Source organism: Giraffa tippelskirchi, chromosome 5 (genome assembly GCF_054371585.1).
Source record: "Giraffa tippelskirchi isolate mGirTip1 chromosome 5, T2T-mGirTip1v1.2.pri, whole genome shotgun sequence".
NCBI classification, from domain to species: domain Eukaryota; kingdom Metazoa; phylum Chordata; class Mammalia; order Artiodactyla; family Giraffidae; genus Giraffa; species Giraffa tippelskirchi.
The window spans coordinates 134,333,521-134,621,878 of record NC_137279.1 but is presented as its reverse complement, the minus strand read 5'-3'; the positions used below and the strand labels follow the sequence as shown (position 1 = coordinate 134,621,878).

At 37.9% G+C, this 288,358-nt stretch overlaps 4 protein-coding genes across 35 annotated transcripts; 3 read left to right on the top strand and 1 right to left on the bottom strand.

The window, feature by feature from the left end:
• Positions 1-66,921: 66,921 nt before the first annotated feature.
• ODF2L (outer dense fiber of sperm tails 2 like) lies at positions 66,922-106,228 on the bottom strand. 30 transcript variants are annotated; one of them, XM_081489989.1, is made up of 18 exons: positions 105,810-105,938; positions 104,460-104,517; positions 99,593-99,735; positions 98,129-98,297; positions 96,123-96,255; positions 92,030-92,089; positions 91,831-91,902; positions 91,172-91,288; positions 87,427-87,612; positions 84,921-85,030; positions 84,032-84,167; positions 77,262-77,372; positions 75,881-75,985; positions 73,539-73,697; positions 72,167-72,252; positions 71,922-72,084; positions 69,472-69,601; positions 66,922-67,499 (listed from the first exon to the last, which is right to left on the bottom strand). In XM_081489989.1, the coding sequence occupies exons 4-18, from the start codon at positions 98,239-98,241 to the stop codon at positions 67,450-67,452; spliced, it is 1,731 nt and encodes a 576-aa protein (XP_081346115.1). In that variant the 5' UTR covers positions 98,242-98,297; positions 99,593-99,735; positions 104,460-104,517; positions 105,810-105,938; the 3' UTR covers positions 66,922-67,449. The 30 variants fall into 30 exon arrangements, 26 of the variants coding, with proteins under 26 accessions (XP_081346115.1, XP_081346105.1, XP_081346108.1 ...); XM_081489979.1 differs by having other exon boundaries at positions 69,476-69,601; XM_081489982.1 differs by lacking the exons at positions 99,593-99,735; positions 104,460-104,517 and adding an exon at positions 104,916-104,962 and having other exon boundaries at positions 69,476-69,601.
• An 18,010-nt stretch (positions 106,229-124,238) lies between these two features.
• CLCA2 (chloride channel accessory 2) lies at positions 124,239-178,085 on the top strand. 3 transcript variants are annotated; one of them, XM_081489967.1, is made up of 16 exons: positions 124,319-124,539; positions 130,287-130,412; positions 135,745-135,919; positions 136,817-136,954; positions 140,452-140,602; positions 143,512-143,620; positions 144,899-145,058; positions 147,867-148,094; positions 151,282-151,512; positions 152,589-152,766; positions 153,598-153,704; positions 158,737-158,961; positions 161,661-161,931; positions 164,964-165,134; positions 168,510-168,743; positions 177,541-178,085. In XM_081489967.1, exons 2-16 carry the CDS (start codon positions 130,300-130,302, stop codon positions 177,981-177,983), a joined length of 2,934 nt encoding a protein of 977 aa, XP_081346093.1. In that variant the 5' UTR covers positions 124,319-124,539; positions 130,287-130,299; the 3' UTR covers positions 177,984-178,085. The 3 variants fall into 3 exon arrangements, with proteins under 3 accessions (XP_081346094.1, XP_081346093.1, XP_081346092.1); XM_081489966.1 differs by having other exon boundaries at positions 124,418-124,539; positions 135,059-135,919; XM_081489968.1 differs by lacking the exon at positions 130,287-130,412 and having other exon boundaries at positions 124,239-124,539.
• A 13,151-nt stretch (positions 178,086-191,236) lies between these two features.
• CLCA1 (chloride channel accessory 1) lies at positions 191,237-234,370 on the top strand. The gene is made up of 14 exons (XM_081489969.1): positions 191,237-193,430; positions 199,019-199,159; positions 199,328-199,475; positions 202,234-202,339; positions 206,771-206,948; positions 212,386-212,604; positions 213,153-213,380; positions 216,839-217,013; positions 219,009-219,115; positions 221,772-221,987; positions 223,063-223,324; positions 224,212-224,382; positions 232,827-233,060; positions 233,870-234,370. The coding sequence occupies exons 1-14, from the start codon at positions 193,269-193,271 to the stop codon at positions 234,250-234,252; spliced, it is 2,730 nt and encodes a 909-aa protein (XP_081346095.1). The 5' UTR covers positions 191,237-193,268; the 3' UTR covers positions 234,253-234,370.
• A 22,772-nt stretch (positions 234,371-257,142) lies between these two features.
• CLCA4 (chloride channel accessory 4) lies at positions 257,143-287,123 on the top strand. The gene is made up of 14 exons (XM_081489970.1): positions 257,143-257,301; positions 262,408-262,548; positions 262,681-262,828; positions 266,745-266,853; positions 268,908-269,088; positions 269,426-269,644; positions 272,160-272,387; positions 276,906-277,083; positions 278,346-278,452; positions 279,148-279,363; positions 280,290-280,557; positions 284,705-284,875; positions 285,784-286,020; positions 286,351-287,123. The coding sequence occupies exons 1-14, from the start codon at positions 257,143-257,145 to the stop codon at positions 286,791-286,793; spliced, it is 2,805 nt and encodes a 934-aa protein (XP_081346096.1). The 3' UTR covers positions 286,794-287,123.
• Positions 287,124-288,358: the final 1,235 nt, after the last annotated feature.

Genomic DNA, 288,358 nt, shown 5'->3' with positions numbered 1-288,358 from the left:
GAGCCACACAGCTAACAAGACTTCAGGAAAGAAGAAGCCTCATAGGTCATGACCACCAGCAACATGATTTTGGTTGGATGCTATACCCTTCTGAAAGACATAGTCTGCTGTATTTTCTTCCTTTTCAAGCCACTAGATACTTCCTACAAACATGAGGGTGGCAGTATTCTAACAAACCTACACTATGGTTCTGTAATCTGCTCCCTGGCCTAGAAGAATTTGAAGCCCCTCTGTTCCCAGAGTTCCTACCATTGTTCACATCTTCCTGAGAAGTGAAAAAGGAAACAGGGAATGCCTGTTATACTCTGGGCACCATTAGATATATCTTCTCATCTAATCCACATGGCAACCTTGTAAAGTGTTATCTGCATTTTACAAATAAGGAAGCTCCATCTCACAGACATTAACCACAGTTTCACAGCTAGTGAAATTAGTGGCAGAGTCTCAATATGAGTATAGTTTGGCTCCTTTCAAAAGGTTTCCTGGTGACTCAAAATGGGTCTGAGAACTCACATTTCCCAAATATCTTCAGGGACTGATCAGGTTCAGTTCATTCTCGGTGGACTCAGGTGGAAACAAAAGGACCAGCCACCGGAAAGACCTGCCGTTTGTGAAACCCAAGACAGAGACTAGAGCTTGGTGCCAACACGAGGCATGGTCACCAGCAGCTTCCCCGGAAGAAGCACAGCTGCTTCCTCACTGCTCAGCATTACTAATAAGAAACCTCCCTGAAAGAAAAGAAAGAGGAACAGGCAAATACAAGTGACTGCTAAAAATAAAACTGGCAAACTATGCACAAATAAAAAACATAGCCGCAATATTAATATTAGATTAAAGAATTCAAGGAGAAAATGAAAAAAGGTAACATTCACAACCAGAATACAATATTTTTCCCCAAATATTGAAAATAAGGGCTACTTGAGAAACATGGTAATATAGATATATATCTGACAGATAAACACATAGAAATAGCTACATTACAAAGAATACACATTCTTCCAATTGTGATATTTAATTGTGTGCTTGGCTACAATAACCTGAATACATCACTGAAAAATTTTTTTCTAGGCCTCATTTCCTGATTATAGTCCAATAAAGTAGAAACAATAAAAAAAGGATAAAAACTTAACTACTAGAAACACTTAAGTAATCTTGCTGCTGCTAAGTAGCTTCAGTCGTGTCCAACTCTGTGCGACCCCGTAGATGACAGCCCACCAGGTTCCTCTATCCCTGGGATTCTCAAGGCAAGAATACTGGAGTGGGTTGCTATTTCCTTCTCCAATGCATGTAGGCATGCTAAGTCACTTCAGTCGTGTCTGACTCTGTATGACCTTATGGACAGTAGCCCGCCAGGCTCCTCTATCCCTGGGATTCTCAAGGAAAGAATACTGGAGTGGGTTGCCCTTAATCTTAAGCCAAAGGAAAAACAAGTCATTTAGACGGTAACAAAGAATCACTTCATATTAAAATTTATGAGATATGTCTAAAGCTAAATTCAGATGGAAACTTGAAAATTTCATTTGAAACTTATTCCTTCAATAATTTTATTATCAAAATAAAGACTCCAATGGCTTAACTTTAAATATTAGAAAAATACCAAAATAAACCAATGGAAAGCAGGAAACATAAATTAATAAGGATAAAAGATTAAAATAATGAAACAGAAAATAACAAAAAGAAAATATTAAAAAATGAAAAGGCCCAGTCTCATTAAAAAGACAAAACAAAATGAGATTAGCAGTGAGAGACACACCATAGATACTGAATAGATTTTAAAAACTATAAAAGAATATTATGTGTGACTATATAACAACTAGTTTGAAAGTCTGGAAGAATCATATGATTTTCCATAAAAAAATATAAAGTGCCAAAGTTGTTCTAAGAAAAGGTGGGAAAAAAAAACAACCAAAACCCTGATAGACCCATAACCACATACCATTAGATTAGAAAGACAAAAACTTCACAAAAGACAAAAAAGATATGCCACAGAAGCATGTACTAAGACCAGATGGTTTTGTAATTGAATTCTATTTAATCTGTCAAAACAGGTAATACTTATATTATTCATGTCATTCCAAGTCACAGAAAAAGCTTGTAAACTCCCTGATTCATTTTAGGGAGTTAGCATACTATAATCTTAAAACCTGATAAAAACAGTACAAATCATAGGATTAGTTATTGAAAAATGAACTCAAGCCTATAAAAAGGATCAATAGGAACTATATTTGCAACAAATATATAAGAATAATGTCAAGATCCCACTATCTAACTGCTAACCATGGTGCTGAGACAAGTTAGGTGGAAGCACTCCACAGAGTCTGAGTAGGAAATCCTGGAATCAAACTAGGAGACCTGATTAGGGTAAATACTGGAGTGTTGCTAAGATGAAATGGAGAAACCAAACTTTATTCAGAAGATTCAGGTATCACTAGGGACACACTAAGTCTAAAGGGAACTTCTGGACAACCATAGACAATCTATATATCCATTCTTTTTTAAATTATATTCACATATAGGTCATTACAGACTATTGAGCAGAGTTTCCTGTGCTACGGTAGGTTCTTATTTAATCTTATTTTATATATAGCAGTGTGTATATGTCAATCCCTTGGGGTTCCCCTATGGCTCAAGCAAAGAATCCACCTGCAATGTAGGAGACACAGGAGACTCGGGTTTGATCCTTGGATCAGAAAGACCCCCTGGAAGAGGAAATGGAAACCCACTCTACTATTCTTGCCTAGAAAATTCTATGGACAGAGGAGCCTGAAGGGCTACCGTCTATAGAGTCGTAAAGAGTTGGATACATCTGTGAGACTGAGCACACACACACACACATATGTTAATCCCAATCTCCCAATTTATCCTTCCCCCAACTCCTTCCAAGTTGGTAACTATAAATTTGTTTTCTACATCTGGACCCTATTTCTGTTTTTTTGCTGTTAGTCACTAAGTTGTATCCAGCTCTTTGTGACCCTGTGGACTGTAGCCCGCCAGGCTCCTCTGTCCATGGGATTTCTCCAGGCAAGAATACTGGAGTGGGCTGCCATTTCCTCCTCCAATAAGTGATATCACATGATATTTGTGTTTGACTTATTCAGTATGACAATCTCTAGGTCCATCCATGTCACTTCAATATCTAAGATTACATTTTTATATATAGTTTAATATCGTTAAAAGATCATTAATCAAATAAAAAGAAGCTGTTGAAAAGTCTTGGTGGAGCAGCATTAGAAATATTTTACATGTAGCCATGGAGATATATGAATCAACTCACATAAACTTATCATAAAAGAAAACTCTACTTAGAAAAAGAGAGACATCCATCTTATTTGACCTCATCAGCAATATTCTCACATAATTTCAGGATCTTCAGGTAAAGTTAGAGGCTACTAACACAGCAGAAGACAACTACTACATATTAACTGTTCAATACTCCACAGACATAATTTCCTATCTTCCATGGGCCTGATAAATCAGCCCAAGAGAAGAAATCCCTAAATAAATACTACTTGATGCAAAACAAAGTTGTACTTATATCTTAACTGCAGTATTTTCTTCTTTTGCTAAATTTGGGGGAAAAAAACACAAAGATGTTAACTCCACTCCGCAAATGGAAGAAATACTTAAGACTTGTCAACCTGTGTGATTTACTATTATTTAACTAATTTGAATGATAAAATCTATCCTCACAACTAAACAGGAGTCTCTTTAAAAATCTGCCAAGATAATAATATAGCACAGCTCAGGGAAATACAGCCATTATTTTGAAATAACTTTAAATGAATATAAACTATAAAAATATGGAATCACTATGCTGTACACATGGAACTAACATTATATTATAAATAAACTATACTTCAATTTCAAAATAAATAATGCAAATAATGGAAAATGTTAAAATCTATAAATATGGAGAGCTACAAAAGACTTTGAATTTAGTAGGGAAAATTCAAATATGCTTTATATATTAAATTTTTTGTTCATTGATAATGCTATTATAGTTATTTTTAGAAGAACGTCTGCTCTGAGATGACACATACTGAAGCATTTTGGGGTGGAATGCCATGATGGCTTCTTCTTGCAAGTTGTTCAACAGCAACAACAGATGGGAGGATGTAGCAAAATATTTAAAAATGGTGACTATATGTGAAAGGTATATGGGTCCTATTGTACCAATTTTTCAACTTTTCTGAAGAGTTGTATTTTTTCAAAATGAAATACAAAAGAAGAAATGTGATTACAGAAAATTATCTGTCTTTGTCTCTTCTGATACAAGTCATTGACATGCTTTCATTTTCCTCCATCCCCATTCCAATATTTATCTTTTGTGAATATAATTCTTAACATTAATTAAGACATATCACTGTGCCAGGAGGAGATTGTTACAAATAGACATAATGATCCAGTATGGAAAATGCAGACAGACTCAATTCTTTTAAGCTGTTCAAAAATACTTAGGAAAACACCACAGAATCTTGGTTTATTTTGTCACTTGGAGGGATACTTGGAACATTTCTTGAGTGGCTGCATGATTCTGATGACACATGTATTCTTGTCTTTTCTCTTTGCTTTTCATCATCTTTCAGGCAACACATGAAATCCCCAAGCCTGGAGAGGAGTGGTCTTATTCCAAGCATGTGGGTCTCTCCTGACACCTACTGATTGAAGCCAGGAAGGCTGAGGGTGACATAAAAGCTCCCAAATTCTTGTGTGGGATGGGAATTTCCCACCTGAAAAGGAGGTCAGAGGCATCAAGATTTTTTTGAAGTTCCCCAGGCAATTTGTATGAAGCCAATTTGACTAGTGCTCTAGAGACTTGTTCCTCAGTGTGGTCTGAGATTTTAGGCCAGCAGAAATGAGTGCTCTGAAATTAGGTACCATACTTATCAAAGAACTATTGATTTTATGGTATAATATATTATGGAAGACCTCCCTTGAAAATTCAGGAAATATTAGTAAAGAGATTAATGTTATTGGTTTCCTTATAAATTCTTGGCAATCTGTGGACTTTAAGCAAGCAGAAATACATTTCACATTGCCTCATTATTACCACAGCTGCCACTGCCCAATTGTTTCTTTTACCCAAATACACTGAGTAGGGGCTGTGGATTTTTACTATTTCATTTGTCTCTCTATTTACAGTTTTAGAGTATAAACTGAAACTGAACTGTAAATAAAAGACAATTTGCTGAAGCTATTCTCTAGAGAAAACTCAATGAAAGGTAAGATAAATCATGAGATACATTTATGGATAGCAAATAGATGATTTTTTTCCAGCACAGATGACTTATTAATTCAACTAATACTGGAGATAGGCCATATGAGCAAAAGATTTCCAAGGGTAGTATGAACATGATAATGAAAATTTTGTGCATTTTGCTTCTTTGGGTTTGTTGTGGTTGTTTCTAGGGCCTTCCCTGGTAGCTCAGTTAGTAAAGAATTTGCCTGCAATGCAGGAGACCCTGGTTCGATTTCTGGGTCAGGAAGATCTGCTGGAGAAGAGACAGGCTACCCACTCCAGTATTCTTGGGCTTCCCTTGTGGCTTAGCTGGTAAAGAATCCACCCTCAATACAGGAGACCTGGGTTTGATCCTGGGTTGAAAAGATCCCCTGGAGAGGGGAAAGGCTACCCACTCCAATATTCTGGCCTGGGGTTTGCTGATGCACTGGTAGAGGGTTCTGAAACTTTTTTCCTACAGCAAATTTAACACTCAATGAAATAAATTATTACTCCAGTCTGACTGCTTCTGGCAAGAACAATAATTTCACAAATCAACCAATGGCTGATTCAAAGTACATTCTTATGTAAAATATAAGGAATTGTTGTCATTTGGTGAAGGCTTAATATATGTTAGGCATTGTGTTAAGTATCTTCATGCTTTTTTCATTCAACTCTCAAACAGTCCTGTGATACCTATGTATCATCTACATCATTTTTTGGAAGAGGAAACAGAGGCTTAGAGCTTAATTTGCTCTAAATCAGACAATGAGACCAAGCTCTTTTGCTCTAATACTTCTTACAGAGGGCTTTCCTGGTGGATCAGTGGTAAAGAACCTGCCTGCCATTGCAGGAGATGCCAGGTTTGATCCCTGAGTCAGGAAGATCCCCTGGAGAAAGAAATTGCAACCCACTCCCAGTATTCTTGCCTGGAGAATCCCCAGGAGAGAGGACCCTAGAGGGTTACCATCCATGGGGTCACGAAAGAGTTGGACATGACTTAGTGACTAAACAACAACTTCTTACAATTATTGAGGATTAGAAATGTTCTTCCCAGTAGGATCTACTAATCTGAGCTGGAATTCTCTGAAACATTCTAGGGGCAGAAGCCTGGTCTATGGGGCTTCTATAGTTTTAACTCATCCTTGTCTTGCTCAGAAGGAACACTAGTTGACAGGATCATCTCAACAAAAGGTGGCAGTACTTGGCACCAAGACTCCTTACAATGCCCCTGAGTTCTAGGAAGTAGCCAGCTTCCTACTTAACAGGCCCCACTTCCTAATTCCCTAAACCTCTGAAAAGGGGATGAGGTGTAGTGAAAGTTACAGATATTAATAATTTATTGGGATAAGTCTTCTAACAGTAACAAAAATCCTGATTTCATGAACCTCAAAGATATGTGGATTTGCTTCTATACCACCCAATAAAACATACTGAGATAAAACAAATCACATGAAATTTTTGGTTTCCGAGTGCATATAAAATTTTTGTTTATGCTATACTGTAGCATATTCACAGAGAAGGCAATGGCACCCCCCTCCGGTACTCTTGCCTGGAGAATCCCATGGACAAAGGAGCCTGGTAGGCTACAGTCCATGGGGTCGCTGCAAGTTGGACATGACTGAGTGACTTCACTTTCACTTTTCACTTTCATGCATTGGAGAAGGAAATGGCAACCCACTCCAGTGTTCTTGCCTGGAGAATCCCAGAGATGGGGGAGCCTGGTGGGCTGCTGTCTATGGGGTTGCACAGAGTTGGACACGACTGAAGCGACTTAGCAGCAGCAGCAGCATATTCAGTGTGCAACAGCATTATATCTTAAAAAATAATATACATAACTTAAAAATATCTTATTGCTAAAAAACACTATCATCAGAGACTTCATAATCTTTTTGCCAGTGGAGGGCTCTGCCTCCATGTTACTGGCTGCTTACTGATCAGGGTGGTGGTTCCTGAAGGTTGGGGTCTCGGCAGCAATTTCTTAAAATAAGACAACAGTGAAGTTTGCCACATCAATTGACTTTTCCTTTCATGAACAGTTTGTCTGTAGTATGCAAAGCTGATAGCATTTTACCCAAGGTAGAACTTCTTTCACTATTGGAGTAAATTCCCTCCTGCTGCTTAGTCAACTCAGTTTATATAATATTCTAAATTCTTTGTTGTCATTTCATCTTCACAGCATCTTCACTAGGAGTAGATTTCATCTAAAGAAACCAATTTCTTTGCTCATCCATAAAAAGCACCTCCTCATCTCTTAGTTCTAGCATAAGATTGCAGTAATTCAGTCACCTCTTCAGGCTCCACTTCCGATTCTAGTTCTCCTCTTTCTACCACATCAGCAGTTACTTCCTCTCCTGAAGTCTTGAATCCCTCAAAGTCATCCATGAGGATTGGAATTAACTTCTTCCAAACTCCTATTCACAATGATATTTTGACCTCTTCCCATGAGTCACAAATATTTTTGATGGCATCTAGAATGGTGAATCCCTTCCTGGAGGTTCTCAATTTACTTTGCTTAGATCCATCACAGGAGTTATCATCTACGGTAGCCAAGGCCTTATGAAATGTATTTCTTCACCATAAAACTTCACAGTTGAAATCCCTTAATCCATGGGCTGCAGAATGGATGCTATAACATAGCAGGCATGAAAACAACATTAATTTCATTTACATCTCCATCAGAACTCTTGGGTGATGAGGTGCATGTTGAACATTCAAAATATTCAACAATATTTTGAAAGGAATCTTTATTTTTTTCTAAGCAGTAGGTCTCAACAGTGAGTTGGCTTTTGGGGGGCTTGTCTTTTGTTAATTTTTGTTTTGCCACACCACTTGGCTTTCAGGATCTTAGTTCCCTTAGCAGGGATTGAACCACTTGGGCCATGGCAGTGAAAGCATCAAATCCTAACCACTGGACTGACAGGGAATTCCCACAACAGGGAGCTTAAAATATTCAGTAAATCATGTTGTAATGTCCTATCATCCAGGACAGCACTTGCTGTTCCATTTATAGATTATGGGCAGAGCAGATTTAGCCTACTTCTTAAGGATCCTAAGACTTTTGGAATGGCAAATAAGCATTGGCTTCAACTGAAAGTCACCAGCTGCTTTAGCCCCTAAAAAGAGAGTCAACTTGTAGTTTGAAACTTTGAAGCCTGGTATTGACTTTATCCTACCCAGCTATGAGTCTCAGATGGCATCTACTAATACAAGGCTGCTTCATATATACTGAAATTCTGTTGTTTAATGAAGCCAAAATCATTAGTTATCTGAGCTAGAAGTTAGGATAACTTACTGTAGCTTCTATATCAGAACTTGCTGCTTCACCTTGCATGCTGTGTAATGGAGGTGGCTGTTTTCCTTAAATCTCATGAACCAACCTCTGCTAGCTTCAACCTTTCTTCTGCAGCTTCCACACTTGTCTCAGCCATCACAGGACTGAAGAGAGTTCGGGTCTGGTTTTGGATGAGACGTTAGACTAAGGGAATATCCTAGCTGGTTTGGTCTTCTTTGCAGACCACCGAAACTTTTTCCATAGCAGTAGTAAGGCTCTTTTCTTCTCTCATATCATTTGCAAGTTTACTCCAGTAGCACTTTTCATTTTGCTCAAAAATGTTTCCTTTGCATTCAAAACTTGGTTACCTGTTTGGTGCAAGAGGCCTAGCTTTTGGCCTGTTTCAGCTTTTGACATGCCTTCCTCACTAAGCTTAATCATTTTTGGCTTTGACTTAGAGTGAGAGGTGTGTGACTCTTCCTTTCACTTGAACACTCAGAGGCCATTGTAAGGCTATTAATTGGTCTAATTTTCAATATTATCATATCTCAGGGAATAGGGAGGCCCGAGAAGAGGGAGAGGGATAAGGAAATAGCCCATTGGTGGAGCAGATGGAACACATGATTAAGTTCACCACCTTATATGAGTGCAGTGGCTCATGGCATCCCAAAACAATTATAGCAGTAATATAGAAGATCACTGATCACAGAAAATTCTAACAAATACAAAAATGATTTTACATTAAAAAAATTTTTAAAATACTGTGTCACCAAAATGTGACACAGACACAAATTAAGAAAACGCTGCTGGAAAAATGACACCGATAAGCTTGCTTGACACAGGATTGCTACAAACCTTTAATTTGTAAAAAATGTAGTATCTGAAAAGTGAAATAAAGTGAAGCATGATAAAACAAGGTATTCCTATATTGCCTTTGGAATATAGGATTGCATATTGTGAGAAACAGTGTATGTTTTGCCCAAGACTTAAAAATACTGTAACTTTTTAAACACATAGGAGTTCAGTTGGTCCCCCTATATTTTTAAGTGACTGCATCCCTTACATTTCCCAAGTCAGTTATGGGGGCAAATGGATAATTCCTATCAAATGGGTAATCAAAAATATTATTTATGACAAAGAGAATAGAAAATATCCATTGAAATGCAATCAAATTTTAATCGTTAGGAAGACCTTTTGATCTCCATGTCATACGCGCCTTACATTTAACATGTAAGTGGTAATAGAACACAGAAATGCCCTCACAAATGCACTTCAGGAAAGAAATCACCAGTGGCATGCACCACAGTTTATTAAGCCACTGCCTGACTTTCATATACACTCAGCTCTAGGCAAGAATATGTCTGCATATACCCATGTGACTAGTGACTTTCAACAGATGTCCACATTGAACTGAAAATAAACAGTATATCAAATAAAATTAAATATTGGGTTAATAAAATGTTATGGAAAAACCCTAATGAACTCTTTGGCGAACCCAATACTTACGGGAAATCTTATTTCAAGTCAGTTGGATTACATGCAGGAACATATCAACTCTTTAAGATTAAAAAATTAATAAAACATTTATAACCAGCTCATGTCCCTTTCAAATATAAAATCAGTAAAGCTGACTAGTTTTCAAACCCAAGTTACCCTCAGTATACCAAGATGGAAGTGGCTGAGCTCATTCAGAGACGGAACCACCACTGCATGAATTGTGAGCAAATTGAGATTTCTATCCTTGAGAGGCTGCTGGTGTGCAAATACAGGATTCTGAAATTCTTTTCACCTAAAGAACTGATTGCATTTCCAGGAGCAAAGAGTTTCATTAGATGAGAAGAAAATAAACAATGGCCTTTGGTAAGCACAAACCTAGGGTGGCTCTTTAACACATTTTTTTTTTTTTGTCTTAGATATTATCCTGAGTTCAGCATGTTTGTATGTCAAATGGATGTTTGTGAAATGTTGTCATCCACTGGGAGTTCAGAGATATCAACATTGGCCTAACATCACATATATATATATATATATATATATATATATATATCTCAGAAGAGAACATTAGAATGTATATTTATATATATGTATCTCAGATGAATTCTTCAAGTTAAATACCAACAGTCTAAAAGTCAACATTTGTTCTCCAAATGTCCACATCGTTCATATGTATTTACTTAAAATTTTATACTTCTTAAATTTTTGAAAGAAAAGTAATGAATCCCTGCCGTGCCACAATATTACAAAGCCTAAATGAATATAATAGGTGGTATGCTTAGATGAAAGAACGAGGGAACATCATGATTAAGAAAATCAGTTCTGTGGATAGACCTTAACAGTCGCCTAAGCTTTCTGTGTCTGCTTACCTCATCTGTGAAGTGGGATAATTATACTTACTTCACAGGGTTGTTATATAACATAACATATGCCAAGTACTTAGTATACCGCCTGACTCATCGTAGTAAACGCAGTGTTATCAAAATATCCTTATCAATAATTTTAATTCTAGAAAATGAATGACTGAATACTCAGTTTGAGTTGTTTTTGTCACCTTTGTGTGTGGTTCGAGGGGATTTCTGGTAGTTTAAAGCCTTGCATGTCTTGAAAATGAGAAGACGTATTGGTCCCCTCTCATCTCACCCCATCATCTCAGGAGAAACTTACAAGTTTAGGATTCTGTAGGTCTCCCAGTTTCTAATTGCAAGCCCAATTCAACACTTGTATCTTAGTTTGAGAAACAACATGTTGCAGAGTACCCTTAATGGCTTCCCCAATAGCTCGGTGGTAGAGAATCCGCCTGCAATGCAGGAGACACAGGAGTCAGGGGTTTGATTCCTGGGTTGGGAAGATCCTCTGGAGAAGGAAATGGCTGCCCACTCCAGTATGCTTGCCTGGAAAATTCTATGGACTTGGGAACCTGGTGGCTACAGTCCACAGGGTAGCAAAGAGTTGGACATGACTGAGCGTGCACATACACACACACCCTTAACAGGGAATAGAAGGCTGTCTATTAGAAGCGTCTTCTCAGAAACTTAGGGGAGGTTCAAAGCCAAATCAGTGTAGCCCATGTCTGGTGCCAAAGGAACATTTTACCCACGTGTTAGGCTTATTTGAATTATAACACAGTTGGTTCTGAAAATCAGAATCAAGATTCCAAGGACACACTGATCAAATTATTAAAATTCACAAGATAAAAAAACTTCTACCATACATTCTATTTAAAACTTCGTTCAGAAGTTTGTCTTGTTATCACATGTCCCATTTGGCAAGTTTTTATTAGGTCCAATAAAAACTCTATTCACTAGAGTTTAAAGCATTTACATATGGCTGCTTTACATGGTTTTGCAGCCACAGCTGGTGCCAATGTGTTGACAAAAAGTCATTCAGGAAAGCAGGTCTAAGAATATAGTTGGGATTGATATTCTCTTCAGGCCAGGTGTGCATATCAAATGTCAAGCAACGCTGCCAGTTCTGATGCATAATTAGGAGAGACTAGGACATTTAGCACTTGGAAGCACATAATTGAGTAAAAACACATTAAGCACAATTTTTAGAAGCTTATCATGTGCTCCCTTCCACTGGTTTCCATCACTGACATCACAGGACACATGGTTTTGTGCTACCTTCCCCCTCCTGTGTACACGTGCGTGCTCAGTTGCTTCAGCTGTATCTGACTCTTTGCTACTCCATGGACTGTAGCCCACCAGGATCCTCTGTCCATGGAATTTTCCAGGCAAGAATACTGAAGTGGGTTGCTATTTCCTCCTCTAGGGGCTCTTCCCCTGGACCCAGGAATGGAACCCATGTCTCTTGCATCTCCTGCATTGGCAGGCGAATTCTTTACCACTACGTCACCTGGGAAGCCCCACCTCCCCTCTTCTACTTGCTGCCAAACAAAATTAGATAATGCTATTCCTGCTTGTCTAGTATTGTACAGTTTACAAAGTACTTTCACATGTATTGCTCATTTAACCCTCACAACCACATAAAATGGAATTTGTGAAAATAGCAAGGAAAGAATTACTCTTCATATTTTAAGAGGTGAGAAAGGTAAAGTGACCTATACAAAAATGTAGTGATTAACAGATAGAAATACACCCAGAACTTCCTCTTGAAGTGCCCCAATGTCAGAACAGCTACAAAATTAGGGCCACTCTGGGACTCAGCAAACATCTGGAGACCTTTGGCTCACACCACTGATTGCCAGACCAGCTGCAGAGATACCAAGGAACAAGATTTGAATTGGAATGAGCTTCAGAAGCCCACTCCTCAAGACCAGTGGACTGTGGGCTAATTCTTGGGATCTGAAAGGAAAATTGAATGTCAATTCTTGGGCATTGGATTAAAGTACAAGCGTATGTTCTAGTGGGTGGAACTAGGAGTACTTCTAGTATCATCCAACAAAGTTAATAATGCTCATATCGTCAACTAAGGAAAAAAAATGTTCAGCATCTGCCTTTGCTTATACGTCTCAAATACTTCCAAACCATATGTGGATTTAACATGGATTTGATGATACTGTATAGCTGTTTTTTGATTTCTTGGTTGCTTTTTTTTTTTTTTGCATTCTGGAAAGAGAACACGAAAGACCAAATGAAAAGAGCTATTGCCAAAAAAATGCTTTAATTCATCTTTCTTTTGAAAACACTGGATTCATGAACTCAATCTTCTTTCATTGACTTTATAATTTCCTGATGTTTTTACTTAATTTTGCTTAAAGCACATATAACTGAATGCCTACAAATTATTCTCATAACCTCATCCATAAATGACTCAATACATGGCAGGAAAGTAGGTTTATATATAAAATCTCCAATTTATGTCAAAATCACTAGATTTCAGAGCAATTTAAAAAGGAATTCTGAGATCCTATAGGAATAGAGTTGCATATACTCAGAGGTCCCTTTTTATTCCTGTAACATGTGCAAAGGCAGCAGGAAGAACAGGAAACAAAATTCAAATCTATGTTTGATAGAACCAGGAAGTCAGACTCCAAAATATTTGTAAATTCTGCCAAAAGCAACTGAGTTTGCAGAGAAACCCCAAGTGGGGAAGCAGAATGAAGCCCAGGAGACAGAGAGCACAGCAGTGGTAAATATCAGAAATTTACAACAAACAAACAAAAACAGTTCCTGAAGTTCAGAGATACATTCTAAGGAGCAGGAACTATATCCCTTGTCTGAACCCACAAGATGCAAGAACAGAGATGAATTGAATATCAAAAGAAGCCCCCTTGAACCTGATTGATTCAGAGAAATGGAAGAATCGAGAATAGCTAAAAATCATACAGATAAGCTATATTTGCACGAAACTTAGTTCAGCTAACAAGTGGAGACTCTGTTTTGTTAAAATCATTCAGTGTTGAAGATCACCCTGGTTTCTTTCCACCTTAGGAAAGTTCTACAAAGAGCTGATATAGGAAAATTCAATACATTCATGAAGAATATATCATTCTACAATACAAAACTTTGTATGTGTATGAATCAAAATTCAATACATTCAATAAGGAAAATTTAATGAACAGCACAGCATCAATACCAAGATGCTATACAAACAAGGGATTAAGTGGCAAATTTATTAACAGAGAAAGCCACTCACCAGAGCAACACTGCCACAGAACAGGTAAAGTGAATGTAAAGGTTTCAGTTCAGTTCAGTCGCTCAGTCATGTCCAACTCTTTGTGACCCCATGGACTGCAGCACGCCAGGCCTCACTGTCCATCACCAACCCCAAGAATTTACTCAAACTCATGTCCATCAAGTTGGTGATGCCATCCAACCACCTCATCCTCTGTTGTCCCCTTCTCCTCCCAGTTTCAATCTTTCCCAGCATCAGGGTCTTTTCAAATGAGTCAGTCCTTCGCATTAGGTGGCCAAAGTATTGTAGTTTCAGCTTCAGCATCAGTGCTTCCAATGAATTCTCAGGACTGATTTCTTTTACGATTGACTAGTTTGATCTCCTTTGCAGTCCAAGGGACTCTCAAGAGTCTTCAACACCACAGTTCAAAAGCATCAATTCTTCGGCACTCAGCTTTCTTTATAGTCCAACTCTCACATCCATACATGGCTACCGGAAAAACCACAGCTTTGATTAGACAGATCTTTGTTGGCAAAGTAATGTCTCTGCTTTTTAATATGCTGGCTAGGTTGGTCATAGCTTTTCTTCCAAGTAGCAAGTGTCTTTTAATTTCATGGCTGCAGTCACCATCTGCAGTGATTTTGGAGCCCAAATAAACAAAGTCTGTCATCATTTCCCCATCTATTTGCCATGAAGTGATGGGACCAGATGCCATGATGTTAGTTTTCTGAATGTTGAGTTTTAAGCAAACTTTTTCACTCTCCTCTTTCACCTTCATCAAGAGGCTCTTTAGTTCTTCTTTGCCTTCTGTCATAAGTGTGGTGTCATCTGCATATCTGAGGTTATTGATATTTCTCCCAGCAATCTTGATTCCAGTTTGTGCTTCATCCAGTCCAGCATTTCTCATGATGTACTCTGCATATAAGCTAAATAAGCAGGGTGACAATAAACAGCCTTGACGTACTCCTTTCCCAATCTGGAACCAGTCCATTGTTTCATGTCCAATTTCAACTGTTGCTTCTTGACCTGCATACAGATTTCTCAGGAGGCAGGTCAGGTGGTCTGGTATTCTCATCTCTTTAAGAATTTTCCAGTTTATTGTGATCCACATAGTAAAGGGTTGCTATGAGTTAATACAAACAATCCCCTCTATAAGAAATAGCCACAAAACAAAACTGAAACATCTTAAGAAAGAAATGTTGAAAAAGATGATGCATGAACGGTAAGAAGGGAGAAGTAGAGAAATAAAATAAAACCACCACAGAAATTAGAATAAGGCTTAAAAAAAGGTGAAGGGCCTAAAGCAACTAGAGAAGGAAGAAATGAAAAACCCCAGGGTCAGTAGAAGGAAAGAAATCTTAAAAATTAGGGCAGAAATAAATGCAAAAGAAACAAAAGAGACCATAGCAAAAATCAACAAAACTAAAAGCTGGTTTTTCGAGAAGATAAACAAAATTGATAAGCCATTAGCCAGACTCATCAAGAAACAAAGGGAGAAGAATCAGATTAACAAAATTAGAAATGAAAATGGAGAGATCACAACAGACTCCACAGAAATACAAAGGATCATAAGAGACTACTACCAACAGCTATATGCCAATAAAATGGACAACTTGGAAGAAATGGACAAATTCTTAGAAAAGTATAACTTTCCAAAACTGAACCAGGAAGAAATAGAAGATCTTAACAGACCCATCACAAGCACGGAAATCGAAAGTGTAATCAGAAATCTTCCAGCAAACAAAAGCCCAGGACCAGACGGCTTCACAGCGGAATTCTACCAAAAATTTAGAGAAGAACTAACACCTATCCTACTCAAACTCTTCCAGAAAATTGCAGAAGATGGTAAACTTCCAAACTCATTCTATGAGGCCACCATCACCCTAATTCCAAAACCAGACAAAGATGTCACAAAAAAGGAAAACTACAGGCCAATATCACTGATGAACATAGATGCAAAAATCCTTAATAAAATTCTAGCAAACAGAATCCAACAACATATTAAAAAGATCATACATCATGACCAAGTGGGCTTTATCCCAGGAATGCAAGGTTTTTTTAACATCCGCAAATCAATCAATGTAATACACCACATTAACAAATTGAAAGAAAAAAACCATATGGTTATCTCAATAGATGCAGAAAAAGCCTTTGACAAAATTCAGCATCCATTTATGATTAAAACCCTCCAGAAAGCAGGAATAGAAGGAACATATCTCAACATAATAAAAGCTATATATGACAAACCCACAGCAAACATTATCCTCAATGGTGAAAAATTGAAAGCATTTCCCCTAAAGTCAGGAACAAGGCAAGGATGCCCACTTTCACCACTACTATTCAACATAGTTTTGGAAGTTTTGGCCACAGCAATCAGAGCTGAAAAAGAAATAAAAGGAATACAGATAGGAAAAGAAGAAGTAAAACTCTCACTGTTTGCAGATGACATGATCCTCTACATAGAAAACCCTAAAGACTCTACTAGAAAATTACTAGAGTTGATCAATGAATATAGTAAAGTTGCAGGATATAAAATTAACACACAGAAATCCCTTGCATTCCTATACTCCAATATTGAGAAAACAGAAAGAGAAATTAAGGAAACAATACCATTCACCACTGCATCAAAAAGAATAAAATACTTAGGAATATATCTACCTAAAGAAACAAAAGACTTATATATAGAAAACTATAAAACACTGATGAAAGAAATCAAAGAGGACACAAACAGATGGAGAAATATACCGTGTTCATGGATTGGAAGAATTAATATAGTGAAAATGAGTATTCTACCCAAAGCAATCTACAGATTCAATGCAATCCCTATCAAGCTACCAATGGTATTTTTCACAGAACTAGAACAAATCATCTCACAATTTGTATGGAAATATAAGAAACCTCGAATAGCCAAAGCAATCTTGAGGAAGAAGAATGGAACTGGAGGAATCAACCTGCCTGACTTCAGGCTCTACTACAAAGCCACAGTCATCAAGACAGTATGGTATTGGCACAAAGATAGAAATATAGATCAATGGAACAAAATAGAAAGCCCAGAGATAAACCCACGCACATATGGACACCTTATCTTCGACAAAGGAGGCAAGAATATACAATGGAGAAAAGACAATCTCTTTAACAAGTGGTGCTGGGAAAACTGGTCAACCACTTGTAAAAGAATGAAACTAGAACACTTCCTAACACCGTACACAAAAATAAACTCAAAATGGATTAAAGATCTAAACGTAAGACCAGAAACAATAAAACTCCTAGAGGAAAACATAGGCAAAACACTCTCCGACATAAATCACAGCAGGATCCTCCATGACCCACCTCCCAGAATATTGGAAATAAAAGCAAAAATAAACAAATGGGACCTAATTAAAATTAAAAGCTTTTGCACAACAAAGGAAACTATAAACAAGGTGAAAAGACAGCCTTCAGAATGGGAGAAAATAATAGCAAATGAAGCAACAGACAAACAATTAATCTCAAAAATATACAAGCAACTTCTGCAGCTGTATTCCCGAAAAATAAACGACCCGATCAAAAAATGGGCCAAAGAACTAAACAGACATTTCTCCAAAGAAGACATACAGATGGCTAACAAACACATGAAAAGATGCTCAACATCACTCATTATTAGAGAAATGCAAATCAAAACCACAATGAGGTATCATTTCACACCAGTCAGAATGGCTGCTATCCAAAAGTCTACAAGCAATAAATGCTGGAGAGGGTGTGGAGAAAAGGGAACCCTCTTGCACTGTTGGTGGGAATGCAAACTAGTACAGCCACTATGGAGAACAGTGTGGAGATGCCTTAAAAAACTGGGAATAGAACTGCCATATGACCCAGCAATCCCACTGCTGGGCATATACACCGAGGAAACCAGAATTGAAAGAGACGCGTGTACCCCAATGTTCATCGCAGCACTGTTTACAATAGCCAGGACATGGAAGCAACCTAGATGTCCATCAGCAGACGAATGGATAAGGAAGCTGTGGTACATATACACAATGGAATATTACTCAGCCATTAAAAAAAATACATTTGAATCGGTTCTACTGAGATGGATGAAACTGGAGCCCATTATACAGAGTGAAGTAAGCCAGAAAGAAAAACAACAATACAGTATACTAATGCATATATATGGAATTTGAAAGATGGTAACGATAACCCTATATGCGAGACAGAATAAGAGACACAGATGCATGGAACAATTTTATGGACTCTGAGGGAGAAGGTGAGGGTGGGACGTTCTGGGAGAATGGCATTGAGACATGTGTATTGTCATATGTGAAACAGAGCACCATTCCATGTTCGATGCATGTGACAAGGGCTCAGGGCCAGGGCAACGGGATGATCCAGAAGGATGGGATGGGGAGGGAGGTGGGTGGGGGGTCCGGGAAGGGGAACACATGTAAACCCATGGCTGATTCATGTCAATGTATGGCAAAAACTATTACAATATTGTAAAGTAATTAGCCCCCAACTAAAATAAATAAATTTATTAAAAAAAAAATAAATAAAAAAAAAAAAAAAAAAAAAAAGGTGAAGGGCAGCATATTACAGGAAATATAAAAGGGATATATAAGATAAAACGAGAACAGCAAATACGGTAAAATAAAAATAAAGGAAGACCCAAGAAGGGCTGAGAGAAAATGAGAGCTATAGATGCCAGGTATAAGAGAGCCAACATATACATAACTGCAATCCCTAAGGAAAATCTAAATGATGGAACAGAACAAACAGTTAAAGACATAATTCAAGTAAATGCTATATAATGAAAGGCCGCAGACTGTGCCCTCACCATTTCGTGTTAATTTATCCAAAATAGTAAACATAGAGACATAATCTAGTATATTTACCTGTCTTCAAAGATGAAGAAAGAACCCTTTTGGCAAAAAGATCAAATAGATTATATAGAATTAAAACATCAGGGTGATCTTAAATTTCTTCAGAGCAATATTTATCACCAGAAAACATAACAAAGTCTAGAAAATACTGAAGGAAAGAAAGCAAGAACTGAGAATTTAACATCAAATCCGATTGGGCTTTAACTTTCCAGCCTACAGACAACAGATTACAACATGAAAGAATTTAGATAATACTGTTCCCATCCTTTCTTGAATAAACTTCTAAAGACAAAGGACTGGCCATGAGTTTTAGTACACAGAACTGTAGAACTAAAACAACTGTGGAGAGATTAGAGTGACATAAGAGAACCTGGATACTCTACATCTTAACAGAGAAGACTGGCAGGCTACAGTCCATGGGGTCAGGCATGATTTAGCAACTGAACAACAACAAAAATTGGAAGAAAATGGAGGAAAATGTGGGAGGAAAGGGCTTCCCAGATGGTGCTAGTGGTAAATAACCTGCCTGCCAATGCAGAAGATATAAGAGACACAGGTTCGATACCTGGGTCAGGAAGATCCCCTGGAGAAGGGCATGGAAACCCACTCCAGCATTCTTGCCTTGAGAATCCCATGGACAGAGGAGCCTGCAAGGTACTGTCCATAGGGTCACAAAGAGTGAAGCAACTTGACTCACTTAAGTGAAAGACTTGACAAGTGACTTAGCACAGCACACAATGGGAGGAAAAGTGCATATATTCTGTCATGTAGTATCTATTGTGAATGGATATCATTTAAAGATGACATGCTATGCAATATCTGTATTAATATTTAATAATACAAAGGTAAATTCTAAAGCTAGGTACAGAGACAGGCTAGGGAAAGAAGGAAAGATAGGAAAGATTTTAATTTTATCATTGCTCATAAAACAGGACTAATAAACAATGTCTAAGTTTATGAGGAACTAGAAATATTATATGAAGCTATCATGACCAAAGTATTATCATAAAACATAACAGCAAACCTTTCTTAATCCGAGCTAAATCACATAGAAAAAACAAAATGAAGGAAACAGAAAACAAGCCTCCTGCTCCGCTGCCTTCTCTCTCCCCTAGTCTGTACCTCTGCTTCCCTACAATCAGTGGACAGAGGATGAAAAAACTCAGGCCCAGCAGAAAGATGGTTCTGAATATGACACAAGCACCACCTAAAAGTGGACAGTTGCAGCAATACAGCCCTTTTCTGGGACATCCCTGAAGGACAGCAGTAAATAGAAATCCTCCCAGTGAGCAGAACTTTGAGCTGTGCATCTGGTTGTTCACATTCGTTGGAAGGGGAAATGGTCAGACATGCAATTGTACACAAATTCATGGGCTGGCTGGTTGGTCAGAAACTTGATAAGAACATAACTGGAAAACAGGTAACAAGGAAAACTGGTGGAAAAGGTATACGGATAGATCTCTCTGAAAGAACAAAAATCTCCATGATAATAGTTGTGTCCCATGTGAACATTTACCAAAGGGAGACCTCAGCAGAGAAAAATTATAATAATCAAGTGGATAAGATGACCCATTTTACAGGTACCAATATCTTTCCCCAGCCACTAGTGCCACTGTCCAGTGGACTCAGGAACAAGGTGGCAGTGGTGGCAGGGATGGAGGTTATGCATCAGCTCAACATCACAGACTTCTACTCACCAAGGCCAACCTGGCTATGGCCACTGCTGATTACCCAATCAACTGGCGGCAGAGACTAACACTGAGTTCCCCAAAATGGCACCATTTCCTGGGGTGATGAGCCCGCTATTTGGTGGCAGGTTGATTACACTGTATGACATCCCTTCTGAAGGGACAGTGTTTTGTTCTCATTGGAATAGATATTTATTCTCGATATGCATTTGCCTTTCCTGCATGCAATACTTCTGCGAAAACTACAATCCATGGTATTGCACACAGCACTGCTTCTGATCAAGAAACTCATTTCACAGCAAAAGAAGTGAAGCAATGGAAACATGCTCATGAAATTCACTATTCTTAACTATGTTTCCCACCATCCTAAAGCAGCTGGCCTGATAAAAGGGTGGAATGAGCTTTTGAAGACTCAGTTATAGCACAAGCTGGGTGAAGACACATTGCTGGGGTTGGAGAAAATACAACAGAAGACTGATACGCTCTGAGAAATGAAGGGGAGGGGAGGGAAGAGGGAGGAAGGGAAGAAAAGAAAAGATTCAATCTAAAATCAGAGAAGGTAGAACACTTAGGTTAAAAAGCACTAAATAAGGCAAAGAAGGAAACTTTACAACTTTATAATACCAAGGGTAATTCACAGTAAAGACATAACATTTATGACTACTTATGTACCAAGTAATTAGAGGATACACAAGGAGAAAAAAACCTTATTAACAATAGGAAACTTTAATTCACCTCTCTCAGGCCATGATAGATCAAAAGGGGAAAAAATTAGGAATATGATATAGAAAACCTCAGCTCAGTCGCTCAGTTGTGTCCGACTCTTTGCGACTCCATGGACTGAAGCACTCCAGGCCACCCTGTCCATCACCAACTCCAGGAGTTTACTCAAACTCATGTCAATTGAGTCAGTGATGCCATCCAACCATCTCATCATCTGTCATCTCCTTCTCCTTCTGCCTTCAATCTTTCCCAGCATCAGGGTCTTTTCCAATGAGTCAGTTCTTCGCATTAGGTGGCCAAAGTATTGCAGTTTCAGCTTCAGCATCAGTCCTTCCAATAAATATTCAGGACTGATTTCCTTTAGGATGGACTGGTTGGACCTCCTTGTGGTCCAAGGTACTCTCAAGAGTCTTCTCCAACACCACAGTTCTAAAGCATCAATTCTTCAGCACTCAGCTTTCTTTATAGTCCAACTCTCACATCCATAACTGACTACTGAAAAACCATAGCTTTGACTGGACAGACCTTTGTCAGCAAAGTAATGTCTCTGCTTTTTAATATGCTGTCTAGGTTGGTCATAACTTTTCTTCCAAGGAGCAAGCATCTTTTAATTTCATGACTGCAGTCACCATCTGCAGTGATTTTGGAGCCCAAGAAAATAAAATCTGTCACTGTTTCCATTGCTTCCCCATCTATTTGCCATGAAGTGATGGGACCAGATGCCATGATCTTAGTTTTCACAATTATTTAGACAGATCTGATTATACATATCACACTGTACCCTAAAAATAAAGAGTATTCCTCTGTTTAAGTGCCCATGAGACATTCACAGAAACTGAGGACATACTAATCAAAAAAAATTTCAGTACATTTCAAAAAGTAGAAACAGTACGAATAACATTCTCTGATCAATATGCAAATCTACAAATTAACAATAAAATCAGAAGATAGAAGGCCTGTATCTACTGGAATTTTTAAAAATTCCCTTAAAAAATTCTTGAATCCAAGAGGAAAATTTGAAGCTAAAATTGCAGAACATCTAAAAACATAAAATCATACATTACTAATGCAATTTTGAGAGGAAAACCACAGCCTTAAAATAGTTCTACTATAAATATGAGACTGAAAATGCATAAATTTGGCATTCATTTTAAGAAGTTAGAAAAGAATCAACACAAAATAAATGAAAGCCAAAGGAAGGAATCAATAAAGATAAAAGCAGAACTTAAGAAGTTGGAGAATGAGAACTAAAAACCTGGTGCTTTGAAAAGAGTCAATTAAATGGATACACTGTTAAATAAGTCAGGAAAAGAACTTTTAATGTGCTAATAAACTAAGTGATAAGGGAGAAATAACCACAAAAATGAAAAAAAGGCAAAATTTTAATAAACTGGACTGTTTTCTCAAAAATAAAAATACCAAAACTGACCTCAGAAAAGAGATCAATCTAAACAGGATATTTTCCATAAAAGAAACAGAGAAATTCAAAGACCTACTACTGCCTATTGCCCATTTTCCCCAGCTGAAACACCAGGTAGACATGATTTCTCATGGGAATTCTATAAAACCTTCAAAATACAGATATTTCCAATGCTATTTAAAACTATTTTAGAGTACAGAAAAAGAATTTCAGATTCTGTTTTGAAACAGGTAGGACACTAGTGGTAAAATCTGACAAAGCACATGTGAGAGAAACCTATCTCCAATCTCATGTGTGAATACTGAACAAGACTCCTAAATAAAGTTCAGCATTAAAAATAATAATGCATCATTTCCCAGTAGGATTTATTATGTCTGCAAAGGAAGTTCAATATCAGAAAATCTATTAGTCTATTGTTACAATCTATCAATTAGTAGGCATAAGGAGAATCATATAATCTTTTTATATACTATAAAGGCATTTGACCAAATTCAAGATGCATTCTTGACAAAATTCTTAAGAAAGTATTTACCAATAAAGAGTTCTTTAAATATTAAGATTTTTTATTTCAGCCAAGTCAGTACCATATTTAAGGGAGAAACTCAAGAGCACCCCACATAGGAACAAACAAGAATGGTCCTGTCACCACTGTTATTTGACACATTACCAGAAGTACTAACCAATGCAGTTACATAAGAGAAAAAAATTAGATATGTGAAAACTAAAAAGATAAGACTATCACTACATGTAGATCATACATCTACAAAACCCAAGGAAGTCAACTGAAACACTGCTATACACAAAACAACAAAAAAAATTCAATAAATTAGAAGGTGCAAAATTAACATACAAAATGTTCATATACCCAATATTAATTAAAAATACAATGAAAGACCCTATTCCCAGGTAAAAGAGCTAAAAGAAATGTTCAAGGCCTAATACTGTAAAGAAAAATGTATTAAAACATTCTTTGAAAGACAAAAGAAATTCTTAAATTAATGGAAGGACATTTTGAATAGGAAGACTCAACATCATAAGGATGTCAACCCTCCCTAAATTAATTTGTAAATTTAATGTGAAAATAAAGATAAAATCTAGGTTTTACTTTTTCAGAACTAAATCAAGTGATTTTTAAAATTTATATGGAAATACAAAAGAAAAGTCAAGAATCTCTACAAAAGAAGAGTACTAATGTGAGATTTTCTTTGTCAGATAAAGCCTCAGTAATTAATAAATTATATTACTGCCACATGAATAGTTAAACAGACAAATGTTAAGAGAATATAGTCAGAAAGAGAACTAAATACATATACAGCTTTAGTATATAATCAATATGATACCTCAGAGCAGTGAAGAAAAGAGGTACCATCAATGAATCATCTGGAAACAACCAGGAAGCCATGTGGAGAAAAAATATGGCCTGATCTATACCTTAAATCATAACCTAAGATAAATCCCAAATGGGCTAGGAATTTATCCTATAGATACAAACACATAGTAATAAAATGACACTTTAATATTATCTATTTAAGCACTGAAGCAACATACTGACAACAACCTAAACACTTACCTATTGGGGACTGATCAAATACACTAATAATATATCTATAAAATGGAATCTTATAGTTCTGTGTGAAAAATATATTTTATATCAATATATTATATCAAAAGACCTCCAAGCTACATTAAGTGAAAGAAGAGCAGTAAAATATGTCTAGTATGCTATCATCTGTACTTTAAAAGAAGGAAAATAATAATATATAATCTTATTGGCTTGCATATAAATAAAATCCTTGTCAAGCATAAGAAACTAATAAAAATGGGCACCCTCTGAGGGACTACAGGAACAGGTTGACTGAGGTCAAGAATGTAAGGGAAAATCTTAGCTATATACTTTTTGTATACCTGTTGATATTGAAGCCAGATAAATGAGTACTTATTCCAAAAGTTAAATTAATATATATTTTAAATGCTAATATATATTTTGAATTTTAATACATATTTTAAAATCTAATTATAACCCATGGGTGAAACAGAATCGGCTGCAAACAATTTTCCATCTAGAAGAGAAAAATTTATTTTACTAACAAATCTATCCATAATTTTTTGTAGATAAATATCACTTTAAGAACAAAACGCATTTCTGACCTCAGGAATCTCAAAATGACTCCTGCAGCTTAGGACAGCTTCCTGCATTTATATTCATGTTTATACCTCCCCTTTATTTTTCTGAAGCATTTATTATAATTATACAATCAATTCATAATGTATGTCTTTTAGTGTATGTCTTCCATCCTAGAAAGCATCACAAGGGCAGCAGCCCTGGTTGTCTTGTTTACTTCTGTATCTATAGTGTTGACACATAACAGGTACATTCAGTGAAGAGTTGGCATGTTTTTAAAACCCAGATGTTTTATTTCTGTTTTATTCAGAGTCAAACTAACCATGGACATATTTCATATTGCTACTCAGATAGTGGGGCTGAGAAAAATGTTTTCTGATGTTTCCACTGCTGTAATGCTTCTTGCAGGCACACTTGCTTTGAAAGAAAGTGTTACGGCAAAAGTCTATTTGCAGGGACCTCTGAGGTTTCAAAGGCTTGATAATGTGCTCTTGAATAAAGTTTTGGAATTTTTCCCATATCCAGTCACTCCTCCTTTTACTAAGAGGTCTCCCCACACCCAGGGAGTTTGGGCCAGGCTAATAGCTGCTTCAGTTAGACATGATGATTTCCATCTTTCCCCGAATCTTCAAGAGGCTTTGAGTCTTGGTTTTAGCTGCAACTTTCCTGCTTTGTGTCCTTCAAAATGAAACTCTTGTCCCTCTATGGTATCTTTTTTTTCATTCCCATGGCCTGGAATGTGGATACAGAGCTCTGTAGCTGAAGACAACTGGAGCAAACATCTTAGAGCCAGAGAGAAAAGCCAAATGGAGCTGACAGCAGTCGCCCCACCAGCCTGGGTCCTCCAATGTCCATGTAGAGTACAACCCAATGACCCACCTTGAGGTTTCATGAGAAAGGAAGCTTCTAAACAACTTAAGCCACTGTACTTGGAGTCATTTTCTTACAGTTGATAAGCTTATTCCTTAAAATGGCAACAATTACTGGTGGGGTTGTTAGTTTCAGGATGTTTTACAGATAACAAAATCTACTAATTTAAGAAGAAAGGGGTTTATGGCAGTCTATTAGTAAGTTTTTGGAATGCCAAGGAAACTATCTTGGATCATACACCATCCAGAGCAATGTAGCCAGAAGAAACATCCAGCTCACTACAGACCTATTCCAGAGGAAATCCCACCACTGTCAGCACACTATATGCTGCTGCTGCTGCTAAGTCGCTTCAGTTGTGTCCGACTCTGTGCGACCCCAAAGAAGGCAGCCCACCAGGCTCCTCGGTCCACAGGATTCTCTAGGCAAGAACACTGGAGTGGGTTGCCATTTCCTTCTCCAGCACACTATATGGAGCACCCTAATGATATCATCCACTTTTGGGGGTTCTAAGCTGACTTGTTGAACTGTGAGAGATGAGCATGGGAGCTGCCATAGAGCTCGACTGAGTTCTGTCTCTCTGGGCCGTGCCATGGTGGGCTCTGACTGTAATGTACTGATCTTCTTAGCTCTATTTTCTTTCTAGAGCTAACATCTCTGGTAAAGAACTTCTGTTTCAGTCTGTTGAAGTGTGCTTTAGGTTGCTCTCGTGATATCACTGATGGCCCACGTCTTCTTGGTGTGCGTTTTGCTGAGTCTCTCAGTTGTGGCCGACTCTTTGTGACCCCCTGGACTGTAACTCGCCAGGTTCCTCTGTCCACGGGATTTTCCAGGCAAGAATACTGGAGTGGGTTGCCATTTTCTCCTCCAGGGGATCGTTCCAACCCAGTGATTAAACCCATGTCTCTTGCATCTCCTGCACTGGCAGGTGGATTCTTTACCACTGTGCCACCTTTGGGGACCCATTTCTTTTTTAGGGGTTCCTAGAAACATGATCTTTCAATCTTTTTCATTGAAGGTTTAGCATAATAAAATGCTTTAAACAGTAGAATATAATTTTTCAGTAAAGAAGACCCATCCTATCACAACTCAGCCTAATTACACAAATGTCCCTGAGAGGACAACATTAATGGTCAAAGAAGACATTTATGTTATAAAGTTGGCAAGGAGTCAAAGAAGATCAACATTCAATTAACATTCTGAGACATATGTGAATTGACTAGAAACCAGATCTTGAAGCCATAAACAGTAAGACTTGTTCTTGCCTCCTTGTCAATTTAAACACCCAGAGCACTTTAGGAAACCAAATAAACATGAACATTTACAAAGGAAAAAGGCTGGAGTGAACCTGTGTATTTTTAAGTCAGGATAAAAATACTTCTAACAGTAGGATATTCTTTTGCATTTTTTCTCATGTTTGACTTATTTTAAATCCAATGTTTTCTGTAATTTTTATGACTTTCCTCAAAGGCCCTGTGTTTTGAGTCAGCAAGGTATTTACTTTCAGAGATTTTCACTGTAGGCAGATTCTTTACTGTCTGAGCCATCAGGGAAGCCCTATTTGAAAATTACCTCTTCCATATTTAAAACAATTTTCATCTCATTTTTATAAGATTTTTTTCTACAGTCTACTATATTCTAATCTGCCTTATTAAACAAAAGATACTGTCTTCAGCTGTTTCAATGAATATTCATCACCAGTCAGTGTTGGCAGAGTGAAATTCTAAATACTTTTTAAGGTTATTTTCTCTTCCTATTGTACTGGCAATGATTTGTCACTGATACTCCATCATATGTGTAGAAGTCATCTAATCTTTTCAAACATTTTTAGAACTTATCAAGCTTAGTTGAAGTAGTGTCTTAAGTGAAAACAAGCAGTCTATGAATGAGGGTTTCTAAGTTTACCTAGGTAGGAAGGAATATAATTACTCTAGTAAGTTTGAATGCTATGGCTTTTTCAAAGCCATTCCAACATGTTTTTCAAAAACTTTTTGGGTACATATCTATGCACCAGAGACTTGAGAAGTGCAGAAATCTGACCACCAAGAGAGTGGTTTTACTATGCTTTTAGTTACGATCTTTTTTAAAAAAGTTTTCTTGATGTATAATTGACATACAATAAACCACATAGGGGCTTCCCTGTTGGTTCGGTCGGTGGTAAAGAATTTGTCTGCTAATGCAGAAGACTTGGGTTTGACCCCTGGGTCAGGAAGATCCCATGGAGAATGAAATGGCAACCCACTCCAGTATTCTTGCTGGGGAATTCCATGGATAGAGGAGCCTGGTGGGCTACAGTCCATGGGGTCTCAAAGTCGGACACAACTTAGTGACTACACAACAACAACAAAAAACCACATATGTTTAAAGTGTACACACACAGTTTTGATATATGTATACATCCATGAGTCTAGCATCGCAATCAAGACAATCAACATGTCTATAATCCCCAAAAGTCTCCTCTATTTCTTGTGTAAGCCTAAAACCCAGATTTTCAGGAAACCACTGATCTCCTAATGCCACTATAGATTGATCTGCATTTTCTAGAATTTTAAATAAATGTAATTATATAATATGTATTATTTTTTGGTTATTTTGTCTACTCAGCATAATTACTCTGAGACTCAACCATGCTGTATCATGCATCAACAATTCATTCCTTTTCATTGCTGAAGAGTAGTGTATCATAGAACCATACCACAGTATATCTATTCATCTCTTTATAGACATTTGGGATGTTTTCAGTTTTAAGCTACTACTAATAAAGCTGCTACACTAGTGTCTGCACAGTGTTATGGATTGAATTATATTTCTGTTAAGATTCACATGTTGACGTCCTATGCCCCGTTACCTCAGAATATGACATGATATTCAGAAACAGAGACTTTCAAGAGGTGATTAAATTAAAATGAGGCCAACAGGGCAGGTCCTAATCCAATCTGGCTGCTGTCCATAGAGAGACACCAGGGAAGGGCATGCACAGATAAAAGACTGTATGAGGGCACAGTGAGAAGGAATCCAATATATCTAATATATGCATTTTTCTTTTATAGGTCTTGCTTTCAGTGATATATCTAAGAGATCTTTGCTTAATCCAAGGCAGCAAAAATTTTCTCCCCACACTTTCTTTTAGAAGTTCTATAGTTTTAGGTTTTTCATCAAGGTCTATGATGCATTCCTAGTGAATTTTTACAACTGGTATAAAATGTGGGTAGAGGTTTCTTTCTTCCCCCTCACCATTTGTTTAAAAAACTGCAAGTCAGTTGTCAGAAAAAATGTGGGTCTGCTTCTGGACTCTGTTTTGTGCTATTGGTCTAACTCTCTATCATTACACAAGTGCCATACTGTTGACTGCTACATTGTGCTCATCTTGAAATCAAACAGTGTTGGTCCCCAACTTTGTTCCTTTTCAAAGTTGTTTTGTCTATTCTATTAATAGGTCTTTTACAATCAATATGAATTTTAGAATTAGTTTATCAATTTCTACAAAAGATTATGACATATTACATTAAATTTTTAGAATCAGTTTCAATTCACTGATTTGTTTTCCCACTGTGGTTCATATTTTCCTGTTTCTTTGCACAGTAAGTTTTTAACTAGCAGATATTCTAAACGTTATCTTGTTGGGTGGTATATATTTTTGTGTTCCTTTAAATATTCTAGAGCTTTTTTCTGGGATGTCAGTTAAAGTGCTTGGAAACAGCTTTACTGTTTTCACATCTTGCTAGGCTAGCTTAGAGCAATGATTAGTCTAGAGCAGCTTATTCCTTACCACTGAGGCAAGACTTTTCTGTCCTGTACCCAGCGTCCTGTGAATTCCAAGGTTCTCCCGCCTGGCTAACAGGAGTGATAACTTTTTTCTGCCCTGTGTAAGCACCAGGCACTGCTACCTCTAATACATTTAGATGTTTCTTTCTCCAGCCCCAGCTACTCTCCTCACAGGCAAAGGCTAGTCATTACTCAGCTGAAAACCTGAAGGGAACTCTCTGCAGATCTCTTCAGTTCTGTCTGTGTGCAGCTCTTTCCTGTCCAGAACCCTGTCCTGTGAACTCTAGACATCTTAGTCCCGACTTTCCGCTTTATCTCCCGAATTCAGAGTCCACTGTACTCTCCTGAGCTCCCCTTCCCAGGATTGTGGCCTGAAAACTCTTTTAAGTGGTGAGCAGGGTAATTATAGGGCTCATTTTATTCTTGTTTCCTGTCTCTCAGGGATCACAGTGCTTTGCTGCCTGATGCCCAGTGTCTTGAAAACCCCTGTATCCTATATTTGGTCCTTTTGCTTTGGTTGGTTGTTTCTAAGTAGAACAGTATAGTCCATGTTACTTCATCTAATTCAGAAGTAGATGTTCCCACTAGCCATTTTGACCATTGTATCCAGTCAGGAAAAACAAGACCTGGAGCAGACTGTGGCTCATATCATGAGCTCTTTATTGCAAAATTCAGACTTAAATTGAGGAAAGTAGGGAAAACCACTAGACCATTCAGATATGGCCTAAATCAAATCCCTTACGATTATACAGTGGAAGTGACAAACAGATTCCAGGATTAGATCTGATAGAGCACCTGGAGAACTATGGACAGAGGTTCATGACATTGTACAGGAGGAAGTGGTCAAGACCATCCCCAAGAAAAAGAAATGCAAACAGGCAAAATGGTTGTCTCAGGGGGACTTACAAATAGCTGAGGAAAGAAGCTAAAGGCAAAGGAGAAAAGGAAAGATATACCCATTTGAAAGCAGACTTCCAAAGAATAGCAAGGAGAGATAAGAAAGCCTTCCTCAGTGACCAATGCAAAGAAATAGAGGAAAAGAATAGAGATCTTTTCAAGAATTAGAGATACCAAGAGAACATTTCATGCAAAAATGGACACAATAAAGGACAGAAATGGTATGGACCTAATAGAAAAAGAAGATATTAACAAGAGGTGGCAAGAATACACAGAAGAACTATACAAAAAAGATCTTCATGACCCAGATGACCATGATGATGTGATCACTTACCTTGAGCCAGACATCCTGGAATGTGAAGTCAAGTGGGCCTTAGGAGGCATCACTACGAACAAAGCTAGTGGAGGTGATAGAATTCCAGTTGAGCTATTTCAAATCCTAAAACATGATGCTGTGAAAGTGCTGCACTCAATATGCCAGCAAATTTGGAAAACTCAGCAGTGGCCACAGGACTGGAAAAGGTCAGTTTTCATTCCAATCCCAAAGAAAGGTAATGCCAAAGAATGCTCACACTACCGCACAATTACACTCATCTCACACACTATTAAAATAATGCTCATAATTCTCCAAGTTAGGCTTCAACAGTACGTGAATAGTGAACTTCCAGATGTTCAAGCTGGATTTAGAAAAGGCAGAGGAACCAGAGATCAAATTGTGAACATCCGTTGGATCATTGAAAAAGCAAGAGTTCCAGAAAAGCATCTACTTCTGCTTTATTGAATACGCCAAAGCCTTTGACTGTGTGGATCACAACAAACTATAGAAAATTCTTAAAGAGATGGGAGTATCAGACCATCTGACCCGCCTCTTGAGAAATCTGTATGCAGGTCAGGAAGCAACAGTTAGAACAGGACGTGGAACAGCAGACTGCTTCCAAATTGGGAAAGGAGTATGTCAAGGCTGTATAATGTCACCCTGCTTATTTAACTTATATGCAGAATACATCATGTGAAATACCAAGCTGGATGGAGCACATGCTGGGATCAAGATTGCTGGGAGAAATATCAATAACCTTAGCTATGCAGACGATACCACCCTTATGGCAGGAAGTGCAGAAGAACTAAAGAGTCTCTTGATGAAAGTGAAAGAGAAGAGTGAAAAAGTTGGCTTAAAACTCAACATTCAGAAGACTAAGATCATGGCATCTGGTCCCATCACTTCATGGCAAATAGATGGGGAAACAATGGAAACAGTGAGAGACTTTATTTTGGGGGGCTCCAAAATCACTCACTGTAGCTGGTGACTGCAGCCATGAAATTAAAAGACATTTGCTTCTTGGAAGAAGAGCTATGACAAACCTAGACAGCATATTAAAAAACAGAGACATTACTTTGCCAACAAAGGTCTGTCTAGTCAAAGCTATGGTTTTTCCAGTAGTCATGTATGGATGTGAGAGTTGGACTATAAAGAAAGCTGAGTGCTGAAGAATTGATGCTTTTGAACTGTGGTGTTGCAGAAGAGTCTTGAGAGTCCCTTGGACTGCAAAGAGATCCAACCAGTCCATCCTTAAGGAAATCAGTCCCGAATAGTCACTGGAAGGACTGATGCTGAAGCTGAAACTCCAATACTTTGGCCACCTGATGCGAAGAACTGACTCATTTGAAAACACCCTGATTCTGGGAAAGATTGAAGGCAGGAGGAGAAGGGGACAACAGAGGATGAGATGGTTGCTTTGTATCACCGACTCGATGGGCTTGAATCTGAGCAAGCTCTGGGAGTTGGTGATAGATAGGGAGGCCTGGCATGCTGCAGTCGATGGGGTCGCAAAAAGTCAGATACAACTGAGTAACTGAACTGAACTGAATTTACAGCTTTAAGGCTATACAGGTAATGTATGCTTTTTATTTTTTTAAAGTTTGTTTATTTTTAATTGAAGGATAATTACTTTACAGTATTGCATTGGTTCCTGCCTAACATCAACCTGAATCAATAAATACGATTCAGGTAATACATTAAAAAAAATTATATCATTAATCAAAACTTTTTAGTCAAAAGTTAGCTATTCTAATTCACTATTTTTCTTACATCATTTGGAACTGTGTCTTTTGATTCTAATCAACACAGAATTCCTTTTTCATCTGTAGCAAACAATGTTAATAATAAGGGAAATGACTGAATTAGCACTGGACAATACATTCTTCCTCTCCCCAGGTGCCTATTCTGATAGATGGGTTATGGCCACTAGATTGTGTTGACTCACAAGTAGAAACTTATTTGTTACCACTTTACCAACAACTGAAAATGAGTAAAGAGAAAAAAGTTTTAAACTAAGAAGACACTTTAAAGTTGGGTTAGAGTGCTAAAACATTGGTTTGTTTAAACAATCCATTCTGTCTAGATTTATTTTTAATGGCAAAGTTGTACATGGTCAATTTCACTACATTTTTAATCTCTATCTAGGGGCTTCCCCGGTGGTACTAGTGTTAAAGTCCTGTCTGCCAACGCAGGAGACACGAGAGGTTCGATCCCTAGGTCAGGAAGATCCCTGGAGTAGAAAATGGCATCACACTCCAGTATTCTTACCTGGGAAATCCTATGGGCAGCAGAGCCTAGCAGGCTACAGTCCATGAGACCATAAAGAGTCAGTCACGACTGATGTTTATATATCCTTCATCACCCATAATATTTGCATTTGTATTTTTTGTTTTTATTGCTGCCCCCCAATTTTTTAAATAAAAAATCTAAAAGTTAAAAAAAATTTCAGTCCATCTCAGTCACCTAACTCCAATCCACATGAATTTACTAATGTGATGCAGGAGAGAAAGTATAGGAAACTGAGTCTGGAGGGCAAGAGGAGCAGAAGCCTTAGCTAGGCTTGCCTGAGCCTTTCTCCTTTCCCAGGGCCTGCATTTCCTCAAGCCTTGCTGATGCTCCTCTCCCTATATTACCCACTAAGCTGAGCAATGGGCTCTCCCAGGACCATGACCTTGAGCTTTCCTACAAGCTTATACACATACAACACTGGCTGGGCCACCTTCAGTATCAACATAGTCTCCCTTCCTCACAACAAGCCTGCCATGGAGGCATGATTATCCTCACTTTCCTAACAAGAAAACTCAAGCCCAGGTAGGTGGAGTAATGAGTCCAAGGTCATGTGTCTAGTGAGCGGCAGGGCCCAGATTCAAACTCCAGTCCTTGGCAACAAGGCCTTTTCCCCACTCCCGGGCATCACTGTTTTCCTGCCATCCACCTCTCCATTAGCTACCCTGTACCCAACCCAGAACATTCAGATTTCAGAAGCCAGCACCTGAACCACACACTAACGTTTACCAGGAGTCAACCCACATATTCCCTAGATACCTCGCATCCTATCTGATCATTTTCCCTCAGAGCCAGTCTTAGCATGCTACAAGTAGGAAATGATCCAGGATGAGTGGCTTCTGGGGTCCCAGCAAGGCCCCCTTTTTCAGAAGTGCTTTCTTAACACTCTGCTTTCTGGTGATTGAAATTTATTTATTTATTTATTTTTTGAGATTCCTAAGTCAAATCCTAATGATGAAGCTTGGGTAATCATAAGCTTTTTATTTTTTATACGATGAAAAAGCTCATTGGTCTCTCCCCCCATTTATTTAAGTAAAAATGTTTATTGTAAAATGTTAAACAATATATAAAGATACAGGAAAATAAAACTCACCTGAAATTCTACCCTGAGATACCCATCAATGACACATCAATGATCTTATAAATATATAAGTTGCATGAGATCTTATCACACATGCAATTTTTATTGCTACCTCTTTAAAGAGAGGAGGTTGCCTTCTTACTCCAACTCTGTCCACTGTTACCCAGTCTTCAGCCCAGGTCATCAGTGTTAACAACCTTTCTCTATGCTCATTGATCACATGCACATATACAGACAGGCATAGACTGATGATGGGGATGATGATGATGATGATGGCAGGTTTAAAAGGGAGATTTAGCCTTTAAATTTATCCTTTAAAAAAAAAGAAATCATATACATTTCTCTGACTTGATTTTCTTGTTTAATAATACTTCATGGGAATACCTTAGTCATCTTTTTAAAAATTTTTAATCATAGTAAAATTGCTTTAAAATATTGTTTAAAGCCATTTAAATAGTTTATAATATTTATAAACTATTTTATATATTAAATAATTTATCATAGTTTCTGCCATTCAACATTGTGAATCCGTCATAATTATATATCTACTTCCTCCTTCTTGAGCCTCCCTCTGCATTTGTGTTTTTTCTCTTTCCTTTTCTTGGTCAGAACTTGCCGAACACTTACCTATTTTAGTGGACTTTTATAAAAACTGCCTCTTAACATTACTTATTATTTTTTGTTTGCTTCATTGCTTTCATATTCCATTTCTGCTTTTTATCCTTCTATTGCAATTTTGTTCAATTTCTGAGATCTTTTCTAGCTTCTTCAGACAAAAGTGTAGTTTGTTTCACTTCAAGTACAATCATTCTACCTTCTATCTCCACTGTTTTCCTGCTGCAATTAATATCCAATATCTAAAAAGTTTCTCTCTGGAGAGAGAGAGTTAAAATCAATAATTTGGCACAGACATTTATATGAAAGAGACAACATAAGCTTCATGAGGGTACAACCGTTCACAAGGGCAGGTTTTGTGCTCTAAAATATTTGGTGAATAAACAAACATATCTGTCCCTGCCAAACATTTCTTCTGCTCTTGTCTCTGTACCTAGAATGCCATTTCCCATTTTTGCTAGGTAAATGTGTGTTAATTCTTCAACACTGGTTCTAGGTCAATTTGCCAAAAGTCAGCAGCAGACAGCCGAGACTTTCCACAAGGCTAGTTTAGCAAATTTTCTTGTTCCTTTGAACTATTTATAAAGTTTACAATTCATATTGGATGGGATAGCTTTAAGAGCTTTTTAAAAATTATGTAAACTTTTAGTTCACCGGGTTCACTTTGTTTTCACAACAGCATTTTAAAGAATGTTTAATTTGTCTCTAACCAGATTCCTGCTGCTGCAGTTGGAAAAAGCAGGGACCGAGAAAGGGGACTTTTACTAGGAGCAAGATGAAGATGAGGGTCAGTACATACTCCTTTCCAGAGAGAGACAAAGTGAAAGGGTTAGTTGTTCAGTCATGTCCAACTCTTTGCGACCCTGTGGCCTGTAGCCCTCCAGGCTCCAGAATCCATGGGATTCTCCCAGCAAGAATAGTGAAGTGGGTTGCCATTTCCTTCTCTAAGGGATCTTCCCAACCCAGGGACTGAACCAGTCTCCCACATTGCGGGCAGATTCTTTGCAGTCTGAGCCACCACAAGATGTGGTGAAAAGAAAAAGGATATATTCATGGACCATACATTCACAAAGAATACATTCTCAAATACAGTGACATTTTATAAACACATTCTTAACTAAAAAGTTGCTTCCAGGTTCCTCCTTTGTTTCTTCATACATTTGGCCCCGTCTCTTCTCATCTCTGTGGTCTCCTTCCTCCCTGGGAGGGCCATGCTGCATCTGGCTCTGCTTCCTGTAACTTCCCAAAAAGTCACTCCATTTCTGCTCCTTCCAGTGGAGCTGGGACAGAGACAAACCCAACATTCCTCCAAACACTATTATGGAGACAAAATGAAGACTACCTCATCAACACTAAGCAGTGAAAAGAAACAAGTAAATTAACAGAAGTGGTTATTCTGCAAACTTATTTTCTCCCAGACTTCACTCACATGACTGCTTTTCTACAAAGCCTTCTCTGCCTCTTGTTGATGAAGTGGTGGGTCTCTTTACACCTTGTTCACACCTCCATCACACCCCTTAGAAGTGATCTGAAGATAGAAGCATTCTATCTCAGGTATCTCAGTTATAAGTAGCTCATTCAACAACTACTTCTTAGGAAATTTTTTTCATTAAACAGATATTTACAGAGGAGTGGCAAAATGGGTGAAGGGAATCAAAAGGTATAAACTCCTACTTATAAAATAAGCAAGTCATGGGAATGTAACATACAGTGTGGTGACTATTTTTAATAATACTATATTGCATATTTGAAAGTTGCTAAAGGAATAGATCTTAAAAGATCTCATCACAAGAAAAAAATCTTTTGTAACTATGTATGGTGACTGATGCTAACTAGACTTATTAAGGTGACTGAAGGAAAGTTACACGGCTCAAAATAGCCTGGAGTTAAAACTCCCCTTCAGGTCCTCCCCACCATTCTATGCAAAACAAAGAACTCTCTCACCCGAAGGAAAAAAAAATGGACATTAAGGTTGATTATGGCCAGCTCCCAGCCAGTCCAGCCTCTGGCCGATCTCCAGAATTCCTTGCCCCAGCCGTTTAAGAGATAACTACTCCGAACAACATTGGAGAACAGGTCCGCTTAAGACAGCAGCTTTCCACATATATGCCTATATATACTTATTCTTTTCTTGGGTTAGTGCGGCAGCTCACTTATCTGACTGCTGCCCCTTCTCGGCTTATTAAAGGTGATCTGTTCCTGTAAAGTGCCAGTCTCATTCTTTTTCTGAACCTCACCTTCTCTAACTCCATTACCCTAGAGTGATCATTTAGCAATATGTACATATCCAATCATTATGTTTACAGGCATACAAGCTAATATAATGTCAATTAAGTCGCAATAATTTTTTTAAACAAAACAGAACACAGACGTTAATTCTGAACTCTGTGCTAGGGAGTTGAACAAATGCTGGAGATTAAGATAAAATAAATCCAGGTCTCAGTACAGAGGAAAGGCAGAACAAGTCTTAGAGTTCTTTATATTCACTTGTCCCTTGGCATTGTGTTTGGTATTGAGTCTGTGCTCAATAGAAATGCTAAGCATATCACAGGCACTTCAGAACTAAAAGAAGTAGACCTCTGAGTCCCAAGTACAGCCATGAGCATTATAACTAACACTGAAAACAACAGTAGAAAACAGTTCCAGTTGAGAGGTTATTAAAGGCTGCATTTTCTAATTCACCAAAATATTTAACAAAAAAAGACAAACAAAATTGTTTAGTGAAATACACAGCAAAGATGGGATAGCCCTGTATTTAAAGTTAGAGTGCTGAAATAGGGTACTTGTCATTTCAGTCAAACTTAAGCAACAAAAATTCAATAACTATGCTCAAAGTCATGATATGCTAAATGATATGCCAAGTGTAAATTCATTTTAAAAATGTATTAATTCACCCAAAATCTAGTTCAAAGTGTAACCTATCAGCCCTAGGGTGATAAAAAATGAATAATGTTGAATCATTCCAGATCCAAGGTCTTACAGCTTGCACATGGCTGATCAAAAACATGCAGAAGGGGCTTCTTTGGTGGTCCAGTGGTTAAGAATTCACCTTGCAATGCAGAGGACAAGTGTTTAATCCCTGATCTGGGAACTAGGATCCTACTTGTCATGTCGCAACTAAGCCTGTGCACCACAACTACTGGGCCCAAGCACACAACTACTGAAGCCTGTGCACCCTAGAGCCTGTGCTCCACAACAAGAGAAGCCACAGCAATGAGAAGCCCAAGCATTGAAGCTAGAGAGTAGCCCCCACTCACTGCAACTAGAGAAAGCTGGCTTATAGCAATGAAGACCTAGTGCAACCAAAAATAAATTAATTCAAAAGAATGCAGAAGCACATGATAATTTAGAAATTCAATAACGTACAAAATGAACATGATAAAATTTAATTCAAATCTGAACCTCAGGACTTTTGAAGACTATATCTATTAGTCTAAAAACAGAAATTATGTTGTCAGATGTTCCCCCAAATAGCTCTCTTTTAAAATAAACTTCTTTAGAAACCTAGGTTTATAATTGCTAGTCATAACGAAAGTAGGTCTTTGGACTCTCCATCCTTTGATGGTCTGTTTAGAGATGGTAGTAAATAGATTCCAGTTTTAGCAAATTTTCAGACAAGGGGCATGTTAGACTGAATAAGATCCCTTCCCCCAAAAGTCAGCATGCCCTTATCCCCGGAACCTATGAATATTGCCTTACATGGCCAAGACAGACTTCAGACTTCGCAAATATAATTAAGGATTTTGAGATGGGACGATTACTCTGTATTATCTGGGTGCATAACCCTTATTGTTGCTATAACTTATAGTTGTACCATAGTACCACTTTGTCAGGGTAACTGTTTAATTTAGAGGCACAATGGATTAGGATAAATCCTGCCTTCAAATTGATGTGAAAGACAAGATTACCTGGATAATAAAAGTCAACACTCTCTGGTCCACCTCTCCTAAATGAACCCGATTTCCATTTATTCCCTGATTAGACTCAAAGGCCAGACTGTGCTTCAGGCAATCACAACCAGTTACTCACACAATTACCTCACTGACTCTCTCCTTAAGTAACTCATTTGCTCTGAGTTATATCTTAATCTATTAATAATTCATGACCTGTCAGACTGTCAGGCCAGATTTTCATGATGCAGCTCCTGAAAAGAACATTTAAGGATGCAGATCCCAAAGAACTGTTTTAACCTATGATATTTAACTAAATTTTGGAATAAGCTCTCTGCCCCACACTTCCTGGATAGACAGATAAATTCTGGGAAGTGTAGCTTGCTTCCCTAATTGCTTTGGATGGTCTGATTATCCTGCATATTTCCAACTGTCCTCACTGTCATCGATCCATACACCTTTAGACTGAAAGTTAAATCTCAGGTGTAGGCTTTAACTTTAATCTTTGTAATTAAGAGACGTTTTTATACACACACATGCCAAAAGCCTTTTGGTAGTAATACTTTCCATTTTGGAGATGGTGAGAAGTAGATGAAAAGTTTTGATTCTGTGCAGGGTATTCCTGTTTTAAATCAAACTAATTTTTCCATAGAATATTCTGTGATTTGCCCACTTTTTTAATACTCTTCGGCCAGACACTTTCTTTTTGAAATTAATTCCAGTTTGTGAATTTCAAAAAGTGAAGACCAGAGGGAATGTAACTTCATATTGGTGGTTTCTGTAGCTGGGTAAACATTATTAATGTTTTCATAGTGGCATGGTAAGTAATTTAATTCACTAAGCAGAGCAGACATACAGTATTATGTTTGTAATTATCTATGCTCAGTACATGAAAATAAATCACTAAGTATAATCCATATGTCTATTTTTATTTTTACTAACGTACTGCATTTGAATATGAATTTGTCACCAGTAATGAAGATCTCAAGTTAATATGAACTACAGCAAGAAAGAATATACCATTAGATGTATAGGTTAATAACTAGAACATACAAAAATCGATGATTAGAAACTCAATTCTATAAATCCTGGGATCATACTATGTGACAGGCCCTATATTTTGAACTGGGGTTAAAGGAGTGAATGAACCAGATTCCGTCTCTGTGCCATGGAGTCTAGTATACCAAAAAGGTAGCACTCCTGCCAGACTGTTGACGCAGTGACAGTGGCAGATAGCACAGGCTGTCTTTCTTACTCAACAGGAATTCCAACATCCTTCCTGTACTGCAGAGCTTTCACTTACTACTCAGGTTAGAAAGCTAAAAACTGAGCTTCCCAAACTTCCTTATAAACAGAGTTTAGGAGTAATTAGGATTCCACTAATCAGGTGCCCTTATCAAACACCTGGATTAAGGCTAAATTAATTGGAGACTGGGCTAGCTGCCGAATTTGTGGGGCCCAATATAAAATGAAAACACGAGGTCCCTGGAGAAAAAAAGGTGGGGGGGGGGAGGACTTTTATCTTCCTTTTGTGGTCTTTTCCACAACTTATCAAGGTGGTTTCATTCTTTTTTTTTTTTTTTAAACCCCTCTGTTTGCTATTTAATGTGCAATCCCAGAAATCGAGGACCCTAAGATACTCACCGTCCCAGGGTCCCTGTCCATGACTACGCGCCCACTGGCTGCTCGGTTTCTTCTCCCCCAGGCTGCTGGGCCAACAGAAGCTTCCAGAAGTCAATTCAGATATCCCTCTTTTCTACGGGCTGGCACCCCAACCCACGGAGGATGAGTGACTCTTTAAAGTACTGCCACCTCCACGCCCAGAGGCCCCAGGCGCCTAGATAAAGGCAGTTTAGAGGCTCACCCCTGCCACTAACCGTGGGCGCAGCTACCTGCCAGGGAGGCGGACGGTGCTGAGCCGCCCAGCACCTGGTGAAGCGACGCATGCGCCTGACGGGAGTCAATCCCAATCCTCCTGGCACCCGGGGCCAGGTCTCCATCTGGGGCTGGAAGGCGGTGGTCGCTGGGCAGTAGCAGGGAAGAGGAGGCCTGGGGCGCCAGAGTGTAGGGGATGGGCTGGCGGAGAACTTGTCACAGGCAGGCGGCAGGAGGAAAATCCAAGCTCCCGGCGCATAATCCACTGTCCTAAAGGACTTCTCCTCAGAATATAAATTTTAAATCAAGAATTTCAAGATGGCAACCTCAGAGCATTAAACTTCTAAAGTGGCGCCCTTCTAAGTGTTGAACCTTAACTGTCTGCACCGGTTGCTTGCTCATGAAACCGGTCCTGAGTGGAGAGAAAGGGTGGGGGGCTTTCCTTCTGTGGCTGTGGATGGGCAAAGACATTAAGGTTCTCCTGTCGGTAGTCTTCTGTAAACGTCAAGAAGAGATTGTGAAGTTTCTGGCCATGCAGAAGCTGTGTGATTTTGGATATTGGGAGTTGTTTCTAGAAACCCAGATCCTCTTCTTTTAGCCCTTCCAATAATTTTATAAACTATCTAATAGCTGGCAATCATTCCATTGCGTTAGCCCAACTAGGAGTGTTCAGTTGTGAAAAACAGAAACCACGATAGATACAGTAGTAAATTTTCTCTGGAGAAGCATGAAATAGGAAGACTCCAGGAATAAATTGACTGTGGTGAGTGGACAGTGTTCAGGTGCAAAGAAAGCACTTCATATTTGCATAAGTTCATTCTATGCTAGAAGAAAAACCAGTTACACTGAGGCAGGAGCATTATTAAAACAGAACAGCTGTGCAATTCTTCAGTGTCCTTTGTATCACAAGAGCTGGAGAGGATTGTCAAAGCAGAGCCATGATTAGATTTGAAAGTGGGACTTGAAGTAAACTGAGTCTGCTAAGAGAGAAGTAGTTGTCCCCCTTATATGGTGGGAAAGCATGAAAAGAATCTACTTGCTGTAGATCTTGACAACGTAGATTTACTTACTGTATTATCTCGAGTAAGTAAATTAACATCTCCAAATCTCAGGTTTCTCATATTTTCTCATACTTCCAGGGTAAGTTCAGTTCAGTCACTCAGTCGTGTCCCACTCTTTGCAACCCCATGGACTGCAGCACGCCAGGCTTCTCTGCCCATCACCAGCTCCTGGAGCTTGCTCAAACTCATGTCCATCGAGTTGGTGATGCCATCCAACCATCTCATCCTCTTGTCCCCTTCTCTTCCCACCTTCAATCTTTCCCAGCATCAGGGTCTTTTCAATGAGTCAGTTCTTCACATCAGGTGGCCAAAGTATTAGAGCTTCAGCATCAGTCCTTCCAATGAATATTCAGGACTGATTTCCTTTAGGATTGACTTGAGAGTCCAAGGTACTCTCAAGAGTCTTCTCCAACACCACAGTTCAAAAGTATCAATTCCAGGGTAAAGATAATATATAAAAAGAAAAGAACAGGAAATAATATCTAATTCATAGTACATTTTCAGTAATTACTGTTATTATTATAATAAAATCAAAATTTCATATAGAGACATGAGGATGGCTTTCCCAGGTCACCCCAGCGGCTGGATACATCATCCAACCAAAACTTTGAATAAAGAAACACCACCCCAGTTCTCTACTGGATTCCTTGGCATCTACCTCCTATCTCCCACCTGTCCATTTTCCAGTCCAGTCAACTTACCCATCCACCTCTAATCTTTCTCTCTTCCAAAACTGGAACTGCTATATGAGTTGAAATTGAATATTCAGAAGTGTTAAGTTATCCTAGTAGCCATCTATCACAGCAAGCCATAAATTATTTACTCCAAAATGAAGTTAGTTCAAAATCCATATAAAATTTTCTTCTCAAAAGTTTGCACCAACTTCATAACAGTCAGTATGCTAAGTATTTCTGTTTTTCAGGGAGTGGAATGGTAGAGGTGGGTCTTCACATCACCTCTATCCACCACATTGAATATTCATGAGAAATCTCCCTGTACTTTTGCATGTGCTATTTCCTCAACTTGGAATTGCTTTCCCTGTTTTATGTGATAAGTCTTAGGCCTATTTCATATTTTTACTCTTCTTTGAATCTCCCAGCACCCCCAGACAACAGATTGTCCCCCACTGCCAACTGTACATTGTGTATACCTCTGCTTAGTAAATTACTATGTTTGTTTATACATACATATATTTGATACATACATTGTTTATATTTTTAACCTAACACCTACTCATTTGGGCACTTTGGGTGTCTGATAAATGATGAATTGATCTAGAGTTTAAGAGCAAATCTAAGCCCTTTACTCCCCACTTGTAGGCGCAGTCCAAGCTCTCCCTCTTCAGTTGATGAGGGAGTATATGTGAGCAGTATGATGAGCACCTCCACCCATTATTCCCTCCTCTTAGCAGAGCTCCTGTGAACCCAGCTCATTGAGTGATGATACCAAGGTCACACACCATGTGTAGTTCAGGAAGGGCCTCTTTGAGAATGAATATCTGAGCCAAAACCCAAGAGATGAGAATGAATCAGCTGTGTAAGAGCATGGTAAGAGAATCTGGGGCTGTGGGAAGAACAAGTACCCAAGCCTGGAAATGGACAAGGATTTGTGCAGGTTGAATTATAAAAAGGAGGTTGGTGGGGCTGGATGAGCAGGAGTAAGGGGGCAGAGTACAAGAGATGAGGCTGAGGGGCAACAGGGGCTGAATCACATCAGCTGGCAAGTGCATGACAAGACGGCTGGTGAAGCCAGAGTGGCTGGAACAGTTGCAGTGGAGCCATGGTGGCAGAAGGCAGGCTTAGCAAGGAAAGAGTGGGAGGTACAGAAGTGGAGACAGACATTCAAAACTGCATAAAGAACACTAGCTTTAGAAAGGGGAGAGAGGATGGTGATGAGAGGCAAGGTGTAGGATTGACAAACCTTAGATACATATAAATGCTATAGGGAATGAAGTGAGGACAGAGGAAAGAGGAGGGATGATATACTGAGCAAGGTCAGAGCACGCACCAAAGGGCTAGGGTTCAGGGCATGGTGGGGGGACTAGGTTCAGACAGGAGAATGCAGAGTGATTCCAGTATGATGGGAGTGATGCAAGGAAGGAGGAGCAGGACACAGGTGAGCTCATGAGTGGAGTGGAAGAAAGCGAGGGAGTTCTTATCTCTTTCTTCTGTTCTGTGAAGCAAGTTCCTCAAACACTGTGTCCCACTCACCTAGTGAATGCTCATATCCAATTAGGGCTGAGACCCTTAACTCCTCCTGGCCCTCATCCTAGGTTTGCTTGCCACTCCCAAGTCAGATTCTTTATGCGGGTCACTGCTCCTAGTTCCTTCTCTGCTGACCAAGAGGTGTTCAGTACAATATAATGCTTTGAGCTTGTTTTCCTGAGACCTAGTAATACCTAAGGGGCTTCCCAGGTAGTTCAGTGGTAAAGAATCCGCCTGCCAAGCAGCGGACATGGGTTCGATCCCTAGGTCGGGAATATCTCCTGGAGAAAGAAATGGCAACCCACCCTAGTATTCTTGCCTGGAAAACCCTGTGGACAGAGGAGCCTGGTGGGCTACAGATGACAGGGTCACAAAAAGTCAGACACAACTGAGCAACTAAACAACAACAACAAGTGTAACTAAACTCTTAAAATGGCAGTAATATATACTCAAAAATTAAAAATAATACATGATAGTTGATCTCTTTATCAAGGAACTTTATAACAAATGGCTCACTACATAGGCAAACTTCATACCATGAGACGATGCCAAAGGAATGTCATAACTCTGGTATGTATCAAGGAAAACATTTCTGTAGAGGGTGAAATGCAGTCCTCTGAAGACTCTCCTCTGACAGCACTGATACTGTCAACCTATATTTCATGTAGACTGAATGGGATCATGGATTCTGACAGATATAAAATTCCACTGGTGCAAGACCTTAATGAGCATATTCAATAAAGCTTGTATGATGAAATGACATGTTCATTCAAAACCAGCTGCCCACAACTTACCCATCTCCTTTTGAGAAAATTACAATGGTTGTGTTTCTCTCCATTAATAATGAAGATGATAAGGACAATCCATATAGAAAAGGATGAGTTACTTGTATCAATCAAAATGAGTTTTATATACAATTTACTCACTTTTGAGAAGTAAATTCTCTCCTCCTATGAAAAGGCTAAAATTGTAGACTTAAAACAACTATATAAGAAAATTTTCAGCTAGATGATGATAAGGGCTGAGGACCTAATGTGTAGCACGGTGATTATAGTTGTTAACACTGTATGGTATAATTGAAATTTGCTAAGAGAGTAGAATTGAAATGTTCTTACCAGAAAAAAGGAGATATATATGTGAGGTGATGGACGGGAAGAATTAACTAGGGAGGAATCCTTTCACAGTGTATAAACCTATTAAATCATTGTGATGAACATTTTAAATATCTTATAGTTTTGTCAAGTATACCTCAATAAAACTGAGAAAAAAGTCAAATGATTTGTATATATATTTCCTCCCATTGCTAATTTTTTTTCCTCTTTCTGCTGCAAGCAATAATAATAACAACAGCAATGAAAACCAAATGAAGGTGATTGAATAGTTAAGGGGTTAATTTTTTATGTAGTAAGATCTCTCATGTAAGGCTGTAGAGGCCTGGTACATGAGCTCCCTGATTCTATCAAGAACCCAGGGTCAGACCTCCTATCTTTCTGCTCCACCTTTCTTGGCAGGTAGCTTTTCTCCACATGCTTAAGAGATGGTTGCTATCCCATCTCATAGTTCATCTCCCTTTTGAACCAGGGAAGCTTAGTTTATTCCTTTTAAAATGCAGTTTCCAAGTTTAATCCAATGACTTATATATTATTGGCTAGAATTGGGTCATTGCTAGTAGAAAGACTGTTAGAAAGATATTTTAGCTTTCAAGCCACTGTGTAGAAGAAGGCAAGACTGAAAGATTGTGAATGGGTTTTAAGCCACCTTGTCTGCCTCTGCGGGCAAAGGAATGAGGAAGTTTACTAAAAAAAATATTACTAGATCATCCAAATATTCTAAATCATAGAAAGAGAACATTTCCTTAGCAAATACTGACTTTTATAAGCATTACTGTTTGGCAGTACCAGGCAGATCTTACTGATTTAGTGATACCATGCAAAAGTCATTTACTTATTGCTGGGATGGTTTCTCAATATGCTAAGCTCCTATTATGATTTGACCTTCAGCTGAGCTCTATTTTTCAAATACCTCTATTTAAACCCTGGACAGTTTTAGACACTCAAACGATGCTGAGTACTACTGCATTAAGAAAAAGAAGAGATAAAAACAGAAATATCACGGAAAATCTTGAGCAAATTATTGAACCTCTATAGGTTCAGTTTTCCCATCTTGATTAAATTAGTTCATCTACATAAACATGTAATTCAATGCATGGCACATGGCAAACACTTAGATAGTGTTTTATTGATGTTAATATATTTTTTAAAAAAAAATCATTTGTCATCAAATGGAGTTTTTCCAAGGCAGGCAATAATATATAAGAGCATAGATCTTGAAGACAGCAAATGTGGTACTTAAATTCCAGTTTGGCCACTTACTAGTTAAATTGACACTAAGCGGTTAAGCCATTTGAGTCTCAGTTTTCTCATCTATTAAATGTGAATAATACCTTTCTCTCAGGTTGTGCCTATTAGAAGATACATATGCTAAAGCATAATTTTCAAAACAATAAAATCATGACTCTTATATAAATGTAAAATGGACATATATCAAAGATTTTATTCAACTCTTCAATTTTTCAGGGAACCAATAAGATGGTAAGACCTGTTTTCAAATGAGCATATGACTTAAGCTTTATAATTTACCAGTCAAAATACATTTACCTTGTTATGAACACACATTGCATTGCTATTTGTTTTCACCATTTAACAGCTATGTCTTTGGAGTTGTAAAATAATCTAGTCAAAAGAAAGTCAATTGAAAGTGCACATTCCTGGAATAAGATAACGTCCTGAGGGTCACCTGGCCAATGGCCAGCCCTCCACTAAAAGACACCAGTAATCCTCTTTGCCCACTTCAAAGTCCTGACATGTAGATAAAGTGCATGGCAGAGTGCACCTGCCATGTAGTAAGTACTGATTAAATGTTGACTCCAGTTCTTGTTATTCTTGTGTAATATGATTACCTAGAAAATCAAAACAAATCAGCAAAATGTACTAAAACAGATTTACCATTGCTGTGACACTATGCATTTGTGCTGTACATTCCTCCCTCTACTGGAAACAGAGCACTGATAGTTTTTAATACAAAGAAAAGCCATAAACATATTCAAAAGCAGGACGAGAGAATCTGTGGCAATATGCAGGAGCCAAAGCCTCAGGCAGCCCAGAGTTGGACTTGTGTGGGGTGACAGAGCAAGACATCCTTTCTAAAGCTGGAGGCAAGCACAGTGTTACCTTTGCCAGCTCAACAACTAAGTCTCTGATATGTCCAGTCACCAAGGGACAAGAGCTCAAGCCACAACTGAGACCAAGCCCGGGGCTAGAGGTGTGGGGGAAAGGAGGGTGCAGGTGACCGAGATAAAATGGAAGCTTGGAGGGGAGGAGGGTGAACCACTCACATAAGATACACTCTCAAACTAAAATTTCAAAGAAAATAAGGAAAATTAACACTAAAAAAGATAGCAATAAACTTAACTAGAGCATTAGTAATTAACAAAGAACATGATGCAGCCATTAACTGTTGGAAGAATATTTAACAATACAGAAAACGTGTTAAGGGAAGAAAAATGTTTTAAAGGCTGGTCTGCTTCTTGGCCATTTCCCATGGTTGCATTTCCACATTTCTATCCTTCTTGGCATTGTAGGGAGGCAGAAGTCTGCATACTCGTCTTTCCATCCTCCCTGGCAGAGTGGAAAGAAGGATTTCCCTTCTCCTGGAGGTAGCACCCACAAACAGCAGCCGCAACAGGTAAGCTTTAGTCCTTGACAAGCAACATGGTTTGAAAATGAGGGTTCCCAGGCTCCTGTAACATCTTCAGGATGTTTTATTTTTCATTTTTGATTTTAACTACATTTTATTTTCATCCAGGTCAAGGGACAATTTAGAAAAGTTCCTATCCTAAAGACATAGCCAAGGAAGACTAAAAAGGTTCTTGATGCCATTGTTTTCAAGTTAGCCTATCAGTCATTGTGATTGAAACATAACACTGATGGCTTGCACAAGCATAATAAAATGCTTCCCACTGTAGGATGTAACAGAGTCTCAGTTCAGTTCAGTTCAGTCACTCAGATGTGTACGACTCTTTGCGACCCCATGGACTGCAGCACGCCAGGCCTCCCTGTCCATCACCAACTCCCAGAGTTTACTCAAACTCATGTCCGTTGAGCCAGTGATGCCATCCAACCATTTCATCCTCTGTTGTCCCCTTCTCTTTGGTCTTCAATCTTTCCCAGCATCAGGGTCTTTTCCAATGAGTCAGTTCTTCGCATCAGGTGGCCAAAGTATTGCAGTTTCAGCTTCAACATCAGTCCTTCCAATGAATATTCAGGACTTATCTCCTTTAGGGTGGACTGGTTGGATTTCCTTGCAGTCCAAGGGACTCTCAAGAGTCTTCTCCAACACCACAGTTCAAAAGCATCAATTCTTTGGTGCTCAGCTTTCGTTATAGTCCAACTCTCACATCCATACGTGACTACTGGAAAAACCATAGCTTTCACTAGACGGACCTTTGACTAGATGGCAAGATAATCTCTGCTTTTTAATATGCTATCTAGGTTGGTCATAACTTTTCTCCCAAGGAGTAAGCGTCATTTAATTTTATGGCTGCAGTCACCATCTGCAGTGATTTTGGAGCCCAAATAAATAAAGTCTGTCACTGTTTCCACTGTTTTCCCATCCCCTTGCCATTAAGTGATGGGACCAGATGCCATGAGCTTAGTTTCCTGAATGTTGAGTTTTAAGCCAACTTTTTCACTCTCCTCTTTCACCTTCATCAAGAGGCTCTTTAGTTCTTCAGCGCTTTCTGCCATAAGAGTGATGTCATGTGCATATCTGAGGTTATTGATATTTCTTCCAGCAATCTTGATTTCACCATGAGCTGCATCCAGCCCAGCATTTCTCATGATGTACTCTGCATATAAGTTAAATAAGCAGGGTGACATTATACAGCCTTGACATATTCCTTTCCCAATTTGGGAGCAGTCTGCTGTTCCATGTCCAGTTGTAACTGTTGCTTCCTGACCTGCATACAGGTTTCTCAAGAGGCAAGTCAGGTGGTCTGGTATTCCCATCTCTTTAAGAATTTTCCATAGTTTGTTGTGATCCACACAGTGAAAGGCTTTGGCATAGTCAATGAAGCAGATGCTTTTTCTGGAATTCTCTTGCTTTTTTGATGATCCAACAGATATTGGCCTCTGCCTCTGCCTTTTCTAAAACCAGCTTGAACATCTGGAAGTTCACAGTTCACATAATGTTGAAGCCTGGCTTGGAGAATTTTGAGCATTACTTTGCTAGCGTGTGAGATGAGTGCAATTGTGCAGTTTGAGCATTCTTTGGCATTGCCTTTCTTTGGGATTGGAGTGAAAACTGACCTTTTCCAGTCCTGTGGCCATGCTGAGTTTTCCAAATTTGCTGGCATATTGTAATAAAGTCTGCTTAGTTTCATTTCTCATGCTGCACAACTCCCTGCTCCCTGCAGCCTCAAGGGCACATGATTGTGGCTGGGGTCTGGGTAGCAGCATCTTCCATCCTGCTTCTCCTGTCTCAGCATGTTAGTGGCTGCCAAAGTTACTCTTCTTTAGGTAAACTTAACACCTCTCTTTTTTGCTCCTCCAATCTGTCTAACCATTTTTCTGCACTGTGTCCCCTCTATTGACCCTCATTGCCTGAGTGAACAGTGACTGACAGAGTCAGCATCACCAGCAGAATACGGATGACATTCAGCATTGACATAAATGTGAAAAACTGGAGGAGCAATGATGCTTAAGGAGCTGAGAATGCCAGCAGGAACTGACCTGTTACACTAAAGAAGTAAACAACTTAACACATTGCACCTGTTTAAGCAGATCTATAGAAATGAGGCCATTTTCGTCTGGTTAGCAGGATTGTAGGTGACTTTTACATGGTGAGAGGATCACAAAAGCTAGAACCAGCCTATCTGTAGGTTCAAATCTCAGCCCTACCACTTCTGGGGTGTGTAGCCTCGGGCAGGATTTTTACCCTCTCTACCTCAGTTTCTCCAAATGCAAATTGGTTGTATAATACCTCAAAAAATTATTTGAAGAAAAAAGGTGAATTAATGAAGTTGAAGAATATAGCAGAGAACCTGGCATATAGTATTATGTAAGTAGTTTTTAGAACTTATTTTTTTATTTTCCAATTTTAATAAAGGATATGTATTGTAATTGACCAGAACACATGTCATATGTAAGAAGAAAAATGTGACATTCTATAAAAAGTAAATATAAATGATCTTAAAGTTATTGCTAAATTTATAATTTTTACTGTAGCAGTGACCCTGGCAGAGTGTGGCAGGGCACTGAACAAGGGTGTGAAGGGAGGCTGGGATCACTGTGGGCCATCTTGGAGACTGGCCACCGCAATTAGGAATATGGACACCACTGTCATGCATACATCCTAAGTCACTTCAGTCATGTCTGACTGTTTGCTATTCTATGCACTGTAGTCCGCCAGACTTCTCTTTCCATGGGATTCTCCAGGCAAGAATACTGGAGGGCCATGCCCCCCTCCAGGAAATCTTCCTGACTCAGGGATCAAAGGCACATCTCATCTCTCCTGCATTGGCAGGCGGATTCTTTACCACTAGCACCACCGGGGAAGCCCATTGTCATGCTTACTGCCAAATTAAATTATTCTTGAGTCATTTAGTAATGCAGACAGCTAACAGTATGTATACAGCTGAGAGTAACAGGAACCCCAACCAATGATGATTTAAACAAGGATGGGCTTCCTTCATGTCACATCACAAGAAGTCCCAGAGCAGGCAGTCCACAGCTAGTATGGTGGCCCAGGATATGTTTAAGGACCCAGCCTCCTGGCTTTCAGTTCTGTCGCCCTTAGTGACGACGGTAGCATTTCCAGAGCCCTTTGGCAGAAAGAAACCATGTGGCACCTATAGCCTTCCCTTTACACCTTAGTGGCCAGAATCCCATTATGCAGCTTCTAGCTGAAAGGCAGGCTGGGTAATTGAGTTTTTAGATATTCCCGCCTTTATGGTGGATGAAGGCAAGAAAAAACAAGGAAGACTGTGTTTATGGAGCCCACAAGTTTCTGGCATGTTTCTCAAGTTCACATTTTGAACACTGCATTTTCTTTAGATCATGAAGCAGTAAATTATTGAAGCTACATTATGACAAAAGCAGCACAGGGTCTTACATGGAATAGGTCCTCATTAACTATTTTTTGAATGATTATGTTATATAAATATTATACAAGCTTGTCCTGAAATGACTTTGTGTTCTATTTACATTCACTGGGAAAAATAGATCTTCCATTACTAAGAAGTGAAAAAAAACACAATCATTCTATGTAGTTTACTTATCTCTTAATTTCGGACTTATTTCAGGCTTTGATCTGTGCATGAAATGCTAAGCCCAGCTACACGTCAGCTCTGGGCTTCCCCTGCAGCCTCCTGGGCCTCCAGATCTTTCCTGCTAACCTACAGCCCTGTCCTCACACAGAAGTCCCTTTTCTATAATTGCTCTTTTCTGTTCAGAATCTTTTTAAATAATACAAAAATAAAAGTGATGGGACAAGATGACTATATCTATTCCCTGTAGAAAAAAAAAATGTTGGAAGAAACTAACTTTGTAAAGAGACAACCTGAAAAACAAACTGCATTCTGAAAATACCATGAAATGCCAACCTAGCATTTTTGTACTTCAAAAAAATATCTTCTACTGTCATGCCAAAATTGACTTTAAAATTGAGGCTGTTAAAAATACATACTTAATTTAGTAGCTTTTAATTCACAGAGCTTTTTCATGGGTGGGGTTGCAAAGTGGTGAGTTGAATCTTGCCACAGAGGAATATACTGCCTGTGTACAAGTCAAGCTTTTGACTAAGAATAGACTGTGGGCTGCAGGATAATTAAAAAGTGCTTGGCATAATTGAAGTTCTGGTGAGGAAATGATTAAAGTCATGGCCTTGCCTCTTGGGTGTATACAAACTACTTTAAAACTTGGATACTGGAATGTATGGCCTTAAAAGGACAGCATTAAGTGAAAAACATATAAAAGGCCACTGCTAAATTATACTTTCATTTTTTTAAAATAGAACTTAAGTTATTACAATTTTACTGTGATTTTATGTGGATAGTAATAGCAAGTAAAACTTTCTATACATATTAGAAATATAGAAAAACATCTTTTTTTAAAAGGGTAGCTTATGCTCTTACTCAGAAGAGACAAAGGAAAATAAATTTCAGAAAAATTTTTACTTAGCCACTTCAGCATTAACAAACATGTTAAATATTATTCAGTAATCTCTAGCTTTGTGGGTTACTAAAATTTCAAAATATTGAAAATTAATTCTTGCTATTTGTAAAAGAACCAGATTCTGTTTCTTTCTTAGACTAAACTACTTGAGAATTAGGCTATCTTTTGAAGGTTAAATGGTATGATTAGGCCCACTCTAGTACTCTTGCCTGGAAAATCCCACGGATGGAGGAGCCTGGTAGGCTGCAGTCCAAGGGGTTGCGAAGAGTTGGACACAACTGAGCGACTTCACTTTCACTTTTCACTTTCATGCATTGGAGAAGGAAACGGCAACCCACTCCAGTGTTCTTGCCTGGAGAATCTCACGGACGGTGGAGCCTGGTGGGCTGCCATCTATGGGGTCGCACAGAGTCGGACACGACTGAAGCGACTTAGCAGCAGCAGTAGCAGGCAACTATTATCAGTGGCTACTTTGGGGAGTGGAATTTGGGATGAGAATCAGCTGAAGTAATACTTTCACATCATATTCTTCAGTATCTTCTATTTTTAAATAAACATTTGTTATCTTCATAATTAAATTATTAATGATAAAATTAAGTTTAAAAATGTGTGAGATCAACAATCATTGAAGAAACTGAAAAAGAATTACCCTGACTGAAACTTGAAAAGTAGCCTCATATATGATAAGAACAAGTTTCAAAAAAGTAAGGCCCAATGTAGATCTAGAATTAATGTCAAAAACAAACAAAAACTGAAATGATTGCATGTTATTCTGAGTTATTTTTTTTTTAAATCTATCTTAAAAATTAAGAAGCCTCAAATTCCTTATTGAATGTCAGTTTACTTGTTAACAAAAGGAAAGAGCATTTTCCTCACCTTTTCACAGAAATTTAGAAGTCTCTTTAACAAGTCTCTTTTTTATTGCCGGCCTCAGGGTTTCCAGACTAGGGGTGGATTCCTATGAAATCAGTTAAAGATAAAAATATAAATTCAAATGATTATTTTATAACATTAATTTTTATCTTTAAAGTAATTTTATATTGCTCTATTAAACACCAGTAAATGATGGAATTTACAACCGCAGACTAAATTATCAAAGACTGAGAAAGGGAGAAGATGGGAAAAGAAGCAAATTCCTTGTTTCCATGAAGAGTCATTGAAACAAAATAAAATCAATGAAATAGGCACAATTTGATACCTATGAAGGAAAAAAGGATAATATTAAATAATAACATTATATTATGTAGAAAAAAGTATTTCATGTAGAATGAAAAATGGACAGCGACACACATGGAGTGGGAGACTTTAATATACATCAGAATTACTCCATGTCAGATAAAATGGACAAAACAAGGACGATTTGGAAAAATTAATAATGAAGTAAAAAAAGATAATAAATTCTCAATATCAGAAATCACAAAGACCATATTTTACTATATATAAAAATGAAAGCAAGAAAATCTTTTAAGAACACATATATGAAATAAGAAACATACAAACTAGAAAATGCAAACCAGGCACACACATACCTACCCAGACCTCACTCACTATCATAGGAAAAAGAGGTTTATTTTAAAACAAAATAAAAATAAGTTACTGTGATGGGTTAAAATAGACATTGTTGTTTAGTTGCTAAATTGTATCTGACCCTTTTGTGACCCCATGGACTATAGCACACTAGGCTCCTCTGTTCATGGGATTTCCGAGGCAACAATACTGGAGTGGGTTGCCATTTGCTTCTCCAGAGGATCTTCCTGATCCAAGGATCGAACCCACATCTCCTGCGTGAGCAGGTGGATTCATTACCACTGAGCCACCAGGGAAACCCCTGGTGGCTCAGTGTTTGTATGTGTATATATATATATATTGTATATATATATATATAGAGAGAGAGAGAGAGAGAGAAAGAGAGAGAGAGAGAGAGAGAGACATACATAGACATATTATATATATACATGCTGCTGCTGCTAAGTCGCTTCAGTCGTGTCCGACTGTGCAACCCCATAGACGGCAGCCCACCAGGCTCCCCCGTCCCTGGGATTCTCCAGGCAAGAACACTGGAGTGGGTTGTCATTTCCTTCTCCATATATATACATATATATATAGATAGTCAGACATATAAACATACATACATATGAACATATATATGTATATATATATATATATTATAGACACACACACTCATATATATATATATATATATATCTTGATGGGCTTCCCAAGTTGCACTAGTGGTAAAAATTCTGCCTGCCAATGAAGGATACATAAAAGATATGGGTTCAATCCCTGAGTCAGAAAGATCCCCTGGAGGAGGGCACGGCATCCCCTCCAGTATTCCTGCCCGGAGAATCTCCTGGACAGAGGAGCCTGGTGGGCTATGGTCCATAGAGTCGCAAAGAGTCAGACGTAACTGAAACAACTTAGCATGTATGCATATACATATATTATATGTATAATGTATATATGTATTTATACATAAAATCTGTAAGAATATACTAAAAAACCCAAAATCTTATTTGTCACTTTTTGAGGCTACTAGGCACTCACTCATTACTCTAAAAATTGAATCAAGCATTTCAGCTTTCCTTCAGGATAATTAAACAGTTTGAGGAGGTGAAGATTTTTTTAATAGAAACTGAATAATGAATAGATGCAGAAGAATAACAGAATTTGAAACTCACCATAGTAAAATTTCTTAGTAAAATAAAAGACTTGGCAATGATCATCAATGGCTGCTTAAAAGCATTTGGTAACAAGTTGATGGTAATTCGTTTTTAGTGAATGAATTAGTCTGACATCATCTGAATCCAAATCTGGTCCATTTTAATGTTAATAATAGTAGGACACCCAGACATTGCATTGCTCCTAATGTGATGCAGTTGAAAGCAGACAGCACCACCAACAAAGTATTTTTGCCAGAAAGATTTAAAACTGAATGCAACAAAGATTTTGGACCTAATTACTGGTTTACGGGAAAGACAGAAGATGAAGAAACATATTAAATAATGTCATGAGAATATAATCAGCCAAGTACAGACTGTAAGAAATTCTCTAGGGTAAATGATCCATGTATTCCATAAATAAATGTAAATGTTCCATAAATAAATGAAAAGTTAAGGAACGGAAACTGTTAAAAACTCAGGAGACATGTCCACCAAATGCAATGTGTGGATTTTGTTTGGATCCTGCTATAAATAAATCATTTGTAACAGACATTTTAAACACAAGTGATACTTAACTAAAGTACAGTGTTAATACTAATACGGCTAATTATAATCTTTTACTGCCTATTTAGAAAAGGCCAGAGTATCCATTGGAAAACAGAATTAATTAGTAATATAACTGAAAACACGATAAAAATGATAGTATTCATATATATTATTAGTCAGTAGTTAGAAGCTAACAATTCTGATTCTACACAAAAACTTCAAAATACTTAGAAATAATTTTACAAAGAAATATGTGTAAGCAGTCTGAAGAAAAAAAAACTTATACTGACAGATACACATACTTAAATTAAATGGGAACTAGGGTTAAGAATGAGAGTTGGACCATAAAGAAAGCTGAGCGCTAAAGAATTGATGCTTTTGAACTGTGGTGTTGGAGAAGAGTTGAGAGTCCCTTGGACTGCAAGGAGATCAAATCAGTCAATCTTAAAGGAAATCAGTCCTGAATATTCATTGGAAGGATTGATGCTGAAGCTGCAGCTCCAATACTTTGGCCACCTGATGCGAAGAACTGACTCATTTGAAAAGACCCTGATGCTAGGAAAGATTGAAGGCAGGAGGAGAAAGGGATGACAGAGGATGCGATGGTTGGATGGCATCACTGAGTCGATGAACACGAGTTTGATCAAGCTCTGGGAATTGGTGATGGACAGGGGAGCCTGGCACTCTGCAGTTCACGGGGTCGCAAAAAGTTGGACACGACTGAGTGATTGAACTGAACCGAACTGAGAGTTAAGAAACTCTATTTTATACTGTCTCCCATTGCCTTTATAATAATTAAACAGTAAGTGCACTCCATCTTACATTACACCTCACTCTTGTCAATCCAACAACATATGATAGGTAACTTCATTTTTTTTCTTTTAGTAAAAATGTCTCCCTTTACTTGGGAATACAAAATCATTAACTGAAGTATACGGTTACAGAATTGCCTCATTATTGGCAGTTGAACAGATTTTGTTAATTCACTTCTGAAACATTTAGGATTAGAAAGTTATTGCAGCCTCATAAAGCTTTATCATGGCGGCACAGCCTTTACCATTTCCTATAGTAAACACAGTCCTTCTTGGCTGATGCTCACTAACACACACACAGCAGCCCATCATTTATTAACACTCCCACCATCAGTACCAACCTGATGACTATAAATTAGCTTAGAGAATCTTATTTTCCCAGCCATTCCAGTTACCCTCAACTGAGTATTAATAGTGATTATACTATCTAATTTTAATCTACTTCTTGTGGGAATTAATGCCATAATCATAGGCTACTGCTTTCTTTACATATTTATCATCCCATAAAAGGACATCACATTGAATCAATTAAACTCTAATGTGTAAATATATTCTAATAGTCTTCCACATCACCAACTGTCACAGTAAACTCTCAGCTTATTATTGGATTAATTATTTATAAGCTAAATAAAACATTTGTGAACTAGATAAAAGCTTACATTTTTAATAAAGAGGTTTTCTGAGAACTGTTTAAAGAATCTGCATTTATCATCTGTAAAATACTAAAAAAATGTTATCCATAGACTTAGAATTATAAAAGTTAATAAAATTATAAATAAGTATACTCACAAAGAGGTCACAAAGAGTCGGACACAACTGAGCAACTAACACACACACACAAATGTTGACATTATTAGAAAGGAACTTAAAAGTAACTATGGTTACTGTGTTAAAGGAACTAATGAAAATCGTAGACAATATGTATAAACAAATGGGAAATTTCAGCAGAAAAATAAAAACTATAAAAGTTAAATAGATATGTTGTAAATAAAAAGCATGATATCAGAGATAAAGAACTTCTTCAAAAGGTTTATTAACAGACTAGACCTAACCAAGGAAAACAACCAGCGAACTGAAAGGTAGATCAACAGAAATTATCCAGACTGAAACAAACAAAAAGGGAAAGAGAGAGAGAAAGAAAGAAAAGGGGAAAGGAAGGGAGAGAAAGAGAGGACAGAGCATCCAAGAGCTGTGAGACAATATCCAAAGTCTAACATATAAGAAATTAGAGTCTTAGAATGAGGAGAAAGAGAGAACAAAGCAGGAGAAACATGTGACAATGTAATGGCTAAAACTAATGAAAGACAAAACTCTCCAAGATCTAAGATGCTCAGATAACTCTAAGGATGATAAGAAAAATAAAATAAAAGGAAAAACCTAGACACATCAAAGTTAAACTATAGAAAATCAAAGACAAAATGTTGAAAGTAGTAGAGTGGGGGAAAAAAACAAGGAAAGAATCAAAACAGAGATAAAGATAAGGTTGACAATGTACTTCTTGTCAGAAGTTATGGAAGTCAGAAGACAATGAATTTTGTTAGAGAAATGAACTTTTTAAACTTTTGTTTAAAAGTCAATATAAAATTCTATGGAAAGTAAAAATATCTTTCAAAAGGAAGACTAGTTTTTTCCAGAAAAAGATAAAGTGGGAGAATTTATTTCCAACAGACTTCCACTGCAAAACACATTAAAGGGTTTTGCAGACATAAGCAGGATGATACTAACTGGAAAAAATGGATCAAAAAGAAGCAAAAAATGCCATAAATGGTAAGAATGAGGGTAAACATAAAACACAGTTTTTCTTATTTTTAATCACTTTGAAAGGTAACTGTCAAAGAAAATATAGTAACAATATATCGTGAGGTTTATAGCAAATACAGGAGTAAAATGGGATAATGATAATAATAATAGTAACACAGATGGGAGAGAGCCAGTGAAATTATACAGTGTTAAAGTTCTTACATTATATGTGAAGTGTTGTGTTATTACATGAAGGTAGACTGTGAGGACTTAAAGATGTATGTCTTAAACAAGCTAAAAATAAAAAGAAAAATATAATTAATAACCCAATCATAGAGATACAATGAAATAATGATATTTAATTAATCCAAATGAGGGAAAAGGAAACTAAAATAACAAATAGTACAATTAGAAAACAATTAGCAAGATGGTAGATTTAAATTCAGCCATATCATTAATTATAGTAAATGAAAATTGTCTAAACATCTCAATTAAAAAGCAGAGATTGTCAGATTTCTGTTTGTAAGGAAATTTCTTTAAATACAAAAGCATAGATGGCCTAAAATAAAAGTATTAAAAGTAAATATAGCATTCAATCACAAATTAAAAGAAAACTTAAGTGGCTCTATTAATATGAAACAAGGTAGACTTTAGAATAAGGAATATTATCCAAGATAAAGATAGACATTATATAATACTAAGGGTCAATTCACCAAGACATAACAGTCCTAACCGTATATTCACTTAACAATAGAGCTTCAAAATGTATAAAGCAAAAACTGATAAACTGAAAGGAAAAATAGGCAAATTCCAAACTATAGTTGGGAACTTTAATACAACTCTTTCAGTAATTGAAACAAATAGACAAAAAACAGTAAGAATATAAGAAGACCTGAAAAATGCTATCAACTAAGTTGACCTCAAACAAATCTAAATGAACATCAAAAGACTGAAACTGTTCATGGTATATTCTCTCATCATAAAAGAATTTAACTGGAATCCAGTTACAGAAAGATATCTGAAACATTTCCATGTGTTAGGAAATTAGATAATTAGAAGATAACCAACTGCCTAAAAACTAGAACTATATTCATAAGTCATCCATGGATTAAATATTAAGTCAAAATAGAAATCTATAGTCATTTTAAACTGAATGATAATGAAGATAAAATATACCAAACCTTGTTGGATACATATAACCAGTGCTTAGAGGGAAATTTCACATACAAAATGTGTATAAAGCAGATTCCCAATGTAGGCGGGTTTCATCCAATCCACTGAGGGCTGGAATAGAAGGTAGAGGGAGGATTCACTGGCTCTTCGCCTGACTACAATGAGTGGGGACATCAACCTTCTTTGCCCTCGGCACTCCTGGATTTCAGGCCTTTATGCTCAAGACTATAAACTATACGTTGGCTCTCAGGCCTTTGAGGAATGCCACCAGCATTCCCAGGACTCCAATTTACAGGCATCAGATCATGGAACGTCTCAGACTCCATAATCACATGAGCTGATGCCATATATATTCTGTTTCTCTGGAGAATCCTAACACAATATTCAAATTAAAAACTCTGATTAAGAGGGATAAACTTCCAGTTACAAAATAAATGAGTCACAGGGATGAAATATACAACATGGGGAATATAGTTAATAATATGGTAATAATTCTGTATGGTGACAGATGGTAACTGGACTTATTCTGATAATCATGTATAGAAATAGCAAACACTATGTTGTATGCTTGGAACTGACACAGTATTGTAGGTCAATTACATTTCAATTTTAAAAAAATTTGTTACTTAGGCAGTTTCAAAATAAGTGGGGGAGGGGGAAGGCCTTGAAATATGACTGAACCCCTCACAATCACAAATATTATTGATATTTATTTTAAAACATTTATTAATTCACATCTTAATAAACTTCATGAAGAATTCAAAAACCAAAAATCCTGATCAGCAAGTCATAATTTTAAAAAGTGGCAGGCAAAAACAATTCACAAAGTAGGAAATGTTTTATATAACTATCTTCAGTGAAAATTCATATCTGGAATTCATTTCATACTATCTACACCTGACTTTTAACAACATAAGAAAATTTTAATACAAATGGATGGTAAAATAAATAGAGGTATGGGAGAATAAACACCAGCTTCAGGTATTACTAAACTGCTAACAACTAAATATTAATGAGAAATAAAAAATACAGCACTTCTAAAATTAGGAACAAATACTGATATTTACAGTTTCAGAACTCTATAATTTTCAAAGCATGTTCACATTTCTACTTGACAGATATAACTAAACTGAGCGATGACCAAATTCGTACTCATTTGAATGCTGAATGACAGAACTGTTTTCACTAGGTACCAGGCAATGGCTAAGCAATGAAGTGGCATTTAACAAGTTCTGCCAGCACTTAACTATACTTTACGATAAATGGCTAAATTGCAAATTATTGTAGCAAATGGCATGAACAATTCTGTGTTTCAAGAATCTTGAAATTTTTCATGGCATTTGATACAATTCATATATAGGCATTTATCTTAAAGTAATAACTTGATGCAGACAACAAATTGTACGTAACGATATTCACTACAGAAACATGGCAACAACATTACTATCCAACAATGGAGCAATAAATATTATGATATATCCAGAGAAAGGGGAACAGTAAGCTATTGGTAGTGTATGATCATTCTCATTTTACCCAATCTAGTCAATGCTAAGATTATACCTTTTAAATTACTGTAGGGGAAAAAAAAAGATTAATTTTCATTTATATTTCTTTACTAATAAAATCTGAACATCCTATAAACATGTTTATTGGTCATTAGTGATTCTTCTGAGTTGTTTGTTTTTTCCCTGTGCTATTTTATCTGACAGGCATTTATATTTTATTAATTTGTAACAGCTCTTTAAACATTGGGCAGATAAAAGAAAGTATAAAAATCTTCCTGTCAATTTTACCCTCAAGTGTTATGCTTAGAGTTTTAGCATGAATCAGCTCATTTGAAATTAAAATTATTTCTTGAAATGCTTCAACTTCTGATAGTGTTCAAGTTTATGGGTACTACTGATAAGGCTAAAAAATAATTTTTTTCAAATAAGTTTAAAATAGTAAAAACAAAGTTAAACTTCTAGAACAGAAATGAAAATTTATGAAATTTTAAGGTAATTAAATGTTTTATCTGTAGAGGTGAAAACAAACCTTTTAAAAATAAGAATATGTTTAGGCAATATTACAGCCAGGTGAGAGTCAAGAGGTTTTATTATTTTATTATTCAAGAAATTTAATTATTAAAATGAAATCATTATTTTCTTTTAGGACCATGTCTTACTGCCCTGGCTTTAGATGCCCTCTCGTTAATTCTTTTTTTTAATTGAGTTCGTTTTTTTGAATGATAGGGAAAGATATCTATTTTACCAAAAAGCTGCAAAAAATAAACTTTAAGCTTGCCAAAAGCATTCATAGTATATAATTAAAATGTTTCTAGTCAGTAATGTATGACAGTTAATAACAGGTTTAATATTTTTATTTTTGGCCATAAACAACTGTCAATGTTAACTTCATCTAATAACAAACTAGATATAAAGGAAGTTGTTCTTATCTCCAGTGCCCACTCCAAATTAAACTTATATAAGAAGCAAGATACTAAAGTTATTTTTAAAAATAAGACTAAACTTTGTGATTTTAAAGAAATCTTAAATTTTAAGGAAAATGTTACTTATTTTTAAATATTTGTGCAAGTATGTGCATGTGTGTGCATGTGTTATCTGAAAGTACTGCAACTGGTTATAATGTTAAATAAATCAAAACGACTAAGGTACACTTGGGATTTAACCAACTTCCCAGTTCAGTAGCATCAAAAGAAGAGAAGACAATGTATGGGATTTTTATTAATTCTTAGAGAAGAAAAGAAATTCCTGTTAAACTATCTGAAGCAAACAGCTGTTAAGTAGAACCCATTCTATCTGCCTGACTTCCAGTACCTGCTCCCTCCCATTTTCCACTGCGGCCTCTGGGACACATGCGTATCAGATTATAAATAAGGTCTCTACATCCTAAGTCTTTTGTCTCTACCTCTGCCTGAAAGATAACTTGACCCCTCACCCAGGAAACTGCTTCCCTGGCAGCTCTCAAAAGTGAAAGCTACTCATTCTCCCAGACTCTATACAACTTCCCTTTAGTAGCCAAATCCTCTGTCCCTACTTTGAAGATCAGAGCTAGGAGCAATATCACTAGCCCATCATCCATCTATCCATCCAACAAATATGTACTTAGCATCTGCCGTGTGCCAGGCACCTTGTTAGCTGTAGGCTATAAAACAGTAAATCCTCATGAAGGTTAAAATCTAGTAAGACAAATATGAAACATATAATTATGCAAATAATTGTCAATTATGAAAGAAAAGAATTAGAAGGTATATGAGAGAATCAGTAGGATTTGGTCAGGCCAAGAGTGACAGAGAGCATTTAAGGATAAGAAGAAAAGAACTCAGTTTTCAAGGAAACAAAGCACAATTGGGCAAATGGGTGAGGAGAGTGGTCTGAGGGGTTGAGGAGAGGGGCACGGTCTCAAAGGTCACGTTGAGGACTTTGGATTTTATTCTAAATGCAACCAGAGACTTCACTCCTTACCAGAGTCATTACTCATCTGCTCACATTTAACCAGGTTAGTTGCTTATCCTTCAGCTCTATCCCAAAGCTTTCCACACACAGATAGCGTCACACTCAAGACTTCTCAGCTCAATACCCTGGACTCCAGTGACCCCTCAAGCTCCTCCTCAGTCAGGCTTCTCTCCACTTTCTCCTTGTCCCAAATTAGTCCACCTCTGAAAATCAAATTCCAGGATTCAATGTCAGACCATAACCTCTTATCAAGTCTACTTTTCTTCCACTCTATACCTATCATGCCTGTCCTCTAATGTTTGAATTTTTTAAAATCTGATTAGAAAAAAATAGAAATATAATCTCATCAGAATAAGTGAAAAGTTATTACTATTTTCTCCAACCCTACTAAGGCACATAGGCTTTTCTACACCTTCCTCTGTGCTCATACCAACATATGTGAACTTATATACACAAATGTAGAGACATTTAGGTATATAAATGCTTGTTTTGATTATGAAAAGTTAATCATACCCAATATAAAACTCCAAGAGTTATTTTACCCTAAAAATAAAAATCATGAACAAATCTCAAATACAGGCTGAATTCCTTCTTTAAAGTGCTGCACATTGTTCCTGGTAGACACGCTGCCCGTGGTTCCCCTCCAAAGGAACTTCACTCATTGTTTCTGCAAAAAACTTGCTGACCCCAGAAAACCTTGAAGCAGACTCTTCAGTGGAGTGATGTGCTTCCAATATTGGTAGCTGGGAAAGCACTGATGCTTGTGACTGGAAAAGTCTGGGAGCAGAATGGTTTCTCACAGCACCACATTGCAGGGTAAGAGGTTTTAGGCCATGAGAACTGAAGCCATGGTGCCTTTCACCACTCCGTTTCCTACTGCCCCAGAAATATGCAAGGCAGGCTGCTGGCAAGTACTGAGGGAACCACAACCATGAGTAGGCAAGGAAAATTAAAACTCACTCACAGTGCTCTGAAAGAAAGATGGCCAACAGAACAGAAACAGGAGATGCCTACTGAAGTAGAACCAATGGAAGAAACAAGAGAATTTTAATGAAAATAGAATGGAATTACAGTGCAAAATACAAAAAAACTCCAACATTTTTAGGAACTAAAATTCAAGACTTATTTAGAAATTCAGTATCCAACAGAAAAAGAGAATGACTGCCCCTGAGAACCATATATGCGGTTAGAAACATCAGATGGAAGAAATGCCTCACAAGAAGTCCTGTAACAGATACCCTGAGGGAAAAGGCAAGTGATGTGGAGGTCAGATCCAGCAGACAAAATAAGGAAGAGGGGACGAATATGTAGAGAGGTAATAATCACATAAATAATGGAAGGAAACATTTAGAACTTAAAGAGTAATGAGACCCTGAATATCAAGGATAAAGAGAAAATCCTGCCAGCCTATTAGTACTGTGGGAACAAGGGTTTTCTTTCCCCATCTGGGATGATGGGAAGCTGGAAGCAGACACTACTTGGGGACTCCAGGGGACTGACCGTGAGCCTCCTTGACACTGAGTTTGGTTCACATGCCAGAAAAACCCAATGTCTGTGCTTAATGCTTCACATGGAAATGTTAAGCACGGAGATTGCTGAAGTTCTAGTTCTGGTAAATTTCCTTTGCTATTCTGTGTCACTACATCCAAGTACCAACCTTAGGGTCTTTTCCTTCCATAGTCTAGCCAAAATATGGTGAGGACCAACTTTTAAATACCATATGCAGATAGCTAACAAACACATGAAAAGATGCTCAACATCACTCATTATTAGAGAAATGCAAATCAAAACCACAATGAGGTATCATTTCACACCAGTTAGAATGGCTGCTATCCAAAAGTCTACAAGCAATAAATGCTGGAGAGGGTGTGGAGAAAAGGGAACCCTCTTGCACTGTTGGTGGGAATGCAAACTAGTACAGCCACTATGGAGAACAGTGTGGAGATTCCTTAAAAAACTGGGAATAGAACTGCCATATGACCCAGCAATCCCACTGCTGGGCATATACACCGAGGAAACCAAAATTGAAAGAGATGCATGTACCCCAATGTTCATCGCAGCACTGTTTACAATAGCCAGGACATGGAAGCAACCTAGATGTCCATCAGCAGACGAATGGATAAGGAAGCTGTGGTACATATACACAATGGAATATTACTCAGCCATTAAAAAAAATACATTTGAATCGGTTCTACTGAGATGGATGAAACTGGAGCCCATTATACAGAATGAAGTAAGCCAGAAAGAAAAACAACAATACAGTATACTAATGCATATACATGGAATTTGAAAGATGGTAACGATAACCCTATATGCGAGACAGAATAAGAGACACAGATGCATAGAACAATTTTATGGACTCTGAGGGAGAAGGTGAGGGTGGGACGTTCTGGGAGAATAGCATTGAAACATGTATATTATCATATGTGAAACAGAACACCATTCCATGTTCGATGCAAGAGACAAGGGCTCAGGGCCGGGGCAATGGGATGACCCAGAAGGATGGGATGGGGAGGGAGGTGGGTGGGGGGTCCAGGAAAGGGAACACATGTAAACCCATGGCTGATTCATGTCAATGTATGGCAAAAACTATTACAATATTGTAAAGTGATTAGCCCCCAACTAAAATAAATAAATTTATTTAAAAAAAAAAAGTAAATATCATATGCACAAATTTCTTTGATAAAATTAAAAATGTTTAAAAGAGAAATTATTCATAGATGAAGTAATACATGATTGTTAAAAGAAATCATTACCTTTATTTATGAAATACACATGAATATAGTATGGTCGTAGCTAAGAAAGAGATTCTGAATACCTGCTACTTACTAGCTGTGTGACCTTGAGTGAGTTACTTTTCTGTGTTTTGGTTTCCTGAAAAGTAAATGCACCTATCTCATTAGACAAAGGGTAAATGAATTAATACATGTACCAGAGTCAGAACTTTGGCACAGACTAGTGCTCAATAAATAATAGCAATGCTGTCACTGGGATAATGCTGCTGTCACTGCTTACAACAGGAAAAAAGTATACAGAGATTTTGGAATCAGAAGCTGCTGCTGCTGCTAAGTCGCTTCAGTCGTGTCCGACTCTGTGCAACCCCATAGACGGCAGCCCACCAGGCTCCGCCGTTCCTGGGATTCTCCAGGCAAGAACACTGGAGTGAGTTGCCATTTCCTTCTGTAATACATGAGAGTGAAAAGTGAAAGTGAAGTCGCTCAGTCGTGTCCGACTCAGTGACCCCATGGACTGCAGCCTACCAGGCTCCTCTATCCAGAGGATTTTCCAGGCAAGAGTACTGGAGTGGGGTGCCATTGCCTTCTCCAGAGTCAGAAGACTCACGTTCAAATACCAACTTTAAAACTCAAAGAGTTTTATACCACAGCCACAGGAGTAATCCCTCTTATACTCTTCATATTTAAAACAGGAATATGAATACCTCCCTCTTTTAACACCCATCTATCTACCTATCCACAAACATCAACTAAGTGTCTATATACCAGGTCTTGTGTTGTAGCTGAAATAGAAACGTCAATAAGATACAGTTCTGTTCTTAAAGAGTTCACAGTCTAGTGGAAAATACTCAAGAACCTTAGTTTTCTTTCTTGAGAGTATTTTTTTTTTCTTTCATGAGAATATTTCTTAAGGCTGTCTTTGCTTAAGGAGATGAAGAACGACAAGGGTCAAGCATGTAACAAAAGTACTGTGATTTAAAATTAAAAGGCAACACTAATATTGTTAGCAATTGTTAGGCAAAAAATGTGGCCAGTTTCTGAAATTACTGTATTTTTGAAAAATACTATGAAGCAGTTGGGTAATGGAAATAAGCCCCTGCAGATGACACGGCAGTCTTAGGAATGAGGGGACCAGAGAAAAGCAGGCCCTCATTTCTGGTCAGAGAAGTAGATAAAACATCTTGGAGGGACTGAGCTCAGTTCACAGGCTGGACTGTGTAGTACACAACTTGCTGCTTTGAATGATCTTTTGAGACCTGAGTGTCCTTTGAATAAACAGCTCTCAAGCCATTCTCTGAGAGGAGTCACTATTACTTGATTCTTGGTCAATTAAATCTGTCCCCTTGTAGAGTATCCTGACTTGACACATAGGAGATTACAGAGAACATGTTCTTGGTGTCTCTTCTACTCCATCCCAATAACAAAGATCTCACTCTAAAGCTTCCTGGTATTAAGAGTGTTTATTTTGGTCATCCCATGTGAGTTGGCCATGGGAAGGGGAAGGAAAAATCACTCCTCTTTAATCTCTCAGTTAACTCAGGGGTTTCAGAATGTCTACACTAATAATATCAATCACTAACATAAGATGAACAAAAAGAGACTATAAATTCACAGGAGAGACTAAAGAGCTATTCTTTATAAGGACACAATGCATGCCAACATGTTTCCATCTGTCACTGTCAGTTGGCATGTAACAAAGCCATGACTTAAAATTCTATATTTAAAACCTCACAGAAATTATAATGGCATTTTAGCATATATTTGAAACAATATTAAGTACACTCAGACATTTGGCATCTTTAGAAAGTACGCAATTATATCATTATTAAAAATAATATTCAGAGTATTTTCTTTTATTATGTTAATATATACACATATAGCACTATAATGTAAAACAATTACATACATTATTTAAAATCATGTATTTGGCTCATAATTGGCCCAGGTTTATTACAAATTCATTTGAATGGTGGTTATAGTCACAAAGAATGATTCTAGCTTCTTTTCTGTGTATAAAATATTCTAGAAACCAAAATAAGTTAAATAGATATTAATCCAAGTTAAGTGAAGACTATCCAGCAAAAAAGGAATACTAACACATATCTTCTTTTAAAGTTTCAATTGGATAATAAATTATGTTTCAAAAATCTTTACATAAAAGTCTAATAGCACCACGCATAAATCAGAAAGTATAGCAACAGATAACATATTTATTTAATTTTTACCTAATCACTTTTTACTCATAGTAAAAATCTATTGTTTATAGAAAGTAAACACAAAAATTTATCCAAACATTGTTACATAAGAGGTTTTAAGAAACTGTAAATAATTCTTAATACTCTCATTTTGATTCTCTGATTTTTCAAGACTGTGTTGTATTTCTTTCAAACATACTTCCTGATGTTGTGCTTTCTAAATAAAAAAAGAAATAAAAATAGTTAATAATGACATTAATATCAAAGGATAGTCATAAAAATTTATATATACAATAATTGAATACATGGTTTTTAATTTTTTAAAAGAAAAAATCTTAGAGCTCACTTTTCTCTAAAATCTAGAATAAATAAAGCACATACATGGTTGATCTCTCTGTGACAGTTTGTTGTAATACTCACTCACTTAGCCCCAAATTATTATATATTTAATATGATTAACTTAAATAGATTTTACTTAAAACTGTCACAATTTCTATTACATTTAACATGGCATATTTTAATACTAGTTTTTGTCATTTTCTTTGCCTAAAAGGCTGACTACTTTTTCTATCTTAAAAATTGACAGAATTCTAGTTTTGATTATATGAACATTTTATTTTTAGAATCTTTTAAAAACAAAATGAATTCAATATCATACGTGGTCTTTGAGAAAAACATTTAAAATGTAATGTATTTTTAAAATATTCAGTTGTATGTAAGTTCCCAAATAGATCTGTTCACTGAAAATACTTTAGATAGACAGGCTGCAAATATCACCTAGCTTCCAACTAAAATGTAGGAACCATGAGAAGAAAAATCTTTTATATCCTTCCTACCAGGTGTTCAATGACACCAGATACCTTCTGAAACTGAGCAATGCGCCCAAGGAAAGTGTAGTGGGTGGTATAAAACAACTTGCTAGGCTGAAGTCTACAAAGTCATAGAATGACTATAATGGATCTTTGAGAAACATTGATTTTACTCAACAACTTGGAGGGAAAAATATCAATACAAACACACATATTATAAGGTAGAATGCAAAATGCACATAGATTTTAGTATCATATGTAAGTATATAATATATTCCAAAGACGTTTCAGGCTTCTTGATCTAGAGTAGGCCGCTGAGGGTCACCCTTGGGTCTGTGTATCTATTCCGCCCTCCCCTCTGAAGCACTGGGCAGAAAATGTATAGAGGCCTGCTACAATGGGGCAGACACTATGGAAGACAGCAGCATACAATTAACTATGAGACAGACTCTCAGGGTGCTTACAATTCAGATGGAGCTAAGGTATGTATACAAAACAAATATCTGAAACCCCCCGCTGAACTGCTCCTGGGAGGGGATAGAAATAAACCCATTTTTCAGCAATGTCTAAATCCAGGGTCAGAATTCTAAATTTTTACTACTGTAAAAATCATCAAGCTTAACAAAATAAAAATTAAACTAATAATGATGGCTAAAATATTTAACTTTTGAACCTTTCAGATTTTCAATGGTTTACACATTTGGGAATGAAAAAATAGTTATCATGGAGTCTGGCTCCTGGAAAAAATAAGTATTATTATTTCCTATGTCACTGTTAAGTAGATAGTTTTCAACTAAGTCAATCACAACTCATGCTAGCTTTCATAGTATATTATACCAACTATTTCATGAATAGTTAGGAGAAAACATTAGAAGACTAACTAAACACAGCCAATTTGTTATTTTCATTTTATGACTGAGTAGACCCAAGCATCCACCTCACATGCAGATATAACTAAACATCTAAATCATCAACTTATAACTTCCTAAAATGTAATATTCATTAATACTATCAAAATCTAATCATAGTGTTTATCTTAAAAATGAAAAATTCATAATAGAAAGAAAACAAGTAAATGATATCTGTAACTTTCATTAAGCATCTGTCATGTAAAAATAATATGCAGAGAAAGGGCCTGATGAGACTTTGGGGGAAATGTAATAGAAGCTACCAAAGATGCAGGATAATAATTCCTTGGCCAAATGCTAACATTTTTATTTTTATGATTTATATTATTTGTTACTTTTAGTACTATCAGTAAAGTAATAGCCTTGATTCCCTTCACTTTGTATTTTAACTGTTTAACTAAAACTCCATGGTAAGAATGTTAAATGCTAACTTATTTTTAATGAAAATACATTAAGCCATACTAATACTTACTTACACTGTTCATTTTGCAAACAAGTTGATTTTGTTCTTCATTTTTCTTTCTAAGCTCATTTTCCAGATCTACTATTTTAACTTGTAAAGCCCTTTCTCTAGATGACATTTTCTCTATTTCTTCAGAAACCTGTAATTTTAATTGAAAGAATAAAAGAGCTAAATGTGCTTTAAGATATAATTTAAAGCCTTGACATAATTATACTGTACCTCTTCTTTCCAAATAGATATTATTTGGATATTAAACAACTTAACTAGAAAGTGTTTAAAGGTGTTCTATCTTGAGAAACACATATAGCATACACATGCATTCTCCTGTTTGGTATGGAAGTATCTGAAAAAGTAGCTTGAAGTGGAAGAGGTGTATATATTTCCACAGATGTGATGTAGGCAGGTTTTCCCCAATACTATATTTCCACAACCTGCTGAGATTAACTGCCATGTTTTTACAGTATTTATATTTATCATGGCATCCAAAGTGGTGGTGAGACATAGAAAGTTCACAATCAATGCTGATTATAGACTTGGATGGAGAGAATTGGGGGCAGGGTAGATGATATTCACACCACACACACACACACACACAAGATTGGTTTTTCATTCATTCACTTCCAAAATGGTCTGAATTTGAGTTTTCGTATTTTCTCTGATGGTTTATTTCAGCAGAAAGTCTAGCTTAGCGATGTTATCCAAGGATTCAGATACATGGGAACCTATCTGCAGGAAAGGTGGGTTGGAACTACAAGAATGAAAGTGGAGGCAGAGACTACTAGTTCAGGAGCAAGGAGCCAGTAGGAAGGATTGTCCTCTAACCTAACTCCCATGGACTAAGTTCTAAGTCATTATAAACTTATTTACAAAGATTTCTTGTGCACAAATTCCAAGGATGGTTGTAAGAGAAGAATTCTAACAGGATTTGATGCTTTGGGAGAAAGAGCCCCCAGGACAAGTATCCGTGTCCTTTACAATGTCCTGCAGTGTGGACAACAGTGACAGGGCAGTGATGGCACTCTTCATGTGGCAGGTAGAGACAGCTCCATATTTCACTGCAGCAGGAAAGAAAGGAGAGGACAGACACATCTCTGAGGATTCTGAATACTTCTGAGAAGGACTCTAAGAGCATCCAGTATGTCCAAGGTCCATTTAGTCTGAATCCAGGCTAAAGTCACTTCTTCTCCTTCCACAGGTTGGGACTGAGAAACCTGGATTACATTTCTATCATTGGGAGTACATTTTACTACTCAGCTTTCATTCAGTAATATGTCTTTCAAAGTCAACTTAAATAGCTTTCCCAGGGGTTAAAAAAAATCAAAATATATCTATGTGACACTTAAGATTTCAAGGGTATCAGAAGTTCTCTCACTCTTGTGGAATTGCCTTTAACAGGCCTGCGAAAGACCACAGGTGGAAGAGTTCAGAGAGACATTCAAAGTCTGGTGTTGGACATGTTAAGTCTGAGTTGCCTAAAAATGTTAAGAGGAGATAAATAAATAGCAGAACATACGAATTTAGATGTCAGGAAATAGAGACGTCTGTGGCAGAGATAATCTTCTGAGAGTCATCAGGGTATAGACAATCTCTTTCCAGTGTCATTCAATCCTATGAGGAAACTCATCATCCCCATTTTCCCAATTAAGAAACTAAAGTTTGGAAAACTAGCTTGCCCTGGGTTGGGATATAATGTGTCAGGGCCAGAATTCAAATCCACCTCTTGTGAATTCCAAAGCCCACCTCGTGTCTTTCAAGATTACATTTTCAAGTCATTTGATAGATTCACCTCTTCTTTGAGATCTTCCTGAATCCTTTCTCCTCATCTCCAGATTGAACTAACCCACCTGGCAGTGTCCCTTATGTCTTCCCTACATTGTACCATCTACTTGCGGGATGATACTGTCTGTTCACATGTTGTTTCCCTACTGAACTGTGAGTGTCCTGAGAGCTGAGGCCAGTTCTTACTCATCTTTGCATCAGAAGCACTAACAGAATGCTTCTCAACAGACAGTGAGATATTTATTAAATGCTAATCACATGGATTTAACTGGAAATTAATTCTTGTCCGTATTTATTTTTACAACATTTGCCAAAAGGGAGTTGAGCTTTATAGCTCACTGAATCTCAATCAAAACCAAAAGGTTCAGTAACTTGCATATCTGCTCTGGTTTCATTTAAAAAAAAAAAAAGAAGGGCGATTCCTATAAAGTGTTTTCCATTCCTGCCCTTTACCCTGCCACATCACCATTTATTTAGTGAAGCAACTCTGCACCAGTAACGTATCTGTTTAGCTCCAAAAGGGAAAAGTAGGTAAAAAACAAAAATGTAATTGCTCCCTTCACCCTGTCATCAGGATAAAAACAATAACTGTAGGTTTGGCAAGATGAGATATCGTCTGTTTAAAAAGATGACTCTTTGGTAATCTAATTAAAAAGTTTCTAAATAAAGGCCATCTGTACCTTTTGTCTTCCTTCTTCTAAAGCAGCTTCCAGCTGTCTGGCCAGTGCTGTATATTCTGCAGATTTCTCTTTAAACTTAAGATTGCTGTGCTTAAGACATTCTTCTTGGTTTGCCAGCTTCTTTTCAAGCTCTTTATTTTCTGCATCCATCTGTTCTAATTTTCTTTTTACAGAAGACATATATTTTAAAATTATAGTGTGTAGAAAAAAATGTAATACCAACTTTAAGTCAATTTAATACTTACTGTTTAAGGTTTTCACACTTTAATTGAATAAGATACTCTTCCTCTTCCAGAGAAAGCTTTGTCAGAAGATTATGATTTTCGTCAACCTAAAAAAGGTTTCTTGGTTATTTTCTTTATAAGTGATTTCCAGAGAAACCTACATAGTTTATTGCTAGAACAATTATAAAAAAGAAGATGGTATAAATATTATTACCCCTACACAGAGAGACACCAAGAAATATTACATTATTAAAAAACAAATTCTTAAATTTCTGGATTTTTTTTAAAAAAACTATTGCTGCCTCATGGAAAATTATACTAAAATTTTTACTGACAGATGGCAATTAAAACATTCTGAGTAATGTTTTATTGAAAAACAACATGTATTTTGTTAAGTAAATGTGAAGATTTTAAACAGTAACCTCCTATTGTTGGATACTTAGGATTACTCTAACACAGTTTTCTGATTCACCTACAGGCAGTGATTGATAATTGAATATCTGTGAAGTTGTAACTATTGAATAAAAACCATATTTGTGAGAAGCAAAACAAAACAGATAAGCAAATCAACCAAAGATACACTTGCCTATGCCAAAACAGAATATTCTTCCCACTGCTTTAAAAGCTACATTTAAATAATGTAGTTTTGAAAAAAAATTTTTTCTCATATTTCAGTTAGTGGGATTTGACATTTTCCTAGAAAGATCTCTTCTCAGGAGATAAACTCAGCAAAGTTTTGTTTGGGTTCTTTTAAAAAGGGGATGATTTTCAATATTAAATCCAGATTAATTTGCAAGATAGGGAATTCTACCTAAAATTATTTCACAAATAAAAAGATGTGCCACCACGTTTAGACATGCTTCTTTGAAAAAAAAGATTAATTAAAAAATATTTATTAAGTGTTTACTATGTGTTAGGCATTTAATTAAGAGATGGCTATATGGAACCCATGATCTCTCTCTTCTGATGCAGTGAAAAAGTATATGTTTAAAAAAATAATTGAGAATAATCCAAATAAACTTGCACATAATTCTAACAGAAGTAAATTCTAATTTTTATAAGGTAAATTACAATAATTTACCTTATCCTGACATCAAAAATATACATGTAAGCATAGCTTTGCTCCTTCTCTCATGCTATTACTGTCTTCAAATGTCTAAATATAGATTTGTATGAATAAACTAAATTAGCAATTTTAACTACCATTTTTCATTATAAAATACTAACAAGAATAGCTTACAAAATAATCACAGTATTCATAAGAAAGTGACATTTTAGCAATTTATTTAGATAAGAGTAAAATAATCAACCCCTGACAGGAGTGCCCTCAACTGGCGAAATTATTCCAAAGCATTTAATACGTCTAACGAAAATCAAAATGATGGCTGGACACCTGGCCCTGAAGCTCCCTAACGGTGTGGGCCTGGTCTGCACACTTCCCCTTGTGGTGCTGCAGACTCTCCTGACACTCCTGAAGCCTCTGTTCCACCGCCGTCAAGGAATCACGGACACCTTCTAACTCCTTCAGATGAGACTCCATCTGGCCTCTCATCTGAGTTGTAGAATTAGGGAAATAAGTGCAAGATCACACATTCAGAATTTATGTTTTTACTATCTTAAATACTAGATATGCCTGTAATATAATAAATATTTTAGGTATAAGAGTTTATAAAAAGAGATTTAACCAAATAAATAAGAATAAACTTTAAGTTCTACTGTGCTAAAGAAGAATGACAAGTGAAAGTCGCTCAGTCATATCTGACTTTTTGCAACCCCATGGACTGCTGCCAGGCTCCTCTGTCCATGGAATTCTCCAGGCACATTCTGCTAATCCCTTCCCCAGGGGATCTTCCCGACCCAGGAATCGAACATGGGTCTCCTGCATGACGTGAATTCTTTACCATCTGAGCCACAAGGGAAGCCCACCCGTTAAATAAGAATATAGAACACAAAAGTAGGTTGGACTTTAATTAGTGTATAAAAAGGTTGTTGAGTAAATGAATATGGTGATATTAGCTTGCAGGGCGAATGTTTAAATTACTTAGGAAAGTAAACTTTTGACTCCGTCCTGTTATTTATATGCAAGCACAGACATTACTAAGAAAGCTGGTATGGTAGTCTTCTGCTGTCCAGCCATCAGTCCAAAGTAACTTTAGACTTCTGTCCAAAATTTGATCTAGTAACTCAGATATTTTGATTAGAGCTGCCTTGCTGCATTCAGCTTAGTCGGAATTAGTGAGGTTTGCTGTATGTAAATACAAAATACCTAATACCAGTAGTATTCAGGAGACTATAATTTGATCATTAATGTTACTATGTTACTAAGAACAAATCTAATTGTACCTATATTATTTTTAGGCTGCTACAACTCCTCGCGGTGGCACTTTTGTAGAGATGTGACAAGAAGCAACCATAAAAATTGCTTGAACTGATAATTTTCTCTTAAAAAATTAAGAGAAAATAACAAGACATAGGGCACCTAGGATGTTCATAGGGAAGAAAAACAAAAGCTAGACTTTTCCCCAAGACAGGGAATACCGAGAGCTACTATGCAACATCAGGCCTTCTGGATCACAAATAATAAAATTAGAAAAATGCCTGCCTCTGGGTCCCCAAACATTTAAGAGACCATGAGAAAGACAGGAGACTTAAAACAGTGGACAAGAAAAAGGAAGCATTTCACTTTAAAAAACAGCTTATTTGTTTTAAAACCAGTAAGAAAACACTGTGACCTCACAGTATCTGAAAACCCTGCACAGGCTCCAGGCTCTTCAGCCTTTTGAACAGGTTTTCTAAAATAGACTTTTATTTATAGTGTTGCCTATAAAAGAGGAGGCATTTGCATTGGTATGTCTCATGAGAAAAAGGAATCAAGAGGTACGAAATGATTTCTTCTCTGATCTGCTAAAAATAGGTGAAAAATGGTAAGTTGCACATTTGATGGGCTACCTTTCTCTCTTTTAACCAGCAGAATGCCTGCTCTGACTGACCTCTTCTTCACACTGGTACCTTACTCAGACTTCTCAATTCCAAGATGTGGGGGCAACCCAGAGACAGTCACCTTATTACACTCAGTTGGAACTAACCAGTAACATCCCATGACCTCCCCAGCCGGGAGTCAGGGGTGTCAGTGTCCTACGAGTTTCACTGCTTCCTTACCAAAAGCAATGTGAGAAGACCCAAAAAAGCATGCGGTTTCATTTAAAAACTTAAAAATATTCACAAAAATATCATAACTTGCCAACACTGAGCTTCCCCTCATTTTTTTGCAATAGGGTGAAAAAAAAGGAAATTATTCTGGGTTCTTTGTTTTTTTAATGTTACTTTTCTTCCAAAAAAGCATTTGGAAGAGAATATTTATTTCGTTTTTTTATACAAAAGATTTACTATCAGAATAAAAAAAGTGAGATTAAAAATGAAAGATAGTCAACTTTGCATGAAGCTCAGTGATAACCATTTTTTGATGCTACTTAAGTCTCCCCTTGTATCAGAAAAATTAAACATTTATGTTATTTTTCAAATATTTAGGAAAAATTCTAAAAAAAATACTAACACATTTCAGGCCTGGAAGAAACATTGCTTCCTTAGAAAACAAATTGCCACAGAAATCATCAACAAATAATTCCTAAGCCTAAACTAAAGAAAATGAAAGAATGTATATAAAAGATTTCATATAAAATTCATACAGTACAAAATATAAATAAAACATTTTATTATTTAAAATGTCAAACTTACCTTTTTTAATTTTTTATTTTTGTTTTTTGTTATTAGGCTATTTTCCTGTAGCAAATTTTTACATCTGCTTTTTACCATTTCAGCTGCTTCTTGCACCTTTTGTATCTGAAAATAAAAAACATTATCACGGTAATATGCATTATTTCCTTGTTAGGACCATTATATGAAATAAAAAGCTAAAAATGTGAATTTAAATTTAAAAATTTCAATTGTAAACCCATTATCATTACCCTATTAGTACTGTCAGTATGTTTATCTAATGTTATTCCTTCTTTAAATACAAGAATCACTCAGTGCCCTACTCTAATCCACAATCCTTTTGTGATTTACCTGTCTTTTCCCATAATATTTCTAGAATCTTCACCTGAGCTCTGAATATTAGAGAGAGACCTTCATTAGCAGGTCAATGTCACTTTAAAGAATTGGTCTCTGGTCTAAACTAGATCCCAAAGCAACTATTTCACTCTACAAATCAAAATCTGTTAAAAAAAAAAAAAATACCTAAGCACTTTATACAAGACTCAGCGCCAAGAATATACTCATCCACACTATTCCTGATGGAGGGTTAAATCAGAACAACCAGCTGGATGACCCAGATATTTCCAGTGAGGTATCACACAGTCCATCACAGCCTCCACTCTTATCTCCAGCGGGGATAAATGGAATATTCTAACTGAATTTTAGTCTCAACTTCAGTTTCCCATCTAAACCATGGGGATGGAGACCTTCCTACTTACCTACATTATTTCCCTCCTTAAGCTTTAACCTTTAGTTCATTATCCTTCAATTCAAACACTCTCTTTCAAGAAAATAAGGTCCTTATTGACCAGTTTGTTACCCATCATTCAAGGACCTGCATACATCCCATCTTTCAAATGAAGTTTTTCTTAAATACTGTATTTCTAAATCATAAGCTTTTCTATAAATTACCAATTAACACATGCTCTATTCAATACATATATTCTTTTCCAGGTCTTTCATGAGAATAAATCTGAATTATACTTTATTAAGATGCAAAGAGGAAATATTGTGCTTTAATAACCCTCGAATGGAGTCATTATTCTAAATCAATACCATTAAAAATACAAAATGACAAATGTAACTAAAATTAACTAACAAGATTACTATAAGTTCCATTACACCTATGCAATTAATTTTAGATCACTTTTAGGAATACCCAATATAAACACAGCACATTTGAATCAGGAATAAGAAGAATCATTTTATGAATTTGGGACCTTAAGAAATATTTTGAGATATATCATATTTTATCACAATAACTCCACCTTTCCTCAGTTCTGCTTTTTTTAAACCATAAACAAATACAGTGTTTAAATTATCTACCAAATTTAGCAAACATTAAAATAAATGCAATGGTCACCTGAGTTTTATAAACTTCAATAAGGGTTTTCTGTTGTTTTTCTACTTCTTGCAATTCTAAGAGTTCATTTTCAACAGAGGCAATCTCATCCTTCAAAGCAGCAAGTATAGTCTATTAAGGAATATATAAATAGATTTTATAAATCATTAGAATTCATTTGTACTTAAATGCATTAAAAATTAACTCATTTATCAACAAAGCTAATAAAATAATTATTTCTGACTGCATATAATTATCATTAAAATTAAGAATTTCAAAAAGTTATTTATTAAAAACATATTTTTAAACTTGAAAAATTTATTGACAAAAAAGACTTGAACAATAGAAAGACCACATTCCTGGAAGGGGAGACTCAATACTATTGACATATCAGTTTTTTACAAATCAATACAACTTTACTATAATTACAACCAAAACAGTTGAGGGGAAGAGAAATATGAGAAAATTAATTTAAAATTCATATGGAAACATAGAAGAGACTAATAAAAATTTTAAAGGACACTAAGTAGAGAATCTCAGTACTTATTAGATATTAAAATGTATGTTGTCGTTCAGTCACCAAGTCATGTCTGACTCTGTGTGACTCCCCTCTAGATATAATACAGAGGTATATGGAATAGAAAAAAAAATACATGAAGATTATATTTATTATATGACAAAGATTGGATTTTTAAATAAATGGGGAAAATATGGATCACTGTAATGGTAATAAGATGACCATTCACTAGGAAAAAACAGATTAACGATACACCTTCAGCAAACATGATTTTTACATTGGTCAATTATACATTTATTTTAATGTGTTAAATATTAAAAAAAATTAAGCTTACACTTTTTTTCACAGAAGATTCAGGTAAAATTTAATTTTAGAATAGTAAAAACCTAACTAAGCATAAAATCAAAAGACAATATCAAGAACTTAAAGAGTCTGAGATTTTTACCCTCCAAGACTACCAGTTAGCCTAGCATAGTCTTGTGAATACTAGCAGAAGCCACAAGACTCCTGGGTGAGTCTTTTATCAGCCTCTGTGTGTTTCCTAAGCCTCACTTCCTCCAAAGCAATACAAAGAGGGCCGATGACAACTGTACACATAGTGAAACGTATAGAGAAGCAACTCCAAATTTAGGGAACCCAAATCTCTTATAACAGGCAGTACGCATGCCTTCTGGTAGAAGGAAACACTACTATCTTCCAAGGATGTTCACTATACAAACATTCTTGAAAAGATGTCTGTTTCTGGATCATAGTCAGTACGTCACTCCCAAGAGGTGCAGAAATGTGAGAGATTCCCAAAGGAAGCCATAAAGAAAAAAAAAAAAAAAATATATATATATATATATATATTATACACACACACACGCACATACACATATACATACATAGGTTCATGTGTATCTCCAAAATTTTGCAGCCCCTCAAAGTATTAAACAGGCTAACAAAATGTGCAAAAAAGTAAAGGAATATGACAAAAGATTAACACCTTTAATATAGAGAGAGCCCTTATATAATAATTTTGAAAAAAAAAAGACATACACAGGGTAATTAGTAGGTAATTCCAAAAGGTAGAAATGTAAATGATGAAAAGTACATGAAAAAAATATGCTTACCAGTTATTACAAAATGCCCTAAGCACTGGATATAGTCTTTTAGTGGTGAATATAAAAAGTTAAAACCCCTTCCATCATGAGCTTAATGTACTCCATGCATAGACAGACATAAACAAGGAGTATATAGACAAAGAAAACAAGAATAAGATGTAAGATATATCATATATGATAGCAAGATAGTAAGGAAGTTGAGAATGGGCCACCAGGAAAGCCTCATGAAAAAGAGACTCTGGAGTAAACACCAAAAGGATGTGTTGCTCTTTGAGGGAAGAGGCCATAGTGGGAGAAAACCTGGTCAGTTAGAGGAAAACAGCAAGAAGGCCAATGTAGCAGAAAGCAAGCAAAAGGGAAGTGTGGAAGAAGATAAGGTCAGAGAGGTAATGTCAGAGGTCAGATAGTATAATGCCTTGTAGATGTTTACTCTATTAACCAAGAGCAGTGGCATGGTCTGAAGACGACTTACATTTTTATAGGAACTACTCTACTACTCCACTGAATGCTGACTGCAGGGGCAATGGCAGAAGCAGAGAAGTAGGAAGTCACTATAATGAGAGATGATGGTGGGCTGAACCAGGACAATGATAGTGATGCTGGTGAGAAGTGGTTAAATTCTGGATGTATTTGAAGTAGATTTGCTGACAAACTGGATTGTGGGTATGAGAGAAAGAAGTCAAGTAACAGAAAGGATGACTGCTATTAACTGAGGCAAGGGAAACTTTGTAGGATGAACCATACTGAAGAATACAGAAGCTCTATTTTGGACATGACAACTTTGAGACATCTATGAAATATGCAAGAGATTTCAAGTAAGCAGTAGAATGTATAATATGTCTGGAATTCAGGGCCAACGTCTAGGCTAGAGATATAGATTTGAGAGCCCTCAGGATATGGATGGTATCTAAATCCCCAAAACTAGGTAAGATCACTCATCAAATTTGGAGAGATTTGTTTTAAAATTGTCAAATGTTGCCAAAAGGATAAGGACCCATTTATGATGGGTGATTTGGAAATATATAATACTAACATTAAGAATGGGTCTTTTTTTGATCATATAATTCTACTTCTAGAAATTTATCCTCAAAATATATATATGTATGCAAAAAGACTAAAACCATCACATTTTTATTTATAATAGCAAAAAAATCTGTAAGTAATCCAAAATGCCCCAAATTATATATATGCTAAAATAGTAACTTCATTTCTTTCATTTGTGAGATCATAGATGATTTTTAGATTTATCCTTTTGTGCTTTTCTGTTTTTCAAACTTTCTATAATGAACAAATAGAACTTTGTAACCCTCCAAATAATTTTTGTTGTTTTAAATAGAGGAGGTCACTGGGCCTTGGAAACAGTATCAGCTAGTATCATCTTCATTTTAAACTAAAATCTAAAATTATTCTGAAATAAGAGAAAGTAACAAAATACAACATCTAGACAATTTTACATTGTATATAACATATACCAAATATACCTGTTTTTCCTTGAACAAAATTCAGAGAATGTGCGAAAAATACATATTTTTGAATTATTAATATGAAAATACATAAACTTTAACTCAATGATTTTTATATGTAATTAAAAATCAGACTTATAATTAATGAAATAGCTTAATTCCTTCTCTAAAGGATAGCAAAGAAATTAAGAAAATATAAACATAATCAATAAAGCTGCTTCCTCTTCTAGGATAAAACATTTAAAGAATTCATTCAAAAGAATAATATACTTAGGAATAAATTTACCAAAAGAAACAAAAGTCCTATGTACAGAAAACTATAAAACATTGATGAAAGAAATCAAAGATGACACTAATAGATGGAGAAATATACCAGGTTCTTGTTTTGGAAGAGTCGATATAGTGAACATGAGTATACTACCCAAAGCAATCTGTAGATTCAATGCAATCCTTATCAAACTACCAACAGTAATTTTCACAGAACTAGAACAAATAATTTCACAATTTGTATGGAAACACAAAAGACCCTGAATAGCCAAAGCAATCTTGAGAAAGAAGAATGGTATTGGAGGAATCAACCTTCCTGACTTCGGACTATACTACAAAGCTACAGTCATCAAGACAGTATAGTTCTGGCACAAAGACAGAAATATAGATCTTGAGCTTTAAGCCAACTTTTTCACTCTCCTCTTTCACTTTCATCAAGAGGCTCTTTAGTTCTTCTTCACTTTCTGCCATAAGGGTGGTGTCATCTGCATATCTGAGGTTATTGATATTTCTCCCGGCAACCTTGATTCCAGCCTGTGCTTCTTCCAGCCCAGCGTTTCTTATGATGTACTCTGCATATAAGTTAAATAAGCAGGGTGACAATATACAGCCTTGACGTACTCCTTTTCCTATTTGGAACCAGTTCCATGTGCAGTTCTAACTGTTGCTTCCTGACCTGCATACTGGTTTCTCAAGAGACAGATCAGATGGTCCGGTATTCCCATCTCTTTCAGAATTCTCCACAGTTTATTGTGATCCACACAGTCAAAGGCTTTGGCATAGTCAATAAAGCAAAAATAGATGTTTTTCTGGAACTCTCTTGCTGTTTCGATGATCCAGCAGATATTGACAATTTGATCTCTGGTTCCTCTGTCTTTTCTAAAACCAGCTTGAACATCTGGAAGTTCACGGTTCACGTATTGCTGAAGCCTGGCTTGGAGAATTTTGAGCATTACTTTACTAGCGTGTGAGATGAGTGCAATTGTGCGGTAGTTTGAGCATTCTTTGGCATTGCCTTTCTTTGGGATTGGAATGAAAACTGACCTTTTCCAGTCCTGTGGCCACTGCTGAGTTTTCCAGATTTGCTGGCATATCGAGTGCAGCACTTGCACAGCATCATCCTTCAGGATTTGAAATAGCTCAGCTGGAATTCCATCACCTCCACTAGCTTTGTTTGTAGTGATGCTTTCTAAGGCCCACTTGACTTCACATTCCAGGATGTCTGGCTCTAGGTGAGTGATCACATCATCGTGATTATCTGGGTCGTGAAGATCTTTTTTGTACAGTTATTCTGTGTATTCTTGCCACCTCTTCTTAGTATCTTCTGCTTCTGTTAGGTCCATACCATTTCTGTCCTTTATCGAGCCCATCTTCGCATGAAATGTTCTCTTGGTATCTTTAATTTTCTTGATGAGATCTCTAGTCTTTCCCAATCTGTTGTTTTCCCCTATTTCTTTGCATTGATCACTGAGGAAGGCTTTCTTATCTCTCCTTGCTATTCTTTGGAACTCTGCATTCAGATGGGAATATCTTTCCTTTTCTCCTTTGCTTTTCACTTCTCTTCTTTTCCCAGCTAGTTGTAAGGCCTCCTCAGACAGCCATTTTGCTTTTTTGCATTTCTTTTCCATGGGAATGGTCTTGATCCCTGTCTCCTACTCAGCTATAAAAAGGAACGCATTTGAGTCAGTTCTAATGATGAACCTGGATGAACCAGAGCCTATTATACAGAGTGAAGCAAGTCAGAAAGAGAAAGACAAATTATACTAATACATATATATGTATATTAACAGATGTATATGGCATTTAGAAAGATGGTACCAATGATCTTACCTGAATGGCAGCAAAGAAGACACAGATGTAAAGAACAGACTTTTGGACTCAGTGGGAGAAGGCGAGGGTGGGATGATTTGAGAGAATACCATTGAAACATATACATACATTATCATATGTAAAACAGATGATCAGTGCAAGTTCAAGGCATAAAGCAGGGCACCCAAAGCTAGTGTTCTGGGACAACCCAGAGTGATGGAGTGGGAAAAGAGGTGGGAGGGGGATTCTGGATGGGGAGACACATGTATACCTGTGGCTGATTCATGATATATGGCAAAATCCATCACAATATTGTAAAGTAATTATCCTCCAATCAAAATAAATTAATAGGGAAAAAAAGAATTTGTTCAATAAATATCAAATGAGAACTAACTATATGTCACACCTCCCCTGGGCATCCTCTCCATTAAAGATGAGAGTTTGTGAGGAAAGATTTATCCTAATTGAGAAGACTTTGGGAGGAAGGAGCATTTAAATTGAATTTTAAAGAAAAGACAGGACTTATATACTTGAGAAAAAAAAAAATTCCAAACTGTAAAAGTAGTAAAACTATAGGAACAGAGGAAAACATGAACAAACTGTAGAAAAAAAGAAGTATTCATATTTAGCTAGAGCTCAGGATCATTAGAAGGCTCCATTATCTCGTCTCTCTTGTAACTAGAGAGAGCCATATATTAATACCTAAATAAAGAGAAGAATCAAGTGGTATGGAACTTTCAGAAGTCTCCATAAAGAGGGGGAAATGAGGGAAAGGGGAGAGATAATTCATCTTTTGTTTCCCTTCATCCTGTTGTTTGAATCTTAGATATGTAATAGATGGAGTCCCATCAGCCATTTGAATGGCACGGTAGAGAGCTAAGAACTAGCTCAGTTCTCTGATGCCACTCTGGTTTGCATAAAACTCTCACCTTTTTTCCCATAAACAGATTTTTTTTCTGTCTTCTATTTACAGTCTTCCAAAAACAGTATTAAGGAACTGAAAATGATGTCATCCTCTTTAGTCAGGTCTCATCAGGTTACATATATCTATGAGTAGGAACTCAAATATCCTTTTTCTCAGGAAGTAGAAAAGCTTCTACATCTTTTCTCTGGTACATAAAAAATCAATTGTCCCTCAGATTTGATTAAGTTGGAAAATTCTTTCCGGTTATGAAGCAGCCAAAAATATACTTTCTGGTTTCAAATGGACCAAGCCTGAGGCTATACCCTATCATAACCATGACACCTAGAAATAATCTTATGCATTAAAGTTAATGTAATTTTGGAGATTCACCTAAACTGCTAAAATTGGAGAATAAATAAATTCTCTTAGAGACAGTTATTCAGCTTCAAAAATCTTATTCAGTACTACTGAAAACAATTTTTACATGTATCTGTGTATACAACTGTAAACATTTAAATATATAAGTATTGTCCATATATATGTATATAAAGATACAAAGATATAGTTTTAGAATTACTTATTATAATGATATTCTAAACCTCTGAGAAACATAAAAGACAAATGATGCAACAGCACACTTCTAAACATGCTGTTACTTCAAGCTACTTCTACAAAGGACTAAGTTGTCATTATACAACATGATATACATATACACAAACACATAATACCTTTAATTTTGTATTCTCAAGATTCAGAGTTTCATTTTCATATTCAATTGAGTGAAGTTTTCTAAGAATTTCTTCACATGAAATTTTTCCATGCTCTTCCATTTTCTTCAGATCTTCCAAAAGATTAATGATTTGCCTTTATAAAAGCCACAGAAATTTTCATTCAAACAATATATATCTTAAGTGTGCTTCTGAAGTTATTCTTTGTAAAGCACAGTTTCAGAAGTTAATCACCCTCAGAACAAAGGAAATAGGAAATCATAATCCATAAGGTTACTTCTACCTGAGTAACTGATTAGAAATAATTATCCATTGATGACACTAATGAAAAATTACACAATATTCTCTTTGCTTGTCAGTAAAACATCTAAACTATGATCCACAGGTAGGCCTGTCTTTCTGTCATTCATACATGCATACACACATACACACAATTTTGGGAAAGAATTAAATAAAATGATCAAGTGAGATAATAAATAATCTTTAGAAGCAAATAATATACACTACTTTTCAATGAAAAAATTAAAGAAAATATACAGAAAGTGAAACATTCAAAAGCAAATGTATAGTTTTTTATTGTTAACTAATTAATAATAAATAACAAAATATAAAACTTACATATTTTTAGTCAGATTTTCTTTGTTATGCATTTAAGACACCTTAAGGATCAATAATTTGTGAATAAAAATGCATTTTAATGGGTAATAATTTTTAATTGTATTTTTAAAATAGAGTAAGAGAAGTTTATAAATTATAAATACCAAACATAGCAAATCAGACAATAGCTTTACCATATGTAATGCATAGCAACCATATATAAACTACCCAAAGAGGAAAGAACTGAAAACATTTCTTATAAAACAGTAAAAAGACTCTTTTTTTTCCTTACTTTTTCATTGTTTCGATCTGAACTTCCAACTCAGTTTTCTCTATGACAATTTTCTCATAATGACTTTTCCAGGCGTTGGAAGCTGAAACTGTTTCAGACAACTTGGCTTCCTAAAAAATACATAAAGTACTCATCTTGTAATTTAATAACACTAGTTTTGTTCTAAAAATAAATACATTATTAACAAGGAAACACTCATCCTATAAGTTATGGAACTTTTTGTTACAGAAAATTTCAGTGTACCAATCTGAACACAGGAAAACTTTAAAGTAAATTTTAATAATGACTTTATAATACTATTACTTTATATGCATATAATAACAGTTCCAACTTAACATTTTAAGGATGTTAATGGATTTTCAAAAAATGTTTCATAATTAGTGAAGATAATTCCCTTTATATTTAATGAATTCTTGTCTTTCTCTGACTTATTTCACTTAGCATAATACCTTCAAGTCCATCCATGTTGTTGCAAATGGCAAAAGTTCATTTTATACGGCTGAGAAGTACTTCTGTGTGTGTATACACTACATCTTCTCTATCCAATCATCTGTTAACAGACACTCAGGTTGCTTTCATATCTTGGTTATTATAAATAATGTTGCTATGAACTTTAGGTTGCATATCTTTTTTAATTAGCTTTTTGGGCTTTTTTGGATAAATATACAGGAATGAAATTGCTGGGTCATATGATAGTTCTATGCCAAGCTATTCTGTATAGATCACCCTACTGACTCTCAACAAATAACTGTCAAATGAATCTACTCTTTACAAATCCACCTAAAGAGCTGTGGCCATTGTACCCCCTCTCTAAAGAAAAACAAATTCACTAGAAAGACAACAGTGCCAATAATTACTAACCAGAAGACTTAGAAGTAGTAATATGAGCAGTTTACATTTATTGGGTGCTTCCTTCTTTCCTGTCACTGAACAAGTGTTTATTCAACATCTACTATGTGTGAGACATTTTTTTTTTCACATTTTTACAGTAATATTTTTAATGTATATAAAAAAGACTAGTATTCTGTTTTTATATTACATGTAAAGGAATATTAAAATGCATTATGAAGGATATGTTGGACAATTATATTAGAATATAAATTAAGACATTTAGAAATTTTGCCTATAAAATAAGTGCTAAGAAAAAAATTTAAGACATTGATGTAATTAACTGTTGTGAGGCTATTTCAAAAGGAGTAGTCAAGGAAAGCCCCTGTGAAGAGATGTCAAGTAAAAAGATACCCGAATGATTTTTAAAAGAATCAGCTATTATAGAACCTGAGAAGAACCTTACACCCAGAGGCAACAGCATAGAACAGTGAAACAAACACACTACCCACATTAGAGGAATAGAAAGGAGGTCAATGTGGCAAAAATGCAGTCTGACAGGCACTGTGGTTTGACATATATTTTCTCATTTATTTCTATATGAGACAGGCAGTATTATTATCCCCTATTTTATAGGTAAAGAACCTAAAGCTTAGAGAGGTTAAGTACCTTACCCAAAGTCACAAGGTTAACAAGTGACAAAGTCTTCCTATACTATGATCTGGGGCATGAGTGACATGGTGTTAGTTAAAAGAAAATCCCAAGAATGTTAATGACTCAATTAGTTTTTAACACACACGAATATTTTCAGGCATTCAACTAGGCCTTCAGCCTTATAGATTTTGCACTTAGTCGTCAAGTCTTTTATCTAATTAAATTCTTCTGAATGTAGGTTAAATATTAAGAGTTTTAAAATGTTCACAGTCGAGCTTATAAAATATTAGGTTGTTTTGTTTATACAAGCATTTATGCAAGCCTGTTTTCATTTCATTCATATCTAAGTTCTTAAGAGGTGGGATACCAATGATACTTAAAAAGAGTAAATATTTTATTACTTGGTAATTGAATAAACACAATTCATCAAAAACAAAGCACTAAGTCAATTTTCAACTTTGTTAATAAACCCAAAGATAACTTTCACATGGTGGGTTTACATCAGCACATGTATTTAAATGCATTATGAAGTTTAAGTGAAGTGAATTACTGAATAAAGTCATACGGCCTGATAATATAAATCAGCATTTCCCAAACTGGTATTCCTCAGAATCAGTTCCAAGACGTACTTTGTGAATAAAAGAACAATTCTGCAGCTAAGTGATGGAAAACTCTGAATTCAATACCCTCCTTGACCTTGAAGGCCTTCTCAGAGCCTTTGTTAATGTACTTTAATGTTAATACGCAACGTAAATTTCCAAGGGTGAATATGCATGAAGTGGTACAACCCTTAGTTAGTCACAGATGCTTTGAGACTTACATATCCTTTAAATAAAGTCCCAAGGAAATTCTGATGTAATTCAACATGCAAATTTGTCACTTTATGTAATCTTTTAAAATAAAGACTAAAGCAAAATTAGTATGAGTAAAGTTTTTCTAACAAGATTATACTAAGCGTTATGAAGTTAAGTACATAAACTAAGTACATAAAATAATTCTTTAAGGAAGAATGTATATAACTCACCTGCTCTCTAATTTGGGAAGTAAGGTTTTCCATGTCTCCAGTAAAATGTTCAATCCTTTGTTTGTAAATTTTAGATGCCTTTTTCAGAGCGATAGTTTTTTGCCTACTTGATTCTTTCATTGCTACAGCCTCATACTTACTCTTTTTCAACTGCAAATTCCATTCTGATATTTGGGTTTCTAAACTCTAAAAAATATCAGCAGTAGTTATTTTAGAATGCCAATGTTGACATAAAAACATTGTTGAAATATGTAAGTAATCTTCCACATAGAATTTATCAAAAGGACTAATAAGTTCAGTAAAAAGCAAAACAGTGAAGAAAGGTGATTTCACTAATGTTTATTTGTAACCAAATTTAAAATGTATAAACCTATATAAAACTAATGCTACTCTTACTAACGGAGAAGGCAATGGCACCCCACTCCAGTACTCTTGCCTGGAAAATCCCATGGACGGAGAAGCCTGGTAGGCTGCAGTCCATGGGGTCGCTAAGAGTCAGACACGACTGAGCGACTTCACTTTCACTTTTCCCTTTCATGCACTGGAGAAGGAAATGGCAACCCACTCCAGTGTTCATGCCTGGAGAATCCCAGGGACGGGGGAGCCTGGTGGGCTGCCGTCTATGGGGTCGCACAGAGTCGGACACGACTGAAGCGACTTAGCAGCAGCAGCAGCAGCACTCTTACTAAAGATGCTAATACTGGTGATTATGGCAGAAACACTAATTCCCTTAAAACTTTTTTGATTAACTAGAATTTTTTTTAAATTTCATATCTAGAATATTATATATAGCACTCACTAGTTACTGCAAATCAAAAAAAAAGTAATTAAGCCAGAGACAATTCAAACAGTAGGTACATAAAGCTCAAAGGAATCAGTAGCTCCCCAAATATATTAGGACTCCAGTTCAAATTATAAATGCTTAAAGGATATATAATCAAAATCTATAGATCATGAAGAGTATAGATGAGATAAACAAAAACTTATTTGCTATATTTTAATTTACTAGAATTAAGGGGGAAGTCTTGACATTTGAAAGAGTTACATCAAGACAATAAAAGTACTACTTTGCCCAGTAGGTAAGTTTGTTGAAGCTATTATTCTAAGACCACACAGGGTTTGAGAACCACTACCAAATCAGTAAGAGTCAATAAGGGTAAAAAGATGCTTGGTTATCTTTTTACCCAAAGGTAAAGCATGTTTCTATCCACTGAGTCTGATAATGTTAATTGACATAACTTTCCTTACATATCTCTTGGGGATATAACTAAACACAGAAAATTAGGTTGTGTCGATGATGAATATGATTTGTGTGATAACTCATGTTTTCATTTCAAATTATCTTAAAACTTTGTATTTTAAAGCATCTGAGTACTAACTAAGAACTTAAAGACTTAAGAACTTAAAGACTTAATGTTTCTACGTTTCTTGAAAGTTGTGTGTTGCTGAAAAGAATGCAAAATTATTAAAGAATTTAAGTTTTAGTCTTCCATTTCCTGGACAATCATTTTAATAAGAAAAAAATAAAAGGAGTTACAGTAAAAGATGGAGCTTTTCTACATTATGATCAACAAAAAACTACACTTAACTTTCAGTAAAACTGAGTTTAAGAGACACATCTTAAACAAGATGTAAAGACTTGATCTCTTTGAAAAGTAACTTCACAAACTAAGAGAAGAAGCAAAACATTCTTAAATTGTCTTTAAAAATCTATATAAACTAAAAAAAAAAAATTTAATAAGTAGTTGGGGAAAACAAATAAACTGCAATATAGGTAAGTTGGCTTTAAAGTAAGGAAGTACCCTCTCCAACTCAAGAAAAACAGCTGTACTTTCTCTAAGAAACCACAGGGTGTCATCATTGCATCATGAATGACAGGCACACTTACCACTAAGAGTGAAATAGATTTTTTTGGAACATGGATCCACAAGACTTTCTTACTAGATTATCAAATCCCATGCTCAACCACTATTAGGAAGTGTGCTGAAACTATCATATTATTTTTCAAGTTTCAAAATAATCCCTTCACATTCATTTGCCAAATGAATGGATACATATTTTAAACCAACTATTTGCCTTTTTCTCTTTCCAAAGAATTATACTTGCAGTATATTATAATTATTCTGTCTCTTCTAAAATGTGAAAATCTTCTAACTCTAATTGACATATTTTAAAGACCTAGAAAGAAAAATGAGTTCAAAGTGTCTTTAAGGTAGTTCTCAAGGAATTATAATGTAACTAAAAAATTTAAAAGACCCAATATAATTGTTGAGTCATCAACAGTACTAAAAAAATGAGATTTATGTTGGCAAACTGAGTTAGTTCACTGTGCATGCATTTGTTAAAAAAAAAAAAAAAAAAAAAACTTGTCAACCCTGAATACATTCCAAAACTGTGTTAGAAGGAATGTAAAAAAAAATCCATGAGCTAATTCAACTTCTTCTAATTATTTCTAAATTATAGAATTTTGTAAGAGAATGTGAACTCAAAGTATTAGACAGGTGAATGTGATGGCAAAATATTAGGATTTTATAGCCTTATATTTGCTCTCCTAAATATCATGACTATAAAAAGGAACTGTCAAATTTAATTTTTAAAAATTTTTAATATTTCATTTTTAAACCAAAGAAAATATTTTCAAGAACTTCCCCAACTGCTATTTAAGGACATAATTTTTAAAAAAAGATAAGTTGTAGTAGATGATCTGAGATGTTAAATTACATGTATTCTCTTATATTTACCATGACAGAGCAGTACAATTTCAACTCTAGTTCATCTCCAGTGCCCTAAGACACAGACGCAAAGAACACAGGGAATCTCTGGGGGAAAGTGCTAAAAAGCATCTAAAGGAAGACAAAAGACAAAATTTATCTCACGTAAGTCTGCTTAATGTCTCTTTCATGGGCAAAAGCTTTTTGCCACTGAAGGGAAAAAGAAAAAACAACCCTCGATATGCAGTCGTGAAAAACATGTGCCTGGGCTACAGGCATCTGCCATGATTCAGGAAGATAAAAGCAAACAGAAATGCAGCACAAAAGTCCTCACACTCAATGGGGTTTGTCTTTGTACACTTCTCTTTCAAAAGTGGCAACACTGCTTCTTTTCCTTTGCCAAAAATGACAGAAGATCCAGTTAGCTTGTGTCATACCACAGCAACCTCAAACTCTCTCAAAGTGACTATGAGGCTTCCACAAGAATATTTAAACTATGCAGCTTAAACCAGAGAATTCCTCTTAATTACCCTGATAAAAAAACTGTATAACAGGAGGTTACTTGATTATCTAAACACCAGTGCTAGGTTACCTGATCTTAATGTTATTATTATTAGTAACAAAAATAATATAATAAACATTACTGTCTCATTAAATATGTACAAGAGTATTTAAGTATATTATAGACACATAAAAGGGACGACTGTATACCAAATATTAATAGCGTCAGTATTTTTAAGTTATTTTAATTTTCTCTTATATTTAATAGCTTTTCCAAATAAATATAACTTAACTAGTAATGGGAGAGATTTTTTAAAGTAATTCAATCTTTACAAATCCTTCCTAGATCAGTACTAAAGAATCTGGAGCCAAATCTTTAGACCAGAAATGTTAAGATTTGCCTCAAATATGGGTTTCCCACAGCAACACTTAAATTGAATTCTTTCAAAACCACTAAATTACAGAATTAAGACTATATTGTCATTCATTACTTTTAGCACTTAAAACTATAAAAATGGATGAGTATTTATAACCTTTATGTGTTCTTTTAACTTATCATTCTCTGCTTCCTTTTTATGAATTTGGGACTGCAGTCGTTCATGTACTACTTTCACTGACTGTGAAAAATGGCTTGCTTTCAAAGCATTTGCCTATAAGAGAAAACAAAACAAAAATGTGTTATTTGATGTATTTCTCTACAATATTAAACTTTACAGTACTTGGATATGATCTAAAAATTTGCTAAAGAGCAAAGTACAACACTCCCATTATGAATGGATTTTATATAAAATCAAGGGGATGTTTTCTACTCCCCTTTTTAATTTAATAACTCCTAATAATCTCTTGTTATAAGTTCCTATCTATCCTCCTAAGTAAAATCATGGATATGTCTAAAATGATCCTACAAACACAGAAATACTTTAATTTATACTAAAACTGATATATATATTTATACATAGGTCCCTGACTTATGCCAAGTACCCTGAATGAAGCATCATAAAAATCTAAAGAGAAAAACAACTTTAAAAAATTAAGATATTATATTTCATACATAAAACTGGGGAAAATGTCCAAATAACCTAAAAAACTTTGTGTCTATTTATGAGGATAAATAGGAGGCCAGCATGGAAAGAAGGGAAAGAAGGAATCAATATTAAGAAAATATGATGAATTAAGCTCAAAATTTGCTTACCTTTTCATTCTGAAACAAAGAAGAAAGTTCTCGGACATAGGTCTCCTTTTCAAGTAACTTGTTCTTAAGACTCTTCAATAAATATAATGTAAAAGTTAGAAATATCACAACTTGGGTTATGTTGGCTAATTTTATAAAACTGACCAGCATATAAACAAAAAAAATTCAGAAAACTAGACTCCAAATATAAAAGACTTACAATGTTTTCACTTTCATTATCAGTTAGTTTCTCTAACAAGTTGGATAAACTTTCCCCTCTCTGTGGAAAAAAGAAGTTATAAATCAGTGTTCACAAGCTATATTTCTCTACACAATAGGAGAAAGTGGATTAAGCATCACTTAAAAAACTAATGTGGTGCAGCATATAGTGCAGCATATAGTGCAGCATATAGTGGTGACCATAGGTGCCTTCCAAAGAAATTAATATGGACAGCTACTATGCATAGTTCAGCTTTTTTAAGTTAAAAACAGAAAGATTTTTGCTTAAGTGTTCCAAATCAATTTTTGTCCACAATTTATAAAATTAATTTCTAAATAATGCCTCATAAAGTACAAGCCAATGACAAAAATCACAAGAACCTTGTATATAAAGGAGGTTCACAATGCTGTTTGTCAACAGGTAAAAATTATAAGCAGCCTAAAGTCTAGCAAAAAGAAATGTTTTAAAGAATTATAGCAAATCAATAAAAGAATTCCATGTAGATATTTTAAATGAGAATGCAAAAAATGTTTATTCACTTTGAGGGTCACACATACCATATGATTCTATTTATATAAAATATCAGGGCTTCCCTGATAGCTCAGTTGGTAAAGAATCTGCCTGCAATGCAGGAGACCTTGGTTCGATTCCTGGGTCAAGAAGATCCACTGGAGAAGGGATAGGCTACCCACTCCAGTATTCTTGGGCTTCCCTTGTGGCTCAGCTGGTAAAGAATCTGCCTGCAATGCATGAGACCTGGGTTTGATCCCTGGGTTGGGAAGAGCCCTGGAGAAGGGAAAACCTACCCACTCCAGTATTCTGCGGAGAAGGCAATGGCAACCCATTCCAGTACTCTTGCCTGGAAAATCCCATGGACGGAGGAGCCTGGTAGGCTGCAGTCCACGGGGTTGCGAAGAGTCCGACATGACTGAGAGACTTCACTTTCACTTTTCACTTTCATGCATTGGAGAAGGAAATGGCAACCCACTCCAGTGTTCTTGCCTGGATAATCCCAGGGACGGCAGAGCCTGGTGGGCTGCCGTCTATGGGGTCGCACAGAGTTGGACATGACTGAAGCGACTTAGCAGCAGCAGCAGCCACTGTTCTGGTCTAGAGAATTCCATGGACTATATAGTCCATGGAGTCGCAAACAGTGGGACATAACCGAGCAACTTTCACTCACTTGATAAAAAATATGTGAAATCAGCAAATTGATAGATACAGAAAAAGCAGATAATGGGCAAAGAAGGCGTAGATGGGGATGAGAAGCAAAATTCTAAAGGGCTAAGGGTTTCTATTTGCCGTTACGAAAACGTTCCAAGGCTGATGGTGATGACTACACAATTCTGTGAATAAACCAAAAATCAGTGAATTGCACACTTTGAACCAGTGAACTGTATGGGATGTGAATTACATCTCAATAAAACCATTAAGAAAGTAATGTATGAATGCATAAATAAAATGAATACAAGAGCTTAAATTCCAAGAGGTTTTTTATAGTAATAAACTGAAATCAAGTAAAACAAATAATGAAGGTTCTTGAGATTGAAAAAAAAAATGTATTTTCTATAAAATATGCTGCTTTCATGTAAAACTACTCATGTAACACTGAAAGTGGGGGTTAATGATTGCCATTTCAAACAAAAACTCAAGAACCATTTCCATTTCAAATATACCAATATTTTAATTTCTACAGTTCAAGAACCAATAGACCCTTCAAGTGAGAAATATCACTATTGAAATAGTGTTTAGGATTTCTTACTTGTTGGTATTCTTTCAGTTTTCATCCCAATCCCAAAGAAAGGCAATGGCAAAAAATGCTCAAACTACCGCACAATTGCACTCATCTCACACGCTAGTAATGCTCAAAATTCTCCAAGCCAGGCTTCAGCAATACATGAACCATGAACTTTCAGATGTTCAAGGTGGTTTTAGAAAAGGCAGAGGAACCAGAGATCAAATTGCCAACATCCGCTGGATCATCAAAAAAGCAAGAGAGTTCCAGAAAAATATCTACTTCTGCTTTATTGACTACGCCAAAGCCTTTGACTGTGTGGATCACAATAAACTGTGGAAAATTCTGAAAGAGATGGGAATACCAGACCATCTGACCTGGCTCTTGAGAAACCTGTATGCAGGTCAGGAAGCAACAGTTAGAACTGGACATGGAACAACAGACTGGTTCCAAATAGGAAAAGGAGTACATCAAGGCTGTATAATGTCACCCTGCTTATTTAACTTATATGCAGAGTACATCATGAGAAATGCAGGACTGGAAGAAGCACAAGCTGGAATCAAGATTGCCAGGAGAAATATCAATAACCTCAGATATGCAAATGACAACACCCTTATGGCAGAAAGTGAAGAGGAACTAAAAAGCCTCTTGATGAAAGTAAAAGAGGAGAGTGTAAAAGTTGGCTTAAAGCTCAACATTCAGAAAACTAAGATCATGGCATCTGGTCCCCATCACTTCATGGGAAATAGATGGAGAAACAGTGGAAACAGTGGAAACAGTGGCAGACTGTATTTTGGGGGGCTCCAAAATCACTGCAGATGGTGACTGCAGCCATGAAATTAAAAGATGCTTACTACTTGGAAGGAAAGTTATGACCAACCTAGATAGCATATTAAAAAGCAGAAACATTTCTTTGCCAACAAAGGTCCGTATAGTCAAGGCTATGGTTTTTCCAGTAGTCATGTATGAATGTGAGAGTTGGACTGTGAAGAAAGCTGAGTGCCGAAGAATTGATGCTTTTGAACTGTGGTGTTGGAGAAGACTCTTGAGAGTCCCTTGGACTGCAAGGAGATCCAACCAGTCCATCCTAAAGGAGATCAGTCCTGAATATTCATTGGAAGGACTGATGTTAAAGCTGAAACTCCAATACTTTGGCCACCTCATGCGAAGAGTTGACTCATTGGAAAAGACCCTGATGCTGGGAAGGATTGGGGGCAGGAGGAGAAGGGGATGATAGAGGATGAGATGGCTGGATGGCATCCCCGACTCGATGGACATGAACTTGGGTAAACTCCGGGAGTTGGTGATGGACAGGGAGGCCTGGCGTGCTGCGATTCATGGGGTCGCAAAGAGTCAGACACAACTGAGCTGAACTGAAGATGTTCTAAAGTTTGTTTCACATGTTTAAGTATCTAAGTCTATTGTTAATATTTCCGTCTGTTTAGAAATCTTCAAATAGGATGCAGAAAGATTAGCATGACAAAATATAAGAGCCACAAACACATTTTAAGACACTGCATTAAGACACTCTAAAATATAATGCTACTAGTAGCAAAGAATACTTTTTCCCAATAAAAAAAAAGCATTCTTTTGCACATGTTGTTGTTGCTGTTTAGTCACTAAGTCATATTTAACTCTTTGCGACCCCATGGAATGTAGCCCGCCAGGCTCCTTTTTCCATGCGATTTCCCAGGCAAGGACACTGGAGTGGGTTGCCATTTCCTACTCCAGGGGATCTCCTGACTCAGGGATCGAACACGGGTCTCCTGTGTTAGCAGGTGGGTTCTTTACCACTGAGCCTCCAGGGAGGCCCTCTTTTGCACATAGTAGTAGTAAAATTTGCCAAGTTTATAGCAGTGAATAGTATGTGTTACATGGTACACTAAAGTAAAATGAAACCAAAATAAGGGCTCAAACCCTAAAGTATTTCAGGAATTTATTATAATAAAACTAATATTATACAATCTATTTTTTTGCCTTTAACTCAACCGTTAGTACACTGAAATTTTAGAATAGAGGTTTTTATTCCACATAGTACTATAGAAAATGTATTTTATCTCTCAGAATATTTTAAATTCACTCTTGAGAGAAGTTGGCTCTAGTTCAACTCCAGGTAAGTCAAGCACCGAGGTACAGTTTCTAGCTTAGCCTCTCATCAAGTGCATTCCTGAGATTATCTTTGATGAAAAGAATTGCAACTAATGACATTGGAAAAAAGAACACTAATAAACTTGCATTTTGTATATCAAATACCAGTGCGTGAGCATAATTACTATAAGATACGAGACCTCAGTTAATGCATTCTGAGTATTATCTTAGCTCCTCATTTTATTAGATGTTCACTAGTCAAGTACTCACATTTTCAAAACTAATGTCTTCAATGGTGTCCTTAAATGATGGCAGAAGTAATTCTACAGAACAAGTTGCTAACTCGGCTTCCTTAAACAATGCTTCCAATTCAGTCTTCTCATTTTGGCTGTCCTGCTTTAGGCTAGTTAGATATGCACAAAGAAAATTTAAGTTAAAACTGTTACATAAATTTGTTATACTTTTTTGTGCAAACTAAGCATAGCCTGATTAAGTATTACAGTTCCATAAGTTGCTCTGCAAAATTTAACACTAAACTGTCACTGAAAATGTATGAATTTTTTTCTATACTTTCATATTTTTCTACACTTAACTATAAATGGTAAGACAGTTTCTAAAATGTTAAGAAGTATAAAATATGAAGACTACCAACAGCAATGTATCACTGTACTGATAATTATTCAACATCTCTTCTCCAGTTTGTAAAATGATTTATGTGAATGTGTGTCTTTTTTTCTTCCCTTCCTTCTCCCTAGTCCAAAAACAAAAGATCTGACTTTCTAGCCCTTATTCCCAATCCTTTCTTGAAATCTACTGTTCTTCACAAAAAAATTCCTCCAGAAGAGTGTGTAAGCTAAACAAATGAAACACAAAAAACTAAACTGCTCCAGACACCTAAAAATTCTTCACATTTGGTTTTATAAAACATTATCATTTAAAATGAAACTGATAATATTTGCTTTCTTGGTTATGTTTTATCTACACTACTGTGTATCACTATAAGATTCATTTTTTGGGGGGGACAAGAGGTTCATACTTTTACATCCCAAAATAGGGATGCTTCTTAATAATCTTTGTCTGGAATACGTCTTGAGCTGTCTCTACCGTACATGTCCAAAACTTATAGAGTGAGCATCAAATAGTATGAAGAATATCCCAGAGATGGGATACAGCACCTTTTTAACCTCTAGCAAAGAAGGGTCACATAGAGGGCTTGAAGGAGTTGTTGAAGTAAGAATGTTTAGCAACATTCTGGAAGCAAGATTCCAAGGTAGGCTTGCTGTATAGTGTAAGTAAGAGCCTATCACCAATAATTTTCATTTCAGATATAGATGCACCTAAGAAATACCGTTTCACTAATACTCCTAATAGCAGAGAGAACTCTGAGTTAAAAAGTGACTCAAAGAAGTTGGATTTTGAGTGTAAAGAAGCTTTGAGAATACCTTCACTAATTTATTTCATTTAATCTTTATATGAGCAGAGTCATTTGGACTAAAAATATATGTATAAGTTTGAAGGGGCTTTTACAGTATTTATAAATAAAATTCCAAGCATTCCAAGAAAGCACTGTGTCTTTCTTTAAATAACACCACTTTTCTTCTATGGAACATAATATAATGGCTCAACAACAATGAATGGCATCTTAGAGGCTATGTCTCTAAGAAATACATTGTATTCTTAAGCACCACTGGCTTAATATGATGGGCCTAAGGAAGATGCTGGCTACAAAAGACAATTATCATTATTAAAAACCATGTAAAGAAAGTAAAAAATAATTATATATGACCAAACATTATTTTCATTTATAACTAGAAGCTGCGCTCTACCATCCATACCAACAACCATGGTATTTTAAGATTGTCACTTTGGGGAGCAATGAGTCATACAAAAAACTAGTGCATCCCCATACCAAAGAAGCAAAGTATGACAGTATCTGTTAGACAGCAATATACCAAACGACAGTGAACCAGTGCTCATTAACTGTATTTCCAGTATTACGTGGTATTTATATTTTCATTTACCTTAGGTAAAAAGGTATATACTTTATAAATTTTTATAGGTAATGTTTTCAATTTTAATTGCTGTCATTAAAATTTCAAAATAGCCACATTCTGCTACATGAGTACTTTGTAATCAAATTAAATATAAATTACTAGACTGTTAGATGATATCCTTGAAAGAATACTGTATTTGATTCAAATAGTTTACAATATGAACAAAATATGAAACCCTGAAATCAAGAAAATTAAGTTATCAACTGCTATTGTTGAGAATACCAGCTGAGATGACTTTCACTGGCATCCTGTGGTAAATGTTCTTTCTCTGATATACTTTCAAAATGGGAAAAGAGTTCTTCTGAATGACTTCCATCACTTGCAGTCTCCTCCATAAATTAAATGGATTTATACGTGGCTTCTACAGCAAGTTCTCCACATAAGCTGAAACCTAGGAAATATTTTCATTATTAAACATTTCAGTAGATTCTTTTCTATTACCCTATAAGATAAAAATCCTAAAGATGCATAAAAGAAAAATATTTCACAGACAAAACTCAAATTGTAGCTGCTACTCGTGATACTAATTTAAAATAGTATCAAAATTGCATAGCACAATCATTCAACAATTGCCAACTTCCAGTTTCCAAAATGTCACTATTTTCTACATACTCACAAGAATGTAGAAATTACTATTGGTCTACTTCTTGAAGTATTAAAATAATATCTTGATCCAAACAGACTAAAAAATGGACATAAAAGTCATGGAATAACTATTAATTTCAGTTTCATTAGATCTATTCAATAAGAAATGAATGTTATTCATGCCTGTAACAGTAAAAATTTAAGATACTTTTGAAAGTATTTGGCAACAGTAGCTGCAAAGATAAAGGTTTTTTTAAAAGTAAACTTTTAAATATTAAATTCACTTATTTCTACAAATAAATCCTATTTTTAAAAAAAGCTCAATCTAAGATATTCTTTGGTGATACTGAATGGACAGATAATATTACATCTAAGTCTTACTAAATAATCTAACTGTTTTCTCTCAAATTTGGAGATGTCATTTTAAAATGTGAATATTTATGAATTTCTTCAAAGCTATTCCATGTTAAGTAATGAATTAGTGCTTTTCAATCATTAAGACTGTATTTTCACAATTTTAATATATGGTAATGTGTCTCCCTGATTCTGTTTATACAAAATCAACATCATACTTATGGTCTTCTGCATTTTTGCAGATACTTTACCTCCTTGTAATTTATTTTTAATTTTCTGCATCATAAAATACATATGTTCAAGAATTTTCAGATCTTTAGATAGATGTGAAATTAAAGGTTGAAAAGTATTCACAATATTTAATTAGCAATTCAGAAATCATTTAAAATGTCTGTAAAAAATGTATCTCTTTTTTGTCTGAAGGTTCTATATATCAGAGAGATATTTAGGATATAGGCCAATGAAAGCACGCTCACATTTTTTAAACATTAGCAACTCATGTCAAAATGGAAATGCACAATAAGATACATATAGTCTCAGATGATCTATGTGACTGCTACAAATATGCAACATCTATTATTAGGGCACAATATTTTGAGCTATTGGTTGTCCAGAAAAATTTTAAAAATATTAATATACAGGCATCCCCTGGTGGCTCAGATGGTAAAGAGTCTGCCCACAATGTGGGAGACCAGAGTTCGATCCCTGGGTTGGGAAGATCCCCTGAAGAAGAAAATGGCAACCCACTCCAGTATTCTTGCCTGAAGAATCCCACAGACAGAGGAGCCTCGTGGGCCTCAGTCCACAGAGTTGCAAAGAGTCAGACACGACTTAGAGACTTCACTTTCACTTTGTTTCATGAATATACAAAATCAAATGAAAATCCAAACCTAAAGATGAAGACGAATATGCTTGGATAAGTCACTGCAATCAAGGAAATTATCATCTACTCATTTGCTCAGTTTTGGTACTTATCTTTTGTCCATTAACTTGTTTAAATATCTGTCTCTCTGTACAATGGAATCTCAAGAAAAATTTCTTCTTTACTAGAATCCTCAGCACCTATAAGCCTTGTAAAAGCTAAGCAATAACTGAAGGAGAGGGCTCAAGGCTTGGCATAATTTACAAATATGATGAATCAAGACTGATGCTTTTTATAACTACTCACCCCTTGATTCATCTTTTAGGGGATCACTAAAAGAACAAAGTTCATGTATTTAAAGCAAAAGTTTACAAATCAGTATAAGAGGATAAGGATCCTCAATTTATTGAAAACGTTTTATGAGGTAAGATTCAGTTTGAGAACTCCCTTGTGTCCAGTGGCTAAGATTCCACACTTTCAATGCAGGGGGCCTGGGTTCAATCTCTGGTCAGGGAACCAGATCCCAAATGCCTCAATTAAGGATCCTGTGTGCAGCGACGAAGACACTACATGTGGCAACTAAGACCCAATGCAGGCAAATAAATAAATAAAAAGAAATATTAAAAAAAAAAAGATTCAGTTTGGTATTAGTACTTTAAATGAGTTCTTGCTTGGCTTTGTGGGAAACAAATATAGGATTATTCATTTATAATATATAGGAATATATATATATAGGAATATAGGAACTTCTCAAAATATTGTTGAGAGGTTCCAAGGTACTCCACTATTTTTGTGTTGTGATGATACTATAAGCAGAAACATATGTATGTTGAAAAATGTAATAACTTTAACATAAAAATCTTGCCTTTATTAAAAAAAAAAAAGCTATCATCTTGGTGGACCAAATGTATTCTTGCATGGAAAAAAAGCAGATATTTCACAAGAAAATGTTTTCAATTGTGTAGAATAAACTGCCAATTTACAAATGTATTAAACTTTTGTACGATTTGCTCATGGTGAAACAAAGACACATATTCTGCACACACACTTTTAATGATCAAATCCCTAAAGAACAGCAATTCTAAAATATTTTTAATGTTTAAAGAATTAAATTTCCTATATAGAAATGACTTTCAGTCTTCTACCCAAAAGGCATATATCTAAAGCATTTTCCAGGAGTGGTCATGGGTTTCTGCCAACCCAGATACATTCACTGAACTATGTTCCATTTTGGCCAACAACAAGCATTTGAGGGATGGCTGTTCAGGGACCATGATGCTGCCATAATCACAGAAAGGAAAGATCACAGTCCATGACCTTCCATAGCATGTATATTGTTCTATAAAAACTAATCAGCTTTAAATATGCATTCAAAACTCTCTGAAGAGACAAGCATATGAATCTTGCATAATTCATTTTGTTTTGCCAAATACTAACCCTTGGAAAACTAGTTCCCATTAGCTTCAAACAAAAGCACCCAGCTTATACTGAAAAATTCACTATGAAATATTCAGCAAAGAACACCAAGTAGATACAGAAATGCTACGCATTTCCCTCACTAAATATTAGTCAAAAGTTTACTGGAGAAGTAATTGTATAGCTTTTTGGACTCCATAGCAAAAAAAAAAAAGAAGTATTTGGAATTAGGCAGAGTAAAAATAGCCAGAGGTGGAAAACAGATCTTATGAGTGAAAGCTATCAAAATTGAAAAAAAACATTTTTTTGATATAGAGAGATTAACTTTGAAAATTAGCTAATGCTTCTGTCCAATGAATAAAGGAATTTAAAAATAAAAGGGTTGCAGATTGGATAATATCGAGAAAAAAGCTGACAGGAAGAGTGTTTGATTTGTAAATAAAGGATACATACATATTTTCAAGGAACAAGTCCTCCCTCCTTCTCAAAATATTCCTCTGACTGATTCAGTCCACCAAGAATCCTAAACATCTAATAATATTTTCAGAATTATACAGTTTAGAATTTAATTACTCTATAAATGGTAATATTTTTAAATGGCTACTCTGTGAGAGCAATATACTCGTCACCCTTTATCCTCAAAAATTACTTAATACAGTGAGAGGCATACGTTAGGTTCCAATATATAAGTGAGGGTGATCAAATAATTTATTATTCAACCTGAAACAGTTTGGAGATTAAGCTGGCCTCATCAGTTCAGTTCAGTTCAGTAGCTCAGTCGTGTCCAACTCCTTGCGGCCCCATGAATTGCAGCACGCCAGGCCTCCCTGTCCATCGACAACTCCCGGAGTCCACCCAAACCCATGTCCATCGAGTCAGTGATGCCATCCAACCATCTCATCCTCCGTCGTCTCCTTCTCCTCCTGCCCCCAATCCTTCCCAGCATTAGGGTCTTTTCCAGTGAGTCAACTTTTCACATCAGGTGCCCAAAGTATTGGAGTTTCAGCTTCAACATCAATCCTTACAATGAACACCCAGGACTGATCTCCTTTAGGATGGATTGACTGGATCTCCTTGCAGTCCAAGGGACTCTCAAGAGTATTCTCCAACACCACAGTTCAAAGGCATCAATTCTTCGGCACTCAGCTTTCTTTATAGTCCAACTCTCACATCCATACATGATCACTGGAAAAACCATAGCCTTGACTAGACGGACTTTTGTTGGCAAAGTAATGTCTCTGCTTTTAAATATGCTATCTAGGTTGGCCATAACCTTCCTTCCAAGGAGTAAGCGTCTTTTAATTTCATGGCTGCAATCACCATCAGCAGTGATTTTGGAGCCCCCAAAAATAAAGTCTGACACTGTTTCCACTGTTTCCCCATCTATTTCCCATGAAGTGATGGGACCAGATGCCAAGATCTTAGTTTTCTGAATGTTGAGCTTTAAGCCAACTTTTTCACTCTCTTCTTTCACTTTCATCAAGAGGCTCTTTAGTTCTTCTTCACTTTCTGCCATAAGGGTGGTGTCATCTGCATATCTGAGGTTATTGATATTTCTCCCAGCAATCTTGATTCCAGCTTGTGTTTTTTCCAGCCCAGCGTTTCTCATGATGACTCATAGAGAACCCAATTACCCAGAAGATTGGACCAAAGTCTTCAGAGTACCATTTCACCCTAAATAGTCAGTATCCTTTTATCAGATAAAAATAAAACATTTTCTTTCCCTTCTACACATGAACAGCATGAAGACATGTTGTCATTTATTAACAGAGCATTAACTTACCTTATAACATCACCTCACAAAAACCCTACACAGTTTCTATTAACATCCCAAAGCTACACATGAAGAAATCAAGTTTTAGAAAGGTTAAATAGCTTGCTCAAGTTTATAAGTAAAGAAGTCGTGGAACTCAGTTTTGAATCAAAAGCCAGCAGATACTAAAATATAAGAATTAAAAAAAAAAAAAGAATTTACACAGCTGAAAGTAACATACAAACTTCTCTTTTATAAGTGTTTTAATAATACTCTTATAAATTCAGTTTATATTTTAAAAATGAAAACTGTTCTGTACAAGGAAATAAAGGATGAGTAAGACTGTGCTCCTTGAAGGCACAGACAAGTCCAAATTGAGAGAAGACTGTGCGCGCTAAGTCACTTCTCTCTCTCTCGTCTCTCTTTAGTCACTAAGTCGTGTCTGACTCTTGCGACCCCATGGACTGTAGGCTGCCAGGCTCCTCTGTCCATGGGATTCTCCAGGCAAGAATACTGGAGTGGGTTGCCATTTCCTTCTCCAGGGGATCTTCCCAACCCAGGAATTGAACCAGGGTCGCCTGCATTGCAGGCAGATTCTTTACCAACTGAGTCACTTCAGTTGTGTCCCATTCTTTGCAAACCTATGGACTGCAGCCTGCCAGGTTCCTCTGTCCATGGGATTCTACAGGCAAGAATACTGGAGTGCATTGCCAGGCTCTTCTCCAGGGGATCTTCCTGGCCCAGGGATCGAACCCATGTGTCATGTCTCCTGCATTGACAGTCAGGTTCTTTACCACTAGCATCACCTAGGAAGCCCCAGAGAAGACAGAGAGCAGACAACTAAACTCCAGTGTGCTAAAGGTTATAAGGGACTCACTGGGTACCCTGAAAGCAACGAGCAGGATCCTGGGAGACTTCCCAGAGGTGAATCTGCAGTAGAGTCCAGCAGAACACATCTGAGGTTGGCAAAAGGGAAAAGAAAAAGGCATTCCAGATAGAGAGTAAAGTACCAGCAAGAACAAGGAATCATGACAGAACGTGATTTGAAAGGGCATTTGGCAAAAGATGAGACTGACCGGACATTGAAAGCAGTAATTCTATGCAAGTTCAAGAGCTTGTGTTTTTTCCCAAAAGGTTAAGACAGACCATTAAATAATTTTAAGCAGGAGAATGCCAGATCAGAAGTGCATCTTTTAAAGAGAAACTCAGTGGTGTTTTGGAAAATAGACTAGGTATATGGAGGAGAGTAGAAATAGGTCCCAAGAGAGATGAAATTTCAACATTGTTTTGCAACAAAAATTTTTGAAAAAATCAAAAGTTGCTCCTGCTGGTGATTAAAACAAACAAAACCCCGGCAAACAATGAAGGAATTAGAATACAGGAAAAGCAAGAGATCAGTATGGAAATGATCAAATGTAACCCCTCATTTACTCATGACCATCTGAATGGATGCTCAACATTTAAGTTGCAGAAAATGACTGCTTATCCCGTTAAATACAAAACTTAACTTAGACCAGTTAGAAGAAAATCTTTTAAAAGTGTGTATTAGGACTTCCCTGGCTGTCCAGTGATTTAGACTTCACCTTCCAATGCAGGCAGTATGGGTTCAATTCCTGGTCAGGGAGCTAACATCCCACATGTCTCATGGCCAGAAAAAAACAAAACATAAAACAAAAGCTACATTGTAACAAGTTCAATAAAACTTCAAAAACTGTCCATATCAAAAAAACCTTTCAAAAATAAATGTATTATCTTTTCCTTCTCAGAGTTATCTGTACAGAATCAACTCAACTTCAAAATAATTCTTTCAAAAATCATTCTTGCAGAATTATTACAAATCATCTTCAATGTAGTAAAAAACTGACTGAGTTCTACTTAGCTAGGGCCCAGGGGAACAATCATTGACTTCCAACAGAACTGTGCCCAAGGGAATAGATGTTATGTTAACCTCATTGCTATACCCAGCTTCTAGGGTCTCAATCATTTGCACAAACTAAGCAGTGATTGGCAGCGGTATAAACAAACCCATTTTCTCATACCTTTGGGAGTTTCAGATGCAAAAACTACCTTACTAATACACATCAATCTTGAAGTAAGAAGAAAAAGAGAAGTAAGAAAATGGATACCTGGTTGTTAAGGACCATAACAAACATGACCGTGACAATCTTATTGTAAGCAGGAGGGTATTAAACTCATTTTAAAAGTAGACATGCTTTCTGCAGTCTATTCCTTAAACCGTAACTAACCAAGTGGTACTTAAAACTACTCCAAGAACCTCATTCACTGAACCATCAAGGAAGCTCTCATTCATTCAAAAACACCTGAAACCTAACTGTGTGTGAGGTGATAGGGAAACTTTGTCTTTGCAATACTTTCTCCCCAACAACAGCCAAAGTCTGGCTATGGTTTTCTCACTAAACAAGCACCACTTACCGACCACCTACTCAAAACCTGACATTGGTTAACTTAAATCTCTTATTACAACCACTCGAAAGTGACTTATCCTCATTTTACGAATAAGGCAACTGAAACCAGGAAAGTTAGTGACTTGTCCAAACCACACACTTTAAAGAATAGAGGCTGGAAATCTAGGACCCTGGAAAAGGAATGATTTCCTGAGGCCTGAAGTATTCTTTACTAAAGGAGCCCCAGAGCCTACTCGAGTCTGGCATATTATATACCGGGCACTTCAAAATCAGCCAAATATGTAAGGGGTCAGTATTTCCTAAAGAAGCGCTGCCGTTACCAGGGCCGTCTGGCTCACTTCTCCGTCCTGGACAAGCCCACCTCGCTAAGATCTGCCAGGCTGTTCCAGGGACCACACCCTTACCCGCTGCCTTTCCCAAGCCCAGGCTGCGAGTGGGAGGTGTAGGCAGAAAGGGGCTGAGGTTAGTTTTGGGTGGACGCGAGGGCCTTTCACTTCCATAACTCACCACTACCACCACCACGGCCACGGCCACGGCCCCAACCCGGGACCCTTAAAGTCACCCGCGGTAACCGACCCTCGGCCGCGCAAGCCCAAGTTTTCCCCTCCAAAAGCAGACCGTCGCTTCCACCACTGCGTCATCACGCCGCCGTGACGTCAGGCCGCCGCCGGGTCCGCAGGGGTCCCGAAGGCTGACGTTGGGTGAAGGTTGGTGCAAACCCTGGCGAGCATACCTGTGCCCTCCAGCCCTGGGTGGGCCAGCAGGGAGCCGGATGCGTGGGTACAGTGCAGTGAATGAAAGCTAGGAAGGAAGGCAAGGACGCGACTCCGGAAGCAGGCGAATTCCTAGAACGGCCTGAGTGGAAGAATGCCCAACGGGGAGCAAGCGGGACAAAAGCTGGTTGGTAACCAGCAAGTAGCTTCTCTGGCAACGGCCGCCCCGCCCCTTCGGTCGGGCCCGCAGCGGCGCAGCCGATTGGCCGAGTTCAGGAAAGCGAGCGCCGGCGTCTGCGGTTGTTGTCAGGAGTGAGGGGGCGGGGCACGGGAGAGGCGTCCAGTCTCCGAGTTGCTTCTCCCGGTAAACTCCCCCACCCGCAACCTTTTGTTTTAAGAGAAGGGTAGCACTTGTGTATAGTTACCAAAGTCTTAACTGTTGAGTTCACCCAGAAAGGGAATTAAGGCCGATGCATTCCAAATCTTCTGACACTAGGCTTGAATCATCAAAAGTGCCCTCCTTTTGTTTTTTAAAGGGGAAAATTTGAAAAAAACCAAGGCAATCCCGACTGGAAGAAAGTTCGCTGTAAATGTAAACAGCTAAAAGCTGTTTATCCAAGTTAATTCTCTGGGCCTTTGTTTTGTCCTGTTAAATGAGAGAACCGGACGGCTACCTCCCAGCCATCTTTCGGGTCTCAGAATATTTGTATCGGTGCTACAGCCAGCTGATACGTTTATAAATGAACACGGCGAAATTCTACTTGGAAAAGTTAAAAAACAAAAAAGTTATCCAACGCTTCAACCTAACGTTAAAAATCGTGGGTATCACATTAGGTTCAAATAAAGAAACTATCAACTGAGCAGTTTAACTGTGGCATACCTCTTATTGGTTTCACTAAAGAACAATTTCCATTCATGATTCCAGCAATGCTCCCCCATCCCCACCCCCAGCCCCAGCACAAGTTCACAATACATTAGCTTCCATATATGCAAATGTTAAAAAGCACTAGGAATTGCACATTTAAGTACCTACTCTAGTTGATGGATCATGACCTTTGGGAAGTCAACTTCTCTGAGCTAGTCTTCTCACTGAAAAAATAAAAAAAGGACAAGTAGAATTGAGGCAAGTGTGCATGCTCAGTCCCTCAGTCGTGTCCAAGTCTTTGCAGCCCAATGGACTGTAGCCTGCCAGGCTCTTCCGTCCATGGGATCATCCAGGCAAGAATACTGGAGAGGATTGCCATGCCCGCCTCTAGGGGATCTTCTCCACCCAGGGGTTGAACCCCCTCTCTTGTGTCTCCTTCATTGGCAGGCAGGTTCTTTACCACTAGCACTGCATGGGAAGCCCTTCTGAGCCACAAGCTTCTGTTTCAGACTGTGCAGCTAGGTAAAAATCGCAGCATTAGAATCTGTATTCAGCATTCTATGTACCCCTTTGGTGGACCTTATCTGACCTGGGATGAGAACAGAGTGGCTTTCTCTAGCAGCTGTGGATAGTTGCTGTTTCTAGTTGCGACATGGCTTATAGGCTCTATCATGGTTCGTATCAGTCCTGTCCAACTCTTTGCAACACCACATGGACTGTAGCCCACAAGGCTTCTCTGTCCATGGGATTTTCCAGGCAAGAACACTGGAGTGGATTGCCATTTCCTACTCCAGGGGATCTTCCCGACCCAGGTGTTGAACCCAAGTCTCCTGTGTCTCCTGCATTAGCAAGCAGATTCTTTACCACTGAGCCACTGGGAAGCCCTCTCCTGGGAAGCCCAAGGAGCATAATTCTTGAGGTCTTTCTAGCACTAAACTAGGATTCTAGCTAACTTTGCTAATTTGTCATAATTAGAAAAATAACTGTACACAGAAGTTAGGCTTTTGTTAAGAAAAATACTTCTTTAAATTGTATTGGTATTATAAGTTGTTGTTTTGTTGTCTACCACCTGTATAAACATTCAAGAGGAAACATTCACAAAAATCTCAAAATGATTACATAAGGTTCTTAAATTGACCTATTTAACTGAATTGTCCAGTAAAGTAAGTATGGCATCCCTCATCGTCTGACTCTAATCTGTTCCTGAAATCTGGTTGGATAGTGAACTTTCAGATAGAAATATCTTTTATTCCATTTTTACATAATGGGAAAACATTCCAGTCCATCCATCAAAAACCCCAATTTCCCCAAATATCATTAAATACTTGACCACCTGTGAAACAATCTGCCAAGGATTTCTGCAAAATTTAAAGCAAAGGCCAGTATACTTTTTCTATAAAGGGTCACACAGTAAATATTTTCAATTTTGTGGGTTATACAGTCTCTGTCATACTTAACTCTGTCACTGTTGCATAAAAGATGCCATAGAAGATACATAATTACATGGCTTGTCAGTGCTCCTATAAAACTTTATTTACAAAAATGAGTACCAGGATAGATTTGGCCTATGGGACATAGTGTGCAAACCTCTGATATAAAGCATTTTAAAACATCAAATGCCTAATAAACATTAAACTCATTAGTGGGACATTTGTATGTAGGATGCAACCATGTGGAGTTGGATAAAAATTATGTTTGTTTTTTTTTTCCCCCTCAGCAGTGTTGGATAAAGTTTATGTTTTTTTTTTCCCCTCATGGCACCAAATGTACACTATAATGTAAAACAGCAAACAATGAAATAATAGGTAAAAGATACTTGATGAATAGAAATACTTAGCAAAATTAAAAAGCAGTTTAAAAAATAGTTTGGTGGTACAATAAACTATTTCCAAAGATGGCCTCCAAACAATTCTTCTCAGGCCTGTACACATGTCACAAATGGAGTCTATTTTCCCTCATCTTGAATTTGAACAATACAGTGTAGTGAAAGAGTGATCCGAGACTGGTTCCAGACCTAGGCCTTGGGAGACCTAGAAGGTTTGCTTTCCTCTCATGGAAACCAGGTGCCATATAAGAAATCAAATTACCCTGCTGAGGAAGGAGACGTAGCCAGATGGTAGCTATTTGAGCCTCTCACCTAAGGTGCTAGACCTGTGGGCCAGTTGACTTTCAAGTCACAGCCTTGTTCCCAGGTGAATACAGCTGAATGAGTGACCCTAGCCAATGCAACATCATGATCCAAAGGGATGCAAATTGAACTACTTTCATTTTGAGGGAATAAGCAAATATATTCCAGACCATTTGGACCCCAGAAATTTTAGTAAGGTATCAGAACTCTCAATTGTCACAGAGTCTAAACCACCCTCCCCATCACTCCCAAATTGTATGTGTTCCTTCCAATTTGTTTTAGTTTTCTTTTGTTGTTTTATCAAACTTAGTGGTTTAAAACAACACTGTTTTATTTGTTCTGAACCTCAAGCAGTGTTCAGCTGGTTGGTTTTTTGTTTTGGTCCATGTGGCAATACTTGCCTCTCTCACCAAGTTGCAACCAGATTGTTGCTGAAGCTGGACTATCCATGATGACTTTATATGTCTAGTGACTTGGTGGGTTCACTTGAGGGGCTAAGAACTCTTCCCCCTCTATCTATGTGGCTCTCTATGTGATACCTGAGTTTTTCCTCATGGCGACTGTATCCCAAGAGTAAGTGTTCCAAGCAACAAAGGTAAAAACTGCAGATCTCTGGCCACATAAGTTACACAGAATCTCTTCCGCTGCATTTTGTTATCTAAAATATATCAGAGAGTCAGCCCAAACGTGAGGGATTCCACCTCTGAATGAAATAGTGTCAAAGTCCATAGCATCTATGGGAGACCATTTACTACTCAAGGCATCTATGGTATGTGTTATTTCCTGATCATCGGGTCCTGTCAGCACAGTATCGTAAATAGAGTAGACAAAAGTGATGTCCCATAAGGTGATAAAATCATCATGGTTCCTGCACACTAAATTATGAAAGGGAGTGAAAGAATTATCAAAGCCTTACATAAATAAACTCTCCCTCATTCTCTCACTTCCAAATGAAACTGAATAGTTTCAGTTGTTCCATGCATATTAGGATGAGTAAAAGACATTTGGTAGAGTGATATCTGCATATTAGGTGCTAGGAATTGCATCTAATTCCTAGGAATTGCTAGGAATCAACATTTTAGACAACCCATTCATCTTCTACACAGGCCAAATGGCAGATTAAATGGGAGTGTGGTCAGAATCACCACCCTGCATTTTTTGTCTTTGCTGTTGGCACTAATCACTAGAATTTCCCCAGGAATATGGTATTGCTTTTGATTTACTCTTTCTGTAGAAAAGGCAGTTCCAAAGCTTCCAACTGGGCTTCCTATTTTAATAGCCATGAGTTAAGAAACCAATGATAAGATATTGTAAATCTCCATTAAGGTGATGAAGTTTAGGTTTCTCTTCATCATATCTATCAATTTTTCATTATCATGTAGATTGTCCATCCATTTCACTGTAGGGACACCATGGTCAATTATCCACAGCTAAAGATGCCTCTTAGTCAAATGACTATAATTACTGCTCTGGCCCTCCTGCCTATCACCATAACCACAACTGCCTCATCTCTAATGGTTAAGTGTGGTCATTTGACCTCTGCCATTTTTGTATTCTACTATGTCTATGTCTATTAGGGAATTGGGGACCCCATTAAATGGCATAATCTCCTAATTTCATCCCTGGGCTTAGAGGATAGCAGCTACAGTGCTGTGAAACGATTCTAGCACTCCTCCCCACTATTTTCTCCATGCATTAGTGAAGAGGAGGTCTTCTGGGTCTTTTCAGGACATATTTGGAGATGGATGACTGGGTTGCACATGATAAATCTGTTCCAACTATCTTATCTCCTTAAATCTTTTAAATCAATCCTCTAAATCATATTGAGAGAGTTCCAGCATTTCAACTTTCTTTTAGTGCAGGCCACCACTGAGTCCAGGTTTCAACCGAAAGACTAAGAAAATCTTTAGAATCACCCCAGGTGCTCATGATAAATCTATGGTCTCTGGTATAGTCAAAAATTTTTGTCTCATCAAAAATTGTATTCTTTCATGCCTGTTCTAACACCGTTGGAATTCATTACCATATTCCATAGATTTCTGCCAGCACAAATAAACAAATTCTTGCTATTTTTTGTGTGAAAGCCTTTTCCTAGGCCAGACTTTTTACTTATGCGCTAGAATATACTGAGAGCCAACACTGTAGATCTATCCTAGTGGTTCTTGACATTTGTTTTTTGGAGTCAAAACTGGAGGTGTGGGAGGGTACTTATCAGCACCTGGTGGGTAGAAGCCAGGGATGCTGCTAAACATCCTTAAATGAACAGGACAGCCCCCACATCAAAAAAAATTTTTTTTTCCAGTCTAAATGTCTACAGTGATGACATTAAGAAACCTTGGTTCAATATGGAGAATACAGAGGTCACTAGTCACCTATAGCTATTGAACATTTAAAATGTGACTATTTCAAATTGAGATATGCTTTAAGTGCAAAATACACACTGATTTTGCATATTAAGTTGGCTTAAAACTCAACATTCAGAAAACTAAGATCATGGCATCCAGTCCCATCATTTCATGGCAAATAGATGGGGAAACAATGGAAACAGTGACAGACTTTATTTTTGGGGGCTCCAAAATCACTGCAGGTGGTGACTGCAGGCATGAAATGAAAGACACTTCACTTCAAGCCATGAAAGACGCTTGCTCCCTGGAAGAAAAGCTATGACCAACCTAAACAGCATATTAAAAAGCAGAGACATTACTTTGTCAACAAAGGTCCAACTAGTCAAAGCTTTGGTTTTTCCAGTCGTCATGTATGGATGTGAGAGTTGGACTATAAAGAAAGCTGAGCACCAAAAAATTGAGGCTTTTAAACTGTGGTGTTGGAGAAGATTCTTGAGAGTCCCTTGCCTGCAAGGAGATCAAACCAGTCCATCCTAAAGGAAATCAGTCCTGAATATTCATTGGAAGGACTGTGCTGAAGCTGTAACTCCAATACTTTGGCCACCTGATGTGAAGAACTGACTCATTGGAAAAGACCCTGATGCTGGGAAAGATTGAAGGCGGGAGGAGAAGAGGATGACAGAAGATGAGATGGTTGGATGGCATCACCGACTCAATGGACTTGAGTTTGAGCAAGCTCCAGCAGTTGGTGATGGATGGGGAAGCCTGGTGTGCTGCAGTCCATGGGGGTCACAAAGAGTCACACACAACTGAGTGACTGAAATGGACTGAATAATATATTAATAATTTTATATTGAATACATGTTTAAATGATAGTATTTTGAATATATGGAATTAAATAAGATATATCATTAAACTTTAACTATTTTTTACTATTTTCAATGTGGCTACTAGAAAATTTAAAATTATGTATATGGCTCACATACTTCTACTGGGTGGTACTGGTTTAGAAGGATAAAGAAATGATAACACTGAGTTATGAGAAGGTAAATTCCTCAGTCGATGTTATTTCAGAACTTTCAAAAAAGACAGGAGCAGCCTCATAAGACAGGGAAGCAGGAGTTTTTCAGAAAGCCCAAAGCTCTGTAAGGTCTGTGTATCAAGATGACAGAATTATCTAAGTCTATTCAAACAGCTTCCGGAGAAGGCAATGGCACCCCACTCCAGTACTCTTGCCTGGAAAATCCCATGGACGGAGGAGCCTAGTAGGCTGCAGTCTATGGGGTCGCTAGGGGTCGGACACGACCGAGCGGCTTCACTTTCACTTTTCACTTTCATGCATTGGAGAAGGAAATGGCAGCCCACTCCAGTATTCCTGACTGGAGAATCCCAGGGACGGGGGAGCCCGGTGGGCTGCCGTCTGTGGGGTCGCACAGAGTCGGACACGACTGAAGCGACTTAGCAGCAGCAGCAGCATTCAAACAGCTTCACTACAGTTCTCAAGATCCAACTCCTTCTCAATCATTGCCTTAATTTTTCACCTTGTCAGTTTGTTTGTTCAACTTACTTTGTAATTGAGCTCTTCACAGCGTTAATATTTGACTTAGATATGTATGCTGGCTCAGCAGTAAAGAATCTACCTGCAATGCAACAGACCACCTGCAACGCAGGAGATGTGGGTTTGATCCCTGGGTCAGCAAGTTCCTCTTAAGAAGGAAATGCAACTCACTCCAGTATTCTTGTCTGGGAAATCGCATGGACAGAGGAGTCTGGTGGACTACAGTCCATGGGGTCGCAAGAGTTGGACATGACTTAGTGACTAAACCAACACCACCATGTCATCCCAGCAACCCATAGAGATGTTTTTAAGGCAATCACAGAAGCCATCCTGACCACTGTGCTGTGCTGTGCTTAGGCACTCAGTTGTGTTCAACTCTTTGGGACACTGTGGTCTGTAGCCCTCCAGGCTCCTCTGTCAAGGGATTCTCCAGGCAGAATACTGGAGTAGGTTGCCATGCCCACCTCCAGGGGATCTTCCTAACCCAGGGATCCAATCCAGCTCTTGAGCTTATCACATTTTTCTTCAAGCCTCTTAATACAGTGATAAAGATCAAACCCACCCCATAATGTTTGTATTCTTCATTTCTGCCATTCTCATCAAAGGCTTGCCTTTAATAACTACTTATTTCCTGATCACTACAGGTCACTTTTAAACTGAGTTAAAATTTACATTCAATAAAGTGCATAAAATGGGTATTAAATGTTCAGAACATGAGTTTTGATGATTATATCCACTGATAAAGCCACTACCTAAAACAAAGATTTAGAAACTTATGTCAACCTAGAAAGTTTATTTATATTCCTTTCCAGTTCATCAACCAAAACTACCTTCACTCCTTCTGACCACCTATGTGCACACTGAGATAACCATTTTCTAATTCCTGTCACTAGAGGTTAATTTTGCCTATCCTTGGGCTTTATATAAATTCAATCATACATTATATATTATTTTGTGTCTGGCTTCTTTTATTCAATACATATGTTTTTCAAATTCATTCATGTTATTGCATATTTTAGTACTTTGTTCCCTTTTATTCTTGAGTAGTATTCAGTTATATGAATATATCACAATTTATCAATTCTCCTCTTGATAGCTATCTGGGTAGTTTGCAGTTTGGGATTATTATAAATAAGCCTGCTACAAACAATATTGTAAAAGGCATTTTATGAACCTGTTTTCATTTGTTTACCTTGAAGTGGAATTGCTGGGTCATGGGATATACGTATCTTTAATTTTATAACAAAATGCTATATTCATGTTCAAAGTGATTGTACCAGCAATGTAATTAGAGTTCCAGTTGCTTCACATTTTGCCAATATTTATTATAGTCACCTTTTTTTAAGCTATTTTAATGGATATGAAGTGGCATCTCATTGTGATTTTAATTTGCATTTCCCTGATAACTAACAATGTTGTTGAGCACCGTTTTAATAGTTACGGGCCATATGTATATCTTTATGAAGTGTTATTCAAGTTTCCTGCCCACTTTTATTGGGTTATCTTTTTATTACTGATTTGTAGGAGTCTTTTATATTTGTACTTTTATCAAATATAATATGAATATTTCCTCTCAGTCTGTATTTCAGTTCAGTTCAGTTGCTCAGTTGTGTCCAGCTCTTTGTGACCCCATGGACTGCAGCATGCCAGGCCTCCCTGTTCATCACCAATTCCCGAGTTTACTCAAACTCATGTCCATTAAGTCGGCGATGCCATCCACCAACTCATCCTCTGTCGTCCCCTTTTCCTCCCACCTTCACTCTTTCCCAGCATCAGGGTCTTTTCCAATGAGTCAGTTCATCAGATGGTCAAAGTATTGGAGTTTCAGCTTCAGCATCAGTCCTTCCAATGAATATTCAGGACTGATTTCCTTTAGGATTGACTGGTTGGATCTCCTTGCACTCCAAGGGACTCTCAAGAGTCTTCTCCAACAACACAGTTCAAAAGCATCAATTCTTTGGCTCTCAGCTTTCTTTATAGTCCAACTCTCACATCCATACATGACTACTGGAAAAACCATAGCTTTGACTAGATGGACCTTTGTTGGCAAAGTAACGTCATTGCTTTTTAATAACCTATCTAGGATGGTCATAACTCTTCTTCCAAGGAGTAAGCGTCTTTTTATTTAATGGCTGCAGTCACCACCTGCAGTGATTTTGGAGCCCCCCAAAATAAAGTCTGTCATTGTTTCCACTGTTTCTGAATCTATTTGCCATGAAGCGATGGGACCAGATGCCATGACCTTAGTTTTCTGGATGTTGAGCTTTAAGCCAACTTTTTCGCTCTCCTCTTTCACTTGCATCAAGAGGCTCTTTAGTTCTTCTTCGCTTTCTGCCATAAGGTTGGTGTCATCTGCATATCTGAGGTTATTGATATTTATCCCGGCAATCTTGATTCCAGCTTGTGCTTCCTCCAACCCAGCATTTCTCATGATGTACTCTGCATATAAGTTAAATAAGCGGGGTGACAATATACAGTCTTGATGTTCTCCTTTCCTGATTTGGAACCAGTCTGTTGTTCCATGTCCAGTTCTAACTGTTGCTTCCTGACCAGCATACAGATTTCTCAGGAGGCAGGTAAGGTGGTCTGGTATTCCCACCTCTTGAAGAATTTCCCACAGTTTGTTGTGATCCACACAGTCAAAGGCTTTGGCATAGTCAATAAAGCAGAAGTAGATGTTTTTCTGGAACTCTCTTGATTTTTTGATGATACAACGGATGTTGGCAATTTGATCTCTGGTTCCTCTGCCTTTTCTAAATTCAGTTTGAACATCTGGAAGTTCACGGTTCTTAATTGTGTCTTTTGATGAGTAGAAATTTAAAAATTTTGATACAATCTAATTTATCAGTATTTTTCCTTTTACGGTTTTACACTTCATAACTCCACATTTGCAAAGATATTATATGTTTTCTTTTAAAAGCTTTATGATTCTAAGCTTTTATATTTAAATGTATGATTAGTTTTTTGTAAGAAATGAAGTAGGATTTAAAGTTAACTTTGCTATATAGAGTTATCCAACTGTATCTAATTGGTATCTTAGTCAGTTTGGGCTGCTATAACAAAAATAACATAGACAGGGTGGCTTAAACAACAGAAAGTTATTACTCACATGTCTGGAGGTGGGGAAATCCAAGATCAAGATGCCATCTGATTCCATTCCTTGTGGGAGCCCTCTTCCTACTTTACAGATAGATCCTATCCTCCCAGTAGAGAGAAAGGAAACAAGCTCTCACATGTGTCATTTAATGAGGGCACTAATTCTATAATATGGGGTCCATGCTTATGACCTAATTATATCCCAAAAGCTTTATCTCCATATACCATCACATTCTTAAATATGAATTTGGGGAGAATACAAATATATAGTCTGTAACATTGGGCAACATGCTACCTGTTGTTTAAAGGAAGTCCTTACCAGAAACCATTCAGAAAGGCAGCAACCCCAGTTTGAGATTAACTTGTTTAAGCTGGTTTTAGAAAAGGCAGAGGAACCAGAGATCAAATTGCCAACATCTGTTGGCTCATCAAAAAAGCAAGAGAGTTCCAGAAAAACATCTACTTCTGCTTTATTACTATGCCAAAGCCTTTAACTGTGTGGATCACAATAAACTGTGGAAAATTCTTCAAGAGATGGGAATACCAGATCACTTGACCTGCCTCTTGAGAAATCTGTCTGCAGGTCAGGAAGCAACAGTTAGAACTGGACATGGAACAACAGACTGGATCCAGATAGGGAAAGGAGTACATCAAGGCTGTATATTGTCACCCTGCTTATTTAACTTATATGCAGAGTACATCATGAGAAACGCTGGGCTGGAGGAAGCATAAGCTGGAATCAAGATTGCTGGGAGAAATATCAATAACCTCAGAGATGCAGATGACACCACCCTTATGGCAAAAAGCGAAGAACTAAAGAGTCTCTTGATGCAAGTGAAAGAGGAGAGTGAAAAAGTTGGCTTAAAGCTCAACATTCAGAAAACTAAGATCATGGCATCTGGTCCCATCACTTCATGGCAAATAGATGGCGAAACAGTGGAAACAGTGGCTGACTTTATTTTTTTGGCCTCCAAAATCACTGCAGGTGGTGACTGCTGCCATGAAATTAAAAGATGCATACTCCTTGGAAGCAAAGTTATGACCAACCTAGACAGCATATTAAAAAGCAGAGACATTACTTTTCCAACAGAGGTCCTTCTAGTCAAGGCTATCGTTTTTCCAGTAGTCATGTATGGATATGAGAGTTGGACTATAAAGAAAGCTGAGCGCTAAAGAATTGATGCTTGTGAACTGTGGTGTTGGAGAAGACTCTTAAGAGTCCCTCGGACTGCAAGGAGGTCCAACCAGTCCATCCTAAAGGAGATCAGTCCTGAGTGTTCACTGGAAGGACTGATGTTGAAACTGAAACTCCAATACTTTGGCCACCTGATGTGAAGAGCTGATTCATTTGAACAGACCCTAATGCTGGGAAGGATTGAGGGCAGGAAGAGAAGGGGACGACAGAGGATGAGATGGTTGGATGGCATCACTGACTCGGTGGACATGAGTTTGGGTAAACTCCAGGAGTTGGTGATGGACAGGGAGGCCTGGTGTGCTGTGGTCCATGGAGTCGCAAAGAGTCAGACACAACTGAGGGCCTGAACCGAACTAAACTGAAACCATTGGAGATCAGGCAGGGAATAAGCATGAGATAAAGTTGAAATGCGTTGTTACAATAACATAGTAATTAGCAGCAAGGGCTTTGCAATTCCATCTGCATTCATGTTTTCTAGCTGTGAGTTTTGGGCAAGTTACTTTATCTGTAGAACACATAGCCCTGACCTTGATAAATCATGATTTCCCATAAGTAGGAGGTATTAATAAACAATGATTGTTTTAAGGTTCAAAGCACATGATATAGAATTAGAATGATTAGCTCTCTCTTTTTTTAAAGACTTAATTTTCTTAGAGCATTTTTGGGTTCACAGTTAAAATTAAGAGGAAGGAACAGAGATATACTATATATTTTTCTGCCCCACGCATGCATAGGCTTCTCCATCAGCAACGCCTCTCACCAGATGTAACATTTGTGATGACTGATGAACCTCAACTGATACATCATGATCACCAGAGTCCATATCTTAAATTAGGTTTCACTCTTGGTGTTGTGCATTCTATGGGTTTGGACAAATATATGGCATGTACTCACCATTATAGATCTATACAGAGTATTTTCACTGCCCTAAAAATCCCCTGTGCTATGCCTATTCATTTCCTCCCCCCAAAACTCTTAACAACCACTGATCTTTTCACTGTTCCCACAGTTTGGACTTTTTAATATATTTGGAATCATACAGTATGTGGCCTTTTCAGATTGGTTTCTTTCACTTGGTAATATCCATTTAAGTTTCCTCTGTGTTTTTTTTCACGGTTTGATAGCTCATTTCTTTTTAGTGTTGAATAATATTCCATTGTCTGGATGTACCATAGATTATTTATACATTCACCTACTGAAGAACATCTCAGTTGCTTCCAAATTTTGGCAGTTAGGAATAAAGCTACTCTAAACATCCATGTGCAGGTTTTTATGTGGACATACATTTTGAAATCCTTTGGGTAAATACTAAGGAGTGAGACTGCTGGATCTGATTATCAGTTTTCAACCAGATACTGTCCGCAGAAGTTGGCATCTTCAGACATGAACTTTCTTAATAAACAGAAGCAATTTAAATCTAATGGTATAAAGATGCTGTGTGGTAACAGAGAGTACAGACATCATTTTATTATTCTATCATTTCAAAATCTATCTACTAATATAATTAGAAATTAGGAGAGTTAGTTAACTATCTCAAGAACACTCAAAAAATAATGGACCCCCAGGTGTCAGATATGAAGAAAAACATTCATAAGAAGATAGAATGTGGTCTTTGGAGGCAGAAGATTAGTAACTGAGGGATACAAATACGAAATTGGTATAGTTAGTATATTATGGTTAGTGTATGCTTGAAGAATAGCTTAAGAAAGCTAAAAGATTGACTTTGATTTTTTTAATTATTTTATTTTTGGCTTGTCTGCTATGCATGGGCATTTTTAAAATAGATCTTTTCCCTGCTAGCTTATTGAAATCAACATGTTCCTTTTGTACAGAAAAGAAAATTACTTGGACAAAATTTTTTCAAGGAAATGAAAATGGTATTAATTTGTTCATCAGAATATCATACATTTACTTATTAAACCACTTACTGTACACGTTTTCAAACATTGACTTTCACTTTTTAGAAATGCCTTGGAAAAATGAGCATCAGACACCACTTTCAACCTGTGGTGTTGGAGAGTCCCTTGGACTATAAGGAGATCAAACCTGTCAATCCTAAAGGAAATCAACCCTGAATATTCATTGGAAGAATTGATACTGAAGCTGAAGCTCCAATACTCTGGACACCTGATTTGAAGAGCTGACTCATTGGAAAGACCCTGATGCTGGGAAATATTGAAGGCAGGAGGAGCAGGGGATAACAGAGGACCAGATGGTTGGATGACATCACCAGCTCAATGGACATGAGTTTGAGCAAACTCTGGGAGACGGTGAAAGACAGGGAAGCCTGGAGTGCTGCAGACCATGGGGTTGTAAAGAGTCAAACACGACTGAGTGACTGAACAACAACAATGCTATTTTCTGGAGAACATTTATCAGTTGCAAGATTTTTGGTGGGAAGTAATTGGATACCTAACTAATGATGGCTTGAAGAATCAGAGGTTACTTTACACATTACGAAGTCTGGAGTTTGGCACTCCCTGGTTGGCTCAGCTGTCACCAGTGTCATCCGCGACACAGGCTCTTTCTACCTTTCAGCTCTGCTACACTTCACTTTTTGGCTGCCCTCTTCACCTAATGACCACAGAGGCTTTCCCAGCCTCTGTCCCTTACAGGAAAGAAGGGTAGGCTTTTTGTAGACGTTTCTCTTCTTTTTCAGGGATGAAAATCTTTTCTGTGAATGATCCCAACACCACCACTTCCTGCTCCTTCATCTCTCTCCTGCTAGGGGACTACTCCTTAGATTATTGGCTGGGATCAGGTTACATAGTGCCCCAGTATGAGGGAGCCTTGGGAAAAGAAGCATCAGATATTTCTGACTTCTGTTCGGCCAACAAGAAAGAGAAGGATGCTGACTATCGGATAGGCAACTAATGGTGTCTAGGCAGTTGCCACACACCAGAGGAAGGCCATAATTAATATGGATTAATATTTACTAAACTCTTACTCTGACCTAGACACAGTTTTAATCATTACATGTACAATTTAAATTTTACAGATGTAGAAACTGAGGCATGGAGATATTTAATAGCTTACTGAAGGAAATGGCAACCCACTCCAGTATCCTTGCCTAGAGAATACCATGGGCAGAAGAGCCTGACGGACTACAATCCATGGAGTCACAAAAAATCAGACACAACTGAGTGACTAACACACAAGGCCATTCAGCCAGTAGAAAGCAAAGCTGGGATTTCAATGCAGGAAGCCTAACTTCAAAGCCCAATCACTTAACCATGTAACCACTGCTACTACATAATTAATACAGTACAGGATTAAAGATGAATGCCAATAAAAATTTATAATTGAAAACAGAAGTGGTAGAAAATTTCAACATATCCTTAGACTCTGGGATTTTAACATTTTGGCTTGATCCACTGCTTAATAAGCAATCTACAGTGTGTGACTCATCACTGTAGTTGATATTATGATAACTCATCCTCAGGGAGATAAAACATGTATGTGATATAATGACATTTAAGATAAATTATGACACTGGAAAAATTCTTTATTCTTTGTTAAGAAGATAAAGTGCTTCCTGAAAAGTTTCTTTTAAAACATTTGTCAGGTTTTCAAAACCATTGTTTTAAAAATGCTCTTAATATTTTTATAATATGAGAATTTGATCTTAGCTAAAAATGTATCATTCATTGCACATTTTTCTCCTTAAAATTATTGTGCTTTAATAACCAATTATAGGATCATATTAAAGAACTGATTGATTTTTTTCCTTTTTCCTAGTTATATGACTCTAAAGAATCCCTACTCAAAAGACCCCCATTACGTTCTAATAGAAAAAAAATTAAAACAGCTATGTAATAAAAGATACATACTAATAATTTTTTTAAAAAAATTACTCCCTAGCATTTTAGGAGAACAGAAAAAAGGAGAGAAGAAAGTAGTCATAATGGAGACCAAAAAAAGAATTGATAAGTAGTAAGGAATAAAGGGAGCTTCCCTGGTGGGTCAGACAGTAAAAAATCTGCCCGTAATGAGGGAGACCCAGGTTCGATCCAGGTTGGGAAGATCTCTTGGAGAAGGAAATGGCAATCCACTCCAGTATTCTTGCCTGGAAAATTCCAAGGACAGAGGAGCCTGGTGGGCTATAGTCCCTGGGGTTGCAAAGAGTCAGACGTGACTGAGCAACTAACACTTCACTTCAAGGAATAAAGAAAGGATATCTCAGTTTAAGCAGGGCCTTCACTGGAATTTTCAAGCAAGCCGCAGCCCACACTCTTGAAATAATTACAATGGGAAGTTATTCAAGAAAACTTGGCTCAAGGTAGGTTGCTGGGAATTATGGGATGGGGGATGAACTCTGAGACCTTAGCTATGCCCAGCTAGTTAAAGAGAAAAGAGCAGCTTTAGGAAATAGAAATGACATGTCACAGGAAAAGTAATGGTAAAAGAATAAATGCTTTGACTTTGAATTTAGGGAAGATGGAGAGATGATTTGGAGTGGCTTTTCAAACTATCCAGAAAAAGAAGTGCCCGAGCCAGAATGGTGTTTAAAAGCTCTCACTGGCCTGAATCCCTCATGGGGAGAAGACTACGTATGTCTGTGGTTGAAGGAGAGCCCTTCTAATCCTCTACCATACCTGGTCTCCGATGGTGCCAAGGATCCAGAGGAGCAGGGCAATGGCTCTGTATGAGGCCAGGCAGGGATTTTTGTTGTAGCTGATTGGTTGGTTTTCCTTTAGAAAGTAAGGAAAAGAGAGAAAGGACAAGAGATGAAGATCCCTCAAAATAGAAAGAAGCTGAGGCAACTTGGGCACCAGTCTGCTCCATGGTTATAGAAAATTATTTTTAAAATGCTGATGCCTTCCTTCAGTGATGTAAAAGCTTTATTTTTTTTTCTGTGACATAAATACCTCCTTAGCTTCCCCTATGAACTCTTCAATAAAATTTAAATCGCTCACAAACACAGTATGTACATAGTTCTTTGGAAACTCAAGAACATTACATTTGAACAATGTGAAGAACAGAAGCAACATGTGTGGATCAAGATCAAGTGTCCAAGCAGTTGCAGAAGTCTTAATCTTCCACAAGCCATGGAATTGACAGAGATAAAAGCAAGTTACATGTAGGTCTCTTAAGAGCAAGAGAATTCCAGCTGACAATAACTGATAATTACATTGATAATAATAACTGTAGCTACCATTTATAGCACACCTATGGATAAGGCATAAAGAATCACAGCCTTATGTTACAAACATGGAGTATATTTTTATGTCATTTAAATACTGGTAACTACAGATCTCAGGTTGTTTTCATGTCATTGTTTCCCAGTTAATCTCTTCTGTTGTCAGTCAGCATCATGCTAGGCACTTTTGGGCAAAGAAGTATTCCTTGATTCCTCTCTTAATAAGCATACCAACTGAAAGGCTTTTATTTCATCTTCATCGCAAAAATATTCAACGGAGAGGGAAAAGGCAAAAAGAAGACAGCCAAAACTGTTGTCTGAGCTCTGCCCTTTTCAACTGCATTCAGCAATAACTCCTTTGCTGGCCCCTGCTTACACCTTTGCCTTCTCACAAAAGGTCTAACGGTTATATCATGTCACTCCTCCACATTCACCATTTCCTATTTCATGGATAAACTCTAGTCTTTCCCACAAGCTCTGGCGGAATGAAAACAAATAGATTGCCAGGTATTTCTCCAGCAAAAACGGGTTGATTTGGGATTGACAGAGAACTGCAATTTGGGATCTGTAATGATGGTGAATAACATGCAAGTCCCCCACAGTTGGGTAAGGAGAGACTTTGTAGAGAAGAAAAGGAATTTGGGAGGGCTAGAGTAAACCCAGAATCCATGGCTTTTCGTTGGGTGAGTCCTCGGCAAGAAAGGAGCAGTCTTCTTTTTCCTGCTGGGCTCAGCTGTTGTCTCAGGGTGTGAGAGTCCACCCCTGCAACCCCAACCATTTCTGGTCTCCAAGCTTTATTTAATTGAGCTTTCTATTTATTAAATTATTAAATTTTACAGCTGCAAGCTTTATGTGATCTGTGTTCTAGACACAGTTCCCTCCAGTTCATAGTGTCTCCCACTGCTCTCTTCGGGTGCATTTCACTCCAAGCACTCCCCCGCCTCAGGGTCTTCCCTCTTGCCCTTCTATCAGCCTGCACTACTTGTCTCTCATGTGGTCAAATGGTTCCTTCCCCCACTCCTAAGAGTCTTACCTGTGAGGCCTTGCCCAACCACATGATGAAAAATAGCAAACCTCTCTCATTGACCTCCTCCTTCTTACCTGACTTCTTACTCTTCATATCACTTTCACTGGATATCCCATCATATGTGTTTCCTAAGTCTCTCTCTCCACTACTGTTAACTCTCTGAGGACAGACTTGGTCCATTTCATTTCACATCCAACATTTAGAATAATACCTGACATGTAGTAGAAACATAGTTTCAAATTTCCAAAAGATTTACTGAGGTACATTTGATGCAATTTTATTTTTGAGTGAGTAAATGAATGAATGAATAAATAAGCAAGTGAAAAAAGAAAAAATTAAGAAATCAGTTCCTTGTTTAAATAAGGTATATCCTTAGAAATTACTTGCTTGAGGCTACATGAAGAGATCAATAAAACAATCTTATCATAGCTCACATAATGATTAAAAAGAAAACATTGAATTTGAGGCAACTTTAATAATACATGATTGTGGCTTTTGAAAATCTAAAACCTGAAAGAGTTAAAGCTTAGGCAGGCAGCCCAAGGAGCTTTAAGGAAGAGGTAAACATTCTCACTCATGCTTTCCTTAAGCCTTGTACAACAATGTACCTCACCCAAGAACTGGCCTTTCTTTAGGTCTGGAACTAATGATTGCACAGTACAATGTCTTACAGAAATGCTTTTCTTAGACTCTATGTTAATGATTATAATTGTAACAAATCTTGCCTGGGAATCTGTTTCTTAAGACTTGTACCCCTGATTACACAGCAACAGTATTACCTTTCCCAGAGACGTTGCCTGGAACCCATTTTCCCTGGTTAATCTTGTGCCAAAGTTATCTCAGGACGATGCCTTGGGAAAAGGTCTGGTGGAACTCTTACAACCTGGGGCATTCTTTTTATCTATTCTCAGCAGCTAGTTGGAAAGTATATAAGGTTCTACTTAAACTAGTGAGGTGGCTACTATCCTGTCCCCTTCTGATGTCTGTGTCAGAAACTTTTTCTGTCACTTTCACTTTAAATAAAATCTACACAAAGCTCTGAGTGACTGAGACTGTCTTTGGCCCCAGAGTTAAATCTTCTCCTTTGGAGACTACGAATCTGGTGGCACCATTCACTGCTTACCGCCTAAGCTATCATCTTGGGGGCTTTCCCAGGATCTTCAAGACAAGGTAAGAATACTCAGAGCTGAGACTCTTTTGCTCTTTTACTGTAAAGTCTCTACTAACTCAGAAGCATATGGACCAAACTTCTTTTGCTGGTCAGCTTTTTCTGGTCTCTCTGACCATTTCACAACTTCTTGGGGGAATTAAAGCTATTAACTTAGTGTGCCAGATTGTAGACTTTCAGGGGACTTGCAATCCATGCTGTTATTGTGTTTTTCTAGCCAAACCCCCATTCCAAGTTTTACAGGACACTTCAGGTAGGAACATATTAGGGGGCTATCTGGAGCTCTAGCTCCAGGGACATCTCTCAGACTGGAAATCATCATCCTGACCGACCGCAGAGACCCAGAGGCAAGTTCTTATCATGGCTATGCCTCCAGACTATATGGATGGAGGCATTGCTGGTAAGCATGAGATTCCTGAGGACACAGTTTGGGGAACTCCAGATTTGGGCAGATTGGAAATGCACCGGGCTTCTTCCCTTAGTAGCGCTAGCTCTTAGAGGACCAGAGAAAGCCCTCCGGTGGCTCTTGTTTCAATTCCTTAGATATTCTTTTTGTACAATCTGCTGGACAGGAATAGAAATGTTGACCTTGACACACCATGAACATGAAAGATTATTTTTTTCTCTCTCAGGCCAGCTCTCCATCACTTCCTTTGTTATCACATAGACTGGTGTGATGACACTCAGAAGGGACAGCTTGGGTTTTTGTTCATCCCTTTATGACTTACCACTTCTACTGCAGTCAGGAATATGCTCAGGAATGTGCATAGGCATACATAAAAAGGATGTTTCCCCCTAGCAGTCTTAGCTTAGGAGACATTCTGGAAGGTTACTCTGCTCCACCCCAGGTGGCACCAGAGAAAAAAGGGGAAATCAAGCCAAAGTTTTAATGGTGAGGAACTGGACATCAATCTGGGATGCCATCAGGTCTACCCCTGGTGTACCTCTACCCCTCCTCGGTGGTAGAACAAGGAGGGACGGCAGTAGGACCCCTGTGTTGGTAAGAGACGGGTTAACTCCGGCCAGGGAAGGAAACTTAGGTGGAATACCTGTCTCTGCCCCCATCTAGAGCAGGGAGGGATGCCTCCAGTAGAAAAAAGCCACAGCATTCAGTGCCACTTTTTTATCTCTTACAGATGGGAGCTAGCAGTTCCAGAGCCACCCCTTTGAATTGTATATTGAAAGACTAAGATATGTTTGACCCCCAGAGCCTAAAAAGGCCCTTCTATACAGGTTCTCTTTGCTTTAAGAGAGAACCTCACCTTCCCAGAGAGACAATCCCTGCTGGGACAACACCTTATCATTCAGTCCACCCCTGTCATCAGAGCAAATTTGAACACACTCTGATTTAACTTTTAGCTATGAAACTATGACTACAAAAAGGAGAGATGACATTTCTGACACTAAATGGCCATGATATTCTTTAGACTCTGGAGAAAACTGGTTAAAATGAAATCTTTTTGAAATTGCAAAATTGGTTCTTTTTGCATGTGCAATTAGGAAAAAGCTGACTTGTTAAAATACTTTTTTTGGAGCTCCATTCCTGCCTGAGAAACAAAAACATGCCTGGGAAAAAACCTAAAGCTAACTCTTATCATGTCCTTGAGATTCACAGCCCACTCTGTCTGGGATTCCAACCATGAGCAAATCAGTAGAATTTCAAGCCAAGGGGGAAAAAAAGAGCAAAGAAACATTTTAAATTTCAAGCAGAAAACTGTGAGGTCTCTGTCCAGATTTATATGTGTCTCAGTGTGTGTCTTCATCTTTGAGCAATATTACTGAAGGTTAATTGGCCTAAAGAGAAGTAAGCACTTACAAATCAAACAATTCTAGATTCAAGAAAACTATACTAAATGAATTTCAGGCTTGTGTGAACTGGGACATATTTACTATTGAATTGATACATGATATTAATGTTTATTTATTGATTTTGCGAAAATACTTTTGTAAATGACATAGCTTTGGGTGATTTATGTTTACCAATCTACAGAATGATGATATAAAGTACAGTTCATGGTTGCTGAAGGAAAGTAGGACTTGTGTTTTCAATAAAAAGTTCTAAGAAATAGAATTGCATTCTATTAAGGGAAAAGGAAGTAAATCTGAACTTATAGCTGGCTGTTCTCTGAGTGGGCAAATACAAAATATAAAAAGGTTTGTGACAAATAAAAAAGGTTTGTGGCAGGTAGAAGAGAGTTTTGTGCATGATACAAATTTCTTAAGTCATTAAACTGCCTTTTATTGATACTTTGTGAATAACTATTGTTTCACAGTGAATATAAAGTGGTACCAAACTAGAATTTGTTTTTCTCTCCCCTTTAAAAGAACAAAGTCTTCTTGGAATATGGCTTTTGATAACAGACTATATAAATTTCTTGTCTTTAAGTGATTCATACTTGCTTTTTAAAATCTTTTGTTACTTTGATAAAATGAATGAGTGTTATTTCACAATGATCTATGCAGACTATGGCACACATAGACAAAGCTCATTCTTCTTCTACAAAGTTAACCCCTCATCAGGGAATTTAAAATGGATAAACAATGGCTATAAATCAAACAGTCAGGGCTATAGGAGGTCCAAGATGGTTGCCTGGCTTTTCCCAGCTCCTTGACAAACCCCACTTTTATTCAATAAGATAAAGCCTTTCCTGGCTTCAGGGTTAATATCTCATAATAGAGATTTTAAAAATGGTTAGAATGTGTTTTCTGCAATTTCCAGTGATTGGGACACCCACTTTGCTGGACAGGTCATACAGACATTGGCACAAAAAAACTTCACGAGCTTCTTAGAGACTATTATTTTCACTGGCATCCTCAGTTGTCAGGCAAGGATGGCAGAACAAAGGGATCGGTTACATGGGGTTGAATAAACTCCTAAATATGATTACAATTTTCATAACTTTTTGTCTGACATACTACTGGCTTCTAATCTTTGTTCCCAGATATAAAGAAACTCTTCTCCTCAAGTTACTAATGGTTTAAAACAATTTAGTGATTTACACTTGGTAAAATTATAACTTTTTTCTCTCTGCCTCATCTCTCCAGAAATTGGAGCCTTATCAGATATAAACCTCAAAATATACTGGGGAACTCTAAAAGAAAAATCCACCCAACTGATGTCAGGCCTATGTCATCTATTATGTTTCACTGACTATTAAGTTCTAGTTTTGTTAATTAAGGTCTGTATATACTAAGATTCACTTCTGAGACAGTTCCTTGTGGTTATGTTATATTGATAAGAGGTTTAATTAAGTTATTAAAAAAGGCACTCTGAGTTTTTTCCTTAAGCTTATCTCAGTAACCAGTCTTTGAATAAAGATCAGATGCTCCAGGATCTACAACCAAGAGATTAACAACAGGCCAGAGTCATTTAACAAAGTCAGATGACCTGGAGATATCACTGGGCTATACCTAATGGAAGTTCTTGACTTAAGTTCTTACTTATGATTTTACTATTACTACTAACTATATTGTTTTCTATACTGCTTGTTGCAAAAGTGTTGTCCCTTACATAATCAAGTGTGTGACAGAGCCACTGATATAATGATGGTGTACAGTTCCATATGAAATTCATAATTATAATAGTGTGACTCTGTATAAGAAGCAACAAGAGGGAATATTTTCCTGGACCAACAGACTGGTGAGACAGATGTGGTCCAGAGACTTTTGCTACTCACAGGGCCTAGTCAAGTAACAGCACATTGAGTGACCTATCAGTGAAATCGTCAACAGACCTTGGAATGAGCCTTCCCAGTACTGTGGGACAAGATGGTCATGAAATGCCCTCCAAACCATGGACAAACTCATGGCCATAAGGGATCCCTGCAACTGGAAACTGGCACTTGCCATCTGCCTCTACAAAGGTTAAATCATGGACACTACAGCTGCTGACCTTCAATATGCCCTGAATGGAATTCAGGGTGAAAATCAGAAATTAGACACTTACTCTGTGCTCTGAAAAAAAACGGACAAAACAGGCCTTCAGATAGGTAGATATTTTCAGGTAAAGATTTCTTGAGCCCAAATTCTTGCATCTTCTCATACCTAGAAAAACACTGAAATTGTTAATGGTGATAACTACTTTGGTTTATATGTTAATACCACAATAAGAGGCTAAAGCCTACTTGGACAAACTCAGACAACTGGCTACCTGGCTATAAGTCTCCCTAAAACAGCTGTCTACATTGGGGTTCAGACTCATTCTTCTATAAAGAAATGGTAAGATTTATTTTGTTTGTTAAGATTAAGGTTGTCACTCTTTCAACTACTCCTAACTGGGTTTGTTATACCTACATTCAAAATGTGTATGAACATGCTAAATGGCTCCATTCTTATAAACAGGGCAGCCCACGTGTTGACTCTATCTAGACCAGGATCAAAGTTACTACCAAATGTGACCTAATTCTTACTCTTGCTTGGACCACTGACTACAATAATTCTTTTACTGATTATTGGTCTCTGCCTTTTAAATCTACTTGTCTAGTTTGTTCTTTCTAAAGGGTACAATGGCTTCCTAGACAAAGTAAAGGTGATGAAGAGATTCTGGTCACACTTCAAAATGTACACCCCTGATGTTCTACTCACGTCACAGATACAATTTTGATTTACAAACTCTCCTTGGTGGAAAACTATCTCGACTGTAATAATCGTAATCATCTTATTCTTGCTGTTTGCTCCTTATATCTGTAACTGTATAATGAATTTTGTATCTAAACGGCTTGAGGCATTTAAGTTACAAAGGGTTGTTCAAGCTCCTACGATTGCCACAGCCTCTTCCAACTATTACTTGGGACCCCTGGATCAGAGATCCTCAATATGAGGGTGAGGAGAATATGTTGCCTCAACAATTTAGGGTCTGTGTCCCTTACCAGCAGGAAGAAGTTACAGAAAGATTTCTCTGCCTCTTTCCCTGGCAACCATATTCTGCTAAAAGAAAAAGGGGAGAGTGAAAGAGTTAAAGCTTAGGCAGGCAGTCCAAGGCCCTTTAAGGAGGAGATGAACATTCTCCCTCATGCTTTCTGTTTGCCTTGTACAACAATATATCTTGCCTGAGAACTGGCCTTTCTTTAGAAGTTAATGATCACACAGCACAATGTCTTACTCACAGAAATGCTTTTCTTAGGCTCTATGTTAATGATTATAATTGTAACACATTTTGCCTGGGAACTTGTTTCTCAAGAGGTACCCCTGATTACACAGCAACAGTATATCTCACCCAGAGTCAGTTGCCCAGAACTGTTCTCCTCGGCTAATCTTGTGCCAAAGTTATCTCAGGATGTATGCCTTGGGAAAGGGTTTGATGGAATTCTTACAACCTTGAGGTATTCTTTTTATCTATTTTCAACAACTAGTTGAGAAGTATATGAGGCTCTGCTTAAACTAGTGAGGTGGGTACTCTCCTTCCCTCTTCTGATGTCTATATCAGAAGCTTTTTATGTCACTTTCTCCTTAAATAAAATCTACATAAAGCTCTGAGTGACTGAGACTGTCTTTGGTCCAGGAGTTAAATCTTCTCCTTTGGAGACCACAAATCTGGTGGCACCATTCACCATTCACTGCGTAAGCTATAAACCTAGCTATCTGTGTTGATGTTGTTATTTTCAACCTTGCACTCAGTAGTTGTTTCTTTACAAAGAATAAATAATGGTGTTACCACAAAAATCCATAATTAATGCAGTATTTTTTTCCTGAGTTCTGAAGAAAACACAGGCCTTTCCCATAAGAATTAAAAATATATATATATTGAAAGACTACACAGACTTATGAAGTGTGGCCCAAGGACCAGCATCCTCAGCATCACCTGGGAGCTGATTAAAAAAAGTCCAGAATATAGACCTTACCTTGACCTCCAGAGTTGGAATCTGCATTTGAACAGGTAATTCTCAGGAATATTTAAATTTGAAAAGCACTATGCCAAGTATCTTTTGGTTTACTCTAGAAGGTCTGTGCAGGCTAATTTCATTTGCTGACAGTTTTGCCTGGGGATTCAGAGCCCCACGTACCTACACTCCAAAAACAGAAGGGGGAGCCCTAATCCCCCCATTTCCAGATCTGGGTAGAGTTGATTTCGGTTCTTTGTCTGGTGGCCTTAGATGGAGCAGCAGAAGCAGCATAAGGAGAGAAGGAAAACAGAAAAATTTGCTGCCCCCTGTTGGTGGGAATGGGGGAAGTCAAGGAATCTGGCAGGGCCCGGAGCTTCTCAGAGGTATTGAGGACAGAATCAGATCAGGAAGAAAACAGAAAGGGAAGCTAGGGAAGAACAGTCAAGATGTTATACTTCTACTTCCGCTTTTTGTTCTGAGTCTCTCTGGTTATTTTTCATCTTTTAAAATAATTTCCCCTACATTTTTGCTTTCTCTTTTTTCTTCTCTGAAAAAATAATGGTAGTAATATATTATACATAGCATGATACTATACACTATCTGGTACATAATACATAGAACAATATTTATAGAAGGTAACTTTATAGAATTTTTTGCAAATGAGGAATAGTCCATACCTTTCTCACATTTTCTTTATTGTGCCGTGTGCTCAGTCGCTCAGTCGTGACCAACTCTTTGTGAACCTATGGACTATAGACCCCCACGCTCCTCTGTCCATGATACTCTCTAGGCAAGAATACTGGAGTGGGTTGACATGCCCTCCTCCAGGGGAATCTTCCCAACCCAGGGATCAAACCTGCGTCTTTTAGTCTCTTGCACTGGCAGGCAGATTCTTTACCACTAGCTTGTATTACCATTAAAAGTAGTTCTTGTTTCCATTCATTTGGGCAAATTTTGGAGGGTTTTCTTGTGCACAAATTATTGCCACCATGAGAGTGGAGTTACTGTTTTTCAGTTTCTCAGCTGTGTCTGACTCTTTGCGACCCCATAGACTGCAGCACACCAGGCTTCCCAGTCCTTCACCATCTCCCAGAGTTTGCTCAAACTCATGTCCATTGAGTTGGTGATGCCATCCAATCATCTCATCCTCTGTCGCCCCCTTCTCCTCCTGCCTTTAATCTTTCCCAGCATCAAGATCTTTTCCAATATCCTTTTCCAAGATCCAAGATGCAAAAGTCAGCTTTTTGCATCAGATGGCCAAAGTATTGGAGCTTCAGCTTAAGCATCAGTCCTTCCAATGAGTATTCAGGGTTGATTTCCTTTAGGATTGACTGGTTTGATCTCCTTGATGTCCATAGCTCAAAAGCATCAATTCTTTAGTGCTCAGCCTTCTTTATAGCCCAACTCACATTTGTACATGACTACTGAGAAAACCATAGCTTTGACTATACAGACTTTGTCAGCAAAGTGGTTTCTCTGCTTTTTAATAAGCTGTCTTGGTTTGTCATAACTTTTCTACTAAAGAGCAAGCATCTTTTAATTCCATGGCTGCAGTCACTATCTGCTGTGATTTTGGAGCCCAAGGAAATAAAGTCTGCCACTGTTTCCATTGTTTCCTCATTTATTTGCCACGAAGTGATGGGGCCGGATGCCATGAGCTTAGTTTTTTGTTGCAAAATCCCAGAGGTGAAAGACTGCATGGAGAGAATTCAAGAAATGAGAAATGAAGTGTAACCACTCTGTGCTTTGGCAAAGTCGTGACTCAATAAACACACATGACTTCCCAGACCCTATCTGCACCATCCACTGCACTCCTTTGCCTTGAAAATGAGCGTAACTGTAAAGAAAATGGGGTAAGGCAGGTGTACAATGAGCCATCTTAGTCCTTAGCAAGGTCTATGTTTTATTCAAATTCTGCTCAATACTATGTAACAACTTAATTGGGAAAATAATTTGAAAAAGAATAGATACATGCACATATGTATGATTGAATCACTTTGTTGTACATCTGGAACTAACAAAATATTGTTAATAAACTATACTCCAATATGAAGTAAAAAGTTAAAACAAATTCAGTCTACAACTGTTTTTACCTTCTGTTTTGATTTAGTTCAAAAACATTGCAAAACTGAAGTGGCCCATAAGCTTTGTAGCCAAGACACACAGAGGATGATATTTTCCTCTTCTAAATGGGATTGCTGACAAGCTGAAACAAAAGCCTGAGAGAAAATTATTCGAAGCTTTTTGGGACTCCTCAAGATGTCAGATCTCCTGATTCTCTGATCCCAACTGCATATTTAACTCACTTTGGTTATGGGTATCTACCTGCAGATTCCATGAGAAAAAAAGAGAGGCCTTCTGGGGTCAGCCTGAACTGTAAATTTAGACAGTGAACAAAAATGTGCTTTAGATTCTTCAGTTACTGAAACTGAATAACTCTTATTTTCTTGAAAACAGATAAAAACAGTAGAATCCTAAAATTTATATAACATTGAAATAAATGCTTAAACATTGTATTCCCATTTTTCTTCACTTCAGGTTTGTTTCAATTCTCAGCTATCATAAAATCTATAGGAGCAGTGACTTTTTTTGAATGAAAGGATAATCTGGGTTTTTGTTGTTGTTGACAAGGTCTCACACTTTATCGGAAGTAGACACTGCTCAGGAATAACTTTAAGTCACTTAGTCAAGTCAGGATTTGCCAGTGTTTTAGTTTTGTCTCCTGTAGGGTCAGCATGGTCAGAAGAGAAGGTAGGAAGAAGAGATACTCAGCCAGCCCCGCCCCAGGTCTGGTTGCTGAGAGCAGAAAGTGTTCTCAGGTAGGTCAGAACAGAGGCAATGGGAAAGGGCTTTCAGGAGTGAATATGACTCCCAAGACACAGTTAAAAAAAAAAAAATGCGCCAAGGACTAGGAATCTGAAGAGGCAGGTGATGAAAGTGGAATCCTGCCAAGCAGCCAGACCTAGGGATTAGGTTCCAGAACCAAGGAATCAAAAAGCAGATAGACAGGAATAGATGTCATGCCTGGCAAAATCTGACTGTGTTTTTCAGGTTTTAACCCAGGTGAAGTTGGATAAAACTGTTCACTCATGATTGTTCTTTATAAAGCTGCGTGCACTCTGTAGCCAACATTCTCCACCCCTACATTCTAAGGGAGCCATTGTAACCGTCGACAAGAACAAGTAGAGAGAGAGCTGGATGTCGGCCCTCAGCTCCCACCTTAGCCAGTGAACAACTTACATAAGTGTGCACAGTGGTTAAGAAGAAACTTCCCTGATTGTGGCAAAAAGCTACTGTCATAATGTGGCTTACGCATTTAATTTTTTAGTATATTGCTTTGCTGATGGGAATAATGTTTTTCTTGAAAGCATAAGAGATTAGCAAAAGAAAATTAAGTGCCAAGGAAAGCTGAAAATAAAGTGCATCATTGCAATCAATGAGTCACAGTTCCAGGCAAAGCCTTTGAAGTTGCCACGCCTTGTAGCTTCCACTCAGACACAGCGTGAGTGAGAGGAAAAAACCATGGCTGTGAATCAGCCACGGAAGACAAGACAGCTAAGCTGACCTCTGAGCTGTAGCATGAGCAACTCTGGTAGCCACGTGGTGACTAGTGACATTCATTCTCCAGCACCCCCGAGAGAGCACCAAAACCCAAGCAACTTCTTTTAAGAGGAATCAAGAGGGAAACGGTTCCGGAGCAGACGTGATACCTTCTAGAAGAGACACTTTCAAAATTGGGGAGATTATTTTCACACTATGATCCAGGGCTTCTTCTTATTCTGCTTTACTTTACCTCTCTGACTCTGTTCATTCATTTATTCAACTAATATTTATTGAGTATTTACTGATTAGGTACTAAGGAGGTAGTGAGAAAAACAGGCAGGATCCCTCTGTCATAAGCCCCTCAGCAGGAAGCAGGCAGCCAATAACACAATATGAATGTGACACTGTAGCCATGATCATGCTTCAAAGGGGAGGTACCTGATGTACTGACAGAGTGAAAGAGAGGATTTTAGGTAGGTAGAGAGCTCAGCTCAGGCTCCCAGGACAGTAAAGGAAGTTGTAGGAAAAGCAGGCGAGAAGCAGTGGGAGGAAAGTTTACAAACAGAAGGACAGTAAGAGACAAATTCCCTTCAATGTCCCTCAACATTTCAGCTCTTAACATTTCATTTCTAGTTTCTTGAGAACATAGAGACATGGTTCAGTGAAAAACCCTGGAACCTAGAGTCAGTTGGTTTCATTCTAAGCCTGTAATAATACTCACACAGCTTTGAACAAGTTACTTAGATTTTCTGAGCCTCAGTTTTGTTACCAATAAGATAGATATGATAAAACCCAGCACACGATAAAAGTTAGCTCCCTTCCCATTGGCTAATTTTCATAATCTGTCTGAGACTCAATGTCTTCGTTGAAAAGTAGTAGTAAAAATTGTACCTAACAGGTGGAAATAAATGATAGACTTTATTAAAAAAAAAAATTGTACCTATACTAGGGAATTGAAATTTAAGTGGGTTCACTTGTAAACTCTAAAGCATTATATAATTATCAGGTAACATTAATCACTTATAAAATATTTGTGAGGCCTACTGTACTCCAGATCCTGTGAGAGCTATTAGAGAAATGGAAAGTTGACTGAGGCGCAGCCTTGCTCTCAGGAGACAGTTGCTAAAAGAGAAATCCATTCTTTTCCTTGATCCAGAGAGAAAAAGCAGCAAGGACAGAGGGAACAGTCTCTGTGGCCTGCACAGGCATGCAAGTTCCTGGCACTTGGCCCTCCCTGGGAGATACCCGATACCTTCCCTCCAGTCATAAGCTGACCTAAGGGCCTCAGGGAGAGGGTTGCAGGATGGATTTTTAAATCTTCAAAATACGCAGACAAAGGAATCGTCCATCAAACAAAAAATTACCTGAGAGCCATAGGGAAGTAGTTTCTCTGACTGCTGGAGGAGGTTTTCAAAGATGAAGAGAGAAAAACAGATCTCTGTGTGTCTAGTAAAAGTGGATGGAAAAACCCAGATTCTCTGACTCCCAGCCCACCCAGCCAGCCCTCCCTCTTTGAAACTCCTTTTGCCTTATTTTCCTATTCCTTTTGAGAAGACATAAAATAAGTAAGGGGTGGAAGATTTCTTGCCCAACCATGATTCAGGAGGAAGCCCAGCCACAGAATAGGCAAGTGTGGCATCGCCTAGAGAAAAAGAACTTGCAGAGACAGGTCTCATTTAGATCCACCCCAGATTTTGCAAAGAAGGCACCTCCTTCATCACAGATTCTAAGCCCTTCCAAGTTCAGGAAGAAATTATCTGCTTCGCCATTAACAACTTGGCACAATGTACCTGGAAGGACCAGTGTGACTGAATCAGAGGCTTCTCTCAACATGACCCACAGGGATAGTGATGGTCCTGTTTGCAGCCTGAAGTTTGTGACTCTCCTGGTGGCCTTAAGTCCAGAATTCCTCTTCCTGGGAGCCGGACTGCAGCTTCGAGACAATGGGTACGATGGATTACTTGTTGCAGTCAATCCTCAGGTATCCGAGGATCAGAACCTCATCCCAAACATTAAGGTGAGTGGTGTATGTGAAACTGAAACCATCATCTTATTCATATAGACCTGTAGCTTTCTTTACGGAATTAACAACCCTGCCTAGTTTGTATCTGAGCAGCAGAGAAAGGGGTGTTTCTCAAAGATAGCAACAAAAATTATAATTAAAGCCAAGCCAACCCATTCACCTAATTCTGTGTAGTCTCAGCTTACATACTGTTTACCTAGACCCCTTTTATCTGTTGTTGTTGGTTACTACTAATTTTAGCTTTTGTGTTTATCGACTTAACTGTTTGAGGGGCAGAAACTCCAAAAGTAACCCATTGTGGCAACAAAGACCAGATGCTTGGCTGATGAAGAAGCATGATTGCACTTATTAAAATCATGTTGCTGAATTCCATCCTGAGGGTGGGAATTCTCAGACAGAAAGAGAGTCTGGATGGTGCGCCAAAGAGCAACATTCTTTTCACCTGACTGTCCTGTGAAGTAACTTGACTATTTTCCCCTCAGTATGGTAAGACAGGCTCACAGCTCCATTACTTGAGTCTCCCTTTGGTATTGCTTTAATGAAATTAGTATTGTCATAAGGTATGGTCTTGGACATGCCCACAGGCTTGACATGAAACAGATTTGTTCCATGAAAGCTTAGAAAGCTTTGTGAAAGCTTTTCTTTTACAAAATTGGGAAAACTATATGGGCAAGCCGAGACACACAGTTAGTGTTCTAAATTCTCAGATAAGCATTTGAAGTTACTTATTTTGCTTCTAAGTTTTCCCCAAATCTAATGCTCTGTCTAGAAGAAATGGGCTCCTTCAAAATATTTTCATTATTTTTGTTACCACTTATTCAAGTATATCTAGAAAACCAAAACATTAAGAATTCACAGTGATAATACAAACTTTCTTTTATTTGGTTATAGGAAATGATAACCGAAGCTTCTTTTTACCTATTTAATGCTACCAAGAGAAGAGTGTTTTTCAGAAATGTAAAGATTTTAATACCTGCCACATGGAAAGCTAGTAATTACAGCAAAGTAAAACAAGAATCATACGACAAGGTGAGAACTCAGGATTTCGTTAAATGAATTTAACTGAAGAAGAAAATACAATATAATGTGTTCAAACTTTAGGCAATAACAAATCATTGATATTAATACACAAATAATATTATTGAAAAGGTTGTTATGCACAAAATGTATGAAAATATATACATGTAATAAGTTAAAATTATGAAGTAAAAAATAAGCAAAATGCCATTGCCCAAGCAGCCTTGCAGATGATCTCTTTCACTTTTTAACTTACAGGGTCCTTCCTTTCTGAAATTCTTGGTTAAGGACCAAGAACTAGTTTTATTCTGAGTATGAGATGTAAAGGGAATGATTCCAATTATGACTATCCTCATTTCCCACCCCGTCCGGGGCAATAAACATGCATGTCCATACAGAAGCCTAAGCCACTCACACATAAAAATTCGACTTTCCTATCCCACAAGAGTGCAAATTAGTAGAATTTCACATTAGCTCAAGTCCAGGAGACTGTTTTTGAGAAGTATGTTGAGAGAAGCAAGGAAGAAAGCAGTGTAAGAGGCATGGCTACCTTTTCTTTCCCAACCAAAAAAAGAAAAAGAAAAAAGAACTTAAGCTTCAAGGACTCTCGTAAGCTGAAAATTATAAACATCCATGGTCATGTCTGGCACATACTGGGAACATGCTACAGATAAATTTTAAATAAATTTGGCAAATGACTATTTGAGATTACTGTGAAAAGAGTCCTAGCAGCTACCAGAAAAGGCAGGAGCAGAGGCATTGAGGACACAGCTCAGGGTGTCAGCAATGGAGTGGGTTCAAGATCTGTAATGACAACTCAAATAGAAGGGCTGGATTATGGTAATTTCCCCTTTTCCTTATTTGTGTCACTTGGCATGAATTTTCCTAAGGCTGTTTTAATTCTTAGCTTTTTTTTGAAGTTTATTCCTTAGTAACTGAATGATATATTAATAGCAATATTGATAGGCATTCCAGTGTCCTAAAAAAGTTAAAGGGGCTCTTAAAACTATTTGATTTATAACCAAATGAAAGCATTTGATGCTTGGACATGGAGATAAGAGAGACAGAGACACTGGGATAAACTGAGAAGAGAGATACTGTTTATTAAACTTCAATTAAGTGCCAGACATTCTACATATATATATATAATTATTACATTATTAGTATTATATTATTATATTGTTGGTGTATTATTATATTATTGTGTCTCAGCTGGTAAAGAATCCACCTGCAATGTGGGAGACCTGGGTTCGATCCCTGGGTTGGGAAGATACCCTGGAGAAGATAACAGCTACCCACTCCAGTATTCTGGCCTGGAGAATTCCATGGACTGTATATTCCATGGGATCGCAAAGAATCGGACACGACTGAGTGACTTTCACTTCACTTCACTTCAAATGCCAGACATTTTATATATATATATTAAAATATTAACATTATATTATTATATTGTTGGTGTATTATTATATTATATAGTATATAATCCTACACATTCCATATAACTGCTTAATTGCTTAATATATATATTGCTCAGTTCTCAGTCACACCTAAAATTGTTGCTGTTAGTTGCTGTTATTGAAAATTAGGAAAATGAGGCTCAAATATAGTAAGGATTTTATCCCAGGTCAAGCAGCTGGTAAATTAAGGAGCAATTTGAATTCATGCCCATTTGATTCCAAAACCTATGCTCTTTGCTCTAAGCTATGCTGTCACCAGTTATCTTACACAGACGTTGTTAATCACTTTGGCCTTTAGTGGAACAAAAAAGTATTGGCGTTTACCAACAACAAAATCAGGTGGTACTTCTCATCCTAATGGAGAAGACAAATAAATAACTAAAGCAAATATGACTGAACAGAAAGATTAAAGGAAAGAATCACTGAATCATATATGTGCTAGATATCAATTCTTTTAGTCTCATAATGTTAATCAAGCAAACACTTAGTGAACAATCGTTATATACAGGAGCCATGCTAGGCATGACATAGGACACAAGGAAAAGCAATATAGTTCCTGTCCTTGTGAATCTATAGTCTAGTGTAGGTAGGAAGCAGAGGGTGGGGAGAGGGTTAGGAAAAGTAGGTAAAAACTGTCTTACTATGGCCTATAAGGTAGAATATAACCCCAGACAGCCTGAGCATTCCATCCCATGTGGAGCACTCTTTCCTTGTTGCTTCAGGACAACTTTCCAGACATAAAAATGAGGTTTTGTCCTCGTGAAGACTCTCCTAGGGCAAGACTGTAGCTCTTTCACAGGTGTTGCCTTGAAAAGTCCTTGGCCTGAATTCTCACCTTTCTAAAAATAAATGTTAATTATTATAAAAATAATTCATGCTTATTGCAAAAAGACAATGTAGAAATATGAAAAATGAAAACATTACCTTCCATTATTCCTCAGTGGTGTGTACACAGACACACACACACACACACACATCAGTACACATGTAGTACTTTTACAGTGATCATTACATATATATATATGTGTATATATGTATATATATATATATATACATTTATGAAAATGAAAGTGCAAGTCACTCAATCGTGTCTGACTCTTTGCCACCCATGGACTATACAGTCCATGGAATTCTCCTATCCAGAATACTAGTAGGTAGCCGTTCCCTTCTCCACGGGATCTTCCCAACCCAGGGATCAAACCCAGGTCTCCCACATTGCAGGCGGATTCTTTACCAGCTGAGCCACAAGGGAAACCCATACACTTATAGGATTATATTAAATCTATTGTTCCAAAATCAGCTTTAAAGAAATTAACCAGATACTTAACTTCTAAGAACAAGTGTCCAGACAACTTCTAAAAGCAAGTCTCGAGACAATGTATTATCATTCTTCCTAAAAATGAACAATGTTGTATATAAAACTGTGTTCTCTAGATGTTATTTGAATAGATATTTATTTTAGTTTCCAACTTAAAATAATGTATTTTATAAATAGTAATTGAAATGGTCAGGGTACAACATGAAATATAACTTCAACAGAAAAATTGTTTTGTTGATCTGATTGGTTATGGGAATAAAAGGACAAGGGATCAACCTACAGAAAGTTGTTCACAAAGGCTATAACATTTCACAGTACAGCTCTAAATAATGTGCAAATGCTCTTAAAATTTCTTTAAATATTTAAATTACATTTTACAGTGTATATAATGTCAGAATTTTACAGTGTTGACTTTTGAGAAAATTTTAATCTGGAAAATGGGTACGTCAAATGACAGTAATGAAGTTTCATGGAAATCTGTTAAGTTTTTAAAATGTACACATTTTTGAAAGTGACAGATATTTGTGTTGACATTTAGTTGTGAATTCATTCTAAATTCCATCTAAAGGCATATATTTTTTACAAGTCTGTTTTTAAATTGGGATATAAACCACACAGAAAAAATGCACATATCTTAAATGTACAGTTCAACGTGTTTTAACAAATGTAGATATTTGTGTCACCAATATCACAGTCAAGATACATGGTATTACAAGGCATTTCTTTTAATTTAGGCACATGTCATAGTAACTGACTGGTATGGGGCACATGGTAATGATCCATACACCTTGCAATATAGAGGATGTGGAAAAGAAGGAAAATATATTCATTTCACATCTGAATTTCTACTAAATGATGGCTTAACAGCTGGTTATGGATCACGAGGTAAGTGTGATCAATCAAGAAATAGACAATGGACAGCACTATTTATAATATTGTGCTCAGTGCTGAAAACGATTCAGAGAACCTGAAACCTGTCCGGGACTTAATTTGGATAAGAAGATAGGCCACATGCCCATAAAAAAGATGAGAATCAAAGTGAGCCAGAAAGGGTTAAGCACCAGACTAGTGGCCCAGACAGGGAGCACTGTAAGAATTCAGCAAAGAAGGAAAGCATTTTGAGCATTTGGGCTAGAGATCCTCTCACAAGAGGATCTTCAAGGTTGAATATCATTTTGATGGATGGAAAGAAGGGAGAGAAGAGTGGGAAGAGTATGAATAAAATTGTGGCAGCAGAACCCAGGGCATATTTGAGAGGAGGAAGCAGTAGACCCCACTGATGGGGCAGAGCGATTATGGCTAGTGAATAGTGGGAGAAAATGCTGAAATGCACACCGGGTAGGTAATGGAGAGCCTCAAATGCCCAGATTAAGGAATCACCACTGAAGGTTTACAAGCATAAGGATGAAACCATCCAAGCAGAGTTTTCAGAAGCTGAACATGGCCGTGTGGATAATCTGGCTTCCTCAGATCAGTGAGGAAGAAACTGGATTATCGACAGAGTAACTAGAAGTCCAAGCGTGAGGCCAAGAGACCTGAGTAAGGTTGGAAGCAGTGAAATGGGAAGGACAAGAAAGATAGTAATGAGAACAAGAAAATTTTCTCTGTGCCAAGTGCTGGGCTATTTGCTTTTTAAATGTTGTTTTATTTAATCCTAACAACTCTAAGTAAGGATAGTCGAGAGGGTAGAAAAACATGAAATAGAGGTCAGAACTGCTTCAGAGTGAAAGGCAAAGGGTGTGTGTGTGGGCAGCAGCATGAAGGAATACATTAGGTTTTTGTCAGAAACAAAAGACAGCAGTTTAAAGGGGAAACCCACAAGTCTGAATTTAGGTGATCGAGTGTGAGGAAGAGTGGGCTATGCTTGGGAAGGCCCAGACTGTGGCTGGAGAAGGATGATTCAAGTGTGACAGAGAAGTCAGTGTCATAGGTTTGGAGACCAGCATTTAGTGGATGAGATCTGAGAAAGAAACTGTGATGAGAAAAAAATCAGCAAGTCGAGGGCTAACTTCTCAATTCTTAATTTTTTGCCTTTGATTAATGTACAATTGGGAGAAGGCAATGGCACCCCACTCCAGTACTCTTGCCTGGAAAATCCTATGGATGGAGGAGTCTGGTAGGCTGCGGTCCATGGGGTCGCTAAGAGTCGGACACGGCTGAGCGACTTCACTTTCACTTTTCACTTTCATGCATTGGAGAAGGAAATGGCAACCCACTCCAGAGTTCTTGCCTGGAGAATCCCAGGGACGGGGGAGCCTGGTGGGCTCCGTCTGTGGGGTCACACAGAGTCGGACACGACTGAAGCGACTTAGCAGCAATGTACAATAGTGCCGTTCAAATGTTGTTTTCACTTTTACCCCCATTTAAATCCAAACAGATTTTATTATCCTCTTTATAACTAGCAGGAAGTAGAGCCACATACCCCATAAAACACACTTTATAAAACACTATAAAAAAGGCCTTTTTTCCTGGTAACTATGAGGTACTGATAATCTCTGTACAAATATATGACTTCACCAGCACTTCTAAATTTCATGAGTAAGCAAAAACTTTTCCTTAACACTTTCAGCTTAGACTGTTCCCCTCCCTTCCTTTGTCCCAAGGTCCCAAAATTGCACAATAGGTCACAGCCTGAGTCAATTCAGCAAACATTTCCTGCTTTCCCAGGTCTTAAAAGTATTCAGTAAAGAAAGTGTACTTTGGGAGGGGAGTTAATCTGGAAATTTCTAGAGATTTCAGTTTTTTGCTGAACATTGAAAGAAATGCAAGATTTAGAGAGGCAGAGAAACTTATAAAGGACTTGATGCTGACAATGAGGATTTTCATGAGTAAGAGTTGGAGATAAACATGGAGAATCAGGGATATAATGAAAGAGAAAGGACCATCCAACCTGGTGAGGAGGTTCTATGATTCTTTTGGCTCCTTCCTCCCTGCCTGGCCCCAGGGTTTTAATTATTGCTCCAGACAGAATTATCTCTAGGAAAAAAAGCAGCAGGCATGCCTGGATAAAATAGACTGAAAAACAGAAAAGCTTTATTTGCTTGTTTGGTGTCTTAGTCCATTTCTGTTGCTATAACAAAATATCAGAGACTGAGAGGCTTACTCACAGTAGAAAATCTCACAGTTCTGGAGACTGGAAGTCCAAGATCAAGGCACCAGCAGAACTGGTGTCTATGATGGCCCACTTCCTGGTTCATAGACAGCCATCTTCTCCCTGTGTCCTCTCATGGCAGAAAGAAGGGAACTCTCTAGAGTCTTTTGATAAGAGCACTCATTCCATTTATTAGGGCTCCAACTTCATGACCTAATAATTACTCCCAAAAGCCTTACCTTCTAACACTTTCACATTTGGGGTCAGGATTTTGACATAGGAATTTGGGAAGGACATAAAAATTCAGTCCATTGAATTAAAACATTCAGTCCATATGGTTTTTTTCCTTTCCCGGAATCCTGAACTTATAGGCATCTATGAAGATAAATAGAAATCTGTTAGGCAGCTTCATTAGGGAAATGAGAGGATATGAGATTCCTCACTAATTTATAACAGGTGTGTGACAGGTAAATCACTGGTTTACACTTATAACACTAAACATATTTTTACGCTCCCTTTTTTGTGGTGGTGGGAATAAAGCAGGAGATGGGAATGGGGTGGGGAAGAGGAAAGTGGAAGGAAGAATTGCACTTCAACCATTCAGAATGTGTACGTATAGTCAGCTGATGCTATATCGTCAATGATTAGCAAGGTCCATTGCTGAAATTTTAGGAACTCAAAACAAAAATTCTCTCTTCTACAGGCAGAGTGTTTGTTCATGAATGGGCCCATTTCCGTTGGGGTGTGTTTGATGAATATAACAATGAGAAACCCTTCTACATAAATGGGCAAAGTCAAATTAAAGCAACAAGGTTAGTGGTTTTCACATGTTTAAAATTCCTTGTTTATTTTTTGATTCTAAAATAGTTTATAATGGCAGTTAAAACTTAATTGACAATTTTGAAATTTTATTGTATTTTTAAAAATTGGTAAATATTTATGTGGTCAAATGTCAAAACAATATAAAAAGTTATACTCATATATCATGCTCCCACCACTCTCTTCGCCCTATCCTCTTTCATCCCCTCTAGGTCACCCACGTTATTTATTTTTGCTGTGTTTTTTTAGGAAAATTGAAATAAATAAATAAATATTAACACATATTTTTCTTCACTTTTTTCTTTTAATTTTAGTGTTCCACTGTATGATATACTATAATTTTTCAACCAGTCCCTTATTGTTGAACAAATGAGCTGTTCACAAAGTCTGTTATTACTACAGGTTGTAATGATATATATATATATATGTATATATATATATATATATATATATATATATATACATACACACACATGACCTTCCCTGGTGACTCAGATGATAAAGAGTCTGCCTGCAATGCAGGAGACCTGGGTTCAATCACTGGGTCAGAAAGATCCTCTGGAGAAGGAAATGGCAACCCATTCTAGTATTCTTGCCTGGAAAATCCCATAGACAGAGGAGCCTGGCAGGTTACTGTCTGTGAGGTCACAAAGAGTTGGACCCAACTGAGCGACTTCACTTCACAATATTTATTATTACTACAGGTCATAATGATATATATATTATATATATTATTTCCATTTTATACAGGCAGATCTGTGTATCTGTTGAACAGCTTCTAACAATTACCAGGTCATGGGGTAATTTTAGTTGTAACTTTGGTAGATACTGATTCTTCTCCTGAAAGTTATAGGTTTTTCATCCCATTGACAGTATTGAGACTGTTAAATTAAGAAGGAGTCCTTTATCATCATTACATGTTCACCCTCTTCTTCCTCTGATGTCCAATGGCAATGAGCTCAAAGAAGCCCTGATTCAGGACATCACCACTCATGCTTTCCTAGGGCCTCCAAAAGTTCATGGGGATTTCCTAGTAGCTTTTGCTTTGACCTTGTTTAGCTGGTAAAGCCCTTGGCAAAACAGAGCTTCTCATCAAAATCAAATGCTTGAAAATAAAGTGGAGTGAATTTATAAATTAATGACCTTTCTTAATAGTTTTAAAAATGTTTTATGTGTATCTAGCAATCTACAATCCTTAAAACAAATTATTTTATGAGCCAATGAAAAGGAAACATAAGTATAAAACAAACCAATTTCTCTTACTATTTTAGGTGTTCATCTGACATCACAGGTATTTTTGTGTGTGAGAAAGGTCCCTGTCCCCAAGAAAACTGTATTATTAGCAAGATTTTCCAAGAAGGATGCATGTTTATATACAATAGCACACAAAATGCAACTTCATCGATAATGTTCATGCAAAGTTTATCTTCTGTAAGTATGTTCTTAGAATAACAAACTCCTACAAGACCCCACCTTTTCCCAAGATAGACTGATATGTTTTAAGTATTTAAACAAAAAGGCAATTAAGATTCACTACTTTTTAAATCTTGGGGAACCTTAGAGTTAATCTAGTTTTTACTTGACAGATTAAAAAAAATACCTCAGCATCCCCCTCCCCACCCACACAGCCCAAGGTGATCAGTAAAAACTGATTCTTTTATAAAAGTGATTATTTGCTCTCTGGGGAAGATGGTTTAACAAGGACAATCTTGGAGTCTTCAAAAAATTTCTTGTATAGTGGTTCTCCTGTATCCTTTTATAGGAAAGTATACCAGGGTTAATGACAGAGATGTAATTTATGATTATATTTCTCACATTTGAGGTAGAAAACCATTTTTATTTATATGAAATCCCCTAATTCTCTTTCCCTCATTTTGCATATTCTAGAACTTAAAAAGAAAAGTCAGTTGTTACCAAGGGAAGTCAATTAACCCTTAGCTTTACAGGTTCAAAAACACAATCTTGTCAGTATTCCCCACTAACTGACAAGAAACTTGTGTAGCAATCCAGGACACATTTTTAATATTATTATTTTAAAAGAGTACTCTGTCATGGAGATCTGACACTTGCATCTTCTAGTCAGTTCATTTTCTATTTGAAGAAAGCCTCATGGAACAGCCAAATTCCATCCAGAGGCCTGCTTTGAGAGTGTGAAATCAGAAAGGAGGGAGTTAGGAGATTCAGAGATTTAGTTCCATCAGCCTTCATAACCTGATACATTTTCCCAACTTCATCATCTCTGTGGGTCACTTCCTCTCCAACAGGCTGGGAACACTATGGGCAGTGTTCCGGTGAAGTTTTCTGTCTCTGTGGCTGACCCCACGTTCCTGGGATTGACACATTCATTTTTTTTTTTTTATAAATTTATTTATTTTAGTTGGGGGCTAATTACTTTACAATATCGTAATAGTTTTTGCCATACATTGACATGAATCAGCCATGGGTTTACATGTGTTCCCCTTCCTGGACCCCCCACCCACCTCCCTCCCCATCCCATCCCTCTGGGTCATCCCATTGCCCCGGCCCTGAGCCCTTGTCTCATGCATCGAACATGGAATGGTGTTCTGTTTCACATATGATAATATACATGTTTCAATGCTATTCTCCCAGAACGTCCCACCCTCACCTTCTCCCTCAGAGTCCATAAAATTGTTCTATGCATCTGTGTCTCTTATTCTGTCTCGCATATAGGGTTATCGTTACCATCTTTCAAATTCCATATATATGCATTAGTATACTGTATTGTTGTTTTTCTTTCTGGCTTACTTCACTCTGTATAATGGGCTCCAGTTTCATCATCTCAGTAGAACCGATTCAAATGTATTTTTTTAATGGCTGAGTAATATTCCATTGTGTATATGTACCACAGCTTCCTTATCCATTCGTCTGCTGATGGACATCTAGGTTGCTTCCATGTCCTGGCTATTGTAAACAGTGCTGCGATGAACATTGGGGTACACGCGTCTCTTTCAATTCCGGTTTCCTCGGTGTATATGCCCAGCAGTGGGATTGCTGGGTCATATGGCAGTTCTATTCCCATTTTTTAAGGAATCTCCACACTGTTCTCCATAGTGGCTGTACTAGTTTGCATTCCCACCAACAGTTGGTGGGAATGCAAACATTCATTTTTTTAGATAGTTTTTTTTTTCCCCTTCAGTCCAATTTTAGTCAGGGCTAAGAGTCATTCTGTAACTTAAAGGTGACTTTTCATGTTTCTTATCCAATTCATTATAGTTTTAATTTACAGTTTCAATATCTGAAGCCAAGCTAATTCCATGTTACTTAGTCCACATTGTTTGTGGCTAGTACTCTCTTTGTGATCATTTGAAAGCCCTACTCATTAATATCATCAGAAAAGTTTCACCATCTCCTAACCACAGTCATGAAATATAAAGAGTTAAAAACAAACAACAACAACAAACAGGTTCTATCTTGTCTTCCCATCCTACTAAGAAACTCATGTCTTTACGCAATTGTTAACTTTTTGAAACTTCAGCTTATTTTCTAAGAAGTTAGACTCAAGATTAGAGAGTCTATAAGATTTCTAATTTTAGCTCTAAGCTTCCATGGCTCTATTAGCAGGAAGCATCTACTCTTCATAGGAATATAGCCACTGGGAAGTAGATAACACATTACTTTGGAATGCAAACCATGCCTTTAAAAGGAGTGCTGCCATAGGGTTAGTATTTTTATATGAATTATGGCCATATCTCCAAATGAGGGGAAGATCAGGAAATAGATTTCAGTTGCTTTTCTCCTTATCCTATTCTTACATAGATCAGTATTTGAACTAGTTTAATATATGTTGACTGATCAATAGATAGAGATATAGTGGTTATTAAATGTGATTTCAAGGAATAGCTGACCAAGATAACATCTCCTGGGGTGTTTTCTTTAACACATTATCATGCTAAGGAATGAGAATCGGGTTTTATTTTTTTAAAGACTAAGTTAGTTATACATGGTCTACTCTCTCTGTTATCTAAGGGCAAATGAAATTTAATAGTGATTGACCACAATACCACAAGGGTGCCAGTGTTTGAAGCAAAGGGTGTCAAGGTTTATTTTTGAAATCAATGGCATTCTTGAAGTAAAGATGGACATTGCTGTAGCACTTCTGATTTCTGGTGTTTCAGCTCACCTTTCCTTTTACATTTAGTTGTCTGAGAATGAGAAATATGTCTAGTATGAGAGGAGTATTTTTATTTTCTAAGTACTTTTATTTTGTTCTTTTTCTAGGTGGTTGAATTCTGTAATGCAAGTACCCACAACCAAGAAGCTCCAAACCCACAGAACCAAATGTGCAGCCTCAGAAGTGTCTGGGATGTAATCACAGACTCTGACGACTTTAGGAACAGTCTTCCCATAAACGGGACCGAGCTTCCACCTCCTCCCACTTTCTCTCTTGTACAGGCTGGTGACAGAGTGGTTTGTTTAGTGCTGGATGTGTCCAGCAAGATGGCAGAGGTAACATCTGAACCAACATGGTTATAAACCATTCATCCCTTTTTTCTATCAGTTTTTAATTTCTTTTCTTCTCAAAGGGTAAGGGCAGGGAAAGGTGAGGGCAAATGTTTGGAACATTTATGGGCATCATCTCTTCTTGCGGATGAGAGAAACAGATTCAGAATGTGGCCCAGAAATTGAGATAATGAAGATAAATAAAATGCACAAGTAATTTCCAGCCCTTATTTTTGCTATTAATTGCAATCTTTTCCAACAAAAAACCCTCTACAAAACTCTAACAGGTAACTGAAGGCTCCTTTCTGACCACATTCCACTCACTGGTAAACAAACACCCTTCCTGAGGCAATAGACTGAGTTTGCAATTAAATGTGCATATCCACTACATGTATATTTTCTATGTCATTGTGTACAGAGAACCACATCTCAGTCATCTCTAATCTAGCAGCCTTCCAGAAACAAACTCTGCAAAGCTCCATAATTCCTAGGCAGTATTAGAGATTTGAAAGTGAAAGTCACTCAGTCGTGTCCGACTCTTTGCAGCCCCATGGACTATACAGTCTATGGAATTCCCCAGGCCAGAATATTGGAGTGCATAGCCTTTCCCTTCTCCAAGGCATCTTTCCAACCCAGGGATCGAACCCAGGCTTCCCACATTACAGGCGGATTCTTTACCAGCTAACCACAAGGGAAGCCCAAGAATACTGGAGTGGGTAGCCTATCCCTTCTCCAGTGGATCTTCCCGACCCAGGAATCAAACTGGGGTCTCCTGCATTGCAGGCAGATTCTTTACCAACTGAGCTATCAGGGAAGCCCATTAGAGGTTTAGTCTCTGGAATCAGGCAGATGTGCTTTGAGTCCTGGCTCCTTCACTTACTGTCTGTGTAATCAAGAGCAAATAACCTCTCTGAAGCTCAGTTTTCTCAACTGGTAAAACAGAGACACCAATACCTATTTCATTGTTGTGACAGAGCCAGTTCATACTGACTTACAGGAGTCAACTGTTAAATTTTTAGGAAATTTTAAAGTTGTAAATGCAGCCATTATTAAAAATTAAACTATGTAGATTTATAATTAATAAATATATTGAAATAAGCATAATAAATGCTCAAAATTCATTACTTCCTAATTATTTTTCTACTATTTTTACCTGCTTTGCAGTGCCTGCAAATTAAGAATGGGTTTATTAGGTAGACACATGAAAATTATATGAAATTCAAATTTTAGCATCCATAGTAAAATTTTATTGGATGACAGCAACACTCATTTGTTTACATATTATCCATGGCTGCTTTAGTACTAAAATAGCAGAGTTGAGTAGTTGCCGAAGGGAATATATGTCCCCACCCAGCCTAAAATAAAATGTTTACTATCAGATCCTTTATAGAAAATGTCTGCTGATCCCAGATATAGGCTCTTTGAGGTTCTTTCTGGTCTATGCTATCTCTCTGTCTGCTCCTGCATATCTCTTCCCAACTGTGCACTCAATGACATCAGGTTTACAACTTAAACCAGTCACAGTGGGAATATTTTACCCCACAGAAACTGCAACAAACCCAGGATTTCTCCTCTCTCTCTTTTGACCAGAAAGCCATTTTTTAGCATTTACCAGAACACTACTCGGAGAAGGCAATGGCACCCCACTCCAGTACTCTTGCCTGGAAAATCCCATGGATGGAGGAGCCTGGTAGGCTATAGTCCACGGGGTTGCTAAGAGTCAGACAACTGAGCGACTTCACTTTCACTTTTCCCTTTTATGCACTGGAGAAGGAAACGGCAACCCACTCCAGTATTCTTGCCTGGAGAATCCCAAGGACGGTGGAGCCTGTTGGGCTGCTGTCTACGGGGTCGCACAGAGTCGGACATGACTGAAGCAACTTAGCAGTAGCAGAACACTACTAACTACTTCATAGGATTGTTGAGAGGATAATGAGATAGTTGATATGAAGTGTTTGGTTTATAAGTGGCAACTGTTATTTTATTATAGTATTGAATACTTTAAGGAAGAGTTTTAACCTCTTGCATTCTCTGGGTCAGTTGTTTTGGAAATCTGGGTTCGATTCCTAGGCTGGAAAGATCCCCTGGAGAAAGGAATGGCTACCCACTCAGATGGAGGCTGGCAATACAAGAGTAATAAAAGAGAGCTTCAAGTTTCTGGCTTCACTAGTTAGGAGTAGAGGTCATGACTACGATACTAGCAATAGCTACTATTTACTGAATGCTTACTATGTATCCATTTCACAGATAAGAAAACTGCAGCTAAAAAGGATAAGTAATTTCTCTATGGTCACACTATTAGTAAAAGTTGAAGGCATATTCAGAGTCCAGTTTACCTCTCAGTATTGAAAGAAACAATATTTGGGAAGGAGGGCAATGAATTCACCGTGAGTAGATTTTGAAACACCTATGGGATGTTAAATTGGTGGTATTTCCTAAGCAGTGTGAAAAACAGGTCCAGATGTTAAGGGAGATGTGTAGTTTGGAGACAGAGACCAGAATCATAACTGAACAGATGGTCACTGAAGTTCGGCTTGTTGCTCCTGCAGCCTCCAAGACAAGTGACCCTAATGAATTTATCACTAGTATCATCTGCCCAAATGCAGTCAGTAATATTAGTATTACTTCATACTCAGTATTTCAAGGTGTAACTATTGTCATATACATATCTCAGTTGATCCTCACGGTAATTCTATTTTAACAAGTAAGAAAGAATATTATTCCTCCAATTTACAGATAGGATGACCAGTCTAAGATAAACATGGTAACAGAGGGTAGTGCTAGGATAGATACCTAGCTGTTCCTCTCTACCATGAGGTCTTTGCAATGTTTCCTCTTACTTAGGATGAATTTTCAAAGAAGAAATTACAAACCAAGTCTCTATTGGTTCTACAGATCTTTGAATTCGGATAGGAGAGAAACAGTGGATATATGTGTTCTTAGGGAATGGTAAAGCATGAACAGCATCGTGGGGGCAGAGTTCCAAATCACGCCACCCTCCCTGAGAAGCATTCATTTTTGAGCCTGCAATATCAAACAATATTCTAGTACCATATCAATCTTTACAACTCAAAAAATCACAATCTGATATCTCTAAAAAATTATCAGAGATATTTGCTAATTGAATTACTAAGTCATACTTTTGTCTACCAACCAAATGTTATTATCTTTCTTTTTTCTTTTTGAAACATAGGCTGATAGACTCCTTCAACTGCAACAAGCAGCAGAATTTTACTTGATGCAGATTGTTGAAATTCATACCTTTGTGGGCATTGCCAGTTTTCATAGCAAAGGGGAGATCAGAGCCCAGCTACACCAAATTAACAATGATGATGACCGAAAGTTGCTGGTTTCATATCTGCCTGTCACTGTGTCAGCTGAAGCAGAAACCAGTGTTTGCTCAGGGCTGAAGAAGGGATTTGAGGTACAGTAGAGCACCTTAAGCCTTGGTTCACCATCACTTTCCTTTCTCTCACTTCATATCTGAGGTTGCTTCTGATTTGGGGAAATCTGTTACAATGTGGTCATCAGTGTCAAATATAGGAAAATAATAATGGATTAACTTTAAGATCAGGAACCACAACTTTCTTATCACTGAATCCCCTGCACCTAGTAAAAGGCATATAACATTAAATAGTTGCTTCAGAAATGTTTGTTGAAGCAATGAGTAAATAAATGAATACAATGGTCAAGGTTGGTACATCAGCATCATCTGAATGATTTCTAACACTGTCTCTACCCATTCTGGGACTGTGGCCATTGTTACCCTTGGATTTTCCAAACAAAATCAGCATGTCTGGCTCCTGCCTACAGTCATACTAGAACTTAAGCATATGAATATCAATTAAAGTCAGAGGTATGTTTCAAGAATAACGGAGTTCATCTAAATCAGCATAAGTTTGGATTTGACACTGAGGATTCAACCATTTGTTAAACATCTAGTAGCAAGTAGAACAAAATTGCAATTGTTGCTTCCCATAGGTAAAGTGTTTCTCAACCTTGGCTGCCCATCAAAATCACCTGGGGATACAAAACTTCTGATATCTTAGTCTCACTCCGAGAGATTCTGTTTTAATTTATTTGGGGTGTGATCAGGCCATTAAAAATTTTAAAGTTCTCATCTGATTCTAATGTATAGCCATTGTTCTAGGTCCTTTTATGGCCACTTATTGGATCTCAGAAGCAAGGATCTCACACTATAATGTTCTCCTATATCTTGTATGATGGACACTGTTCTAAACTAGGGCATCTCATAGTGATTTGAACAGGAAGAAGCCCTATCCATGAGTAAGCTGACAATAGTGTGCAGGGTGACAAGTGCTCTGATGGGGTGAGGTAAGGACTGAGCACAGATGGGTATGGAGAGTGCAGGGAGCTACAGAGGACCTGGAAGAGGAAGAAGCCCCATTTATGGGGAATTTGCAGTGAAAGTGAATTCTTCTGCCTAGTAAGGCAATCTGAATTACATCTCCTCCTAAGTGACTGATACCCTGTGTTCAGGTGGTTGAAAAACTGAATGGAAAAGCCTTTGGCTCTGTGATGATATTAGTGACTAGTGGAGATGATGAGCATATCACCAACTGCTTCCTCACTGCTCTCAGCAGTGGTTCAACTATCCATACCATTGCCCTGGGTTCATCTACAGTCAAAAACCTGGAGGAACTGTCACATCTTACAGGTAAGTCAATTCCTGGAAACATATTCTAGAGAATTTCCTTTCAACTTGAATATTCAAAGAACAGCCATGAAACGCATATAATGTGAACAAAATACAGGGCTTAATTGAAAGAAAAAAATGTAAACAGTTTTCTTAGGAAAAAACACAACAATTCAATGCTAAATTCTGCCAAAAATTTGCTGACTTTTTTGTACTTTCCTTAGAAAGTGCCAATTATATACATCTAATGAAAATATTATTACTACTTCTTTGTTAAACCAATCTGAGTATGTGTAATTATGGAGCTAATAGTATGTATGCTTAAATGCACTAACTTCTATGATAAGATCACATGCAGTATTAAACATACATCTTTTTGTTTTAAATGAGGCATAAGATAATTTTATCTTATATTCCTTATATTCAATAAAAAATGAGTATGCTAACTTGAAAATTAGGTTTTATTGAATTATGTTTGAAAATAATGTTTTCAGAATGTAAATGTAAACATATAGAGATATAAGTAGGTAGCAATTAACCTAGATTGTCTAGGAATTAAGTTCATTAAATATTTATTGAGTTCAATAAATATTTATTGAGTTTTTATTGCATACTGGATAGAGCTCTAGACCCTACAATTACAGTCATGAATAGAACAGACAAAGCCACCTGCCTTGGCCATCCACTCACCACGTGATTGTATAGGATGCCTTGTATAGCAAGTCAAGCACAGCTCCTGTTTTCCCCAAACTCACCCTCTTAAACAAAGGAAGTTTGTTAGGAAAGGCCTATCATTTTATCTTTTGTATTACTTTACATTTTAATAGCTAACATTCCACTCGTGTATTTCAGGAGGTTTAAAGTTCTTTGTTCCAGATAAATCCAATTCCAATAGCATGATTGATGCTTTCAGTAGAATTGCTTCTGGAACCGGAGACATTTTTCAACAACATATTCAGGTCAGAATTTCCTCAGTATTTTATTTACAGATGGGTGAAAGAGGAGCAAGAAAAATAGATGAATTGTGCTAACTGCCTCACTAACCTTATTTGAATATGTAACAGTCCTTGTTAAATTACAAGAAGGCTTTTAATGAGCTTCTTGACATCACTAGAACCAGGCTCCATCTTTATCTGATGTCTATACTTCTCAGACCTACTAGTCATCTCACAGATGGTGAGTGAACCTCCCAAGTTAATGGCTTGATGGGAGCAATGAAGTCAGTAAAGTATTCTAAGAAAACGTTTAACATGAAGATTATGTGTACACAGTAAAGGCAATGATCACAATTATATCATTAGATGTGGAAAAAGATGAATTTTAAATGACAATATATATTTTAGATTAGAGTACAATTTGCTCTCCTGAATAATCTTTCTACCTTTGATTTTCTCTTTAATAATATGAAATAAAAACAAATGTTCAAGAAATTAAAAGAAAAAAATTAACAAAACATTGTTAATATGACTCAAATTAGTTTCCAGACTTGGCCACCTCTCCCCCATTCTTTGCATGTCATTAGCCCCATTAGACTATGGGCAGAAACTATATCTAATCCCCTTCAACAGTACAGAACGCAGCACAGAGTGTGTTTGACACAGTAGTCAGCAACCAGGAACACTTGTGAAACTGGTTTGGACAAATAACCCACAATGTCTTTGCTGTTATTCACCAATAAAATTTTATGCTTTTTACAAGTCTGAGCAACTTTACAGTGTTGCTATGTATTTATTTAATAAATATAATTTTTCAAAGTTATGTATAGATTTGTATCCTTTGTGAATGCACAGGAATTAAATGAAGAGGATCTGGATTCAGCTGGCCTGGGCTCTATGCCCATTTCACCTCCTTGCTGTGTGACAGCTTCCTTCCCTAAGTCTCAATGATTTCATCTGTGAAGTGTGAGTGACAACAGCACTCATCTCAGAGGGCTTTGTTATGCCCTCTGAGAACAATGAGAACAATATGAACACATGAACAATGTTTTGTTAAATTTTTTCGTTTACTTTTTTAAAGATTTTTAAAATTTCATATTATTAAAGAGAAAATCAAAGGTAGGAAGATTTTTTCAGGAAAATCAAAGGTAGGAAGATTTTTTATCAGGATGAGCCTCTTATCCTCCTCCATCAGAGAGCAGACAGAATGAAAACCACAATCACAGAAAACTAACCAAACTGACCACATGGACCACAGCCATGTCTAACTCAATGAAGCTATAATCCATCCATGTAGGGCCACCCAAGACAGACGGGTCATGGTGGAGAGTTCTGACAAGATGTGGTCCATTGGAGAAGGGAATGACAAACCACTTAAGCATTCTTGCCTTGAGAACCCCATGAATAGTATGAAAAGGCAAAAAGATAGGACACTGAAAGATGAACTCCCCAAGATGGTAGGTGCCCAATGTGCTACTGGAGAAGTGCAGAGAAATAGCTCCAGAAGGAATGAAGATGCTGAGCCAAAGTGGAAACAACTCCCAGTTGTGGATATGACTGGTGATGGAAGTAAAGTCCAATGCTGTAAAGAACAATATTGCATATGAATCTGGAATGTTAAGTCCATGAATAAAAGTAAATTGGAAGTGGTCAAACAGGATATGGTAAGAATGAACATTGACATTTTAGTAATCAGTGAACTAAAACAGACCAGAATGGGCGAATTTAACTCAGCTGAGCATTATATCTACTACTACGGGCAAGAATCCCTTAGGAAAAATGGAGTAGCCCTCATAATCAACAAAAGAGTCCAAAATGCAGCACTTGGATGCAATCTCAAAAATGATAGGATGATTTCTGTTCATTTCCAAGGCAAACTATTCAAAATCACAGTAATTCAAGACTATGCCCAACCACTAATGCCAAAGTAACTGAAGTTGAACTGTTCTGTGAGGACCTACAAGACCTTATAGAACTAACACCAAAAAGAGATGTCCTTTTCATCATAGGGGACTTGAAGGGAAAAGTAGGAGGTCAAGAGATACCTGGAGTAACTGGCAAGTTCAGCCTTGGAATAAAAAATGAAGCAGCGCAAAAGCTAACAGATTTTTGCCAAGAGAATGCACTGGTCATAGAAAGCATCCTCTTCCAACAACATAAGAGACAACTACACATGGACATCACCAGACAGCCAACACGAAAATCAGATTGATTATATTCTTTGCAGCCAAAGATGGAGAAGCTCTATACAGTCAGCAAAACAATACTGGGAGCTGACTGTGGCTCAGATCATAAACTGAGCCAAATTCAGACTTAAGTTGAAGAAAGTACGGAAAACACCTAGAACATTCAGGTATGACCTAAATCAAATCCCTTATGATTATACAGTGAAAGTGAGAAATAGATTTAAGGGACTAGATCTGATACACAGAGTGCCTGAAGAACTAAGGATGGAGTTTCGTGACATTGTACAGGAGGCGGTGATCAAAACCATCCCCAAGAAAAAGAAATGCAAAAAGGCAAAATGGTTGTCTGAGGAGGCCTTACAAACAGCTGAGAAAAGAAGAGAAGCAAAAGGCAAAGGAGAAATGGAAAGATACACCCATCTGAATGTAGTGTTCCAAAGAATAGCAAGGAGATATAAGAGAGCCTTCCTCAGTGATCAATGCAAAGAAATAGAGGAAAACAACAGAATGGGAAAGACTAAGACAAAAGACTAAAACAGTAGAATGGGAAGACAAAGATCTCTTCAAGAAAATTGGAGATACTAAGAGAATATTTCATGCAAAGATGGGCACAATAAAGGACATAAATTGTATGGACCTAACAGAAGCAGAAGATATTAAGAGGTGGCAACAATACACAGAAGAACTATACAAAAAAGAACTATACAAGTCTTAATGACTCAGATAACCACGATGGTGTAATCACACCTAGAGCCAGACATCTTAGAATGTGAAGTCAAGTGGGCCTTAGGAAGCATCACTACGAACAAAGCTAGTAGAGGTGATGAAATTCCTGCTGAGCTATTTCAAATCCTAAAAGATGATGCTGTGAAAGTGCTATGCACAGTATGCCAGCAAATATGGAAAACTCAGCAGTGGCCACAGGACTGGAAAAGTTCAGTCAGTTTTCATTCCAATCTCAAAGAAAAGCAATGTCAAAGAATGTTCAAACTACCACACAATTGCACTCATTTCACACGCTAGCAAAGTAATGCTCAAATTTCTCCAACTTAAGCCGAAGAAGTGATGTGAACCAAGAAGTTCCAGATGTTTAAGCTGGATTTAGAAAAGGCAGAGGAACCAGAGATCAAACTGCCAACATCTGCTGGATCATAGGGGAAAAATAAAACACAGAGTGTTCCAGAAAAACATCTACTTCTGCTTTATTGACTATGCCAAAGCCTTTGACTGTGTGGATCACAAGAAACTGTGGAAAATTCTGAAAGAGATGGGAATACCAGACCATCTGACCTGTCTCTTGAGAAACCTGTATGCAGGTCAGGAAGCAACAGTTAGAACGGGACATGGAACAACAGACTGGTTCCAAATAGGAAAAGGAGTACGTCAAGGCTGTATATTGTCACCCTGCTTATTTAACTTCTATGCAGAGTACATCATGAGAAACGCTGGGCTGGAAGAAACACAAGCTGGAATCAAGATTGCCGAGAGAAATATCAATAACCTCAGATATGCAGATGACACCACCCTTATGGCAGAAAGTGAAGAAGAACTAAAGAGCCTTGATGAAGGTGAAAGAGGAGAGTGAAAAAGCTGGCTTACAACTCAACATTCAGAAAACTAAGATCATGGCATCTGGTCCCATCACTTCATGGCAAATAGATGGGGAAACAATGGAAACAGTGACAGACTTTATTTTCTTGGGCTCCAAAATCACTGCAGATGGTGACTGCAGCCATGAAATTAAAAGATGCTTACTCCTTGGAAGGAAAGTTATGACAAACCTAGACAATATATTTAAAAGCAGAGACATTACTTTGCCAACCAAGATCTGTGTAATCAAAGCTCTGGTTTTTCCAGTAGTCATGTATGGATGTGAGAGTTGGTTCATAAAGAAGGCTGAGTGCCGAAAAATTGATGCTTTTGAATTACGGTGTTGGAGAAGACTCTTGAGAGTCCCTTGGACAGCAAGGAGATCAAACCAGTTAGTCCTAAAGGAAATCAACCCTGAATATTCACTGAAGGACTGATGCTGAAGCTGAAGCTCCAGTACTTTGGCCACCTGGTGTGAAGGGCCACCTCACTGGAGAAGACTCTGATGCTGGGAAAGATTGAACGCAGGAAGAGAAGGGGAGGACAGAGGACGAGATGGTTGCATGGCATCACTGACTCAATAGACATGAGTTTGCTCCGGGAGATGGTGAAGGACAGGGAAGCCTGGCGTTCTGCAGTCCATGTGGTCGCAAAGAGTCGGGCAGGACTGAGCAACTGAACAACAACAGCAGAGGACTTTCATAAGGATTGGGTAAGATCATATATGTAAAGCATTTATCACAGTGCCTGTCATCTGTATGAAGTTTACACATGTTACACACACACACAAGTCACAATTGCACACACAGTTTAAGTGCATACAGCTTAAATCATGACTAAATGATTTTTTAAAAATGTACAAAACCCAGCTGAAACCCGTGTCTGATTTCTTATCAAAATACATAATGGTATCTGGACAGATTATATATAAATTAATTAGAGCATATTCACAAACAAAAGTAAAAAGAAGCTTGTTTTAACTGCTACTCTGAAGCTAATGTTGATTTGGATAAGAGGCAAATATGAGAACACCTAAAGATCTCTTGATAAAAATTAATGAAGTGACATGCGTACTAGCTATAAAAATATTTTATATCTACTGTACTTATACTACTCGGCTGAAGCAAATATTTTTGTATGAAAAATAATTTATATACTTAGGACATGTTAGAATTCAGTGGTTTTTATTTCTGCCAATTCAGTTTTGTCATAAAAACAAAGAAAATATGGGATGATTATGCATATGCTGGAAACTTTCACTTACATATTCTTTCGAACAGCTTGAAAGTACAGGTGAAAATGTTAAACCTCAGCATCAACTGAAAAACACTGTTACTGTGGATGACAGCGCGGGCAATGACACGACCTTCCTAGTCACATGGCGGACCAGCGGTCCCCCTGAGATTCTATTATTTGATCCCGATGGGAGAAAATACTACACGGATGATTTTATCACCAATCTAGCTTTTCGGACGGCTCGCCTCTGGATTCCAGGAACAGCTAAGGTAGGTGTTGTAAGGTCGTTCAGAATGACAATGTTTAGTCAAGCACATGACTTTCTAATGAATCACAGAACTAAATGCATTGTGTAAAGGAAATAAATTCTGATATACCAAAATTCTACTTTAAATTTATGAGGGGATTTTGTGAATGTTCAAAATTTAAAAGGAACAACTAAGGTATGTTCAAAACTTTAAAATGGATACCAAAGTCTTCTCTCACTTCAACAGTGAAAATTAGTATTTATGTAGTGCAAATAAGTTTCTGCTTACTTCCTTCTTTACAAAGTCTATATAGAATACCTATCTGTACACTTAGAAAAAAACCCTCTACTTAGAATTTATAATATAAACACATGCAGTACATGTGTTTTGGAACACCTCCTATGTGCAGGGTCTTGTTCTAGGTGCTTTACAATAAAATGCCATAATAGGAATAAGAACAGGGTACTCAGAACACACAAGAAGGCATGTGCAGGCAGTAGGGGAAGGAGAATGCTTCCTGAAAGTGAAGACATCCAAATGGAAATATGGAGGACTAAGGAGCCAGAGGTGTAAACGTCATTCTGGGCAGAGGAAACAGCACATCGAAAGGCTTATAGAAAAAGAATATGACTTTTCATAGAACTATAAGTACTAGTTTGATGTGGATGAAATACAGAATAGCATAGAAAGTGGAGATTTAGGGGAAGAAGAGGAGGGCGTGATGGGACTAGACGGATATATAGGAGTCAATAAGAGGAACAGTTAAAGGGAACCACTAAAGGTTCTAAGAAGGGTGGTAAATTTGTTAGATTCACTCTTGCTTTGCCTGAATGTAGTCCCTCTTCAGGTCTGTTGGCCTTCAGCTCCTCTTCACGTTACTGTTGATAGCCTCTGCTAGGTCTTCCAGCCTCTGCACCAGTATCCTTTCTTTCAACCACCTTTATATTAGAGTGATCATTCTGAAGCACAAATCTTATCAAATCTGTGTCCTACTCAAAATTTTTTAATGGTCTCAGAATAAAATACATGTGGTTATTATTATATACCAAGCCTATTACTTTCTGGCTTCTGCCTAAACTTATCTCTTTTTTAAAATTATTTTCTAATTAAAAATTTTTAATATAATTTTAAAGGCTACTTTCCATTTACACTTATTACAAAAGATTGACTATATTCCCCAGGTTGCACAATATATCACTGAGCCTCTCTTATATACTATTTGTACCTCCCACTCCCCGACCCCAAGCTTATCTCTTAACCTTTCTCCCAAATACCTTATGCTCTGCTCCTACTTTTCTCCACACTCATCATGTTCTTTTCACACCTGTGCACAAGGACCAGGAACACTTTACCTACTTCTTGCTGCTTTTGCCTGACCCCTTTGTCTGGATTAGGTGCCCTGTACCAAAACACTTATTACTCCCACAGAGAAGTTTTCCATGTGGAATTTCCACCATGTGTCTGTTACTAATGTTATGAGTACAAAAGCTTAAAAAAAAAAAAAAAAACCAGAAAAAAAAAGATAGATAATCTTGTTGCTTGAATTGTGACTTCACTGTAAAATGGTAAAGCATTGTTTCCCAATGAAGAAGGCTGGGAAGGGCATTCAGGCATCTTAATTTTATAGTCAAATCTTAACCCATTGTTCTCTCTTCTTCCTCCTGTTCCACTGTGTTCCTCTTGCTACTTCCAGGGTTTAAGAAGGATCAGCAGCAGGAATGAGGAAAAAGGGGGATACTTATGGACAATTTTATCGAAAGAACAAATTTCTGCTACATTGTAGTTTAAGTTTTTTCTTCTAGATATTCTTTTGTAGGTTTCCCTCAGGCAGCCCAGGCAGATAAAGAGAATGGCATCTAGCAATATTTCTATAATTCAACATAGACATTATGAAATCCTGATCTATTAAAAAATAGTATTCCTTTTCTTGATCCCTTATAGTACATGTGGATTTTGTTGCTTGAGATTTCTGGGTCTGGGAATATTGAAGGAAGTAGAGGGAAGGAAGGATACTATTGCCTTTTAGGGAGAAGGCAATGGCACCCCACTCCAGTACTCTTGCCTGGAAAATCCCATGGATGGAGGAGCCTGGTAGGCCACAGTCCATGGGGTCGCTAAGAGTCGGACACGACTGAGCGACTTCACTTTCACTTTTCCCTTTCATGCACTGGAGAAGGAAATGGCAACCCACTCCAGTATTCTTGCCTGGAGAATCCCAGGGACGTCGGAGCCCGGTGGCTGCCGTCTATGGGGTCGCACAGAGTCGGACACGACTGAAGCGACTTAGCAGCATTGCCTTTTAGTGCAGGTTATCCACATAAATCATAATTGTCCACTTTATTTGCTATAATTTTTTCCATTATGTTAAAGGAATAAAAACACTGAACCTCCTTTTGGGTGAAGGAGCTCAGATTAACGTTTGCCAAGTACTTTGAAGCTGGACACTTATTATTCTCTAAAAATGTGAATCCAGTTGTGTCCTTCCCCACAAACAAATTCAGGGTTTAATTCCTAAAGAGAAAGTGGGTTGTACAGTGAAAGTCATGTAAATACTGAATTTAGTTATCTCTTAACCAATATTACTCTTCCTGACATTCTTTTGTATTATTTTAGAAAATGCAGTATCAAAAAAACAAGAACAATAAACCCTTGGAGGTTAGGCTTGCACTTTAAAATAAGGGTTGACTTTCTTCTTGACAAACAAAGTCTTTGTTTTGCAGCCTGGGCTATGGACTTATACACTGAACAATACCCACCACTCTCCTCAAGCCTTGAAAGTGACAGTGACCTCTCGCGCCTCCCGCTCAGCAATGCCCCCTGCCACTGTGGAAGCCTTTGTGGAAAGAGACAGCACCCATTTTCCCCATCCTTTGATGATTTATGCAATTGTGAGAAAGGGGTTTTATCCCATTCTCAATGCCACTGTAACTGCTACAATTGAGCCAGAGACTGCAGATCCAGTTATGTTGAAACTTTTTGATGATGGAGCAGGTAACAAGGAATTCCATTTCATTTTTCACGTTCTTAAGAGCTGTTCTGATGCCGCAATATGAATATGAAGCTTATTTTTTTAATTCTCTAAATTTATATTTTTTCTCACCTAATCTTATGAGATTCTCAAATTGTCATAGTCATTGACATACCAAGTAGCTACAGGTTTCCATCTGCATAGCAAAAGCAAAAAGTGAACTTGGGAAAAGAGAGTCCCCTTGAGGCTCCTGAGAGTGGCTGTGTGTGAGCAGCATTGAGGGAGGAAGTCTCCCAACATTCAGGTCTTGGCTTCCACTTGTCCTGTGACACTGAGCACATTCAGTAAGGTCACTTGGGAATAGGCATGCCCACATTCCTCTCGGATTCACCAGTTTTACTATGCACTGAAATAATTGGATTAGACAATTAAATAGTAAATGAAAACCCAAAAAGGGAGGTGTTTGAACTTGTGAGTCATGAGATGTCATAGACTATTTTTTAATCAAGTAGCTCAGTTGATGAGTGGAGAAGGCAATGGCACCCCACTCCAGTACTCTCGCCTGGGAAATCTCATGGATGGAGGAGCCTGGTAGGCTGCAGTCCATGGGGTCGCTAAGAGTCGGACATGACTGAGCGACTTCACTTTCACTTTTCCCTTTCATGCACTGGAGAAGGAAATGGCAGCCCACTCCAGTAGTCTTGCCTGGAGAATCCCAGGGACGGCGGAGCCTGGTGGGCTGCCGTCTATGGGGTCGCACAGAGTCGGACACGACTGAAGCGACTTAGCAGCAGCAGCAGCAGCAGCAGTTGATGAGAGACAATAGCCAGTGCCTTTTACATGTGTTAATTTGATCACAAGAAGACCCGGCCAGCAAGCCTAGTGGAATCAGGATAGAGATTTTTCTATCACTGGAAAAACAAAGCAAATAAAACCAAACTCTGCCTCAAAGCACTTATTCTGCACAAAGAGAGTTAAGAATTTCATCATCATACCTCATAGCACAGCATCAAGCTGGGCAAAGACCAGCAGCTGGGCTCTTTCTGATTAACTTGTGTTAACTTTTAAAAACAAACTCCTTTATTGTTTTATCTTTCCTGTTCTGTTCTTTTCCTAAACTAAATTCTCAGAATTACAATAGACCTCAAAGTTTATGTTGGCAGCCCCAATGTTTGATCTACCAATAAAATCATACTACTTCCCTTTGTTGTTTCAAAGGTAAATTTTTTTCAAGAGCCTTATGTTTGACAACTCATTAGTATCTTGCCATGGCAATCTTGTATGATATTTATGAAGCAAATGTTCGTTTAAAGGATTTCAGTTCAAGTCCACCTTAGACAATAATCCTGAAGTCCTCTTGTTTGGCCTACTGGAACGGATCCAAACAACTTTTCAGACTCTGATGCTTATCTCTGGCCACACCTTCCACTTTTTTTATATCCTCTGAAAATACACTTGGGCTGGCCTGGAGAACAGATCCTGCTGTCTTGAGAAAGAGCACTTCAACATGCTCAACAGGCTTTTATATTTATTCTCTGGAACCATTTTATTTATTTGATGTCAAAATTTAAGCCAGATGAAAGAAACAATGAAAAGGCTGTTTAAACATCAAAGTGTAAATTTTGATTTTCCCCCTGTATTTACACACTTGCATACAGTTTTCTAATACTTATTTTTATAATGGAAATAGTATTTATCAGCTAATAAAACAAACAATAATAAAATTTATACTAATAAAATGTCATAATTTAAAATGTACTTTCTTATGCATACTCTCAAGTAATCATCACAATCATCATGTGAGATGTTATGCCCATTTTACAGGAGAGAAAACTGGGGCTCAGAGGGATCAGCTACTAAGTGGCAGATCCAGACCTTAAAAAAGTCCCCTGAGATCCAAGTCAGTGTTCTTTCCCATTTCTTTCTGACTCAGCAATTAAAAGAGGTAGCAGTGGTAACCATGGCAGGAAGAGATTTGGCTTTATCATTTCTCAACAAAGACAGACCTTATAAATAATTAAAACAATAAATATCAAGATCTGGTTTCTTTCCAGTACATAAAAACGTTTTCTAAAACTATGATCATAAAGTGCTTAGTGTTTTTCTGTTTTAATAAAATATACTCCCATTTTTCTCATGTTAAGAAGCAGCCCTGCCTGTCTAGTTGAGATTCTAGAGCCTTTCAGTGCAGGGCTCGGGTGTGTGGTGTGAGAACCGAACTGACTCTAGAATAGGACAAGCTGCTTGCCCCATGTGGCCATCTGCACTTGAACAGTGAACGTGATCTCCGGCCTAAGCTATACCTTCTATGGCTGCCCTGGAGTCCAGGCCTTGCTGCCACTCAGTCCCGTACTTGGTTTGGAATTGAATGGCTCTCTGAAGAGCAATGCAAATGGAAGAAAGTCTATCAAGCTTTCAGAATGCCTCCAGAAATAAGGCACATTCTCCTGAAGCAGACAGATCCCAAAGCCTGTCATACTCCAAGTCAGTGAGCCTCTTCAAATTGAGAACAACAGTTCCATAGATCCTCTAATGAGGAAATTAGATAATTTCACATTGTTATATCAACTACCAAAGTTTTTTTTTAAATCAGGGCTTTGGGGTATTCATAAACATCTTGAATTTGTATGAAAGTGTGTGTTTATGTGCATATATATTTATTCACTAGGAGCAGAAAACTTTTATCTCAAAAGGGTCTGTGACTATAAACTGACTTAAGAATGTATTTGGTTTCTGTGAAAACCTAGTACTATTCTCAGTGATAGAAATGAGAACTCTAAAGGTGATTAAATGCTTTACTAGCACAAGCAGGTAGAACTCATTCACCTTTAGAAAATAATTTTTCAGAGGTTAATGAATCACAAGGAGAAATTATAGAGCCAATGGAATTTTTTAACCACCTGATAATGTGAAAAGTAGCTATTAGCATGCAAGTGTATGCTAAAAATTGGAAAAATAAGGAGAACAAATCTTATTTTAATGATTTAATTAAATGTTAGTAATCAACTGTGATAACTACTGACCTTGAGTTTTTTCTATATATATATATGAACAGGTGCCGATGTCATAAAAAATGATGGAATTTACTCGAGGTATTTTTTCTCCTTTGCTGTAAATGGTAGATATAGCCTGAAAGTGCATGTCAACCATTCTCCCAGCATAAGCACCCTAGCCCATGCTATTCCAGGAAGTCACGCTATGTATGTTCCAGGTTACATAACAAATGGTAAGAATCATAAACACTGTGATTTGAATAACATCATTTAGTGTGTGTATTTCTAGTGAGTGTGTGTATGTGTATGTATTAGAGAGAGGTGAATTTCAAAACTCGTGCAAGTCAGTGCATAATTTGTTGATTATCTCTTCAATCCTTAGTGTTTTACGGTAGTGGATAACAGGAAAGCAGTAGGTAATTCCCACAGATTATTTTGACCTCTTTCTTGTGACTGTCTTATAGAATTACTACCAGGCAAGGGGATTAATTGAATTTTCTCAGTTTCAACTCCTATATTTCTCTATAGAGCTTTAGGCAAAAAGTTGTTAGCAGTTTAAAGAAGGAAGCAAACAGCCCAAACAATCCACACAGGAAATGAGTTCCTGGAAAAATATGAGTGTGGATATTACAGGAAAGTGAGGGCTTCCTGAAGATGTTCTGCCTTCCTTCAAGATAAAAGTGCCAAATACATAGACAGTACACATCTCTTTTAAACACCATTATTATAGTAGTTCCTGAGAGGAAGCAGTGGTTAAAGTATAACAAACAGAAATATGCTGTAGTCTTTAAACATAATCTTAAAAAAATGTTTGGAATCATTCTTATTTGCAAAACAGCAGAATCTTTAAGAATCTTTAATCTTTTAGCCACTATAACCAATCATTTGGACTATACAACAGCATGATTCTATATTTTTCTACTATATGTACTTTTCAGTAGAAAACAATTAAGATGCTACAGTGGATTTGCATCTCTTGATATTTTTTGTGTTGCTAGAATATAACTTGCTCTTACCTATATTTAAAATAATTTGGATTACTTCAAAACCAATGTAAATCAATTCACAAGGTAACTCAACTTTACTACCAAGATATGATTTTGTATCTAGATGTAATACTTCATTTCTAAATAGATATCTCCTCTTTTATATTATACATAAATGTTTTTGAAAGCCTACTAAGTGACAGGCTTAGTCCTAGGAACTTGGGATACCAGGATTTATTGATATCAAATCAATAAGATTTGATTCCTATCAAGGAGCTTGCAGACTACAGATGGTATCTTTTTTAAAGCCATGAATTTAAAGGATTCAAATATCAATATCTACAGTACACTAAGAAAAGAAAAGTCATATTCAACTCTGCTTTTATCTGTGTACTTCATATAGGCCCTTGATAGCACAGAAAGAAAAATTTAGATTTCTCTAAGCATGCCTAGCTCACATAACATTCGTTAGCTCATTTTTAGGTGATGACCCTGAACATACACAACGTGGCACAAAATGGAAACTGCTCTGTTTTCACACAACCAAATCTCTAGACACTACAGCAACTACTCCCTTCCTCTCCTCCCCAGGGCCTCTGCTGAATCTGCTGGAGATTCCACCCAGCGTGCGCATTCAGAGCTTGAGAGCTCTCCCTTGCATGTTCCCACACTACTGATCCCTCTGAACAGCATTCAAGAATATTAAAAAGAAATTTTGTTGGTCCCCCTTAAGCTACTGTCCACCTCTTTACTCTCTGTCATCTAGTTCCTTGATAAATCTGTCTGTACCTTCTTGCCCCCAGTTTACTATTCAGCTCACTGCAAGCAGACTTCCAGCCACATGACCGTGACTCCACTGGAATTGCTTTGGTTCTAGTTACCAATGACCACCTGCTGTTAAGTCCAAAGGACACATTTCAGTCCTCATTTTACTTGACACAGCTGATCGATTTCTCTTTTGTCATTTCCTGGTTTCTATGATAACACACTCTTCGAATTACCTCTTATTCTCTGGAATTTTTATTCTTAGGCTCTTTTTCCCCTCCTCTTTTTCTACCAAGCCTCTAAGTGTTGACAATTATCAGAGCTTAGTCTTAACCTTCTCACTCTTCTATCTGGAGCCACACTGCCTGAGTTTGAAATCTAGCTCCTCCATTTACTAGTTGTGTGACTTTGGGCAAGTTACTTAGACTCTGTATGCTTAGCTTCATCATCTATAAACATGGGGGCAATTGTGCTCTCTTCATAGCATTGCTGAAAAAGTTAAATAGTTGATACATGGAAGGTACTTTAAAAAGTGCCTGACATATAGGAAGCACTCAGAAAATGCTCTTTGTTTTTACAGCTGAAATTCTTACTGGGTAATATTAATTTACATGGCTTTAATAACATCTTTATGCCAATAACTTCCAAATTTCAAAATTATTCAAATTTTATTAAATGTAGCTAAAACTTCTTCTTTGGGCTTAAAATCTATGTCTAACTGGCTCCTTGACATCATCAGTTAGATGATTTACAGGGACCACAAACCTTGAAACTTAAATTTGTTTTCTCCTCTTAGCCTGTTTATCTTTCCATTTGCTTGTTTTAGGAAGGTGGGAGCTATTCTTTTTGTTCACCAACTTTCTCTCCTTTACCATTCCATATTCATAACCAGATTTTGCTGATTTTTATCTCTGAAATGCATCTCAAAATGCCTACTTGCCTTCTCTCCACTGCTGTCACCAGCCCAAGCTACCATCTTCTCCTATCTGGACTGTTGCAGTAGCCTCACTGCTGGCTATGCTAGTCCATTCTCCGCTGAGAGCAACCAGAGTGACCTGCCAGAGAGCAAAGTGACCATATCACTGCCTTGCTTCCCCGCAGCATGTAAGATTAAACTATAAAACTATTACAGTGGCCCACAAGGTCCTGCCTGAACTTCTCTCTCCTGTCTCATCTCAAACTATCTTCCTCCTAGATTTAAATTTTTCTAATTTGCAAAGCTCTTCCATACCTCAGGATTTTTTACTCAGCTTGGAATGTTGAGTAAACTCTCTGCCTGGAATGTTCTTAACCTCCACTCTTTACCTCCCTGACTCCTACTCATCCTATAGGAAATCTTTAAATGTTACTTCTTTGATACCACTTTAAATTATTTGTTGTTGCTTAGTTGCTAAGTCCTGTCTAATTCTTTATGACCCCATAGACTGTAGCCCACCAGGCCCCTCTGTCCCTGGGATTTCCCAGGCAGGAAAACTGGAGTGGGTTGCCATTTCCTTCTTCAGGACATCTTTTCGACCCAGGGATGGAATCTGCATCTCCTGTATTGGCAGGCATAGCACCCTTCCTTTTTTTTCCTTCCAACATTTGCTACAATTATAAAACATGTGTTTATAAACAGGACTTATAAATTCCATGAAGGATACTGTTTTGTCTATGATTACTGGCACGGCATATGCCCTCAAAATACTTATTGAATGAATGAATGGTTGAATGAATAAAAGAACTGTTGAATAAACAAACTTATTCTAAAGATGTAGAAAAGGAAATAAGGTCTTGAAATGTCAATAATATATAAAAACAAGCTATCCAGGAGATTGTAATTTGTTGTTTTGGCTATTCTTTTCTTTGATGTCACAGGTAATATTCAGATGAATGCCCCAAGAAAATCGGTGGGCAGGAGTGAGGAGGAGCAAAAGTGGGGCTTTAGCCGAATAAGCTCAGGGGGCTCCTTTTCTGTGCTGGGCGTTCCAGCTGACCCACATCCTGATGTGTTTCCACCATGCAAAATTATTGACCTGGAAGCTGTAAAAGAGGAAGAAGAGGTGATTTTATCTTGGACAGCACCTGGAGAAGACTTAGACCAGGGCCAGGGTAGGTTTCTTGCTTTCATTATCTATTTTTCTACAAAGTGCCATTTCCAATAACTGTCAGGGGTCATTTGGGTAAAAATAGCTTTGGGGATTTACAGCCGACAAAGTTGCAGAGGGTTGTCATGAAAAGTTTTGAGCTGCTGATAAGGCAATGTATCCTGGAGTACAGGAAGAGAATGTATCAGCTCCCCTAGGATTGAAGAGGTCCTGGTAGACTTACTGACACTAATATAGAAACCTCTGTTGGAAACATAAATATCATATGTAACAGTGGCCTAGTCAAAAGAAATGGGTTTTATATGACAGAGCATGGACTTTTAAATACTGGAGGCAATTAGTCTTCTGAAGATTGAATGGTAAACTGTAAATTCAAGGATTTACAATTCAAGTTTAAGGGAATAATTTCTGCAAGTCATGAAGTACTTGGCACACTGTCCTCTCCTACTTCTGGTCATCACTTTGTGTTAGGGAGGCTAGGACCTGTTCTCCAATTTGAGGCTTTCTAACCCTTGCTTGGACATGATGAGTTCCTTCTTCTACCCTCTTTTATGCCAGCCTCCAGGCTTCCACCTACCTCATTTCTTGATAGCAACTCAACAGACTAAATTTTCTGAAAGAATAAATGTTCCAATATCTTTGCCATTACCAGAACATAATTATCATTGGTTACACATGAAATGGTTTATTTCCTAAAGCCTCAGATTGAGATTTCTGTAGAAACCAACCTTCTCTCTTGAAAGCTAATTTGTCAATATCAGTGAATAACAGTGGCCACCTTAGGCCTCTGCTAGTATTGCTTTCAAATTGGATCTTTTTTTTTTTTGGCTGATAATTCTCTACTACTCTCTCCAGAAAGCATCTTAATTACAAATAATTCTGCACTGCTGAGAAACAGTCAACATTGTAGTTTTGTCTTGAAAAATCTGTTATCACAATCTATCTCTTCTTGACAGAGAAGAAGGAAGAGAAATATTTTACATTCTAATTAAAGGATTCTCCTAATTTAAAGTTTGGAGATATGAATTGATTGAAATTGTGGGATGGGTGTATCACTTGTATAGTGGAAACAGCTGTAACTTAACATTAGAGCCAAAAAGTAGTCCCCACTGTGGCTACAAGTCCAGCTGTTGGATCTTTGGCGGTTTGCTTAAACTCTATTAGCCTCAGTTGCATATGTGAAAAATAGAACTATGCTATGCTATGCTAAGTCGCTTCAGTCGTGTCCGACTCTGTGTGACCCCATAGACGGCAGCTCACCAGGCTCTGCCGTCCCTAGGATTCTCCAGGCAAGAATACTGGAGTGGGTTGCCATTTCTTTCTCCAGTGCATGAAAGGGAAAAGTGAAAGTGAAGTCGCTCAGTCGTGTCCGACTCTTAGCGACCCCAAGGACTGCAGCCTACCAGGCTCCTCCGTCCATGGGATTTTCCAGGCAAGAGTACTGGAGTGGGGTGCCATTGCCTTCTCCGGGAAAATAGAACTAAGACTATCTATTTCACAAAGTATTATAAATATGAACTAAGATGACATATATAATACAAAATGGAGGAGAAAGAGGGCCCGGTAAATTTCCTGGGCTCTTGATTTGTGTTGCTAGAGTTCTCTAGCTTCTTATTTGAAGTAAGTAGCCACCCACACTCACGCCTATATTTATGTAAAAGTAAGTGTGGTGCCTGCCATCTAGTATTTTTCCTCTTTCCTCATTGCCTCAGAAACACAGCAGTGTGAAAAGAGACAAGCTCAGACTACTGGTAACTGTGTTCCCAGTTCTCAGTGGTTTCAACTATACTACTGAATTAAGAGTACAAAGAAAATGAGTGTACAGTATCAGTGGTTTTGAATGGCTTGAAAAGAAGAAACACAACTGAATGGGACTTTAGAACTGATATTACAAAGGGTGTTAGAAAGGGAGAGAGGATTTCACACATTCACATAAATGGCCCTGATGATGAGCAGGATGACTAAAGCATATCAAGCCTGTTACAATGTGAAATCTCAAATCACAAAAGATCAGGAGGTAGGGAGTGGTTAGATGTGTATTAACTTGCTGAGATCACTCAGTCATAACTGACTTGATGACCCAGCAATGGCAAAATTGACCAATTAGCCATGAGTATACCAACTAGCAAGTAGGTGCCTGTTTAACTCATAAACATGTGCTTTCATCCCTTTTTTTCACAAATTGTTGTCTAGAAAGGTGTGATATTCACCTCTATCACCAGAGTTAAAAACAATCAGGGTATGTCTCTGGCATTAGAATTATGAAAAATTTCACTATTCTTAAAAACCTTATTAGCAATAAATGAACAACTCATATATATCACTGTATATACAGTATCAACTCTTTACCATATACAATATACTGTAAAAAGATGACAAAGTTTGCGAAACAAGTAAAATATTACCAGATCATTATTATGTTTGGGAATATATGTGGACAAGGTATTATGGAAATGGGTTATTTCCTTAACTTTTCTTAAGAGTGTGGGTAAATAACTGTTAAAACTGAGTTTTTATTATTTACCGTGTGCTAAGTCGCTTCAATATGTCCAATTCTTTGTGACCCCATAGACTGTAGCCCGCAAGGTTCCTCTATCTGTGGGATTCTCCAGGCAAGAATACTGGAGTGGGTTGTCCTGCCCTTCTCCAGAGGATCTTCCCAACCTAGGGACTGAACCTGCATCTTTTATGTCTCCTGCATTGGCAAGTGGGTACTTTACCACTAGTACCACCTAAGCAGTATATGTGCCCAGTACAGTGCTAAGTGAAAGTGAAAGTCATTCAGTCATGTCCAACTCTTTGCGACCACATGGACTATATAGTCCATGGAATTCTCTAGGCCAGAATACTGGAGTGGGTGGCTTTTTCCTTCTCCAGGGGATCTTCTCAACCAGGGAATGAACCCAGGTCTCCCACATAGCAGGCGGATTTTTTACCAGCTGAGCCACAAGGAAAGCCCAAGAATACCAGAGCGGGTAGCCTATCCCTTCTACAGCAGATCTTCCTGACCCAGGAATCGAACCAGGGTCTCCTGCATTGCAGGTGGATTCTTTACCAACTGAGCTATCAGGCAAGCCCGTTAACAGTGCTAAACATTATATAAAAGTAATTTAAGATGGCATTACACTCCAAGAACTTATAATCCTATGTTAAGGGAGAAAAGGCACAAAATAGTCAAAAAGCCATTTAATGTATTACACGGTGCCATTTGTAAAATTCAGACTTTGGGAGCTAAAGGTATTAAAAGGCTGTAGAGTGGGTGGAAGCAGATCAAAGGCCAGATTCTAGCGCCAGGGACCTGGGAAGAGCTTTTGGAGTAGTGACAGACCACAAAAGCACCAAACTTGCACCTCCTTCCTTGTACTGAGTAGCTTCCCCATGTGTCTAACAGGCTGACTTTCAAATTGTTTCTTCTGACATCTTTTCATTGTATTCTTATACAACTGTCACTGAATATATTATCTTTACAGATTGTTGAAAATTTGCTGCTTCTGAAAAGCTTTTCAGTGACAATAGTTTTTTCCCACTTCCCCCAAACCTCAGTTATGTTTCTTGATGGAAGAAGGCTCAATGTAGGAGAAACATAAAATAATCCTTAAGGGATGGTTTGGATTTCAAATGAAGAGAGGAAGTGGGAACTGTACCCACTGACAAAGAGTAAACTCCCTGAAGATGGGGTCAAGTTTTTCCCTCTCGCTCTCCATGTACTAAGAATTTATTGGCAAAGATGCTAATGATAGTGTAAACCTTGGTAACTGGAAAAGTAGAAATTATTGGGAAATAGGAAGTAGGAGACAGTGTAGTCTAGCAGAAGGCTGCACAGCATAGTGTTAAGGTATTGAGCTCTGGAATCAGATGGACCACCTTTTATCTGTGTAGCCTTAGGCAAGTTACTTGATTTCTCTAAACTTCTGGTTTCTAGTCTGAAAAAGCAGATACTAAGAGTACCCATCTTAGTTGAGAGAACTGAATGAGAAAAGGCACAGAGAGGGATTAAAACAGTGTGTGTGTGTGCACGCTAAATTGCTTCAGTCGTGTCCAACTGTTTGCGACCACATGGACTGTAGCTTGCCAGGCTTCTCTATCCATGGGATTATCCAGGCAATAATACTGGAGTTGATTGCAATGCCCTCCTCCAGAGGATCTTCCCAACCCAGGGGTTGAATCTGTGTCTCATATGTCTCCTGCATTGGCAAGCAGGTTCTTTACCACTAGTGCCACCTGGGAAGGCCAAAACAGTGTCTGGTCCATACTAAATGCTCAGTAAATATCAGCAGTTATAACATTTTGGAGCCTGAAAGGACCTTAAAGATAAACTAGTCTGACCCCTTGTTTTAAATGCAAGGGAATGTTCCTGAGAGGTTAAGTGTCTTGCTCATGGCCTGAGAGCTGCTTTCATAGGCTGAAATATACTGGGAATGCAGAGGTAGAGGCCAAAACTAGAGATATACCTAAGAGGTCAAAGATACAGAACCAGCCCATTTTCCTTCTCACAGGGAGACAACTGTTGTAAACAGAAAGAAACCTTTCATGAATGTATGAGCTGAATTAGTTTTGAGTCTTTGTAGTTACACAGTTGTCCTGAATCATTTTTAATAGCTGCTCATTGTTGAAAGGACATGGTGCTTAGAATTAGAAGAAATGAGTTCATTTCCCATACTACAGCTTCCTTACTTGACTATAGGCATGACATTTAACCTTCTGAGTCCTAGTCTTTTTTTAAAAAAACTGGGATGGTCAACTTCACACAGGGAGAGCTAGGTATGTGGAAAATCTATGTAAATGCAAAGGCTTATGGAATATTACTTGTTTCATTATTTCGGAGAATATTCTGGCACAGCCCCATGGGGAGGGCTTTCTCCATAGAGAACAAAGGGTATAGGAACAACAAACCTGTTCCATTGTGAGTGTAGATCCGATGGTCAGCCTAGCTTCTCATTTATATCTGCACGATTGTATTTGATCCACAGTAGGAAGCAATTCCGGAGAAGGCAATGGCACCCCACTCCAGTACTCTTGCCTGGAAAATCCCATGGATGGAGGAGCCTGGTAGGCTACAGCCCATGGGGTCGCTAAGAGTCAGATACGACTGAGCGACTTCACTTTCACTTTTCCCTTTCATGCACTGGAGAAGGAAATGGCAACCCACTCCAGTATTCTTGCCTGGAGAATCCCAGGGACGGCGGAGCCTGGTGGGCTGCCGTCTATGGGGTCGCACAGAGTCGGACACGATTGAAGCGACTTAGCAGCAGCAGCAGCAGCAGCAGGAAGCAAGTCAAGTGGGTTCACTCAGAGAAAATTGGCTGATTGATAAATTTGAATATGAAGGTGATTTTTGTTTTGCCAGCCTTCTTTAAGGGTGTTTTATTCTAATTACAACTCGGGAATAGAAATAGTCTCATTATTACAAGTTATCATAGATTTAGAAAATGCTCAAAACAAAGTCACTGGAATATTTTTATTTTTTAATTAAAACTCAGAATGTCCTGTTGTTTTTATTCCTGAGAATGAAATTGTTCTTTGTTGAATTCTGTTCACTGTTGAATCTATTTTTAACCATTTTAGGCAAGAATTATGCTATATTAGAGTTAGTACTACAGGTGGCTTTCTTTAGCAATTATTTCTGACCAATAATTTTGTTTTTGAGTTGATAATACATGAATATAGTTTGAAAGTCATAGCAGCACAACAATATAAATGTACTTAACACTGCTGAACTATACACTTTAAAAAGTGGTAAAGATGGTAAAGTTTATGTTATGGGTATTTTACCACAGTTTTAAATGTCAAAACAATATAAGGAAAATCAAAACAAAATTCTGCCCTCATTTACTCAAATTTTTCATTCTATCAATTGCATTTTTCTTAATTTATCAGAATCTGCCTTGCATTAATATTATACCACTACACATATAGAAAGAAACATGGGTGGCTCAGATGGTAAAGAATCTGCCCGCAGTGCAGGAGACCTGGGTTGGATCCCTGGGTTGGGAAGATTCCCTGGAGAAAGGGATGGCAACCAACTCCAGTATTCTTACCTGGAGAATCCCATGGACAGAGGAGCCTGGTGGGCTACAGTCTATGGGGTTGCAGAGTCAGATTCAACTGAGCAACTAACACACATACACACACATATAACATGTGAGTCTTTCAAAAATATACTTCCATTTACCCTCTGTCATCTGTTGTGGTCTTGCTGTCATATATTTCATTTCTACATTTGTTATAAACCCCACAATGCATTATTATGGCTTTTGTTTTAAACAATCAATTATCTTTCAAAGAAATTTTAAAGAGAAAAAATTTATCCTTTTTAATTACCTATCTAGTATAAACATCATTTCTAGTCTTCTTTCCTTCCTGCAGATCAGTTTTTTATCATTTCCTTTGTAGTTGAGGTCTTTGAGTAACAAATTTTCTCAATATTAATTTTTCTGAAATGTGTCCCTTAATTTTTAAAGGACATTTTTCACTAGGATGTAGAATTCTAGGGCAACAAGTGTTTCTTTCAGCAGTTTAAATATATTGTTTCATTGTCTTCTGGCACCAATTTTTTTCTGGCAAGTTAGCTTTATTTTCCTTTATCTTTGGTGTTTAGCAAATTGACCATGATGTGACTCAAGTGTGGTTTTCTGATACTTGCTCTGTTGGGGATTACTGAAGTCTCCAAGTCTGTGGAGCATTCTTTTGATAAAATTTAGAATATTTTCAGCAGATAAATCTTCAAAAAATATCTACATTAATTTATTCTTCTTTCCTTCCTGGGTATTATATATCATATCATAACTTATCATACACACTAAATGGATATGTCTGTGGATCTTAAAGGTCATTGAGATTCTGTTCAATTTTTGTTCCTTTTCTTGAATGGATCTGTCTTCAAGGTCACAAATTCTTTCTTCCATTGTGTCCAGTCTGCTACTAATCCTCTCAAATGATTTTTTTTCACTGTATTTTTTTCTAAAATTTCCATTTGCTTCCTTTTTAAAGTCTTCATATCTCTCTTCAAATTTCCTATGCCTTCATTTACTATATCCAACTTGTGTTATGTGTAGACCATATTCACCATGGTTATTTTAAGATCTTTGTCTATTAATTTCAAATCTGTCATTTATGACTGCTTTGATTTGCTGATATTTTTCATGACTACATACCACATTTTCTCTTTCTTTGCATGTCTAGTAATTTTTATTATATATTGGACATATGGTAGTAAATTACAGACTCTGCACTTTGTTGTATTCCCCTGAAGAATTTTGAAATGTTCTAGTAGATACCTTGGATCATCTGGAATTTCGGGATGCTTGGTTTTACTTTTGGCTAGTGTTTGTCTATCTCAGTTTTGCTCTTAATCGTAGGGCATATCCCTTAATCCTGGGACACAATTTTATTCCTAAAGCACAGCTTTTACAGTGTTTTAATAGGCATGTCAAGATATTTACCAAGCTCCTTTAATGTGACAAGACTCACACTCCAAACTCTATATCTCCCCTGTGATGGGCACTGGCATAAGACTCCACTCCATTTATCAGCCATCTAGCTGTGGTTTTTCCCTTGAGTCCTTGATTTTTCACCCACACATGTATAATTCAGAGGTCTTCCAATGATATGAGAGAAGCTAATATCCAGATTTGGGGCTTATCCCTCTGCAGCTCCCTCAATTTTCAACCACTCTGGCAATCCCACACTTTCTCCTCTGATTTTTAAGACCAAGAAGATAGTAGGTTTGTGTATCAGTTCTAGATATCTGTACTGAAGTGGAAAGTACCTTCAAAGGAAAAGTTGTATAAATGTAAATCAGTCCCAATCTGGTTTTCTTCTTTTACAGGTTGTAACTCCTTTGGTTCTTATTTGTTTTTATTGGATTCTAGTTTTTCTTTTCCCCTTCTTTCTTCAGAGTTCATATCTATCATCTGCTAGTGAGTTAGTACAATAGAAACCACTCAACCATTACCATTTATCTTTGACTTAAGTTACAAATATTTTTGTCACTTAACATATATGTTTATATTTTGCTTAGGAGTCTTTTTCCCATGTAGAAAATTTTTATTTTGTGTGTATAAATTCATAAGGTCCTTTTCCACTTCAAGATTATAAAGAAATTCATTCATTGTTTCCTACTACTTAATATTTTTTTACATTAAACTTTTTATTTACTTTGGAGTTTTTATCCTGAAAAAAATGTTTGCAGTATGGATAATATTTTTTCCAGCTTTTGCCCAATTGTTATAATATCATTATCAAGAAATGTGTACCTTCCCCCATTAACTTGGATTCTATCTTTATCATATACTAAACTCCTGAATGTATCTTGTTCGATTTTTATACATGAATCTATTCATGCACCTGTACTGCAGTTTTTTAGCTACTGAAGCATTGCAGGGTTTTTATATCTGATAAAGTCAGTCCTTCCACTAAAAATTTGCTATTTTGTAAATTTATATGGCTAATTTTGATTATTTAGTTTCTGTTTAAACTTGCAATAAGCTTGTTAAAACAGAAACTAGAGGTACTTTTAATAAAATCATGTAAAATTTACAAAATAACTTAGGGAAAAATAACATCTTTTATTGTGTTGAATCTTGCTATTGAAAAACATAATAAAACTTTTCTCTTATTCAGGTTTTAGTATGAGTTCTTATGTAGTGTCTTAAAAGTTTTGTTCATATGCATATTTCTCACCTTGTTTATTCATAGGTATTTTGATTTTTTGGTTGCTATTGTCATTAAGCCATTTCTAATAAACTACAGAGTTTATTCAAAATCACTTAATTTCCCATTTGTATTTTTTTTAATTTCAGCTAACAGCTATGAAATAAGAGTGAGTAAAAGTCTGCAGAATATTCAAGATGACTTTAACAATGCCATTTTAGTGAATACATCGAAGTTGAATCCTCAGCAAGCTGGTACCAAGGAGATATTTAAATTCTCATCAGAGCTTTTCACAAACAGACCTGAACATCAACCTGATGGAGAGGCACAAAAAAGCCACAGAATTTATATGGCAATACGAGCAGTAGATAGAAACTCCTTAAAGTCTGCTGTCTCTAACATTGCCCAGGCATCTCTGTTGATTCTCCCAAATTCTTCTCCTGTACTTGCCAGAGATGATCTTATATTAAAAGGAGTTCTGACAGCAATAGGTATTATAGGAAGCATTTGCCTCACTATAGTTGTAACACACTGTGTTTTAAATAGGAAAAAGAGAGCAGGTAAGAAAGAGAATGAAACAAAATTACTATGAGCAAATGTACAGAGTACATTCCCTCTTAAATATAAGATCCATGGCTTTTGCACTTTACAAAAACATACTAATAAAGTCAAATTAACATCAAATTATTAAAAATGCCTTGAGTTTCTGTGCAGTATAGATCAGAATTTTACACGGTAAATAGACAAAAAATCTTTTATAGAATTAATTGGGGGGAGGGGAATTATAAAACCTTTAGGCTTTGGCTATGGACAAAATAATGGAATTTATTCTCTAAGTTAATGTGTTTCAAGGCAAAGGCAATAGCAAAATTGAATCAAAGATTCAAAAGCTTGCTCTATTGAAGAGGAAAAACAGCCCCAAGTAAAGAGAAGGAGGTTATGCCTGAATGATACAGTATAATTATCTACATGAAGCAATTGTTCAGTTGCTTGATTAATTTTTCATTTCTCCTTATTTGTTCAGAACAGGTTGCTTGTGTATGACTAAAGGTCAAGTTGTATTTTATATATGAAGCACCTATTGTAAAGTTCTTTTCTTCTTTCATTTGGTTAATTAGACTACAGATAGATGCCACTGCTAATGGTCAAAGAGATTTGGTTCACTTTAAGAGTTAACCTTAAAATGTAGGTATTATCCTTGTCCCCTAACACTGGTTTTATAACAGAGGTCTATTAAATGTATTGCTTATAATTTTCTACTCTTATCAAAGCAGCTTTCCAAGTAATTTGCCTTGAGTGTTATTCAATGAAAATGGTTATAGTTCTCAATTAAGACTAAGTAAAGAAAAAAGTACATAGTTATGAGTTTATTTTAACACATATATAGGCTATATCATTTCATCCAACTTCAACCAAAGAAGTCACAGGGGAGAAACTGACCTTTGGAAATTATTAACTAATTCCGTTTTTTACTGTTTAAATAAGACTTTAGGAATCCTTTCCCCATTTATCTACAGGTATTTACCTACAGGGGTGGAGGGTGACTAGAGAGAGGCAAGCACAGGTCATAAGGAAATAAAAAATTATCTTTTATTTAACTTACTCTTTTTTTTTTAAGATTATGGGGCAATAAAATTGCATGCTTTGCATATTATAGAACTTAAAACTTTCTTGGGTAAATATAAACAATAATGTGGAATATAACTGTTTAATTCCCAGTACCAATTAAGAATGACAATTAGATTAAGTTTTGGAGGTGGAGAGGGAATAGTGGGGAGTTGGAACAAGAATGCAAAGAGACAAAGAGCACGAAACCTTGAGTAAGAGACTCCAGAACAGTGCTGGGGGGTAAAATGGCCAGCAAATACCTCTACCTAGGCTGCCTCCTTGCAGTTCATATGACATCCTAGGTCTGGCCTGTCACATGCTGAGTCTCATGGTGCCTAAATTTTCACTGATGGGGACTTCAAGACTTCACTTGGCAGGCAGTCCCTCATCTCTTTCTTCCATTGTGTCTGGTATCCTGGGATCTGCTTTTTTGTAGCTTCAATGAGCTGGTAAAATACTGAGATGGGGTGGGTGGGTTTTCAAATGTTTTCCTCAATTTATAAATAGGGAAATGAAGGGTTAAGGGAGTAATCTAAAGCACAGTGCTGGCTAATGGCAGAGTATACAGGAGTCAAGTTGTTATAATGCTCCTTCACTCCTGTCTATTTTTTTAATTTGTTTATTTATTTATTTTGGCAGTGTTGGTCTTTGTTGCTGTGTGGGATTTCTCTAGTTGCAGCAAGCAGGGGCTACTCTTTGTTGTGTGTGAAGGCTTCTCATTGTCTTGACTTCTCTTGTTGCAGAGCGTGAGCTCTAGGCAGGCAGGCTTTGGCAGTTGCAGCACCCAGGTTCTAGAGCTTCAAGGCTTCAGTAACCATGGCACATGGACCCAGGTGCTCCTTGGTATGTGGAATCTTCCCAGACTAGGGATCGAATCTGTGTCCCCTGCACTGGCAAGTATAATCTCAACCAATGGACCACCAGGGAAGTTTACTCCTGTCTATCTAAGAAAATGTGGAAAGATGCCAGGGATTATGCCTAGAAATATTTAAATCTTCAAGGTTAATAAGCAAGAAAACAGGGTTAGGCTAAAGGAACAGGGCTTTTTTTCTTCTTTTAGTTTTGCGGGTATAGTATGAACACATGGCTTTAAATCCACAAATCACTGAATTGAGAGAGACAGAACTGAAACAGATTTATGATGTTGAAGTAGTAAACTGAAATATAGCAGGGTTGAAAGAGTGATCTCATCAAAGGTATAGGGTAAACAAGCTTCAGTGATTGTGAGGGAGTGAAAAACACTTTGTTGGCTTATCTTTTATTCATTGCAAGAAAGCCTGCTTAAAAAAGTGAGTTCTTTGAAAGAAACATGGTGCTTACAACTGCTTGCTAGGAGCTCATCTCCTGCCTAGTACACTTAGGCTTATCCAGGTGTACATTAGACAATAAAAAAGATGTGGTAAATGTGGGATGATACTGATTTCGAGACCCCAACAATCATCAATAGAACAGAGCCATAGGAAGGAGGTGACACTGATCGTGAACAAATGATAAGGAATATAAATATATGAAAGCTGGGCCAAAGAGAATGAGGAACTGTGAAGTATTGGTCACTAGTAGAATACCACATGAACAGTGACATCACTGATGATTTGATCCAAGATCGCAAGAGGAGGAAAAAATTTTGAGCCAGATGCTCAATTATTTGGGAGAGGAAAGAGAAGTTTAGGAATTGAAGGTGACATAAGCTGCTCTGCGGCTTAGTCACGTCCAACTCTCGCAACCTCGTGGACTGTAGTGCAGCAGGCTCCTCTGTCCATGGAATTCTCCAGGCAAGAATACTGGAGTGGGTTGCTGTTGCCTTCTCCAGGGGACCTTCCCAACTCAGCGATCAAATCCAGTTCTCCTGCACTGCAGGCAGATTCTTTACCATCTGAGCCTCAGGGAAGCCCAAAGATGGATAAGCTGTCTGGGAGGTAATATAGGCAAGTATTATTATTATTATATTCATATGCCAGAATAGTTATAGTTATGCAATATATAGAAATCTGTTCCTGACATTGAGGACAATATCCTTTCCATTTTTACACTATTCTTTTTAGGGATAGTAAAATAAGGTTAAATTTCTATGAGAGAGATTTTTAGGAGATGAATTCATGTAGCCTATGTGGTGAGCATATTGCTGTTATAGGTGCAATGTTGACTGTTCCAAAAGTGCTTTTGCACCTGCATATTATTAGCAAGTCTACTAAAAATTATTTTGTTTGTTTTAGGTTTTGCCTTCTGCCATAATGTAATTATTTCAGAAGAACTGATCCTCACCTATATCGTTTATTTAAAACAACATGATGAATCCAATTGCACTAATGGCAGATTTGTTCATATCAAACCAATCATCTTGCTGATAATATTTATAACCCTGGAAAAAAATATAAATCACAACCCTTTGAAGGCACTGGAAACCAAGAAAAACAGGTGAAAACTGGAGGGGATATGATCCTTGAAAAAAAGAACACAGTCTAGGTGATATCCACATTTAACCAGCATGTCCCCCGGAAGGCATTCCCAGTTTGCTCAGAATATCTGGATAGAGCTCAAGCAGAGAGCAGCAGTCTTACTGAGCTGATAAAACAAAAGTAAGAGTTCTGGGTTGCTAAAGCAGTTGGCAACTGAGGCAGGAAATTCCAGAAAGGAAGCAACTATAAGGAGGAAATTCCCAAATCTGCAGCTTCTCAATCCTTGGATAAATCCTAAACTGCAAAAGAATTTAAAGGAAAATAAGAGCTTAGAGGCTAAAAGAGCTGAACAGAGATTTCAGCAGCTGCCTAGTCCTGAGGAGAAAAAGTTCAAGGTTCAACCTCACCTAAGTTAGAGGGGGTGGTAAGCACCTTGTGTTTCCATTGAAACTCTAGAAGGGCCACAATAGTGGTAAGGATCACACCCACAGACTAAGAATTAGGCCTTAGAACCAAGGGCAAAACTAAAATAGATCTGTTCTGACAAAGTCTAAAACCAATATTCTATGGAATCAAGATTATATTCACCAATAATTCTATTATGCTAGAACATAACTCAGGGAAAGATGACATAACACAAAGTCTTTACAATTTATCATCCAGTATATAATAAAACATTAATATATATGGCAACAAGCAGGAAGTGTGTTCTATAATTAATAAGAATAAAACTTTGTCAATAAAACACAATCCAAAAATGATTCAGATTTGGAACAGGTAGATAATTAGTTTACAATAACATTATAAATAAGATAAATTATAGGAAAAGATAGATATAAGTCATTAATTGAGGAAGAATTTCAGGAAAGATGTGAAAGTCTTTAAAAATAAGCAAATCAGAAGCCTAAAATTGAAAAATGAAATGTATGGAAAAAGTCTGTAATGGATTAACAACAGACTGGCACTACAGAGGAAAGGATCATATGACTTATAGAAAGGAAATTAGAAAGCATCTAAACTGAAGCATTTCATTAAAAAAAAAAAACAACCAAATGACTTGTGACATTATCAAGTAGTCTAATGTACACGTAAATAAGTACCAGAATTAGAGGGAGGGAAATAGAGCATGAAATATTCAAAGAAACATGAAAAATTTCCAAATTTGATTCAAACTACCAAGCCACAGGTCTAACATGTTCAGTGAATCTAAAATTAGTATCTATATAAAGAAAATAACACCTACATATATTACAGGAAAGGTGACTAACTACTCATCAGAAATAACTGAGGCCAGAAAAAAACAAAATGATATCTTAGAGTGCTAAAAAATATCTGCCAATGAGGAGCTTTATATTGAGCAAAGATATATTTTAAAATCTAGGCAGCCAAAAATGTCAAGAGTCCCATGATTGAGAAACCTTGCTTCATAGGGAGGAATTGATACTTTTGAACTGTGGTGTTGGAGAAGACTCTTGAGAGTCCCTTGGACTGCAAGAAGATCCAACCAGTCCATCCTAAAGAAGATCGGTCCTGGGTGTTCATTGGAAGGACTGATGTTGAAGCTGAAACTCCAATACTTTGGCCACCTGATGCGAAGAGTTGACTCATTGGAAAAGACCTTGATGCTGGGAGGGATTGGGGGCAGGAGGAGAAGGGGATTACAGAGGATGAGACGGTTGGATGGCATCAGCGACTCGATGGACATGGGTTTGGGTAAACTCTGGGAGTTGGTGATGGACAGGGGGGCCTGGCGTGCTGCGATTCATGGGGTCGCAAAGAATCAGACACGACTGAGCGACTGAACTGAACTGATAGGGAGGAAGAGAAAGGCACCATTCCTATGGATATTTGACACATGAATGTAAGAAAAGTGAAAAGTGAAAGTGAAAGTCGCTCAGTCCTGTCCAACTCTTTGTGAGTCCATGAACTATACAGTCCATGGAATTCTCCGGGCCACAATACTGGAGTGGAGAGCCTTTCCCTTCTCCAGGGGATCTTCCCAACCCAAGGATCGAACCCAGGTCTCCCACACTGCTGGTGGATTCTTTAACAGCTGAGCCGAAGGGGAAAATGAGAGCAAAACTGAATCAGATCTAAATGAAATAGAGAAGACAAAATGAATAGAAACAAATAGTTCAAATAAAGTGAAGACAGTCCATGTTAGAAGATTTAACTCATATGAGGCTGGTAGAAAATCTAGCTGATGAAAAATTAAGAAGGGAAATGGATATAAAGTTGGGTGGATGCTGCTTTATGCGCTAAGATCTGTGTTATTATCTGTGAATGTAAAATACAAGGAAACAAGGAATAGAAGCAGAGGGGAAGTCAGATAAATAGTGTGCTCTGAAGAAATGAGAATCTGATTTATTTTATATGTATCATAGGACTTTATTTTCTTGGGCTCCAAAATCACTGTAGATGGTGGCTGCAGCCTTGAAATTAAAAGATGCTTGCTTCTTGGAAGGAAAGCTATGACATACCTAGACAGCATATTAAAAAGCAGAGACAATACTTTGCCAACAAAGGTCCATATAGTCAAAGCTATGTTTTTTCCAGTAGTTGTGTATGGATGTGGGGCTTCCTTTATGGTTCAGCTGGTAAAGAATCCTCCTGCAATGCAGGAGATCTGGGTTCGATCCTTGTGTTGGGAAGATCCCCTAGAGAAAGGAAAGGCTACCCATTCCAGTATTTTGGCCTGGAGAATTCCATGGACTATACAGAATATATAGTCGGGTCACAAAGAGTTGGACACAACTGAGCGACTTTCACTTTCACATATATGGATGTGAGAGTTGGACCATAAAGAAAGCTGAGCAACAAAGAATTGATGCTTTTAAACTGTGGTGTTGGAGAAGACTCTTAAGAGTCCCTTGGATTGCAAAGAGATTAAACCAGTCAATCGTAAAGGAAATCAACCCTGAGTATCCATTGGAAGGACTGATGCTGGCACTGAAGTTCCAATAATTTGGCCACCTGATGCGAAGAACCAACTCACTGGAAAAGACCCTGATGCTGGGAAAGATTGAAGGCAGGAGGAGAAGGGGAGGACAGAGGATGAGATGGTTGGATGGCATCATTGACTCAATGGACATGAGTTTGAGCAAGCTTCAGGAGATGGTGAAGGACAGGGAAGCCTGGCATTCTGCAGTCCATGGGCTCGCAAAGAGTCAGACACGACTGAGCAACTGAACAATAAATCATAAGAAGTAGAAAAAGCACAGCTCAGGCACAACGATAGAGACAAAATAAAATATGAAAACTAGGGATACAATTATAGAATACATGATGATAGAGAAGTACTCAAAGGCACAGAAACATATGCTCATATGCATGGAGGCAATTAGAGCTTGTCCCCAAAGGTCAAAAGAGATGCCTCCCTCCATAAATTCCTTCTGTGCTTAGACTATAAAGCTCTTATCAGCAATATTATTCCATGGATGGGTGGAGAGCAACCCAGATGGTGGCCAATTTTATCTCCTCTCAGCTATAGGTTGCTGTGCTTGGTCGCTCAGTCGTGTCTGACTCTTTGTGACCCCATGGGCTGTAACTCACTAGGCTCTCTAAGGCCACCTATTTTTACATTCATGTGTCCATGGGGATTTTCCAGGCAAGAATACTGGAGTGGGTTACTGTGCCCTCCTCCACGGGACCTTTCCAACCCAGGGATCGAACACAAGTCTCCCGCATTGCAGGCAGATTCTTTACCATCTCAGCCACCAGGGAGGCTGCTAAGTCTTATCGAAGAGTTGCTTTCTGAGAACACTTCTCTCAAGGGCACAAGAAGGAGGAATTCATTCAGTACAGTGGGCAATAGCTTTCGACAGAAAGACATCCTGGCTTGTGGAACAGAAGCAACATAAGCTGGCAAACATTCAAAAGAACATTTATAAAACTGGCATAACCTTACTTCACACTAATATAAGAAAGAAGAAGCAAGAGCATGAAGATAAAATGGAGAGTGTTAAATGGAAGAATAAAGAAAAAATAGGTTAGAAATTAAGAATAGAGAAAACAGAACTACCATTTCTATGCTAACATTTTAGGATTTCCAAATGATAGTATTTATTGTAATATTTTAGTTTTATATATGAATTTAGTTCACTTATAAAAGTAATACATGCTATTATTAAGACTACAGATGGTTAAGATATGATAAAATAGATATTTAATAAATAAGCTTACTTATTAATTCTACTTCTTGCTATTATAAAGTATATTTTGAAGGACAAATTATATTATGCTTGTACATATACTCTTATACACCTGTATGAGTCTGTTGGTAAATTCCTAGGATGGAATTGCTATGTTGAAAGATAAACACACTTAAACTGTAATGCATATGTCTTTCCAAAACATTTGTACCAATTTTTCTGTCATCAATAATGTATGAATACCTTAGAGTCTTATTACCATTACTAAAGGATGTCATAACTAGTGGGTGGAAGCAGGAGTCATATTGAGATGCTATATGACAAACAGCTTAAAATTACCTGTTAGACACACCAATGTCCTACATATATACATATTGGTCATTCTTACTTGATGCCATCTAATGCAAAGCCCCAGCTTTTTCATGTTGTTGACTCCTCTCCAATCTTCCCCTTCAAGGCTACAGTTTGGGTAAATGGAATGAAGAAGAAGTATAAAGATACTTTATTGAATAAATTCCATATGCCAAGAACTGCGCTGTGTTTTTTTTAACTTTTCAATATTCAAAATACCAGTATACCATAATTAATATCATTAAAAGTAGATTTTATGCAAGATGTATTATTAGAGATAGAAAAGACATTTTGTGATGATAATTATATAACAATACTAAATTTGCCTTCACCAAAGCCATAGCTGTAAAATATATAAAGCAAAAGTTGATAGAACTGAATAGAAAGAAAAATAAATAGATAAATTCACAATTATAATTGGAGATTTTAACATACCTTTCAGTAAATAAACAAAAATTGGTAACAAATGAGAAAATTTGGATAACATGATTAATTAACTTGGTTGAACATGTACAGAACACTGTAACTTAATAACTACAGAGAAAATATTTTTCTCAAAAGCACATGAAATGTTTTACCAAACAGACCATAAGCTGAGGCAAAAAGTAAGACTCAACCAATATCAAATAACTTAAATCTTAGCATATGCTTTCTGGCTCCAGTGGAATTAAACTAGAAATTAATAATAGATTATCTAGAGACTCCCCAAATGTCTGCAAATTAAGCAATAGCCTTCTTTTTATATAACGCATATGCTAATAAAAGAACCCAAAATAAAAGTTAGAAAATATTTGGAACTGAATAATGATTAAAATATGTCATAGCAAAACTTACATGATTAAGCTAAAACAATGGTCAGAAGGAAATTTAAAGATGAAATAATATGTTTTAAACAAATAGTTTGTTTAAAACTATTCAAGAGAATAGAAAAATAGGAAACATTTTGCAATCTTTTTGAGACCAGATAGCCTTGATACTAATGCCTGGCACGACCATTACAAGAAAGGAAAAGCTAAGGCCAGTCTCTCTCATGAACACAGATGCAAAAAATCCTAACCAAAATGTAAGTACACCAAAAAGTATACTACATCATGATCAAGAATTTATTCTAGGAATGTAAGGGGGATTTAATATCAAAAACTCAAACCCATGTAAGCCCCCATATTACCAGCATAAAAAATAAAAATCAATAGATGCATAAAAAGCACTTGGGAAAATTAAAAACCCATTTATGATTTTTAAAAAGAAAACTGTTAGCAAACTAGGAATAGATGGAGACTTTCTTAGTCTGATGAAGATATCTACAAAATATCTCTAAGTAATATCATACTTAATGGTAAAATATAGGATGCTTTTTCATTTGGGATTGGGAACAAGAATAAAGATATCCATTCTTTCCACTGGTATTCAATGCTGTACTGGGGAGATGAACAAGTGTCATAAGAGAAGGAAACAAAATAAAAATATTATAATATAAGATTGAAAAGGAAGAATGTTATTATTCATAGATGACATAATTATAAGCATACAAAATCCAAAAGAATCTATAAACTACTAGAAATAAATGTATTTAGTAAGTTCTGTGGAAGAAAAGTCAATACACAAAAATCTAATGTATTTCTATATATCAGCAACAAATAATTAGAAAATTAAATTTTCTAAAAATACCATTTGTATTAACACCCGCAAATTTTTAAAAACCATGGAAATAACTTTAACCAAAGGTACATAAGACTTTTACCCTTAAAACTATAAAACATGATTGAGCTCAAATTAATAAAACTTAAAATGAAAAGATATTCCAGGACCATGGACTGAAAGACTCAAAAACTCAATATTATAAAAACATCAATTCTTTCCAAACTGATATATAAATATGTATATATTTATTTATTTTAAGTAAGAAGTGGATTTATTTAGAGAGATACACATTCCATAGACAGAATGTGATCTGTCTCAAAAAGGCAAAAAAGGCTTTGGGAGAAATACAGTCCACTGACAGAATGTGGGCCATCTCAGAAGGTGAGAGGCCCTGAAATACGAAGTGGAGAATTTTTATAGCTGGGTAATTTCACAGGCTAATGAGTGGTAGGATTATTCCAACTACTTTGGAGAAGGGGTGGAGATTTCCAGGAATTAGGTAACCATCACTTTTTGACCTTTTATGGTTGACCTCAGAATTGTCATGGCACTGGTGGTTGTATCATTTATCTAACATATTACAATGAACATATAAATTTAACATGATCCTGTCAAATCCAGGAATTTTCTTCTGGTAGAATTCCCAAGCTGATACTTTTACAGTTAAATGCAAAGAATCAAAAATAGCCAATATATTCTTGAAGAAAAATAAACCTAGAATTTACACTACTAAATATTAAGACTTATAAACCAGCAGTAACTAGACAAAACAGTACTGAGATAATAAGCCTAGTCATATACACCAATAGAACCAAATAGAGTCTGGAAACAGATCTGCACACTTGCAGTCCCCTCATTCACAAAAAAAGCTCAACTGCAACTCAGTGGAGGAAAGGAATGCGTGTTCAGTTGCTTAGTCATGTTGGACTCTTGGTGACCCCATGGACTGCAGTACACCAGGCTCCTCTGTCCATAAGATTTTTCAGGCAAGACTATGGAGTGGGTTCCCATTCCCTTCTCTGGGAGATCTTCCTGACCCAGGGATCAAAAAGGCTCCTGCATCTCCTGCCTGGGCAAGTGGATTCTTTACTACTGAGCCACTTAGGAAGCCCTCGGGGGTAAAGGATGGTCCCGTCAATAAATGATCTGCATGTACTGCTACCTAGAGAGCAAAACAAAACAAAAATCTTGAATCCTACCCCATACTATATATACAAAACATAATTTGTGACAGATCACAGAACTAAATGTGAAAGATAAAAAGACAAAGCTCTAGAATAGAATATTGTATAACATCTTCATGAACTCGGAAACGCTGTCTCCAGCATGACCCCAGAAACATTATCCATAAAATAAAACATTAAATTGAATTACATTAAAATTAAGAACCTCGGTTTATCCAAGAGAACCATTAAGACAAGCTACAAACTGGGAAAAGATACTTGCAATGTATACATCCAATAAAGAACTCAATATGCAGAACATCAAAAGAATTCTTAAAAATCAACAAGAAAAAGATTAACCTGATTAAACACTGGGCAAAGGCTTGTAAAGGCACTTCATAACAGAGGATATCCAAATGACCAGCAATTAAATGAAAAGGTGTATAGTAACATCAGTCATCAGGAAACATGCAAATTAAAACCACAGTTCAGTTCAGTTCAGTCGCTCAGTCGTGTCCGACTCTCCGCGACCCCATGAATCGCAGCACGCCAGGCCTCTCTGTCCATCACCAACTCCCGGAGTCTACCCAAACCCATGTTCATGGAGTCGGTGATGCCATCCAACCATCTCATCCTCTGTCGTCCCCTTCTCCTCCCGCCCCCAATCCTACCCAGCATTAGGGTCTTTTCCAATGAGTCAACTCTTCGCATGAGGTGGCCAAAGCACTGCAGTTTCAGCTTCAACATCAGACCTTCCAATGAACACCCAGGATTGATCTCTTTTAGGATGGATTGACTGGATCTCCTTGCAGTCCAAGGGACTCTCAAGAGTCTTCTCCAACACCACAGTTCAAAAGCATCAATTCTGCGGCGCTCAGCTTTCTTCACCGTCCAACTCTCACATCCATACATGACCACTGGAAAAACCATAGCCTTGACTAGACAGACTTTTGTTGGCAAAGTAATGTCTCTGCTTTTAAATATGCTATCTAGGTTGGCCATAACCTTCCTTCCAAGGAGTAAGCGTCTTTTAATTTCATGGCTGCAGTCACCATCAGCAGTGATTCTGGAGCCCAAAAAAATAAAGTCTAACACTGTTTCCACTGTTTCCCCATCTATTTCCCATGGAGTGATGGGACCAGATGCCATGATCTTAGTTTTCTGAACGTTGAGCTTTAAGCCAACTTTTTCACCACAGTACAACATTATTATACCCCATCCAGTGTGGATAAAACTGTAAAGACCAGCCGCACTGTGTACTAGTAGAAATGTAGATCAATCAGTACACCACTTTGAAAAGTGTCTGGGAGATCAACTATGGCTAGACTTACACATATTCTGTGTCTTAGCTATTCCACTCTTGGTATATACCCAACTGAAGTCAATGCTTATGTCTATGGCGCTGTTATTGAAAATAGCCCCAAACAGGAAATAATCCAAACGTTCATCAAAAGCAATCAGTAAGTAAATTGTGGCATATTTTTACAATGGAACACAAAGGAAAAAGAGCACGATTACTGCTACATAAAACAACATAGCTGAAATTCATGCTGAAAATATTAGGTGAAAGCAGCCAAACACAGGAAGACATACTTATATTTCTGTTTATATAAAATATACAAATAATCTGGGCTGCCTCTGACAAAGCCAGATCCCAGGTGCCATGGTGTGAGATGCTATGTGAGCCAAAGCCTCTGTGAGTCTGTTTCGGCTGAACTTGGGTACCAGAGAGAGTGGAGCTGCTGCCACAGCCTGCCCAGTGGGTCTATGCTGTCCGCCCTCTCCCCTGGGACACAAACAGCCAATGGTGTTAGGAGATGAGGCAGCAGCAAGCACTCTCCACTGAACAAGCAGTCAAGGCCCAGCCATCAGGGAAGGCCAAGCAAAATATAAGCAGGCACCTAAACTGCTCTGTCATGCCAGGTGATGCCTGTCACAGGCATCTGCTCCAGCCATAGCCTAACCAGGGCAGAGTGACCCAAGGCTCAGACACCTCAGGAATGAAGGGCTGGGTCACTCCATCAGGCAAACAAACAACACAGATCAGCCAAAATGCTGGCTAAAACTCAGGGAAACTGCTGATGAAGAAAGGAGATAATACATATCTGTAATGGTCTTCAGACCAGCTGTAGCAGCAGGCACCACAACTTATTTCAATAACTCTCTTGCTTTGGGTATTTTAGGAGATTGCCCATGACCAGCACTTCAAAGGAGATTCTATGAATGACTGGTCTTGTACCTTCTCTCGGTGAAAATGTGAACTAGCTCATGCCCCTACCCCCAATTCCAGCCTTACCTTATAATAATGGAACTAGATATGATGAAAGGAGATGAGTGGTCTGAGCAGTTCAAGAAGTAAATTGTATTGGACTCACCTTATTGAACCTCTTTAAGTTTGTTTGGCCCCACCTGACCCAATGGGCACCTCAATCACTACCTACTCCTTGTAGGCCCAAGTGGATCTACTTCCAGAGGTCAATTAGGCACCACTTGGAATCTTTGCCTGTTTATATACCATGAGGCATAGCATTTTTCTTTCTTTCTTTTTGCAATCAGCTGCTGAAGATTTGCGGAGAAGACAATGGCACCCCACTCCAGTACTCTTGCCTGGAAAATCCCATGAACGGAGGAGCCTGGTAGGCTACAGTCCATGGGGTCGCTAAGAGTCAGACACGACTGAGCGACTTCACTTTCACTTTTCCCTTTCATGCACTGGAGAAGGAAATGGCAATCCACTCCAGTATTCTTGCCTGGAGAATCCCAGGGACGGCGGAGCCTGATGGGCTGCCGTCTATGGGGTCGCACAGAGTCGGACATGACTGAAGCGACTTAGCAGCAGCAGCAGCAGCTGAAGATTTGGGTGACACAACAAGAAAGTTCAGGGGAAGTGATCACATGTAGATGAGAAGGATCCAAACAAACATTTCCCCTTCCTCCAATTGCCCATTAGGAGACATCCCAGATGGCAGGGCTGCTGAATCTGCAGGGTGGCCTGCTGATCTCTATGATACCACAGTGGTGTAATAAGCACTTTTTATTGCTTCCCAGGCTTCCTTGAATTATTTCTCCTTTCCTTCACTCCCACTGTTCTGGAATTAGGCTTGCAAATCACTAGTACATAAGCTTGCCTAGGCTCTCTTTTCTAGGAAACCCAGGAGAGAGACATGTATAATGGGGGGGGGCGGTGTCTGAGATATTTTAAAATGTAAAACTTTTAATGTTGCATGCATATTAAATACATACATTTAGTCAATAAGCACTGACTAAATTATTTTTATGTAAATGCATACTTAGATTATCTGGACAACTAGTTTATAATTGGGTACTTCCACTCTATTCCAATGCCTCACTTTTGATTAATTACAGATTATATACTTAAGCAATAAGTACTAATTATTGGGGCTTCTTTTGTGGCTCAGCTGGTAGAGAATCTGACTGCAACGCAGGAGACCTGGGTTCAAACTCTGGGTTGGGAAGATCCCCTGAAGAAGGGAAGGGCTACCCACTCTAGTGTTCTGGCCTGGAGAATTCCATGGACAGTCCACGGGGTCGCAAAGTGTCGGACATGACTGAGCGACTTTCAAACACTAATTATTAGCAACAAGTACTAATTTAATTTTTATGAGTGAATGTCAAAGAAAAAGACAGACAAGATGAAACTGATGCTTACTACTATGCAAAGATCAAATGATATTATAGGAAGGGATATTTTTGAATACAGGAAAGTGGTGGACCAATATAAGTTTTCATCTGAGACTTGGCAAACTTAAAAGAATCTATACAGTAGCTGGCAATAATCTAAATGCCTCTCACCTAAGATACATTTAATTTCAGTAAAACAATTTAATGCTAATTTGAATTTTATTGGGCAATAGAAGCGATGAAATAATGAAATAAAGGTTTGATGAGGAAACTTGAGGGAGTTTGCCTTGCATAGTCAGATATAAATTTCAGCTTTTCTAATGTTGCTTGCTAATGTTTTTGGTACAAGTAGATTGTCTAAGAGAGTAATAAGGGGTGCTGAGGTTATGTAAAGATCAAAGAGGATAAAAATAAAGACCATTATGAGGGATAACTGGAAATATGGTTTACACTTAATGAATGCTTATCAAATACGCAGAACAGTCAGGCTTCCACTCGGCAGGCAGAGGTTAGAGGGTGGTGTTGGGTGGGTCAGTGTCCCTGACTGGGCAAACATTTGTAAGAAGTAAACATCTTTCAGTGGTAAAGCTGCTTGTCAGCTGTGAGTCCTTCCAGGGAACCGGATGTGGCTCCCCACCCTCAGTCCCAGCAACTGGCAAAGGTGAAGGCAAGGCTAACATTCCTCTCAAAATACAATATTTAAAAGTACACAGAATTTGAGACCAAGATATACTTATCATTCATCATAGTCAAGGCAAACGCGATAGTGAAACAATTTGGGGTCAAGAGGTTAAAGTCCTGCAATAAACCACCGCTGATAGATTGGAAAAACGTGTGTCTATATATTCATATATATAGGGGTAAGGAAAGATGCCTCCATAACCAACATTTTCCAACGAGAGAACTCAAAGGGAGATGTATAGCAATGGGGTCATTTAAGAATTCTGTTTTCATCTTGGTCCTTCACCTTCTGGAAGGGGCCCTGAGTGATTCACTCATCCAGCTGAATAATAATGGCTATGAAGGCATTGTCATTGCAATTGACCCTAATGTACCAGAAGATGAAACACTCATCCAACATATAAAGGTAAGTCTGAAATGGTAACTATTCATGCTGTTTTGAAAAATTAAGCATAATATATTGATAGAGCAAACATGAGTTCTCTAATTTGGCTGCGTGACACTGGAAAGGTTTTTTTTTAATATCTGTGCTTGCATTTCTTCAGTTATAAAATGGAAATAATAACACAACCATTATGATTCTTCTGAAGGATGAGATAATACATGCAATGCATATAATTCAGAGCTTGATATACTGTTGGCACTTACTAAATGATATCCCTACTTCTTGGCTGTAGATGACTTCACTGAAAATTATTTAGTTCTACACCAAGGCAGAGCCAACTATATTTGGCAGATATTATGAAATGTGCAGAGGGTAATTCCTTTGTCTGATTTTACCATTGGCTTCTATCAGAGTTTCCTTTTATTCTCCTGATTAAACCCTCCCTTCCCTGTGATTCTAATATATGAGTCCAAGATGCAAATCTTAATCTCTGACTTAAGAACAAACCTGACTCTTCCAATGGGAGGAAATCCTGCATTTTACCAGGCCCAATGCAAGGCGTCTTCTCAGGGCTGCTGAGCAGCCTCATTTCACTTGTTGCTTCTTCTGTAGAGGAAGGAAAAATTAGGGAAGAGGACTCTTCCTGTCCACATAGAGGCATCTAACTGCTGTAAGATGGAGGGATTAGAGAGGTTTTGTACAACAGCAAACAGCAAAGAATAAGAAGGAAATGCCTTATAAAAGCCAACCCTGGAAAGTGGCTGTATCTCACCCAGAGGTAGTACTGTATAATGGGCAAAAGTACTGGTCTACAAAATGGGGAAAATAATAAATATCTTTCACAGGACTTTGTGAGGATTATCAATGCATGCATATAAGGGAAGTTGCATGAAGGGTATATGGGAACTCTACACATTTTTTGCATGTCTCATCTGTAAGTCTAAAATTTTCTCAAAAACTTAGAAGACCTTTAAAAATGTATGCAGAATGCCTAGTACATATTAAGAGCTCAACAAATGGCAGGCAATTCATCAGTCCCCAGGCCTCCTTTTAATCTTAGATGGAAAGGGCTCATCATTTCTCACCAAGCCAAAAGGACTGAGACTCGTTTCTAGGAAAAGTTCCTCTGTGTAAACTCAGAAGTTAATAGTACAAGGGCCCCAAGGGTTGCCTCAAAAGGTTCCTTGCTCTGAACAGGTGCAAACCCAGAAAGAGGAGTTAGGGGAGAGAACCATCTCAACCACCAGAGGAGTCTGGGGCTAGAGAAGTGCAATGGTTGAAGAGGAGGGGAAGTTCACCTGTTCAAACCAGAAGACCATCAGATATTATTGCTATCAGTGAAAGGGAAATTCATGCCTTTTGAAATCTTTAAACAATCAGAAATGTTAGGTGAGTCTTTGATTATCTCTAGTAAGAAGATCAAACCAGTCAATCTTAAGGGAAATCAACCCTGAATACTCGCTGGAAGGACTGATGCTAAAGCTGAAGCTCCAGTGTTTTGTTCATCTAATGCAAACTGTCGACTCACTGGAAAATTCCCTGATGGTGGGAAAGATTGAGGGCAGAAGGAGAAGAGGGCATCAGAGGAGGAGATGGCTGGATGCCATCATGTCCAATCCAATGGACATGAACTTCAGCAAACTTTGGGAGATGGTGAGGGACAGGGAGGCCTGACGTGCTGCAGTCCTTGGGGTCACAAAGAGTCAGATATGAATGGTCGACTGAACAACAAACTTAGAAATAGCATTAGCAAAAATGAAGCAGCCATTGGAGCAACAGACAAGGAAAGTTGGGAGAAAAATGTGACCAGCATGTTTCTGCCTCTGGCTGGACAGTGAGCAGGCCTCAGGAACATGTGAAAAGGAGCCACAAATGCCTTATTTCTAATGACAATGGTAATTTGTATTTATATGGTGTTTTGGCCACCTGATGAGAATAACTGACTCATTTTAAAAGACCCTGATGCTGGGAAAGATTGAAAGCAGGAGAAGGGGAGGACAGAGGTTGAGATGGTTGGATGGCATCACCGACTCAATGGACATGAGTTTGAGTAAGCTCTGGGAGTTGGTGATGGACAGGGAAGCCTGGCATGCTGCAGTCCATGGGGTTGCAAAGAGTCGGACATGACTGAGCAACTGAACTGAACTGAGAGAAAAAGCAAAAGGACATTCACCTCACTCTCTTTGGGGGTTCCTTCTGAGAAATATACTTCTCACTACTCGTATTCAATTGGTTTTCTGGTTTGAGTCCTAAACGAGTCGGGTATGAGAGAAGTTGGTTTCCACAGTTACCTTGTCACAGGAACACTTTTAAGGACAATAGTGTGCTCAAGAGTCCCTGAGTAGTTAATAAAAGCGAGTCCCTGTTTGATGTTTCAGATCTGCGGTCAAGGGACCTCACTGTGGGCTTTGCTACCTTCCTGTTCATCCCTCAGTTCTCTGCTTTTTGGGGATACTCTCCCCTTGGTGTCCTTGTGTGACCAGAACCCTCTAAGTCAGTTCTTAAGTACCTGCTTCTGCAGGGCCGTCCGAAAGGTACTCCACTCACGATACCAGCAGGTGGCGCTGCAGCAGTTCCCCCCGCCCCCCACTCTCGTCTGTACTGCGGAAGCGGTGCGAGCACACTTCATAAGATGAAGGAGTGAGAGTCAAGAAGCTCTCGCGCCCCCTTAACACACGCACAGTGGGAGTAGTTGGGGTCTCCTCAATGCATGGGAGCCCAAGCACCTCCTGTCTTGGCACTCCCGGACAGTTTGCCCCTCATCGTAACCTCTTCATTCACTCATTTGTTCGTTAATCCAGCGAACATTTACAGAGCATTCACATGATGTCAGGTACCAGGAATTCAGTGGTCAACAGTATATTATCCCTGTTCTTAAGGAATTACCAGCGCATCATATAAATTTCATCCTCAACGTTCTTCAAACCTCAAAAGCTCAACTGTCTATTTGGATATGAGGTCACTTTCTCAAAATATGAAACAGATGTCAAAGATTCCTTATTAATGTTTCTAATAAAACATAGAAGACAAGACATTTCATGCTGCTTAGTTGTCTTCCTAGGAGACACTGAAAATTTACACCTCACAAGTTAAATTGTAATATAATATTCGAACATAGGAAGTTTTATACCTATTTTTCAACTTTTTGGTGATATTGACTCAATATTTTTATTTAAAAAGTGATACAATATTAAATTTGCCTAGTAGTTGTTTAAAATCTGGCTTTTTTGGAAGAAGGAGAAGCAAATCGTTTTGAGAGCTTTTTTTAAAACTAGCAAGGCAACTATTATCATTACCATTTGAAAAGACAGAAACTGAGGCTCAGAGAGATAAATTCCCCAAGTTTATCCCCAAGAAGTAGCAGAACAGGATTTACTCCTGCATCAATACACAACTACTATTTTCCCATATAGTGATGAATTGTCTCTGCTTCTAAGGCCACCCCCTAGGATTAGATGTCCAGGCATCAATGTCTCATCTCTCTGGTCTGTTCCAGTAAGGACTTTCCTCCAACGATGATCCCTTTTTTTCCCTCTTGCATTATCAGCTTTGATTTTTTTTTTCCCCCCACTAGCACATACATATACTAGTTCCCATTCAAAACAAAACAAAACAAACCTCCCTTGTCCAAAATCTTCCTTCAACTACTGCTTCATTTCTTGATTTCCTTTTAATTTGTAGAAACATTTCTTGACCTGCTGTTTTCATCGCCTCTGCTTCATCACCTCCCACCCTATTGAATTCACTCATATAGAGCTATCATCTCCATTCCACAAAAAGGCTCACTCAGGTTGCCAAATTCATTGCTCAGTTTTTAGTCCTCATCTTCCTTGATTGCTCAGCAGTGTTTAGCTCTGATGGCCACTCTCTCCTTCTTGAAATGCTCTCCCATGCCTTCCGATCTCCTTCCCCTGCACCGGCTGCTCCTTCTGAGTCTCCTTTGCTGGCTCTTCCTCTTCCCACTTCTGAATGCTGGGGCCCCTGGAGCTCAGTCTTCAATCTTCTTCCCTCTGTCTACACTCATTTTTGCATTTTTCAGTGATTTTCAACCCTAATAGTCCCAATTTCCCTTTCTATAATAAATATCTTGTAATACCCCTTCTACTATCTTGTCATGATGCATTTCAGGAAACTGTTTCAGGGAGACAGGCATTTATAATTTAACATTACAGCTCTTCTGCTTTAGAGTAATAAAGTTAGGCATAATTTGAAAAGAGATTATATACTTATGCCACTTAGTTGTATCTAATACTTAGTGTTATACTAAAAACAAACACTATCATAACATTTGGGCTTCCCTGGTAGCTCAGTGGTCAAGAATCCGCCTATCAATGTAGGAGACTAGGATTCGATCCCTGGGTTGGGAAGGTCCCCTGGAGAAGGAAATAGCAACCCACTCCAGTATTCTTGCCTGAAGAATACCATGGACAGAGGAGCCTGGCGTTGCTTCAGTCCATAGGGTCACAAAGAGCCGGATACAACTTAGCAACTAAACAACAGCAACAAAATTATTACAGGAGGTGTTGAAGTTGTATTTATTTTAATTTAGTTTCTCTTTACTACTACTTGGTGTGAGATGTTGAGAGTAATACTCTCTAATTCTCAGTTTCTCCTTTATTGGTTCATTGATCTTTTTTTTTTTTTTTAATAAATTTATTTATTTTAGTTGGGGGCTAATTACTTTACAATATTGTAATAGTTTTTGCCATACATTGACATGAATCAGCCATGGGTCTACATGTGATCCCCTTCCTGGACCCCCCACCCACCTCCCTCCCCATCCCATCCCTCTGGGTCATCCCATTGCCCCGGCCCTGAGCCCTTGTCTCATGCATCGAACATGGAATGGTGTTCTGTTTCACATATGATAATATACATGTTTCAATGCTATTCTCCCAGAACGTCCCACCCTCACCTTCTCCCTCAGAGTCCATAAAATTGTTCTATGCATCTGTGTCTCTTATTCTGTCTCGCATATAGGGTTATCATTACCATCTTTCAAAAGATGGTTCATTGATCTTTAAAGGATCGTATAAAATGAAACTAAGAGCTAATATTTGATAAGCACTTGTGCTAAGTAAACATGGTTCCAAATGCTTTCTTGACTTCATTTGATCCTCACAACAACCTTATGGGCTATTCTCTGTAATATTTTCCATCTTATAAATGGGGAAACTGAGGCTCAGGAGGGGTCAAGGACATTTCTTTTCTTTTTTTTTTTTTGGCCACACCACGTCACTTGTGGGATCCTAGTTCCCCAACCAGGGATGGAACCCAGTCCCCAGCAGTGAAAGTGCCGACTCCTAACCTTTGGATCACCAGGGAATTCTCTCAAGGAAATTTCTGATGTTCCACCATAAGTGGTGAGCTAGGATTAGTGCCTGCTTCTGAAGTCTTCATTGTCAACCATTACATTGTGACACAGAGCATGCAGTAAAAATCTCAAAAAGGCTAGCCACTATTATTAACAAAATAATCTCTTTTTCTTAGCTTGATAAATAGCCAGTTTCTGGAAATGTGAAATACAAATATAAATTGGAATAATTGGTAATTTCATCTTTTTTCTGTCATTAAGCATGCTTCTTTATATTTATTTCCCACCCCTCCAGGATATGGTGACCGATGCATCTCCATATCTGTTTGAGGCTACAGAAAAAAGATTCTATTTCAAAAATGTCGCCATTTTGATTCCTGAAAATTGGAAAACAAAACCTGAATATGTGAAGCCCAAACTTGAGACCTACAAAAATGTGAGAATATTAACTTCTTTTTTCAAATTTAGTTTTATTTTGTGACTTAGATTCTTTTATCAAAATATTCTAGAATCAAACAAAATTGTTTCAATATAGTCTGCTGTGAATAAAGTCAATTCATTTGCTGAAATTTTGTAATGATGAAAAATTTTTCTTAAATTTCAGGCTGATGTTCTGGTTGCTGAACCTAATCCAACAGGTAACGATGGACCTTATACTGAGCATATGGGAGGCTGTGGAGAAAAGGGTGATAGAATTTATCTCACTCCTGACTTCGTAGCTGGAAAAAAGTTGCTTCAATATGGACCACAAGGTATGGGTAGAGATGAAATATTCTGCTATGTAATAATTTAATAATTTTTTGTTGCAAATAGATCAACAATAGCATTATCTTTCTGAGTAAGAACATAAAAGCCAAATAGACTATTATAGCCTGTTTTTCTCACATAAAACAGATTCAGAATAGTGCATTTTTCATAGAAATTTATTTTCTTCATATCCTGCAAATATATGTGTATAAATATAATATTTTTAATTTTCAGATACTCAGTTATTATCAGATAATAACTCTGATTAAATAGTTTAATTAATGTGATATTAGGGTCCTATGGTTCTGTGGGAAGACACCTGAAGAAATTAAATCTCCTGTCTGCAGTTCAGGTACAGCCAAAGCATACGGCAGACACGTAATGTTCCCAGACTTTAACGTGCATTCAGATTATAAATGGATTATCAAAATGATTCTGATTCAGTAGGTGTGGGGTAGGACTCAAGGATCTGCATTTTAACAAGCTCCCAGGTGATGCTGATACTGCCTGACCTTGGACCACACTTTGAGTACCAGACAGGATAGCCTTGATGTTCAGCTCTGACAAATACCTGACTAAAGAAAAAGTCAAAATTTCCTTCACAAAACATCAGTTATCATTTTCATATGAACCAAACAGAGCAATCTTTGGATAAAATATTAAAAGAAATCATCAATGGCATATATACAATATGTATTTTTCAAGGATAATCAAGTGTGATTAGCATTAACTAATTAGGTTAGCTAACAACTAGGTTTTTTTATTGTCTTAAAAATATTAGAACTATTTTAATTTTTTTCATTTAAATAGGCAAGGCAGAGAAAACAACAAACAAAAGAGCGTTGGTGCCTGCATGTCCCACCCCCAAATACACTAGAGCACTTTTACAGACCTTAACAGAGAGGAGTGTCTAACAAACATACCTCTTTGCTTTTCTTTTACAACATCTCCATAACGGGAAGAGAAAATTCTCAATATATGGCTCAATAAATATGTGTTTAATTGATTTACTTATCAACTGATTGATTTACTTATCAACTTAAGCTGTTTCTTCCCACTCCTGAGCCCACTCCAGTCGTCAAGATCACCATATACAATGCCATTCCTTTATATGCTCTCCTTTTTGTATTCTGACTCCATGACTACTCCCTCACAATCTCCCCTATCTTTAAGAGGCCATCAGTTATTCCCCAGCACTTAGAGCAATCTAAAATCCTTAATGTGAGATACTAGGGCTTACTTCTGGAGAAGGAAATGGCAACCCACTCCAGTATTCTTGCCTGGAGAATCCCAGGGATGGCGGAGCCTGGTGGGCTGCCGTCTGTGGGGTCGCACAGAGTTGGACACGACTGACGCGCCTTAGCAGCAGCAGCAGCAGCAGCAGGGCTTACTTAACATGCCCCTCCTCACTTAATCTTCTAAATTTAGCCTACCTTGGAATTTACATTTCAGAAAAACTGACCGGTTTATAAGTCACTAATATTCATCCAAATATAACAAATTTATTAAGTACCTATTAAGTTCTAGACAATATGGGCCAAGACATGACAATGAAGAAATCATGGTACCTGTTTTCATGGAGACAAGAGTCTATAGTGAGAGACTGGCAAATAAGCAATGACAATATAAATGACAAATGCCATAATGGCATATAAGTGAAAAAGTAGGGGTACCTGAACTAGTTTGAGGATGTCAGAGAAGGCTTCCAGCTGGATATAAGCTTAATTTTGAAAGAAGAGTAGGAGTTATCTCCCAGTCAGAGATAGGGAGACAGTATTCCAAGCAGAGGAAAAATATGTAAAACTGATCAGAGATGAGCAAGAATACGGTGAGACTCGAGAAACTAAAAGGGGTTCAGGAATCCACTGCCATTATGGAGTTTTCGAAGTGGGTGGAGAACAGCAAGAAATATGGCTGCAGAGAGGAACAGGGCCTGAATCATCAGGGGCCTTGTGTGCATGTTGAGAAGTTGGACTTAACCTCGAGCACCATGGGTAAGTCATTGAAGACTGGAGACATGGAGCCAGCTGGGTGAGTGTCGCAGTAGTTCAGGAGTAAGTGGCAATGAGACTGGAAGGGTGAGAATGCTGCTGCTGCTGCTAAGTCACTTCAGTCGTGTCCGACTCTGTGTGACCCCATAGAAGACAGCCCACCAGGCTCCTTCGTCCATGAGATTCTCCAGGCAAGAATACTGGAGTGGGTTGCCATTTCCTCCTCCAGTGCGTGAAAGTGAAGTCACTCAGTCGTGTCCGACTCTTCGAGACCCCATGGGCTGCAGCCTACCAGGCTTCTCCATCCATGGGGTTTCCCAGGCAAGGGTGAGAATAGGTCAAAGCAAAAAGGCAGATGTGGAGTAGGCAGACCTTGAGATTTGTCCACATTTGGGTCATTAGGAAGAAGGACCTTCTTGGCTGCCCTATAGGTCAGCCTGTGCTGACCTCCAACATTATAATTGCACCCCTAAAGATTTTAGTTATCTGAAATGATGTGTGTCATCTGCTAGACCATGAGATATGTGAGCACAGGGCACTTGTTTTACCTTTGTATGAATAGCTTCCTGGTACTTACTAAGTTCCTAATTAGCACTTGACAATCCAAAATAAGTAGTCATATTTATAGAAATGTACAATTGTCATATCAAATTAAACCTTTAATTTAAAAAAGCAAAGCATAATAATGTTCAGAAGAATTACTTTCTCTGAATTTAAGCGGGTAATTTTGCCATTCTTATTGTAATTAGGTGTTTAAAACATTTTTTCACAGGAAGGGCATTTGTCCATGAATGGGCTCATCTACGATGGGGAGTATTTAATGAGTATGATAATGACCAGAAATTCTACCTATCCAATAAAAGAAGAAAACCAGTAATGTATGTATATTTTGATTAATTTTCCCAAACTGTTTTAAATTGCAACCAATTTTGTCTTGAATTGAATATTTTTTAAATGTCAGTCTTTTATCATATTTTCCTCTTTCATTCTTAGTGTCTTCTTTTTCAGCTTCCCATAAAACTACTACTTTTGTTCACTTTACAAGTGCCTTAGATGAATTCTCTACTCTGCAACTACAAATCATTTGCCTCTTTGTGTGTGTGTACAACTAGAAGAAATTCACAGGTTCTACATTCAAGATCTCCATCTTCCTGTCTCATAATCAGAGACATAAAGCTTCAGTGCCTTGCAGGTAGAATAGTATCTGTGTGAACTATATCAGAATGAATGGACCTGAGAGACACCTGGGAACTTAGCTGAAAGAGAGTCCAAACATTAAAACAAAACAAAATTTCTCCCAATTTGAATAAAACCCTGTATGGTGTCAGTAGAAGGCAAACTGAATACTTAGAAAGTACCCTGGCTGCCGTAATTTTACAGGTAAGTTCTTGGAATCAAAAGTTTCAGGGAATAAACTGCTTTTGTACAAATATAAAAGATAGGGAGCTTCCCAATTCATTTTAGAGAGTAGGCATAATTCAGATACTAAAATCTGACAGATGGAATGCAAAAGAATTGTGTAGATACAGCTTTCCAAAAAGATTACAAATAAAAGCATAGTAAGTTACACCTGGACTAATTACAGGAATAACAAACACACCAAGGCCAAGAGAGATATCTTCCAGATATCAGAAAATGCTATGATAATAGGTAAGTAATTAACATAGTATATCAAGGAAAAAAGAAAATTATTCCAACAGATTCTGAAAAGGAATTTGATAAGCTTGCACATTTATACCTCAGTTTAAAACAACAACCTCTTTTAAAAGACTAGAGCTGGGGCAACACCCCTCTTCACTTTTGCTTCTAGTTCTACTCCCATGATGACTCTTTAAGGCGATGCACTCAGCTTTGGTTTGGTTACTGTCTTTACTCAGCACAGTTTCCAAAGGAAGCTGCAGGGATTTCAGAACTCTGCCTTGGCTTCCCCTTTCTCCCATAGGAGCATCACTGCTTTCTGCTTTCCCTGTTCTTTATTACACTCAAATTCTGTCATTTGACATTTTCTCTCCTCTTATGTCACTTTAGGTATAAAAAGACACTGAGTACCTCCCAGAGCCATATACAGTCTACCCGATTTCTTTGGCTTGTTCCCTCCACATATTAAAGAATCCATTCCCCAGTGTCACTCTGTTGATGTGATCATGTTAGGTGAACCTCTCAAATCTCACCCCATAGATGACATTCAGCCCTGACATCTGCCTTTCCCACCTCTCCTTGCCATGCTTCCAGATGGAAACTGTATTCCCCTTGAAAAAAAAGCTGATTAGTATATATTTTTGCCAAGGGATATTCTAGAAATATCTATACATCATTTTCATCCTTCCACAGATAACATTTTGCAAAACTGACATAATTACTATGTCCTCTTAACAATAAGTTTTGTTATAACATACAAGTAGTATTTATTGCTTATCTACCAATTTTTTATTATTTCTAAGGCTTAGAAACAACTACAAAAATGACAGTACTACCCATAATAGAAGGCTCCCTTAATATGAAGCAGAACATCAATTGAAAGCCAACTGCCTACATAATATTTAATAGGGAATCACTAAACATTCCCAGGAATATGATAAGAATGGGATCTACTAGAAATTATCATTTTTATAAAGTTGTAGCCAATGCAACAATGTGTTGGGAAGGTTAAAAAAAACAGGGGCTACTAGAAAGAGAGGGAGAAAGTTGCTTCTAGGCAGATGATAATGTAATTCACTTTGAAAGCCTGAAGGGAAAAATAGAAATTAAAACTGACAAGGGAAGTCAATAAGGCAACCAGATATATTTGAAGAAAACTCTAAGAAATGTGAAAGTTACATCTGAAGAAAACCATAACACAAAATCCTTCTAACGAATTTAAAAGAAAATTAAGATTAATTGAGATATTTTTAATTCATAGAATATGTAAATTCAACACAAATTAATATATGTCTTATGAAACTCTAGTCAAAACATTTCTATTTTTACCTCATTTTAAAGACCCTGAACTGATCCAGTAGATAGCAGCTGCAAACATTTTTGAAAAAGTATAGTAATAAAGGAAAATTTTCTTGTTGAATTTTAAATATACAATAAAGCTACATTAATTAAAACAATGCAAACTAGTAGACACGCAATAACTTACGATTTGATATAGCTAGAATTATAAATCCACAAGGAAAGACAAGATTTCTTTAGATGTCAGGACAATTTTTAACATGTGGGAAAAAATTAATAGACTCTCTTTCAACTGAATAGACTTATTCAATATAAAAAAATAAAACCATGATGAAAACTAGAAATATATTAACAAATATCAAATTCCTAAATGGTGAATGTCTTTCTATGCATTCAAGAGTTGGAAAAAGACATAACTAAACGAATGATAAATTTGACTACATATAAACTAAAAACTTTATTGCATATAAATCAAACATAAACTAAATTAAAACTAAAAAACAGAAAAAGGTGTTTGCAAATATTTAAAAAACAGGCTTTAAAAGCTTAGCATTACAACAGATAAAAGAAAACAATAACACCTTAATAGAAAAATAGACACAAGAGAAAATAATCTATATAAAAGAAGAAATAAAAATGGCCAGTAAAAATGTAAAAATGTTCAGACATTAGTAGTCAAAGAGGTGCAGATTTGACAAAGATGACAATCGTTTATTACCTAGTACTAGTGCCTGTCAGTGGGATTGTTGCAGGAAGGGGGAACCGTTCCAGGGCCCGAAACTGGGCTCTCGTCTAACACTTGGAAATGAATTGTCTGAGGAGACACATGTGCTGACAAAGCAAGAGATTTTATCGGGAAAGGGCACCAGGGTGGAGAGCAGTAGGGTAAGGGAACCCAGGAGAACAGCTCTGCCACGTGGCTCGCAGTCTCGGGTTTTATGGCGATGGGATTGGTTTCCAGGTTGTTTTTAGCCAATCATTCTGACTCAGAGTCCTTCCTGGTGGTGCACGCCTTGTTCAGCCAAGATGGATGCCAGAGAGAAGGATTCTGGGGGGTGGTCAGACATGTGGTGTCTCCTTTTGACCTTTCCCGAACTCTTTCAGTTGGTGGTGGCTTATTAGTTTCATGTTCCTTACCAGGACCTCCTGTCACAAAACAACTCACGCAAAAGGCTACTATGGTGCCTGGCCAGGGTGGGCGGTTTCAGTCAGTGTGCCTCCCCAGGATGAATGCTCTCATAGATGGTTATCAGAGAAATAAAAGTTATTCTAAACCTTCCTGGAAAGCAATTTGATGACACATATCAAATCTATAAAATTCTTTCCTATTTCTTGATCTACTAATCTTATGTTTAACAATCCATTTTAAAGGAAATATTAGAATGAGCTATATCAACAGGCTTTAAAATGTTCAAATGTCTGAATCTGACCATTTATTCTGGGTGTCAGTTGTAGCAAGCTTGGAAATAGAGTCAAAATGTTATGCACCAATTTCATTTATTCATATAAGTTTTATTTTTAGCACTGAAAAATTCATGGAGGAAAAAAATTAAGTAAATTAGGTTAATTTCACATTGTAATTTCAAAATGTGAAGTTATTAAAATCACATTTTGAAAGAATATTATGAATTATAATAATACATTACAATTTAAAAGTACTAAAATACTAAGTTTTATAAGATCAGGCAGTAAAGCTATACATAGAATGTTATGCTGATACACAGAGAAGGAAATGCTTTAGTACATTAACAATAGTTTATCTCTGAAAGTGGGATATGATTTTTTTCTTCTCTTCTTTATACTCTTCCTATTTTCCAAATTTCCTATGTTCATATGTTTTTTTATATACTCAAAAAAATAAGATGTGGGGGGAAAGTACTCCATTCACAATAGTGACAAACTCATAAGCATATAAATAAAAATCTAAAATACCTATATAAACACACAAGAACTATGCAAAAACTGTATGACATAAACTAGCTGGATCAAAACAAACAAACAAATAAAAAAATATCAGCAAAACTTTCTAGAGAAACAAAAGAGGCTCTTGATTTTCCAGGAATGAGAGGACCAGATTAGGAAGTGCCATAGGACTTTGATCCTTATTAATTCTTAACAGTGGCTGTAAGACAGCCTTAGCTTTTCTGCTGCATAGAAACACATTCTGATATCATTTTGGGAACCTCTCAGATACTTTCTGGTAAACAAAATTACTCTGATGAGAATTTGATAATTTTAATATTTAAGGTGATGCATTTATTTCTTAAATTATAAAGGGAAATTGTAAACAATGCTGTCTGTAGAAACTGAGCAGAGTCTAACACTTTGAAATGATCATTTCACTTAAATATCTAACCTGAATATATCTGCAGATGTTCAGCAAGTATTACTGGTGATACTGTAACACAGAAGTGTCAAGGAGGAAGCTGTTACACTCAACCATGCAAACTTGACAGAAAAACAGGACTGTATGAAGAAGGATGTGAATTCATACCTCATAAGATTCAGAAGGAGAAGGCTTCCATAATGTATTCACAAAGTATTGATAGTGTAAGTGCCATGTTCTTTTTTTTCGTCTCTTTTTCTTGAAATGAATTTAGTGAGGTTCTTATCCCAGATGATGCAAGAGAGGGTGAAATGTTAGGAAGTCAAGTGTAGTATCAGTATCAGTTCAGTCGCTCAGTCATGTCCAACTCTTTGCGACCCCATGAATTGCAGCCCACCAGGCCTCCCTGTCCATCACCAACTCCCGGAGTTTACCCAAACTCATGTCCATTGAGTCGGTGATGCCATCTAACCATCTCATCCTCCATCCCCTTCTCCTCCTGCCCTCAATCTTTCCCAGCATCAGGGTCTTTTCAAATGAGTCAGCTCTTCACATCAGGTGGCCAAAGTATTGGCGTTTCAGCTTCAACATCAGTCCTTCCAATGAACACTGAGGACTGATCTCCTTTAGGATGGGCTGGCTGGATCTCCTTGCAGTCCAAGGGACTCTCAAGAGTCTTCTCCAACACCACAGTTCAAAAGCATCAATTCTTCAGCGCTCAGCTTTCTTCATAGTTCAACTCTCACATCCATACATGACTACTGGAAAAACTATAGCCTTGACTAGATGGACCTTTGTTGACAAAGTAATTTCTCTGCTTTTTAATATGCTATCTAGGTTGGTCATAACTTTCCTTCCAAGGAGTAAACGTCTTTTAATTTCATGGCTGCAATCACCATCTGCAGTGATTTTGGAGCCCAAAAAAATGAAGTCTGACACTGTTTCCACTGTTTCCCCATCTATTTGCCATTAAGTTATGGGACCGGATGCCATGATCTTTGTTTTCTGAATGTTGAGCTTTAAGCCAACTTTTTCACTCTCCTCTTTCACTTTCATCAAGAGGCTCTTTAGTTCTTCTTCACTTTCTGCCATAATGGTGGTGTCATCTGCATATCTGAGGTTATTGATATTTCTCCCAGCAATCTTGATTCCACCTTGTGCCTCATCCAGCCCAGCATTTCTCATGATGCACTCTGCATATAAGTTAAATAAGCAGGGTGACAACATACAGCCTTGACGTACTCCTTTTCCTATTTGGAACCAGTCTGTTGTTCCACGTCCAGTTCTAACTGTTGCTTCCTGACCTGCATACAAATTTCTCAAGAGGCAGGTCACGTGGTCTGGTATTCCTATCTTTTTCAGAATTTTCCACAGTTTATTGTGATCCACACAGTTAAAGGCTTTGGCATAGTCAATAAAGCAGAAGTAGATGTTTTTCTGGAACTCTCTTGCTTTTTCGATGACACAGCGGATGTTGGCAATTACATCTCTGGTTCCTCTGCCTTTTCTAAAACCAGCTTGAACATCTGGAAGTTCACTGTTCACATATGGCTTAAGCCTGGCTTGGAGAATTTTGAGCATTCCTTTACTAGCATGTGAGATGAGTCCAATTGTGCGGTAGTTTGAGCATTCTCTGGCATTGCCTTTCTTTGGGATTGGAATGAAAACTGACCTTTTCCAGTCCTGTGGCCACTGCTGAGTTTTCCAAATTTGCTGACATATTGAGTGTAGCATTTTCACAGCATCATCTTTTAGGATTTGAAATAGCTCAACTGGAATTCCATCACCTCCACTAGCTTTGTTTGTAGTGATGCTTCCTCAGGCCCACTTGACTTCACATTCCAGGATGTCTGGCTCTAGGTGAGTGATCACACCATCGTGATTATCTGGGTTGTGAAGATCTTTCTCATATAGTTCTTCTGTGTATTCTTGTCACCTCTTCTTAGTATCTTCTGCTTCTGTTAGGTCCATACCATTTCTGTCCTTTATTGAGCCCATCTGTGCATGAAATGTCTCCTTGGTATCCCTGATTTTCTTGAAGAGATCTCTAGTCTCTCCTATTCTATTGTTTTCCTCTATTTCTTTGCATTGATTCCTGAGGAAGGCTTTCTTATCTCTCCTTGCTGTTCTTTGGATTTCTAGATTCAAATGGGTATATCTTTCCAGATTCAAATGGGTATATCTTTCCTTTTCTTCTTTGCTTTTCGCTTCTCTTCTTTTCACAGCTGTTTGTAAGGCCTCCTCAGACAGCCATTTTGCTTTTTTGCATTTCTTTTTCTTGGGGATGGTCTTGATTCCTGTCTTCTGTACAATGTCACGAACCTCTGTCCATAGTTCATCAGGCACTCTGTCTATCAGATCTAGTCCCTTAAATCTACTTCAAGTCAAGTCAAGTCAAGAGTGAGCAGCTTTTCTCTGTTGGACAAGACAGGAGAACATAATCAGGAATAAAGTTCTATCTTCCCCAGACACCTTTCTTAGTTTTGGTTTTCTTTTTTTTTTTTTTTTTGCTTCTCCAACTTCTCCCTTCTACTCGGTTTTAGTTTAATGGCTTAGAACTACTTCAAATATCCTTAAAGGCAGACAAGCACAAGAGTTAGTTAAATAAGAAATTCATCTGGGGGATCAGGTACTTCTTTCTGTGAGTAATAAGGACATGATCAGTAGCCTTTAACTTTTAGACATCTTTCAGCCTGCATATTTGTTTTTGGTTGTTAACTAAAATTTTCTATCTTTTTAAGAATGTTGGTGCCATTAGGGAGTTTGTACATAATTTTAATAGCTTTAAGTAGTTTTAAAATACAGATCTTCCTCCATCCCATTGTAAGTTGAAAATGCATTTAATATACCTCACCTACCAAACAACTTAGCGCAGCCTGCCTCATGCATCCTCAGAACATTTACATTAGTTTTTCGGCAAAATCATCTACCATTAAGTTTGTGGTATAATAAGGTGTTGAATGTGTCCTGTAATTTATTGAATACTGTACAGAAGTAAAAAGACAGAATGGCCGTAAGTACGTTATTTACCCTCACAATCATCTGGTTCACTAGGAGCTACATACAGCTCAATGCCACTAGCCACCATCACCAGAGAGTATCATACTGCATGCCACAACCCAGGAAAAGATCAAAATTCAAAATTTGAGGTATGGTTTCTACTGACTGTGTACCATAATAAAGTTTTGCACCATAATAAAGTCAAAAAATTGTAAGTTGAACCATTGTGAGTCAGCAATCATGTGCATTTCTTAACGATTTTTTAAATGACCAACTGGTCATAAAATAAACTTGACAAATTATCTTTATTAATGCCACACATATACATCAGCAAATTTGCGCAAACTAAGATAAATGCATCAGTTAACTGACTTCAGTGCAGAATGTCTCTTATCTTCCCAGTCTTTTACATAAAATTATGTTTTCTTTTTGGAATAAGAGTGTGGTAACTTGCAAGGGTCTATCTATAACAATAAAGTGAAAGTGAAGTTTGCTCAGTCATGTCTGACTCTTTGTGATCCCATGGAGTGTACAGTTCATGGAATTCTCCAGGCCAGAACACTGGAGTGGGTAACCTTTCCCTTCTCCAGGGTATCTTCCCAACCAGGGATCGAACCCAGGTCCCCACATTGCAGGCGGATTCTTTACCAGCTGAGCCACAAGGAAAGCCCTAACAAAGATAAGTTTTTAAAATGTGGTTTTTAAAGTAAGTTTTTAAAATGTGGTTCACTAAGGCCATCCTTCAGTCTGGCTTTCTAGTTTATTTCCAGGATAATTCAGAAACTTCCAAAGGGGGGACTATATTGTTTTAAATTAATCACAGTTAAAGTTGATGCATAGTCAGGTTTGGGAGCCTCTGCTTGGGGTTTACATAAAAAGTATTTCAGGTTCCCTTGCTAAAAAGTAGCTATAATGATAACATGGAAAGTGAAACTGTTAGTTGCTCAGTTGTGTCTGACTCTTTGCAAATCCATGGACTGTAGCCTACCAGCCTCTTCTGTGCACAGAATTCTCTAGTCAAGAATACTGGAGTAGGTTGCCATTTCCTACCCCAGGGATGGTCATATGGAAACACTACCAAAACAATCTGAAAAATACAAATAAAGAAAAAAATAAATGTTTTCCAGCTAATAATGAGTTTCTACATTACTTGAATCCCAGATGTTTAGGATTTTTAATTGAATATAATACTGTAAAGTCACTGAGAGGAAGAATTAGGTTATACCTTTTTTGTGTACTAAGCCTCCTTTTTAAATCCCCCAAATACTAGGGATATAAAGCTTAAGAAAGGAGAAGACACTATCATTTATTGGCTGTGTTTGTATTGTCTATTGCATACGTTCTCCTATGGTTCTTGCCTAACAACTATTGCCATTCTGTAGATTTTTAAAAAACCACTGACATACAGATTGGTAAATGTTATTAAAAAAAAAAAAGTTAAATTGAGCTTTTATTGTGTATCAGATATAGGGCTAAGTTTTGAGGAAGCAAATTTAATGAGAGAGGGTTCTGTCATAGATTAATTTTCATCCATTCAGTAAGTACACTATAATGTTAAAGGGGCCTTATTGAAATTTCTTATAGGGTACTGTGAAGTCACAAGGTTGAGTGGAAATTCTTTGCAGAAAGTGTATGAAATGAGACATTTTGAAATAACTTTTGGGGCTGAAACATGAAGGTAGAGTTCACAGGCAGAAGACATAGGAAAAACTCCTTGGCATAGTGGGAATGGTGAACAGACACAGAGATATATAAACAGTCTGGCAACTTTGAGCACTTATAGGCTGCAATAGGGAAAATTAGAGCCTTGGGATGCACAGCCAGAGCAAGGATAGAGAGTGAAATGAAGTAGTCTGGATTGTAGTGTGTGAGCAATGATGAGCCACAAAAAGATATTAAGCACAGGAATAAGAAGGACTATGTCCCTGGTAGCTATGGAGTACAGCAGGATGGAAAAGTCAGATAGGAGACTCCAGTAGTTGAGGGAGGGACCATGAGGGCTTGAATGATGGACATTCCATTGGCGAAGGAAAAAAGATGATGTACTGGAGAGAGAGTGAAATGTATTGATGGTGTTATTTTGCAGAGGAAAGAAGGAAGGAAAACTGTTTCCTGATTTAGGTGACTGAATAGATAGTGGTGACATCATGTTAGGAAATACTTGGTGACGAAGAGGAGCAGAGTCAAAGGAAAGGTGATGAGTTCAGTTATGAACACCTGAGATTGAGGATCCTGTGGGACATCCAACTGGATTTTGGAGAGAGCTGGAATGTTGGATAGTGAAACTTGAAACTCAAGGTATTTATAAATCACTGGGAAGTAAGAAACTGAGCAGGAAGGGAAAGGATGGAGAGAGAAAATGTTACCAGGGGAGAAATGTTGAGATATAGGTGGCTTGAGGGTAGTGGTGATTGCTTGCAAAGGCAAATTTGAGAAATAGGAGGGAAGCTAAGAACAGGTAAATACATTGCTGAGAAGCACAAAGGGTCCAATGAGGTCAAAGACATGTTTTGAGATGGAAGCTCTGAATTTTCACTGTGATTTTCCCCAAAGCAGACTGAGAAGGAGGGCACATAAATGTAACAAAATATTTTAATCAAATTATTAAAGATTTTAACAAGTAGTTTACTGTTACCTGTATCATTTTACTGACAATTTTAGGTGGTTGAATTCTGTACGGAAAAAAATCACAATAAAGAAGCCCCCAACCAGCAAAACATAAAATGCAATCTCCGAAGCACATGGGAAGTGATCCAAGATTCAGAGGATTTTAAGGCAACAACTCCTATGACAACACAGCCACCCAACCCCACCTTCTCATTGCTGCAGATCGGACAAAGAATTGTGTGTTTAGTGCTTGATAAGTCTGGAAGCATGACGGTAAGTTCAGTGGGTCTTGGTCTTCTGGATGCTCATCTCATATTTATTTATGATATGATCTAGACCACAACTTGGAACTGGCTGTGAATAAACACAACCCTAAAGGTCAGAACAGTTACAAGCATAACATTTCCATCAGAAAAGGCCACCTTCACTTTATTCAACAAAAATTCAGCATCAAGTGTCTCATTTGCCAAATAGCTTTCAATTTGTGAGCAAAGATCTGATGAACTATATAGAATTAACCTTTTTTATATTTTCCTGACAATATGTACATAAATAAAACTATTTCTAGGACATTGAACTAATGAACTAAAGCCAAACCTGGATTTAGCTTTTAGAGTTATTTATACAAAAGCCCTGAAATTGCATCTAAATATACTACTAAATATAAAGGAGAAATTTTCCTGCATAGAATGATATGCCTTGAGTAAGCTTGTTGTTATTTACTCTGCACTGAGGCAACTACTTCCAAATTCCCTCTGTTCTGTTGTCAGTCTGCCAATCCAAACCTAACCTGACTGCTTTTCTTCTGATTTTCCATTTAGATTGGTAACCGCCTTAAACGACTGAATCAAGCAGGCAAACTCTTCCTTCTGCAGACGGTTGAACAAGGGTCCTGGGTCGGGATGGTGACGTTTGACAGTGCTGCCTATGTACAAAGTGAACTTGTACAGATAAACAGTGCAACTGAAAGAGACACGCTTACCAAAAGCTTACCCACAACAGCCTCAGGAGGAACATCCATCTGCTCTGGGCTTCAATCAGCGTTCACTGTGAGACAAGTTCTCCTATCACAGTTTGCCAATGTTTACAATTTATGTCTCCTAAGAAATTACCTTTTCCAGTATTTCTATGCATGCCTCATGTCTAGCTGAATTAGACAACCAAGGGCAGAGCAATGGTCCAAATGATGCAGTAACACAGGCCCCCAAAACTATTGTTAACTAATTCATTCACGCTTTTGTGTTTTTCTGCATCTGTGCATTCATGCTTTTCTGCTTTCATTTGAAACATTCATGGTGTTACTTCTACATGCCGGGCTCTGCAGTGGGCCAGGCATTAAGAGTACCATGAGGGCCAAACATACCACATCTGCTGTCATGGAGCTTAAAATCTTACTGGGGGAAGATTCATTAACCTCATAGTCACATAAATAAGTATATAATCATACACTAATGTATGCTATGAGGAAAGGTACACAGGGATATAAGAGAATATCTTCTCTGAAGAAAAAAGTAAACTCAGAGTTATGGTTAAATTTTGAAGTAGCTTAACATTCGAAATTTTGGGTACATAAGACCTCCTTTTGGGCAAGCAAATGGTTTAACTTCGAAATAGGAGGGCTTAGGAACTGCAAGTCTAATTGTATTAGGGATGTATCCAAAGATCCCATCTGATCATCCAATCATGTCACCCCTCTACTTAGGCCTCAATCTCTCCCCATTTTCAACAAAGCTAAGTAAAATTTCTCAATCTAATATTTGATTTATTTTATAACATAGCCCCTACCTACCTTTCCAGGCTTAAGTACCTGGAACTCTTTTTCAGGTATTTATGCTTAAGCAAATTAGATTACCTGTCCTTTGCCAGCAGTTTCCACACTTTTGCCCACCCAGCTCCCTATTTAATTTTTCGTCCCTCCTTTGTATCTCTAACCATACTCTTCCTTCACACATCCATCACAGACACTATCTATGTCTCGACATCTTTCCTGATCCTTTCAACTGTATAGAGTTTCTCTTTCTGAATCCTATGAACTTGTTTTCTACTTTTAAAAATACCTCAAGAGTTTTAGCTCTTCCGTCTTCTTTCCTGTCATGTCCTTTGCTCAAACAAAACTTGTTCCGAGATACAAATTATCTTTTAACTTCTGGCACAATATCTTTTATATAGGAAGTTCTCAATAAATAAAGTTAAATTGAGCTATTTGATTATATCAGATGCTTAAATGATCCAAATATAAACTATAATATTCTGTATTTATTAGAGGCTATTTAGTCCCATGAAGTAAATAATAGGATGCTGAGAGAAGCTGGCTTGTCTAAGGTCTCAGAATCTCCGCAGTGTCTTGAGAAAGTCTACCTTCTGCCTGCTTGGGGCACAGCACATCAACAGGGCTATTCCCAATTTCCAAGCAGCAGCAGGAATATTTAGTTTTCAGCTCACATGTTTCATGTTGACAGTGGACTCAAGCATTCCCTCATATGCAGTCTGACCCTCCGGCCCTTTTTTTCCACTTTGAAAATCAGTTCCCTAGAAGTGGATTTTATTGCATACACAGTCAACTTCAAAACCCTTCTCCAGATGCCTTTGTGCACCTGGGTTCTCTTGCCTCTGTCACTCACCCACACACTTTGATTAAAGAAGCAAGTAGGGGAGGGAAACTGACACTGAAATCACTGACATGTCTACTGAACTCATGCGATACAACACCCGAGGGGAAATGACTAATACCAGATGGCCTGATGGTGAAGAAGGAACTTCTAGTTCTGCATTTCTCACTGCAGTGGGTGAGAGAGAATGTGAGGCACACAGTTGGAACGTAGATGCTCCTCCTGCCCTACAGAGCCCAGGTATGGGGTGGGAGGAGCTTACGTGTGACCACAGGGTGATGAGGCAAAGAACCTTGGATCCTGCCCTGTCTCAAGTTCCCTGCTGGCCCCTGGTGAGGACCCTGGCCAAGTATGGCAGTGGTGTCTGTTGAGCTGGGGCCACTGGACTTTACTTGCTTTCTTAGCTTAATCAGTGCCCATTAGTTTTTCCCCGGCTGACTTACCACACTCTGGCTCTCAATGCTGGAGCACAGCCCTAAGCACCCTCATGTCCTGCATCTAGCCCTTGGGAGGTTGCACACCCCTTAGCTTCTAGGACAAGATAAATTGTCCTCTTGCCTGCCATTTCTCAAGTCAGCTGATTTCCATTTCCCCTATGGATACTTGCTGACTTCTGCATGTTTTCCATGACACATAGCAATGATGGGGAGTGAGACAAGGGAATCCAAATTGAGCCCTTCCTCTGTCCTCACAGGGGCTTCTCTGGTGGGTCAGATAGTAAGGAATCTGCCTGCAATGCAAGAGACCTGGGTTCAATCCCTGGGTTGGAAAGATCCCTAGGAGAAGGAAATGGCAACCCACTGCAGTATTCTTACCTGGAGAATCCCATGAACAGAGCAGCCTGGTGGGCTACAGTCCATAGAGTCACAAACAGTCAGACATGACTTATTGAGCCCTGCAACTTGGTCAGACTGAGGTCTCAACCACAACTGACAGGCTCCTGGGCTCCAGGCTTCCTCACATGACAGCAATCAGAGTTCTGCCTTCATCCTTTGTGGAGCAGCCCCCTCTCAAAAGGAGTGGGGCAGAAGTCTCCTCTGCTTTCAGCTTCTCTTTTAACCTACATCGAGTTTCTTCCCTTTCTGAGAGTCCGGTCCAGAGATTGGAGTTACTTAGAATTACTTGTTTCCCCTATGTCTGAGTCTCCCTTCCTCTTTTTAAGGGAAGGTGAACTCTTGCCTTCCACTTCATAAACATTATGATTTTTATCTGATTTTCTTTCTTATCCAATATTGGCACAAGGCGTAACTTCTCTATACCACATAAAAAACATAATCTGTGTCTACCAGGAATAGTTGAGACATAGGTGTCATAAAACAACTAGGAACTAGGGGTTAATAGGAACAAAATGTTTTGCTTGCATCAGAGGGGATATTAAAATTTTTAATAATTCATGTGACCTGGGAATTGACCAATCAGAACCAAGGCAAGTCATAAACAGCTGGAATGGTAAGACTGGTGAATACCAGGCAAGCTAAAATCTGCCATGAGTCTAATATGATAATAGTAATATATTAGTCCCCATTATTATCCCTATTAAATGAGGGTGGTTTCTGAAGTCATCTGGGAACCTCTGAAAGCCTCAAGGAGACATCATGTGAAGGAAACTAGAAAACCCTTCTTTTCTGCATCCCTAGAGCTGTCCATCCCTGGGACTGCCCTGTATCCCACCTTACTGAGCCTTCTCTGCAACAGGCTAACCAAGGGAAAAAACCATTGTCAAGTTCCATGAATCTTGCTGATTTATAATTTTATCACTGCAAGACAGAGAGATATTTGACCATTCCCAGACACTTTTATTTCCTCTAGAATTTCTCTTCTTGTTCCGTTTAATTGCAGTTTTCCCAATACTTTGGCTACCCTGAGTGTGACAACTCATGCCTGAATTATGTCCTTAGGTGATTGAGAAGAAATATCCAACAGATGGAGCTGAAATCATCTTACTGACTGATGGGGAGGACAACACTATAAGTGCATGCTTTGACAAGGTGAAACAAAGCGGAGCCATCATCCACACAGTCGCCCTGGGGCCATCCGCAGCGCAGGAACTAGAGGAGATGTCAAAAATGACAGGTGAAGGGTGACCTGCTGAGTCCCACTGTATTTTCTCTTCCACTGGACTTTGAGCTCCAGTGCACTGGGGAGTAGGGGAAGGGCAGGGCGAGGAGATATGGGCTTATTTTACTGACCAATCAGCTGCCCTTACCCCCAAATGACTTTAGAACCGGCTCCACTCATTTATTCTAATGCCTTGTTTCTAGGATTAGGGCAGTCTGGAGAAGATGGGACCAGCACACCACTTGGGACTCTCTTCCGAGACACCTTACAAAGATTGGAAAGAATCTAATAGGTTAACTAGGAGCTATTTATTCACTTCCAGTTGGCAGCTGACCAAGAGACCCTAGGGAGACAGAGGACAAGGCACTAACTATATAATACAAGTGCTCTGTTAGTAATAGAGGGTGCAATGAGCACAAAGACGGAAGCCTAGACTTCATCTGGGGAAGAAGGGTACAGGAAGGTGACATATAAACTGGGACTTGAACAAGAAGTAAGCAGGGGAAAAACAAAGTGCCTGCTGAACCACACAGAAGGTCACTTTGAAAATCGAGAATGTAATTCAGTTTCTTTGTAAAACATTCACATATTGTGCTTCACCTCCATATGTACATGGTTAAAATAGATTCCATCTGAACTATTCTTCAGCAGAGTGGGTTTTTATTAAATTTTTTTAACCTAGGGCCAGAATTATGGACATCAATTGCTGAGTTGTCCTCTGAGCCAGCTAAAACAACAGACTGTTTGCTCCTAACAGTATTTGTCTTAGGCTGGGATTCCTAGAAGCAGAGCCTGACAAAGAGATTTGGGTGCATGAGAGGGAGAGCTCTCAGGTGAAAGGGGCAGTAGGGGCTAAGATCAGGCAGGAGAAGCTAAGCACAGATGTGAATTAGGAGGCCAGCTGAAGCCTGACCTCACAGGAGGCTCTGGATCTAGAATTGCAAAACAGATTTGGTCCAGTCTTCAAAGATAGACTATTGTACCACTGTGTCCATCAGTCAGTGGTTAAAAAATGTCAGGGCAGGGCAGGGGTGAGTGGGGCATGCTGTTCTTTAGCTAGGGTGGCCGCATTTTGTAAGGCAATTTTCTGAAAAGGAGGCAGCTATATGCTGTTTGGCTAACACTCAGAGCTGCTGGGGAGAGATGCATTAGCCTAGATAAGGGGATCTGGGTAAGGTACCGACAGGATGACCAAAACACTCTCCTTAGATTTTGGATGTCACTAAGAGTTTAAAAGTGCCTTAGCCTGGTAGGCTACAGTCCATGGAGTCGCTAAGAGTTGGACACGACTGAGCGACTTCACTTTCACTTTTCCCTTTCATGCACTGGAGAAGGAAATGGCAACCCACTCCAGTGTTCTTGCCTGGAGAATCCCAGGGACGGGGGAGCCTGGTGGGCTGCCATCTATGGAGAGGCACAGAATCGGACACGACTGAAGTGACTTAGCAGCAGCAGTAACATCAACTATCTTAGTTACACCTGTTCTAAATAGGTGTAGACTACATGGCCTGGTATATCATCTCATGTTTACTACATATAATACTTTTCTATAACCATCACTTGTCAGTTATTTCTTGCTTCTGTAATATACACATTTTTTTTTTTGATTTAAGAGAAAACTTGAAAGTCAACCTTGCTAAGATTATGTGTAAAATAAGAATAAATCAATATGCTTGCAGTGAGGCTTAATGGCTCGTATGAAAGTGCATGACCTTAAAAACACAAGATTTATATTACTAGTTTTGGTCTATCGGTGATTCTTAACTGCTCTGCAGAAGGCTGAAGTAGCCAAATGACAATGTTGCTGAAGGATTTGTTTAGTAGGATTAAAATATTATTAGTAGTATCAGCTTCTGAGTTAATCTGGACATCTATTTAATGTTAATCTATTAATATTAATGCTTTAATAGCACAAAAGAGTATTTTGTGTATTTTATCCTAACAATTGCTAAAATGTTGCAAATACTTGTTTTCTAGAAAATAACTTCTGATAACATAATTGCATTCTAGGAGGTTTGCAGACATATGCTTCAGATCAGGTTCAGAACAACGGCCTCATGGATGCCTTTGCGGCCCTTTCATCAGGAAACAAAGCTGTCTCCCAGCGCTCCATTCAGGTCAGAGTTCCTCTTCAGTTTTTCATGTTTATTAAAAACCATAGCCAAGATAGGGAGTTTCATGGTTATAAGTTTTAAGTTCCACATTCTTCTGGTAATGAATTAAAATTAAAATAGAAGCTTCAGCCATTATTCCTAAAATGCAATAGTATTCCTTTAAACAAGGCAATCAGTGCTTCTAATTTGGAAACAATACTAAGTGACTTCCTCTTAGAAACCATCAACATAAAGTGTAAGGGGTCCAAGAATTCTTTTTTAACATATGTTAACAAGCACCCATAGCAATATAATTGGCCCAGAATTTTCTTTGGAGTAGATCATCTCAATATAAATTATCTGGAACAACTGTTCAGGGATTACTTGGTCTTTTTTTCCATTATTCAAATTCCTGATATTTGTCAAGATTTTCCTATAAAGAGTGGAAAGTGACTTGTACTGTGAAAAGCCCATGCGGTCAGTCCAGACACCTGGATCCTGTTCCTGGGTCTGTCATTAACTGTGACCATGGGCAAAGAACTTCACCTCTCTGGACTTAAGTTCTCAGCCAGACATGAACCAGAAAACTTCTGCGGTCCCTTCTGGTTCTAGAATTTGAAGAAAACAAAATTTTCTTTCAAAAGTCTTGAGACAATAAAAAATGGACAAATATATTTTTAAGTGCTCTTTCCTAACAGCTGTAAAAATTATTCATGTGAATCTTTAAACTAGAGAGAGTGAACAATCAGCACCACATCTGTGTGAGTTGTAACTTTTATTGTGAATGAAAGTAAAAATAATGTAAATCAAAGCCAAATAATGACCTACTGTATAGCACAGGGAATTCTAATCAACACTCTGTAATGGCTTATATGGGAAAAGAACCTAAAAGAATCTATATGTGCTTCTCTGGTGGCTCTGTGGTAAGGAATCTGTCTGCAATGCAGGAAACGTGAGTTCAATCCCTGGGCTAGTAAGAACCCCTGGAAAAGTAAATGGCAACCCACTCTAGTATTCTTACCTGGAAAATGCCATAGACAGAGGAGCCTGGCGGGTTATAGTCCATGGAGTCACAACAGAGTCAGACAAGACTTAGCAACTAAACACAACATGTGTATATGTACAACTGATTCACTTTGCTATACTCCTTAAACTAACACAACTCTGTAAATCAACTATACTCCAATAAAAAATTTTTTTTAAAGCCAAATAATGACAGATTTCAAAACAATAGGCTTTTAGTCTATCAGTGTAGCATTTATTCAGTCAAAGAATATAGCAGTTACTCTCATTTACTCGTTCAGATTTAGCATATTAAACCTAAGAGCCTGGTTTGTACACAAGAGGAATGTGTCTTAGAAAAGTAATTAAACTGATTAATGGGCAAGTTCACAGTCAGGCAATTTCTGCCCATTATTTTTATATTTAAGAAACCTAAACGGGAAGGAGATAGAGACATGAGTAGAACTCATTTCCCCACCTATCATAAGGACGAGAGCTAAGGGCCCCTTGCTTTCTTCACATCTTAGATCATACTCTATTTTCAAAACTAGAAAGTTGGGCTCGATGATCAGACCATCCTATCTTCTAACAGATATTCGTTTGAAGACCATAAATAATTAGCTAGGAGATAATCCTGAAAAATTATACTTTCTACAAAGTCTGGTTAACCCTTCCCTACTTCAAACCCTGCTCCACAGCGCCTTCATTCTTCTCCAGATAACAAATCAGCCTTGGGCATTGACTTATTTCACTTATCTTCACAGGGACTGCAATAATAATTGACCTAGGACTTAGTTATTTGCAATTCAAACAATCCAGATGTGGGTCAAAATAAGTCCTAGTTAGTCCCCTTAAGGGTGTAAGTCCAGTAATAAGATGAAATGTACAGTATACTGGTAGGTATAAAGCAAAACACAATGTGAGGACATCAAAGGATTGATAGAAACAAGATCCACTCAAAGACTTAGAGAATGAAATTAGGGTTTCTGGGGGAAGGATGGGAGGAAGGGATAGATAGAGAGTTTGGGATCGACATGTACACACTGCTATATTTAAAATGGACTTACTGTATAGCACATGGAACTCTGTTCAATGTTTTGTGGCAACCTGGATGGGAGGGGAGTTTCGGGGAGAATGGATACAGGTGTATGTATGGCTGAGTCCCTTCATTGTTCACCTGAAACTATCACATCATTGTTTGTTAACTGGTTATACCCCAATACAAAATTGAAAGTTTTCAAAAAAAGATACTGTGGGAAATCAAAGGAGGGAGAGATCATTCTTTGCTGGTGAGATGGACATCAAGTGACTTTCAACTATAATTTTGAAGAGTAGGTAAAGCTTAGACAATTGGAGATGAATGTATAGATTTCCAGGAAAAGCAGAGAGCGTGGTAGTCAGAGAGTCAGAGATTCATGAAGATCATAAAAGGATCTTTTAGTCTTGTTTGGGTGTCAGAATCAACATTATTGACACTAAGGCTGGAAAAGTCATTTATGATTGGATCATTAAAAAAAAGAAGAATTGGATCATAATAGGTACTAAACATCAGACCAAGTTCTTAGGTACCACTGAAGTCTTTTTAATGGGGCAACTAATAGTTGGAGCAAAATGGAAGCTATTATGTGATGGGAGCTGTATTCTCTGGAAAGTAAAGAACTGTATACTTACTTTACAGCTTGAGAGTAGGGGATTAACCCTCCAGAACAGTCAGTGGATGAATGGCACAGTGACTGTGGACAGCACTGTGGGGAAAGACACTTTGTTTCTCATCACCTGGACAACTGATCTTCCTCAAATACTTCTCTGGGATCCCAGTGGAAAGAAACAAGATGGCTTTGTAGTGGATACAAACACCAAAATGGCCTACCTCCAAATCCCAGACATTGCCAAGGTATGGGCTCATCTTTTTTCCTTCTCACAATTTGATAAGATAAAATTTTTACAGAATAATCGCAGCTTTTTAAATGATAGTGGTTACTAAAAAAAAAAAAAAAGAGTCAGTGTTGAATGAAAGAGAACAAGGAAAAAACTCCATTCAATTGAAATCACTCAGTATGACAGCAAGTCTCTTCAGTTCAGTCGCTCAGTTGTGTCTGCCTCTGTGTGACCCCATGGACTGCAGCACACCAGGCTTCCCTGTCCATCACCAACTCCTGGAGCTTGCTCAAACTCATGTCCATCAAGTCAGTGATGCTATCCAACCATCTCATCCTCTGTCGTCTCCTTCTCCTCCTGCCCTCAATCTTTCCCAACATCAGGGTCTTTTCCAGTGAGTCAGCCCTTCGCATGAGGTGGCCAAAGTATTGGAGTTTCAGCTGCAACATCAGTCCTTCCAATGAATATTCAGTACTGATTTCCTTTAGGATGGACTAGTTGGATCTCCTCACAGTCCAAGGGACTCTCAAGAGTCTTCTCCAACACCACAGTTCAAAAGTATCAATTCTTTGGTGCGCAGCTTTCTTTATAGTCCAACTTTCACACCCATACGTGATTACTGGAAAAACCATAGCCTTGACTAGATGGACCTTTGTTGGCAAAGTAATGCCTCTGCTTTTCAATATGCTGTGTAGGTTAGTCATAGCTTTAGTCAAGAAAAAGGAAATTGGTGATATTTTCTCCAGGTATTGAAAGGAGAACCTTCAAATTACACAGCAGCTGATGCTTTGGCGTAATGAAAACTCTTTCCTCTATTGATCCTGCTCTTGAGAAACCAATGCTATGATAAGGACACGACTTTCAAACCTCATTTTTCCCAGCTAGAATTTTCTTGGCAGTAAGAACCATATCATTAGTCCAAACATACCAAAGTTTACCTTGACTAAGAGAGTATAAAAAACCTTCTTAGATCTACTTGTAATGCACATGTATCAGATGAGCTCTTCCTATAGTTGGCATTGAAGTCAGGTCTGTCACTTAAATTCATTAACTGGAAATGTCTCCTTTTTTTTTTTTTTTTTTTTGGTTAGATTGGCATTTGGAAATATAGCCTACAAGCAAGCTCCCAAACTCTGACTTTGACTGTCACCTCCCGTGCATCAAGTGCTACTTTGCCTCCAATTACAGTGACCTCTAAAATGAACAAAGACACAGGCAAATTCCCTAGCCCTATGGTAGTTTATGTAAAGATTCACCAAGGAGCCAAGCCAATTCTCAGGTCCATGGTCACAGCCCTGATAGAATCAGTGGATGGGAAAACAGTTACATTGGAATTACTGGACAATGGAGCAGGTAACCACCCCAGGAACTGGACACATTTTTCTTTTCCAGGAAACAGCCAGGCAACAGCAGGAGGGCATATTGTGGTGAGGGTTGTGGTTGGGAGAGCTCTCTGCCTCCCTACAACTCCTATATTTCAAAATGTTGGGAAACATGAGAAGGGCTTGCCGTTAGCTTCTATAAAGTGCAAGAAATTTGTCAGTGGGCATTCCAACTCTCTCAGAAAAGGAAAGGAGGAAAATTAATAGCTATTTTGTGTTAGGAGTTTGTGATGGATGGATGGATAGATAGATCTTCATTTCTTATCTTCACCACACACTTTTGAGGTATTATGATCCCTACATTACAGATGAAAAAAAGAGGCTTTAACATTTGGAAAGCAGCAGAGATGGACTCAAGTATTGTTATATGTGACTCCCCTATCTATGTGAATTCTATATTATCTTGCCCAAAGTGAAAAGTCTATTATTTTTATATTTAAGAAGTCTAACAGGGTGAGAAAAAGAAAATTCTACATTTATTTTAGAAGGAACTTGATTATTTACTATAAAACAGGTAACTTTATTAGAACAAATTCTGTAGATGAATTTCTTACCTAAACCTATCCTCAGTAAAAGTCATAAATTTTAAGAAAATAATCATATAACACTTTTTTCTCACCAATAACATACAGTAAGTCAATTCAGTTCAACAGATACTTATTGAGTAGTTACTTTGTGCTGTGTTGGATGTAACAGAGACATATGACTTGATCTCTGATTTCAAAAGAAAGACAATTCAGGAGGACAAGATGTATGCATTTGAAATTACACACACACAAAGTGGTAAAAGAAGTATACCTCATCCTTAACACAGTCAAATCCTAATTCCTTCATTAATTCCTTCATTTCTCTGTCAAGGTGCTGATGCTACTAAGGATGATGGTATCTATTCAAGGTATTTTACAGCTTATGATACAAATGGTAGATACAGTGTAAAAGTGTGGGCTCTGGGAGGAGTCAACACAGCCTCTCAGAAGGTATCACCCCAGCAGAATGGAGTCATGTACATACCTGGCTGGATTGAGAATGGTGAGTAATCTATAACAACATCCTTGGCTTGAGTAAAAGACTTGGAATCAAGGGAAAACCAAAACCTGAGGAGAGAATAGTGCAGAATTAAATCAGAGTTTCTCAACCTTGCCATTACTGACATTTTGGCCACATAATTCTTTATTGTGAAGGGCTGTCCTGTGCATTGTGAGATGCTTAGCAACACTTCTGGCTGCTATTTACTAGACATCAGAAGCAGCCCTCACAGTCATAACAATCAAACATATGTCCAGATATCGTTCACCGTTCTCTAGGTAACAACATAGCACCTAGTTAAACCATCAGATTGAATATAGATTTTGACTGCCTTGGTTCAATTCCAGCCTTCTACCAGATAAAGTATTTTAGGTACTCTCTTGTGCTTTGTCTGCCTCACTTGTAAAATAGGTAATAATAGTAAGTACCTCATGGAATGATTATGACAATAAATAAGAAAATGCATCTAAATAAGCTATTGCTGGTGAACAAGAAGCATTCAATAACTGTTTGTTTTTACTTTTAATAATATTTCAAAACATTTTGTAATTAAGCTCTTTCTACTGATATAGACATGTCCACAGAATCAAAAAAAATAACAATTCAGGTCTTGTTATTTGCATCAATATCACCATAAGCACATTGTCTCCTTTTCCTCCTCTCTTCTTCTATCAGACCAGGGAGAATAGTGGACAAACCTAATAACAGACAAAACACTGAGCCCACATGTAAGGAAGTGGAGAAATGATGCTCCGTGCAACAGACAGTCCCATATCAATCTTCGTTATGAACACCTGTCCTTGAGTAGAGCTGGAATCAGATCTGAGACTGAGTCCTGCTAGGTTCCAGGACTTATTTTCCATCAATATCCATTCTATCCTGGACAAGTCTTGTCTTAGCTCTGATGTATAGTAAGAATAGCTCTTCCAAGAAGCTTCCCACTGTCCTCTTGAGTGTGTACTCAGTAAAGGGAAGATTCTGAGATAAGTGGTATGCCCTCAAGCAAAGTTGGTCATAGTGAAAATGTTTTAAAACATACTGTTGCTTTCAAAGCTCTTTTATGTATTTCATCTTAGTTTATTCTCATTTGCTCTTCTTTTTGAGTCAGGAAAAGAAGTCAGGAGGAAACTGGTAGAGTGACTATATCCAGCATTATGTCAGTGTTATATTTACATTAGTATATCTCATTCTCCTAATTATGTCATTTAACAGATGGAGAAACAGAGACTAGAGAGGTTATCAGTGCACATTACTAACGGTGATAGCACCTGGTTTGGCATCAGGAAGCCATGTTTTTTCCCCATCCTTTGATGAGCCTTGGTACCAAGAAAGACCTTCTTTACTGATGAATTCAACTAACCTTAAATCTCCTAAAGTATTCATCTAATCTTTGCCCAAGACAAGATTACTTGGTATAAAGAACAATCTGTCTTTACAGACAAAAATAATTATAAGGGCTAAATAAGCAGACTTTCAGTTCAGTTCAGTCGCTCAGTCGGGTCCGACTCTTTGTGACCCCATGAACCGCAGCACGCCAGGCCTCCCTGTCCATCACTGACTCCCAGAGTCCACCCAAACCCATGTCCATTGAGCCAGTGATGCCATCTAACCATCTCATCCTCTGTCGTCAGTCGTCACCTTCTTCTCATGTCCTCAATCTTTCCCAGCATCAGGGTCTTTTCAAATGAGTCAGCTCTTCACATCAGGTGGCCAAAGTATTGGAGTTTCAGCTTTAACATCAGTCCTTCCAATGAACACCCAGGACTGATCTCCTTTAGGATGGACTGGTTGGATCTCTTTGCAGTCCAAGTGACTCTCAAGAGTCTTCTCCAACACCACAGTTAAAAAGCATCAATTCTTTGGTGCTCAGCTTTCTTTATACTCCAACTCTCACATCCATACATGACTACTGGAAAAACCATAGCCTTGACTAGACAGAACTTTATTGGCAAAGTAACGTCTCTGCTTTTTAATATGCTGTCTATGTTGGTCATAACTTTCCTTCCAAGGAGTAAGCGTCTTTTGATTTCATGGCTGCAATCACCATCTGCAGTGATTTTGGAGCCCAGAAAAATAAAGTCAGCCACTGTTTCCACTGATTCCCCATCTATTTGCCATGAAGTTATGGGACCAGATGCCATGATCTTAGTTTTCTGAATTTTGAGCTTTAAGCCAATTTTTTCACTCTCCTCTTTTCACTTTCCTCAAGAGGCTCTTTAGTGCTTCTTCACTTTCTGCCATAAGGGTGGTATCATCTGCATATCTGAGGTTATTGATATTTCTCCCGGCAATCTTGATTCCAGCTTGTGCTTCCTCCAGCCCAGTGTTTCTCATGATGTACTCTGCATATAAATTAAATAAGTAGGTTGACAATATACAGCCTTGACGTAGTCCTTTTCCTACTTGGAACCACTCTGTTGTTCCATGTCCAGTTCTAACTGTTGCTTCCTGACCTGCATACAAATTCTCAAGAGGCAGGTCAGGTGGTCTGGTATTCCCATCTCTTTCAGAATTGTCCACTGTTTATTGTGATCCACACACTCAAAGGCTTTGGCATAGTCAATAAAGCAGAAGTAGATGTTTTTCTGGAACTCTTTTGCTTTTTCAATGATCCAGCAGATGTTGGCAATTACATCTCTCGTTCCTCTGCCTTTTCTAAAACCAGCTTGAACATCTGGAAGTTCACAGTTCACGTATTGCTGAAGCATGGCTTGGAGAATTTTGAGCATTTCTTTACTAGCGTGTGAGATGAGTACAATTGTGCAGTAGTTTGAGCATTCTTTGGCATTGCTTTCTTTGGGATTGGAATGAAAACTGACCTTTTCCAGTCCTGTGGCCACTGCTGAGTTTTCCAAATTTGCTGACATATTGAGTGTAGCACTTTCACAGCATCATCTTTCAGGATTTGAAAGAGCTCAACTGGAATTCCATCACCTCCATTAGCTTTGTTTGTAGTGATGCTTCCTCAGGCCCACTTGACTTCATATTCCAGGATATCTGGCTCTAGGTGAGTGTGAGTGATCACACCATTGTGATTATCTGGGTCGTGAAGATCTTTTTGTAGAGTTCTTATGTATGCTTGTCACCTCTTCTTAATATCTTCTGCTTCTGTTAGGTCCATACCATTTCTGTCCTTTATTGAGCCCATCTTTGAATGAAATGTTCCCTTGGTATCTCTAGTTTTCTTGAAGAGATCTCTGGTCTTTCCCATACTGTTGTTTTCCTCTGTTTCTTTGCATTGATCCCTGAGGAAGGCTCTCTTATCCCTCCTTGCTATTCTTTGGAACTCTGCAATCAGATGGGTACATCTTTCCTTTTCTCCTTTGCTTTTCACTTCTCTTCTTTTCCCAGCTATTTGTAAGGCCTCCTCAGACAGCCATTTTGCTGTTTTGCATTTCTTTTTCTTGGGGATGGTCTTGATTCCTGTCTCTTGTACAATGTCACGAACCTCTGTCCATAGTTCATCAGGCACTCTGTCTATCAGATCTAGTCCCTTAAATCTATTTCTCATTTCCACTGTATAGTCATAAGGGATTTGATTTAGGTCATACCTGAATGGTCTAGTGGTTTTCCCTACTTTCTTCAATTTCAGTCTGAATTTGGCAATAAGGAGTTCATGATCTGAGCCACAGTCTGCTCCTGGTCTTGTTTTTGCTGACTCTATAGAGCTTCTCCATCTTTGGCTGCAAAGAATATAATCAATCTGATTTCGGTGTTGACCATCCGGTGATGTCCACGTGTAGAGTCTTCTCTTGTGTTGTTGGAAGAAAGTGTTTGGTATGACCAGTAGGTTCTCTTGGCAGAACTCTATTAGCCTTTGCCCTGCTTTATTCTGTACTCCAAGGCCAAATTTGCCTGTTATGCCAGGTGTTTCCTGACTTTCTACTTTTGCATTCCAGTCTCCTATAATGAAAAGGACATCTTTTTGGGGTGTTAGTTCTAGAAGGTCTTGTAGGTCTTCATAGAACTGTTCAACTTCAGCTTCTTCGGCATTACTGGTCAGGGCATAGACTTGGATTACCGTGATATTGAATGGTTTGCCTTGGAAACGAACAGGTATCTTTCTGTCTTTTTTGAGATTTCATCCCAGTATTGCATTTCGGACTCTTTTGTTGACTATGATGGCTACCCCATTTCTTGTAAGGGATTCCTGCCCACAGTAGTAGATATAATGGTCATCTGAGTTAAATTCACCCATTCCAGTCCATCTTAGTTCGCTGATTTCTAGAATGTTGATGTTCACTCTTGCCATCTCCTATTTGACCACTTCCAATTTGCCTTGATTCATGGACCTAACATTCCAGGTGCCTATGCAATATTGCTCTTTACAGCATTGAACCTAGCTTCTATCCCCAGTCCCATCCAAAAGTGGGTGTTGTATGAGAAAGTAAAGTCTGAGTAATGTAATATTAAGGTATTATAGAATATTTTTATTGAATAGAAAGTCTAAGAATCCCACTGATTGAACAGGTCAGGAATTTTTAGAATTTCCGGATGACTTTAGTACAAATTTTCAGCAAGAATGTGAAGCAAATTGGAATTGCTACATTAACTAGATTTCGATGCATTCATTGAGAAAATCAAGTCTTTCAAAAGCACACAATTTTAGAAGCCCTATCATAAAACATTTTGTGAGAAACTACAATCTAATAAGAAAGATAAAACACAAATATGGAGAGAACGAGAAAAATTCAAAGAATAAATTATCAAGGCAATTCTTGAATTCCAGCTAAATGATTAGGAAATAAATAGGAAAGACAAGAAAACCCACAGTATTACCTAGGTGGAAGAGACTGCTTGAGGAAGTCTGAGAAGGTTTAAAGCAGAGGAAGTATTTAAACTGATGTTGAGTCAGGTTAAGATTAGGATAAGATTCAGTTCAGTTCAGTTCAGTCGCTCAGTCGTGTCCGACTCTCTGTGACCCCATGAACTGCAGCACACCAGGCCTCTCTGTCCATCACCAACTCCCGGAATCTACCCAAACCCATGTTCATCGAGTCAGTGATGCCATCCAACCATCTCATCCTCTGTCGTCCCCTTCTCCTCCCACCCCCAATCCTTCCCAGCATTAGGGTCTTTTCCAATGAGTCAACCCTTCGCATGAGGTGGCCAAAGTATTGGAGCTTCAGCTTCAACATCAGACCTTCCAATGAACACCCAGGATTGATCTCTTTTAGGATGGATTGATTGGATCTCCTTGCAGTCCAAGGGACTCTCAAGAGTCTTCTCCAACACCACAGTTCAAAAGCATCAATTCTGCGGCGCTCAGCTTTCTTCACTGTCCAACTCTCACATCCATACATGACCACTGGAAAAAACATAGTCTTGACTAGACGGACTTTTGTTGGCAAAGTAATGTCTCTGCTTTTAAACATGCTATCTAGGTTGGCCATAACCTTCCTTCCAAGGAGTAAACGTCTTTTAATTTCATGGCTGCAGTCACCATCAGCAGTGATTCTGGAGCCGAAAAAAGTAAAGTCTGACACTGTTTGCACTGTTTCCCCATCTATTTCCCATGGAGTGATGGGACCAGATGCCATGATCTTAGTTTTCTGAACGTTGAGCTTTAAGCCAACTTTTTCACTCTCCTCCTTCACCTTCATCAAGAGGCTCTTTAGTTCTTCTTCACTTTCTGCCATAAGGGTGGTGTCATCCGCATATCTGAGGTTATTGATATTTCTCCCGGCAGTCTTTATTCCAGCTTGTGTTTCTTCCAGCCCAGCATTTCTCATGATGTACTCTGCATATAAGTTAAATAAGCAGGGTGACAATATACAGCCTTGACGTACTCCTTTTCCTATCTGGAACCAGTCTGTTGTTCCATGCCCAGTTCTAACTGTTGCTTCCTGACCTGCATACAGGTTTCTCAAGAGACAGGTCAGACGGTCTGGTATTCCCATCTCTTTCAGAATTTTCCACAGTTTATTGTGATCCACACAGTCAAAGGCTTTGGCATAGTCAATAAAGCAGAAATAGATGTTTTTCTGGAACTCTCTTGCTTTTTCGATGATCCAGCAGATATTGGCAATTTGATCTCTGGTTCCTCTGCCTTTTCTAAAACCACCTTGAACATCTGGAAGTTCACGGTTCACGTATTGCTGAAGCCTGGCTTGGAGAATTTTGAGCATTCCTTTGCTAGCATGTGAGATGAGTGCAATTGTGCGGTAGTTTGAGCATTCTTTGGCATTGCCTTTCTTTGGGATTGGAACGAAAACTGACCTTTTCCAGTCCTGTGGCCACTGCTGAGTTTTCCAAATTTGCTGGCATATCGAGTGCAGCACTTTCACAGCATCACCTTTGAGGATTTGAAATAGCTCAACTGGAATTCCATCACCTCCACTAGCTTTGTTCGTAGTGATGCTTTCTAAGGCCCACTTGACTTCACATTCCAGGATGTCTGGCTCTAGGTGAGTGATCACACCATCGTGATTATCTGGGTCGTGAAGATCTTTTTTGTACAGTTCTTCTGTGTATTCTTGCCACCTCTTCTTAATATCTTCTGCTTCTGTTAGGTCCATACCATTTCTGTCCTTTATCGAGCCTATCTTTGCATGAAATGTTCCTTTGGTATCTCTAATTTTCTTGAAGAGGTCTCTAGTCTTTCCCAATCTGTTGTTTTCCTCTATTTGTTTGCACTGATCGCTGAGGAAGGCTTTCTTATCTCTCCTTGCTATTCTTTGGAACTCTGCATTCAGATGAGAATATCTTTCCTTTTCTCCTTGCTTTTCACTTCTCTTCTCTTCCCAGCTATCTGTAAGGCCTCCTCAGACAGCCATTTTGCTTTTTTGCATTTCTTTTCCATGGGGATTTTCTTGATCCCTGTCTCCTGTACAATGTCACGAACCTCTGTCCATAGTTCATCAGGCACTCTGTCTATCAGGTCTAGTCCCTTAAATCTATTTGTCACTTCCACTGTATACTCATAAGGGATTTGATCTAGGTCATACCTGAATGGTCTAGTGGTTTTCCCTACTTTCTTCAGTTTAAGTCTGAATTTGGCAATAAGCAGTTCATGATCTGAGCCACAGTCTGCTCCTGGTCTTGTTTTTGCTGACTGCATAGAGCTTCTCCATCTTTGGCTGCAAAGAATATAATCAATCTGATTTCGGTGTTGACCATCTGGTGATGTCCACGTGTAGAGTCTTCTCCTGTATTGTTGGAATAGGGTGTTTGCTATTACCAGTGTGTTCTCGTGGCAAAACTCTATTAGCCTTTGCCCTGCTTCATTCTGTACTCCAAGGCCAAACTTGCCTGTTACGCCAGGTGTTTCTTGACTTCCTACTTTTGCATTCCAGTCCCCTATAATGAAAAGGACATCTTTTTTGGGTGTTAGTTCTAGAAGGTCTTGTAGGTCTTCATAGAACCATTCAACTTCAGCTTCTTTGGCGTTACTGGTCGGGGCATAGACTTGGATTACCGTGATATTGAATGGTTTGCCTTGGAAACGAACAGAGATCATTCTGTCGTTTTTGAGATTGCATCCAAGTACTGCATTTTGGACTCTTTTGTTGACCATGATGGCTACTCCATTTCTTCTAAGGGATTGTTGCCCACAGTAGTAGATATAATGGTCATCTGAGTTAAATTCACCCATTCCAGTCCATCTTAGTTCGCTGATTCCTAGAATGTCAACGTTCACTCTTGCCATCTCCTGTTTGACCACTTCCAGTTTGCCTTGATTCATGAACCTAACATTCCAGGTTCCTATGCAATATTGCTCTTTACAGCATCGGACTTTGCATCTATCACCAGTCACATCCACAGTTGGGTATCGTTTTTGCTTTGGCTCCATCTCATCATTCTTTCTGGAGTTATTTCTCCGCTGATCTCCATTAGCATATTGGGCACCTACTGACCTGGGGAGTTCATCTTTCAGGGTCCTATCCTTTTGCCTTTTCATACTGTTCATGGGGTTCTCAAGGCAAGAATACTGAAGTGGTTTGCCATGCCCTTCTCCAGTGGACCACAATCTTATCCTACTAGGATAAGATAGTAGGATAGCAAAAACATAGGATAGGGTGGGAGGTGGAAGGGAGGTTCAAGAGGGAAGGGATTTATGTATGTCTGTGGCTGATTCATATTGACATATAGCAGAAACCAACACAACATTGTAAAGCAATTATCCTCCAATTTAAAATTTTTTTAAAAAAACTCACACACACAAAAAATCAATTCCAAGACAAGTGTATTTATAAAAAACAAATTGTGGAAGCTACCCCACTAAATATCCAGGAAATAAATATATGTGACGTAAAGAACTATGATTCTCTTTGCTTTTTCCCCTCTGATGTGACCTGATTTGGGAGCTTTACAACAAATAAAGTTAAGTTTTGCATGTAGGAAGAGAGAAGGGAAGCGTAAGAAGAGGGCAACTCAATGACAAAACAGAGGGAAGTACAGCCCTTTCATGGTGTTATCTGTCTTAACTGAGGAATTTTTTAATGTAGGTGAAGTAAAATGGAATCCACCAAGCCCTGAAATTAACAAGGATCAAGGCAAGCAAGTATGTTTCAGCAGAACATCCTCGGGAGGTTCATTTGTGGCCACCGATGTTCCAAAGGCCCCCATACCTGATCTCCTTCCACCGTGTAAAATCACTGACCTGAAGGCAAAAATCCAAGGGGACAATCTCATTAATCTGACTTGGACGGCTCCTGGAGATGATTATGATCATGGAAGAGGTAAGCTGAACGTGGTATGGACCCTGTAAAGGAGTTTAGCAGCCAAGAAGAGGGGCAGAGGGTGAGAGGCAGGCAGGTGTGCTGTGATGCATGTAGAGGGCAGAAAGCAGGAGGGACCTGGAATGTCCTCTGAAATGATAGTTTAAGACGTTTAAACACGAGAAGTTTGGAATCGGAACAACTTGCCTATATAGGTGTAAGATATTTCAACCAGGAATAGGCAATCCTCAGTTTTTTTCCTGAAATCTTGCCAAGCTGTGCTTTAATAGACCTCATTTTCAGTAATGTCTCTTGGAGAGAACTGAGAATAGAGCATAAATACTATGGAGCAGAGCTGTCCTTTGGAAGAAACCTCAGATTTTTTCTCTCAAAGTGTGGTCTGTGAATTGCAACATGGCATCACATGAATGCCAGTTAGAAGTGTAGAACTGGGTCTACTGAACCAGAATCTGCATTTTAAGATCCCTGGATGATGTGTGTGTACATTCAAGTTTGAGAAGCACAAATAATAAAATAATAAGCAGTAATTATCTCCTCTTTCAGTCAGATGCTATGGCCAGAAATAATTACCTAGGCTTTAAGTCAATCCTGATCCAGTTTTACATTTATCACTCTGTCAGAATACAAAAGGGCACAGGGTATAAAAATTAAAATGTAAAAAAAAAAGATACTAGTGTTTATAAAAATGGACCATCAGTTTCATTTATTCATTGGTATTTTATAGGATGGTGATAGTGTTTCTAACAGATTTTTTAAAACTTTGACTTAAGGATTACAAATCACATCCTTTTTTTTTACTTGTGTTTTAGCTGACAAGTACATCATTAGAATAAGCACAAATATTCTTGAGCTCAGAGACAAGTTCAATGAATCGCTTCAAGTGAACACTACTGATCTCATCCCAAAGGAGGCCAACTCAGAGGAAGTCTTTGTGTTTAAACCAGAAACCATCACTTTTACAAATGGCACGGATCTCTTCATTGCTATACAGGCTGTTGATAAGGTCAGCCTGAAGTCAGAAATCTCCAACATTGCACAAGTATCTTTGTTTATTCCCCCAGAGATTCCTCCAGAGAAACCAAGTCCTTCTCTTCCTTGTCCTGATATTAGTATCAACAGTACCATTCCTGGTATTCACATTTTAAAAATTATGTGGAAGTGGCTAGGAGAATTACAAATTTCCTTGGGCTGAGTTTTCCTGAGATAAATCATTCATCCTTCTTTTGATTATAAAAATTTGTAAAATGTATTTTAGACTTCCTGTATGAGGCAATTTAATGAAATAAAATATTAAAAACTGGATCCACATGCATAAGAAGTATCTATTCAAATCCAAAAATTTAATCATTGCTCAGTTATTATTTAAGTACAGAAAGAAGGGGTGCTTGCATCAATAAATGGAAATATGTTTAATTTGATTTGAGGAACTTTGCCAGTTATAAAAGAACATATAATTACATTGAAATATGCCAGAAATGCCAAACTAGGTCAAACTATTTAAATATAAAAGGCATGTTCAATATTATATAGCAACATAAATGGGAAAAGAATTTATAAATGAATAGGTACATGAATATGTATAACTTTGCTGTACATCTGAAACTAACACATTGCTAATCATCTATACTCCAAAACAAAATAAAAAGTTAAAAATAAATAAATAAATATAAAATTCATGACTTGTTATAGAAGAGATTTGGACCAACGTTACCAGGATTACATATTCTTTTTCTCTAGATTTGGGCAAAGACGATGCATTTAAGAAAGAGATTGCATTGTAGCTTCCCTGGTGGTTCATCTGGTAAAGAATCCTCCTGCAACACAGGAGACCTGGGTTCGATCCCCAGGTTTGGAAGATTTCCTGGAGAAGGGAATGGGTACCCACTCCAGTATTCTGCCCTGGAGAATTCCATGGACTGTATAGTCCATGGGGTCACAAAGAGTTGGACACGACTGAGCGACTTTCACTTTCACTTTGCATTGTGGAAGGAAATAACAGCATGGTAAAGGCTCCAAAGGCACAGAAATGTATGCAATGTACATGCAATTATGAGTCAAAGATGCCTAAAGCCACAGTGGTAGCACAAGCAGTAGAAAAGTAGGTTCAGGCAAGGTGTGAAGGAAAGTGATTGAGAAACATTTACTGTATACTTTGTGCCAAGTGTCCTACTAATGCCTTATATGCATTACCTTATGTAATGCAATTCAGTTCATCAACAAATATTCATTAGCTGACTACTATATTCCAGGCTTATGCTAGGTCCTGAATACAAACAGATGAGTAAGATTTGGCCTTTTTCTTACAGGCAATAAGGAATATGTGAGGATAAATCAAGAGTGCTATCTATGACTGAGTAGTGTGGGGAGGGAGGTTTTGGGGACTACATGAAGCACTAAACAAAACTGGAAGAGGCTATGGTCATGACAGATGAAAGGGGAAGGGAAGAAAAGGGAAAAAGGACAAATAGACTTAGCAATAAGACAGTTCCCATCAAAGACTAATCAAACACTCCAGTGCCTCCAAGGGCAAGTATTCTTGTAAAGTTGTTTCAAATTCCCAGTTTATTAGCACAATGAGTTTAATGTTCAAGTGATTCTCTGAAAACAAACCATCTAGAAGATTGTTTCCACATAGACTCTAGATTTATTTCTTTATTTATAGATTTTCTTAAAAGGAAGATTCAAAACTTTCAAAATGGGATTTGAGGCACCTTAAAGATACATACAATAAGTATGGTTAAAAATTAAGAAAATAAAGAAATGGAAAAAAGTGAAAGTGTTAGTCGCTCAGTTGTGTCTGACTCTTTGAGACCTCATAGACTGTAGCCCACCAGGCTCCTCTGTCCATGGGATTCCCCAGGCAAGAATACTGGAGTGGGTTACCATTCCCTTCTCTAGGGGATTTTCCTGATCCAGGGATCAAACCCAAACCTCCTGCATTGCAGGTGGGATTCTCTATGATCTGAGCCAACAGGGAAGCCCGGAAGAAAGTAAATATATGATAAAAACTAGAGGAAACTTTAGCATATCCAAAGTTAAATATAATGTTCTGTTCAACTGCTGTCCCAGGTCACACATTTATGTTGAGCATCCAAGCAGGCAGGACAAAGATTAACAGTCTACAGTGAAAAAAAAAAAACAACATAGGTTCAAGAGGAGCATGAATTTCTCTGTTTGAGACCCATGTGAAGTTTCATCTACAGGTCCTCAGTGAATTAGGGTACTGTGATGTTAAGGACAGCAGCTTCAGATATAATAATGTGATATAATAATCACAACAAGTTTAATATAGCACTGATCAAAGCATCCTTCACTGTAATCATTCTTCACTGTGGTGTTACAACACACTCCAGCATTGTTGAGGAAAGACTGTTATACGGGGGCCCAAGCAATGCAAAACTAGCAAATAGTTCTTGGGTTTACTCCAAAGACAAAATCTGAAATGAATATATTGTATGTCCTTGAGTCTAAGAAAGACTAGTTTTTCTTATGTATAAGTTTGTTATAATAGAACAGCAGAGAGTTCTGAGGCCAGAAAAACAGTGATGTCCTAAAATTCATTACTGTTCAGTACTAAAATTCAGTACTGTTTATTGAGTACACATCCAGGTACTTTGCCAACCAACTAGACAGAAGATCAGATTGCAGTCTTTTTCTGAAAGTTACGAAACCAAACTAGGTTGCTTCCATGTCCTAGCTATTATAAACAGTGCTGCAATGAACATCCAAGTACATGTGTCTCTTTCAATTCTGGTTTCCTCAGTGTGTATGCCCAGAAGTAGGATTGCTGGGTTGTATGTCAGTCTATTTCCAGTTTTTTAAAGGAATCTCCACACTGTTCTCCATAATGGCTGTACTACTTTGCATTCCCACCAACAGTGTAAGAGGGTTCCCTTTTCTCCATACCCTCTCCAGCATCTATTGTTTGTAGACTTTTTGATGGCAGCCATTCTGACCAACATGAGATTGTACCTCATTGTGGTTTTGATTTGCATTTCTCTGATCAGCAGATGAATGGATAAGGAAGTTGTGGTACATATACACAATGGAATATTACTCAGCTATAAAAAAGAACACATTTGAGTCAGTTCTAACGAGGTGGATGAAACTGGAACCTATTATACAGAATGAAGTAAGCCAGAAAGAGAAACACCAATACAGTATATTAACACATACAGATGGAATTTAGAAAGATGGTAACAATGACCCTATATGCAAGACAGCAAAAGAGACGCAGATATAAAGAACAGACTTTTGGACTATGTGGGAGAAGGCGAGGGTGGAACAATATGAGAGAATAGCATTGAAACATGTATATTACCATATGTAAAATAGATGACCAGTGCAAATTCGATGCATGAAGCAGGGCACCCAAAGCTGACAACCCAGAGGGATGGGGTGGGGAGGGAGGTGGGAGGGGGGTTCAGGATAGTGGGACACATGTACACCCATGGCTGATTCATGTTGATATATGGCAAAACACACCACAATATCATAAAGTAGTTAGTAATTAGGCTATTTAATTAGCCTTAAATAAATTAATTAAAAAAAAACTAGGGCACATGCTTAGCTAGAGGACCTGACGCATATGGACAAATGGGTGGGTCTGAGGCCCCAGTTCAGCCCCATAAAATATGGCTGCCATGGGTTTAGCCTGGAGAATTTCTAGGATGTCACTCATTGAGACAGCAATTTCCCATTGGGGTGAATTTAATGGGATGTACCTTGGGATACAGTGAGGAACTGCATAGAAATGTATGATGTTACTTCAGGGAAAGGAGGTAAATGTCAGCATGTAGATAAGACAAAGTAGAGAACAGCAGAGAAAAACATTCTTATGTACTCTGGATTGTAAAGCAGATCATTGAAAAATGGATCTGGATTGTCATATGTGATTTAAAAAAAAACAAAACAAAATCTTGCTTTATGCCATCATTACCCCACAATGATCTTAGTTTTGTTTTTAATTTCTGATAGGTCAATTAAGTGCGTGGGTAAATCTGATAAATATATTCTAGGCATTGGTCACCTTGGATTTTCAAATAAAGGCTGTGTCCTAACTAGACTTTCTCATCTAGAACCACGGTTTTATCTTGCTTCCTCTTCCTCCTTCACTTAACTGAGCCTAAACTTTTATTGGAAGACATCCTTTTTTCTAGAAGAGGCTGCAACTTCTCCCAATATCCAAGTACCAGGGTTTGGCTAAGAGAAGTATTTTCTGAGCTCTCCTCTGCAACTTCTGAAGTAGGTCATTATTTCTATGGTATCATTTTTAAGTCACCATCCTTCACCATTGATCTATGCCATCCTTTATCCCTTATTTTCACTGTGATCTACCAATCTCACCCAAGACACTCTTGCCCCCATACCCCTTAAAATCATCCTGCCTGGTATCAGAATCTGTATGAAAGAGTCAGTCAATATCTTAGCTTCAAAATTCCTTGATCTTCACCCCATCTCCACTAATGTTACCAAACGATTGGATTGGATCATAAATAAAAATGGGAAAATATTGCAATTCCATATGGTTTGACCTAATATTTCCAAGGCCACAATCTAGACAATATTAAGCATATTATGTGCCTGAGGGATTCATTTATCCACTTGACATATATTTTAAAGTACCTACACTGTATCTTAATCACTCTGTTAGATGACAAGTATAAGTGGATAAGCAACCCAGGTACAGTTTTTATTCTCAAGAATTTTACAGCCAGTCAGCATGTAAACAAGCAAGTAGGCAATTAACATACACAGTATATAGGCACTACTTTAGGGTAAACATCTATTTTAAGAATCCATGGTTTGGTAACTAATCCACAAGTAGTATCTGACAGAGAGAGTGATGTTTCCACTTTCATAATGTCTGGTTATAAGTATAAAATAAAGAGGGAAAACCAACAAAAGAAAAGGGAAAAAAAAACAATCCTAATCAAATTTCTGTTTCTGCTAATATTACTACATATTACATGTTGGGACCTAAGTCTTTTCATTTGCTCATTGATAGTTTGTTGAGATCAATGCCAACAAGAGAATTAGAGAGAGGGAATATAACACTATGTTTTTAAAAATTATACTTAAAAAAACTACCTGACATATGGCCTCAATGGATTCCACCCACCCCAACAATTTTACAGTTTAGACTTTTGAAGAAATGCCAAAATGTTTCCAAAGAACAAGCTTTCCAAAGTATGTTTGTTAGAATGATTCATTAAAACAAATAAAGACTAATTAACAAAACAGAGTTCAAGGAGGCTTATAGTAAAATGTCACAGAAACAAAGATGACAATCCAAGAAAGAACTAAATAATGAGAACAGGAAATTCATTGAATTAGAAAGCCTAAGCAATGCACAATTATCATAATTGAGAAAAATCAAAATTTTACCTAGTTCCTGGCATCCAGTGCGAATAGGGAAACATTAAAAGGTTCTTCTTAGTGTATTTTAACTATCATAGAGACAAATATTGTCCTAAATTCTAAAGTAATTCCAAATTCATTAGGAAAAAAGACAAAAAGCATATGAGGAACTACAGAATGGACAGCACAATTCAAACTGCAGAGGGCACACCAAGCTCATGCATAATTCTGGCAGTCACTGAACCTCAGCTAATCTGACTCGCAGGGCATGGCTATGGGATCCAAGGCAGCACTTTTAGGGATCCAGGCAATCAGTCTATTTAGAGCAAGGCCTTAGTATCTGGGGAGTGGAAAGCAGAATACCACCACTATCACTATCACTCTTCCTACCAGAGGGTTAAAGAAGAGGTAGAGGTGTAGGGCAGGCGGGGGTAAGCAGGGCCTTGTCCAAGAGGAGAACGGTGCTACCTTAACAACATCATTGGTGGTGCTAGTGGTAACGAACTTGCCTGCCAATGCAGGAGACACGGGACAGGAATTCGATTCCTGGAACCAGAAGATCCCCTGGAGAAGGGCATGGCAACCCACTCCAGTATTCTTGCCTGGAGAATACCATGGACAGAGGAGCCTGGTGGGCTACAGCCCATAGAGTTGTAAAGAGACGGACGTGATTAAAGCGACTGAGCACACACTGGGCTTTTACTAAGTTTCAGGCACTAGCTGCTTTACATGTTCACATCCAGAACCTCCCCTAATATTTAAGAGGCCTGAGGCAAAATTAAAAGTGGAGATCAACATACCATGTCTCTAAATATGCAAATATAAATCAGGCTAACAAGCTATTAAATGTGTTTATCTCCTGTCTAGACAAAGAACACTTTCATAATGACTTGAAAGGCCAGATTCAAATTTGCAATTATTAGACCCCTCTCAGTGTCATGCTCAAGAACAGACGGGCCATGCGGCACCCATTTTTCTTCCTACTGTCCCCAACTCCAGCCCTCACTTGAGGGACCTCACGTACATGTGTGTGGCCTCCCTCAACCCACACAGCACATCAACAGCTGTCCTTTGTACTCTCAAGCCTGGAAATGAACACACCCTTAATTTGATGCAACCTGTCTTGGGGAGACCTGACCCTGGCACCCCAGTTAGTTCTAGCCAACACAGACTGTCTGGAAGGAAGATCAGTTACTTATCAGGAGATTTCAGGTCCAGGTATATGTAGTATGTTCTAGAAGGAGAAGGGGAGGGGGCTACTCACTGGATGGGCACAATCTCTTGACCTTGTGGACTCCTTACACCATAAAAAGGACCAGCTACATAATTTGGAGAACCAAGTGCAAAATGAAAATGCAGGATCCCTTGTTTAAGCAGAAGTAAAAAGTAATATTATTAAAGCTACTAAAATATAAAGCTTTTTTCTTTCTTCCATAGCCTTTCTTCGCTTGTCATGGTAATTTTCTTTGTAATTTAAAGTTATTCTAAATTTGAAAAATTACAATTATAAAGTAATTATAAAGTATTCATGTGACTTTTACCATTCATCTTTACATGGTGCAATGCTAGTTCTAAATGCACATATAAGAACATTTAACTTCTATATAGAATATACAATTCGTATTTTATAACTCGTACATGCATATGTATTTCATTCTTGCCAAAATAGTGAAAACAGTGTACAAAACTAACTTTTAAGTGTTTTTACTTCACATCTTGCTTGCCAGATGCTCTCTACCTTTGGCTCACTGGTGAGTAAGGAAGGACTGAAAGGAAAAGGAACTATGGGTTGTTCTATTTTTCCTTTTCCTTCTATATCATCATTATCAATATAAGTAGATGACTAACAAAGGAAAATGGAGAAGGAAATGGCAATCCACTCCAGTATTCTTGCCTGGAGAATCCCATGGACAGAGGAGCCTGGTGGATATAGTCCATGGGGTCACAAAGAGTTGGACACGACTGAGTGAGTGAGAAGCAACAAAGGGAACTAACGTGAATAAGAAAGGATATAATAATTTCTTGGTTGCTTGTGTTTCTTGGAATGTCATTGCCTTCTTTCTGCATTCAAAGTTCTGGATTAAGCTGAAAGCACAGCCTTTCCAGGCTGTCAGGGCACTGTCTACTTAGATAAAATATGTTTATCTTGTATTCACTTGGAGTCTCACTGAAATCCAACACTTTGTGAGCTCACCTGAATTTGTGCTCATGGACCTCATGAATGCTATATGTAAAGGAAGTGGCAAGAAATGGTGGGCACACATCCCTCTTCCCATCAGACTCTACTTATAAAAAATAAGTTCAAAGAAAAAAATGACTAAGAATTTTAGGACAACTACAGCAGAGCATTGAGTCAAGTGCAGGACTTTTCTGAATCCAGGGCCATATGTGATGACTACACAAGTCTCACACCCATAAAGCTAGCCTAGGGGAGGCACAGCCAGCAAAGGGCAAGCGCAGGGCCCTCTAAAGAGAAAGGATGTCATATCAAAGGCGGTACAGACAGGCAAATAGGGCTGAAGAGTTCAGTAATCTGCCTGTAGTCTCAGTTGGTAAATGATTTAAGTAATATTTAAGCCATAGTTAGTCAAAATCTGTAGAGTAATCTCTTAAATAAGTTTACTGTACTTCCTCCTGAAAAAAAACCAGTTGCATAAACTGGGCCAATAGTGTACAAGCCTCAGATTTTCAGGTATTCTTTTTCCCATAGCCAAGAAGCATTTCCGGGTGAATTTTTTGGCAGGCTGATTCTAGAAACATAACTGCATTTGTAATAATACTATCCATAAAACACTAGCCTGATGAAAAGAGAATATACAAGCAATTTTTCTTAGTAGTAATAATTAGAATACATAGAATAATAAGCATAACAATAAAAATTATTATTATGTAATACTAACAAAAAGAATAGCTAACATATATGTGTGTGTGTGTGTTAAAGTCGCTCAGTGGTATCCAACTCTTTGTGACCCCTTGGACTGTAACCTGCCAGGCTTCTCTGTCCATGGAATTCTCCAGGCAAGAATATCGGAGTCGGTTGCTATTCCCTTCTCCAGGGCATCTTCCTGATCCGAGGATCAAACCCAAGTCTCCTGCATTGTAGTCAGATTCTTTACCAACTAGGCTACCAGGGATAGCACTTACTAAGTGTCAGGTACTGCTCTGAGAGCTTCTGCTATATTATCTCATTTTTATTTCACAGAAACCCTTTAAGTTTGGTAATATTATTATTCACATTTTACAAATGAGAAAACTGAGGTAAAGAGGTTCCAACAAATTTAGTAAGGTCACACAGCTGATTAGAGATAAGAGTTTGCAGTTTGAACCCAGAATTGTTTGTTTGTTTCTTGTGTTTTTTAATCATAAAATAGGGAAAATATAAAGTTTATTCATATTCAAATTGACTACATTAATATAGTGTGGCCTTTTATTGAAGCATGGTTAATTTACAATGTTGTATTAGCTTTGGGTGTATAGAAAAATGGTTCAATTATATATATATAACTGAATATATATATATATATATAAAATGGGCTCGCTAAAAAGTTTGATTTTAAATAAAAATAAAAGACACATTTTTCATTTTCACCAAGAACTGTATTGAACAACATATTCACTAACTGAAAAAAGTTTTTGGCCAAAACATTATTTAAACATATATATATATGTATGTATACACACACACACACACACACACACACAAATATATATGTATTTTTTTTCAGATTCTTTCCTCAGTTCAGTTTGGTTGCTCAGTCGTGCCCAACTCTTTGTGATCCCATGAACTGCAGCATGCCAGGCCTCCTTGTCCATCACCAACTCCCGGAGCCTACCCAAACTCATGTCCATTGAGTCGGTGATGCCATCCAGCCATCTCATCCTCTGTCGTCCCCTTCTCCTCCTGCCCCCAATCCTTCCCAGCATCAGGGTCTTTTCAAATGAGTCAGCTCTTTGCATCAGGTGGCCAAAGTATTGGAGTTTCAGCTTCAACATCAGTCCTTCCAATGAACACCCATGACTGATTTCCTTTAGGATGGACTGGTTGGATCTCCTTGCAGTCCAAGGGACTCTCAAGAGTCTTCTCCAACACCACAGTTCAAAAGCATCAATTCTTTGGTGCTCAGCTTTCTTTATAGTCCAACTCTCACATCCATACATGACTACTGGAAAAACCACAGCCTTGACTAGACAGACCTTTGTTGGCAAAGTAATGTCTCTGCTTTTTAATATGCTGCCTAGGTTAGTCATAACTTTCCTTGCAAGGAGTAAGCGTCTTTTAATTTCATGGCTGCAATCACCATCTGCAGTGATTTTGGAGCCCCCCAAAATAAAGTCTGCCACTGTTTCCACTGTTTCCCCTGTTTCCCCATCTATTTGCCATGAAGTGATGGGACTGGATGCCATGATCTTAGTTTTCTGAATGTTGAGCTTTAAGCCAACTTTTTCTATTACAGGTTATTACAAGATATTGAATATAGCTCATTGTATTGAATAGAGCAGGTTTGTTGCTTCTATTTTTCGTATATTAGTGTGTATATGTTAATTTGAAATTCCTAATTTACCCCCTCTACTTTGGTAACCAGAAATTTGCTATGTCTGTGAGTCTATTTTAGATTTGTAAATAAGTTCATTTAAATAATTTTTTTAGATTCCACACAAAAGTGATACCATATAATACTTATCTTTGTCTGATTTGCTTCACGTAATATGATAATCTCTAGATCCATCCAAGTAGCATTATTTTATTCTTTTTTATGGCTGAGTAATATTCCATTGTATACATACACCACATCTTCTTTATCCAGTCTTTTCTTAATGGACACTTATGTGACTTCCGTACCTTGGTTATTGTAAGCAGTGCTGCTATGAGCATTGAGGTGCAAGAATCTTTTTGAATTACGCTTTCCTCCAGATATATGCACAGGAGTGGGACTGCAGGATCATGCTGCTGCTGCTGCTGCTGCTAAGTCGTTTCAGTCGTGTCCAACTCTGTGCGACCCCATAGACAGCAGCCCACCAGGCTCCCCTGTCCCTGGGATTCTCCAGGCAAGAACACTGGAGTGGGTTGCCATGTCCTTCTCCAATGCATGAAAATGAAAAGTGAAAATGAAGTCGCTCAGTCGTGTCCGACTCTTCGCGATCCCGTGGACTGCAGCCTGCCAGGCTCCTCCATCCATGGGATTTCCCAGGCAAGAGTACTGGAGTGGGTTGCCATTTCCTTCTCCAAGCAGGATCATATGGTAAGACTATTTTTAGTTTCTTAAGGAACCTCCATTCTGTTCTCCATAGCGACTGTACCAATTTACATTCCCATCAACAGTGTAAGAGGGTTCCTTTTTCTCCATACTTTCTCCAGTATTTACTATTTGTAGACTTGTTGATAGCCATTCTCTCTCTCTCTCTCTATATATATATATATATATGTGTGTATGTACACACACACACACACACACACACACACACACATCCATCCCTGTATTAGTGAAGTCTACTTGCAGACAGGTAGAACTAAGCCAACTGACCAAGACAAGGTGATCAATAAATATTTTTAGAATAATAGTACAGGGAATGTTAATAGCATTTTCATTTATCAGACATAACTAAAATCTTACATTAACTAGTTTTCTTTTTACTTTTCAGAAAGATTTTTTTTAAGTTTCCATTTCAAATCTAGTTTTTTTCATCATGTAGGCAAGATTTCATATACAGGAAAATTTCTTATTTAATTAAATTTCCTATATCTTCCTTATCTACACTGACAGTAAGGCCAGGAACCAGGAAATAAGGGAAAAATCCTGATGACTCACAAAATTGTTAGAAGGTACTGTTCTAAACATGGCTATTAACTTCAGAATTGAGCGTCAAACAAATTTGCTATCAATGTACAGAGTTCATTGTCTAGCTTCCTTGTTTGTTTTAGTTTTTTTGTTTTAATGATGGATAGTATGTGGATCAAATTTGCTAATATAGCATGACCTAGTTGTCTAGTTAGCTTGCTTTCTGTTTTATTACCAGGTAATATAAGATCTATGGGGAAACAGGTATCAAATATGCATACCTGGTAGTGAATCAGTAGTCCTGAATAATAAACAGTGACAAAGGTAACCAAGGGTAGGGTTCACTCAATTTCCTCATCTGAGAATGAGGTTAGAGAAGTGCTGTGAGCAACCCCATTGATTAGCAACAACAAAAATAATAAAATAATTGTTACTAAATTAAATGTACATATATATAGTATTTATATATACATATTATTTGTAAAGTGTAATGAGGTGTATACACTTATACACCATTTCATGAACTATAAATAGGTACTGACTTTCTAGAAAGCAATTGGCAATGTCAAAAGCCATAAAAATCTCCCCTTCACACATTAGATTACAAACAGTATCTATCATAAGGAAATAAATAAACGTGCCAACAAAGTTATTCAGAGCAGCATTCTCTGAAAGATACTCAAATTGAGTATCTTTGTAGTATCAGTACAATGTAATAGTAAATCAATGTAATAGTAAATTTTATTGTACTCATGATGAAATTTTACTCAATCATTTTGGTTTATGAAATATTGATATAAAAATGCTTTAAGAATACATATTCTTTCACTAGTTACGAAGCATTGGCCAAGTTATCTCTCTGTACTAAAGCTTCTTTATATGTGGTATAAAATGAAAACATCATAGGACTGATGTGAAGATTAACTGAATGACTATAAGAAGGGTGGTTAGAACAGGGTCCAGCACAGAAGAATCACTAAGTCAATATTGGTTATCTCATCAGCTACATTATCATCTTCATTCTTATTCCAAAACAGTCTTTTGGTAGAATGCTCATAATATATCTAATTTTTAAAGGTTTACAAAATTGAAAATGTATATATATGAAATGAGGAAAATGGAGAATATACAGTTCTGCTGTATATGGACAACATCTCAACAGTGCTTTCACTTCTGACCACTGCATACAATTCTACAGAGATTAGCAAATTTTCAAGAACCTTGTATTGGTCTCCAGAGTGGTGCCCAAAGTTGATCTACAGAATGATGGTCCTGAGTGTGCAACTAAACTAATTCTGATATGAAATAGGAGATGTCACAGAAAGGCAAGCCCAAACACACTCAAAGAGGACAAGTAAATGAGCTTTCTTCTATCCCTGGTGGCTCAGATGGTAAAGAATCTACTTGCAATGTGGGGTGGGTTTGAACCCTGAGTTGGGAAGATCCCCTGGAGGAGGGCATGGCAACCCACACCATGAAGAATCCCCATGGACAGAGGAGCCTGGCGGGCTACAGTCCATGGAGTTGCAAAGAGTTGGACATGACTGAGCAACTAAGCACACACACACACACAGCAAATGAGCTTTCTTCTCTCTCTTTTCCCATAACAGATTACCATTTTCAGTTCAGTTCAGTTGCTCACTCGTGCCCAACTCTTTGTGACCCTATGAACTGCAGCATGACAGGGCTCCCTGTCCATCACCAACTCCCGGAGCCTACCCAAACTCATGTCCATTGAGTCGGTGATACCATCCAACCATCTCATCCTCTATCGTCCCCTTCTCTTCCTGCCCTCAATCTTTCCCAACATCAGGGTCTTTTCCAATGAGTCAGCTCTTCACATTAGGTGGCCAAAATATTGGAGTTTCAGCTTCAACATCAGTCCTTCCAATGAACACCCAGGACTGATTTCCTTTAGGATGAACTGGTTGGATCTCCTTGCAGTCCAAGGGATCACCATATTAATTTATCTGAAATTGATTTCTAAAAAAATTTTGAATCTGGCACTTCCCTTCTGTGAAAGTATTTGAGTGCCTCAATAAAAATTTTTCCTGTGGATAGAGACTGGAATATATGATGCTGGTGTCCACTGGAGGACATTCATTAAAGACTCTTGACACCTGCACTCACTCTTGGGCCCCATTACATTACCCAAGTTATCTTCAATATATTCTATTCAATATATTCTCTTTTAGAAAGAAAGGCCTGAAAAGAGTTAAAATTAAGTTTTCAAACTAAATGGATTAGGCTCCGGTTATCTGGGAAGTTCAATGACAGTATGTATTCCTGATTGATGCCAGATAATTAAGGCTTCCAGACACCCATATCAAGTAGTATCAAAGAATATCACATGAACTGAGGCTAGTTCTTCCAGAACAGCCTATATAGCAGCCTAATGCATCGGCCAACCAGGATTTTTTCACCTTGGGACCATCTCAGACTTTAGGAAATCATCCCCCAGATATTTTCAGAATCTGACCTAGGTATACAAAGTTGTCAGCAAAACTGATTTTGTATTGGTTCCTGGATAATGTACAGTAGGGCTGGTTTTGAGTTCTCTTCAGGCTACTCCTTTGCAGTGCTGTGTGAGATGTACCCAATATCTTTCAAATGAACAAACATATAAGTAGACTTAACTAACTTATATGAGCTGGTTTTCTATCACATGCAACCACAGAGTCCTGTTTAAAATACTCATACAATATAATTAACACTTCAGAAAATAATCTTTTTAGAGATTAAAAAAAAAAACCATTCATTGTAACCTTTTACAAGAACCTACTTCCTAAATTTTTGTTTCTTAACTATTGCTCTAACAATGTCTAGCACCTAGAACATAATATCTGTTGACTTGAATTCATTTATTCATTGAGCACAATTTGTACTGTATAATAGTCACTGTGCTTTAGTCTGGAACTACACGGTCCCTGCTCTTCCAGAGGTTTACGATTTAGTCAAGGAGACAAAGCAATTTCATGTGATGTGATACAGTGTCATGTAATTATAGGAGTATAAAGGAGAAAATGTAAACATTTCTGGGTATTCTAAGCTGGAAGAGGAGAGGGCAAGAAATTGAGGACTAAGAAGGTAATGAGAAAGTAGCTAAGCCACAGAGGAAGGCTTTGAATAAAATGCCAAAGATCTTGGACTTTAACCTACAGGCAATGGGGAAATGATGGTTTAAAAAAAAAAACAAACTGCAGCTGGATAAGATCATGTTTTATTGAGAAAGACTGTGTGCAGAATACACTGGGAGGAATTAGCATAAAGACAAGGGGTTCTGTTAGGACAGAGATTGCATCTCTGAACTAGTAAGTTATTGTACAAAGTTATAATGAGGTAAAATAAAATCATTCAGGGCCAACTGATTTTGTCTTTTTCATTACCTGTTGCAAATTTTCTACCTTTCTTACATTCTCTTTTACATGTAAATAACTGTGGAATAGTTATAAAAATATATTGAGAAATTGAGGTACAGAAGGGTCAACTAGTTTAACCAAGTTCATCCACAAAATGGTAAAGCTAGGGTTTGAACTCAAACAGTACAGTTCCAAACCCTTATATTCTTAACTGCTTTGCTTATGGCTGCCCAACAAGATAAGAGCTCTAGTATCTATAGCTTGGAAAAGGAGTATATATATGCATATGGACTTGAATACCCATCTCAGTAAACTTGAATCCCCTTAGAGTCTTAATCCACAGGTTGGAAATCACTCTCCTTTGATTTGGAAATCCCTCTCCTTTACCTAGCATGGCCATTAATATGTTCAAGTTCACATCTCCATATTAGAAATATTTGAAATCTTGAAATCTCAGAGTCCCACCTTTATATAGCTATAAATATAACTGATAACCACTTGAAAGTGAATATTATAATTATAAAATAATTCTGAGTCATTTTACAGAGAATATATCAATCAATCAGAGGAAAGCTCTACTATTCTTTCTACCAGAGCAAGTAAATGAGGTCTAGGTCTTTGTATTAGATTTCTAATAAGAATCACAGATACAGGCCATTTTCTGCCTCTGTGGTCCTGGGCTCTATTTCAAACACAATTCCAATATTTATTCTTCCATTGTAAAATAATAAAGTAAAATTAAATTAAAATAAGATAAAATATAACACTAAAATCCTATCCATTCTTTATGAGTCATGAGTCATTCCCTAACCCCATCTCTAGGACTGAATCAGAATATTTCACTCCTTCTTCTGTGCTATCTTGTGCTTTTATTACAGTATTTGTCAGAGTGCATTATAGACCTTCACAAGTCAGCCTCCTTCACTGAACTGTAGATTCCTTAAGACTAAGCACTTTTTTTTTTTCTTTATCTCTGAGCTTATCAGAAAGCAAATACTCCACAAATATTTAAGGCACTAGTCTAAAGACTATATGAAGTGTCATATAATATGTTTTGCCCAGACAAGATTTCTCTCTCTCCCCAGTCACAGAAATGTAGATCTTCTGGATTAGGAGAAGAAAACTGTAAAATATACGATAATTTGTGTTTTACATTAGAATTTTTATCATTTGTTTTTGTATTCTACCACAGATGGAGGGGCTGACTCTGAGTCAGCTTCCTTACCAGGAGAAATTATGTATCCTTGAGGAGTACAGCATAGGGGTTATGAATATGCCTTGGGAATCAGACCAGCGTTTCAGCTTGGTTCTGACACCTACTGGCTGCGTGACCTTGAGGATGATATTAAGGCTCAGCTTTCTCATTTGTAAAATGAGAAATGGTATCTACTCATGGGGTTCTTGTTAGGATTCAATGAGTTAATAGATTTAAAGAATATCACATAGTGCTTGGCATATAATAAGTGCTTAATGAATCATATTTGAGAAATTAAGACATGATACTCTATCTTAGAATGGATTCACCAAAATTAAACCCTGAGACAAGACTTCATATACAAGCAATTTATTAAGGAAGTTCTCAAAGAAAAAAATGGCAAAGGAGGAAAGAAAACAAAACAAAGAAAGATTAAATCAAGCAGGATGCTGATTACAGTCCTGTGGAGATTTTTTAAGGTTGTTTCCACAGGGAGCTCTAATATCTAAGCTACATCTTAGAACTTGTCCCAACTTGAAGCAGAGGCACTAAGATTTCACATCCCCTGCGCTTGTCAGTCACTGGCTAAGGACCACCTGGGAGGATGGAAGCTACCACCGGCTCTCTGCATAAACAGATTAAGCAGCTCCCATAGCCTGAGGACCATCCTCCAGAGAATGAGGAATGCCAGTGTGAGCCACTGAGAGAAAAGTCCCCTGACACAGAGAGAAGAGGTATACAGGACAGCAAAAAGGCAAGAGGAGATGGGGCAGAGCACTAACAGTGTCCACCACCATAGTCCAATGTGCAACCAAACAGGCAAAATACAGCTACCCATAACATGATGTAGAGACAAGAGACACAGTTCAAATCCCATGTTCTTCCTTCTATGGGCTTATTATTCAGAAAACTTACTTAACATCTCTTGTCTCTGTTTCACCATTTGTAGAAGGAGGAAGATAATAGGATATCTATCTCATGACTCAATTTGCTGTACAGCAGAAACTAACACAACATTTTAAATCAATTATACTACAACAAAATATTTTTAAAAAATAAAAATTTAAAGTTAGTGATTATGAAAACTAAATGAGTTAATGTAAAGTAACAATAAGAGTATCTGACATGGATGCTCATTAAATATTAGTTCTCCCTGATCCTTATAGGATCTCATATATATAACAGAATGGATTATAGAGATCATTATGAATAGATGAATCCATGAGTACTTGCTCCTGGCATAAAATTCTTTGGATAAACTTTCTGTTTAAAGCAATTTTGCTCAAAGGATTTTTTTTTCTCCTTGTGGCTCATCCAATTCTGATCACACAATGAGAAAGTCTTTAACTTAGGAATCATATGTTACAAAATTTCTGTAGCATCTGTTAACTTTACAAATCCTAAAAAGAAACAGGTATCTTGAGTTCAGGGTACAGCTGGTGTAACAAATAGCAATAGCAGCGGCAACCAGGGGGAGTAAGAAGGGACTGGCTCAGTGTTGGGAGCAGGAAGCCATGAGAAGAGGTCACACTGGGCAAAAGTCAGATGTTCTGGTTGGAGTTTTGCTACTAAGTCACTTATCTTCCTAGGACATGTGTTGTCATCCATAATATCAGTGGTTGAACTAGATGGTCTCTCAGGTCTCTCAGGTCTTCCAGCACTAAAATTGTATTATGAAGCTATTCAAAACCTCAACCCCTAAATCCTGAAATTGAGAGGATTCTCTGTGTAGAAAACCGTGTTATTAATCAAAAGGTACAGAAGTTCAGAGAAGGGAAATGACAGGAGGCATTTGTCAGGGAAACCTTTATAGGAAGCAGAATTTAAGCTAGATATTGAATAATTAGAAAAATGAATGTGGTCAAGGATATCATAGTGGAAAGTAAAGGTGATTTTTCACAAAGTATGAGAGAGAAATATTTATTACTGGTGGTATTAAAAGATAAAATTGAAACTGCGAATTGACCAGATTCTGATATATTCTAAATAGAAAATCAAGGCTTGTGCCAATCTGAAGGTAATGATATTCTCTTGAAGAATTAGAGACGGGAAAGATGACATTGTATGTGAGACAACTGATGTGCAAGAGGAACTGGAGCCGGAAAATCTGGTGACTAAGGATTCGGTAAGAAGGCTGCCTAACTGCTTGATTATGAAATTAAAAATCTTTGAAAATAGGGTTTTATACCATATGGCTAGCACTATAGAGACTAGTTGAACAAGGTATAGTTCCTCTAACGATGAGAGAAAAGGAAACCACCTCTGACTGTCTAAGGGCTTCCTTGGAGGCTCAGATGGTAAAGCGTCTGCCTGCAATGTGAGAGAGGGTTCGATCGCTGTGTAGGGAAAATCCCCTGGAGAAGGAAATGGCAAACCACTCCAGTATTCTTGCCTGGAAAATTCCACGGACAGAGGAGCCTGGCAAGCTACAGTCCATGGTGTCGAAAAGAGCTGGACAGGACTGAGCGACTTCACTTTCACTTTCTGACTGTCTATCCCCACATGAAGTACCTGTTGGAAAGTAGACTTCATTTCGTTTATATAAGACTATATAGCTCTTACATGGCAACCCACTCCAGTATTCTTACCTGGAGAATTCCATGGACAGAAGAGCCTGGCAAGCTACAGTCCACGGGGTTGCAAAGAGTTGGACGTAACTGAGTGAGTGACTATCACTCACTCACTCATCTTTAACAGGCTTAAATGTGCAAGTTTGGGAGCAGCAGCAGGAGAGAGCTAAAGTACCACTTTGTAGAACAGACAAAAGTATTTGCAGTTCCAGGAATTTAACAGTCCTGAAAAGAATAAGTGAGAATAAGCAGAGAATGAGAAAAGAAAGGGGAAAGCTGGTCACTAAGTACGAAGAAGGGCCAATAGGAAACCCTTATTGCTGAGATGTTCCAAGAAACTATAAATATGTGATTTTATACTGTTTCCTATTTAATTAATACTTTGGGCTTTTAAATCACAGACACATATACAAAACCCCCAGCCATTTCCTTTTCAGAAGTTGGAACTAATTTGGAAACGGGTATAGGAGTTAGAAAATCAAAATATTGGCTAGATCAATGGCAAAACTGGACCAAGAAATATGATTTGACCTGAAGCCACAGTTGGGATTTCTAATGCTTCTCTCCAGGTCTAGAACTCAGAAACATACTCCCTCTACTATCTCCAAAACATAGTTTGAAAAGCAGGTACTTATCTAATTAGGTACAGAGGGAACCACAACCTCCCATAAGTTGTGTACTTGCAGTAGAGAAAGAGAGATTGTTTTCCAGATCTGGCTCTGGAAGGCAGGAAAGGATTCTGACCAATGTGTGCTTAGCACAAGTAATCTAGAACAGAATATACACAGGGCGGACAGGAAGATCCACAAAAGGAGGAGGAAGAAACAATATCAAAGGAGGAATTCCAACCTATTTATACCCTAAATTCTATGTTATTAGTGGACAACTCATTACCTTCAGGAAATTTCATAAGGGGGAGTAACTCAGTTTTACAATTCAGAAAGAAACTCTTTTCATTTTTTAAAAATGAAGATATTACAAACATCATTCCTTCAAGGAAATCAAAAGTGAAATCATAGACTGAATGCCTGCCTCAATAATGCCAATCCAAATCCTCTTTTCATAAGGAAAGAAACTGGCTGTTACTGTTTTACCATGTGACTGACACATGATTTAAAAATCCCTTGACAAGAGATCCTGTGTCACTATGGCAATCGGAAATCTGACTCTCCCTGGGGAATTCAGTGTTACTCAACCTAAATTCCCAAAAAAAGAGGAGAATCTGGGATGGAATGTTAAAAAGAAAAAAAGAACATAAAATTAATATCTCATTTTCTTAACTTGGCATATTGATTCCCCTTATGAGTAGTGTAAGAGACTTTTGCTGTTTTTGATAAATGTAAAATAGCAAGGAGAAACATGTTTGTTTGTTTGCTTTATGGCTCTTGGAAAACAGTGTTACTCATTCAAATGTGAATTCACCATGATTTATGGCAGCCAATAAAATGCCTACTTGGGACAGAAAGAGAGTAGAATAGGGCATTATTAACACAGTAAATGTAAGTTCTCTAAATGCTCACTCAAACGTTGATACTATATAATAGAGACTGTTACCCATTGGATCTATTATTAATCAAATTCTACCAACTATCTTCCCTTTGGGTTATTATGTGAAAACTAAACTTAATAAAACCCTGTATTTTGAAGTTGAATAAAGTTTTTCATGTATAATAAAAGTATTATATAAAAACAATTCATTAAAAAAAACAATTCATAGTAATTATATTTGAAAAAATTTAACAATTTTTAATATTGCATATATCAACCTGAAAGTGAAAAGTGAAGTCACTCGGTCATGTCAGATTCTTTGTTACCATGTTTATGTACCTATTCTACTATTTTCTTAATATATCTTTAAATCAACTCACTTGAAAAAAAGAAAACAGAACTTGGTATCATTATAACAGTAATAGCTGTGAAATCCTAAGTTTTGATCTGTTGTTGTTGTTCAGTGGCTAAGTCGCATCCAACTCTTTGTTATGTTGGGTAACAACTAAATTTTTTTCTAAGCTCCTTGGTTCAGTAATAGACAAGGAAATCCAACCCTTCTAAGTGTCCTATAAGTTAGCCTCTTTCCCTAAGCATGATTTGATTTAGACCCATTTATCATGGTCTTTTCTGATTTTTGACCAGCCAGTCTCTGCCCCTAAAGCCCACATGAGATTGAGTTGATGGAGACCTTTGAAGCTGGACCAACCAACTAGGAATCTGGAAGAGGCGGACTAGTTATGGAAGGGGATAGCTCTGAGATACCATCTTTACAATTATCATTCCCTCCTTACAAATAGCATAAGAAATTCAGCAAAGGAGATATATGGAAAAATAAGTCAGGGCATACAATCATTTTCATTTCCATGGTGGTCCCTTTTCAGGCTCTACAAAGCATCACTCCTTTTTGGGCTCCCAGGAACAAGTAAAAGGAGAATGTGATAAATATTTGTCTACTTTCATGGCACATCATGTATCTAGTACTTGAAGGGAGCTTTTCCTAACACCTCTGGCAAAGATGAAGTATCTCTTTTCCAACATTCTAGCCAAGAGTTTCCTGATTTTATTGAGGGAACAATGGCCTCTCCTGATAATAACCTATATATCCCCCAAACATTAGGGAGGATCTGAGCTCCCAGGTTTCTCCAACATTTCAGAGACCTCAAACAAGTTTCTGTTTATGCATTGTGATATGTTTTTATTTGGGATTAAAATGGTAGGCCTTCACTAATTCAGGCAGTCCATCAGTTAAAAACAATTTCCTGAGCATTCTATGGGATGAGACCTTGCTCGGTGTACTTGAAGCCCCTAAGCTGGAGTTTAGGGAGAGGTAGGGGGAATCCCGGGGACGGCAGAGCCTGGTGGGCTGCCGTCTATGGGGTCACACAGAGTCAGACACGACTAAAGCGACTTAGCAGCAGCAGCAGCAGGGGGAAGTAGGAAGTGAGGTCATTGAGGAAACCAAGAAAGACTGCCTAATATATATTTGTCAATACCTAGTCTCCTAATCCCTCCAGGTAATCACAATTCACCTGCAGTGGCTAACATAGCAGCTCCACCCTTTATCTTGCATAAAATATTAATTCTATGAATGTAAAGTTATTCCATAATATTCCTGAATGAATGGAAGGAGGGTGTGAACACATATGATAAAACTTCTATCTTGATAAAAATCTTTTGCTTGTTCAGAATGTAGCACAGGTATCCTCCTACTTAAGCTCTTAATTTAAAGATGTTTTTTACTATTTTATTTTTAGTTCTCTTCTGGATTTCTGATGAGTCCTGGCTCCTTTTCTTTTCTTTTTTTTTTTAATAAATTTATTTATTTTAGTTGGGGGCTAATTACTTTACAATATTGTAATAGTTTTTGCCATACATTGACATGAATCAGCCATGGGTTTACATGTGTTCCCCTTCCTGGACCCCCCACCCACCTCCCTCCCCATCCCATCCCTCTGGGTCATCCCATTGCCCCGGCCCTGAGCCCTTGCCTCATGCATCGAACATGGAATGGTGTTCTGTTTCACATATGATAATATACATGTTTCAATGCTATTCTCCCAGAACGTCCCACCCTCACCTTCTCCCTCAGAGTCCATAAAATCGTTCTATGCATCTGTGTCTCTTATTCTGTCTCGCATATAGGGTCCTTTTCTTTAGGACTAGATATACTTAACTTATCATTATAATTCCTATCCTGACCTCCTTTTTTCATTAAAAAAAACTTATTATATTATTTGCCTTATAAGACAATATTGCCTTAGTGCAGAGTACGATAAAACTCTGGAGTAAGAATATTGGGTTCAAATACTGATTCTGCCATTCACTAGATATGTGATCTTGGTAAGGTACTAAAATTGTGTGCCTCAGTTTCCCCAAGTATAAAATGAAAATAATATTCATACTTATGTTACAGAGTTGCAGTAAGGAGTAAGTGAAAGAATCTCTACCCTGGTAAGTACTAAATAAATATTAACTATTAAGATGATTCACTCTGCCTCAATAATAACCAACACATACCATTCTTTTTTGATATACTTGATTAAAAACAAATTCTATTCATTCTTTATTGGACAGGGCTTTAAAAAATTTACTCTAATAACTTTATTAAATTTCTCTCAATTTATCAGTCTTTAAAATACTTAATTTAATTTTCAAAGCCATCTTATCTAATTTGGCATTATTTACATTTAGCAGTCTTAACATTCTCTTCTATTATTTTTACTGTTAATGCTGGGTAGGATTCGGGGCAGGAGGAGAAGGGGACGACAGAGGATGAGATGGTTGGATGGCATCACTGACTCGATGGACATGGGTTTGGGTGGACTCCGGGAGTTGGTGATGGACAGAGAGGCCTGGCGTGCTGCAATTCATGGGGTCGCAAAGAATCGGACACGACTGAGAGACTAAACTGAACTGAACTGAAAACTGAATAACAAAATAAGCATTTTTGTTTCCATTAATATCATGATGAAATTTTATTTTCACATTGCACCCTTCAGAAAATACAAAGTATACATCTATACTGAGGAAATTAGCCAGAATTAGAAAGCATAGAAAATATGTCCCAAAAGGAATATGTGCAATGTATTTTATAAAAAGTTCTGAACTCATCTATGATTCAGGTCATTTTACAGTAACATACAATAAAACAATTGTGTAATCTGAAGACAAATATTTTCCCACATATGTAAGTTTGACCTTTATACAGTCAAAGTCCCATAACTAGCCAATATTGATAATGTTCAGGAGTATATATATATATGGAGAGATTAAAAGTGAAAGAAATGCCCCTTGAACAACACTGGGGCCTGGACCAACTCAAGAGGAACAATGGGGTTATTCAGAAGTTTTGTCTTCCTCTTACTACTATACCTGCTGCAGGGGTCCAATACTTCCCTTGTTCGGCTGAATAACAATGGCTACGAGGGCATTATCATTGCTATAGACCCCACTGTGCCAGAAGATGAAACACTAATTGAAAAGATAAAGGTAAGAAAGTCATGGGATTTCTTCTATTTGAATTGATGAGAAAAAATATATACATAGTAGTTAATAACTGCAATGGAAACTTCTCAGTACTCAAGGAAGTTTAAAAGCACCAAGGTGCAGTAAAAAAAATAAAATAACACTGGAATGGGCAGTGGACATTGAAGGTTCCAGACAAGGTTCTACCCTGTCCCACCATGAGCTCAAAGACAAGGCATGGGGCCTCCCTGATCCTCTGTTTCTCCATTTATAAGTTAGCAACTGGACTTGTATGTTTTTTAAACAATGATTTACTGAATGCTTGCTATGGCATGACAGGAGAGAGAGCAGTGGATTTTTTTTTAAACTCTTGATCTCATGAAGTATATATTTTCTTCAGATGATACAGATAATAAAAACATGTCAATGTATAGCAGGTTCATGGCAGTAAGTTGCTATGCAGTAACATAAACTGGCAGAGGGCATAGGCAGTGATGGTGGGGCTAGGATAAGGGGAGAATGTAGGCTACTGTTTCATGCAGGGTAGTCAGGGAGTGTCTCACTAGATGTAACATCTGGACAGAGACCTGAGATGAGTGAGGGAAGAGCCCACTGAAAACCTTGGGGGTGGACACTAGGTGCAGCAGCATGGAGATGACAATATGCTCGATGTGACCAAGGAAACAACTGTGAATAGGCAGGAGGAAGAGTGGGGGAGAGCTGAAGGTGGAGAGGCAGCAGGGCCCAGAACCACTGGAAAGATTTGGACTTGCACTCTGAGTGAAATCAGAATCCATAGAAGAGGAGAGGTGTGCTCTCTTGTACTTGTTCTGGAGTCATTCTGTCTGCAGTGTTGAGGAAACACTGTAGAGGGTTTTCCCATGTCACTCATCTTATATAAGCTCTGTTAGAACATAGAAGTATTGAGAGATACTGTGTAGGGAGCTGACAGTGACTGTGAACAGGGATATTGTGGTAGACATCATTAATGTGGTGTGATCCTGAACCTGTTCTTTGCCATGAGCTTATCACAGACAGGTATGCTAATGATTTACATGTGTGGGGTAGGGGAAGGGAAGAGGGAAAAATAAGTCACAGAAGACTTCAAGGGTTTTGATCTGAACACTTGGAAGGGTGGAATTATCACTGATTGAGAAGGGAAAGACTTAAGTGGAGAAAACTTGGTGGCTGGGAGATCAGAAGTTAGTTTACAAAATTTTGAATTTGAGATGTTTTTGCCATTTCTTTCTCTAGGGGTCTTCCCAACCCAGGGATCTAACCTGAGTCTTTTATGTCTCCTGTATGTGCAGGCAGGTTCCTTACCACTAGCACCACCTGGGAAGTCCATTAGATATCCATATGGATGGAGATATGAATCTGAATTCAAGGAGGAAATCTAGGGAGAGATAAAAACTTGGGAGTCATCAGTGTGTAGATGAGATTTCAAACCATGAGAGTAACTGAGTTCACTTGGAAGTGTAGATACACAAGAGAAAGTTTCCAGGACTGAACCAAAGAGTCTTATATCTATTGTTTCATCCAACTATAACATTCCCTGTATAAAGAGACTGCTGTTACAGCCATGTAAATTAATTCTCCCTGTCACTCACCTCAACATTTACTAACTCTTTATATTCAACTCCTTCACAATTTTCCTTAAGCTCTCACTTTCTGCTTTCCCCATGGGTGTTGTTATCCATCAGAAGCTTATGAGCTTGACATGAATGGTGAGCAGGTGATATTGTGGCTGCCATTTATCATTCATTCTGCATAATCTTAAGCACAGCAGTATTTACTTACTGGTACATTTTGAATTCCAGGAAAATACAAAGATTAATTTACTGATAAACACAGGCTTGAGTAGCAGTTAATATATTTGATTCTGAATGATGGTTTTTTAATATCTAGCTGATCAGTATCAAACCTATCTGAAGCTCAGGAAACATATTTGGAAGAACTGTTTATCGGGGCAAAACATTTGTTAAAATGGTCCTCTATTGGATGTAAAAGTTCGATGTTTAGCAGACATTCCCAGATTAGAAGAATGTTTTCTGGCATTCTCTGAGTCCTCCACAAAGTGCTTACATTGATATTTTCAGACAACCTTGTGAAATACTCTCATGCACACTATATAGAAGGGAAAACTGGGATTTGGAAAAGGAAATAATTTTCCCGAGGTCACGTTAAATAGTACAATCAGAGCTGAGATCCTGCACATGGGTTTTGAAGGCTGATAGATATGGATTTCAGATCCAGTTTACATAAGATTTAAAAAAATCGCTCTTTTTGTAAAGGGTGAACAGTGAACATACTGTTATTCTTGGGATACTATCTGACCATAGTAAGGTATGTTGGATTGATCCATAATTTATGACCTGAGTTTCAATTGTCAACTTTCATTATTCCTTTTATTCATGTGTCTTTTGGGTTTAAGAGTAATTTTTTTTTAATATTAATATCTTAATCTTCTTTGATCTAACTAGGATATTATAGGAATTTTGAGAAGGATGGAATATTATAAAATTCTGCATGGAAGCCTCTGAGAACCATTATTAGCCACCCCAGCGGGCCCCAAGATATCACAGTCATCTGATATAGGGTATTTGAAATCCCTCCATGACTTTATAAACATACCACTACCCAAGACAGCTGTATAGCGTTACAAGACTACAAAATAAATTAAATCCCGTGGACTTGTACAATTCCCAGCCCACAAAACTGTATGCAGTGATCCTATTTTCCCAAACTGCACTACAATTCAATTTACTATATGCCATATACACTCACAGGGACAGAGAGAATCATCACTTTAAGCAGAAAACAACTGACTGAGATCTAAATATCCCAAAACAAAAAGAGAGGAGAGACATTCTTAAGGAACCTACTTAGGTAGAAAATTATTTCATCTGCTTTAGGCCAGTGACGAAGTAATCTTTGGTCTAATTTAGGAGATCTCTGAAGTCCTCTTCCAAACTCCTAGCCAGTTCTCTGGGTCTTCAGTTTTCTGTACCCTTGCTTCTGACTGATCCCTGGCTCAGAATCCAGTTTGCTTGCTGGTCATCAGCACATGTAATCCTCTGTTTCCTATCTGTAAATTAGCAACTGGACTTGTCTGTTCTTTAAATAATAATTTATTGAATGCTTGCTTATGGCATTCCAGGTGAGAAAGCAGTGAATTTTCTTAAAGCTCCTGATCTCTTTCAGTATACACTCTCTTCAGATGATAAAGATAATAAAAAAAAAAATCAAAATAAATCAGCAAAGGGAAACAGGCAGTCTTTGTAGAGCTGGGGTAGGGAGAGAATGTGGGTTACTGTTTCATGCAGGGTGGTCAGGAAATGTCTCACTAGATGTGACATCTGGGCAGAGGCCTGAGATTAGTGAGGGAAGACCCACTGAAAATCTGGGAAGGGGACAGCGATTGCAGTGGCATGGAGGTGACAGCATGTTTGATGTGACCAAGGAAACAACTGTGAATGAGCAGGAAGAAGACTGAGGAGAGCTGAAGTTGGAGAGGTAGCAGGGCCCAGACCACTGGAAAGATCTGGGCTTTTACTTCGAGTGAGATTAAATCCATAGAAGGATCTGAGCAAAGGTCAGGTGTGCTCTATCTTGCTTATTCTGAGATCACTCTGATGGCAGTGTTGAGGACACTCTACAGGGCTTCCACTTATCACCCATCCTGTATAAGTTGTGAGCATAGAGGTGTCAAGGGACATTGGTAGAAAGCTGCAGCAGATGAAAAGTGATGGTGAATAGGAATGGAGATATTGTGGGAGAGATCATTAATGTGGTGTGATCCTGGACATTTTCTGAGAGCATTATGGAGAAATTTGCTGATAGTTTAGATGGGTGGGATAGAGAAGGGTTGAGGGAAAGTAGGAGTCAGAAACTTCACGGGTTTTTGCTAGAATACTTGGAAAAATATAATTATAATCAATTGAGAAGTAACCGCCAACCTACTTTGGGAGCTCTGTAAAGCCCTTGTCATACCAACAGCCAGTCCTCTGGTCTTCAGTTCTCTGTACTCTGGCTTCTGGCTGATCCCTGCCCTGAGCCTAATCACTTTAATGATCTCCTCAATACACTAAAAGCACTCTAGACCATCTTCCAGAGAAAAAGAAAGAAATCCTTGGAATTTCTGAAGAAGAATTATATTCTGGTCTTAGGTCAGGAAGAATTAAAAAGGAGGAGATATTTTCAAATAAAAAATACTGTAGACTGTGCTGTTTGCCAGCAACATGAAGAGGGTGACGTCATCATCCAGCACCCAGGATTCCTCAGTTTTTCAGTGGATTTGATCATGTAGAATAGATCACCAAAGAACCTTTCAACCATCTATTTCCTCCACTAGATAATAAGCTCTTCTGAGGAACTATTTCTCCTATTAATCCTAACATTTTTGGGTTTGGGATACTGATAATATAATACATATTATTTTCACATTGATGGCAGAGCAAGAAGCTCTGCCTAAAAAAGCTCTGCCTCTCCTATGAACTTTTCCATTACTCCACTCCCTGTGCTCCCAACCCAACTGCCTCTCCTGGGAGGTAGTGAAAACTTCTTCTATGACCCATCCATATAAACTGTTTTTCTCAGTTTGCATCAGGTAAGGCTGTTCCTTACTAGTAATTACAATAGTGATGATATCAATGAGTTTTATGACTACCTTGTGTAGAATACTTATTTATAACTCATTTCATGTTTATGCCATCCTTAAAGATAGATAGGTTGTAACAGTATATTAAATAGATATGAAGGCTGAGATTCAAAGCAGTCACATAAACCAGTTAAATTTTAATAGCAAGAGGCTTAAGCTAGCATTAAAACCAAGTCTAGCTGCTTCCAAAGTCCATGCCTTTTATCATATTAATCAATTCCTCATAATGCAAACATAAGTATTTGCCTTTTGATGTAGGATTATAGAAGACTGAAAGCTGTTAAATGTGCAAATTAAGTCATAATTTTGAACTGACAGATGACAGATTTTGATTTTTGAATCAGAAACCCTACTCACCAGTCAGTTGCTTTTTTATTAATGACTAAAGGTGAGAAATGCCTGTGATGAATGCCTGTTCATTTAGTCTACTCTCCCTTGGCCAGCCTAACTTCTCTTTTTTCCTATAACAGAGCATGGTGATTGATGCATCTACTTACCTGTTTGAAGCCACAGAAAACAGATTTTTTTTCAAAAATGTATCAATATTAATTCCAGAGAACTGGAAGAACATCACTCAATATAAGAGGCCAAAACATGAAAGCTACAAACATGTAAGAATCAAAAAGCATCTCTTAAAAATATTTTCTCTGCTGGTTTGATGTTAATTAATCATTTCATAATTTTTTAGACAAATGTTATAATTTCTATTCTGACCTTTTAAACAACTTTTTAAACATTCTCAGGCTGATGTTAGAGTTGCTCCACCTACACTCCCAGGTAGATATGAACCATATACTAAGCAATTCACAGCCTGTGAAGAAAAAGGAGAATATATTCATTTCACTCCTGACATTGTACTTGGAAACAAGCAAAATGAATTTGGACTATCAGGTAGGAATTTTGGTTAAAACAAATATTTTGCAATGATTCCAACATGCAGATTTATATCCAGGTTCAGTATACAAGCCTCGTAGGCTTAAATCCCGACTCCCCTATGGTTGTGTGTGACCTTAGACAAGTGACCAAGACTTTCTGTGCTTATTTCCTTCAAAAATGATGAATAGAGGAGCTGCTCCCACCTTATAGAATTGTTGGAAACATTAAACTAGATAATCCTTGTAAGTGTACTCAGTATGGTCTCTACAGAAATTTGAATATGGGACAGCCATGATAAATTTTTTCCTTTAGGCCCCTTCAATGAACATTACTTAGTCTTTTATCTTTGTCAAACAAGTCAGTCCTCGTCCTCAACATTTTCTGGACCTGTTCTCCACCTCAATCCTAAAGCCCCATCATCCCATCCCATCCCAGCCTTATCTCCCCCCCTTACTTTGGTCTGACCATGTTTGTTGTACTTGGCACCTTTAGTCCCTTGTGCCTTCCTAGATATAGTTTCTTTTCTACTTGGCATGTCCAGCAAAGTCGGTCATGTCACCTACTAGTGTAAATAGCACAACTCCCTTACCACTTTTATCCTTATGTTTTATTCAACTTTCCATTTCTTCATACTGAATTTCTAGACAGTTTCTTTTGACTCCTGTAGTATCTTTCCAAGATTGTGAAAGAAAATTATAAAACTAATTGGTATTGTTTTAAAAAACACATTTCACAAGGTCAATGAAGCTGTCAAATCTACTCAACAATGATTGGACTTGCTTCCTATGATCTCGCTCATTCCCCCTAACAGTTGTTCTAAATATCTATCACTTTTTGTAAGACCAATAACCAATCTTTTTCACCTTATAAGTTAAAGAATGCCTTCATTGAGAAAGTAGAAGCCCCTACCTTCTACCTTTCTACTTCCAAACTCATGTCCACATCATCTCCCTCCGTCTCCACCTGTCTTAGAAGAGGAAGATTTTCTTCAGTTTTTAAAAACAATGCCCCCATTGGAGCACTTATTCTCTTCCCACACTCCTCAGATTACCCCATCCTATAACTGACAGTTTCCCCCTCTTTCTTAGACAAGTGTTTCTCCCGTAATGTGATACATATGTTTGTGGGAAAACTCAAATTCTGGAAAACAATGCCTTAAAAACAACAGAGCTTTGGGAGGAAATAAGATTAAGAAGAAACTCTTCAAAATCTATGCAATTTGTAATAAAAATGATAACAGCAAAACAGTAGTTCCCTGGAAAGAGCTTTTGGACCCTCAAGCAGCAGTTCAGTGTGTCTGGAAGCTGCCTCCAAAGCAGATACTAAAAGTAAACACACACACACACACACACACACACACACATAGTGAAATACTATTGGAAGTAAGAACAGGGCTAGTAGGAGCTGAGCCAATAATTGAGATAGGAATGGAATTCTAAGTCAGAGGAACTGCTTTTTAATAACAATTATATATAATTAAGATGTATAACATGACGATTTCATATACCTGTACATAGTAAAATGATAACCATGGTTGAGCTAATTAACATATCATCTCCTCACATAGTTACCCTTTTGTATATGTGGTGCCCTGGAGAAGGGATAGGCTACCCACTCCAGTATTCTTGGGCTCCCCTGGTGATTCAGATAGTAAAGAATCCACCTGCAATGTGGGAGACCTGGGGGTCAATCCCTGGGTTGGGAAGATCCCCTGGAGAAAGACATGGCAACCCACTCCAGTATTCTTGTCTGGAGAATCCCCATGGACAGAGGAGCCTGGCAGGCTACAGTCCATGGGGTCACAAACAGTCAGATACAACTGAGCAGCTGAGCACAGCACACCACAGCACATGTGTGGTCAGAGTACCTGAATTCTATTCTTTCAACAAATTGAGGAAACCATGGGAGCCAGGCAACCAGCCATGAGCTGAAAAGAAAGTCAATCTGACGTGGACTATTCTAAAACAGGAACCACAGATGCAGGCAGATATGAGTTTTCTTAAAATTCACCAAATTTCTATCACAGTAGTTGATATGAGAGCTTTTTCCTCCCACACTGAAGGATATAAATAATTCATGCTCACTCATTGGCACCATTTGCCTAAGAAACCTAAAAACAGTGTTTTTAAACTTTAATGTATAAAGTAGTAACTTAGGGGTCTTGTTATTAATAATAACCAAATTCTGAGTCATTAGGTCTAAAGTAAGCACAACATTCTACGTGTCTTGTCAGCTCCCAAGTGATGCTGACACTGCTGGTACAAGGAACACGAATTGAGTAGCAAAGCTTTAAAGAAGAAACATGACTTCTTCATAATGGTGACATTTTCCTTCTATTTTCATGTCTCATGAGGTCATTATAGTTGGAGAAACACACATTGTAGTGGGCCAGACTACATTTTCAAATTTTACTTCTCCATTTCAATTTCCACTAAAGTTTTTCCTAATATTGCTAAAACAAAAATGTACGTATTCTTCTTTGAGCATTTCAAGCTTGGATTTAACCTTTATGCTTCTATCAATCCTGAAACTCTTAGAGAAAAAATGTTTAGTTCTGACTCAATCTCTAGAACCTTATTCTACTCAAGGACACTATCTTACTCATATCTATATTTCTAAGTATCTAACTCAGTGCTGAATATATATAATTAAAAATAATTGTTTTCATTTAATTAATGCTTATATGTGCTGCTGCTGCTGCTGCTAAGTCGCTTCAGTCATGTCCGACTCTGTGTGACCCCATGGACTGCAGCATGCCAGGCCTCCCTGTCCATCACCAACTCCTGGAATTTACTCAAGCTCATGTCCATTGAGTCAGTGATGCCATCCAACCATCTCATCCTCTGTCGTCCCCTTCTCCTCCCGCCTTCAATCTTTCCCAGCATCAGGGTCTTTACAAATGAGTCAGCTCTTCGCAACAGGTGGCCAAAGTAATGGAGTTTCAGCTTCAACATCAGTTCTTCCAATGAATATTCAGGACGGATTTCCTTTAGGATGGGCTGGTTGGATCTCCTTGCAGTCTGAGGGACTCTCAAGAGTCTTCTCCAACACCACAGTTCAAAAGCATCAATTCTTTGGCGATCAGCTTTCTTTATAGTTCAACTCTCACATCCATACATGACTACTGGAAAAACCATAGCTTTGACTAGACAGACCTCTGTTGGCAAAGTAATGTCTCTGCTTTTCGATATGCTGTCTAGGTTGGTCATAACTTTCCTTCCAAGGAGTAAGCGTCTTTTAATTTCATGGCTATAGTCACCATCTGCAGTGATTTTGGAGCCCAAAAAAATAGTCTGCCACTGTTTCCACTGTTTCCCCAGCCATTTGCCATGAGGTGATGGGACTGGATGCTATGATCTTTGTTTTCTGAATGTTGAGCTTTAAGCCAACTTTTTCACTCTCCTCTTTCACTTTCATCAAGGGGCTCTTTAGTTCTTCTTCACTATCACTTTATTAGACATCCTCAAATTATGTTTTGTCTACAGCAGTGTTTTTCAAACTTTTTTTTATTATCAACCCTTAGTAAGCATATGTAGACATTTTTAAATTAGTTGCACCCTCATGAAATTTTAATACAATAGATGTGTTTTATATATGCTTATGCTGTGGTAGAAGTAACTTTTGTAGGGCTAAAAACCACGGTAATATTTAAGACTTTTGACCCCCAAGAACCTAAACTCAGAGTTCAAACTGTTCTGCCCATAGCATATACATAGTAAATGGTTCGTTGACTTAACAGATGTGGAATAAAAAATAATATGCGAAACGATATAATTAATGCAATGAAATGTAATGCAATATGTGTTTTATAAACAAAATACAAATGCTAGCAGCTATTTAAATATTCTGGATTTTAAATTTTTTATTAAAACATGAGGGACAAGTTATATCACTTAAAATATAATCATGGATTTGACATATTTTCCCACAGGTAGACTGCTTGTCCACGAGTGGGCCCATCTCCGCTGGGGAGTGTTTGATGAGTACAACGATGATGAGCCTTTCTACAGGGCAAAGTCAAGGAAAATTGAAGCAACAAGGCATGACCATTTACATTTTTTAATTACTGCTGGCAGTAACTTATTTTCCTTAGATTGATTTCTTTAAAAGCCTTTCTTTCATTTTTGTCCCAATGCGGGTAATGAATCCAGATCACGAAACAGAGCTTTTTGGTTTTTTAAGAAAATGTACCTGAAAGAAACTGGTTGTCCATTTAAAATACACATAGATTCAAGAGCATCTGACAGTCAAGTTGATTTATTTTTATACCTCTCTACCGTAGCTGCTAGAACTCATTAGTGCTGAAGTTATAGCTCTATGTAAAGGGTTATACTATGCTCTAGGAGGTAAAAATTATTTACGCTACAAAAGAATGAAAAAATAAGTAGTGGAGAATGCCAGCTGAGTAGGAAATCAACCAGCTTCAAAGAGCCAAGGAGAAATTTCTTGAGATTAATAAAGTTTACGTTAATATGCCTGTGAAGTGTCACACTTAACAACAGACAATCCTCTTGATTATGAGATCAAGAGAATAGAATATGTGGGGTAATAAATGTAAAATTGGGTGCCAGCTGCTTAATCAATCTTAGATGCCCTGCTGGGGATGAGGACTTATTTAAAAATGTACAAATTGCAGTGAAGATTCTTCCTCAGCACCATAGCACCAAGTTCTAGGATGCATATTTCAAAGATTATCATGTTGATAACATTTGTTTAGATCATGCATGCATGCTAAGTTGCTTCAGTTGTGTCCGACCCTTTGCCAGACTATGGACGGTAGCTTGCCAGGCTCCTCTGTCCATGGGATTCTCCAGGGAAGAATACTGGAATGTGTTGTTGTACCCTTCTTTCTCTAAGGGATCTTCCCAATCCAGGGATTGAATCCGTGTCTCTTATGTCTCCTGCTTTGGCAGGCAGGTTCTTTACCACTAGTGCCACCTGGGAAGCTCTTTGTTTAGGTCATATTCCCCTAAAAGCCTAGTCTCTGCTACAGAATATTCATCATGGTTGTTAACATGTGAAAGTGAAAGTTGCTCAGTCATGTCTGACTTGTCCATGGAATTCTCCAGTCCAGAATACTGGAGTGGGTAGCCTTTCCCTTCTCCAGGGGATCTTTCCGACCCAGGGACCTAACCCAGGTCTCCCGCATTGCAGGCAGATTCTTTACCAGCTGAGCTACAAGGGAAGTCCAAGAAGACTGTAGTGGGTAGGCTATCCCTTCTCCAGTGGATCTTCCCAATCCAGGAATTGAACCAGGTTCTCCTGCATTGCAGGCAGATTCTTTACCAACTGAGTTATCAGTTGGTAACATAGGTAACGCTATTAAGTTTGCTGAGTTTGGGGTCAATAGAGGCATAGACATATTTAGAAGACTTTATGAAATTACTGAATAAAATCTAGTCTTTATTTCTTTAATTTGGACTGAAACACACTGAAAAGATGAGCTACACTAACATTACAACATATTTGTTGCAATCACTGTCACTTGCTGCAAATTCCATGCAATAAGACATATGTCTAAAATTCCTCTACTATTCTTTACTGGCCTTGGCAGAACCCCAGTCTTTCCTTCTAGCCACATTTCACTTTGCATAAAAATGCTCCTTGGATAATCAAAACACTTGTAGCTATGCAACATTTCATTCTTTTGAAGAAAATTTCTTTGAGTGAGGAATACACAGAAAGTCTTAGGCTAAAGTGGTACCAAGAGTAAATGATTTCACAAGATGCCTTTTCCAGATTCCTGCAATGTATTTACCATCACAAGGTTACTAGGAGAGATGTTTGGAAAAGGGGAGCCTACAATCACTAGTATAAACGGGACAACAGAAGATTTAATTCCAGAGGACTCACCCTTTGCATAGACAGGAGATTCTACTTCAAATTTCCCTCAAAAATTTCTTGTAAAACAGATAAGCTACTTGGTGGGAACCCTTAAATTTTGCTGTCAAAATAGGATGTGTGTGGTATACAAATAAGAATAAAAATCTTGATAAAAACCATTATTAACAACCTTGACAAGAAGACCACTTAATATTTTATAAAAATTTTAATGATTAGACTGCCTCAAAGACTAACTGTCACATATTTTCAGGTGTTCCACGGGTATTACTGGCTTAAATAGAGTGTATGAGTGTCAAGGAGGCAGCTGTGTAACAAATAGGGAATGCAGAATTGATTCCAAGACCAAACTGTATGAAAAAGATTGTCAATTCTTCCCTGATAAATATCAAACTGAAAAGACATCCATAATGTTTATGCAAGGTATTGATTCTGTAAGTATATCAATCAATCATCACTTCAGTTTGTGTTGATACATTTACAATCAGAGGACTTGTTATTATGTTTATAAATTATCTATGCAGGTGACCTGAGGGATTAGATGTATTATTATAGAATTCTTTGAACATTGGCTGGCACACAGAAAGCACTCAAGTAGTGTTACCTATTATTATTGAAAATCAGCCTTACTAAAACGTTTCCTCCCTTAAATCATATATCATTCAATAAGCATTTTTAAAGAAAAGGCTTTTAATTTTTTCGGATCTGTTGGTGAGTTTTTAAATGCACCCCATATAATTTTTTTTTCATTTTATAATATTAATCTTTTAGGTCACTGAATTCTGTAATGAAAAAAACCATAACCTAGAAGCTCCAAGTCTACAAAACAAAATGTGCAATTATAGAAGCACATGGGAGGTGATCAGCAATTCTGAGGATTTTAAAAACATGACAGCTATGTCGGCACCACCCCCTCCACCTGTTTTCTCTTTGCTAAAGATCAGCGAAAGAATTGTGTGCTTAGTTCTTGATAAGTCTGGAAGCATGGCGGTGAGTTCACAGACCCATTTTTCCTGGATGTAGGGACAGGGCAGTGATTGAATGTCTAAGAACATTCTGGCTGCTACCTGCACCTGCGTTCTTCTGAGATGTATGGTGGCATCAGTACTGTCACCTCCTGCAATCTTGACCTCAAGAGTGGCAATGAACATTATAATGAAAGAAGGATGGTAATAAAGTTAAAAGGGCCTAATCCAAGAATTTTCTTTCCCAGAAAATGGAGAGTTTATTGAAGAGAACTTTTAAGTATTTAGTAAAGCTTTTGTTACAGGATCAGAACTGGAGATTGAAATGTGTAATTATTTCCTAATCTTACTCCCTTTATCTATTGAAAATACTTGACAGGCATGAAGAAAGAGTGGATTCAGAGCTTCCACACTACATTCCAAATCAAGGAACAAGATCAACCAGGAGGATTCTTAACATGTTTCTCTTATTTAAACTCTCTATAGGAATGACCTCCTTATGCTCAAAGACCCAGACAAAAAGCATCACTATAAAGAAGATATGGCCAGATCCAGTCATTCATTCCTTCTACTACATTAAGAGAATGGTACTAGGCTTGTACTAGGCTTTAGGAATAGAGATCCTTATCCTTGAAAAGTTCATAGATGAACAAAGAAAAATTTCACTCTCTCCCCCATCATGAGTTAATACTTAATTATATTTCAATATTTGGCGTAGGTACCCACTTTGTCCAGGACATGGGCTGGTCTTCCAGGCTGGGCTAAGGGCATTTCTGTAGTTCTTTCACAGTGACCTGGGTGTGTGTTTAGTCACTCAGTCATGTCCGACTCTTTGTGACCCCATGAACTGTAGGCTCCTCCGTCCATGGGGTTTTCTAGGCAAGAATACTGGAGTGGGTTGCCATTTTCTCCTCCAGGGGATCTTCTTGACCCAGGGATTGAATCCATGTCTCCTGTGTCTCATGCATTGCGGTGAATTCTTTACCTGCTGAGTCATCAGGCTTCTCCTTATTACTATACATTATATTGAAATTATACATTTTTCTCCCACTATTCTATGAATACCTCTCAGACTTGAAACCATCTTATCTAGGAACCAGGTCTCCTAGGACTTGAAGCAGTCTTATTCATCTTTGTGTCCTTTTGTCTAGAATATGGTTTATCACATGTAGGCAGTCAATAAATAATTGTTGAAATGAATGGACTATAAATGAGCAAATGGAATGTGTCAAAACGATGGCACATTTGAGGCAGAATAAAGCATGCTGAAGATCAAGAATAACATATTCAACAAATGGGGGTTGATTAGTTAGTGGAAATGGCAGAGGATGACACAGCTGGCTGAAATAATCCATAGTACTACAGGGTTTCAGAAAGAACATCAGAGTGCTAGACCTCACCACATAACAATGTTTTAGGAAGAGTCCCTGGGGAGATATGAAATTCTTAATTGGGAGAGAAGATGAGCAGTTTTCCCTAGACAGGGTGCAGGCATACTCAAGTTTAAAGGTAAAGCAAAATGGTAGCACAACCCACTAAGATGGGGATGTATTATAGAAGAAGTTCCTCACTGTGATTTGTTTCTAGGCAGTTCAGAGGGAAATTTGGGCATGTGTTGGGAACAGGTGCCACAGGTCAATTGGTATTGAGGGACTGGAAAAGACCAATGCATGAAAATGTGTACATCCTAGGGTATTCACCTAGAAAATAAGGACTTGAATCCTAATGGGTTACCAAAGAAACAATTACAGTTAATCCATTAGTGGAAATGTGGTGGGGTGTGGTTAGGTGTAGAAGCAGAAATGGGCGAGGTGGAATTTAGAGTAAATTTCATCCTTTGGGCAGTCAGGTGGCCAGGAGATGGAGAGATTTCAGTAGTTGGGAGTCCATGATTGTCTGGTTTGATATTGATATTATGGGACCTGGGAAGTACTTTCATCTTGATACAACTGGAACAGAGGATCCCAAGAGTAATCAGGCAGTCTCTTAACATTTGAGTCATCACCCCCAAATTCAAACTCAACCTCCACAGTACTCTACACCTCTAATTTATGTGCTTAGAAGCCAAGAATCAGCTCTAGATAAAAACCTGTGTTCCTTAATATACTATAAATATGTATTACATAAAGCTTCCCAGGTGGCTCAGTGGGTAAAGAATCCACCTGTAATGCAGGAGACCACCTGCAATACAAGAGATGTGGGTTCAGTCCCTGGGTTAGGAAGATCCTCTGGAGAAGGAAATGGCAAACCACTCCAGTATTCTTTCCTGGAGAATCGCATGGACAGAAGAGCCTGGCAGGCTACAGTTCATGGAGTTGCAAAAGAGTCGGACACAACTTAGCGACCAAACCACCATGTATTACATAATAAACAAAACTGTATTTTTAATTTTATCAATTGAAAAAAATTTGCTTTCTTTAATAACATCAATTACTATTGATAGAAAACCTTTAACAACAAGGTCTGTTCACTGATTTTATGTGATCTTCTATTACTTCCCTGTCAAAAATTACTTGTTTTTATTACCCGTTTTTATTCAGAGTTCTAATCGCCTAAATCGAATGAACCAAGCAGCCCAACTTTTCCTGCTGCAGATTGTCGAAAATGGATCTTGGGTGGGGATGGTGCACTTTGATAGTTCTGCCTCCATCAAAAGTAATCTAATCCAAATCATAAGCAGCAGTGAAAGAAGAAAGCTCTTAGAAAGTTTACCTACAACTGCTAACGGAGGAACTTCCATCTGCAGTGGAATCAAATCAGGATTTCAGGTGAAAATCATACTTCAAATATACTTTGTTTATTACTAGAACATTTTTATGTTAAGTGATGCTCTTCATACTTGCTCCCTAATTTTAACATAACTAATTCTAAAAAGTAGAGAACTAATCACATAGAGAAATTCACTTGTGCATATTTTCATTAAAAGAAATCAATGAGCAAACTAATGGGTAAATAAATGACTATTACAGTTTCACTGGAGTATAAGCCCAATGAGGTCAGAGATTTTGTCTTATTACCATGCAGTAGTCAGTGCTCAAGGAATGTTAATTAAATAAGAGGGCTTGAGCAGAAAGAGTCATCCAATTTTAAGCAATGAAGCAAGTTATATGGTATGATTCTCCTTCACAGCAATCCTCATTTTAGCTTCTGTTATATTCAGTTAAGGAAACTAATGTTTATCTGTCAAAGTTCCAGATGTAGCAAGAACTGTTAATCATACTTAGGGTAAGGAATACTGGTCATAACATGAGTTGCGACATCATCAGAGTACTGGCTATACTACTTACTAGCCATGTGATCTAGCCACAGTCTTCAGCCTCCTTGGAAATTAGTCTCCAATGCCTTATGTATAAAATATAGGAAAATAAGAACGCATAACTCATAGGATTATTATGAGACTTAAGCAAAATGATAAATGTTTGTACTTAGGACAATAGTTATTATACTATATAGTAAACATGTAATTCACATTAATTATTATTACAAATCTTATTTTTATCCAAATGGTCATATTGAGTTCAAAATTAATATCAATTGCATCATTTTCCTGCTTAGAAAACCTACCCCTTCACAGTCCATATGATAAAGTCTGAATTCCTCAGTGGGATGTTATTTAAAATTTCTCATTCTATGATAAACTTGCCCTCACCTCTCTTGCCAGCCTTTTTTTTCAGTTCTCCTTACCAATACTCTATGCTTCAACCAATTTACTGCACACATTGTTCTCCAAGCTCCTGTAATATCAGCCTCCATACATGTAATTCCCCTGTCTAAAATGCTTCTTTTCTGTCTTTGTATGTCAAAATTATATCCATTCTTCAAAATCCTTGCTCCTTCATGCAGCTTTTCCCGCTACTTCTAACTCTATCGAATGTCCCTCTTTTATGAATTAATGGCATTTTAGTACAGTTTTCTAACATGAAGTTTGGGTTCATACTCCAATGATCACTTACCAGATTTCTTATCCTAAGCATTCTTCATCTCACTAGCTTTTAATTACCTCATCAATAAAATTGAGTATGAATGTTAGCCTGCAGGGTTGTTCATGTTTAATTTATTCAATACATATTGACTGTAGGGAGTAACCATAATATATTTTAATTTATTAAACACATATTTATGTAAGAAGCAAATCTCACATGTTAATTTATTGGGGAACAGAAAATATACAGATAAAGCTATCAATTATTTTTTTTAATTGAAGGTTGTAGAGATAGTCTTGTGAAGTGACCAAACAAATGTGATGTGATTAAGTAAGAGGGAAAAGAGGGGCAAAGCCTACTTTAGAAGAGAGGATCTATCTGAAGGGTGATGGTTAAGCTAAGATTTGAAGGATGAGAAAGAGCCAGTCATTCAGGTGGAAAGAAAAGGGCAAGGTCCCTTGGGAATGAGGTGAACAAAAACTGAATTATTTAAGAAATGATAGAAGCCAGTGACACTGGAATTTGGCAAGTAAGGGGAATGAAATGTAATTGCCAGGTAGAAAATGGTGATATTCTTCAAACTCTTCAAAACTATGATGAAGTTTGTATTTTAAACACAACAGAAGGGCTTTAAGCACAAAAGACATAATTAATTCATATTTTGGGAAGATGACTCTGGTGACCCTATAGCAAATAAAACGTAAGGAGTAAAACTGGTAGTAGAGTAGTAATCTAGGGACAGGTTAGAGTTTGGAGTTGGATTAAATTACAAAATGTGTAAAACACATTTAACTCACAGCAAATTTCAGTAAATGGTAGCACTATAATATTATAGTTTCTCTTTATTGAATATATCAGTTTTGCCTTTGCCAATCATCTCTATATTTCCCCAGTCTCTCACCCAACTCCTAATGCTGCTGCTGCTGCTGCTAAGTCACTTCAGTCGTGTCCGACTCTGTGCGATCCCATAGACGGCAGCCCACCAGGCTCCGCCGTCCCTAGGATTCTCCAGGCAAGAATACTGGAGTGGGTTGCCATTTCCTTCTCCAGTGCATGAAAGGGAAAAGTGAAAGTGAAGTTGCTCAGTCGTGTCCGACTCTTAGCGACCCCACGGACTGTAGCCTACTAGGCTCCTCCGTCCATGGGATTTTCCAGGCAAGAGTACTGGAGTGAGGTGCCATTGCCTTCTCCGATAAATATCTTTAAATATACTTATTCCCATGAATACAAAATCCATGTAGTTCCTGCTGAATCCCCAGCAGTCAGTACAGTGAATAACACACTACAAGTGTTCAGTGAATAAAATAATACAAGGGAGACATGAAGGACAGAGAACTCTGCTTCATCTTTGAATCTTCATTCGTTCCTGAATGTGTAGGGGGGATGTGATGAGGATGCTGTATAAATGCTATAAAGCATGAAAGCAATTCCTAAATTTTAATTTGGTTCTAGTGTACGTTGATCCATATTTCACATATATTAAAAATATATATTCAGAAAACTAAGATCATGGCATCTGGTCCCATCACCTCATGGCAAATAGATAGGGAAACAATGGATAACAGTGAGAGACTTTATTTTGGGGGGCTCCAAAATCACTGCAGATGGTGACTGCAGCCAAGAAATTCAAAGACGCTTGCTCCTTGGAAGAAAAGCTATAACCAACCTAGACAGCATATTAAAAAGCAGAGACATTACTTTCCCAAAGAAGGTCCATCTAGTCAAAGCTATGGTTTTCCAGTAGTCATGTATGGATGTGAGAGTTGAACTATAAAGAAAGTTGAGCACAGAAGAATTGATGCTTTGAAGTCCCTTGGACTGCAAGGAGATCAAACCAGTCAATCCTAAAGGAAATTTGTCCTGAATATTAATTGGAAGGACTGGTGCTGACGCTGAAGCTCCAACATTTAGGCCACCTGATGCGAAGAACTGAAAAGACCCTGATGCTGGGAAAGATTGAAGGCAGGAGGAAAAGGGGACGACAGAGGGTGAGATGGTTGGATGATATCACTGACTCGATGGACATGAATTGAGCAAGCTCCGAGAGTTAGTGATGGACAGGGAAGCCTGGTGTGCTGTAGTCCATGGAGTCTCAAAGAGTCAGACACAACTGAGCGACTGAACTGACTGAACTGAAAATTATATATAACAGTCATTCTTTGCCTCAAAACCTGCAAAAATTGAAACAAGACTGGTCACATTGTAACCTGACACCAGCATTAGTAAGACTTTTTACATTGTAAATCCTTCTTTGTAAACCTTTGTAAACCACATCTCCACTACAAGTTCAGGAAAGCCATTGATAGTCTATCATTTTTCTCCTCTTGGACCGGACTCGGTTTCTCAAAATGATGTATCAAGAGGCCACTTCCAATAAAGCTATCAAAGAAGATGAAACACAGTTGCCTTCCTGAGATAAATTCTCTTTATCCTTTCTTATGGGTGCCTAGATTCAAAACTCTGTGTTTCAAACTGTTTAGCTTTATAGGAAATGGTTCAAGCCATAAATAGGACACATTCTCAGTAAGTCATATATTTTCTTAGCACCACTAATATGCTTAGCTATGTGCTTGTGACTATTAGAGATTAATTAAAAATTATATAACAAGATTTTTAACCTGTGTAGAACTTTCCATATCTTTTGTTTATTAGCATACTGCTGCTGCTGCTGCTAAGTCGTTTCAGTCGTATCCGACTCTGTGCGATCCCATAGACGGCAGCCCACCAGGCTCCCCCGTCCCTGGGATTCTCCAGGCAAGAACACTGGAGTGGGTTGCCATTTCCTTCTCCAATGCATGAAAGTGAAAAGTGAAAGTGAAGACGCTCAGTCGTGTCTGACTCTTTGTGACCCCATGGACTGCAGCCTACCAGGCTCCTCCATCCATGGGATTTTCCAGGCAAGAGTACTGGAGTGGGTTGCCATTGCCTTCTCCATTTAGCATACTGAGGATACCCTAATTTGGAACCAATAACTTCTTTAAAAATGTTGAGGTGAACTCTTAATGCATCTAGCTGCACACAGAACCAAAGAAGCAGAAAAATATTTAATGCCATTATATGCTTGGTGTCTGGTTGTCCTGAGTGCCACAGAATGTGATGTCATAGTCATTGAACTCAAGTAGGATTATCCATACCCTTACTCCCACACAACTTCATCTGAGCAAACATTTCCTATAGTGGTGGACAGAAAATAAAAAGTCATGTTTAAGTTCCCCTAGCGTTGTGGATTACAGATCCTTTGATTTAAAAATGAAGCTGTCTCCTCTTTTATGCACACTATTTTCTATGTCCATTTCATCCTAATCTCTCCCAGGCCTAGTTGACCTAGAAGCACCTGTAATAATGCTCTGATTATATTTGTAGGCAATTAGAAACGCTGACTTCCAAATAGATGGATCTGAAATAGTGCTGCTGACTGACGGGGAGGATAACACTGTAACGTCTTGCATTGAGGAAGTGAAACAAAGTGGGGCCATCATTCATTTTATTGCTCTTGGACCAGATGCTGCTCCAGAAGTCATAGAGATGAGGACTGCAACAGGTAAAATATGACATACATCCTTTGATAGGAATGCATAAATGTAGAGGCTGACTATTCGACAAGTTCTCTTAAGCTCCTACTCTGCAGGTGCTGTGCCAGGAGCTTGGGATCAGAGTTAAACCAGACATGATCTCAAGATGCCAACAGTCCCACTGACCCGAGAGACAAATAACACTGCTAATCAGAAAAGCATAGTCAGATAACACTCCTCCATAACAAGAGACATACATAGGTGTCAAACACCATGTGAGCAGATGGAGTCGCTGATTCTCTCAGCATTGAATAGAGTCAGGGGAACAAGGCATGAGAGATGAGGAGCTAGACATTTATCAATTTGTTTGCTTTCTCTGGAAGAAAAAAGGATGACAGAGAATATAAAGCATGTTGGGGTGACAATGCAAGCCACACTGAAGGATAGTGAGAAATACATGAGACTAGAGAATAGACTGTAAGTTAAGGGATGGGTTTAACAGAAGCTCAGCCTATAAATATAGCAATAACAAGGTTTCTAGATTAAACGTAAAATAGCTATTATCTTACAGAGAGAGACATGTGAAGAAAATGGACTACATGTGTTCAGTGCCTTCTTAAACATAGTAGAGAATACATAATTTATAATATTATGAAAATCAATTATTGTATTGAATTGACCTCTAATGTTACCAAACACTTGCTTTTTAATGCTTAATTGTAGAAACTCCCATCATTTTGAAGTAATTTTATAGCCACTGTAAAGTATTTCTGTCCTAAATATCCCTCCAAAAGTATTGCTTTTAAACTTGTCTCTATTGCTTACCATTTTTTTTTAATCTGCTCATTGCCAAATTTTGTCAGGATGCTTCAATATTAAATCTCTTTAACCTTTCTGATTCTGATCCACTCTGGCAGGAAAACTTGAAAGCTGATACGGTTAGAACTGTATCTTAAATAATCATTAAAGTGAATAATTCTCCTAACGGTTATGTGATCCTGTGAGCTTTAGTTCATGAAATTATAACATCTCCTTTCATCTTCTTTAGTTAGTTGATGCATTTAAGCCAGAAAGATTTCTATTAGTGGAGTTTAAAGGTAGCTTACCTCCCAGTTATGACATTTTTAAGGTAACATTTCAGAGATAATCTTTATACCTATCTGATTTGGGTTTATTTTTACAATATATACTGAAATTATGGTTTTGTTTACCCTGATATCATCTTAATCACTAAAATGTGAAAAGCACTTATTTTCTGAAAAGCAATCTAGTTAATGTATTTTCATTTTAGGAGGAAAATATATTTATGCTTCAGATGAAGGCCAGAACAATGGCCTTATTGATGCTTTTTCAGCCCTTGCATCAGGAAACATCGATGCCTCCCAGCAATCTCTTCAGGTCAGAGTTCCTAGTCCTCGAGTGTTCATGTTTGATTTAGACCTAACCAAGAAAAATAATCTGGTTGTTACAAGTTTTGAGTTCTATATGATCACCAGGTGGCTCAGTGGTAAAGAATCTGCCTGCCAATTTAGGAGATGCTGGATGGGTCCCTGGGTGGGGAAGATCCCCTGAAGGAGGAAATGGCAATCCATTGCAGTATTCTTGCCTGGAGAATTCCATGGACAGAGGAGCCTGTAGGGCTCTAGTCCATGGGGTCACAAAGAGTCAGACACAACTGAGTGACTGAGCACTTTATTTTAGGTCATCAAGAAAATGGTACACTGAGAGCAATACACACACATACACACACAGACCTAAGTGTATACACCTTAATGCTAAATCCTAGTATAGGTGCTCACCAAGACAACTAGGAAAATAATAACAGGCCCATATCTCCAACTGTAAACCCCACTGTCCTGCTCTAATGCTTTCATTATACCCTGTTCTCTCCTCAGTAGCTGTATTTCCACACTTTCAGACTGACTACTGTCACATCCCAGTTAGCTTTCAAAGAGATCGCGAGCCTAAGGTGGTATGCCATATTTAAGTTTGTTCTCAAGGCAGAAGTTTAAAAATATGTAAAACAGAAAAAAAAAGCATAAAATTACTCTCTTCTACAGTTATGATTTTTTTTTTTTTGTATATTTAAACAGCTTGAAAGTAAGGGATTAAAACTCAACAGTCATGACTGGATGAATGGCACTGTAATAATTGATAGCACTGTAGGAAAGGACACGTTCTTTCTCATCACATGGAACCAACAACTTCCCTCTATTTATCTCTTTGATCCCAATGGAATATCAATGGGGACTTTGATAGTGGATTCAGCTTCTAAAATGGCCTATCTCAATATTCCAGGAATTACAAAGGTAAGCAATTAATGTTTAGACCTTCTTGCAAATTTCACAGGTGAAAATACATCATCTGATATCATAAATATGGATGCCAATACTTGTATCATTTCAAAGTTAAGATAAAGTAGAATGTACTTGATATGACTGTGTGGTCCTGAAAATTTTGGTGACAAGAGAAAAAAAAAAAAAGAACTTAAGAATTAGAAGAAAGGAAGAGAAGGGAAAAAATTAAGTAGGCTAAGGATAACTTTGAGGAGACAACGTAGTAAGTCTGTGCAGCTTGCTGTGTAGATAGCTACAGAGCTATTTCTTAGTACTACCAGGTCACAGGAGAGCTTCCCTGATAACTCATTTGGTAAAGAATCCGCCCACAATACAGGAGACCCCAGTTTGATTCCTGGCTCAGGAAGATCTGCTAGAGAAGGGGTAGGCTATCTATTCCAATATTCTTAGGCTTCTCTAGTGGCTCAGCTGGTAAAGAATCTGCCTGCAATGCGGGAGACCTGGGTTCTATCCCTGGGTTGGGAAGATTCCCTAGAGAAGGGAAAGGCTACCCACTCCAATAGTGTGGCCTAGAGAATTCCATGGACTATTGTCCATGCTGTCACAAAGAGTCAGACACGACTGAGCGACTTTCACTTTCACTTTTCACCAGGTCATAGAGTCTGTAGACTCTGAGATCTAAGGATAAAGCCAAGATCAAGGCAAACTTTCTAAAACTTGTTTTTACCAATAGAGATTTCATAAACTTTGGATACCAGGCATGATAATAGGATATTCTTTCCAAACTGCCTCAACTCTCACCTCTTTACCCTCAAAACTCTTAAAGCTCTAAAAACTCTGTTTATTTGGTAACACACTTAATAGTTTAGAGTTAGATAATGGAAAAATGGAAAATAGCTTGCTGTTGGATACTTACTCCATTTTTCTTGAATTTTTAGGTGGGTGTGTGGACTTACAATATTCAAGCAAAAGCAAGCCCAGAAACATTGACTATAACAGTAAATTCTCGGGCAGCAAACCCTTCTGTGCCTACAATCACAGTGAATGCTAAAATGAATAAAGATACAAACAGCTATCCCAGCCCACTGATTGTTTATGCAGAAATTCTACAAGGGTATTTACCCATTCTTGGAGCCAATGTGACTGCTTTCATTGAATCGAAATTTGGAGAAACAGAAGTTTTGGAACTTTTGGATAATGGTGCAGGTAAATCACAGGTTTCTCTGAACAAGCCTAAGTTTTCATAACTCAGGATATGTTATGAGTCCCTGAGGAAGTGTGGGGCAGAGGGACAGGCACCAGAAAATTGATGCAGATTGTGGATGAACAACTGGACCAGGGTGAAATCCTATCCAGGTAACAACTCCAAAGTGATTTGCAAGTGTCTTACACGTGGTAGAGCACTCAATGAACTTTATTTACTGTCATTATTGTTCTTTCTTTCATTTAGACAACCAATGTCTTCCAATAGATAGGAAAGTGTCATTGCTGAGATTGAGGACAGCATCAAGAATTCTGAATAAGTGTTTCTTAGGGGTATATAATCAAGAAAGTCTGGCCAGAGACAGTGAAACACAAGCAGTAGTATGGAATGAAGCAGTACAATTTGGGTCCCTGGCAGGGAGGGGATGACAGCCATGAGAAATTCCCAACAGCTGGATAAAAGTTCACATATAGTCTTGGGGACTGAGACCAAAGGAAGCTGGATCTGCCATCAGAGGGAAGGGGCATCACTGGGTCATCATCAGATACCAGATCTGACTGGAAGATATCAAAATAGAGTGTTGACCACTATCTCCTTGGTTTGTATGGGTGAGTGGTACTGTACTTTAAAACCTTTTCCCAATTCTGAATTATTCTGGGAACTAAAACTTCTTTAGAGAGGTCATTTAGTAAAGAAATTACTATCTCAGTAAACTTCTAAGTTGTCAGAATTTTCAATTAGCTTCTTTTCAATGTAATTAAATCAGCCAGCTTATAACCTATCATCAACTAGAGTCGGCCCTGTGAAAAGTTTAGAAGGCAAAATCTTATCAGTGCCTTCATCTAATATGACAATATTTTCTTAAGTTATCCTGAGACTCTCTTTCTCCCAACCCCTTCCATGCTACATTAAAACTCCTATATCTTGTTTCATTTCTCAAGGAGAAATAAAATTTCTCAAATAAAACTCAAATAATTTGGGACACCTTTACCTAAGAAATCATAGGTGATTAACAATGACTTTACCTAAGAAAGCATTGGTAATTAACAATGACTTGAAGCAGGGGTTCTCAAATTTTAACATAAAAGCGAAACACCTAAAGAGCTTGTTTTATAACACAGAATGGGAATGCCGGAAAAACTTTCATTCCTAATATGACCCGGAGAAATGCAGATGCTGTTGGTCTAAGGATTTCATTTTAAGAATCTCTCTCTTAGAGTCTTAACCCTCCTGAGAATGTGTTTGCAAGTTAACAAAACTCTCTAGTACTGGTGATATGAAGAAATATCCTTATGATACAGTATTCCTGAGCTCTCCTAAACATTTATTTTAAAAACAGATGGGGTTTTCCACTGCTATACCAGAAAATTAATCGATCATAGTGTAAGAGGTAGGGATTAAAATGAAAAATGAGAGATTGAAGATAAGTTAAAATAAGTAATTTGTAGGTGATAGCAGAGAGAATTAAATCTTATGCAAAGATAATATTTCTTTAGTGGGGATCCTTTGATTCGGAGAGAGAGAGACAACATAATTGTGCTTAAAGCATGAGCTGCACACAGACTATCTAGCTGAGAAATGGTAAGAAGAATGCTATAATAATCTGCATATGAGTTCATAAGATGAAGGCATTAAGTACACAAGCACAGGTATCAGTATATATACCAGTATATATATATATATACATGTATACACATATCTATATCTATATATCTATATATAGATATGTCTATGTAATAATATAGTATTACAAATAGAAAGGGAAAAAATGGAAGCAGTGAAAGATTTTATTTTCTTGGTCTCCAAAATCACTGTAGTGATTGCAGCCATGAAATGAAAAGACTCTTGCTCCTTGGAAGAAAAGCTATGACAAACCTAAACAGCATATTAAAGAGCAGAGACATTACTTTGCCAACAAAGGTCTGAATAGTCAAAGCTATAGTTTTTCCAGTAGTCATGTACAGATGTAAAAGTTGGACCATTAAGAAGGCTGAGCGCCAAAGAATTGATGTTTTTGAACAGTGGTGCTGGAGAAGACTCTTGAGAGTCCCTTGAACAGCAAGGATAATAAACCATTCAATCCTAAAGGAAATAAACCCTGAACATTCTTTGGAAGGACGATTGCTGAAGCTCTAGTACTTTGGTCACCTGATGCAAAGAGCGGATTCATTGGAAAAGACCCTGATGCTGGGAAAGACTGAAGGCAAAAGAAGAGGGCTGCAGATTAGATGGTTAGATAGCACCACTGACTCAATGGACATGAATTTCAGCAAACTCTGGGAGATAGCAGAGGACAAGGAAGCTTGGCGTGCTACAGTTCATGGGGTCACAAAAATCAGACACAACTTAGTGACTGAATAACAATCACAACAAAAATAATACACACACACACACACAGGCTTCCCAGATGACACCAGTGGTAAAGAGGCCACCTGCCAATTCAAGAGACAAAAGAGGCTCAGGTTTGATCCCTGGGTCGGGAAGATCTCCTAGAGGAGGGCATGGCAACCCACTCCAGTATTTTTGCCTGAAGAATCCCATAGACAGAGGACATCGGTGGGCTATAGTCTACAGGGTTGCAGAGTCTGACAGGACTGAAGTGACTTAGCATGCATGCATATATACACACACAAACACAGTACCACAAGGATATCCATCCAACAAGATACTGGTTGGCAGAGCAAAATGGAAATATTCCCCAAGGGGTCAATCACAAAATAGGGAGATCAACAAAAGCAATATGCTTATAAAGCCCATATGCTTGACTTCAGTCCAGTTCAGTTCAGTCACTCAGTCGTGTCCGACTCTTTGCGACCCCATGAAGTGCAGCACGCCAGGCCTCCCTGTCCATCACCAACTCCCGGAGTCCACCCAAACCCATGTCCATCAAGTCGGTGATGCCATCCAACCATCTCATCCTCTATCGTCCCCTTCTCCTCCCGCCCTCAATCCTACCCAGCATTAGGGTCTTTTCCAATGAGTCAACCCTTCGCATGAGGTGGCCAAAGTATTGGAGTTTCAGCTTCAACATCAGACCTTCCAATGAACACCCAGGATTGATCTCTTTTAGGATGGATTGATTGGATCTCCTTGCAGTCCAAGGGACTCTCAAGAGTCATCTCCAACACCACAGTTCAAAAGCATCAATTCTTCAGCGCTCAGCTTTCTTCACCGTCCAACTCTCACATCCATATATGACCACTGGAAGAACCATAGCCTTGACTAGACGGACTTTTGTTGGCAAAGTAATGTCTCTGCTTTTAAATATGCTATCTAGGTTGGCCATAACCTTCCTTCCAAGGAGTAAGCGTCTTTTAATTTCATGGCTGCAATCACCATCAGCAGTGATTTTGGAGCCCAAAAAAATAAAGTCTGACACTGTTTCCACTGTTTCCCCATCTATTTCCCATGAAGTGATGGGACCAGATGCCATGATCTTAGTTTTCTGAACGTTGAGCTTTAAGCCAACTTTTTCACTCTCCTCTTTCACCTTCATCAAGAGGCTCTTCAGTTCTTCTTCACTTTCTGCCATAAGGGTGGTGTCATCCTCATATCTGAGGTTATTTATATTTCTCCCAGCAATCTTGATTCCAGCTTGTGTTTCTTCCAGCCCAGCGTTTCTCATGATGTACTCTGCATATAAGTTAAATAAGCAGGGTGACAATATACAGCCTTGACGGACTCCTTTTCCTATTTGGAACCAGTCTGTTGTTCCATGTCCAGTTCTAACTGTTGCTTCCTGACCTGCATACAGGTTTCTCAAGAGACAGGTCAGATGGTCTGGTATTGCCATCTCTTGAAGAATTTTCCACAGTTTATTGTGATCCACACAGTCAAAGGCTTTGGTATAGTGAATAAAGCAGAAATAGATGTTTTTCTGGAACTCTCTTGCTTTTTCGATGATCCATCGGATATTGGCAATTTGATCTCTGGTTCCTCTGCCTTTTCTTAAACCAGCTTGAACACCTGGAAGTTCACGGTTCACGTATTGCTGAAGCCTGGCTTGGAGAATTTTGAGCATTACTTTACTAGCATGTGAGATGAGTGCAATTGTGCGGTAGTTTGAGCATTCTTTGCTTGACTTAGAAAATACTTCAGTTTTCTCTTTTTCTTTACATTAGTAATTTATTCATTCACTTCCATAACAAGGTGCTGATTCTTTCAAGAATGATGGAGTCTACTCTAGATACTTTACAACTTATAAAGAAAATGGCCCATATAACTTAAAAGTACGGGCTCATGGAGGAGAAAATGCTGTCACAAGGAACTTAAGGCATCCACTGAATAGTGCTGCATACATACCAGGCTGGGTAGTAGATGGTGAGTACTTCCTAATATCTGAAACTCAATGGTGGCTTGAATAATTGTGAGTTGGCATGATTAAGGCTACAAATATTTTACAACTTCAGAGTATAGCTTCTCCCATTTCTGGAATGAATTCTCAGTCATATGACAGTTTGCCTCCAAATTAACCTAAGCTTTGGTACAGTGTCTTTGGTATAGACATTTCAATGAGAGCCAGCCATCATTACATTTGTTTGGAGCATCTGACCTATATCAACAATAATTTGCCACATTTTCAGCTCAGGATGAAGTAAAGAGGATAATATGTTATGTACTTAACTAGAAACCAATGGTAGAATTTATCCATCTGATTACATATGCCTTTATTTGCAAAGTTTTTATTTAGTCAAAAGGAAAAATGTGTAGATGAAAGGGATGACAAATATTAAGAATGAATTTTTGTTAGCTTTCCTTTGTTTTGTCCCTTATGTCACCCTTATAGGGACTTTCTGTCACAATACAATCTGAATATTATTCATTAGCACTTGCAACAGGGAAGAAGTGTAAAACCTGACACAAGTGACTGAAAGGGAACCAGTAGAAATTCCCCCAGATTTATTCCCATCTTAAAGGTAATTTAAGAAATAAAGCAATTCCTTTATTTTTAAAGCATATATTAACCATACAACAATATTCCCATTCAGAACAGTCTTAATTCCAAAGCAATTTATTATCCAATTCTACCCTACAATACTCTGGTCAGGATGCTAAAGAAAGAATTCTTCTACCAACTGCATCCTTATGATCTTGTCACCAAAATTAATAAAATGAAACTGTGTATATGAAAAAAAAAGGGGAAAATGTAGGATAAGAAATACAATTCATTGAGTTCTGAAAATATTAGTGCAGATTTGTCCATTAAATACCAGGAATTTGTAATGCAGGCAACATTGAAGGGAATCCGCCAAGACCTGAAAATGATGAGGACACTCAGACAAATGTGGAGAGTTTCACCAGAACAGCAACAGGAGATGCATTTGTGGTTTCCAATGTTCCACAGTCTCCCTCTTCCCTTGACCTCTTTCCACCAAGTCAAATCACAGATCTTGAGGCCACATCAAATGAGGATGAGATCAGTCTAACGTGGACAGCACCAGGAGATGATTTTGATGTTGGAAAAGGTAAGGACTATGTGTCATGCACTGCTGATTAAGTGAAAGTTGCTTGTTGCAAAATCAAGTGTCTAAGGGTGTGTGAGAGGAAAATAATTTATAATTAATAGCTCAGCAAAGAGGATCTCATGTTATGAATCATCAAGTGTGGCACATTATAACCTGCTATGTACCATTTGCAGAGTTTAAAAGTCAGAACTCAGCTTTCATGGAAAAATAAATAAGGCTCTGGATGTGAGCATAACTTTGGCCTGACTAACAGCATTTTGGAGGATAATGAACAAAGATTTCATATGGTATGCTCTAGTTTCTAAACTACATATAACGTTTTTTTCTTAGTTCAAGAGTATATCATAAGAATAAGTGGAAGCATCCTGGATCTAAGGGATAATTTTGATGATGCTCTGCAAGTAAACACTACCGCTCTGTTACCAAATGAGGCCAATTCCAAGGAAACCTTCACATTCAAACCAGGAAATATCTCAGAAGAAAATGCAACCAACATATTCATTGCCATTCAAAGTGTGGATAAAAGCAATCTGACATCAAAAGTATCCAACATTGTGCAAGTAGCTTTGTTTGTTCCTCAAGCAGATTACATTCCTGATGAAATTCATCCAGATCCTAGTCCTGATAATAAACCCCCTAAGTCTGGACTCAGCATTTCTACCTTGGTGTTATTAGTGGTTGGCTCTGTGGTAATTGTTAGTCTGATTTTAAGCATCACCATTTGTATCTTAAACAAGAGAAGAAATCCTAGCAGACCTAGAACAGGGTTTTAAGAATATATCAACAACAAAATTAAAGGATGTTTCAGAATTTTTAAATTTATCATGTGTGAAAATAATTTTAAGAGTTTTACAAGGAACACTTTGACTAAATATAAACATGCAGAGATATTTGAAAAAATGTAAATCAATATTAAATTAAACAATTTTTATTTATTAATTTATCAAAAGGTGATAAAGATCTTTTTCATATTCATACCTGGTTACATATTATCTGACACAAAAGTTCTCTATAAAAATTCAAATTTCATCAAGAAGTTAAAACTGTCTATTGGAGTGGTCAAAATACAAATGTAAGAAGGCAAATAAACAATATTTTTGAGAAATGAATTTGGTCTCAGTATTTTTCAGTATAAATTGATTTTATTGTAGTCACTGAAGGTCTTTAATTATATGCTTGTCTCAGTTCAGTTCAGTCGCTCAGTCGTGTCTGACTCTTTGCAACCCCATGGACTGCAGCACACCAGACCTCCCTGGCCATCACCATCTCCTGGAGCTTGCTCAAACTCATGTCCATTGAGTCGGTGATTGCATCCAACCATCTTATCCTCTGTTGTCCCCTTCTCCTCCCGCCTCCAATCTTTCCCAGCATCAGGGTCTTTTCAAATGAATCAGTCCTTCGCATCAGTGGCCAAAGTACTGGAGTTTCAGCTTCAGCATCAGTCCTTCCAATGAGTATTCAGGACTGATTTCCTTTAGGATGGACTGGTTGGATCTCCTTGCAGTTCAAGGGACTCTCAAGAGTCTCCTCCAACAATATACTAGTATATACAATATAAATAAGGACATGTTTACTGTACTTCATTGATATGGAAGATAACATTAAAGAAGCTAGGGGAAAGGAAATAAGTGGGGGATGCCTGATAACTGGAAATGGTTTTACTCTTATAGCTTTCATTGGAAAATAAGCTGTGTAGTAGGGCATTTGGGGACTGTGCTATTGAGGTAGAAGGTCTATTAGCACAATTAATTCTTCTGGTGGGTTGGCACCTACTCAAGCATTGCTGAAAGCTAGCTACATACAGGTGGACATGGAGAAAATGTAGGAAAGGGGTTGAAAGTGGAAGTGTTAGTTGGTCAGTCATTTCCAACTCTTTGCAACCCCATGGACTATAGCAGTCTGCCAGGCTCCTCTGTCCAAAGGATTCTCCAGACTAAAATACTGGAGTGCATTGCCTTTTCCTTTTCCAAAGGGGCTAGCATAAGACAACTAACTTTTTACCAGGAGGGAAATAAAAGCCTGAAATTCTCTAATAGTGACAGAAATAATGTAAAACAGCCAGACTTTCCCTATGTCCTTCCAACCTATCAACTCAATAGCCCTGGAGGCAAAGCCTACCAGCCTGGTTAGTACTCTCCCTGATTCTCTGGGGCAACAGCTTTGCTCTGATGGGTCTCAGTTGAAGGCTCTCCACTTCCAGGTCAGGCTTTGATTTAGATCTATTTTCAGAACTACATCAGTAACTGGTTATGAATTGGTAAGAATCAGAAAAACAACAGAATGATTACCATTTTTGTATTCTGAATAAGCTACAAAATTTATAGGACTCAGTAAAAAG

Coding starts and splice junctions, on each gene's coding strand:
- ODF2L (XM_081489974.1), bottom strand. CDS start 98,241: ATGGAGGAGACTGCAAGTGATGGAAGTCATTCAGAAGAACTCTTTTCC. Junction 96,256..98,128: donor AGTGAAAGTCATCTCAGCTG/GTATTCTCAACA, acceptor ATATCTAACTAG/CCTAAAGCAGGACAGCCAAA. Junction 85,031..87,426: donor CTTCCCAAATTAGAGAGCAG/GTGAGTTATATA, acceptor TGTATTTTTTAG/GAAGCCAAGTTGTCTGAAAC.
- CLCA2 (XM_081489966.1), top strand. CDS start 135,497: ATGATTCAGGAGGAAGCCCAGCCACAGAATAGGCAAGTGTGGCATCGC. Junction 143,621..144,898: donor AGTCAAATTAAAGCAACAAG/GTTAGTGGTTTT, acceptor TTACTATTTTAG/GTGTTCATCTGACATCACAG. Junction 152,767..153,597: donor GGAACTGTCACATCTTACAG/GTAAGTCAATTC, acceptor CGTGTATTTCAG/GAGGTTTAAAGTTCTTTGTT.
- CLCA1 (XM_081489969.1), top strand. CDS start 193,269: ATGGGGTCATTTAAGAATTCTGTTTTCATCTTGGTCCTTCACCTTCTG. Junction 206,949..212,385: donor ATTCACAAAGTATTGATAGT/GTAAGTGCCATG, acceptor TGACAATTTTAG/GTGGTTGAATTCTGTACGGA. Junction 221,988..223,062: donor AAATCCCAGACATTGCCAAG/GTATGGGCTCAT, acceptor TTTTTTGGTTAG/ATTGGCATTTGGAAATATAG.
- CLCA4 (XM_081489970.1), top strand. CDS start 257,143: ATGGGGTTATTCAGAAGTTTTGTCTTCCTCTTACTACTATACCTGCTG. Junction 279,364..280,289: donor ATATTCCAGGAATTACAAAG/GTAAGCAATTAA, acceptor TTGAATTTTTAG/GTGGGTGTGTGGACTTACAA. Junction 286,021..286,350: donor TGATTTTGATGTTGGAAAAG/GTAAGGACTATG, acceptor TTTTTTTCTTAG/TTCAAGAGTATATCATAAGA.